This window comes from Pseudophryne corroboree, chromosome 6, assembly GCF_028390025.1.
Source record: "Pseudophryne corroboree isolate aPseCor3 chromosome 6, aPseCor3.hap2, whole genome shotgun sequence".
Lineage (NCBI taxonomy): Eukaryota > Metazoa > Chordata > Amphibia > Anura > Myobatrachidae > Pseudophryne > Pseudophryne corroboree.
In genome coordinates this window covers 833,775,685-834,064,042 of record NC_086449.1, presented here as the reverse complement: position 1 = coordinate 834,064,042, position 288,358 = coordinate 833,775,685, and the positions used below count along the sequence as shown (strand labels likewise).

Sequence of the window (288,358 nt, the reverse complement as noted above, 5' to 3'; positions counted from 1 at the left end):
GCTCGGTTAACCCGAGCGCGCCCGAACGTCATCATCCCGCTGTCGGATTCTCGCGAGATTCGGATTCTATATAAGCAGCCGCGCGTCGCCGCCATTTTCACACGTGCATTGAGATTGATAGGGAGAGGACGTGGCTGGCGTCCTCTCCGTACTAATACGAGACAGTTGATCTGATTGCTTGTTTATTATTTTACTATAATTGTGGGGAGGATTGGGGAGCAGCTGTTAGGAGGAGTACAGTGCAGAGTTTTGCTGACAAGTGACCACCAGTTTTTTATCCGTTCTCTGCCTGAAAAAAACGCTCCATACCATATCTGTGCTCAGTGTGCTGCATGATATATCTGTGCTGAGTGCTCACACTGCTTAATTGTGGGGACTGGGGAGCAGCTATAGCAGGAGTACAGTGCACAGTTTTGCTGACAGTGACCACCAGTATACGTTTGTCTGCCTGAAAAACACTCCTGTGGTGGCTTTTTTTTATACTAGTTTAGCAGTTTGCTGACAGTGTCCACAGGTCCATTATACTGTATATAGCAGTACGGTAGGCCACTGCTGTACCTACCTCTGTGTCGTCACTCGTCATCCATTAATAAGTATACTATCCATCCATCTACATTGTATACCTGTGGTGGCTTTTTTATTTATACTAGTTTAGCAGTTTGCTGACAGTGTCCACCAGGTCCATTATACTGTATATAGCAGTACGGTAGGCCACTGCTGTACCTACCTCTGTGTCGTCACTCGTCATCCATTAAGTATACTATCCATCCATCTACATTGTATACCTGTGGTGGATTTCTTTTTTATACTAGTTTAGCAGTTTGCTGACAGTGTCCACCAGGTCCATTATACTGTATATAGCAGTACGGTAGGCCACTGCTGTACCTACCTCTGTGTCGTCACTCGTCATCCATTAAGTATACTATCCATCCATCTACATTGTATACCTGTGGTGGCATTTTTTTTTATACTAGTTTAGCAGTTTGCTGACAGTGTCCACCAGGTCCATAATACTGTATATAGCAGTACGGTAGGCCACTGCTGTAGCTACCTCTGTGTCGTCACTCGTCATCCATTAAGTATACTATCCATCCATCTACATTGTATACCTGTGGTGGCTTTTTTTTATACTAGTTTAGCAGTTTGCTGACAGTGTCCACTAGGTCCATTATACTGTATATAGCAGTACGGTAGGCCACTGCTGTACCTACCTCTGTGTCGTCACTCGTCATCCATTAAGTATACTATCCATCCATCTACATTGTATACCTGTGGTGGCTTTTTTTTTATACTAGTAGTTTAGCAGTTTGCTGACAGTGTCCACCAGGTCCATTATACTGTATATAGCAGTACGGTAGGCCACTGCTGTACCTACCTCTGTGTCGTCACTCGTCATCCATTAAGTATACTATCCATCCATCTACATTGTATACCTGTGGTGGCTTTTTTTTTATACTAGTTTAGCAGTTTGCTGACAGTGTCCACCAGGTCCATTATACTGTATATAGCAGTACGGTAGGCCACTGCTGTACCTACCTCTGTGTCGTCACTCGTCATCCATTAAGTATACTATCCATCCATCTACATTGTATACCTGTGGTGGCTTTTTTTTATACTAGTTTAGCAGTTTGCTGACAGTGTCCACCAGGTCCATTATACTGTATATAGCAGTACAGTAGGCCACTGCTGTACCTACCTCTGTGTCGTCACTCGTCATCCATTAAGTATACTATCCATCCATCTACATTGTATACCTGTGGTGGCTTTTTTTTATACTAATAGTTTAGCAGTTTGCTGACAGTGTCCACCAGGTCCATTATACTGCGTATAGCAGTACGGTAGGCCACTGCTGTACCTACCTCTGTGTCGTCACTCGTCATCTATTAAGTATACTATCCATCCATCTACATTGTATACCTGTGGTGGCTTTTTTTTTATACTAGTTTAGCAGTTTGCTGACAGTGTCCACCAGGTCCACTATACTGTATATAGCAGTACGGTAGGCCACTGCTGTACCTACCTCTGTGTCGTCACTCGTCATCCATTAAGTATACTATCCATCCATCTACATTGTATACCTGTGGTGGCTTTTTTTTTTTATAATAGTAGTTTAGCAGTTTGCTGACATTGTCCACCAGGTCCATTATACTGTATATAGCAGTACGGTAGGCCACTGCTGTACCTACCTCTGTGTCATCACTCATCATCCATTAAGTATACTATCCATCCATCTACATTGTATACCTGTGGTGGCTTTTTTTTTTATACTAGTAGTTTAGCAGTTTGCTGACAGTGTCCACCAGGTCCATTATACTGTATATAGCAGTACGGTAGGCCACTGCTGTACCTACCTCTGTGTCGTCACTCGTCATCCATTAAGTATACTATCCATCCATCTACATTGTATACCTGTGGTGGCTTTTTTTTTTATACTAGTAGTTTAGCAGTTTGCTGACATTGTCCACCAGGTCCATTATACTGTATATAGCAGTACGGTAGGCCACTGCTGTACCTACCTCTGTGTCGTCACTCATCATCCATTAAGTATACTATCCATCCATCTACATTGTATACCTGTGGTGGCTTTTTTTTTATACTAGTAGTTTAGCAGTTTGCTGACAGTGTCCACCAGGTCCATTATACTGTATATAGCAGTACGGTAGGCCACTGCTGTACCTACCTCTGTGTCGTCACTCGTCATCCATTAAGTATACTATCCATCCATCTACATTGTATACATGTGGTGGATTTCTTTTTTATACTAGTAGTTTAGCAGTTTGCTGACAGTGTCCACCAGGTCCATTATACTGTATATAGCAGTACGGTAGGCCACTGCTGTACCTACCTCTGTGTCGTCACTCGTCATCCATTAAGTATACTATCCATCCATCTACATTGTATACCTGTGGTGGCTTTTTTTTATACTAGTAGTTTAGCAGTTTGCTGACAGTGTCCACCAGGTCCATTATACTGTATATAGCAGTACGGTAGGCCACTGCTGTACCTACCTCTGTGTCGTCACTCGTCATCCATTAAGTATACTATCCATCCATCTACATTGTATACCTGTGGTGGCTTTTTTTTTATACTAGTAGTTTAGCAGTTTGCTGACAGTGTCCACCAGGTCCATTATACTGTATATAGCAGTACGGTAGGCCACTGCTGTACCTACGTCTGTGTCGTCACTCGTCATCCATTAAGTATACTATCCATCCATCTACATTGTATACCTGTGGTGGCTTTTTTTTTTATACTAGTAGTTTAGCAGTTTGCTGACAGTGTCCACCAGGTCCATTATACTGTATATAGCAGTACGGTAGGCCACTGCTGTACCTACCTCTGTGTCGTCACTCGTCATCCATTAAGTATACTATCCATCCATATACATTGTATACCTGTGGTGGCTTTTTTTTTTTATACTAGTAGTTTAGCAGTTTGCTGACAGTGTCCACCAGGTCCATTATACTGTATATAGCAGTACGGTAGGCCACTGCTGTACCTACCTCTGTGTCATCACTCGTCATGCATTAAGTATACTATCCATCCATCTACATTGTATACCTGTGGTGCCTTTTAGTTGTGCGCAGTATATATAGTAGTAGGCCATTGCTATTGATACTGGCATATAATTCCACACATTAAAATATGGAGAACAAAAATGTGGAGGTTAAAAAAACAGGGAAAGATCAAGATCCACTTCCACCTCGTACTGAAGCTGCTGCCACTAGTCATGGCCGAGACGATGAAATGCCATCAACGTCGTCTGCCAAGGCCGATGCCCAATGTCATAGTACAGAGCATGTAAAATCCAAAACACAAAAGTTCAGTAAAATGACCCAAAAATCAAAATTAAAAGCGTCTGAGGAGAAGCGTAAACTTGCCAATATGCCATTTACGACACGGAGTGGCAAGAAACGGCTGAGGCCCTGGCATATGTTCATGACTAGTGGTTCAGCTTCACATGAGGATGTGTTAGGGTCTCCTACCCTGTGCTGCCACGTCGTCATGGCAACCGGGAGACAAGTGCTAGCGGAGTAACCTGAGCGCAGCTGATACTCCGGTTCGGGTCTTTTGCTGTGCAGTGGTTACAGGCTCTATGCACGGCAGGGGATCCGGTGCTGGTTTTTGTGCTCACAGTCTGTGAGGTCTGAGTGGGGCGTGGACAGCACCTGCTATATAAGGCCTCTTCTCAGGTTAAGCAGATGCTGCTGAATCTTTGTTGGTTAGTCAGTTCCTGAAAGTTAGCCAGTACTGTGTAGCTTTGTATTTGTTGTTGCTTACTGCAAATAGGCCTGGGGATTTGGTACTACACTCTGCCAATCCAGACCTAGCAGTAAGACTGGAGTCAGTCGTTTAACTTGCTGGGGTTCTTTTGCTACTCTGTGAACTTAGCAAGTTTGCGGCTGTATTCTCAGACTTGCCTGCCTAAATCCTGTCTCACTGTGCAAGGTGTTCAGGTGTCAGTTTAGTGGCAGTAAGCTGAACCTGTGCACTGCAAGTGAGGATTAGGATTGTGGAGACTCTCCTTGTGTCTATCATTCCATCTCTGACCAAGGAGTTTACTGCCACACCCGTTGGTAACCCTTTAGGGTTTTGCTGTTGCCCTTAGCAACAGCATTTCGGGTTCTCTACGTATTAAAACACAACATCTTGCTTTTTCCATCTGAGCATTACTAATACTAGGGAGACACCCAGTTTCTTAGCCTCTGGGCTTCTCTGTTCACTTTGTGTTTATTTTGTTACCCTATCACCTTCTGTGTACGTAATGTCATATTCCCCAGTCTGTCTGTGAGTTCATTTGTTTTGCATCCCTATCCGTTCAGACACCAGTACATTCCTGCAGGCACTGGTGTGCATAACAGTTCAAACACCAGTACATTCCTGCAGGCACTGGTGTGCATAACAGTTCAGACACCAGTACATTCCTGCAGGCACTGGTGTGCATAACAGGATGGAAGCACTCATCCTCTCGCTAGAAAAAAGAAAAGACTTAAGCTGGCAAAAGCACAGCAAAGAACTGTGCGTTCTTCGAAATCACAAATCCCCAAGGAGAGTCCAATTGTGTCGGTTGCGATGCCTGACCTTCCCAACACTGGACGGGAAGAGCTTGCGCCTTCCACCATTTGCACGCCCCCTGCAAGTGCTGGAAGGAGCACCCGCAGTCCAGTTCCTGATAGTCAAATTGAAGATGTCAGTGTTGAAGTACACCAGGATGAGGATATGGGTGTTGCTGGCGCTGGGGAGGAAATTGACAAGGAGGATTCTGATGGTGAGGTGGTTTGTTTAAGTCAGGCACCCGGGGAGACACATGTTGTCCATGGGAGGAATATGGCCATTGACATGCCTGGTCAAAATACAAAAAAAATCAGCTCTTCGGTGTGGAATTATTTCAACACAAATGCGGACAACAGGTGTCAAGCCGTGTGTTGCCTTTGTCAAGCTGTAATAAGTAGGGGTAAGGACGTTAACCACCTCGGAACATCCTCCCTTATACGTCACCTGCAGCGCATTCATCATAAGTCAGTGACAAGTTCAAAAACTTTGGGCGACAGCGAAAGCAGTCCACTGACCAGTAAATCCCTTCCTCTTGTAACCAAGCTCCTGCAAACCACACCACCAACTCCCTCAGTGTCAATTTCCTCCTTACCCAGGAAAGCCAATAGTCCTGCAGGCCATGTCACTGGCAAGTCTGACGAGTCCTCTCCTGCCTGGGATTCCTCTGATGCATCCTTGAGTGTAACGCCTACTGCTGCTGGTGCTGCTGTTGTTGCTGCTGGGAGTCGATCGTCATCCCAGAGGGGAAGTCGGAAGACCACTTGTACTACTTCCAGTAAGCAATTGACTGTCCAACAGTCCTTTGCGAGGAAGATGAAATATCACAGCAGTCATCCTGCTGCAAAGCGGATAACTGAGGCCTTGGCAGCCGGGGCGGTGAGAAACGTGGTTCCGGTATCCATCGTTAATTCAGAGCCAACTATAGGCTTGATTGAGGTACTGTGTCCCTGGTACCAAATACCATCTAGGTTCCATTTCTCTAGGCAGGCGATACCGAAAATGTACACAGACCTCAGAAAAAGACTCACCAGTGTCCTAAAAAATGCAGTTGTATCCAATGTCCACTTAACCACGGACATGTGGACAAGTGGAGCAGGGCAGACTCAGGACTATATGACTGTGACAGCCCACTGGGTAGATGTATTGCCTCCCGCTGCAAGAACAGCAGCGGCGGCACCAGTAGCAGCATCTCGCAAACGCCAACACGTTCCTAGGCAGGCTATGCTTTGTATCACCGCTTTCCAGAATACGCACACAGCTGAAAACCTCTTACGGCAACTGAGGAAGATCATCGCAGAATGGCTTACCCCAATTGGACTCTCCTGGGGATTTGTGACATCGGACAACGCCAGCAATATTGTGCGTGCATTACATCTGGGCAAATTCCAGCACGTCCCATGTTTTGCACATACCTTGAATTTGGTGGTGCAGAATTATTTAAAAAACGACAGGGGCGTGCAAGAGATGCTGTCGGTGGCCCGAAGAATTGCGGGCCACTTTCGGCGTTCAGGCACCGCGTACAGAAGACTGGAGCACCACCAAAAATACCTGAACCTGCCCTGCCATCATCTGAAGCAAGAGGTGGTAACGAGGTGGAATTCAACCCTCTATATACTTCAGAGGATGGAGGAGCAGCAAAAGGCCATTCAAGCCTATACATCTGGCCACGATATAGGCAAAGGAGGTGGAATGCGCCTGTCTCAAGCGCAGTGGAGAATGATTTCAACGTTGTGCAAGGTTCTGCAACCCTTTGAACTTGCCACACGTGAAGTCAGTTCAGACACTGCCAGCCTGAGTCAGGTCATTCCCCTCATCAGGCTTTTGCAGAAGAAGCTGGAGACATTGAAGGAGGAGCTAAAACAGAGCGATTCCGCTAGGCATGTGGGACTTGTGGATGGAGCCCTTAATTTGCTTAACCAGGATTCACGGGTGGTCAATCTGTTGAAATCAGAGCACTACATTTTGGCCACCGTGCTCGATCCTAGATTTAAAACCTACGTTGTATCTCTCTTTCCGGCAGACACAAGTCTGCAGGGGTTCAAAGACCTGCTGGTGAGAAAATTGTCAAGTCAAGCGGAACGTGACCCGTCAACAGCTCCTCCTTCACATTCTCCCGCAACTGGGGGTGCAAGGAAAAGGCTAAGAATTCCGAGCCCACCCGCTGGCGGCGATGCAGGGCAGTCTGGAGCGAGTGCTGACATCTGGTCCGGACTGAAGGACCTGCCAACGATTTCTGACATGTCGTCTACTGTCACTGCATATGATTCTGTGACCATTGAAAGAATGGTGGAGGATTATATGAGTGACCGCATCCAAGTAGGCACGTCAGACAGTCCGTACGTATACTGGCAGGAAAAAGAGGCAATTTGGAGGCCCTTGCAGAAACTGGCTTTATTCTACCTAAGTTGCCCTCCCTCCAGTGTGTACTCCGAAAGAGTGTTTAGTGCAGCCGCTCACCTTGTCAGCAATCGGCGTACGAGGTTACTTCCAGAAAATGTGGAGAAGATGATGTTCATTAAAATGAATTATAATCAATTCCTCCGTGGAGACATTCACCAGCAGCAATTGCCTCCAGAAAGTACACGGGGACCTGAGATGGTGGATTCCAGTGGGGACGAATTAATAATCTGTGAGGAGGGGGATGTACATAGTGAAAGGGGTGATGAATCGGACGATGATGATGAGGTGGACATCTTGCCTCTGTAGAGCCAGTTTGTGCAAGGAGAGATTGATTGCTTCTTTTTTGGTGGGGGCCCAAACCAACCAGTAATTTCAGTCACAGTCGTGTGGCAGACCCTGTCTCTGAAATGATGGGTTCGTTAAAGTGTGCATGTCCTGTTTATACAACATAATGGTGGGTGGGAGGGCCCAAGGACAATTCCATCTTGCACCTCTTTTTTCTTTCATTTTTCTTTGCATCATGTGCTGTTTGGGGACTATTTTTTTGAAGTGCCATCCTGCCTGACACTGCAGTGCCACTCCTAGATGGGCCAGGTGTTTGTGTCGGCCACTTGGGTCGCTGAGCTTAGTCACACAGCTACCTCATTGCGCCTCTTTTTTTCTTTGTATCATGTGCTGTTTGGGGACTATTTTTTTGAAGTGCCATCCTGTCTGACACTGCAGTGCCACTCCTAGATGGGCCCGGTGTTTGTGTCGGCCACTTGGGTCGCTGAGCTTAGTCACACAGCTACCTCATTGCGCCTCTTTTTTTCTTTGTATCATGTGCTGTTTGGGGACTATTTTTTTGAAGTGCCAACCTGTCTGACACTGCAGTGCCACTCCTAGATGGGCCAGGTGTTTGTGTCGGCCACTTGGGTCGCTTAACTTAGCCATCCAGCGACCTCGGTGCAAATTTTAGGACTAAAAATAATATTGTGAGATGTGAGGTGTTCAGAATAGACTGGAAATGAGTGGAAATTATGGTTATTGAGGTTAATAATACTTTGGGATCAAAATGACCCCCAAATTCTATGATTTAAGCTGTTTTTGAGGGTTTTTTAAAAAAAACACCCGAATCCAAAACACACCCGAATCCGACAAAAAAATTTCGGTGAGGTTTTGCCAAAACGCGTCCGAATCCAAAACACGGCTGCGGAACCGAACACAAAACCAAAACCCGAAAAATTTCCGGTGCACATCACTACTCATAACAATAACCCTTTATTAAGCAATAACTATATACACGTATTGCAGAAAGTCCGCACTTGGGACGGGCGCCCAGCATCCACTACGGACTACGAGAAATAGAATTACCGGTGAGTAAATTCTTATTTTCTCTGACGTCCTAGTGGATGCTGGGGACTCCGTAAGGACCATGGGGATTATACCAAAGCTCCCAAGCGGGCGGGAGAGTGCGGATGACTCTGCAGCACCGAATGAGCAAACACAAGGTCCTCCTCAGCCAGGTTATCAAACTTGTAGAACTTAGCAAATGTGTTTGAACCCGACCAAGTAGCAGCTCGGCAAAGCTGTAATGCCGAGACCCCTCGGGCAGCCGCCCAAGAAGAGCCCACCTTCCTTGTGGAATGGGCTTTCACTGACTTTGGATGCGGCAATCCAGCCACAGAGTGAGCCAGCTGAATCGTGCTACAGATCCAGCGAGCAATAGTCTGCTTCGAAGCAGGAGCACCCAGCTTGTTGGGTGCATACAGAATAAACAGCGAGTCAGTCTTCCTGACTCCAGCCGTTCTGGAAACATATATTTTCAAAGTCCGGACTACGTCCAGCAACTTGGAGTCTTCCAAGTCCCGAGTAGCCGCAGGCACCACAATAGGTTGATTTAAATGGAATGATGAAACCACCTTTGGGAGAAATTGGGGACGAGTCCGCAATTCTGCCCTGTCCATATGGAAGATAAGATAGGGGCTTTTACATGACAAAGCCGCCAATTCTGACACACGCCTAGCCGATGCTAAGGCCAACAACATGACCACTTTCCACGTGAGATACTTTAGATCCACGGTCTTAAGTGGCTCAAACCAGTGGGATTTCAGGAAATCCAACACAACGTTAAGATCCCAAGGTGCCACTGGTGGCACAAAAGGGGGCTGAATATGCAGCACTACCTTTACAAACGTCTGAACTTCAGGCAGTGAAGCCAGTTCTTTCTGAAAGAAAATGGATAGGGCCGAAATCTGGACCTTTATGGACCCTAATTTTAGGCCCATAGTCACACCTGACTGTAGGAAGTGCAGAAATCGACCCAGCTGGAATTCCTCTGTAGGGGCCTTCCTGGCCTCACACCAAGCAACATATTTTCGCCATATACGGTGATAATGCTTTGCTGTCACATCCTTCCTAGCTCTAATCAGCGTAGGAATTACTTCATCCGGGATGCCCTTTTCCATTAGGATCCGGCGTTCAACCGCCATGCCGTCAAACGCAGCCGCGGTAAGTCTTGGAACAGACAGGGCCCCTGTTGCAATAGGACCTGTCTGAGAGGCAGAGGCCATGGGTCCTCTGTGACCATCTCTTGTAGTACTGGGTACCAGGTCCTTCTTGGCCAGTCCGGAACGATGAGTATTGTTCTCACTCCTCTTTTTCTTACTATTCTCAGTACCTTGGGTATGAGAGGAAGAGGAGGAAACACATATACCGACTGGAACACCCACGGTGTCACTAGCGCGTCCACAGCTATCGCCTGAGGGTCCCTTGACCTGGCGCAATATCTTTTTAGCTTTTTGTTGAGGCGGGACGCCATCATGTCCACCTGTGGCAGTTCCCATCGATTTGCACTCTGTGTGAAGACTTCTTGATGAAGTCCCCACTCTCCCGGGTGGAGGTCGTGTCTGCTGAGGAAGTCTGCTTCCCAGTTGTCCACTCCCAGAATGAACACTGCTGACAGTGCTTGCACGTGATTCTCTGCCCACCGAAGAATCTTTGTGGCTTCCGCCATTGCCACCCTGCTTCTTGTGCCGCCCTGGCGGTTTACATGGGCGACTGCCGTGATGTTGTCTGATTGAATCAGCACTGGTTGGTCTCGAAGCAGGGGTTCCGCTTGACTCAGGGCGTTGTATATGGCCCTTAATTCCAGTATATTTATGTGCAGACAAGTCTCCTGACTTGACCACAGGCCTTGGAAGTTTTTTCCCTGAGTGACTGCCCCCCATCCGCGGAGGCTTGCATCCGTGGTCACCAGGACCCAGTCCTGTATACCGAACCTGCGGCCCTGGAGAAGGTGAGCACTCTGCAGCCACCACAGAAGAGACACCCTGGCCCTCGGGGACAGGGTGATCAGGCGATGCATCTGAAGATGCGATCCGGACCACTTGTCCAACAGATCCCACTGAAAAATCCTGGCATGGAACTTGCCGAAGGGAATGGCTTCGTATGACGCCACCATCTTTCCCAGGACTCGCGTGCAGTGATCCACCGACACCTGTTTTTGTTTCAGGAGGTCCCTGACCAGAGTCACTAACTCCTGAGCCTTTTCCTCCGGGAGAAACACCTTCCTCTGTTCTGTGTCCAGAATCATACCCAGGAAGGGCAGACGGGTCGTAGGAATCAGCTGCGACTTTGGAATGTTCAGAATTCAGCCGTGCTGCTGCAACACTTCCTGAGAGTGTGCTACGCTGATCAACAATTGCTCCCTGGACCTCGCCTTTATAAGGAGATCGTCCAAGTACGGGATAACTGTAACTCCTTGCTTCCGAAGGAGTACCATAATTTCCGCCATTACCTTGGTAAATACTAGAGATGAGCGGGTTCGGTTCCTCGGAATCCGAACCCGCCCGAACTTCAGCTTTTTTTACACGGATCCGAGCGACTCGGATCTTCCCGCCTTGCTCGGTTAACCCGAGCGCGCCCGAACGTCATCATGACGCTGTCGGATTCTCGCGAGGCTCAGATTCTATCGCGAGACTCGGATTCTATATAAGGAGCCGCGCGTCGCCGCCATTTTCACACGTGCATTGAGATTGATAGGGAGAGGACGTGGCTGGCGTCCTCTCCATTTAGATTAGAAGAGAGAGAGTGAGATTGAGACAGAGACACTTGATTTACTGGAGCTTAGGAGTACTAGAGAGTGCAGAGTTTACTAGTGACTGACCACTGACCAGTGACCACCAGTGCAGTTTTATTTAATATAATCCGTTCTCTGCCTGAAAAAAACGATACACAGTGACTCAGTCACATACCATATCTGTGCTCAGCCCAGTGTGCTGCATCATCTATGTATAATATCTGACTGTGCTCACACAGCTTAATTGTGGGGGAGACTGGGGAGCAGTTATAGGTTATAGCAGGAGCCAGGAGTACATATTATTAAAATTAAACAGTGCACACTTTTGCTGCAGGAGTGCCACTGCCAGTGTGACTGACCAGTGACCTGACCACACTGACCACCAGTATAGTATACTATATTGTGATTGCCTGAAAAAGTTAAACACTCGTCGTGTGACTTGTGTGGTGTTTTTTTATTCTATAAAAAACTCATTCTGCTGACAGACAGTGTCCAGCAGGTCCGTCATTATATAATATATACCTGTCCGGCTGCAGTAGTGATATATATATATTTTTTATATCATTATTTATCATCCAGTCGCAGCAGACACAGTACGGTAGTTCACGGCTGTAGCTACCTCTGTGTCGGCACTCGGCAGTCCATCCATAATTGTATACCACCTACCCGTGGTTTTTTTTATCTTTCTTCTTTATACATACTACATCTCATTATCATCCAGTCTATATTAGCAGCAGACACAGTACAGTACGGTAGTCCACGGCTGTAGCTACCTCTGTGTCGGCACTCGGCAGTCCATCCATAATTGTATACCACCTACCCGTGTTTTTTTTTTCTTCTTTATACATACTACATCTCATTATCATCCAGTCTATATTAGCAGCAGACACAGTACAGTACGGTAGTCCACGGCTGTAGCTACCTCTGTGTCGGCACTCGGCAGTCCATCCATAATTGTATACCACCTACCCGTGGTTTTTTTTTCTTTCTTCTTTATACATACTACATCTCATTATCATCCAGTCTATATTAGCAGCAGACACAGTACAGTACGGTAGTCCACGGCTGTAGCTACCTCTGTGTTGGCACTCGGCAGTCCGTCCATAATTGTATACCACCTACCCGTGGTTTTTTTTTCTTTCTTCTTTATACATACTACATCTCATTATCATCCAGTCTATATTAGCAGCAGACACAGTACAGTACGGTAGTCCACGGCTGTAGCTACCTCTGTGTCGGCACTCGGCAGTCCGTCCATAATTGTATACCACCTACCCGTGGTTTTTTTTTCTTTCTTCTTTATACATACATACTACATCTCATTATCAACCAGTCTATATTAGCAGCAGACACAGTACAGTACGGTAGTCCACGGCTGTAGCTACCTCTGTGTCGGCACTCGGCAGTCCATCCATAATTGTATACCACCTACCCGTGGTTTTTTTTTTTCTTCTTTATACATACTACATCTCATTATCATCCAGTCTATATTAGCAGCAGACACAGTACAGTACGGTAGTCCACGGCTGTAGCTACCTCTGTGTCGGCACTCGGCAGTCCGTCCATAATTGTATACCACCTACCCGTGGTTTTTTTTTCTTTCTTCTTTATACATACTACATCTCTATCATCCAGTCTATATTAGCAGCAGACACAGTACAGTACGGTAGTCCACGGCTGTAGCTACCTCTGTGTCGGCACTCGGCAGTCCATCCATAATTGTATACCACCTACCCGTGGTTTTTTTCTTCTTCTTTATACATACTACATCTCATTATCATCCAGTCTATATTAGCAGCAGACACAGTACAGTACGGTAGTCCACGGCTGTAGCTACCTCTGTGTCGGCACTCGGCAGTCCGTCCATAATTGTATACCACCTACCCGTGGTTTTTTTTTCTTTCTTCTTTATACATACATACTACATCTCATTATCAACCAGTCTATATTAGCAGCAGACACAGTACAGTACGGTAGTCCACGGCTGTAGCTACCTCTGTGTCGGCACTCGGCAGTCCATCCATAATTGTATACTAGTATCCATCCATCTCCATTGTTTACCTGAGGTGCCTTTTAGTTGTGCCTATTAAAATATGGAGAACAAAAATGTTGAGGTTCCAAAATTAGGGAAAGATCAAGATCCACTTCCACCTCGTGCTGAAGCTGCTGCCACTAGTCATGGCCGAGACGATGAAATGCCAGCAACGTCGTCTGCCAAGGCCGATGCCCAATGTCATAGTACAGAGCATGTCAAATCCAAAACACCAAATATCAGTAAAAAAAGGACTCCAAAACCTAAAATAAAATTGTCGGAGGAGAAGCGTAAACTTGCCAATATGCCATTTACCACACGGAGTGGCAAGGAATGGCTGAGGCCCTGGCCTATGTTCATGGCTAGTGGTTCAGCTTCACATGAGGATGGAAGCACTCAGCCTCTCGCTAGAAAAATGAAAAGACTCAAGCTGGAAAAAGCACAGCAAAGAACTGTGCGTTCTTCGAAATCCCAAATCCACAAGGAGAGTCCAATTGTGTCGGTTGCGATGCCTGACCTTCCCAACACTGGACGTGAAGAGCATGCGCCTTCCACCATTTGCACGCCCCCTGCAAGTGCTGGAAGGAGCACCCGCAGTCCAGTTCCTGATAGTCAGATTGAAGATGTCAGTGTTGAAGTACACCAGGATGAGGAGGATATGGGTGTTGCTGGCGCTGGGGAGGAAATTGACCAGGAGGATTCTGATGGTGAGGTGGTTTGTTTAAGTCAGGCACCCGGGGAGACACCTGTTGTCCGTGGGAGGAATATGGCCGTTGACATGCCTGGTGAAAATACCAAAAAAATCAGCTCTTCGGTGTGGAAGTATTTCACCAGAAATGCGGACAACATTTGTCAAGCCGTGTGTTCCCTTTGTCAAGCTGTAATAAGTAGGGGTAAGGACGTTAACCACCTCGGAACATCCTCCCTTATACGTCACCTGCAGCGCATTCATAATAAGTCAGTGACAAGTTCAAAAACTTTGGCCGACAGCGGAAGCAGTCCACTGACCAGTAAATCCCTTCCTCTTGTAACCAAGCTCACGCAAACCACCCCACCAACTCCCTCAGTGTCAATTTCCTCCTTCCCCAGGAATGCCAATAGTCCTGCAGGCCATGTCACTGGCAATTCTGTTGATTCCTCTCCTGCCTGGGATTCCTCCGATGCATCCTTGCGTGTAACGCCTACTGCTGCTGGCGCTGCTGTTGTTGCTGCTGGGAGTCGATGGTCATCCCAGTGGGGAAGTCGTAAGCCCACTTGTACTACTTCCAGTAAGCAATTGACTGTTCAACAGTCCTTTGCGAGGAAGATGAAATATCACAGCAGTCATCCTGCTGCAAAGCGGATAACTGAGGCCTTGACAACTATGTTGGTGTTAGACGTGCGTCCGGTATCCGCCGTTAGTTCACAGGGAACTAGACAATTTATTGAGGCAGTGTGCCCCCGTTACCAAATACCATCTAGGTTCCACTTCTCTAGGCAGGCGATACCGAGAATGTACACGGACGTCAGAAAAAGACTCACCAGTGTCCTAAAAAATGCAGTTGTACCCAATGTCCACTTAACCACGGACATGTGGACAAGTGGAGCAGGGCAGGGTCAGGACTATATGACTGTGACAGCCCACTGGGTAGATGTATGGACTCCCGAGCAAAAAGAGCAGCGGCGGCACCAGTAGCAGCATCTCGCAAACGCCAACTCTTTCCTAGGCAGGCTACGCTTTGTATCACCGGTTTCCAGAATACGCACACAGCTGAAAACCTCTTACGGCAACTGAGGAAGATCATCGCGGAATGGCTTACCCCAATTGGACTCTCCTGTGGATTTGTGGCATCGGACAACGCCAGCAATATTGTGTGTGCATTAAATATGGGCAAATTCCAGCACGTCCCATGTTTTGCACATACCTTGAATTTGGTGGTGCAGAATTTTTTAAAAAACGACAGGGGCGTGCAAGAGATGCTGTCGGTGGCCAGAAGAATTGCGGGACACTTTCGGCGTACAGGCACCACGTACAGAAGACTGGAGCACCACCAAAAACTACTGAACCTGCCCTGCCATCATCTGAAGCAAGAAGTGGTAACGAGGTGGAATTCAACCCTCTATATGCTTCAGAGGTTGGAGGAGCAGCAAAAGGCCATTCAAGCCTATACAATTGAGCACGATATAGGAGGTGGAATGCACCTGTCTCAAGCGCAGTGGAGAATGATTTCAACGTTGTGCAAGGTTCTGATGCCCTATGAACTTGCCACACGTGAAGTCAGTTCAGACACTGCCAGCCTGAGTCAGGTCATTCCCCTCATCAGGCTTTTGCAGAAGAAGCTGGAGACATTGAAGGAGGAGCTAACACGGAGCGATTCCGCTAGGCATGTGGGACTTGTGGATGGAGCCCTTAATTCGCTTAACAAGGATTCACGGGTGGTCAATCTGTTGAAATCAGAGCACTACATTTTGGCCACCGTGCTCGATCCTAGATTTAAAGCCTACCTTGGATCTCTCTTTCCGGCAGACACAAGTCTGCTGGGGTTGAAAGACCTGCTGGTGAGAAAATTGTCAAGTCAAGCGGAACGCGACCTGTCAACATCTCCTCCTTCACATTCTCCCGCAACTGGGGGTGCGAGGAAAAGGCTCAGAATTCCGAGCCCACCCGCTGGCGGTGATGCAGGGCAGTCTGGAGCGACTGCTGATGCTGACATCTGGTCCGGACTGAAGGACCTGACAACGATTACGGATACGGACATGTCGTCTACTGTCACTGCATATGATTCTCTCAACATTGAAAGAATGGTGGAGGATTATATGAGTGACCGCATCCAAGTAGGCACGTCACACAGTCCGTACTTATACTGGCAGGAAAAAGAGGCAATTTGGAGGCCCTTGCACAAACTGGCTTTATTCTACCTAAGTTGCCCTCCCACAAGTGTGTACTCCGAAAGAGTGTTTAGTGCCGCCGCTCACCTTGTCAGCAATCGGCGTACGAGGTTACATCCAGAAAATGTGGAGAAGATGATGTTCATTAAAATGAATTATAATCAATTCCTCCGCGGAGACATTGACCAGCAGCAATTGCCTCCACAAAGTACACAGGGAGCTGAGATGGTGGATTCCAGTGGGGACGAATTGATAATCTGTGAGGAGGGGGATGTACACGGTGATATATCGGAGGATGATGATGAGGTGGACATCTTGCCTCTGTAGAGCCAGTTTGTGCAAGGAGAGATTAATTGCTTCTTTTTTGGGGGGGGTCCAAACCAACCCGTCATATCAGTCACAGTCGTGTGGCAGACCCTGTCACTGAAATGATGGGTTGGTTAAAGTGTGCATGTCCTGTTTTGTTTATACAACATAAGGGTGGGTGGGAGGGCCCAAGGACAATTCCATCTTGCACCTCTTTTTTCTTTTATTTTTCTTTGCGTCATGTGCTGTTTGGGGAGGGTTTTTTGGAAGGGCCATCCTGCGTGACACTGCAGTGCCACTCCTAGATGGGCCCGGTGTTTGTGTCGGCCACTAGGGTCGCTTATCTTTCTCACACAGTCAGCTACCTCATTGCGCCTCTTTTTTTCTTTGCGTCATGTGCTGTTTGGGGAGGGTTTTTTGGAAGGGACATCCTGCGTGACACTGCAGTGCCACTCCTAGATGGGCCCGGTGTTTGTGTCGGCCACTAGGGTCGCTTATCTTACTCACACAGTCAGCTACCTCATTGCGCCTCTTTTTTTCTTTGCGTCATGTGCTGTTTGGGGAGGGTTTTTTGGAAGGGACATCCTGCGTGACACTGCAGTGCCACTCCTAGATGGGCCCGGTGTTTGTGTCGGCCACTAGGGTCGCTTATCTTACTCACACAGCTACCTCATTGCGCCTCTTTTTTTCTTTGCGTCATGTGCTGTTTGGGGAGGGTTTTTTGGAAGGGACATCCTGCGTGACACTGCAGTGCCACTCCTAGATGGGCCCGGTGTTTGTGTCGGCCACTAGGGTCGCTTATCTTACTCACACAGTCAGCTACCTCATTGCGCCTCTTTTTTTCTTTGCATCATGTGCTGTTTGGGGAGGGTTTTTTGGAAGGGACATCCTGCGTGACACTGCAGTGCCACTCCTAGATGGGCCCGGTGTTTGTGTCGGCCACTAGGGTCGCTTATCTTACTCACACAGCTACCTCATTGCGCCTCTTTTTTTCTTTGCGTCATGTGCTGTTTGGGGAGGGTTTTTTGGAAGGGACATCCTGCGTGACACTGCAGTGCCACTCCTAGATGGGCCCGGTGTTTGTGTCGGCCACTAGGGTCGCTTATCTTACTCACACAGCGACCTCGGTGCAAATTTTAGGACTAAAAATAATATTGTGAGGTGTGAGGTATTCAGAATAGACTGAAAATGTTGGAAATTATGGTTTTTGAGGTTAATAATACTTTGGGATCAAAATGACCCCCAAATTCTATGATTTAAGCTGTTTTTTAGGGTTTTTTGATAAAAACACCCGAATCCAAAACACACCCGAATCCGACAAAAAAAATTCGGTGAGGTTTTGCCAAAACGCGGTCGAACCCAAAACACGGCCGCGGAACCGAACCCAAAACCAAAACACAAAACCCGAAAAATTTCCGGCGCTCATCTCTAGTAAATACTCTCGGTGCCGTGGACAGACCAAACGGCAACGTCTGGAATTGGTAATGACAGTCTTGTACTACAAACCTGAGGTATTCCTAGTGAGGCGGGTAAATGGGGACATGCAAGTACGCATCCTTGATGTCCAGAGACACCATAAAATCCCACTCTTCCAGGCTTGCAATGACCGCCCTGAGCGATTCCATTTTGAACTTGAATCTCTTGAGATAAATGTTCAGGGATTTTAAATTCAGAATGGGTCTTACCGAACCGTCCGGCTTCGGTACCACAAACATAGTGGAATAGTAACCCCTTCCTTGTTGAAGGAGAGGAACCTTTACTATCACCTGCTGGAGGTATAGCTTGTGAATTGCCGCCAGTGCTACCTCCCTTTCCATGGGGGAAGCTGGGAAGGCCGATTTTAGGTAACGGTGAGGGGGCGTCATCTCGAATTCCAGCTTGTATCCCTGAGATACAATTTGTATAACCAAAGGATCCACCCGTGAGCGAATCCACTGGTTGCTGAAATGTTGGAGACGGACCCCCACCGCTCCTGGCTCCGCCTGTGGAGCCCCAGCGTCATGCGGTGGACTTAGTGGAAGCCGGGGAGGACTTTTGTTCCTGGGAACTGGCTGCATGGTGCAGCTTCTTTCCTCTATGCCTGCCTCTGGCAAGAAAAGATGCTCCTCTGACCTTCTTGCCTCTCTGCGAACGAAAGGACTGCATTTGATAATACGGTGCTTTCTTGGTCTGTGAGGAAACCTGAGGCAGGAAAGTCGACTTTCCAGCTGTCGCTGTGGATATGAGGTCCGAGAGACCGTCCCCAAACAATTCCTCACCCTTATTAGGCAAAACCTCCATGTGTTTTTTAGAGTCGGCATCCCCTGTCCATTGCCGAGTCCATAAGACCCTCCTGGCAGAAATGGACATTGCATTAATTCTAGAACCTAGCAGGCAAATGTCCCTCTGGGCATCCCGCATATATAAGACGGCGTCTTTTATATGGCCCAGGGTTAGCAAGACAGTGTCCCTGTCCAGGGCATCTATGTCCTCCGACAGAGTATCTGTCCAAGCTGCTACAGCGCTACACATCCAGGCTGAAGCAATAGCTGGTCTCAGTAGAGTACCAGAGTGTGTATACACTAACTTCAAGATAGCTTCCTGCTTTCTATCCGCAGGCTCCTTTAGGGCGGCCGTATCCTGAGACGGCAGGGCCACCTTCTTAGATAAGCGTGTCAGCGCCTTGTCTACCCTAGGGGAGGATTCCCAACGTAACCTATCCGTTGGCGGGAAAGGGTACGCCAGCAGTAATCTTTTGGGAATCACCACTTTCTTATCAGGGGAGCTCCACGCTTCTTCACATAACTCATTTAATTCATGTGACGGGGGAAAGGTCACTGCCTGCTTTTTCTCCCCAAACATATGTACCCTCTTGTCAGGGACAGGGTTAACTTCTGAAATGTGTAATACATCTTTCATTGCAATAATCATATAGCGGATGGCCTTGGTCATTTTAGGCTGTAATTGTGCCTCATCATCGTCGACGCTGGAGTTGGACTCCGTGTCGGCATCCGTGTCAACCATCTGAGATAGTGGGCGTTTATGAGACCTTGAGGGCCTCTGAGTCGCCTGGGCTGGCCCGGGTTGAGAGCCCGGCTGTCCCCCGGCTGCAACATCATCAAACCTTTTATGTAATGAGTTAACATTATCATTTAAGACCTTCCACATATCCATCCAATCAGGTGTCGGCCCCGACGGCGACGACACCACATTTATCTGCACTTGCTCCGCCTCCACGTAACCCTCCTCATCAAACATGTCGACACAGCCGTACCGACACACCGCACACACACAGGGAATGCTCTGACTGAGGACAGGACCCCACAAAGGCTTTTGGGGAGACAGAGAGAGAGTATGCCAGCACACACCACAGCACTATATAACCCAGGGATACACACTATAAAAAGTGATTACCCAATAGCTGCCAGTAATATAACTTTTGCGCCTAAATTTATGTGCCCCCCCTCTCTTTTTACCCTTCTTGTATCAGGATACTGCAGGGGAGAGCCTGGGGAGCGTCCTTCCAGCGGAGCTGTGAAGAAAAAATGGCGCTGGTGTGCTGAGGAAGAAGGCCCCGACCCTCAGCGGCGGGCTTCTGTCCCGCTTTCTGTGACAAAAAATGGTGGGGGATTTTACATATATACAGTGCCTGACTGTATATATGTAGTTTTAGGCCAAAAGGTACTTCAATTGCTGCCCAGGGCGCCCCCCCCCCCCCCCCCCCAGCGCCCTGCACCCTACAGTGACCGTAGTGTGTGGTGTGCTGTGGGAGCAATGGCGCACAGCTGCGGTGCTGTGCGCTACCTTAATGAAGACAGGAGTCTTCAGCCGCCGATTTCGCCGTCTTCACGCTTCTGTTCTTCTGGCTCTGAGAGGGGGACGGCGGCGCGGCTCCGGGAACGGACGATCGAGGACAGCTGCCTGTGTTCGAACCGTCTGGAGCTAATGGTGTCCAGTAGCCTAAGAAGCGCAACCTAGCTGTGAACAGGTACGTTTGCTTCTCTCCCCTCGGTCCCACGTAGCAGTGAGTCTGTTGCCAGCAGAAGCTCACTGAAAATAAAAAACCTAACAAATACTTTCTTTAACTAGCAGGCTCAGGAGAGCCCACTAGGAGCACCCAGCTCTGGCCGGGCACAGATTTTAACTGAGGTCTGGAGGAGGGGCATAGAGGGAGGAGCCAGTGCACACCAGATAGTACCTAATCTTTTCTTTAGAGTGCCCAGTCTCCTGCGGAGCCCGTCTATTCCCCATGGTCCTTACGGAGTCCCCAGCATCCACTAGGACGTCAGAGAAATAACATATATATAGACATGAATTTAAAACCAATTCATATATTCCCAAAATACATGTAAACTCCACACAGTTGTAAGCAACATCCTTAAAAATGAAACTCCAAAAGCATCCCGCGACCCTTTATCAGTGATAGAACTTAGACGCTAAACATGCAACTATCAATAAAGACCTAACTAAGATAGGCACCTCCCTATCACACGAATCGGGACCCTTTATTAAACCACAATATCAGGCTGAATCAGAGAAAAAATTTAACAAAAAGTTACTCAGGCCCAAAGATTCATTAAGACCTCTAGGTCTAATAGTGTCGAGTCTAAAAATCCATCGGGTCTCCAACTGGAGCAGTTTTTGTGCTCTGTTGCCCCCCCTCATGGATTCAGGCACGTGGTCAATAATGAGGTACTTCAACGTCGCCATCCCATGTTTCAGCTTAGCGAAATGTCGTGCCACCGGCTGGTCGCTACTACCTGAACCCAGTGCAGCCCTAATGGCCTGTCTATATTGGGCCATCCTGGTTTTAAATAAACATTCCGTTTTGCCCACGTAATACAGGCCGCAAGGGCACATGATTACGTATATTACAAATTTAGAATTACACGACAAGGGCCAATTGATGGTGTACTTTTTTGCAGAGTGTGGATGTACAATACTCGTCCCAGCAGACATATAGCTGCAAGTAGTGCAGCCAATACACCTGTAACAGCCATTGGGTCTACTCAAAAAGTGTTGAGGAACTGGTTTTTTAAATTTACTAAGGTCCATTTTAACCAAAAGATCTTTAATATTCCTACCCCTTTTATAACTAGGCATAATCTGTGTGTTTTTTAGTGCCTTGAGTTCAGGGTCTGTAGTAATAATCGGCCACAGAGCCTTAGCCTTTTTGTTGGTGTAACGGCTGTTGGTGTCATATGTATTGACCCACGGTAATTTGTTTTGTTTCTTTTGAACCACTGTTTTGGTCAGCAAGTCTACTCTGTTCTGAGCACATGCTTTGGTTCTAGCCTGTTTCAATAGAGGTACAGGGTACCCCCTCTCCACAAATTTATTTTCCATAATATCTCATTGTCTATCAAAATCTGTAGCAGTATTTGTGATCCTACAGACCCGCAGAAATTGGGAGTAGGGCAAACCTTGTATGGTCGGGGCGGGATGAAAACTGTTGTATCTCAGTAGCATATTTCTATCAGTGGGTTTGGAGAATAAATTAGTGACAATCCTCCCCTCACTGATCCGGATAGAGATATCCAGGAAATCAACGTGGGTATGGCTGCACTTCATGGTAAGCTTAATGGTACTATCAGAGCTGTTATGATTCGCTATAATGTTACATAGAGACTGCTCACCTCCTGTCCAGAAGATGAGCAAGTCATCTATGTAACGGTAATATAAGAAAATTTGCTCAGCAACACAGGAATTCTCATAAAACAGACCCTTCTCAGTCTCCCACATGAACGTGTTCGCGAAGGCCGGCGCCACTGCTGACCCCATCGCACAACCAGTAATCTGCCTGAAGAACTTGTCCTCAAACAAAAAATAGTTGTGCATAAGGGTGAACTCAAGCAGTTCAATAAACAAATCCACATCTGGACCCACATATGCCATATTGCCTGTAATCAGCCTTCTTACTGCCTGTAAGCCTCCTACGTGCGGAATGCATGTGTAGAGGCTGGTTACATCTATTGTGGCCATAAGCAGACTCTGTGGTACCTGATCAAAATGTAAAAAATTTTCCAATAGCACATTGGAATCTTTGAGATGTGTGAAGGTTTGTTGAATGCACGGCTGTAAGTAAGCGTCAAGAAAAATAGCCAGTGGTTTGCACAGCGACCCCCGGGCTGACACAATGGGTCTCCCCGGAGGTCTCTGTGCGTGCTTGTGTATTTTGGGAAGTGTATAGAAAATAGAGATGAGCGCCTGAAATTTTTCGGGTTTTGTGTTTTGGTTTTGGGTTCGGTTCCGCGGCCGTGTTTTGGGTTCGAACGCGTTTTGGCAAAACCTCACCGAATTTTTTTTGTCGGATTCGGGTGTGTTTTGGATTCGGGTGTTTTTTTCCAAAAACACTAAAAAACAGCTTAAATCATAGAATTTGGGGGTCATTTTGATCCCAAAGTATTATTAACCTCAAAAACCATAATTTACACTCATTTTCAGTCTATTCTGAATACCTCACACCTCACAATATTATTTTTAGTCCTAAAATTTGCACCGAGGTCGCTGTGTGAGTAAGATAAGCGACCCTAGTGGCCGACACAAACACCGGGCCCATCTAGGAGTGGCACTGCAGTGTCACGCAGGATGTCCCTTCCAAAAAACCCTCCCCAAACAGCACATGACGCAAAGAAAAAAAGAGGCGCAATGAGGTAACTGTGTGAGTAAGATTAGCGACCCTAGTGGCCGACACAAACACCGGGCCCATCTAGGAGTGGCACTGCAGTGTCACGCAGGATGGCCCTTCCAAAAAACCCTCCCCAAACAGCACATGACGCAAAGAAAAAAAGAGGCGCAATGAGGTAGCTGTGTGAGTAAGATTAGCGACCCTAGTGGCCGACACAAACACCGGGCCCATCTAGGAGTGGCACTGCAGTGTCATGCAGGATGTCCCTTCCAAAAAACCCTCCCCAAACAGCACATGACGCAAAGAAAAAAAGAGGCGCAATGAGGTAGCTGACTGTGTGAGTAAGATTAGCGACCCTAGTGGCCGTCACAAACACCGGGCCCATCTAGGAGTGGCACTGCAGTGTCACGCAGGATGGCCCCTCCAAAAAAACCCTCCCCAATCAGCACATGATGCAAAGAAAAAGAAAAGAAAAAAGAGGTGCAAGATGGAATTGTCCTTGGGCCCTCCCACCCACCCTTATGTTGTATAAACAAAACAGGACATGCACACTTTAACCAACCCATCATTTCAGTGACAGGGTCTGCCACACGACTGTGACTGATATGACGGGTTGGTTTGGACCCCCCCCAAAAAAGAAGCAATTAATCTCTCCTTGCACAAACTGGCTCTACAGAGGCAAGATGTCCACCTCATCTTCACCCTCCGATATATCACCGTGTACATCCCCCTCCTCACAGATTATCAATTCGTCCCCACTGGAATCCACCATCTCAGCTCCCTGTGTACTTTGTGGAGGCAATTGCTGCTGGTCAATGTCTCCGCGGAGGAATTGATTATAATTCATTTTAATGAACATCATCTTCTCCACATTTTCTGGATGTAACCTCGTACGCCGATTGCTGACAAGGTGAGCGGCGGCACTAAACACTCTTTCGGAGTACACACTTGTGGGAGGGCAACTTAGGTAGAATAAAGCCAGTTTGTGCAAGGGCCTCCAAATTGCCTCTTTTTCCTGCCAGTATAAGTACGGACTTGTGACGTGCCTACTTGGATGCGGTCACTCATATAATCCTCCACCATTCTATCAATGTTGAGAGAATCATATGCAGTGACAGTAGACGACATGTCCGTAATCGTTGTCAGGTCCTTCAGTCCGGACCAGATGTCAGCATCAGCAGTCGCTCCAGACTGCCCTGCATCACCGCCAGCGGGTGGGCTCGGAATTCTGAGCCTTTTCCTCGCACCCCCAGTTGCGGGAGAATGTGAAGGAGGAGATGTTGACAGGTCGCGTTCCGCTTGACTTGACAATTTTGTCACCAGCAGGTCTTTCAACCCCAGCAGACCTGTGTCTGCCGGAAAGAGAGATCCAAGGTAGGCTTTAAATCTAGGATCGAGCACGGTGGCCAAAATGTAGTGCTCTGATTTCAACAGATTGACCACCCGTGAATCCTTGTTAAGCGAATTAAGGGCTGCATCCACAAGTCCCACATGCCTAGCGGAATCGCTCCCTTTTAGCTCCTTCTTCAATGCCTCCAGCTTCTTCTGCAAAAGCCTGATGAGGGGAATGACCTGACTCAGGCTGGCAGTGTCTGAACTGACTTCACGTGTGGCAAGTTCAAAGGGCATCAGAACCTTGCACAACGTTGAAATCATTCTCCACTGCACTTGAGACAGGTGCATTCCATCTCCTATATCGTGCTCAATTGTATAGGCTTGAATGGCCTTTTGCTGCTCCTCCAACCTCTGAAGCATATAGAGGGTTGAATTCCACCTCGTTACCACTTCTTGCTTCAGATGATGGCAGGGCAGGTTCAGTAGTTTTTGGTGGTGCTCCAGTCTTCTGTACGTGGTGCCTGTACGCCGAAAGTGTCCCGCAATTTTTCTGGCCACCGACAGCATCTCTTGCACGCCCCTGTCGTTTTAAAAAAAATTCTGCACCACCAAATTCAAGGTATGTGCAAAACATGGGACGTGCTGGAATTTGCCCATATTTAATGCACACACAATATTGCTGGCGTTGTCCGATGCCACAAATCCACAGGAGAGTCCAATTGGGGTAAGCCATTCCGCGATGATCTTCCTCAGTTGCCGTAAGAGGTTTTCAGCTGTGTGCGTATTCTGGAAAGCGGTGATACAAAGCGTAGCCTGCCTAGGAAAGAGTTGGCGTTTGCGAGATGCTGCTACTGGTGCCGCCGCTGCTGTTCTTGCGGCGGGAGTCCATACATCTACCCAGTGGGCTGTCACAGTCATATAGTCCTGACCCTGCCCTGCTCCACTTGTCCACATGTCCGTGGTTAAGTGGACATTGGGTACAACTGCATTTTTTAGGAGACTGGTGAGTCTTTTTCTGACGTCCGTGTACATTCTCGGTATCGCCTGCCTAGAGAAGTGGAACCTAGATGGTATTTGGTAACGGGGGCACACTGCCTCAATAAATTGTCTAGTTCCCTGTGAACTAACGGCGGATACCGGACGCACGTCTAACACCAACATAGTTGTCAAGGACTCAGTTATCCGCTTTGCAGTAGGATGACTGCTGTGATATTTCATCTTCCTCGCAAAGGACTGTTGAACAGTCAATTGCTTACTGGAAGTAGTACAAGTGGGCTTACGACTTCCCCTCTGGGATGACCATCGACTCCCAGCGGCAACAACAGCAGCGCCAGCAGCAGTAGGCGTTACACGCAAGGATGCATCGGAGGAATCCCAGGCAGGAGAGGACTCGTCAGACTTGCCAGTGACATGGCCTGCAGGACTATTGGCATTCCTGGGGAAGGAGGAAATTGACACTGAGGGAGTTGGTGGGGTGGTTTGCGTGAGCTTGGTTACAAGAGGAAGGGATTTACTGGTCAGTGGACTGCTTCCGCTGTCACCCAAAGTTTTTGAACTTGTCACTGACTTATTATGAATGCGCTGCAGGTGACGTATAAGGGAGGATGTTCCGAGGTGGTTAACGTCCTTACCCCTACTTATTACAGCTTGACAAAGGGAACACACGGCTTGACACCTGTTGTCCGCATTTCTGGTGAAATACCTCCACACCGAAGAGCTGATTTTTTTGGTATTTTCACCTGGCATGTCAACGGCCATATTCCTCCCACGGACAACAGGTGTCTCCCCGGGTGCCTGACTTAAACAAACCACCTCACCATCAGAATCCTCCTGGTCAATTTCCTCCCCAGCGCCAGCAACACCCATATCCTCCTCATCCTGGTGTACTTCAACACTGACATCTTCAATCTGACTATCAGGAACTGGACTGCGGGTGCTCCTTCCAGCACTTGCAGGGGGCGTGCAAATGGTGGAAGGCGCATGCTCTTCACGTCCAGTGTTGGGAAGGTCAGGCATCGCAACCGACACAATTGGACTCTCCTTGTGGATTTGGGATTTCAAAGAACGCACAGTTCTTTGCGGTGCTTTTGCCAGCTTGAGTCTTTTCAGTTTTCTAGCGAGAGGCTGAGTGCTTCCATCCTCATGTGAAGCTGAACCACTAGCCATGAACATAGGCCAGGGCCTCAGCCGTTCCTTGCCACTCCGTGTGGTAAATGGCATATTGGCAAGTTTACGCTTCTCCTCCGACAATTTTATTTTAGGTTTTGGAGTCCTTTTTTTACTGATATTTGGTGTTTTGGTTTTGACATGCTCTGTACTATGCCATTGGGCATCGGCCTTGGCAGACGACGTTGCTGGCATTTCATCGTCTCGGCCATGACTAGTGGCAGCAGCTTCAGCACGAGGTGGAAGTGGATCTTGATCTTTCCCTAATTTTGGAACCTCAACATTTTTGTTCTCCATATTTTAATAGGCACAACTAAAAGGCACCTCAGGTAAACAATGGAGATGGATGGATTGGATACTAGTATACAATTATGGACGGGCTGCCGAGTGCCGACACAGAGGTAGCCACAGCCGTGAACTACCGCACTGTACTGTGTCTGCTGCTAATATATAGACTGGTTGATAAAGAGATAGTATACTCGTAACTAGTATGTATGTATAAAGAAAGAAAAAAAAACCACGGTTAGGTGGTATATACAATTATGGACGGGCTGCCGAGTGCCGACACAGAGGTAGCCACAGCCGTGAACTACCGCACTGTACTGTGTCTGCTGCTAATATATAGACTGGTTGATAAAGAGATAGTATACTCGTAACTAGTATGTATGTATAAAGAAAGAAAAAAAAACCACGGTTAGGTGGTATATACAATTATGGACGGGCTGCCGAGTGCCGACACAGAGGTAGCCACAGCCGTGAACTACCGCACTGTACTGTGTCTGCTGCTAATATATAGACTGGTTGATAAAGAGATAGTATACTCGTAACTAGTATGTATGTATAAAGAAAGAAAAAAAAACCACGGTTAGGTGGTATATACAATTATGGACGGGCTGCCGAGTGCCGACACAGAGGTAGCCACAGCCGTGAACTACCGCACTGTACTGTGTCTGCTGCTAATATATAGACTGGTTGATAAAGAGATAGTATACTCGTAACTAGTATGTATGTATAAAGAAAGAAAAAAAAACCACGGTTAGGTCACTGGTATATACAATTATGGACGGGCTGCCGAGTGCCGACACAGAGGTAGCCACAGCCGTGAACTACCGCACTGTACTGTGTCTGCTGCTAATATATAGACTGGTTGATATAGAGATAGTATACTCGTAACTAGTATGTATGTATAAAGAAAGAAAAAAAAACCACGGTTAGGTCACTGGTATATACAATTATGGACGGGCTGCCGAGTGCCGACACAGAGGTAGCCACAGCCGTGAACTACCGCACTGTACTGTGTCTGCTGCTAATATATAGACTAGTTGATAAAGAGATAGTATACTCGTAACTAGTATGTATGTATAAAGAAAGAAAAAAAAACCACGGTTAGGTGGTATATACAATTATGGACGGGCTGCCGAGTGCCGACACAGAGGTAGCCACAGCCGTGAACTACCGCACTGTACTGTGTCTGCTGCTAATATATAGACTGGTTGATAAAGAGATAGTATACTCGTAACTAGTATGTATGTATAAAGAAAGAAAAAAAAACCACGGTTAGGTGGTATATACAATTATGGACGGGCTGCCGAGTGCCGACACAGAGGTAGCCACAGCCGTGAACTACCGCACTGTACTGTGTCTGCTGCTAATATATAGACTGGTTGATAAAGAGATAGTATACTCGTAACTAGTATGTATGTATAAAGAAAGAAAAAAAAACCACGGTTAGGTGGTATATACAATTATGGACGGGCTGCCGAGTGCCGACACAGAGGTAGCCACAGCCGTGAACTACCGCACTGTACTGTGTCTGCTGCTAATATATAGACTGGTTGATAAAGAGATAGTATACTCGTAACTAGTATGTATGTATAAAGAAAGAAAAAAAAAACACGGTTAGGTGGTATATACAATTATGGACGGGCTGCCGAGTGCCGACACAGAGGTAGCCACAGCCGTGAACTACCGCACTGTACTGTGTCTGCTGCTAATATATAGACTGGTTGATAAAGAGATAGTATACTCGTAACTAGTATGTATGTATAAAGAAAGAAAAAAAAACCACGGTTAGGTGGTATATACAATTATGGACGGGCTGCCGAGTGCCGACACAGAGGTAGCCACAGCCGTGAACTACCGCACTGTACTGTGTCTGCTGCTAATATATAGACTGGTTGATAAAGAGATAGTATACTCGTAACTAGTATGTATGTATAAAGAAAGAAAAAAAAAACACGGTTAGGTGGTATATACAATTATGGACGGGCTGCCGAGTGCCGACACAGAGGTAGCCACAGCCGTGAACTACCGCACTGTACTGTGTCTGCTGCTAATATATAGACTGGTTGATAAAGAGATAGTATACTCGTAACTAGTATGTATGTATAAAGAAAGAAAAAAAAACCACGGTTAGGTGGTATATACAATTATGGACGGGCTGCCGAGTGCCGACACAGAGGTAGCCACAGCCGTGAACTACCGCACTGTACTGTGTCTGCTGCTAATATATAGACTGGTTGATAAAGAGATAGTATACTCGTAACTAGTATGTATGTATAAAGAAAGAAAAAAAAACCACGGTTAGGTCACTGGTATATACAATTATGGACGGGCTGCCGAGTGCCGACACAGAGGTAGCCACAGCCGTGAACTACCGCACTGTACTGTGTCTGCTGCTAATATAGACTGGTTGATAAAGAGATAGTATACTACTAATATTATATACTGGTGGTCAGGTCACTGGTCACTAGTCACACTGGCAGTGGCACTCCTGCAGCAAAAGTGTGCACTGTTTAATTTTAATATAATATTATGTACTCCTGGCTCCTGCTATAACCTATAACTGGCACTGCAGTAGTGCTCCCCAGTCTCCCCCACAATTATAAGCTGTGTGAGCTGAGCAGTCAGACAGATATATAATATATATAGATGATGCAGCACACTGGCCTGAGCCTGAGCAGTGCACACAGATATGGTATGTGACTGAGTCACTGTGTGCTGTGTATCGCTTTTTTCAGGCAGAGAACGGATTATAAATAAAAGTGGTGGTCACTGGTCACTATCAGCAAAACTCTGCACTGTACACTACTGAGTACTCCTAATGCTCCCCAAAATTAGTAAATCAAGTGTCTCTCTAATCTATTCTAATTCTAAACGGAGAGGACGCCAGCCACGTCCTCTCCCTATCAATCTCAATGCACGTGTGAAAATGGCGGCGACGCGCGGCTCCTTATATAGAATCCGAGTCTCGCGATAGAATCCGAGCCTCGCGAGAATCCGACAGCGTCATGATGACGTTCGGGCGCGCTCGGGTTAACCGAGCAAGGCGGGAAGATCCGAGTCGCTCGGACCCGTGAAAAAAAACATGAAGTTCTGGCGGGTTCGGATTCAGAGAAACCGAACCCGCTCATCTCTAATAGAAAACCGGTACTACCGGATATGCGTTCAATAATTTCTGAACCATAATTTTAAACAACATCCCCTGTTCACATGCTCTATTCAAAATACAAGATAATTCTTCTACATAAGCCCCTGTTGGGTCCCTTTCCAAAGGACAATAGGTTTCCGTGTCACTAAGTAAACGATGGCATTCAGCAATATAGTCACTAGTGTCAAGAATGACTATAGAACCCCCTTTATCAGCCCCCCTTATGATGATGTCCTGCCTTTCACTAAGTGCCCTAAGGGCCACCTTTTCATCTTTGCACAAATTACTATACACAGGGGGCTGGGGCCAGTACCCGCTGCCTCCAATAGCCTGCTGAAGGTCTTCAACGATGGGTTATTAGATAACGGGTTAAACTTAGAAGGAGGACCTAATTTGTTCACTCTAGCCGGAACATCACTGACCACTGGTGAGGCAGAGTCTTTAGAAAAATGTTCTTTTAGCTTTAAAGTGCGGTGCAGTCTAAATGAGTCAAGTTTCCAATGAAACCTATTCGGTCTATTCGTCGGGACAAACGTTAGGCCTTCCTCCAACACGCTTACCTCAGAAGGGGACAGCAGGCTTGAGGACAAATTGAAGATCACGTCCTTTTTGCCCTGGGAGGGCGACCTCTTCGCTTTCCTTCTTGTTTTCCCACCCCGTCTGGTAAGCCTGATTCTCGGGCCGCTAGAATTGCCGGAGTCTTTACCCCTAAAGGGGTCATATGGATAGGCCCTTTTCTCCCCGGTCTGACTTGATCATCCGAATCACTGGCTGAAGTGGTTCCACTGTGTTCTAACGGTGTTCTGCGTCGGAACCTGGTGTCAAAGTCAAAAATATTACATAGAGAGAACATACAAACTGCACACATTTAAGTCGCTATACTTGCAAATATGCGCAGCGAGCACAGCAATATATAGTAACACACGCATTTGCTCGGACATGGCACGGAGATGGATTCGGCGCTTGTTTCATACAGTACATGGTTATAATAATGTCGGGCACCAGACATCATGGAGATTTAGAATTGGCTGATGAATTGATGTCATGAATGTGTATTATTTGAACAGAACCAGATGCGCCCGTCATGTTTGGTATTGAAGCAAGCAGATTGATGTGTGGGTTAGTTTGATGCCTGTTGTGAAGTTGTGGGACATTGCAGCGGATAGATATGATTATATGTATAAAAGCTAAGATCACTTTGTTAGAAAGTTTTCAGGGCTGAACCTGATCAGCATATACAAAGAGAATAGTGACTCAATCATAAAGGAGAGAGAGAGACCCCTCCCCCAGGAACAGACACACAGGAGAATAGTTCCTGTCTGGGGGGGGTCGGGGTCTGTTGTGGGGGCTTCTGAGGACAGATATACTGTAACTCACTCACACAGCTACCTTACACACAGCAAGCATGGCTGGATCATCACCAGGCTCCTTACAAAAGGCTAAGTATCATAATCTCAATATCTCATGGCTGATTGGCATAGAATAGTTTTAAATATGTGTTTGTGTTGATACTCTGTGAAGTCTGTGATGAATTGGAACAGTAGACAATCTGTAGCATAGTATTTGTGGTATTTGTTTGCCTATGGTGATTTAAAATAGATTGTGCTGGTTTGTTATAATATATCTTGTTAATCATGAATAAGACCATGCAGTACTTTTGAATATGTGCTTGTAGCAGTGGCAGGCTGATACTTGTGGGTACCTGGTGGTCTGGTCTTGTGATAGCTCATATGCTCTGGTTATTGAGATACTGAAGTTGTTTGGAATGTGAAATTGAATAAGATGGTTCTAGGAAGTTGGATTGAAATTGTGAAAGGTGATTTAGATGGTTTGGAATTGTAAAATCAGAACATATGCATTGTTCTGAGGCTTGGACATTTTGGAATAAAATGGAGTCTTGTGTCTTCTGCTATGTGATTGTGGTGTAGCAGAGAGTGCCATGTGTTTGGACCTGCAAATCTAAAATGGCTGCTGCCGGGTATTTTCCCCTCCCCCTTTCAACCATGTGGTGCAGTCTTTGGAATCATGGGGGCTTTCTCAAAATGGAGTCTAGCTTCCATCCCATGCGGTATTCAGCATTGACTAACTGCACAGCGATTGTTCCTCACATGTGTAAGCTTCGCTGCAATCATATTGTACTTATTGTTATTGTGAGCCATATCTCTCTCTCTCTCTTCTCCTCTTTCTCTCTTATTTTCCCTTAAAACGTAATTGTATTGTATTGTATTTCCTGTGTAGTTATCTGGTTAGTTAGTCTATGTTATATTGTAGTGTATGACTTGTATTGTATTAATTCTTTTGCAAGTATAACATTCATAATATATATATATGGCGTTGGACCCTAAGCACGGTATCTGTGTATTTCTTATAGTGTTAAGTATTCTCAGAGCGTCGGTGACGCTCGAACAGCTTTTGAGTTAATAAGGATATACTGTGTTGCATTTACACCCTATCACTACACTAAGGTTTTGCTGCATAATACACTGTCTATGGTTTAGATATAAAGGTTTAACATTGTGAGCGTCTGCGCCGCTGGTGATCTCCTCGTGGTCCCGAGTGTCCGCTACGCTATAGCGAATCATTACGTTAGTCGGCAGCCAATAGCGTGCCTGCCTGTGATCTCTTGGCCGTGAGCGAACGTGACGCTTGAGCGTCTCGACTACGGCTAAGCGATCGTTACGCAACGTGCGTACCCTTACGGTACTTCATACGTAAATAGCGTACAGTGTTCTTAGACCTCTTAAAGGGTTTTATATAAGATAAATATTTAGCTTTATCAATTGGCTGCTCGTCCAGTCCTTCACATATCTCTGCTAGGTAATTTCAGCAGACATTATCCATCAGCAAAGTGCGGGAGCTCATATTCTTCGCAGTGCTGACGGGATAAGCGTCTGCTTCGCTTAGTAAAGGGTGCTGAAGGAATCCGGGAACCGGAGGTAAGAACAACACACTAGTATCTTTTAAAACTGTTTTATTTCTGTTTTGCGTACACACGCATATAGCTGCATTTCTTTTTCGTGTATATTCATATCACTCTCCTGTTTGCCATTGTATAATTGATAAACGTGCTGAGAAAGATTTGTTGCTATTGGTAGTTAAAGAGTAAAAACGATACATTAAGGGGTAATTTGTAAAACACACGCACAGCTTCGCCTGAGATACAAGGAAAGACCTGTGTGGTGCTTGGTAGATGATTACAGTTAAAGATCATCTACATTGATAAACGTGCTAATTGTATTTTTGTATGGCCAGCGTACACGTGTCTCTAACAAAAGGCTGAGACTCGCGAACGCAACACAAAGGCCGACGCACGCAGCGTATATTACGCAACGGAGCGTCTGGGTACGCCCACCGAAACTCAAATCGCACAATAGCATTGTTTTAGTGGGGGCGGTATAGCATAGCCACGTGATAATAGCACAAATTGATTTCAGTTTTTCCAAAACTTAGTTTAAATACCTTACTTTACTGTAATGCCTCTGGGGACAGCTATCAGACTACGGGAAATGATTTTTCTGATCAGAAAACTATAAGAATGATAGTGGGTTGAAAACGGTATGAGTGTATTGAATCCCGCTTTGTGAACTGAGTGATCTGGGTGATCTTTGGTGGAACGTGATGAGCACGGTCTGAGTGAAAACGTGCAACAGAGTGTGATAAAGACGCTCTGGCTGTTTTGGAGCACAGTAGGGAGACTCCAATGATCCTACCATTTATGGGCAACAAGTGTCTATAAGTGGTACGATTGGACCGCACGGTTGTATGTGTGACCAATAACGCAACGTGATATGAGGTAGTATATCCATGCGTAAATCTTGCCCTCATACGTGTTGTAGGGAGCACATGCAAGCGTGATTTGTGTAAAGAAGGGAATTTTCACTGGTCTCTCAGGAAAATCTCTAGAGATAGGGCCTGTAACGGTTACACGTGTCTGCTAAAAGGGGCGGATTCATTGTACTCGGAGCAGAAGGAGTTCAGTGGAAGAGCTTTAAGGATTTCCACCGTAGACTTCTGTGTTTGGTGCATTTTAGGAAGTTTTTCTGTGTTAAAAAAGATCCACAATGGAAGCCAAGTGCACAACACAGGGACGTTCAGCAGTCAGGGTTCAGACTGCAGAGGCTTGCAGACCCCGAGGGTCTGCTCGGTTAGTAATGTGGAGGAGGTATGGTCCCCACACTGAGACCTTTTGTGATGAATGGACACGAATGACTGCGGGGGATAAGGCACCATTTCCCGGGATAGGTAGTTTTGACTTAGAGGTATTGCATAATTTAAGGCGAAGGATCTGTCTCATAAAATCCTGGAAACAACGAGTTAAACATAATGATTGTTTACAGATATGGCTACAGGAAAGTGACATGCAAAGAAATGTAACTTACATACCTAACTTTCATCCTGAGAGGAGAGACATGGCAATGGAGAGGATTATGGTTGCGGAGAAAGGCACGATGGGGTGCGATAAAAGTGCACTTAGTAACTATATTAAGAATGAATGTAACAAACGTAATAAGGTTTATAAAAATGAAAGTGTTAAATGTACAACTATTAACCCATGCAAGTCGCACCCCTTGTTAAACTTTCCTCAGGAACACCAACAAGAAAGTGAGCCCAGCACAATGTCGGAGCCTTTTCCAGCAGCCATCACACAAGACATCCAGGTGGACGCGACCAAATCGGTAAAGACTGTAATCAAACCCCCTAACGGAGGGTCAGGTGAGGTCGTGTCCACAGGTACGTATGATATTATACATCACGCACAAACAAATGTACCTCATATCGTGGAATCAATTCAGAATGACGTTACTGGACTTAATCCTGTCAAGGTAATTGCAGTACCAAATGGGAAAACTGACTCTTCAGGAGTCACTCCTGTCAGGAACATCGCCATGTACTGCCCCTTTTCCCGAACAGAATTAAGAACAATTCTGTCTGAATTTCCTGATCCCAGGAAAGACTTAGTTGCTTGTCAAAAATACATTAGAGTGCTAGGAAACACTGCAGAGCCAAATAACAAAGATTGGAGGACAGTTTTGAGGGCATGTTTACCCCCCGATGTTGATTCTTTGAAATTTATCGCTGATTGTAAGCTAGATGAGGAAGTACCACTAACAGACAAGTATAACCAAGATAATGTAAAAAGAATCAATCTACAGTTAGGAGTATATTTTCCTACAGTAGTAAAGTGGAATAAAATCTTTACAATAAAACAAAAAGAAGGTGAATCCGCATCAGAGTATTTTCACCGGGCTCTGCAGGATATGGCTAGGTACACTGGTATAGATGACATTGAAACTAACGTACACCACAGAGAGGTAGCTGTGTCTGTATTAATGGACAGCTTAAAAGACACACTAAAAATTAGGGTACAAACCTCTATACCTCATTGGAGAGGTATCTCGGTGGCTGCATTAAGAGAGTCCGCTATCGAGCATGACCAAAATATCCAAAGAACCAGGGAAGCACAGGGAGAGCGGTTGATGGTACTGAGCATCCAAGCACTAGAGGAGGCATCAAGTCGACCGGAACCCCAGGCCCCTAGCACATGGAGAAAGCCAAGGATTTGTTATCATTGTAGAAGAGAAGGGCATTATGCCAGCAACTGTAATAACCCACATAAAGTCAGACCCCCTAGACCAAGAAATGAGCAAAATTATAACACACACAATTATAATCAGGGATCTTTTAGGAAGAATTTTGGGCCACACCCATGATATGTAGTCAGGAAAGGTGATCATTAGGACTGATGGTAAGCCTGAGGTAACGGTTAATAAATTGGGAGGTCATTCACTGAAGACACAGGAATGACAAGGTGAAACGTTGTAAATGTATTTGTGAAAAATGTTTTTTTTTCTCTCTCTCTCCCCATCTCTGACGATTATTAGTAAGGACTCAAACATTGAATATCCGCTTGGTCTTTGCAGAAGTCTACCAAACCCCAGCATGACCTATCCGCATCAATGTATCCTGGCCAGATACAGACAGTGGAGTAATGCAGGTGCTGGTGGGGAGGGACTGCGCAAGGAAACCATTGGACATGTAGATATGACAGCCTGATGATCTGACAATGTTAAAAAAAAAAAATGTGTTCGAAAAAATGTTTTTTTCTCTTTTCCTATTGCTGGTTATTGTTGATTTATGTAATATATATATGCATATGAATTGTTCTCTGTCTTTTGTTTTTTTTATTTTCCTCTCTTCTCACTCATGTTTTCATGGTTTAAAGATGGTATGTCATACATCAGCTAGACAAATGGTAATGCAAGATTTTTGCTCCTTACAGAAAGATCGCTGGTTTGGAAGAAATATTGCATCACCGGAATGTTCGTTTGGAAGACTGAGAGACAGCACCTTTGAGATGACAGCAGAAAAAGAAGAACAACAAGACTAGAGAACTTAATTATCGTAACAAGTTTCTCTCCCCCTCAAACTGTTTTTCTGTACCCCATTACAAATTTCTTCTTTTCTCCTCCTGTAAGATGGACTTGCCACAAGAGACTGTGATATGGATTTTCCTGTTGACCCTGATGTTGACCAGAGCAGTCTGTTTCGGTGAGAGTACCAGTGAGGTCGAGAAAGAAGTTTTGACACCAGAAAGGTTCCAATGACTAAGACGAAGGTGTAAATTTCCAATAGCAACACAAGCACCGAACAAAGGCGAGTACCGGAAACAATCTAACCTCCATGTTATTTGTAAACACTTTTTTTTTTGGATTGTTAGCTGAAGAAAACTGTATCTGTAGGCTCTGTGACAACGTAGTTGAGGATGGGTGCATTAAGAAATGCCAATCCAGTTTTAATATCCACATGGACCGGCATCCATTGAGTGACTATCACTCCTTAGTGGGTAGTGAGTGTTAAATCAAACAGATTGTTGGGTATGCTCTCAAGTACCTCAAGGTCATAGCAAATCAGGACTAGTACCATTTCCTTTAACGGTAGGGGAGGTACTTGAGCTAAAGGGTGGGAGACCGGTGGACAGGAGGTTTAATATCTCCAGTCCTCCTAGTTTGAAGCTCCACCAATATCATGTGGATAGATCCCTAATATGTTTTAACATTACCAATCCCCGAAAGCCGGGAAGTTGGGAAGTGTCATGGAGCAACCAAACCATGACCTTTTCATATAGAGCAGATAGAATGCCTACAGATACAGAGCTTATACGCCACATAGCCAGTAGAGAAAAATCTTTCCGATATAGGTATACCCTAGGAGGTAGGATTACGAGAGTTGGAGAGGTATCACCAGGATACTGCGCACATATCGTACAAACTGATACGTGTACTAAACAAATGGGAGAATTAGGGGTAGGAGATTTCACATGGAGGATGTGTAATATGGTTATGTCTTACTCCGTCCCATATGTTCTCCCCGATGATGCATATTTCATATGCGGGAGGAAGGCGTATAAGTGGCTTGCCCCAAACTCTGAAGGATTGTGTTATATTGGAAAAGTACTGCCAGAAGTAATGACTGTATCACATGCCAAAATGAAAGATATACACCGTGTTGCCCAAGCTCCTTATACTCACACCCATTACGAGCACGTAGTTAAACGGCACCTGATAGAAAGAACAGAGCATCCGGCCTCTGACATGATCCATGAATCCACCGGGATTCAGTTTCTAATCGCGTTAGATATCACTCGCACCGCTAGAGGAGTGTTGAATTATAAATACATATCTGCGCTCGCAAATTTGTTAGATAATATCACAGAAATGTATGATGACACATTTAGGTATACTGGAAGAGAACTTCAAGCTTATAAAACAGAACTGGTTCAGCATAGAATGATTCTCAATTATCTCACGGCAGTAACAGGTGGATATTGTGTCACACTGGCAACGCAGTACGGCGTGAAATGTTGCACATATATTACAAATAGTACCGAGGACCCGGTCGAGGTCATAGACCAAAAGATGGACGATATTCTCCAACTGAAGTGGGAATTTCGCAGGAGACACAATCTCACTCTTGCTGCTGTAGGTAATGAGCTGACTGGTTGGGTGTCATGGTTGAATCCGCGAAATTGGTTCTCTGGTTTAGGAGAATGGGCTCAAGGAGTCATAATGGATGTTGGGAAGTTTCTCCTATGTATCTTAGGTGTTATCATAACGATTGGCTTGATATTTAGATGCGGTCAGGCTTTAACGAAGTGTAAACGAAGTACCAGGGTGATGAGTTTAAGGAGTGAGGAAATTGTAATTCCAATGGATTTGATTTATGACCCAAATGTAGAAACAATGATGTGATGAAAATGCGATTTCTACGGTCCGTTTCTTTCACCTGTTTTTCCGTTTTCCCCAAGGTAAAAAGACCCACTTGGACGAGGAATTTGATGATCCTGTATACAGACAACTGATGGATTAAAAAAGAAGTTTTGACAACCTTATACACAGATATTTGATGAACTTTGCCATAGATCCCCAGTTTCCCTAGAAATTTTAAAATTACGCTAGCCCAACACTTTTGTAAATCTATGGACATTGACAAAGCTTTTTGCCCACACGCCTTTTGGCAAAAGCACAAAGAAGACTGCATTCAACAGACACCGAACAAGACTTCAACCGACAAATGTTCATTTACCTGACATAGAATACCACTGCATTTACCGTAATTATGTCTTTTCTTCATCTCTACAACCTTCAGGTAATTACACACATAGTCGATAGGGAATACAGGCACAGATATCAGCAATCACATATTCCCCCATTCATGTATCATCAACTAAAATGTGCTCCCCATTTGTTACAACCACAGCCGAAAAGAGCTCGGTAAAGTTTGACAGCCCATCCACAGACCCTTAATACGGGATAAGAAGGAATTCAAATGTATACTTCGCAATACCTCGAAGCTTGATGTACAACACGTACGGCACGATGATACATGACCCCCCAAACATGGATTCATACACACATGCTTCTGCTATCTCACTAGGTCATACCCTCTTCACACCTTCTCTTCTCTCCTCCCTTACCCAATCATAGAAATGTATTTACATATGACATATATTTTTCTCTTTTTGAAATGTTTTAGGAAGTGGCAGTTATTGGTTACTGCCAAAGGGTGGACTGTCAAAGTAAAAAATATTACATAGAGAGAACATACAAACTGCACACATTTAAGTCGCTATACTTGCAAATATGCGCAGCGAGCACAGCAATATATAGTAACACACGCATTTGCTCGGACATGGCACGGAGATGGATTCGGCGCTTGTTTCATACAGTACATGGTTATAATAATGTCGGGCACCAGACATCATGGAGATTTAGAATTGGCTGATGAATTGATGTCATGAATGTGTATTATTTGAACAGAACCAGATGCGCCCGTCATGTTTGGTATTGAAGCAAGCAGATTGATGTGTGGGTTAGTTTGATGCCTGTTGTGAAGTTGTGGGACATTGCAGCGGATAGATATGATTATATGTATAAAAGCTAAGATCACTTTGTTAGAAAGTTTTCAGGGCTGAACCTGATCAGCATATACAAAGAGAATAGTGACTCAATCATAAAGGAGAGAGAGAGACCCCTCCCCCAGGAACAGACACACAGGAGAATAGTTCCTGTCTGGGGGGTCGGGGTCAGTTGTGGGGGCCTCTGAGGACAGATATACTGTAACTCACTCACACAGCTACCTTACACACAGCAAGCATGGCTGGATCATCACCAGGCTCCTTACAAAAGGCTAAGTATCATAATCTCAATATCTCATGGCTGATTGGCATAGAATAGTTTTAAATATGTGTTTGTGTTGATACTCTGTGAAGTCTGTGATGAATTGGAACAGTAGACAATCTGTAGCATAGTATTTGTGGTATTTGTTTGCCTATGGTGATTTAAAATAGATTGTGCTGGTTTGTTATAATATAGCTTGTTAATCATGAATAAGACCATGCAGTACTTTTGAATATGTGCTTGTAGCAGTGGCAGGCTGATACTTGTGGGTACCTGGTGGTCTGGTCTTGTGATAGCTCATATGCTCTGGTTATTGAGATACTGAAGTTGTTTGGAATGTGAAATTGAATAAGATGGTTCTAGGAAGTTGGATTGAAATTGTGAAAGGTGATTTAGATGGTTTGGAATTGTAAAATCAGAACATATGCATTGTTCTGAGGCTTGGACATTTTGGAATAAAATGGAGTCTTGTGTCTTCTGCTATGTGATTGTGGTGTAGCAGAGAGTGCCATGTGTTTGGACCTGCAAATCTAAAATGGCTGCTGCCGGGTATTTTCCCCTCCCCCTTTCAACCATGTGGTGCAGTCTTTGGAATCATGGGGGCTTTCTCAAAATGGAGTCTAGCTTCCATCCCATGCGGTATTCAGCATTGACTAACTGCACAGCGATTGTTCCTCACATGTGTAAGCTTCGCTGCAATCATATTGTACTTATTGTTATTGTGAGCCATATCTCTCTCTCTCTCTCTCTCTTCTCCTCTTTCTCTCTTATTTTCCCTTAAAACGTAATTGTATTGTATTGTATTTCCTGTGTAGTTATCTGGTTAGTTAGTCTATGTTATATTGTAGTGTATGACTTGTATTGTATTAATTCTTTTGCAAGTATAACATTCATAATATATATATATGGCGTTGGACCCTAAGCACGGTATCTGTGTATTTCTTATAGTGTTAAGTATTCTCAGAGCGTCGGTGACGCTCGAACAGCTTTTGAGTTAATAAGGATATACTGTGTTGCATTTACACCCTATCACTACACTAAGGTTTTGCTGCATAATACACTGTCTATGGTTTAGATATAAAGGTTTAACATTGTGAGCGTCTGCGCCGCTGGTGATCTCCTCGTGGTCCCGAGCATCCGCTACGCTATAGCGAATCATTACGTTAGTCGGCAGCCAATAGCGTGCCTGCCTGTGATCTCTTGGCCGTGAGCGAACGCGACGCTTGAGCGTCTCGACTACGGCTAAGCGATCGTTACGCAACGTGCGTACCCTTACGGTACTTCATACGTAAATAGCGTACAGTGTTCTTAGACCTCTTAAAGGGTTTTATATAAGATAAATATTTAGCTTTATCACTGGGTACTTTGTTGGTAGAACTGTTATTGCCCATATTGCCCAGCCAGGGGTACACACGGTGTTGGGCATAGTCCTGCTGAACCTTGAGTAGTTTCTAACGTTTAAGTTTTAGCAAATCAATGCGGTATTTCTCCACTTGCTCAGCCAACGTGGACAGTCTAGCCGCTTCCGCTGCAAAGAGGTCATGATGTTCCAATTCATAGTGGTTAATCTTCTCCTTAGTGACATTATGTTCCCGGGTTGTCTCCTCTATGACCAACAAGAGGAGGTCCATAGAACATTTATTCAAAACTGCAATCCATCTCTTGCAGAAACTGATGTTAAATCTCCCAATGGTGGGGGCATTATGAATGCGAAACCCCCTGGGAATTTGTTTCGCCCGGTAATAGTCGGACAACGTCCGGCTATGATATAGAAAGTCCACCGCTCTTTTCTTTAATTTAAATAATTCCTTGAATGCATCCTCATTCGTAATAACAGGAGCATCCTCAAACGCAGATTCTTTGTGCAGGATGCCTTCAGCCTCCAAATCTGAAAAAACTTAGGGTATCAAGAGTGTCACATTGTAAAAGGAATGAGGTAACCTCATCTTCCCTTCCTTGTGGAGTGGCCATTTAAAGTTGCTGCGAACCTATTTTCACAGGCCCAACCACATGGAGAAAAGTGCTGTGCATAAACAGTGCCACCCAGTGAAAAGCAATTGCTTGATATAAAAACAAAGACAGAAAATTCCTGAGGAAGTCCAGAGCACAAAGTGAAAGTTATATCCGGTGCCTTGCCTCTGCTCACCACTTTGCAGGTAGAGGCCCAGCAGTAAATAAATACCCATGTAGTGGCCGGCACTCGGAAGGCCTCCGTGGGCTTTCTGGCTCAGGTGCCATCCTATGAGGTTTCCACCTCCATCAATGACCCATGTAAAGAAGGCGGCACTCAGAGGCTTGAAGGTGCAAAAAACTTTTAGTAAACAAACTGCAGAATTACATCAACGTTTCGGGGCCCGTAGCCCCTTCATCAGGATAACCCCCCATTGCAAACAAACCAACATTTATAGGTGCACTCACCCCTCAAGACTATCCCCCGCTGGTTGCCGCTGCTGCCTGGTCCCGGGCCCGGCGTCCATCTCCACGAGCAGGACACTTCCGCCGGAAGTGACGTTGTGGGTCCCGGCCACGTTGCCGCGGCAACCCTGCAAAACAAACAAAGCGTGTAAAGGAACGGACCTGCAGGGAATCACGTATGGTTCACTGAAAACGTGCTGTACTGAATATCTCTTATGTGTCTCAATAGATAAAGTGCAAAGTGCATACACATATAGTTATGAGAAGGATTTACCAACTCATGTACAATAATAAAACTGCTGATAGTGAGAAAACACCACCATAGGTAAATAATTAATAAATCACCATAACACAACCTAATTTCAATGGTACAAAAAGTACAAAAAACATATAGTGATAAAAAATAACACCAATTCACAAGACTGATATGTTAAAAAAACCCTTATAAAAAATCTCAAACCAGTGCATATGGACCCATTAAAAACATACTGTTATACAAAAACTGACCTAGCTCGTTTTCAGCAATTCCATCCGTGAAACCTATTGCAGACCATTCCCTCAGAAAAACATTATACCCAGCAGCATTACCAATATATCATCAAGTTTGAAATACCTGAATAAATGTGCAAAAATAACATATATATAGACATGAATTTAAAACCAATTCATATATTCCCAAAATACATGTAAACTCCACACAGTTGTAAGCAACAGCCTTAAAAATGAAACTCCAAAAGCATTCCGAGACCCTTTATCAGTGATAGTACTTAGCCGCTAAACATGCAACTATCAATAAAGACCTAACTAAGATAGGCACCTCCCTATCACACGAATCGGGACCCTTTATTAAACCACAATATCAGGCTGAATCAGAGAAAAAATTTTACAAAAAGTTACTCAGGCCCAAAAATTCATTAAGACCTCTAGGTCTAATAGTGTCAAGTCTAAAAATCCATCGGGTCTCCAACTGGAGCAGTTTTTGTGCTCTGTTGCCCCCCCTGATGGATTCAGGCACGTGGTCAATAATGCGGTACTTCAACGTCGCCATCCCATGTTTCAGCTTAGCGAAATGTCGCGCCACCGGCTGGTCGCTACTACCTGAACCCAGTGCAGCCCTAATGGCCTGTCTATGTTGGGCCATCCTGGTTTTAAATAAACATTCCGTTTTGCCCACGTAATACAGGCCGCAAGGGCACATGATTACGTATATTACAAATTTAGAATTACACGACAAGGGCCAATTGATGGTGTACTTTTTTGCAGAGTGTGGATGTACAATACTCGTCCCAGCAGAAATATAGCTGCAAGTAGTGCAGCCAATACACCTGTAACAGCCATTGGGTCTACTCAAAAAGTGTTGAGGAACTGGTTTTTTAAATTTACTAAGGTCCATTTTAACCAAAAGATCTTTAATATTCCTACCCCTTTTATAACTAGGCATAATCTGTGTGTTTTTTAGTGCCTTGAGTTCAGGGTCTGTAGTAATAATCGGCCACAGAGCCTTAGCCTTTTTGTTGGTGTAACGGCTGTTGGTGTCATATGTATTGACCCACGGTAATTTGTTTTGTTTCTTTTGAACCACTGTTTTGGTCAGCAAGTCTACTCTGTTCTGAGCACATGCTTTGGTTCTAGCCTGTTTCAATAGAGGTACAGGGTACCCCCTCTCATCAAATTTATTTTCCATAATATCTAATTGTCTATCAAGCAGGGCCGTTTCTAGGCAATTTGGCTCCCAGTGCGAGATTTCAAAATGTGCCCCCCCCCCCATTGCTATAAAAAAAATTGCGTCCCCCCCCATATAGCTATAAAAAGAAAAAGCATGTGCGCGCCTAAGGCGCGCGCTCCCGACAAGGGTGTGTGGCCTGATTAAAATGGGTGTGGTCTCCTTAAAGTGGGCGTGGCCTCATCTGATATCATCACGCCCACCACATGGGGAAAAAAATAAAAATAAAAAAGTCCCCATTTTACACATTATAGCAGGCAAGTGTCCCCATTTTACACAGCGCGGCAGGCAGGTGTCCCCATTTTACACAGCACAGCAGGCAGGTGTCCCCATTTTACAAAGTGCGGCAGGCAGGTATCCCCATTTTACACAGTGCGGCAGGCAGGTATCCCCATTTTACACAGTACGGCAGGCAGATATCCCCATTTTACACAGTACGCAGGCAGGTGCCCCCATTTTACAAAGTGCGGCAGGCAGGTATCCCCATTTTACACAGTGCGGCAGGCAGGTATCCCCATTTTCCACAGCACGGCAGGCACGTGCCCCCATTTTACACAGTACGGCAGGCAGGTGTCCCCATTTTACACAGTGCGGCAGGCATTTTACACAGTGCGGCAGGCAGGTGCCCCCATTTTACACAGTGTGGCAGGCAGATATCCCCATTTTACACAGTATGCAGGCAGGTGCCCCCATTTTACACAGTGCAGCAGGCAGATATCCCCATTTTACACAGTACGCAGGCAGGTATCCCCATTTTACACAGTGTGGCAGGCAGATATCCCCATTTTACACAGTACACAGGCAGGTGCCCCCATTTTACACAGTGCGGCAGGCAGGTATCCCCATTTTACACAGTGCGGCAGGCAGGTATCCCCATTTTACACAGTGCGGCAGGCAGGTATCCCCATTGTACACAGTGTGGCAGGCAGGTATCCCCATTTTACACAGTACGGCAGGCAGGTATCCCCATTTTAAACAGTGCGGCAGGCAGGTATCCCCATTTTACACAGTGCGGCAGGCAGGTATCCCCATTTTACACAGTGCGGCAGGCAGGTATCCCCATTGTACACAGTGTGGCAGGCAGGTATCCCCATTTTACACAGTACGGCAGGCAGGTATCCCCATTTTAAACAGTGCGGCAGGCAGGTGTCAAGTGGGGGGGGGGAAGGAAGGGGGAGAGAGAGAGAGAGATAGAGATAATACTTACATCTTCCCGCTCTTCGGGTCCCGCTGCCTCACGTCCCTCACGCCGGCCACCTCCTCCTTCCAGGCTTATCTCCTCTCTTCCCTCTCCCCGAGCGCTCCTGCTCGGGGGGCGGGGCTTCGCGGAATGACGCGTTTGCGTCGTGACGTCACAACGCAAACGCGTCATTCCGTAAAACTCCGCCCCCCGAGTGGAGCGTTCGGGAGGAGGGAGGAGAGGAGATAAGGACACACAAAGTGCCGCGGCAGGCGCCCCGTGCGGTTGCATGGCTCGCCCGCCACTAGAAACGGTACTGCTATCAAGATCTGTAGCAGTATTTGTGATCCTACAGACCAGCAGAAATTGGGAGTAGGGCAAACCCTGTATGGTCGGGGCGGGATGAAAACTGTTGTATCTCAGTAGCATATTTCTATCAGTGGGTTTGGAGAATAAATTAGTGACAATCCTCCCCTCACTGATCCGGATAGAGATATCCAGGAAATCAACGTGGGTATGGCTGCACTTCATGGTAAGCTTAATGGTACTATCAGAGCTGTTATGATTCGCTATAATGTTACATAGAGACTGCTCACCTCCTGTCCAGAAGATGAGCAATGCTTTACCGTATTACCGTTACATAGATGACTTGCTCATCTTCTGGACAGGAGGTGAGCAGTCTCTATGTAACATTATAGCGAATCATAACAGCTCTGATAGTACCATTAAGCTTACCATGAAGTGCAGCCATACCCACGTTGATTTCCTGGATATCTCTATCCGGATCAGTGAGGGGAGGATTGTCACTAATTTATTCTCCAAACCCACTGATAGAAATATGCTACTGAGATACAACAGTTTTCATCCCGCCCCGACCATACAGGGTTTGCCCTACTCCCAATTTCTGCGGGTCTGTAGGATCACAAATACTGCTACAGATCTTGATAGACAATGAGATATTATGGAAAATAAATTTGTGGAGAGGGGGTACCCTGTACCTCTATTGAAACAGGCTAGAACCAAAGCTTGTGCTCAGAACAGAGTAGACTTGCTGACCAAAACAGTGGTTCAAAAGTAACAAAACAAATTACCGTGGGTCAATACATATGACACCAACAGCCGTTACACCAACAAAAAGGCTAAGGCTCTGTGGCCGATTATTACTACAGAATCTGAACTCAAGGCACTAAAAAACACACAGATTATGCCTAGTTATAAAAGAGGTAGGAATATTAAAGATCTTTTGGTTAAAACGGACCTTAGTAAATTTAAAAAACCAGTTCCTCAACACTTTTTGAGTAGACCCAATGTCTGTTACAGGTGTATTGGCTGCACTACTTGCAGCTATATTTCTGCTGGGACGAGTATTGTACATCCACACTCTGCAAAAAAGTACACCATCAATTGGCCCTTGTCGTGTAATTCTAAATTTGTAATATACGTAATTATGTGCCCTTGTGGCCTGTATTACGTGGGCAAAACGGAATGTTTATTTAAAACCAGGATGGCCCTACATAGACAGGCCATTAGGGCTGCGCTGGGTTCAGGTAGTAGCGACCAGCCGGTGGCACGACATTTCACTAAGCTGAAACATGGGATGGCGACGTTGAAGTACTGCATTATTGACCACGTGCCTGAATCCATCAGGGGGGGGGGGGGGGGCAACAGAGCACAAAAACTGCTCCAGTTGGAGACCCGATGGATTTTTAGACTCGACACTATTAGACCTAGAGGTCTTAATGAATCTTTGGGCCTGAGTAACTTTTTGTAAAAATTTTTCTCTGATTCAGCCTGATATTGCGGTTTAATAAAGGGTCCCGATTCGTGTGATAGGGAGGTGCCTATCTTAGTTAGGTCTTTATTGATAGTTGCATGTTTAGCGGCTAAGTACTATCACTGATAAAGGGTCTCGGGATGCTTTTGGAGTTTCATTTTTAAGGATGTTGCTTACAACTGTGTGGAGTTTACATGTATTTTGGGAATATATGAATTGGTTTTAAATTCATGTCTATATATATGTTATTTTTGCACATTTATTCAGGTATTTCAAACTTGATGATATATTGGTAATGCTGCTGGGTATAATGTTTTTCTGAGGGAATGGTCTGCAATAGGTTTCACGGATGGAATGGCTGAAAACGAGCTAGGTCAGTTTTTGTATAACAGTATGTTTTTAATGGGTCCATATGCACTGGTTTGAGATTTTTTAGGAGGTTTTTTTTAACATATCACTATTGTGAATTGGTGTGATTTTTTATCACTATATGATTTTTGTACTTTTTGTACCATTGAAATTAGGTTGTGTTATGGTGATTTATTAATCATTTACCTATGGTGGTGTTTTCTCACTATCAGCAGTTTTTTTTATTGTACATGAGTTGGTAAATCCTTCTCATAACTATATGTGTATGCACTTTGCACTTTATCTATTGAGACACATAAGAGATATTCAGTACAGCACGTTTTCAGTGAACCGTACGTGATTCCCTGCAGGTCCGTTCCTTTACACATTTTGTTTGTTTTGCAGGGTTGCCGCGGCAACGTGGCCGGGACCCGCAACGTCACTACCGGCAGAAGTGTCCTGCTCGTGGAGACGGACGCCGGGCCCGGGACACGGCAGCAGCGGCAACCAGCGGGGGATAGTCTTGAGGGGTGAGTGCACCTATAAATGTTGGTTTGCTTGCAATGGCGGGTTATCCTGATGAAGGGGCTACGGGCCCCGAAACGTTGATGTAATTCTGCAGTTTGTTTACTAAAAGTTTTTTGCACCTTCAAGCCTCTGAGTGCCGCCTTCTTTACATGGGTCATTGATGGAGGTGGAAACCTCATAGGATGGCACCTGAGCCAGAAAGCCCACGGAGGCCTTCCGAGTGCCGGCCACTACATGGGTATTTATATATATATATATATATATATACATACCGTTTCCAAATGCGATGGTAATGTTTAGACGTTACTCCTTTCCTAGCCTGTATCAGGATAGGAATAACTTTGTTCTGAATGCCCTTCCGAGCTGGTATCTGGCATTCAAACTCCATGCCGTCAAAAGTAGCCGAGGTAAGTCTTGATAGGCGAACGGCCCCTATTGCAACAGGTCCTCCCGAAGAGGGAGAGGCCTCTGGTCTTCCAGCAGTAGACCCAGAAGGTCCGCGTACCAAGTCTTTTTTGGCCAACATGGAGCAATGAGGATTGCCTGAACTCTTGTTTTCCTTATGAGCTTTAGGATCCTTGGAATGAGTGGAAGTGGAGGGAACACGTATACTGACTGTAACACCCATGGAGTTACCAGGGCGTCCACAGCCACTGCTTGTGGGTCTCTTGACCTGGAACAATACCTCCGAAGCATCTTGTTGAGACGGGAGGCCATCATGTCTATTTGAGGTACACTCCAAAGATTAGTCACCTCCGTGAATACCTCCGGATGGAGGCCCCACTCTCCTGGATGGAGATTGTGGCTGCTGAGGAAGTCTGCTTCCCAGTTGTCCACTCCCGGAATGAAAATTGCTGACAGCGCCAACGCGTGCTTTTCGGCCCAGAGGATGATTCTTGTTACCTCCGACATTGCAGCCCTGCTCTTTGTTCCGCCCTGTCGGTTTCACCATCATTACATTGTCCGACTGCACATGAATGGCCCGATCTCGCAGAAGATGTACCGCTTGGAGAAAACCGTTGTATACGGCTCTTAGCTCCACAATGTTTATTGGAAGACTGGATTCCAGACTTGACCACCTTCCTTGGAATGTTTGCCCGTGAGCGACTGCGCCCCATCCCCTGAGACTTGCACCCGTGGTTAGAAGGATCCAGTCCTGAATCCCGAACCTGCGGCCCTCCAGAAGGTGAGGCATTTGCAGCCACCAGAGGAGTGAAATCCTTGCTTTCGGCGACAGACGTATCCTCTGGTGCATATGTGGATCAGAACCGACCACTTGTCTAGGAGGTCCAGTTGGAAGGATCGAGCATGAAATCTGCCATACTGTAGAGCCTCGTAGGAGGCAACCATCTTTCCCGGAAGGCGAATGCACTGATGAACCGATACCCGGGCCGGCTTCAAGACATCCCGGACCATCGATTGTATCACCAACGCTTTCTCCACCGGTAGAAACACCATCTGCACTTCTGTGTCGAGGATAATCCCCAGGAAAGACAATCTCCTCGTTGGTTCCAAATATGACTTTGGAAGGTTCAGGATCCAACCATGTTTCCTGAGCAGACGGGTCGTGAGAGCAATGGACTGCAACAACCTCTACCCAGACGAAGCCTTTATCGGCAGATCGTCCAGATATGGAATTATGTTCACTCCCTGTCTGCGGAGGAGAACCATCATCTCTGCCATCACCTTGGTGAACACCCTCGGTGCTGTGGAGAGCCCGAATGGGAGTGCCTGAAACTGATAGTGACTGTCTAACAGTGCAAATCTGAGATAAGCCTGATGCAGCGGCCAAATCGGGATGTGGAGGTACGCATCCTTCATATCCAGGGATACCAGAAACTCTCCCTCCTCTAGGCCTGAGATAACCGCTCTCAGAGACTCCATTTTGAATTTGAACTCCCTCAAATAAGGGTTTAACGATTTCAAGTTCAAAATTGGTCTTACCAAACCATCTGGTTTCTGTACCACGAAAAGGTTTGAATAGTAACCCATGTGTTGCATATGAGGCGGAACTGCAACAATGACCTCTGACTTTTCCAATTTTTGGATGGCTTCCTGTATAATAGCCCTGTCTGTCAGTAAAGCTGGCAATTTTGCTGGAATGGTCAGCGCGCTCATAAGTGGAATGGAGAGATGAGAAAAGAGATGTTGCGGAATTGGTGAGATCTATATGTGTATATATGTTTGATTTTGCTTTCTTATGGATGTGTACATAAGGCAATGATAATCTAGGAGGGGTGTTTAACACTCACTTTATTGTGTGTACAATGTTCTGGTGCAGTATGCAGGCTGCTGTTCTATCAGCAACCTCCTTTTGATATATTATTAGTTCTTAATTGTCCTTCGTTCACCGCTGTCAGGTGTGTCCTGCAGACTACCCTTTGCAAGGTATACCTTCCTAATGGTATACCAAAATGAACCCCAGCTCAGGTAAATGTCAGGTGTACCCTGCGGGTCACCTTTACCATAGGAGTGGTTAATGCCTATGTTCCCTCTGAAGCTGTGTCTTAATACAGTACTTGGGGTGTGTGATCAGTGCGGCGTCCCGCCTGTCAGTACCCTTCCATGTGCAGCACTGAGGTATGGGGTCGTGGGCTGAGTGTCTTTCACTTACCGCCGGGGGCAGGTCTTGGCCTGCCGCCGGTGATTGCGTCTCTTCCTTCCCCACCTCAGGCTCTCAGTCCTCTTCCTTGGTGCCCTCCGTCTCCTTTGGTCCGCGCGCTGCCCAGCGGCCGCCGGTTTCCTCCGTCTCCTCCGTCTGCGTGTCCCGTCCGCTGCTTCCGGGTTGGCGCGTCACGTGCGATGTCACGTGAGCGCTCTGTCTATCTGTGGTGAATACTGCTGCGTTCCCTTCTCCAGCCGGAGGGAGAAATCTGTAAATGAGTGAGGTGTCAATTAGCCAGTACCAACGCGTTTCAGCACGGATGCCTTGACAATTAGGACTTGCTAATTGACACCACACTCATTTACAGATTTCTCCCTCCGGCCGGAGAAGGGAACGCAGCAGTATTCACCACAGATAGACAGAGCGCTCACGTGACATCGCACGTGACGCGCCAACCCGGAAGCAGCGGACGGGACACGCAGACGGAGGAGACGGAGGAAACCGGCGGCCGCTGGGCAGCGCGCGGACCAAAGGAGATGGAGGGCACCAAGGAAGAGGACTGAGAGCCTGAGGTGGGGAAGGAAGAGACGCAATCACCGGCGGCAGGCCAAGACCTGCCCCCGGCGGTAAGTGAAAGACACTCAGCCCACGACCCCATACCTCAGTGCTGCACATGAAAGGGTACTGACAGGCGGGACGCCGCACTGATCACACACCCCAAGTACTGTATTAAGACACAGCTTCAGAGGGAACATAGGCATTAACCACTCCTATGGTAAAGGTGACCCGCAGGGTACACCTGACATTTACCTGAGCTGGGGTTCATTTTGGTATACCATTAGGAAGGTATACCTTGCAAAGGGTAGTCTGCAGGACACACCTGACAGCGGTGAACGAAGGACAATTAAGAACTAATAATATATCAAAAGGAGGTTGCTGATAGAACAGCAGCCTGCATACTGCACCAGAACATTGTACACACAATAAAGTGAGTGTTAAACACCCCTCCTAGATTATCATTGCCTTATATACACATCCATAAGAAAGCAAAATCAAACATATATACACATATAGATCTCACCAATTCCACAACACCTCTTTTCTCATCTCTCCATTCCACTTATGAGCACGCTGACCATTCCAGAAAAATTCCGTTACAGGAGGTAGGACGCCTCCAGGTCCAGCAGCACTCATTAGCACCCCTTCCCCCTGTGAGCGCAGCCTCCATCCATTCGAAAAAGTAAAGCTGGCAAGCCTGACTTGAAGAATCGGTGAGGTGGGAGTTATTGAAACTCCATTCTGTACCCCTGGGACACAATATTCTGTACCCAGGGATCCAGGTCGGACGACACCCAGACGTGGCTGAAACGTCTGGGTTTCGCACCCACCAACCCGTTCTCCAGGCTGTGCAGTCCATCATCATGCTGAGGATTTTGAGGAACCAGAATCAGGCTTCCTGGGAGCCTGCAGGAGCAGGCTTCTTGGATCTTGCCCAACCACTTCTAAAGAAAGTGGTAGGAGGCTTGGACTTTTTTGTCTTAGCAGTCCGAAAGGACTGCGATGCCCAGTAAGAAAAGGGTTGCTTCATAGAAGGAGCATCTGAGGGAAGAAAAGGGGACTTACCCGCAGTAGCCGTGGAAATCCACGCATCCAGTGCGTCCCCAAATAGAACCTGACCTGTGTAGGGTAGGTACTCCACACTTCTCCTGGATTCCGCATCTGCAGACCATTGGCGTAGCCAGAGTCCCCTGCGAGCTGAGACAGACATGGAAGATATTCTTGCATTCAGTGTACCCAGGGTGTACCCAGGTCCTTCATGGACTCCACCAAGAAACCTGCAGAATCCTGTATGTTACGTAAAAACAGTTCAATGTTACTTCTATCCATTGTATCTAAGTCTTTTAGTAACGTGCCTGACCACTTAACTATAGCTTTAGAAATTCATGCACAGGCAATAGTAAGACTTATCGCCACTCCTGAAGCAGTGTATATGGATTTGAGCGTAGTGTCAATTTTACGATCAGACGGTTCTTTTAATGCGGTAGATTCGGGAACAGGTAACACCACCTTTTTAGACAGTCTGGAAACAGATGCGTCAACTATGGGTGGGTTTTCCCAACTTTTCCTATCCTCCTCAGGGAAGGGAAAAGCGACCAGAACCCTATTGGGAATCTTGGATTTTTTTTCTGGGTTTTCCCAGGATTTTTCAAATAGATCGTTTAATTCTTTAGACGCAGGGGAAGGTTAGCGAGGCTTTCTTATTGTCTGTGAAGTAAGCCTCCTCAACCTGCTCAGGTGGTGTGTCAGTAATCTCCTATATAATAGCCCAGTTCTGTGACTTTGGGATTCATTTGCTAACGCTGGGCGGAGTCACAACAGTGGGCGGAGTTATTCAAATGAGTCACAGATCTGGACAAATCTATAGGAGACTAGGAGCAGAAGCAGATAGTATGGGCATGGCACAGGCAGACAGGGTGCATACCTCCCAGCTTTCTGCATGAGCTTTCTTCAGGCAGAAGGAGGGACGGACACACACACACACACACACACACACACACACACACACACACACACACACACACACACACACACAGCGAAAAGGGGGCGTGGCTTAACGGGAGGGCCCCATTTTTCAGTGAGGGGGCATGCCCAGCGCTCTGTGAGCTACTGGCATGCCCCCAGGGGCAGATTATGAGTCTGGGGGGGCCCAGGGCACTTCAGACAAGGGGCCCTATCTCATTGCTGTGCCTGCTGTGGGTTGGGGCGTGGCCTAATCGCGGACCGCGTGGCCACGCCCCCTTATGCAAAATCCGGATTTTTTATTTTATTTTATTGGATTTTGGCCCCTCAGCTAGGGGTAAATCAGAGGAGGTGGTCGCTCCCCCTACACACCCGCACAGGCAGAAGAAAGCAGGGAGACTGCTGCCTCCCTGCAACACCACAGACCTGCCAACACGCAGCAGCGTGTGCTGACTGTAGCACAATGCTGCCGCTGTTGCTGGCAGGACGGGGGAGCTTCTGAGCTATGACAGAGCTACTCCAGCCGGGGGGCCCACGAAAACTGTGGTGCCCATGGTACGTACCCCCTGCCCCCCCCCTCTTAATCCGGCTCGGCTGCTGGAACCCCCCCTTAATCCGTACCCCCTGATGCCCCCTCTCCCTCTGTCTCCACTAAATGCACTGCTGCTCTGCTAAGCAGAACAGCGAGTACAGGAGCTTCCCAACTGCCCCCCCCATCAACACCACCACCACCGCGGGACACTATGACCCGCGGGTGGGACAGACCCTAAAAAATGGGACTGTCCCGCGAAAATCGGGACAGTTGGGAGGTATGGGGGTGTGTGAGGGGGTATGCCGTACAGACAGACGGGCACCGGCTCACTGTGTACTTGACCCCCCACATCAGCATACTCAGCAGGGGCTCTCTGGCGCGGAGGAGCGTCACTTTCTGGCACACTCCACGCTTCTTAGCTGCAGTTTTGTGGGGCACCTGCCGCTGTGCAGGTTCCGTACTGTCTCTGTTATGTCCAGCCCTGGCAACCCCACCGCTAGCTGCAGTGCTGCCGCCCGTAGTGAGGTGCGCCCAGCTCCTTCACACACTTTAGCTGGCGGGTAGCGCTGCAGAAGTCCGCGCTACTTGCAGGCTCCGACCCCCTCCTCCCTCCAGCCGCAGCGTCTCCTGGGGGCTAACCAGTCACTCCCAGTCTCCCCTTACCACAGTGCCCAGCAGCCGCGAGGTCCGCGCCACGTGCATGCTATGACCCCCTCCTCCCTCCAGCCGTAGCGTCTCCTGGGGGCTAACCAGTCACTCCCAGTCTCCCCTTACCACAGTGCCCGGCAGCTGCGCGAGGTCTGCGGTGTGTGACTGAGGAGGGGGGGAGGGATGCGGACGGGCAGAGGAAGCAGGACTCCAGCCTGAGAGAGTCAGCCATGCCAAGTCTCCACCAGCAGCAGATCCCAACAGGTTGGAGTGGAACAGCAGCATCCAGCAGCAGTGACTCCGGTAAGACACATCTGTCTGTCACCACTGTTCTGTCCCCAATACCAATCTCTCCCGTGCCCTGTGTTCTGTCATGTCCCTGTCATCCTTATCCTGGCCCTGTCACCCTTATCCTGGCCCTGTCACCCCTATCCAGGCTCTGTCACCCCTGTGCTTGCCCTGTCAACCCTATACTGGCCCTGTCACCCCTGTCCTGGTCCTGCCGCCCCTACCCTGGCCATGTCACCCCTATCCTGTCCCTGTCATTTCTGTTCTGGCCCCGTCGCCCCTGTTCTGATCCTGTCACCCCTGTCCAAGCCCTGTCACCCCTGTTCTGACCCTGTCTCCCCTGTCCTGGCCCTGTTACTGCATACCCTCCAACTACCTTTTTGGCAGGTACAGTACCCGCAGCGCCTCCAGACCCCTCCCCAATGCACCACACCTCCGCACCTTCCCCTCTACCACATGCGGCACCCCACCCCTCCCCCACACGCTGTGCCTCCAGACCCCCTACACCACCTGCGGATTCCTCTCCTCCGCCCCTCCACCACCCACAGCACCTCCAGACCCCCTCCACCATCCACCTCCCATATATGTCTCCCCCACACCTGCCCCCCCTCCACCTGCAGCATCTGCAGACACCCTCCTCCATCCGCGGTGCCCCCCTCACCCACCCCTCCCCCACCTGCCACTCCACCACCTGCAGCACCTCCGGACCCCCTTCCCCATCCGCCGCACTACCCGTACCTTCCCCTCCCCTACTCACGACACCTCCGGACCCCCTACCCCACCCCGCCCCCCTGCCCCTTCCCATCCCACAGCACCTCCGGAACCCTTCACCCATCCGCAACATCCCCGCACCTGCCCCTCTCCCACCCTTGGCACCCCTGCCCCTCCCTCCCCTGCAGTGCCTCCGGACCCCTCCCCCATCTGCAGCCCCCACTCCTCTGTCCCTCCCCCACCTGCAGCATCTCCCGACCCTTCCCCATCCGGGGCCCCCCGCTTCCACCACCCCCTCCACCCGCAGCATCTACAGATACCCTCCCCCATCCACAGTCCCCCCCGCACCCGCTACATTCTGTACATTGTGCCCTGCAGGTGGTGTTCACACCGTCGCAAGGGGCTGCGCCTCCTTCACCATCGCACGCCCTTTCAAAGGAATGCAGGTAATACTCCATATAATACAAATATTGAACCCCAGAAAGGCATGCAAGCGTTAAGGGGGCGTAGCCCCTTGCGACGGTGTGAAGAGAGCCCGTAGGGCGCGATGAAGCACCTAGTGTTTAATACTTCTCTAATGGCCTCAGTCATGAGCTGCACCCCCTTTGCAAGGGATGCCGCCCCCCTCAGCACATCCTCATTACCGTCTACTGTATCAGAGTTGGTATCGGTGTCAGCTTGCATAATCTGGGCAAGTGCAAATGTCTTTGGGTATATGCTAGGGGCTTTAGAAGGCATAGGAACAGAACCTGACCAAACTGCCATAGAATTCTTTAAAACCTGAGTTTCAATCTCAGTATGAGCTACTCTAGTAGAGATCTGAGTGATCATTCCCTTAATAGAAGTCAGCCATTCTGGCTCAGAGATAGAAGCCTGAGACAAGACATTACATTCCTGGGTACAGGGAATGGATTCCTCTGGAGAAGAAACTTCCTCTGCAGCATAAGTCCCTGGACAAGACTATGTGAGAGAGCATACACCCACGGTTGATTCTATATCGGAGTGGGAGAAGGGACCTTCTGACGTACCTTGGGGAGGAGACCCGTCACCAGGGGGAGGAGCTACGGCCGAACAAGGTACCCGAAAAGTACCCTCGCAGGCTCTCTTCGCTCGCCACGCTTCGGGCACGGTGGCTCGCTCCGCTCGTCACCTAATTACTAAAGGTAATAGTTGGCGGCGTGGATACTAGAGCAACTGTCCCACTGGTGTAGCTCCTCCCCCTTGTGTCGTGGCTCCTCCCCCTGATGGAAAAGGTCCCTTAGGCCACTTGAATCTAGCCTCAACCGGAACCGCACAGGATAGTTGGAGTCGTGTGGAGGGACAGCTCTCCCAGTCAGCGTTTCTGTAGCTGTATCTGTAGGGAGAAAATGGCACTGGAAGCCGCTGGGTCCACTCTGAGAAGCTCCGCCCCTTGAACATGGCGCGTCTTCCCGAACTTTCAATTTTTTATACTGACTTGAGGTATGGCTGGCAGCGTTACCGTGGTCCCTGACAGCCTTGAGTGATCAGTGTAGGGTGTCTGCGCTGGCTCAGGGTGCCCGTCATAGCACCGAACCGTGTACCGCTGAGCTCTCCGGAGCACCCTGTTGCAGCCATTCACACCGGCTCCCCGCTTGTCGGCTCTGTTAGAGGGTGGCGGCATGCTGCGGGAGTGAGCGGTCGCCTGGGGCGGTTAACGATCATCACTCTCAGGAGCTCAGTGTCCTGTCAGCGGATATAGTGGCCATTAACCTCTCAGGGTTGGACACTACTCCCCCCCTAAGTCCCACGAAGCAGGGAGGATGTTGCCAGCAGCCTGCCTGTACCTAACTCTAATAAAAATAATAAAACTAGAAAAACTCCTATAGAGCTCCCCTAGCTGTGACCAGCTCCTCCTGGCACATTTTCTAAACGGAGTCTGGTGGGAGGGGCATAGAGGGAGGAGCCAGCTCACACTATTAAACTCTGAAAGTGCCAGTGGCTCCTAGTGGACCCGTCTATACCCCATGGTACTAATGTGGACCCCAGCATCCTGTAGGACGTAAGAGAAAGCAGATTTGATGCTAATCACCTTTCCATACATCCCCCATCTGACGTCCTGGTGACAGGTGAGAAGATACAGGCTACTGTCAGTTTCCACAAGTGCTGAATAAGTGTTGAAGACTATTGCGCCACCTACTGGTGCACAGGCAGCTCTGCACATAAACTAGCTGCACCAGGCTGGGGAACTGGATGTTTATGTGTAGGGACACATGCTGAGCGATCACAAATGTTGTAACCTTTATTTAAACAGGTGTCAGCATCTTCCGCTGCGCTTTACAGACACGACCTATAGCTGTATGTACTTACCACACCTGTTACAGAATATACAGCAGCGTCACATCACCACACCAGAGGATCTGCCAGAAGTTCTTTCTTCAGGTATCTCTGTGCACACCATAAAGCTGCCATTGTTCATGTTCCCTGACTGAACTAATTACACCCTGCAAGGACTCATGCACGGCTCAGGCTAAACCTGGAGCCAATGTGTAGGCCTGTGTCTCTATACACTGCCCCTATAAATCATTCCACATCACCGCTGAGACAGACACTGGCGCTATGGTGGGGGTGGTACAGAAACTTCCTGGCTGGGTACAGGCGGTAGACGGGGTACAGGCGTCAGGCAGGGTACAATCATCAGGCGGGGTACAGGCGGCAGATGGGGTACAGGCGTCAGGCAGGGTACAATCAGCAGGCTTTGTACAGGCGGCAGGCGGGGTAAAGGCGGCAGACGGGGTACAATCAGCATGCTGGGTACAGGCGGCAGGCAGAGTACAGGTGTCAGGCAGGGTACAATTAGCAGGCTGGGTACAGGCGGCAGGCGGGGTACAGGTGTCAGGCAGGGTACAATTAGCAGGCTGGGTACAGGCGGCAGACGGGGTACAGGCGTCAGGCGGGGTACAATCAGCATGCTGGGTACAGGCGGCAGGCGGGGTACAGGTGTCAGGCAGGGTACAATTAGCAGGCTGGGTACAGGCGGCAGGCAGGGTACAATCTCAGGCTGGGTACAGGCAGCAAGCAGGGTACAGGCGGCAGACGGGGTACAGGCATCAAGCGGTGTACAATCAGCATGCTGGGTACAGGCGGCAGGCGGGGTACAGGTGTCAGGCAGGGTACAATCAGCAGGCTGGGTGCAGGCGGCAGGCGGGGTACAGGTGTCAGGCAGGGTACAATCAGCAGGCTGGGTACAGGCGGCAGAGGGGGTACAGGCGGCAGGCAGGGTACAATCAGCAGGCTGGGTACAGGTGTCAGGCAGGGTACAATCAGCAGGCGGGGTACAGGCGGCAGAGGGGGTACAGGCGGCAGGCAGGGTACAATAAGCAGGCTGGGTACAGGCATCAGGCGGGGTACAATCAGCATGCTGGGTACAGGCGGCAGGCGGGGTACAGGAGTCAGGCAGGGTACAATCAGCAGGCTGGGTGCAGGCGGCAGGCGGGGTACAGGTGTCAGGCAGGGTACAATCAGCAGGCTGGGTACAGGCAGCAATCAGGGTACAGGCGGCAGGCGGGGTACAATCAGCAGGCTGGATACAGGTGGCAGGTGGGGTACAATTGGCAGGCTGGGTACAGGTGGCAGGCAGGGTACAATTGGCAGGCTGGGTACAAGCGGCAGGCGGGGTACAAGCGGCAGGCTGGATACAGGTGGCAGGTGAGGTACAATCGGCAGGCTGGATACAGGTGGCAGGTGGGGTACAATTGGCAGGCTGGGTACAGGTGGCAGGCGGGGTACAATTGGCAGGCTGGGTACAGGCAGCAGGATGGGTACAGGCGGCAGGCGGGGTGCAGGCAAGGTAAAGATGGCAGACGGAGTGCAATCAGCAGGCTGGGTACAGACGGCAGGTGGGGTACAAGCGGCAGGCTGGGTATAGGCGGCAGGCAGGGTACAATTGGCAGGCTGGGTACAGGCAGCAGGCAGGGTACAATTGGAAGGCGGGGTACAGGCGGCAGGCAGTGTGCAGGCAAGGTACAGATAGCAGACGGAGTGCAATCGGTAGGCTGGGTATAGGCGGCAGGCAGGGTACAATTGGCAGGCTGGGTACAGGCAGCAGGCAGGGTACAATTGGAAGGCTGGGTACAGGCAGCAGGCAGGGTACAATTGGAAGGCAGGGTACAGGCGGCAGGCAGGGTGCAGGCAAGGTACAGGTGGCAGGCTGGGTACAATCAGCAGGTTAGGTACAGGTGGCAGGCAGAGTAAAATCGGCAGGCTGGGTACAGGCAGCAGGTGGGGTACAATCGGCAGGCTGGGTACAAGCGGCAGGTGGAGTACAATCAGCAGGCTGGGTACAGGCGCAGGTGGAGTACAATTGGCAGGCTGGGTACAGGCGGCAGGTGGGTTACAATCGGCAGGCGGAGTGCAATCGGCAGGCTGGGTACAGACGGCAGGTGGAGTACAATCGGCAGGCAGGGTACAATTGTCAGGCTGGGTACAGGCAGCAGGCAGGGTACAATTGGAAGGCGGGGTGCAGGCAAGGTACAGATGGCAGACGGAGTGCAATCGGCAGGCTGGGTATAGGCGGCAGGCAGGGTACAATTGGCAGGCTGGGTACAGGCAGCAGGCAGAGTACAATTGGCAGGCTGGGTACAGGCAGCAGGCAAAGTACAATTGGCAGGCTGGGTACAGGCAGCAGGCAGGGTACAATTGGAAGGCGGGGTATAGTCGGCAGGCAGGGTGCAGGCAAGGTACAGATAGCAGACGGAGTGCAATCGGCAGGCTGGGTATAGGCGGCAGGCAGGGTACAATTGGCAGGCGGGGTACAGGCAGCAGGCCGGGTACAATTGGAAGGCTGGGTACTGGCAGCAGGCAGGGTACAATCAGCAGGCTGGGTACAGGCAGCAAGCAGGGTACAGGCGGCAGACGGGGTACAGGCGTCAGGCGGGGTACAATCAGCATGCTGGGTACAGGCGGCAGGCGGGGTACAGGTGTCAGGCAGGGTACAATTAGCAGGCTGGGTACAGGCGGCAGAGGGGGTACAGGCGGCAGGCAGGGTACAATCAGCAGGCTGGGTACAGGCAGCAAGCAGGGTACAGGCGGCAGACGGGGTACAGGCATCAGGCGGGGTACAATCAGCATGCTGGGTACAGGCGGCAGGCGGGGTACAGGTTTCAGGCAGGGTACAATCAGCAGGCGGGGTACAATCGGCAGGCTGGGTACAGGCGGGGTATAATCAGCATGCTTGGTACAGGCGACAAGTGGGGTACAATCGACAGGCTGGGTAGGTACAGGCGGCAGGCTGGATACAGGTGGCAGGTGGGGTACAATTGGCAGGCTGGGTACAGGTGGCAGGCAGGGTACAATTGGCAGGCTGGGTACAGGCGGCAGGCGGGGTACAATCGGCAGGCTGGATACAGGTGGCAGGTGGGGTACAATCGGCAGGCTGGATACAGGTGGCAGGTAGGGTACAATTGGCAGGCTGGGTACAGGCAGCAGGCTGGGTACAGGCGGCAGGCGGGGTGCAGGCAAGGTACAGATGGCAGACGGAGTGCAATCGGCAGGCTGGGTACAGACGGCAGGTGGGGTACAATCGGCAGGCTGGGTATAGGCGGCAGGCAGGGTACAATTGGCAGGCTGGGTACAGGCAGCAGGCAGGGTACAATTGGAAGGCGGGGTACAGGCGGCAGGCAAGGTACAGATAGCAGACGGAGTGCAATCGGCAGGCTGGGTATAGTCGGCAGGCAGGGTACAATTGAAAGGCGGGGTACAGGCGGCAGGCAAGGTACAGATAGCAGACGGAGTGCAATCGGCAGGCTGGGTATAGTCGGCAGGCAGGGTACAATTGGCAGGCTGGGTACAGGCAGCAGGCAGGGTACAATTGGAAGGCGGGGTACAGGCGGCAGGCAAGGTACAGATAGCAGACGGAGTGCAATCGGCAGGCTGGGTATAGGCGGCAGGCAGGGTACAATTGGCAGGCTAGGTACAGGCGGCAGGCAGGGTGCAGGCAAGGTACAGGTGGCAGGCTGGGTACAATCAGCAGGTTGGGTACAGGTGGCAGGCAGAGTAAAATCGGCAGGCTGGGTACAGGCAGCAGGTGGGGTACAATCGGCAGGCTGGGTACAATCGGCAGGCTGGGTACAGGCGGCAGGCTGAGTACAATCAGCAGGCTGGGTACAGGCGCAGGTGGAGTACAATTGCCAGGCTGGGTACAGGCGGCAGGTGGGTTACAATCGGCAGGCTGGGTACAGACGGCAGGTGGGGTACAATCGGCAGGCTGGGTATAGGCGGCAGGCAGGGTACAATTGTCAGGCTGGGTACAGGCAGCAGGCAGGGTACAATTGGAAGGCGGGGTGCAGGCTGGGTACAGACGGCAGGTGGGGTACAATTGGCAGGCTGGGTATAGGCGGCAGGCAGGGTACAATTGGCAGGCTGGGTACAGGCAGCAGGCAGGGTACAATTGGAAGGCAGGGTACAGGCGGCAGGCAGGGTGCAGGCAAGGTACAGGTGGCAGGCTGGGTACAACCAGCAGGTTGGGTACAGGGGGCAGGCAGAGTAAAATCGGCAGGCTGGGTACAGGCGGCAGGTGGGGTACAATCGGCAGGCTGGGTACAGGTGGCAGGCGGAGTACAATCGGCAGGCTGGGTACAGGTGGCAGGCGGAGTACAATTGGCAGGCTGGGTACAGGCGCAGGTGGAGTACAATCTGCAGGCTGGGTAGAGGCGGCAGGTGGGTTACAATCGGCAGGCTGGGTACATGCGGCAGGCGGGGTACAATCGGCAGGCTGGGTACAGGCGGCAGGCGGGGTACTATTGTCAGGCTGGGTAAAGGTGGCAGGCGGAGTACAATCGGCAGGCTGGGTACAGGCATCAGGTGGGGTACAATCAGCAGGCTGGCTACAGGTGGCAGGCAGGGTACAATCAGCAGGTGGGGTACAGGCGGCAGGCGGGGTACAATCAGCAGGCTGGGTTCAGGCGGCAGGCGGGGTACAGGCGACAGGCAGGGTACAATCAGTAGTCTGGGTACAGGCAGCAGGTGGGGTACAATTGGCAGGCTGGGTACAGGTGGCAGGCGGGGTACAATTGGCAGACGGGGTACAAGCGGCAGGTGGGGTGCAATCGGCAGGCGGGGTACAGGTGGGGTACAATCGGCAGGCTGGGTACAGGCGGCAGGTGGATTACAGGTGGCAGGCTGGGTACAGGCGCAGGTGGAGTACAATCGGCAGGTGGGGTACAATCGGCAGGCGGGGTACAATCAGCAGGCGGGGTACAGGCGGCAGGCGGGGTACAATGAGCAGTCTGAGTACAGGCGGCAGGTGGGGTACAATTGGCAGGCTGGGTACAAGTGGCAGGCAGGGTACAATTGGTAGGCTGGGTACAGGCGGCAGGTGGGTTACAGGCGGCAGGCAGGGTACAATTGGCAGGCGGGGTCAATGCGGCAGGCGGGGTACAATCGGCAGGTGGGGTACAATCGGCAGGCAGGTTACAGGCAGCAGGCTGGGTACAGGCAGGGTACAATCGGCAGGCGAGGTGCAGGCTGGGTACAGGCGTCAGGTGGGGTACAATCGGCAGGTGGGGTACAGGTGCAGCCACAAAGACACCCCTTTTCATGCAGTGTCAGCCACTAGGATTCAGCACAGGAGCCACTCATGAGTTCACGGAGATACAGAGAATATATTATAAAAATAATTGGGATGAGCTCTATTGGAGACAGCAACTGACCGAACAGGAGGCAAATAACTGCTCTCCCCCATGCCCATGTAGACCACACCCATCACAATCTCAGGATTAGTTCATTATCCAACATTTTTAATGTTGAGACCCCCAAGGGAAGCGCAGGCGACCTCAGGTCATCGCCATGGGATAGGCGCAGTCATATTTGCCGGACACAGAAGCTGAAGAAACCAGATGAGACTTACGTGGGTGTCCATGGCACATAATGTGATGACGTGGGGCTACCTGGGGTCTGCTCAGGAAATGTTTCTGGCAGCTTTTAGGCTAAACCCTTTTTATGAAGAGTTATGTGCGTTTTACCTGGAGCATGTACAGTACAGACTGGCGTCCAATTGCAGGATCTGCGGAGATAATTGGGCGTGCTGTGTGGCAGAATGTATGGAGACATCTTGCAGCCATCAGAGCACTTAGCAGACGAGGAGACAAATAGCTTCATGCGGATCTATTCCACGGATCCTGCAGGTTTCAGAGATTCTTATTTTAGACTCCAAAGAAACATTAAAAAAAAAAAAAAACATCTACCAAGCTGTGAAAATGTCCACCAGGTAATTTGACCATATCTGAATATCAGATATAATTTCTGCTGAAAGGACTCGGAGAATTCTCAGCACCGGAAAGCCCGCAGCGGGCGCAGTAATGGACTACACGCCTTCCATGGCACTTTACTTTTCCCAGGCTCAAATGAGCATTTAAGTTCAGTAACGACGGAGAATACAAGAAACACAACAGAAAACGTTTAGCCCTAATTTCAAACATCTTTTTTTTTTTTTTTAAAGTGCCACTTTTCATACCTTGACGTAAATAACAATATCTGAAAATGCTGCCGGTTCAGATTTATTTTACCGGTCTCTCTAGCAATCGTACATTAAGGACCTGCTTCTAATTGGCAGGCGAGCCCAAAAGCAGCCGCATGTGGCCATCTTGTGCCGCAGCCGAGGTACCCGGCGTACAATTTACACATCTCAGCCGCATCTTATCAAGAGCAGAACAGGCTTAGAGGGTCATTCTGACCTAATCGCATGCTAGTTTTTTCCCCCGCTGTGATCAGGTCAAAACTTGGCAAAACTGCGCATGCGTATGCACCGCAATGTGCAGGCGCGTCGTAAGGGTACAAAGCGGATCGTTGCTGAGCGATGGATTTAACGAAGATTCCATTCGCACAGCCGATCGCAAGGAGATTGACAGGAAGAGGGCGTTTGTGGGTGGCAACTGACCGTTTTAAGGGAGTGGTTGGAAAAACGCAGGCGTGTCCAAGCGTTTGCAGGGCGGGTGTCTGATGTCAATTCCAGGACCAGACAGGCTGAAGTGATCCCAGCGGCTGAGTAAGTTCAGACCTACTCAGAACCTGCACAAACTGTTTTAGTACTGCGCGGCTGCACAAGCGTTCGTACACTTGCAAAGCGAAAATACACTCCCCCATAGGCGGCGACTATCTGATCGCAGCGCTGCAAAAAATAGCTAGCAAGCGATCAACTCAAAAATAGGATTTTAATTACCTACCGGTAAATTCTTTTCTCGTAGTCCGTAGAGGATGCTGGGGTCCAATTTAGTACCATGGGGTAAAAACGGGTCCTTTGGGAGCCACTGGCACTTTAAGAGTTTATGCCCCTCCTACCAGACTCAGTCTAGAAACTGTGCCCGAGGAGACGGACATACTTCGAGAGAAGGAAATACACCGATAGTGGTGAGATTCATACCAGCTCACACATAACAAAAAGGAAAGCCAAGCTAACCAACTTGGAATGATTCAGCAACGGCTGAACCAACAAACTGAACCAAGTAACAATGCAGGAATACGAAGCACTGGGCAGGTGCCCAGCATCCTCTACGGACTACGATAAAAGGATTTACCGGTAGGTAATTAAAATCCTATTTTCTCTTACGTCCTAAAGGATGCTGGAGTCCATTTAGTACCATGCAGAGCCGGCCCTAACCAATATGATGCCCTAGGCAAGATTTTGGCTGGTGCCCCCTAGCACCACCGCTGGTTCCACCTCTGACCTTGTACCTCTTTCCCAGCACCACCACCCCTCATCCATAACAGTCCTTATTTTGGTGTTTGTACCCCCTATATTTTAAATAGGAACAGTTTGCACATTTGGCGCACAGCCCAAAAAGGGGTGTGTTTTTGCTGGCAAGGGGCATGGCCACACAACAGTACCCCCAATTCCAATTACGCCACACAATACTGCAACTTTATTCACATTTGATCATGCGGTAGTGTCCATAATTCATATTACATCCCACAGTAGCATCACTTTACCTTATAAACGTTACTGCTCACAGTAGAGCCCCTTATTCACATTACATCACACTGAATTGCTCCTTATTCACATCACACCACACCCTCTTGCTCTTTATTCACATTAGACGACACAGTAGTGCCCTTTCTATACGCAATGCCACATAGTAGAGCACATAATGCCACACAGTAATGCCCCTTACACATATGAGATACATTATTAATGTCCTTATAAACATAATGCATCTTACACATTATGACAACCTTTATTAATGCCCTTTTACACATAATGTCCCTTACACATATGCTGCACATTATTAATGCCCTTATACACATAATGACACACATAGTGCCCCCTACATATTTGCTGCACATTTTTAGTGCCCCTATACACATAATGACACACATACAGTAGTACCCTGTTACACATATGCCGCACATTATTAATGCCCTTATACACATAATGACACACATAGTGCCCCCTACACATTTGCTGCACATTATTAGTGCCCCTATACACATAATGACACACATACAGTAGTACCCTGTTACACATATGCTGCACATTATTAATGCCCTTATACACATAATGACACACATAGTGCCCCTTACACATATGTTGCACATTATTAATGCATTTTTACATGACACACATAATGCTCCTTACACATATTCCGAACACTACTGCACAACCAACCCACTCACATGCACACAGCACTCACACTGCCACTAACACTGTGACCTCTGCCTCTGGTTGGATACAGATGTGTCCTCCTAAATCTTGCCTCAATGCTAACGATGGGCACATTTTTTTTTTATGAAAATGCATCTTATTTGCATTGCTATGTGGCTAGGATGCACAAGCAGCTTCTGCTGATTAAAATGATATGCAGCATGCCTATATACTGTGTGAGACTGTGGCTGTATCTGCATATGAAATGCTACATATAGAATATAGGCATGCCGCATATCATTTTAATCAGCAGAAGCTGCTGATGCCCCTAGGCACATCAAATGCCCTAGGCAATTGCCTAGTTTGCCTATGCCTATGGCCGGCTCTGGTACCATGGGGATGTACCAAAGCTCCCAGTACGGGAGGGAGAGTGCTGAGGCTCCTGCAGAACAGATTGACCAAACTTTAGGTCCTCAGAGGCCAAAGTATCAAACTTGTAGAACTTAGCAAATGTGTTAGAACCCGACCAAGTAGCCGCTCGGCAAAGCTAAATAGGCGAGACACCCCGGGCAGCCGCCCAGGAAGAACCCACTTTACGGGTAGGGTGGGCCTGAACCGATTTTGGAATCGGCAATCCAGTTGTAGAATAAGCATGCTGGATAGTAAGCCTGATCCATTGAGAAATTGTCTGCTTAGAAGTAGGACACCCAATCTTGTTGGGATCATAAAGGACAAATAGCGTGTCCGACTTCCTGTGATGAGCAGTCCTCTTCACATATATCTTCAAAGCCCGCACGACATCCAAAGACTTTGAGGTAATCGAGGTGTCAGTAGCCACTGGCACTACAATGGGTTGGTTAATATGAAAAGCCGACACAACCTTTGGAAGAAATTGCTGATGCGTTCTGAGCATAAATTCTACATGCTGAATATCATCACAACGGAGACCTCCCAATTATTATTATACTTATAATTTACTTTATCAATGGAGAATCAAATAGGGGCTCTTGTGCGACAATGCCTGTAATTCAGACACACGTCTTGCAGATGCCAATGTCAACAGCGTGACCGCCTTCAAAGTAAGAAACTTTATGTCTACCTCCTGTAAAGGTTTGAACCAATCCGATTGTAGGAACTGCAGCACCACATTAAGATCCCAAGCTGCCATAGGAGGCACAAAAGGTGGTTGGATGTGCAGAACTCCTTTCAAGAATCGCTGAACTTCAGGGAGAGCAGCCAATTGTTTCTGGAAGAAAATGGACAAGGCCGAAATCTGGACCTTGATGAAGCCCAAGCGTAGGCCCACATCCACACCAGCTTGCAGAAATAGGAGAAAACGTCCCAGTTGAAACTCCACCGTAGGAAACTTCCTGGATTCACACTAAGACACATACTTTTTTCAAATCCGATGGTAATGCTTAGGCGTTACCCCCTTCCTAGCTTGGATCAGAGTAGGAATGATCTTGGTCGGAATGCCCTTCCGAGCTAAGATCTGGCATTCAACCTCCATGCCGTCAAACGTAGCTGCGGTAAGTCTTGATAGGCGAATGGCCCCTGTAGTAGAAGGTCCTCATGAAGAGGAAGAGGCCTCGGATCCTCCAGCAGTAATGCCAGAAGATCTACGTACCAAGCCCTTTCTTGGCCAGTCCAGAGCAATGAGGATTGCCGGAACACTTGATCTTTTTAGTAGTTTGAGAATCCTTGGGATGAGTGGAAGTGGAGGAAACACATACACTGACTGAAACACCCACGGAGTTACCAGGGCGTCCACCGCCACTGCTTGTGGGTCTTGTGACCTGGAACAGTACCTCTGAAGCTTCTTGTTGAGGCAAGAGGCCATCAAGTCTATCTGAGGTACACCTCAACGGCTTGTGACCTTTGCGAATACCTCCGGGTGGAGGCCCCAATCTCCTGGATGAAGATCGTGTCTGCTGAGGAAGTCTGCTTCCCAGTTGTCCACTCCCGGAATGAAGATTGCCGCCAGCGCCAGCGCATGCCTTTCTGCGCAGAGGAGGATTCTTGTTACCTCTGACAGCACAGCTCTGCTCTTCGTTCCATCCTGCCTGTTTATGTAGGACACCACTGTGACGTTGTCCAATTGAACCTGAATGTCTCGATCTTGTCGACGATGCGCCGCTTGTAGAAGGCCGTTGTATTTGGCCCTTAGTTCCAGAATGTTTATTGGAAGGACAGATTCCTGACTGGACCACTTTCCTTGGAAGTTTACCCCCTGGGTGACTGCTCCCCAACCTCTGAGACTTGCATTCGTAGTTAGAAGAATCCAATTCTGAATCCCGAACCTGCGGCCCTCGAATAAGTGAGAAGTTTGCAGTCACCAAAGGAGTGAAATTCTGGCTTTCGGCGACAGGCGTACCCGCTGGTGCATGTGAAGATGTGATCCCGACCACTTGTCCAGGAGATCCAGCTGGAAGAACCTTGCATGGAATCTTCCGTACTGTAGAACCTCGTAGGAGGCTACCATTTTCCCCAGAAGGCGAATGCACTGATGAACCGATACCCAGGCTGGCTTCAAAACATCCCGGACCATTGATTGGATCACCAACGCTTTCTCCAGTGATAGAAACACCCTCTGCACTTCCGTGTCGAGTATCATCCCTAGGAAGGACAGTCTCTGTGTCGGTTCCAAATGTGACTTTGGAAGGTTCAGGACCCACCCATGATCCCGAAGCAGTTAAATTGAGAGTGCAATATTCTACAACAGTTTCTCTTTGGAAGATGCCTTTATCAGCAGATCGTCTAGATATGGAATTATGTTCACTCCCTGCTTTCAGAGGAGGAGCATCATCTCCGCTATGACTTTGCTGAACACCCTCGGTGCTGTGGAGAGGCCAAATGGCAATGTCTGGAACCGATAGTGACAGTCCTGCAGTGCAAACCGTAGATAAGCCTGGTGAGGCAGCCAGATCGGAATGTGACAGCACGCATCCTTGATATCCAGGGATACTAGGAATTCCCCTCCTCCAGACCTGAGATAACCGCTCTCAGAGACGCCATCTTGAATTGGAAAACCCTCAAGTAGGGGTTCAATGACTACAGATTCAATATAGGCCATACTGAACCGTCCGGTTTCGGTACCACAAATAGGTTTGAGTAATAACCCTTGTGTTGTAGATGAGGTGGAACTGGAACAACGACATTTATTCGTACCAATTTTTTAATGGCTTCCTGCAGGATAGTACTGTCTGTCAGCGAAACTGGTAATCCTTATTTGAAGAATCTGTGAGGTGGGAGTTCCGGAAACTCCAGTCTGTAGCCCTGGGTAACAAATGTCTGTCAACCAGGGGTCTAGGCATGATGACACCCAGACGTGACTGAAATCTTTTAGTCACGCTCCCACCTGCCTGATCTCCAGGCTGGGAGGTCCACCGTCATGCTGAAGATTTTGAGAAAGCAGAACCTGGTTTATGTTCCTGGGAACCTGTTGGTGCAGGTTTTCTGGATTATATCCGACCTCCTCTAGAGAAGGTTGGGGGGGGGGGGTGTTTGGATTTCTTAAATTTTGCGGTCCGAAAGGACTGTGGTGTAGGCGGAGGATAAGACTTCCTAGCCGGTGCTGCTGCGGAGGGAAGAAATGTCGACTTTCCCGCAGTCACCGTGGAAATCCACGCATCCAATGCATTCCCAAATAGTGCCTGGCCTGTGATGGGCAGGTTCTCCACACTTTTCTTGGATTCTGCATCCGCAGTCCATTGGCGCAGCCAGAGTCCCCTGCGTGCCGATACTGCCATGGAAGTAGCCCTTGCATTAAGCAGGCCAATGTCCTTCATGGCCTCAACCATGAAACCTGCAGAATCCTGTATGTGACGTAAAAACAAATGTCACTTCTATCCATAGTATCTAAGTCCTCTAGTAATGTGCCTGACCACTTTACTATAGCTATAGAAATCCACGTACAAGCAATAGTGGGCCTTAAACCCACGCCTGTAGCAGTGTATAGAGATTTGAGCGTAGTCTCAATCTAGCGGTCAGCCAGCTCCTTTAAAGGCGGTAGACCCAGGGACAGGTAAAACCACCTTTTTAGACAACCTAGATACAGAAGTGTCTACTATAGGGGGGTTTTCCCACTTTTTCCTGTCCTCTTCAGGGTAAGGGAAAGCAATGAGAATTCTTTTAGGGATCTGGAATTTTTTTCTCAGGGTTTTCCCAGGATTTTTCAAACAAGGAGTTTAACTCCTTAGAAGCAGGGAAGGTGAGGGAGGATTTCTTATTTACTGTAAAATAAGATTCCTCTTCCTGCTCAGGTACCTTCTCAGATACATGCAAAACATCCCTAATGTCTTCAATCATCAGTTGCACCCCTGTAAGCAAGGGATGCATCTCCCCCCTGCATATCCCCATCACCGTTTCCTGTATCAGAGTTGGTATCAGTGTCAACTTTCATTATCTGGGCAAGTGTACGTTTTATTGGGTATGTAGGTGGAGGTTTAGACGAAGTCGTGGGATCTGAACACTTCAAACCCTACACAGATTTTCTCAAAAACTACGTCTCTTTCTCAGTATGTGACATCCTAGTTGCAATCTGGGATATCATTCCCTTTAAAGAATCCGCCCATGGGGGTTCGGATTCAGATGGCTGATACAGTATATTGTATATTGTAGTATATTGTTCCATTATCTATCTGGCTTGTGTCACTATTACCCCATGTGTGTGTTCATTCGTTAGTCTATATATTCTGTACTGTAATATCACTCAGGTAAATACAGGTGTGCTGTGACCTGGCACCTAGTGCTGTCATGTTATGTTGTTAGGAGGAGGACATTCTGTGTATGAGGTTGCAAGTTATCATGGATAACCCTGTTTAACCCCCTCTATGATACTTATGTGGCCACACAGGAAACAGATGAGGGCCAGGTAATCTCTCTCTGAAGATACTCCTCCACAGGGGACAATCAGGACCTAAACCAATTTCCCTGTCGTTGTTGCCTTTGTTACACCCTGGTCTCTGACAGACAACGCAGAGCCTGACCCAGCATGTGGTCATCAGGAGAAGGCCAGCTGTGCGAGAGAGGAGGGAAATACCTGAGGTGGGATCCCACCAATCAGGAACCTGCGTCTCCTCCCCAGGTGAGCGCGGCATGATGGGCATTTGGAAGGTTTTAAACAAGGTTGCGCAGGTCAGCTCCTCAAGTTAGTTGCAGGACTCTGGCTAAGGGGTGATTCTCTGCCAGGGTACCTTGTGGAACGCATCACCAGTGCTGTGTGGACTTATATGTACTTACTACTGCATGGGCTAATCTGCTATCACTGCTGTGTGGACTCAGTGATAGTTCTGCTGTGTGGACCTGTTTATCTGGAACTTCTGTGTGGAATTGCTGTGGACCTAAATCCTCTACTGGGACTTACTATCTGGACTGGTACCTGTATACTGTTTCTGGGCTATATTTACTTCTATTCCCTTTGTGATATCTATTCCTGTGTGCAGTGAGAAATAAACCAATCACTTTGGTTTCATCAGCTCGGTGTCTGAGTGATTAGAAGAACCCCGTATCCTCACATTTGGTGGCAGCGGTGGGATCACTCAGACACCAACCAATGAGCACAAAAAGCAGCATTGGAGTGAAAATTAACTATACACTAAGAAGGCAAGTGTTGCAAGGAGTATGGAAGTTGCCCAAGTCGGGACATATGTAGCAGAGATCCAGGAAGCAAGGAAGTTGGGTGTGGACCAGGAGCAACCCTGTATATTGTTGCTGAGTGATGGGGGCATGCTATTTGCAAAACCATCTGAGATGGACTTCATTAAGGAAAGTCAGGAGAACTTCCCAGATGTGGTAGGAGAATGTACTAAGGAAACTGGGGTGAGTTACTATACCACTTCACTGCCTGAGCAGCAGATAGTACAGGAACCCTCAGACCTTGCAATACTTTTCCAGGAGCAGCCAATAAAGCTTCCTGAGATTGCAATGACTGTACGGAACACCCACACCGGAGGCCAGTCAGCAGTAAGCTATGACTGTGGTCAGCTTTGTCAAGAACTGCAGGAAGTCCTTGGTCGGTGGATCCAAATGAAAGGGCTAGAGCCAGTAAAAGCAGGGATGCTTGAGATTTTACCCAGCCTTCAAGATTGGGTGTCCAAGTGGAAGCCACCACCGTGGGGAAAGCCAGAAAGTGTGCTGAATCAGGGGCCAAGGAGACCCAGCAACCAAAGATCAGAGATAATACACTTTAGACAAATCTGGAAGCGGTGCCACTGATGTGGACAATGGGGGCATCTCCGTCGGGAGTGTCCCAGAAAGAAAGGTCAATCCGACCATTCATCACCCATGGGGGTTGTTGGCAGGAGCCACCCCTGGGAAAACAAACACTACCACCCTGATGCGCCAGAGGTGAGGAGGGTATGTGCCACTTCCACTGGCCAGTGGAAGGGAGAGCAACGGGCAGAGGAAGGACTTCCACCCCTGCACACCAGCGACAACCAGGTACCAGCAGCCCATTTTTTTCTACCTCTGGGCCTCTGATGGTGAGTAGCCAAAACCATTCTGAGGGTGGGTTAGTCCTGGTGGGGGAAGATAAGTTTAGACTTCAGGAAGCTCAGTTACTAGATCCAGAACTAGAAGGCATGCATAGTTTAGCAGATATGTCAGATGAGAGAGGGGTGGTAGAGGATTGTGTGTGGGTGGATGGATTACTGTATACAGTGTGCAGCACTAATCACAGGTACAGGCTGGTAGTCCCACCTGAATATCGGAGTCGGTTCCTAGCTCAAGGGCAGGTGGTACCGATCACCGGGGAAAAGGGAGAACACTAGCCCGGCTCAGACAGCAGTTCATGTGGGTAGGATTAGCAAGGGATGTAGACTGCTACATAGCCAACTGTGCAGACTGCCAGAATAAGCTAGGACAGGGATGCATCAGCGACAGTCAAATACAGGAAGAGGGTAGCAGCATAGACAGCAGGACTGGGAGGACTGTGCACTGGTACTGTCAGTAGCCCCGGTAGGGGATAGGGAGAGGCAGGATTCCCGCAAGAAGCCGATCCATAAGTGGATGCAGACCAGGGAAATGGGGAACCCCAGAGCAGAAGGGAACTTGGGGAGGTGGAGGCAGAGGCAGGTAGGACCCCAGGTAACCATGGAAAAGCAGTGGGAGGTCACTCAGGCAGTAGGGCTCAGAGTAGCTGCTGGAGAAAGAGACCAGGACTTCCCACAGAAGTTGGGGGAATTTACCGGTGCTGGAGGCTGTGAGAATATAACACAGTGCCACAAGTGAATGGTGGAGGCTGCGAGAATAGAACACAGTGCCACAAGTGAATGCTGGCGGCTGCAAGAATAAAACACAGTGCCACAAGTGAATGCTGGAGGCTGCGAGAATAGAACACAGTGCCACAAGTGAATGCTGGAGGCTGCGAGAATAGAACACAGTGCCACAAGTGAATGCTGGAGGCTGCGAGAATAGAACACAGTGCCACAAGTGAATGGTGGAGGCTGCGAGAATATAACAGTGCCATAAGTGAATGCTGGAGGCTGCGAGAATAGAACACAGTGCCACAAGTGAATGGTGGAGGCTGCGAGAATAGAACACAGTGCCACAAGTGAATGGTGGAGGCTGCGAGAATAGAACACAGTGCCACAAGTGAATGCTGGAGGCTGCGAGAATATAACACAGTGCCACAAGTGAATGGTGGAGGCTGCGAGATATAACACAGTGCCACAAGTGAATGCTGGAGGCTGCGAGAATAGAACACAGTGCCACAAGTGAATGCTGGAGGCTGCAAGAATATAATGCAGTGCCACAAGTGAATGGTGGAGGCTGCGAGAATATAACACAGTGCCACAAGTGAATGGTGGAGGCTGCGAGAATATAACACAGTGCCATAAGTGAATGCTGGAGGCTGCGAGAATAGAACACAGTGCCACAAGTGAATGGTGGAGGCTGTGAGAATATAACAGTGCCACAAGTTAATGGTGGAGGCTGCGAGAATATAACACAGTGCCACAAGTGAATGCTGGAGGCTGCGAGAATAGAACACAGTGCCACAAGTGAATGGTGGAGGCTGCGAGAATAGAACACAGTGCCACGAGTGACTGCTGGAGGCTGCGAGAATATAACAGTGCCACAAGTGAATGCTGGAGGCTGCGAGAATAGAACACAGTGCCACAAGTGAATGCTGGAGGCTGCGAGAATAGAACACAGTGCCACAAGTGAATGCTGGAGGCTGCGAGAATAGAACACAGTGCCACAAGTGAATGCTGGAGGTTGCAGGAATAGAACACAGTGCCACAAGTGAATGCTGGAGGCTGCGAGAATATAACACAGTGCCACAAGTGAATGCTGGAGGCTGCGAGAATAGAACACAGTGCCACAAGTGAATGCTGGCGGCTGCAAGAATAAAACACAGTGCCACAAGTGAATGCTGGAGGCTGCGAGAATAGAACACAGTGCCACAAGTGAATGCTGGAGGCTGCGAGAATAGAACACAGTGCCACAAGTGAATGCTGGAGGCTGCGAGAATAGAACACAGTGCCACAAGTGAATGCTGGAGGCTGCGAGAATAGAACACAGTGCCACAAGTGAATGCTGGAGGCTGCGAGAATATAACACAGTGCCACAAGTGAATGCTGGAGGCTGCGAGAATAGAACACAGTGCCACAAGTGAATGCTGGAGGCTGCGAGAATATAATGCAGTGCCACAAGTGAATGGTAGAGGCTGCGAGATATAACAGTGCCATAAGTGAATGCTGGAGGCTGCGAGAATAGAACACAGTGCCACAAGTGAATGGTGGAGGCTGCGAGAATAGAACACAGTGCCACAAGTGAATGGTGGAGGCTGCGAGAATAGAACACAGTGCCACAAGTGAATCCTGGAGGCTGCAGGAATAGAACACAGTGCCACAAGTGAATGTTGGAGGCTGCGGGAATATAACAGTGCCACAAGTGAATGGTGGAGGCTGCGAGAATATAACACAGTGCCACAAGTGAATGGTGGAGGCTGCGAGAATATAACAGTGCCACAAGTGAATGGTGGAGGCTGCGAGAATATAACACAGTGCCACAAGTGAATGGTGGAGGCTGCGAGAATATATCACAGTGCCACAAGTGAATGGTGGAGGCTGCGAGAATAGAACACAGTGCCACAAGTGAATGGTGGAGGCTGCGAGAATAGAACACAGTGCCACAAGTGAATGCTGGAGGCTGCGAGAATAGAACACAGTGCCACAAGTGAATGCTGGAGGCTGCGAGAATAGAACACAGTGCCACAAGTGATTGCTGGAGGCTGCGAGAATAGAACACAGTGCCACAAGTGAATGCTGGAGGCTGCGAGAATATAACAGTGCCACAAGTGAATGCTGGAGGCTGCGAGAATAGAACACAGTGCCACAAGTGAATGCTGGAGGCTGCGAGAATAGAACACAGTGCCACAAGTGAATCCTGGAGGCTGCAGGAATAGAACACAGTGCCACAAGTGAATGTTGGAGGCTGCGGGAATAGAACACAGTGCCACAAGTGAATGCTGGAGGCTGCGGGAATAGAACACAGTGCCACAAGTGAAAGCTGGAGGCTGCGAGAATATAACAGTGCCACAAGTGAATGCTGGAGGCTGCGAGAATATAACACAGTGCCACAAGTGAATGCTGGAGGCTGCGAGACTATTACACAGTTCCACAAGTGAATGCTGGAGGCTGCGAGACTATTACACAGTGCCACAAGTGAATGCTGGAGGCTGCGAGAATAGAACACAGTGCCACAAGTGAATGCTGGAGGCTGCGAGAATAGAACACAGTGCCACAAGTGAATGCTGGAGGCTGCGAGAATATAACACAGTGCCACAAGTGAATGCTGGAGGCTGCGAGAATAGAACACAGTGCCACAAGTGAATGCTGGAGGCTGCAAGAATAGAACACAGTGCCACAAGTGAATGCTGGAGGCTGCGAGAATAGAACACAGTGCCACAAGTGAATGCTGGAGGCTGCGAGAATATAACGCAGTGCCACAAGTGAATGCTGGAGGCTGCGAGAATAGAACACAGTGCCACAAGTGAATGCTGGAGGCTGCGAGAATATAACACAGTGCCACAAGTGAATGCTGGAGGCTGCGAGAATATAACACAGTGCCACAAGTGACTGCTGGAGGCTTCGAGAATATAACACAGTGCCACAAGTGAATGCTGGAGGCTGCGAGAATATAACACAGTGCCACAAGTGAATGGTGGAGGCTGCGAGAATATAACACAGTGCCACAGGTGAATGCTGGAGGCTGCGAGAATATAACACAGTGCCACAAGTGAATGCTGGAGGCTGCACACAGCGCAGCAGGAAATCGGTTGAACTTGCGGGGGACCACATAATACCAGCCACAGTGGCTGCAGAAAGAACTGGGGCTCAGTTTTTAAAACGTGGGCGACGGGCAGCCTTGTACACAGGTGTTTTGGGCCCAAAGACATTTGCTACCAGGAACCCCTAACTGGGAATCTGGTGGATTACTCAAAAACTGTGACCTGCTACTCATAATTCCACTAGATCCAAACGGCTGCACTAAACTCTTCCGGTAGCATGGCCCTCAGCACTTGTGATCCGGGTGAGATACTGGCTTTTGTGGGGGGAGCTCGGGCACAGGACCAGCCTGTGCTGGTGACTCCCCTGCAGCCACCAGCTGAACTGTTCCTGAGTGAGGGTCCATCCTCAGCCCTGGGCATTAAGACCACGTGCTGTACTGAAATTTGCCAGCCCCCTAGTTGGGGTTTGAGGGATCAAGGACTGGACAGAGCTGCGGAAGTGCTGGGGGCAGAACCCCGACATTGGCCTGCCTTTAGGCAGCAGCTCACTGTGCAAGGTGGGGAGGTGGAAAGTACTCCCTGCCCGGTTGTGCCAGAGGCAAAGGTATTAGTACACCCAATAGGTGTGCCGGGTGTAAGAGTTTGCAATGCTGCGGAGTGGGGATACCCAACATATGAATTGCTAAATCCCCTGCTGGTGAAAATGGATATGTCATATTGTAATATTGTCCTTGCTGGTTGTCTAACAATGCTGCCTCCTACCACATGGGTCTGGTGTGACGTCACCCTGTGGGACTCAGGTGGTACACACGCATGATATTCTCTCCCCTGCACCCACTGCTCCTGGGTGGTAATGTTTCCTCAACACTTCGGAACAAGGAATAGAAAACTAGAGGAAGGAATGTAAAGATATGAGACAGAGGGTAAAACTGTATTTATGGCATTGCAATCTTTATAGCATTTAAAATACTTTTTATTCCTTTTGTTCCATTATCTCTCTGGCTTGTGTCACTATTACCCCATGTGTGTGTTCATTCGTTAGCCCAGAGGTTCCCAAACTGTGTGCCGTGGCTCTCTGGGGTGCCTCGGGACACTTGCAGGGGTGCCCTGGGTTGGTGGTCCACGACCAATTCAAATTATTCATGGTCAATATAACAGGCAAAACCAGTGCTGGTGGCTGCCAGTCATAAAATATGTGGCCAAACAGAAGCAGATCTTGTCCCTCACCACACAACTGACCCTAAGGATGACATATAAACGCCATCTACTTAATGTTATATTTATTTCTACATTTCTCAATAAGAATTTTTTGGCCTAGGGGTACCGTGAAAAAATAAGAATTTACTCACCGGTAATTCTATTTCTCGTAGTCCGTAGTGGATGCTGGGAACTCCGTAAGGACCATGGGGAATAGACGGGCTCCGCAGGAGACTAGGCACTCTAAAAGAAAGATGAGGTACTATCTGGTGTGCACTGGCTCCTCCCTCTATGCCCCTCCTCCAGACCTCAGTTAGGGAAACTGTGCCCGGAAGAGCTGACACAACAAGGAAAGGATTTGGAATCCAGGGTAAGACTCATACCAGCCACACCAATCACACTGTAAAACTTGTGATAACCATACCCAGTTAACAGTATGAACAACAACTGAGCCTCAGTAACAGATGGCTCATAACAATAACCCTTTAGTTAAGCAATAACTATATACAAGTATTGCAGAGAGTCCGCACTTGGGACGGGCGCCCAGCATCCACTACGGACTACGAGAAATAGAATTACCGGTGAGTAAATTCTTATTTTCTCTGACGTCCTAGTGGATGCTAGGAACTCCGTAAGGACCATGGGGATTATACCAAAGCTCCCAAACGGGCGGGAGAGTGCGGATGACTCTGCAGCACCGAATGAGAGAACTCAAGGTCCTCCTCAGCCAGGGTATCAAACTTGTAGAACTTAGCAAATGTGTTTGAACCCGACCAAGTAGCAGCTCGGCAAAGCTGTAAATCTGAGACCCCTCGGGCAGCCGCCCAAGCAGAGCCCACCTTCCTTGTGGAATGGGCTTTTACTGATTTAGGATGCGGTAACCCTGCCGCAGAATGAGCTTGCTGAATCGTGTTACAGATCCAGCGCGCAATAGTTTGCTTTGAAGCCGGAGCACCCAGTTTGTTGGGTGCATACAGGATAAACAGCGAGTCAGTTTTCCGGACTCCAGCCGTCCTGGCTACATAGATTTTCAAAGCCCTGACTACATCAAGTAACCTGGAGTCCTCCAAGTCCCGAGTAGCCGCAGGCACCACAATAGGCTGGTTCAAATGAAACGCTGATACCACCTTAGGGAGAAATTGGGGACAAGTCCTCAACTCTGCCCTGTCCATATGAAAGATCAGATATGGGCTTTTACATGACAAAGTCGCCAATTCTGACACACGCCTAGCTGAAGCTAAGGCCAACAGCATGACTACCTTCCATGTGAGATACTTTAGCTCCACGGTCTTAAGTGGCTCAAACCAGTGTGATTTCAGGAAATCCAACACAAAGTTAAGATCCCAAGGTGCCACTGGAGGCACAAAAGGGGGCTGAATATGCAGCACTCCCTTAACAAACGTCTGAACTTCAGGCAGTGAAGCCAGTTCTTTTTGAAAGAAAATAGATAGGGCCGAAATCTGGACCTTTATGGACCCCAATTTTAGGCCCATAGTCACCCCTGACTGTAGGAAGTGCAGAAATCGACCCAGCTGGAATTCCTCTGTTGGGGCCTTCCTGGCCTCACACCAAGCAACATATTTCCGCCATATGCGGTGATAATGCTTTGCTGTCACATCCTTCCTAGCTTTTATCAGCGTAGGAATCACTTCATCCGGAATGCCCTTTTCCGTTAGGATCCGGCGTTCAACCGCCATGCCGTCAAACGCAGCCGCGGTAAGTCTTGGAACAGACAGGGCCCCTGCTGTAACAAGTCCTGTCTGAGAGGCAGAGGCCATGGGTCCTCTGAGATCATTTCTTGTAGTTCTGGGTACCAAGTTCTTCTTGGCCAATCCGAAACGATGAGTATAGTTCTTACTCCTCTCTTTCTTACTATCCTCAGTACCTTGGGTATGAGAGGAAGAGGAGGGAACACATAAACCGACTGGTACACCCACGGTGTCACTAGTGCGTCCACAGCTATCGCCTGAGGGTCCCGTGACCTGGCGCAATATTTTTTTAGCTTTTTGTTGAGGCGGGACGCCATCATGTCCACCTGTGGCAGTTCCTAACGATTTACAATCTGTGTGAAGACTTCTTGATGAAGTCCCCACTGTCCCGGGTGGAGGTCGTGCCTGCTGAGGAAGTCTGCTTCCCAGTTGTCCACTCCCGGAATGAACACTGCTGACAGTGCTAGCACGTGATTCTCCGCCCATCGAAGAATCCTTGTGGCTTCTGCCATTGCCATCCTGCTTCTTGTGCCGCCCTGGCGGTTTACATGGGCGACCGCCGTGATGTTGTCTGACTGAATCAGTACTGATTGGTTTTGAAGCAGGGGCTCTGCTTGAATCAGGGCGTTGTAGATGGCCCTTAGTTCCAGTATATGTATGTGTAGAGAAGTCTCCAGACTTGACCACTGTCCTTGGAAGTTTCTTCCCTGAGTGACTGCCCCCCATCCTCGGAGGCTTGCATCCGTGGTCACCAGGACCCAGTCCTGTATGCCGAACCTGCGTCCCTCGAGAAGATGAGCACTCTGCAGCCACCACAGCAAAGACACCCTGGCCCTTGGGGACAGGGTGATCAACCGATGCATCTGAAGATGCGATCCGGACCATTTGTCCAACAGATCCCACTGAAAGATCCTTGCATGGAACCTGCCGAAGGGAATTGCTTCGTAAGAAGCCACCATCTTTCCCAGGACTCGCGTGCAGTGATGCACCGACACCTGTTTTGGTTTCAGGAGGTCGCTGACCAGAGATGACAATTCCTCAGCCTTCTCCTCCGGGAGAAACACCTTCTTCTGTTCTGTGTCCAGAATCATTCCCAGGAAAAGCAGACGCGTCGTAGGAATCAGCTGCGACTTTGGGATATTCAGAATCCAGCCGTGCTGTTGCAACACTTCCTGAGAGAGTGCTACGCTGATCAACAACTGCTCCCTGGACCTCGCCTTTATGAGGAGATCGTCCAAGTACGGGATAATTATAACTCACTTTCTTCGAAGGAGTATCATCATTTAGGCCATTACCTTGGTAAATATTCTCGGAGCCGTGGAGAGACCAAACGGCAACGTCTGGAATTGGTAATGACAGTTCTGTACCACAAACCTGAGGTACTCCTGATGAGGTAGGAAAATGGGGACATGCAAGTAAGCATCCTTGATGTCCAGCGACACCATAAAATCCCTCTCTTCCAGGCTTGCAATAACCGCCCTGAGCGATCCCATTTTGGACTTGAACTTCTTTATATAAGTGTTCAAGGATTTTAAATTTAGAATGGGTCTCACCGAACCGTCCGGTTTCGGTACCACAAACATTGTGGAATAGTAACCCCGTCCCTGTTGAAGGAGGGGGACCTTGATTATCACCTGTTGGAGGTACAGCTTGTGAATTGCCGCCAGTACTACCTCCCTTTCCCTGGGAGGAGCTGGCAAGGCTGATTTGAGGTAACGGCGAGGGGGAGTCGCCTCGAACTCCAGCTTGTATCCCTGAGATACAATTTGTACAGCCCAGAGATCCACTTGTGAGCGAACCCACTGGTTGCTGAAGTTTCGGAGACGCGCCCCCACCGCACCTGGCTCCGCCAGTGGACCCCCAACGTCATGCGGTGGACTTAGTGGAAGCGGGGGAGGATTTTTGTTCCTGGGAACTGGCTGCCTGGTGCAGCTTCTTTCCTCTACCCCTGCCTCTGGCCAGAAAGGATGCGCCTCTGACCCGCTTGCCTTTCTGAGGCCGAAAGGACTGCATTTGATAATACGGTGCTTTCTTAGGCTGTGAGGGAACCTGAGGTAAAAAAGTCGACTTCCCAGCTGTTGCTGTGGATACGAGGTCCGAGAGACAGTCCCCAAACAATTCCTCACCCTTATAAGGCAAAACCTCCATGTGTTTTTTAGAATCAGCATCACCTGTCCACTGCCGAGTCCATAAGACCCTCCTGGCAGAAACGGACATTGCATTAATTCTAGATGCCAGCAGGCAAATGTCCCTCTGGGCATCCCGCATATATAAGACGACGTCTTTTATATGTTCTATGGTTAGCAAAGCAGTATCCCTGTCGAGGGAATCAATGTTGTCTGACAGGGTATCAGTCCATGCTGCTGCAGCACTACACATCCAGGCTGAAGCAATAGCAGGTCTCAGTAGAGTACCAGAGTGTGTATACACAGACTTCAGGATAGCTTCCTGCTTTCTATCCGCAGGCTCCTTTAGGGCGGCCGTATCCTGAGACGGCAGTGCCACCCTTTTAGATAAGCGTGTGAGCGCCTTGTCCACCCTAGGGGATGTTTCCCAACGTAACCTATCCGTTGGCGGGAAAGGGTACGCCATCAGTAACCTCTTAGAAATCACTAGTTTCTTATCAGGGGAACTCCACGCTTCTTCACACAAATCATTTAATTCATCAGATGGGGGAAAAGTCACTGGCTGCTTTTTCTCCCCAAACATAATACCCCTCTTGGTGGTAACCGGGTTAACGTCAGAAATGTGCAATACATCTTTCATTGCAGTTATCATGCATCGGATGGCCTTTGTAGACTGTACATTTGTCTCATCCTCATCTACACTGGAGTCAGACTCCGTGTCGACATCTGTGTCTACCATCTGAGCCAGAGGGCGTTTATGAGCCCCTGACGGCCTCTGAGTCGCCTGGGCAGGCGCGGGCTGAGACCCCGGCTGTTCCAAGGCTGCTGCGTCATCGAACCTTTTATGTAAGGAGTTGACACTGTCGGTTAAGACCTTCCACATATCCATCCAATCAAGTGTCGGCCCCGTCAGGGGCGACACCACACTAATCTGCCCCTGCTCCGCCTCCACGTAACCCTCATCAAACATGTCGACACAGCCGTACCGACACACCGCACACACACAGGGAATGCTCTGACTGAGGACAGGACCCCACAAAGTCCTTTGGGGAGACAGAGAGAGAGTATGCCAGCACACACCACAGCGCTATATAACACAGGGATGTGCACTATAATAAGTGATTTTTCCCAATAGCTGCTTACTTATCTTATTTGCGCCTAAATTTAAGTGCCCCCCCTCTCTTTTTTACCCTTCTTGTATCCAGATACTGCAGGGGAGAGCCTGGGGAGCTGCTTCCAGCGGAGCTGTGAAGGGAAAATGGCGCTGGTGTGCTGAGGAAGAAGGCCCCGCCCCCTCAGCGGCGGGCTTCTGTCCCGCGTTTTGTGTGACTTAATGGCGGGGGTTTGCACACATATACAGTGCCAGACTGTATTATGTGTATAATATGTGCCAAAAGGTATTATAATTGCTTTCTTTTCTAGCAAGCTCAGGAGAGCCCACTAGGTGCATCCAGCTCTGGCCGGGCACAGATTCTAACTGAGGTCTGGAGGAGGGGCATAGAGGGAGGAGCCAGTGCACACCAGATAGTACCTAATCTTTCTTTTAGAGTGCCCAGTCTCCTGCGGAGCCCGTCTATTCCCCATGGTCCTTATGGAGTTCCCAGCATCCACTAGGACGTCAGAGAAAAATTCTGATATTCTAGGGCGCCGTGATTCAAAAAAGTTTGGAAACCACTGCGTTAGCCTATATATTCTGTACTGTGATATCACTCAGGTATATACAGGTGTGCTGTGACCTGGCACCTAGTGCTGTCATGTTATATTATGTTATGAGGATACCATTCTGTGTATGAGGTTACAAGTTATCATGGATAATCCTGTGTAACCCCCTCTATGATACTTATATGGTCACACAGGTAATGTCTCTCTGAAGCTTCTCCTCCACAGGGGACACTCAGGACTCAAACCAATTTCCCTGTCATTGTTCCGTCTGTTTTCTTTCCTCTGTTCCATCCTGGTCTCTGACAGACAACTCGGAGCCTGACCCAGCATGTGGTCATCAGGAGAAGGCCAGCTGTGGGAGGGAGTAGGGAAATACCTGAGGTGGGGTCCCACCAATCAGGAACCTGCGTCTCCTCCCCAGGTGAGCGCGGCATGATGGGCATTTGGAAGGTTTTAAAAGAGGTTGCGCAGGTCAGCTCCTCATGTTAGCTGCCGGACGCTGGCAAAGGGGTGATTCTCTGCCAGGAACGCATCACCAGTGCTGTGTGGACTTATATGTACTTACTACTGCATGGACTAATCTGCTATCACTGCTGTGTGGCCTCAGTGATAGTTCTGCTGTGTAGACCTGTCTGGAATTGCTGTGGACCTAAATCCTCTACTGGGACTTACTATCTGGACTGCTACCTGTGTATTGTTCTGGGCTATATTTACCTCTGTTTCCTGTGTGATATCTACTCCTGTGTGCGGTGAAATAAACCATCACTTTGTTTTCATCGGCTCGGTGTCTGAGTAATTAGAAGAACCCCGTATCCTCACAACAGCAAAACTCCTAGGAGCTCCCCTAGCTGTGACCGGCTCCTCCGGGAACAGTTTCTAGACTAGCGATGGCTAACCTTGACACTCCAGCTGTTGTTGAACTACACATTCCAGCATGCCCAGCTACAGTTTTGCTATTTGGCCATGCTAAAACTGATGCAGGGCATGCTGGGATTTGTAGTTCAACAACAGCTGGAGTGTCAAGGTTAGCCATCACTGTTCTAGACTGAGTCTGGTAAGAGGGGCATAGAGGGAGGAGCCAGCCCACACTCTCATACTCTTAAAGTGCCAGTGGCTCCCAAAGGACCAGTCTATACCCCATGGTACTAAATTGGACTCCAGCATCCTCTAGGACGTAAGAGAAATGACCCCCTTAGTGGGTGGCGTGTGGCCAGAGCTGTCGCATGATGTGGAGGACACCATTTTCAGTCGTATCTCCTGCACCAAGCATCGATCGGTGTAAGTGGCGTCCACTGGCCATGGCGGCTGCTCTTGCACCCAGAGCGCTGGGGTCGCTGCGTACGACTCAGAATACAGGCGGACAGGCGCTGGCAGCATCCAGGATTGTGATCACATTAAGTGAGAATCAGGAGCTAAGAGCGCCGGTAGCCCCACAGCGCCAGAATGACCCAGAGGCATGAGGCCCCATAGTGTCTGAGGCCTCGCACAGCGCAAGATCCACCCACCATAAAAATAAAAAATGCACATGGATGTTTTTACAATTTTTGTAGCCTTCTGATAAAAAAATAATAATATTAGTTTTGTTCAACCCATCTGCTTGTAAGTTGGAGATTTCATCTGACACGAATGAAATGAGCGTGAAAGGACAGCAGCCAGGCCCCCTAATTCACTGCACTCCACCGGGGTGACTGTTAATTGTTTTTACTTTGTTGCTACAATGTTGCTGCTGTCAGCAGATAGAACAGCACTGAGAGAAGAGATTGCTGCAAATCCTCTGCAGGTGCCTGTATCCACGGGTTGGAGCAATACACCCAAAAATCGTACACAAGCTTTTATTCCGCCATTTTTTCCTGAAGAACGGTTTTACGCCATCACCTATGAGGTCGCAGACGCAGTACTTGTAGAACAGTTATCGTCAATTAGGCGCATGAGAATTGCAACAACCTCACTACCAAGCACTTATCGGTGCAGAGACGCTGATGCCACGAATTGTCCACGTCAAAGTATAGCAGAAATACAACGGTGGCGGATTGTTCTATTAGAATGCAACAAATAATCAAAGACCAAAAAAAGGCGTTTGTAAAAACAATTGTATATATAAAAACAGGATTCTCAGTTCAAGTTTATTTCTGTATACATCTCCTGACATGCGGATTCTGGCACAATACGTATTTACATTCAAGTTATCTGCGATATCCACGGCCTGTGTCATTAGCTCCACGTGCGTGGTGCTGATGGATGCCACGGACAGAAAATTATTATCAAAAATATATAAATGTGAGTGTTTTTACATAAACGTCTGATGTGCAGTAATGATCCGAGACTGTACATTATAAAGCAGAGCGGTCATGTGACTGATTTCTGACTGTGTTACTGCAGCACCCTCTGCTGGCGCCTTAGTGAGAACAATCCTGTGTTACGGATTTCATACACTGTATATTATATATATATATATATATACATATACAGATATATATATATATATACACATATATATATATATATATATATATATATAGAATGTTAGATATGTATAAACAGTGAGTAGTGACGTTCATTGGGGTACCTTGTGTATTGGAAGAGATAATTCGGTTCCCACTGTGAGATTTTGGGTATTAGAAGTCCTTAGGTTTATGTGACCTGTATTAATATAGTCACAGATTACTTGGCGACGGTTACCCTGGACATCAGCATTGTTTGGCTGGGTTACTAAGGTTTCCGCTGTAATATTCGGACATATTTACTGCTCCACCAATACCGTGATGTGCAGGAGACAGATGACGCCAATAATAGCATAAACCACCTTCGCTCTCACAATACAACGTTGGCGACACAGGACAAATGCCACAATGAACACAGAGAAACTGGCTTAATGATAGGACCATGAACTGTACATTCACCCACCGTCTGTGGCCAGCAGGATGACGCAGGAGAACTTAGACCCACGTACCGCCATACTTTGGGCACTGCTGGTAACTGCTCCGTGGGTATCAGAGGAGAAAAGTCGGGTCACTCTTTCTGAACGCTGTTGTTACAGACATAAGCAGCTTCTCTACAATTCATAAGTCATTCTCCTTCTGGTAACTTATTGCAGAGCAGGCAGCCTGTGGTTGGCCATGGCGAGAGAACTATAATACCCAGCAATCCCTGGCATCAGTAGGTGGCGAGCCACAGGTGTGTTCGAAAATCTACAAAGGGCAGGTGATGTGTTCACGGATTCCAGGTCATGACAGTCACTGAACGTTCAGCATGACGTTCTGAGAGGTTTATGGACCTACGTGAATGTCAGACGAGCAACAGTTAAAGCAGACTCTAATGTCACCAGATAACGTTTTGGCAATACGGTGCAATTTCTTCAGCATTCGGCGTCTTCCATTAAACCGAAGTGCTGAGAGGCGCCCTCTTCCTCATGTGCCGTCTCCCCCGACCGCCACTGTGGAAGATGTGGAGTGCTGGTGAGATACGAGTGGAGGGGCTGCGTCTAGGTCTGATTCCCGCGTGAAGATGACGGCATCTCCGCTGACATTAATGAGACACTGCGCCTAAAAAGGGAAAAGAAGAACTATAACTTCACCCCGGGAGCGAACTAAGAAGATTATTACAGAGAACCCTGACCACTGCGTGCACATAGGAATAGCATCAATACAAGCCCAACAGTCACACCAGGTCTGCTCACCTGGTTCTTATTCGTGTTCTCCATGAACACACACTGCTTCATGATGTACGACACAACCGCATTACCCCCGAGAGCTGCCACGTGGGCTCGGACCATAGCAAAGACTTCACAAATAAAGGCGTGGAGGAATCCGCTGACCCCACCCTCCTGGAATAAATACCAAAGACCAATCATTAGCCCAGACCTCAATCCAACATCTCCTCCCGGACTGTAGCCGGCTGTCGCCCATCGTGAGAATGACTCCATCATCTGCAGCTCACCTCACGCAAGGATGTCGTCTCTCGTATAAAAAACATGTTAATTATTCCAAGAAATTTGGTTATTTTAGCTCCCGGTATAAACGAAAGAGGCGTCATCTTGACCACGGTGACCGATGGGCCGCCTAAGACGGTGCCTGGGCGGTTTCTTAAGTTTCCCTCACCCAACGGGCTTGCCTTGTCCAGGGAAGCGACTGTAAAAGAAAGGGAAATGTTGGCAGTGACATTATACAGAAGACAAAATCAATCAATGAATTGATCAGGCAGCTCAGAAGGTAGCAGTAAGTGGTCTCATTGACAGTTTGGAATGAGCCGGGTGACGGCGCACAGACGCGGCACTGGTGAAGCTCAGCCTTGTGGCGTCAGAAATGGAAATAAAAGTAATATGTGTTTAGGTAGAGGAGAGTCGTGCACAGCATGCAAGCACAGGAGGAATGACAGCAGCCTGAACAGAGGAAACATTCCTGCAAAAAGAATCATGAATGAGCTCGGCAGAAATGGGATAAAACAAAGGTGGAAGGGAAGGAGGAACTCAAGAAGGGAGGAATAAAAAGCAAGCAAAAATTAATTGAGTGTGCTGGAAAAATAAATCACTGAATTTGGGAGAGTGTGAAAGCTGTAACGTAGATCGTGCCGTTTACGTTCTCCCACCAGCTAGACAATCTTGGCCTGTACGCTAGTCTGGGCCTGAGGGTTGTATATGTGATCCAGGGCCCCCTGAACCACCACAGACATTGCCGTAGACAATAACTGGTCCACAGACATTGGCGTATAAGATATATACCCAGCGCTTACCAAGAGCAGCATGGACAGGAAATCACTAGTACGTCACTGCTTGGTGTCTGCTGAAGGCCCATTGGCCATCATTCTCTGGAAGCTGCTCTACGCCGCAGGTGGTACGGCCTGGTTCCCGTTATCTCCTATCTAATAGGACTCCACATGCACTATACATCCTATAATTGCCCACAATTGACCACGTTGGAACTCAGGTGGCTCAAACGAGGTCCATAAAGTGGGAAATCCCTACAGGGGTGGTGGTGGTAGTGGGGCGGTTGTAACCCTTTTAAGGTAAGACGTCCAGATCTGCAGCGCAGGAAGTGTGCTAGGAGCAAATCATTATTTGGTTTGCTTGAAATAATATTATCCTAGAACAAATCTTTATCTGAAGTCGCGCTAGGTAATACCTGTGAGCGCAAGCACTCGCTACTTTATCGAAAACCAACTTGTAATGGAGATGTTGATTTCAGCTACAGCAGAGAGCGCTGCAGGCCAGTAATCGCACCGTGTGGCGGGCAGGGGTCCTTCATCTACAGCAAAGAGCGCTGCAGGCCAGTAATCGCACCGCGTGGCGGGCAGGGGTCCTTCATCTACAGCAAAGAGCGCTGCAGGCCAGTAATCGCACCGTGTGGCGGGCAGGGGTCCTTCATCTACAGCAAAGAGCGCTGCAGGCCAGTAATCGCACCGCGTGGCGGGCAGGGGTCCTTCATCTACAGCAAAGAGCGCTGCAGGCCAGTAATCGCACCGTGTGGCGGGCAGGGGTCCTTCATCTACAGCAAAGAGCGCTGCAGGCCAGTAATCGCACCGCGTGGCGGGCAGGGGTCCTTCATCTACAGCAAAGAGCGCTGCAGGCCAGTAATCGCACCGTGTGGCGGGCAGGGGTCCTTCATCTACAGCAAAGAGCGCTGCAGGCCAGTAATCGCACCGCGTGGCGGGCAGGGGTCCTTCATCTACAGCAGAGAGCGCTGCAGGCCAGTAATCGCACCGTGTGGCGGGCAGGGGTCCTTCATCTACAGCAGAGAGCGCTGCAGGCCAGTAATCGCACCGTGTGGCGGGCAGGGGTCCTTCATCTACAGCAGAGAGCGCTGCAGGCCAGTAATCGCACCGTGTGGCGGGCAGGGGTCCTTCATCTACAGCAGAGAGCGCTGCAGGCCAGTAATCGCACCGTGTGGCGGGCAGGGGTCCTTCATCTACAGCAAAGAGCGCTGCAGGCCAGTAATCGCACCGCGTGGCGGGCAGGGGTCCTTCATCTACAGCAAAGAGCGCTGCAGGCCAGTAATCGCACCGTGTGGCGGGCAGGGGTCCTTCATCTACAGCAAAGAGCGCTGCAGGCCAGTAATCGCACCGCGTGGCGGGCAGGGGTCCTTCATCTACAGCAGAGAGCGCTGCAGGCCAGTAATCGCACCGTGTGGCGGGCAGGGGTCCTTCATCTACAGCAGAGAGCGCTGCAGGCCAGTAATCGCACCGTGTGGCGGGCAGGGGTCCTTCATCTACAGCAGAGAGCGCTGCAGGCCAGTAATCGCACCGTGTGGCGGGCAGGGGTCCTTCATCTACAGCAGAGAGCGCTGCAGGCCAGTAATCGCACCGTGTGGCGGGCAGGGGTCCTTCATCTACAGCAGAGAGCGCTGCAGGCCAGTAATCGCACCGCGTGGCGGGCAGGGGTCCTTCATCTACAGCAGAGAGCGCTGCAGGCCAGTAATCGCACCGTGTGGCGGGCAGGGGTCCTTCATCTACAGCAAAGAGCGCTGCAGGCCAGTAATCGCACCGTGTGGCGGGCAGGGGTCCTTCATCTACAGCAGAGAGCGCTGCAGGCCAGTAATCGCACCGCGTGGCGGGCAGGGGTCCTTCATCTACAGCAAAGAGCGCTGCAGGCCAGTAATCGCACCGTGTGGCGGGCAGGGGTCCTTCATCTACAGCAGAGAGCGCTGCAGGCCAGTAATCGCACCGTGTGGCGGGCAGGGGTCCTTCATCTACAGCAAAGAGCGCTGCAGGCCAGTAATCGCACCGTGTGGCGGGCAGGGGTCCTTCATCTACAGCAAAGAGCGCTGCAGGCCAGTAATCGCACCGTGTGGCGGGCAGGGGTCCTTCATCTACATACAATCAGTTTCACACTCTGCACTGGTAGGATTGATCGGAGTAGAGCCCCCCACCCGTCACCACCGTAGATCAGATGTCCGCCTGGGAGAATCAGCACAATGAAGAAACACACAACCGCCTACTTGTTTTAATTGATCCGCGTCTTATGGTCTGAGCCCTCATTTTAATGTGGTCTATCCAGCTGTTGCATCTGTCTGCAAAGGAACTGTAATCAGCGCCAGTAGCTGGAGACACACAGACAGAGAGACAGAAACAAAAAGAAAAAAAAACAAACAAAGAAGAGATATGGGTGACGTCTGTTGCCCATCACTATGCCTCCTGATGAGTAACGGCATCTTGGAAAGGAGAGAATCAGGGGTTTTGTGAATGGCGCCAGGACGGGGCACACTCACCTCGCTGGCTGGTGGCGGCTGCGGGACCCGCTCGCTCCTGGAAATCTGCATTCAGAAGACATACATTACACTAAACTTCTCATTCATAGTGATGTGTGTGCTCTCACCTAGTACAAAAGGGTCTAACCAGGGGCCCCCACTGCGCTGACGCACGCCCACCTGACCCGTCAATTTACCGCACATCGCAGAAATCTTTCTGGTGGCGCCGGACTCTACTTACTGTACTCCACGGCCAGGAACTGTAAGTCTTACTGTGCGAGACATATAGAGGATATTATCCAGCCGCACATGGATAATGTCAATGTCAGTAAAAAATAATATAGATCTATTTACAGTACTCAAGGGTCAGGAGGGATAAGGTTTGCCCATGGGGACGCTGACGTCTGACAGTCCGGGGAAGTAACACACAAGAGATCAGACTGAGCAGAGTAGGTGGGGGTCAGAGAATGGCAGAATGAGGATAGTGCTGGACAGGTGTAACGCGGCTCCTTACACTCCCCCTGTCCGCTATCCGCATCAGGTCTAGCTAGAGACTCTAACAGACAGAACTGGAACTCTTATATGCAAGGAGGACGCATGCCTAGCCCACGATTCAGCAAACCCTCTAGTGCAGTGGATTACTGGGCACCAGCACTCAGGTCAGGAAACGCGCCCCTACGGGTACAGTGGGGCAGATGCATTAAGCCTGGAGAAGCGATAAAGCAGTAATAAGTGAAAATAGTATTTTAATTACCTACCGGTAAATCCTTTTCTCATAGTCCGTAAAGGATACTAAGGTCCATTTAGTACCATGGGGTATAGATAGGTCCACTAGGAGCCATGGGCACTTTAGGAAAATGGTAGTGTGGGCTGGCTCCTCCCTCTATGCCCCTCCTACCAGACTCAGTCTAGGAAACGTGCCCGAGGAGACGGACATACTTTGAGAGAAGGATAGATAAGGATACTGGTGAGATCGGAACCAGCACACACACAACAAGAGGAAAGCCAAGCTAACCCAACATGAAACAGGAACAGCAACAGCAGAACCAAAATGACTTAACCAAGTAACTGTGCAGGATAACGAAGCGCTGGGCGGGCGCCCAGTATACTCTACGGACTACGAGAAAAGGATTTACCGGTAGGTAATTCAAAATCCTATTTTCTCATACGTCCTAGAAGATACTGGGGTCCATTTAGTACCATGGGGATGTACCAAAGCTCCCAAACCGGGTGGGAGAGTGCGGAGGTTCCTGTAGAACTGATTGACCAAACTGAAGGTCCTCAGAGGCCAAAGTATTGAACTTGTAGAACTTAGCAAACGTGTTCGAACCTGACCAAGTAGCTGCTCGGCAGAGCTGTAAAGCCGAGACACCCCGGGCAGCCGCTCAGGAAGACCCACCGACCTAGTAGAGTGGGCCTGTACAGATTTTGGACACGGCAAACTTGCCGTGGAATAGGCATGCTGGATAGTAAGCCTGATCCAGCGTGCAATTGACTGCTTTGAAGCAGGACACCCAATCTTATTGGAATCATAAAGAACAAACAGCGAGTCTGTCTTTCTGTGACGAGCTGCTCTGTTCACATACACCTTCAAAGACCTCACAACATCCAAAGACTTTGAAGTAGCAGAGGTGTCGGTGACAACCGGAACCACAATAGGTTGCTTGATATGAAACTCAGACACCACCTTAGGAAGAAATTGCTGACGAGTTCTGAGTTCAGCTCTGTCCTCATGTAAAATGAAATAGGGACTTTCGTGAGACAGCCCCCAGCTCCGACACACGTCTTGCTGAAGCCAAGGCCAACAATGTGACGGTCTTCCATGCAAGATATTTTACGTCCACCTCCTGTAAAGGCTCAAACCAGACCGATTGGAGGGACTGCGGCACCACCTTGAGATCCCAAGGTGCCGTAGGAGGCAAAAAGGGAGGTTGGATGTGCAGAACACCTTTCAAGAACGTCTGGACCTCAGGGAGAGAAGCCAATTGTTTCTAAAAGAAAATGGGCAAGGCCGCAATCTGGACTTTTATGGAGCCCAGATGTAGGCCCACATCCACACCAGCCTGCAGAAAAAGCAGGAAATATCCCAGATGAAATTCCACCACAGAATAATTTCTGCTCTAACACCAAGAGACGTATATCTTTCAAATACGGTGGTAATGCTTAGATGTTACCCACTTCCTGGCTTGGATCGTAGTCGGGATAACCTTGTTAGGGATCCCTCTCCTGGCTAAAATCAGCAGTTCAACTTCCATGCCATCAAACGTAGCCACGGTAAGTCCTGATCGACGAACGGGCCCTGTTGCAGAAGATCCTCGCGAAGAGGTAGAGGCCACGGATCTTCGAGGAGCATCTCCAGAAGCTCCACGTACCAGGCTCTTCTTGGCCAGTCCAGAGCAATGAGTATTGCTTGAACCTTTTTCCTTTTTATTCGTTTTAGAATTCTTGGGATCAGAGGAAGTGGTCACTGCTTCCCAGTTGTCTACTCCCGGAATGAAGACCGCTGACAACGCTACAGCGTTTCTTTCTGTCCAGAGAAGAATTCTTGACACCTCTGACATTGCTGCTCTGTTTTTCGTTCCGCCCTGTCGGTTTATGTACGTTACTGCTGTCACATTGTCCGACTGGACCTGAATTGCACAATCTTGAAGAAGATGTGAGGCCTGCAGAAGATTGTTGTATATGGCCCTGAGTTCCAGAATCTTGATTGAAAGGATGACTTCCTGACTTGACCATCTTCCCTGAAACTGCACCCCCTGGGTGACTGCTCCCCAACCACTGAGGCTTGCGTCTGTGGTTAACAGAATCCAGTTCTGAATTCCGAACCTCCGTCCTGCGACGAGGTGAGAAGACTGTAGCCACCACAGAAGGGAGATCCTGGCCTTTGGCGACAAATGGATCCTCTGGTGCATGTGAAGATGTGATCCGGACCATTTGTCCAACAGATCGAACTAGGAGGGTCTTGCGTGAAACCTTCTGAATTGAAGTGCCTCGTAAGAGGCCACCATTTTCCCCAGAAGGCGAATGCACAGATGCACCGACACCCGGGTTGGCTTCAGGACATCCCGAACCATCGACTGGATTACCAATGCCTTTTCTAATGGAAGGAACACCTTTTGTGACTCTGTGTCCAGTAACATTCCCAGGAATGGGAGCCTCCATGTTGGCTCTAGGTGAGATTTCGGAAGGTTCAGAATCCACCCGTGACCCTGGAGGAGTTTGGTTGAGAGAGCAATGCTGTCCAGCAACCTTTCCCTGGATGATGCTTTTATCAGGAGATTGTCCAGGTACGGAATTATGTTCACTCCCTGCTTGCGGAGTAGAAACATCATCTCTGCCATCACCTTGGTGAATACCCTCGGTGCCATGGAGAGACCAAATGGCCGGGCCTGGAACTGGTAGTGACAGTCCTGAAGTGCAAACCTGAGATAAGCCTGATGAGGCGGCCAGATCGGAATATGAAGGTACGCATCCTTGATATCCAGAGAAACTAGGTTTTCCCTCTCCTCCCGACCTGAGATAACAGCTCTCAGAGACTCCATCTTGAATTTGAACACTCGTAAGTACGGGTTCAAAGACTTGAGGTTCAGAATTGGTCTTACCGAACGGTCCGGCTTCCGTTCTACGAACAAGTTGGAATAGTACCCCTTGTTTAGTAGATGAGGTGGAACTGGAACAATGACCTGAGTCTGTACCAGTTTTTGGATGGCATGCTGTAAAATCATACTTGCCTCTTGTGAAACTGGCAAGCCTGATTTTAAGAATCTGTGAGGTGGGAGCTCCGGGAACTCCAGTCTGTAGCCCTGGGAAAAAAGATCTATGACCCAGGGATCCTGGCACGAATTTGACCAGCTCTGACTGAAGAATTGTAGTCGGGCTCCCATCTGACATCCTCCCAGGCATTGCGGTCCACCGTCATGCTGAAGGCTTTGAGGAAGCAGAGCCTGAGCTCTGTTCCTGAGCACCTGCAGTTGCTGGTTTGCATGGTTTACCTCTTGCGCCGCTGGAGGACATAGAAGCACCTCTGGATTTGCCCTTGAACTTGGCCGTCCGAAAGGACTGTAACTTAGAAGCTGAATAAGTTTTCTTGGTAGGGGGGGATGCGGAAATGAGATACGCAGACTTACCCGCAGTAGCTGTGGAGATCCATTTGTCTAATTCATCTCCAAACAAGGCATCTCCTGTGAATGGTAGGCCTTCCACGCCTTTCCTGGAGTCCGCGTCAGCAGTCCACTGGTGTAGCCACAAGTTCCTGCGTGCCGACACTGCCATAGCGGTGGTGCGTGCGTTAAGCACACCTATTTCCTTTATGGCTTCCACCATAAAGTTCACAGAGTCCTGTATATGCTGCAGGAGTAAGACAACATCCCCCGTAGATAAGGAATCTAACCCCTCATAGGTTACCTGACCATTTAGCAATGGCTTTAGTGATCCACGCACATGCTATAGTGGGTCTCTGGGCCACCCAGCAGCTGTGTACAATGATTTGAGTGTAGTCTCAATTTTACTATCAGCCATGTCTTTCAGGGAGGCTGCAACAGGCAATACAATTTTACGTGACAGCCTAGAGACTGATGTGTCCACTATCGGTAGATTTTCAAAACATTTTCCTATCCTCCAGAGAAAAAGGAAAAGATGAGAGCAACCTTTTAGGGATCTGAAACTTATCAGGATTAACCCATGGTTCTCAAACAGGGTATTCAATTCCTTTGACGCAGGAAAAGTGACTGAAGACTTCTTCTTTACATTAAAATAAGATTCCTCACTCTCCTCTGACACCTTATCAGGAATATGCAGAACATCTCTGATGGCCTCTATAAGAGCCTCTATTCCCTGTGACAGAGCTGCATCCCCCCCCCCCCCCCCGAGTCCACCTCACCCTCCTCCATGTCTGACCTGTCAGCGTCAGACTGCAGGATACGGGCCAGAGATCGCTTTTGCGGACAAATGGGAGGGGATTGAGACGCTGTTTTGGGGACTGAGTCTCTGTTCATACACTCATCCACAGTCTGTTTTAAGTCTTGCGTCTCTTTCTCATTGCGGGACTATTTTGTAGAAAGAGTGGAGATCATTCCCTTAAGAGAAGGAACCCACTCCGGTTCAGCCACTCTAGTCTGTGAACCCTGAGTACCCAGTAGTGATCCCCCAGGTGAAGAGGAACACTCAGCGGTACAAGACACACACTCTTTGCCTGACATAATGTAATGTGACAGCACACACACACACACGAAAGGTTAAGCACAAGTAAACCACAAAGAGCCCTTCAGGGAGACACAGAGATGTGCCAAGCTTAGCCGGGTTGCAGACTAAGTACCCTGATAGGGGACTTAGAACACTAATAGTGTCTCCCCCACCCTGCTATGACCCCCTGGTACCGCTGAGGTAAACTGGAGACACACTGGAGGAGCTGTGCGTCCCTGTCCTGTCAGCGTCTGTGTCCACTGTAGAGGGAAAATGGCGCTGGTGAGCTGCTGGATCCTCTCATTGTGAAGCCCCGCCCCTTCAATGGCGCGTGGTCTTCCCGCTTTTTTTTTATACTGGCTGAGGAATCTGGTGCTTAAAATGGAGAAAACCGTTTTAAGGCTGTTGTGCCAGTATGTGTACAGTGTACAGGGACGCAGTTGTGTATTGTGTCCGGAGAAGCCGTGCGTCTCCGTACCCTCGTGCCGCCATAATGGCTGGCGCCCCGCAAGCCAGGACGCCGGCTCAGTACTCACCACTCTTCATTCTTCTGGCTCTGTTAGGGGTGGCGGCGTGCTGCAGGAAGGTACGCTCGCCGTGGTGAGACTGGTCTTGCGAATAGCTCCCTCAGGAGCTCAGTGACCTGTCAGCAGGGAATGGGACCATTAACCCTTGAAGAGTTTGGGCCATCCCCAAAGTCCCACGAAGCAGGCAGGCTGCCTGAAAATAACAAACAGAGAAAATAAATGCAGAAAACTCTTCAGGAGCTTCCATAAGCGTGACCGGCTCCTCCGGGCACATTTTCTAAACTGAGTTTGGTAGGAGGGGCATAGAGGGAGGAGCCAGCACACACTATCAAATTCTTAAAGTGCCCATGGCTCCTAGTGGACCCGCCTATACCCCATGGTACTAAATGGACCCCAGTATTCTCTAGGACGTAATTAGAAAGGTGATAACACACCAGCCAATCAGCTCCTGTCATTTTTCCAAATACATAATGATTGGCTGGTGCGTTATCACTGCTATATCCCTTCTCCAGGCTTAATACATCTGCCCCACTGCACACAAAGGGGCGCGTTTCCTAACCTGACAGCGCTCATAGTATGTGAGAAGGATCGCAGTCCTGACCCTCTGTCCCTGGTAACAATTGTGGGCGCTGCAATGCCTCTGTTCTTCTCGCGTCACTAGTGAGTGTAAACTATGGAGGTAAGTACATCTGGGTGCGGGTGTGTCTCTGGTCTCACCTTTAGCTGGGGAGAAGGGCTGCAGACCGGGAGACTCCGAAGATAATTCCATAGTGAACTGCAGTAGCTCATCAGTGTCTGTGGATCCTTGTACAGGACAAGAGAAAGGATCAGGTCAGTTTCATATATACAGCGCATGGAGACACTGTGATACACGTCATACAGGTTACAGGCAGCACTGTGGTAGGATGGTCAGCATTACTGCCTCACAGCACTCAAAAATTCAATTTGTGAGGAGTTTGTATGTTCTCCCCATGTCGGTGTGTGTTTCCTCCACACTCAAAAAATATAATTTTGTCATCTGACATAATGAACCCTATTGTGTCCATGAGTCAGAGACTATAGATTGTAAGCTCTTCTGGGGCAGGGACGGATGTGAGTGATATATTCTCTGTACAGCGCTGCGTAATAGGTGTGTGCTATATAAGTAACTGGTAATACATAATACTGCAGCGTGTGCAAGGCTCTCTCTGTGATCCTGTCACAAGTTATACATATACAGATGGGTCCATGTTTATCTTGGCCTTTAATACGAGTAACTGAGCCAGAGCAGTCAGACTTAATCCCCTGCTGTAATGACTTAATCCCCTGCTGCATTGTTCTATCAGTATTGTATTGCAGCAGAGAACAATAGATGAAGGTCTTATGCTAATAAACTATGGTGTGCCTAGGTGCAGCAGAGAAGTCAAGATAAATGTGGATCCATCTGTACATTACATAATGTGTCCTTATAATGACGGAAGCCATGCACTCTCCCATGCAGTGATGCAGAGTAGGGTCATGCACAGAGTCACTATGAGGATGTCACATATGCGGTAAGAACCCGCGTTATTGTCTGTGACAGAGGCGGTGACGTCGGATAAGAACGACCGCAGTGTCTTTCTAGAAGGGACTGGGGACCTCTCTCCGATACACCTCTGCTCCAACAGCGCACCTGAGGTGCCCCTGGATGGCTCTCACAGAGGTGCCCTGTGACTGGCACAGCAGATGTAGCTTCTGTCTTGTGGCGTCTGCTTTCTGCCACCTGACCGCAGACTGGGCAAGAAACAGGTTTATAAATCCAGCCAGGGGCTACGGCCTTATGTCACAGCACACTTATCTCTCTCGCTGTTATTCTCAAGGACGGACCCCAATGGACTCCAATCCAGATACCCAGATGAGATCCCAACGCTCCCACCTCCCTGGCCTGGGAGAGACTCCCCGTCAGATGGAATGTGAAGACGTAGTGTATGAGGGCTGGAGAACCCTGCCCTGTGGAAGCCTCTGTGCTATAGAAGTTGGGATAAAGGGACCTTTCTCCTTATGGAGAGACCAGGAAGACGGCTCCCCGCTACTATTTGCGTCCTTGTTCCTTTCATACACTTGAGTGACAGAAGAACGCACCTCGACTTTCTGTGAAATCAGCTTTGTATGACGTGGATGTCACTTTTCTGCATATAAAAAGGTAGGAACTACCGTAAGCTGTGTCCGTAAACGCCCCACTGCTCCCCTTGTACCACAACGTAAACATGTACGTTATACATAACAGATGTGCGAGTATCTGTAGAGACACTGGTGGGGGGTTTCCTGCTCACCCCGAGGCTGACTGCATTCCGTCCTGCTCTTACTGGCTTGTAGTGCATCTTGTTTGTCAAAGGTGATAGCGACAGCGGTGACGGCGACCTGCCATAAGACGGACAGAACACAGAGTTACTATCACCACTCGTGGAGGCCGCTACTTGTAGAACATACATAACGCCGTACAGCGCCCAGCGACATATCAGTGTACCTGTATGGACTCATCCTCCGGAACCGCAACCGTGAAATTGACGTGACAGAGACAGCACGGGATCATGGATCGCAGCTTGAAGTAAAGAGACTGGAGATAACGAGAGTAACAGAGTCGTTTCAGGAGAAGTATCAGACTAACCTTCCCAAGGAATACAGAGAAACCTAAGCAGAGGACGGCCTTGTACACAGGTGTAATATTACTATACGGTGTAATATAAGCATCATGACATTCCTGTGGGCAAAGGTCTGCCATGCAGAGCGGACCCGTATCCTGCCAGCATTTACCTTCAACAAATCACTTTACCTAAAGAACAATAAAAGGCTATACCGACAATAAAGCCCTGTAGCGGCTCTTATACCGTATCGCACATGTGCAGCCGCTAGATCATATCGTAAACGCGCAGCAACGCTTGTATATCGCTGCGAGAGAGACAGGGCGGCGCACCTTCAGCAGGTTCTCACACAGGTCATTGAAGTTCTTGTTGAGCGTCGGGTTTGTCAGGTTGATGTTGGAGAGACGGATGGCTCTGACCGAGGTGAACATCTGGGAAGGAGGAAACGATGAGTGACTGCATGCCCGGTATACAACGCTATTTATGTAACTGGTGATAAAAGCATGATAGACTGTACACGGTACACTCACCTGTATATCTGACGTCCAGTTGTTTATCCCAGGCATCTTTTCTATGTTACAGCTGTAAAATCCTGTATGGGGGGGACACAGCACGGGGTCTGTACTGTAATAATATATAGGAAACGTGCTGCCAGCACCAGGACAATATACTCACACAGACAGTATATACATCTCCTGCTCTCAGATAACTCAATTAGTTTTTCCATAAATGACTATCACAATTGCAGATACAGTGTGAGATAATAGTGAACGCACTCAGGGGGTCATTCCGAGTTGATCGCTAGCTGAAAATGTTCGCTGCGCTGCGATGATGAAAAAAAGGCACTTCTGCGCATGCGTATGCGGCGCAATGCGCACGCGCGACGTACTTTCACAACAGCCGAAGTACTTTCACACAAGGTCTAGCGTAGTTTTTCAGTCGCACTGCTGGCCGCAGAGTGATTGACAGGAAGAGGGCGTTTCTGGGTGTCAACTGACCGTTTTCAGGGAGAGATCGAAAAAACGCAGGCGTGCCAGGAAAAACGCAGGCGTGGCTGGCCGAACGCAGGGCGTGTTTGTGACGTCAAATCCGGAACTGAATGGTCTGAAGTGTTCGCAAGCGCTGAGTAGGTTTGAAGCTACTCTGAAACTGCACAAAATTATTTTGTATCCGCTCTGCGATCCTTTCGTTCGCACCTCTGCTAAGCTAAAATACACTCCCAGTGGGAGGCGGCATAGCGTTTGCACGGCTGCTAAAAACAGCTAGCGAGCGATCAACTCGGAATGACCCCCTCAGTGTATCGGCACTACATTACCTGCAGGTGGCGCCACGTCTGTTAGGAGCGAATGTACATCTTCCACTGCGTCCGTATCATCAATCTGAAAAAACAATTGGAACAGGTTTATTATCCTGCTAAGGTAGCCGAGAGGGTTGGATGCTTTTACATTACTATACAGCACAGGTCTCAAACTCGGTCCTCAGGACCCCACACGATTCATGTTTTGTGGGTCACCTGTAGATTTTTTTAAGTGTGATAGTTGGTGATACACAGTGCAGCTGCTGGGTGACATGGAAAATGTGAACCGTGTGGGGTCCTGAGGACCGAGTTTGAGAACCACTGCTATACAGTATATTATGTCTGTTTATAAATGGTAGCAGCGAGCGCCACGTACAACGCGGTGCAGTAACCAGGGAAGAACTCAACAGACTGCGGCAGAAGCATATGAGAGCTCCCAGCTGAATGTGGAGAGAAGAGCGACTGTACAAAGGGCCCCTCCAAGGTTCTGCGAGAGCTCCTGCAATGCGGGGGCTGCCGATGTTGGATACCAGGGAGACTCAGACAAGGGTAAGCAGGTAAGGCATTTGACACTGTCCCACATCGCAGACTGCTAAATAAACTTGAAAGCGTGGGGGAGGATTATAAAACAGTTAAATGGATAAGAACCTGGTTGCAGGATAGGAAACAGACAGTTGTAGTAAATGGAGTGCAATCTATGGAGGGAAATGTTACCAGTGGACTACCCCAGGGATCTGTACTCGGACCAGTTCTCTTTAATATCTTTGTTGGTGACATTGCAAATGGTATTGAAGGGAAAGTATGCCTTTTTGCAGATGAAACAAAGATATGCAATAGGGTAGACACACCGGGAGGGGTAAAACAAATGATTGATGACCTAGCTAGGCTTGAGAAATGGTCAAGAACGTGGCAACTACAGTTTAATGCTAAAAAATGCAAAATCATGCACTTAGGTCTCAAAAACCCAAAGGCTAAATATAGTATCAAGTGTGCTATACTGGAAAGTACTGAGGAGGAAAGGGATCTAGGAGTCACTATCTCAGGTGATATAAAGGATAAATATAGTTATAATGGCACTATACTGGAAACTACTGAGGAGGAAAGGGATCTAGGAGTCACTATTTCAGGTGACATAAAGGGTAAATATTGTATTAATGGCGCTATACTGGAAACTACTGAGGAGGAAAGGGATCTAGGAGTCACTATCTCAGGTGAAATAAAGGATAAATATAGTATTAATGGCACTATACTGGAAACTACTGAGGAGGAAAGGGATCTAGGAATCACTATTTCAGGTGACAAAGGATAAATAAAGTATTAATGGCACTATACTGGAAACTACTGAGGAGGAAAGGGATCTAGGAGTCACTATTTCAGGTGACATAAAGGATAAATATAGTATTAATGGCGCTATAATGGAAACTACTGAGGAGGAAAGGGATCTAGGAGTCACTATTTCAGGTGACATAAAGGATAAATATAGTATTAATGGCACTATAATGGAAACTACTGAGGAGGAAAGGGATCTAGGAGTCAGTATCTCAGGTGACATAAAGGATCACTATAGTATTAATGGCACTATAATGGAAACTACTGAGGAGGAAAGGGATCTAGGAGTCACTATTTCAGGTGACATAAAGGATAAATATAGTATTAATGGCACTATAATGGAAACTACTGAGGAGGAAAGGGATCTAGGAGTCACTATTTCAGGTGACATAAAGGATAAATATAGTATTAATGGCACTATACTGGGAACTACTGAGGAGGAAAGGGATCTATGAGTCACTATTTCAGGTGACATAAAGGATAAATATAGTATTAATGGCGCTATACTGGAAACTACTGAGGAGGAAAGGGATCTAGGAGTCACTATTTCAGGTGACATAAAGGATAAATATAGTATAATGGCACTATACTGGGTACTTCCGAGGAGGAAAGGGATCTAGGAGTCACTATTTCAGGTGACATAAAGGATAAATATAGTATTAATGGCACTATAATGGAAACTACTGAGGAGGAAAGGGATCTAGGAGTCACTATCTCAGGTGACATAAAGGATAAATATAGTATTAATGGCACTATAATGGAAACTACTGAGGAGGAAAGGGATCTAGGAGTCACTATCTTAGGTGGCATAAAGGATAAATATATTATTAATGGCGCTATACTGGAAACTACTGAGGAGGAAAGGGATCTAGGAGTCACTATTTCAGGTGACAAAGTATAAATATAGTATTAATGGCACTATACTGGGTATTACTGAGGAGGAAAGGGATATAGGAGTCACTATTTCAGGTGACATAAAGGATAAATATAGTATTAATGGCGCTATACTGGAAACTACTGAGGAGGAAAGGGATCTAGGAGTCACTATTTCAGGTGACATAAAGGATAAATATAGTATTAATGGCACTATACTGGAACTACTGAGGAGGAAAGGGATCTAGGAGTCACTATTTCAGGTGACATAAAGGATAAATATAGTTTTAATGGCACTATACTGGAAACTACTGAGGAGGAAAGGGATCTAGGAGTCACTATTTCAGGTGACAAAGGATAAATATAGTATAATGGCACTATACTGGGAACTACTGAGGAGGAAAGGGATCTAGGAGTCACTATTTCAGGTGACATAAAGGATAAATATAGTTTCTCCTTCATCCACTAGGGGCCACTGGAGCGCAGTTACAATGGGGAGATAGTAGGCAGTAATTGGGAGCTGGCACTTTAAAATTCTAAAACTGTGGCTAGCTCCTCCCCTACTATGTCCCCCCTCCAAGCCAGACTTTAATTTGTGCCCAAGGGAGCTGGTTCACTTGGGTCTTCTCTGAAGAATTTTATTTATTTTTTTCTCTCTTCTTACTTACATCCACAGACTGGCAGCTCTGCCACTGCCAGTCTGCACCGCGGGAGGCTGCCGGCGGGGTCCCATCGCAGCTGCGTGCGGCTCGGGATGGGCCCCGGCTGAAGGAGACGCTAAGCTCTCTGGAGCCGGCCGTACACCTCTGCGTGCGGCACGTGTCGGGGCCACTCCACCACACACCATAGCGGTGAGTAATACCCCTTTCACACCAGAAATGCAGGGACAAAACCCGGGAATTCTGCCACGGGCTCATGCAGGGACATTCCCAGGTTGGCACCTTTCACACCAGCATTTTTTGCAGAGACATCCCGGGTCTGCACCTTTCATACTGAACCCGGGATGCCCTGCATTTTCTGAAAAAGGGCGTCTCAGAAAAATCACAAGACCAGGAAGTGCCCTGAATAGCCAATCAGCATCAGCAGAGGCAACCCGGGAAGGCGGGACATGTCCCTGCACCATTCACACTGTCCAGATTCCAGGGAAGAACGCGGGACCAACCCTGGTCGATTGCAGGGTTGAAATGCAGGGACAGAAATCCCGGGTTTTTGTCCCTGTACCCTTTCACACCAAGAAATTTCCCGGGTTGATGCGCGTTCATGTGTTTTAACCCGGGAAATTTATGGCTGTGTGAAAGGGGTATAAGTTATTAAATGCTGAGTGCTTCTCTGTCCCCCCCCCCCCCCCTTCACCTCTCTAAGCTCTTCCCCCGCTCTCTACTGGTGGCTTTTAGTTAAAGGGTGGCAGGGGGGCTTGGGAGTAGCTCTGGCTATTTTCTTTAAATATTTATTTATTTATTTAAAACAGCAGCAATTCAAACAGAGACCTGAGTTCAGGTCCGGCTTGTCTACCGCCCGCCCCCCTTCCCGCTCGGATCCCCGCTCAGCGCGGCTCACAGAGCCGCTACAGGGATCCTGCAAAAAGGCGCAAAGCAGTTTCAAATGTGGCGCCTTTGCGGAGGGGGCGGAGCTTAGTCCCGCTCTGCGCCGCCGGAATCAGCGCGCGCTGGCGGCCATTTCCTTTGCTGCAGCGCGGGACGGAGGAGAGCCACGGATCACAGTGAGCCTGTTACAGTGGGGACGGGGGGCAGTGGGGGGCACCTGTATCATCCTTACAGCCTGTCACTGCACAGTATCGTGCAAGAGAGCTCGGGCTGCTGTGGCTGCATTTTCCCCTACTCTCCCCCCTCCCTCCCCTTCTGCCTATTGCTGTTTTCCTGTGGGGGAGGGTCACAGGTGTTAGGTGCTGCCATGGCCAGTAAAGGCTCCATGGCAACACAAAAACAGGGGGGCAATGGTCATGTTTTATGTGAGGAGTCACAGCCATCTACTCAGCCCTCCTCACAACCCCAGAGCACCCCGACATGGACGACCCAACTCACAGAGGTTATGTCTCTGCTGACTGGGGAACTGAAGGCCTCTCGGGAAGATAGAGAGGCGGCCCGGTTCCGACAGCTTGTCCCGGTACCGGAGCCGGAACCTGCATGGGCTGTCTCATTGGCAAAGTCAGTAGAAGGGCTCTCTAGGGCGGTAATCCCTTCCCAAGCCCCGTCCTTTAGCCCCCCTCAACAGGCTTCTAAAAAGATTGCTAGCCTCTGTGTTGCAGGACTTTGACGATGATATGCCTCAATTAGATGAGGCGAGGTTAGATGTACAGGAGGATGTAGATATACAGGATACGGATGACGATCAGGTGTACGGGGACACTGAACCAGTAGCTCAGGGTATAGAGGCTCTTATTACTGCTATTCGCTCAGTATTACAGGTGGAAGAGACGGAGCAGGACACCTTATGTCCTTCAAGGTTTGGCACCAACCAATGCTTGCCGGTGACCTTTCCAGTTTCGGAGGAGCTGGATGCGCTCATAACGGCAGACTGGAAACATCCAGACACAAAATTTCAGGTATCAAGAAAACTGTTGTCTTCCTATTCTTTTCCCGCAGATAGCAGGAAACGTTATGAGACCTCTCCGATTGTGGATCCTTCAGTGTCTCATCTGTCCAAAAAGACGGTCCTACCGGTTTCGGGAGCGACTTCGCTTAAGGAGGAAGTTGGAATCCACCTTGAAGACTATTTACTCGGCGGCGGAGGTATTACATCGCCCGGCGCAGGTAGGTTGTTGGGTCAACAATGCGATCGAAGCTTGGGCGGAGCATTTGTCCTCTGGAATTCGTGACGAATTGCCGGCGGATCAATTGATACAGTTGGCGGAACACATCCGTGAATCAGCCCTTTATCTTTGCAAAGCGTCCAAGGACATATGTATTCTCGGAGCTAGAATTTCCGCTTTAGCAATTGCGGCCAGCAGAGCTCTCTGGCTCCGGCAGTGGCAAGCGGATACGGAATCCAAAAGGGCAGCAGAAGCGTTGCCCTTTACGGGTGAGGTTCTGTTTGGTAAGGATCTGGATGCCTGGATCTCTCAGGCCACCGGTGGTAAGTCGACTTATCTTCCTTCTGCTGCTCCAGCCACTCGCAGGCCATATAGGGGTCCCTCTTTTCGATCCTTTCGTGCCCCTTCCAGATTTCGAGGCCAGGGGAGGAGCTTCTACCTTCCGTGGCCATAGAGGTAGAGGCAGCGGTAGAGGTTCCGCAGCCTCAGCCCAGTCAGAGGTTTAGTCCTCTACCACTACCACCGCATGACGGGCTTCCCTCCCACCTGGGAGATCACAGGGTGGGAGCTCGTCTGTGGGATTTCAAGGAGGTCTGGGTACAGTCCTGTCCAGACGCTTGGGTCTGGGATCTAATCACTTGCGGTTACAAGCTCGATTTTCAGGAACAACCGCCCCAGCGTTTTTTTTACCACGGGTTTGCCAGTTTCCGACAACCGAGGAGTTGCCTTACAGGCGGCGGTCCAGAAGCTTCTATCCCTGTTCCCTCTCATCATCGGAAACAGGGCTATTACTCAAGCCTGTTTCTCGTACCGAAGCCGGACGGCTCGGTCAGGCCAATTCTGAACTTGAAGGATCTCAATCCGTATTTGAGGGTATTCAAGTTCAAGATGGAGTCCCTCCAGTCTGTTATTGCGGGCTTGGAAAAAAACGAGTTTCTGGCGTCCTTAGACATCAAGGATGCATACTTACATGTTCCCATTTGGCCTCCTCATCAGGCTTTTCTCCGGTTCGCGATACAGGACGCTCATTTCCAGTTCCAGGCCCTTCCTTTCGGTCTCTCTTCTGCTCCCAGAGTGTTCACAAAGGTCATGGCGGTCAAGATGGCCCTACTTCGGAAGCAGGGTGTGACGATTGTTCCCTATCTGGACGATCTGCTAATAAAAGCAAGCTCGGCAGAACTGTTGCTTCAGAATATCCGGATGACGCAGGACCTTCTGATTCGACACGGGTGGATCCTGAATTTCCCGAAGTCTCACTTATGCCCCTCACAACGGCTGTTGTTTCTGGGGATTATTCTCGACACGGTCCGTCAGAAGGTTTTCCTTCCTCAGGACAAGATCCTGTCTCTGCAGACACTGGTAAGGTCAGTTCTTCGACACCGTTGGGTGTCAGTGTATCTGTGCATTCGCCTTCTGGGAAAGATGGTAGCAGCGTTCGAAGCTCTTCCGTACGGTCACTTCCACTCTCGACCGTTTTAGCTGTGTCTTCTACATCAGTGGTCAGGATCTCATCTGTTCCTTCATCAAAGGGTGACGCTATCTCCAAAGGCACGGTCGTCGCTTCTCTGGTGGCTCCAGTCGACACATCTGTTGGAAGGAAGGCGGTTCGGTGTATGGGATTGGGCTCTCCTCACCACGGACGCCAGTCTGCGAGGCTGGGGGGCAGTGACCCTGGAACATCGGTTTCAGGGGCGCTGGTCAATTCATGAATCCGCTCACCCCATAAACACTCTCGAACTAAGGGCGGTGTACAATGCTCTGCTTCAGGCACATCACCTACTCCGCGGTCGAGCGATCAGAGTTCAGTCCGACAACGCCACGACGGTGGCGTACATCAACCGCCAGGGCGGCACTCGCAGCCGTGCAGCGATGAGGGAGGTCACCAACATCCTTCTCTGGGCGGAGAAGTATGCTCTGTCCTTCTCGGCGATATTCATTCCGGGAGTGGACAATTGGGAAGTCGATTATCTAAGCCGACAGGACATGCACCCGGGAGAGTGGTCACTACATCCCCAGGTGTTTTGGCAATTGGTCCGCCGGTGGGGAAAACCACAGATCGACCTCATGGCGTCCCGCCTGAACCATCAGTTGCCTCTTTATTACTCTCGGACGAGGGACCCGGCGGCGGCGGGCGTGGATGCCCTCACGGCTCCTTGGAATTTCCGGTTCGTTTACCTCTTTCCTCCTTTCCCGCTGTTGCCGCGGGTTCTGCAGCGCATCAAGAGAGAAAACGCTCTGGTCCTCCTGGTGGCTCCGGATTGGCCACACAGGGTTTGGTACTCCACCCTACACCTGTTGTCAGTAGCCAAGCCTTGGCCCCTGCCACTACGAGACGATCTTCTACAACAGGGTCCTTTTCTTTATCCAGACTTACGCAGGTTACATTTGACGGCGTGACTGTTGAGAAAGCCATCTTGAAAAGGAAGGGGATTCCTCGTACGGTTATACCTACTATGCTTCAGGCTAGAAAGTCAGTCACATCTTCTCACTACTACCGCATTTGGAAGGCTTATGTAGCCTGGTGTGAACGTCGAGAATTTTCTCCTTCCGTGTTTCGCTTAGCCCGCCTTCTCCGTTTTTTGCAGGCAGGTTTTTCAGCAGGCCTAAGACTGGGTTCACTAAAGGTGCAGGTCTCTGCTCTTTCGGTTTTCGCTGCCGGAAGTTCAGACTTTCTTTCAGGGGGTTCTTCGAATACAGCCTCCCTTCCGCCCTCCGACAGCGCCACGGGACCTCAGTCTGGTCCTCTCTTTTCTGCAGTCTTCATTGTTTGAGCCCCTGGAATCAGTGGAGATGAAATATCTCACCTGGAAGGTGGTTCTCCTGGCGCTGGCTTCAGCTAGACGGGTGTCGGAACTTGGGGCTCTCTCTTGTTGACCTCCTTACCTGGTGTTTCATGCTGATAGGGCCGAGCTTCGTACTCGTATGTCTTTTCTACCTAAGGTGGTGTCTGATTTTCACATCAATCAGCCGCTTGTGGTTCCGGCACTCTCGGGGGACTCTCCGGATTCGAGATCATTGGACGTTGTCAGAGCGCTCAAGATCTATGTGGATAGGACTTCAGCTATTCGGAAGTCAGATTCCTTATTTGTTCTCTACGATGCTGCTCGCCGTGGTTGGCCGGCTTCTTAGCAGACCTTGTCTCGATGGATTCGACTGACCATCAGACAAGCTTATTTGGCAGCTTCTCGGGAACCTCCCTCTTCAATTACAGCGCACTCTACGCGCTCTGTGGGACCTTCGTGGGCGGCTGCCCGTGGGGTCTCCATGACTACTTTATGTCGGGCAGCTACTTGGTCGGGCCGACATACGTTTGTCAAATTCTACAAGTTTGACACTTATGCGGCCTCTGCATCGCAGTTTGGCCGAGCGGTTTTACAGGACTCTCAACGCTCTCCCACCCGTTTTGGGAGCTCTGGGACGTCCCCAATGTAACTGCGCTCCAGTGGACCCTGTGGAATCGGAGAAAGGGATTTATCGGTAAGTACCAAAATCCTGATATAATGGCACTATACTGGAAATTACTGAGGAGGAAAGGGATCTAGGAGTCACTATTTCAGGTGACATAAAGGATAAATATAGTATTAATGGCACTATAATGGAAACTACTGAGGAGGAAAGGGATCTAGGAGTCACTATTTCAGGTGACATAAAGGATAAATATAGTATTAATGGCACTATACTGGGAACTACTGAGGAGGAAAGGGATCTAGGAGTCACTGTTTCAGGTGACATAAAGGATAAATATAGTATAATGGCACTATACTGGGAACTACTGAGGAGGAAAGGGATCTAGGAGTCACTATTTCAGGTGACATAAAGGATAAATACAGTATTAATGGCACTATACTGGAGACTACTGAGGAGGAAAGGGATCTAGGAGTCACTATTTCAGGTGACATAAAGGATAAATATAGTATTAATGGCACTATACTGGAAACTACTGAGGAGGAAAGGGATCTAGGAGTCACTATTTCAGGTGACAAAGGATAAATATAGTATTAATGGCACTATACTGGGAACTACTGAGAAGGAAAGGGATCTAGGAGTCACTATTTCAGGTGACATAAAGGATAAATATAGTAATAATGGCGCTATAATGGGAACTACTGAGGAGGAAAGGGATCTAGGAGTCACTATTTCAGGTGACATAAAGGATAAATATAGTATTAATGGCACTATACTGGGAACTACTGAGGAGGAAAGGGATCTAGGAGTCACTATTTCAGGTGACATAAAGGATAAATATAGTATTAATGGCACTATACTGGAAACTACTGAGGAGGAAAGGGATCTAGGAGTCACTATTTCAGGTGACATAAAGGATAAATATAGTGTTAATGGCACTATACTGGGAACTACTGAGGAGGAAAGGGATCTAGGAGTCTCTATTTCAGGTAACATAAAGGATAAATATAGTATTAATGGCGCTATACTGGGAACTACTGAGGAGGAAAGGGATCTAGGAGTCACTATTTCAGGTGACATAAAGGAAAAATATAGTATAATGGCACTATACTGGAAACTACTGAGGAGGAAAGGGATCTAGGAGTCACTATTTCAGGTGACATAAAGGATAAATATAGTGTTAATGGCACTATACTGGAAACTACTGAGGATGAAAGGGATCTAGGAGTCACTATTTCAGGTGACATAAAGGATAAATATAGTATTAATGGCACTATACTGGAAACTACTGAGGAGGAAAGGGATCTAGGAGTCACTATTTCAGGTGACATAAAGGATAAATATAGTGTTAATGGCACTATACTGGGAACTACTGAGGAGGAAAGGGATCTAGGAGTCACTATTTCAGGTGACATAAAGGAAAAATATAGTATAATGGCACTATACTGGAAACTACTGAGGAGGAAAGGGATCTAGGAGTCACTATTTCAGGTGACATAAAGGATAAATATAGTGTTAATGGCACTATACTGGAAACTACTGAGGAGGAAAGGGATCTAGGAGTCACTATCTCAGGTGACATAAAGGATAAATATAGTATTAATGGCACTATACTGGAAACTACTGAGGAGGAAAGGGATCTAGGAGTCACTATCTCAGGTGACATAAAGGATAAATATAGTATTAATGGCACTATACTGGGAGCTACTGAGGAGGAAAGGGATCTAGGAGTCACTATCTCAGGTGACATAAAGGATAAATATAGTATTAATGGCACTATACTGGAAACTACTGAGGAGGAAAGGGATCTTGAAGTCACTATTTCAGGTGACATTAAGGATAAATATAGTATTAATGGCACTATACTGGAAACTACTGAGGAGGAAAGGGATCTAGGAGTCACTATTTCAGGTGACATAAAGGAAAAATATAGTATTAATGGCACTATACTGGAACTACTGAGGAGGAAAGGGATCTAGGAGTCACTATCTCAGGTGACATAAAGGATAAATATAGTATTAATGGCACTATACTGGAAACTACTGAGGAGGAAAGGGATCTAGGAGTCACTATTTCAGGTGACATAAAGGATAAATAATAAGATTTTACTTACCGATAAATCTATTTCTCATAGTCCGTAGTGGATGCTGGGGACTCCGTCAGGACCATGGGGAATAGCGGCTCCGCAGGAGACAGGGCACAAAAGCAAGCTTTTAGGATCACATGGTGTGTACTGGCTCCTCCCCCTATGACCCTCCTCCAAGCCTCAGTTAGGTACTGTGCCCGGACGAGCGTACACAATAAGGAAGGATCTTGAATCCCGGGTAAGACTCATACCAGCCACACCAATCACACCGTACAACTTGTGATTTGAACCCAGTTAACAGTATGATAACAATGAAGTAGCCTCTAAAAAAGATGGCTCACAACAATAATAACCCGATTTTTTTTTTGTAACAATAACTATGTACAAGTAATGCAGACACTCCGCACTTGGGATGGGCGCCCAGCATCCACTACGGACTATGAGAAATAGATTTATCGGTAAGTAAAATCTTATTTTCTCTAACGTCCTAGTGGATGCTGGGGACTCCGTCAGGACCATGGGGATTATACCAAAGCTCCCAAACGGGCGGGAGAGTGCGGATGACTCTGCAGCACCGAATGAGAGAACTCCAGGTCCTCCTCAGCCAGGGTATCAAATTTGTAGAATTTAGCAAACGTGTTTGCCCCTGACCAAGTAGCTGCTCGGCCAAGTTGTAAAGCCGAGACCCCTCGGGCAGCCGCCCAAGATGAGCCCACCTTCCTTGTGGAATGGGCATTTACAGATTTTGGCTGTGGCAGGCCTGCCACAGAATGTGCAAGCTGAATTGTACTACAAATCCAACGAGCAATAGTCTGCTTAGAAGCAGGAGCACCCAGCTTTTTGGGTGCCTACAATATAAACAGCAAGTCAGACTTTCTGACTCCAGCCGTCCCGGAATTATATATATATATATATTTTCAGGGCCCTGACAACGTCTAGCAACTTGGAGTCCTCCAAGTCCCTAGTAGCCGCAGGCACCACAATAGGTTGTTTCAGGTGAAACGCTGACACCACCTTAGGAAGAAACTGGGGACGAGTCCGCAGTTCTGCCCTGTCCGAATGGAAAATCAAATATGGGCTTTTGTAAGACAAAGCCGCCAATTTTGACAATCGCCTGGCCGAGGCCAGGGCCAACAGCATGGTCACTTTCCATGTGAGATATTTCAAATCCACAGATTTGAGTGGTTCAAACCAATATGATTTAAGGAATCCCAACACTACGTTGAGATCCCACGGTGCCACTGGAGGCACACAAGGGCTGTATATGCAATACTCCCTTGACAAACGTCTGGACTTCAGGAACTGAAGCCAATTCTTTCTGGAAGAAAATCTATAGGGCCGAAACTTGAACCTTAATGGACCCCAATTTGAGGCTCATAGACACTCCTGTTTGCAGGAAGTGCAGAAATCGACCTAGTTGAAATTTTTTCGTGGGGCCCTCCTGGCCTCACCCACGCAACATATTTTTACCACATGTGGTGATAACGTTGTGCGGTCACCTCCTTCCTGGCTTTGACCAGGGTAGGTATAACCTCTTCCGGAATGCCTTTTCCCTTAGGATCCGGCGTTCAAACCGCCATGCCGTCAAACGCAGTCGCGGTAAGTCTTGGAACAGACAAGGTCCCTGCTGGAGCAGGTCCTTTCTTAAAGGCCGATGCCACGGTTCCTCTTGGAACAGACATGGTACTTGCTGAAAGCAAATCCCTTCTTAGCTCCCGAGGCCATTAGTCCTCTGTGAGCATCTCTTGAAGTTCCGGTTACCAAGTCCCTCTTGGCCAATCCGGAGCCACGAGTATAGTTCTTACTCCTCTATGTCTTATAATTCTCAATACCTTGGTTATGAGAAGCAGAGGAGGGAACACATACACCGACTGTTACACCCACGGTGTTACCAGGACGTCCACAGCTATCGCCTGAAGGTCTCGTGACCTGGCGCAATACCTGTCCCATTTTTTTTGTTCGGGCGGGACGCCATCATGTCCACCTTTGGTCTTTCCCAACGGTTCACAATCATGCGGAAAACTTCCCGATGAAGTTCTCACTCTCCCGGGTGGAGGTCGTGCCTGCTGAGGAAGTCTGCTTCCCAGTCGTCCACTCCCGGAATGAACACTGCTGACAGTGCTATCACATGATTTTCCGCCTAGCGAAAAATCCTTGCAGTTTTGCCACTGCCCTCCTGCTTCTTGTGCCGCCCTTTCTGTTTACGTGGGCGACTGCCGTGATGTTATCCCACTGGATCAATACCGGCTGACCTTGAAGCAGAGGTCTTGCTTAGCTTAGAGCATTATAAATTCGCTCTTAGCTCCAGTATATTTATGTGGAGAGAATTCTCCAGACTTGATCACACTCCTTGTGTGACTGCTCCCCAGCCTCTCAGGCTGGCCTCCGTGGTCACGAGCATCCAATCCTGAATGCCGAATCTGCGGCCCTCTAGAAGATGAGCACTCTGTAATCACCACAGGAGAGACACCCTTGTCCTTGGATATAGGGTTATCCGCTGATGCATCTGAAGATGCGATCCGGACCATTTGTCCAGCAGATCCCACTGAAGAGTTCTTGCGTGAAATCTGCCGAATGGAAGCGCTTCGTAATAAGCCACCATTTTTACCAGGACTCTTGTGCAATGATGCACTGACACTTTTCCTGGTTTTAGGAGGATCCCGATTAGCTCGGATAACTCCCTGGCTTTCTCCTCTGGGAGAAACACCTTTTCCTGGACTGTGTCCAGAATCATCCCTAGGACCAGCAGACGTGTCGTCGGAACAACTGCGGTTTTGGAATATTTAGAATCCACCCGTGCTGTCGTAGAACTACTTGAGATAGTGCTACTCCGACCTCCAACTGTTCTCTGGACCTTGTTCTTATCAGGAGGTCGTCCATTTTCTTTGAAGACGAATCCTCCTTTCGGTCATTACCTTGGTAAGGACCCGGGGTGCCTTGGACAATCCAACGGCATCGTCTTGAAACTGATAGTGACAGTTCTGTACCACGAACCTGAGGTACCCTTGGTGAGAAAAGGCAAATTTTGGGACATGGAGGTAAGCATCCCTGATGTCCCGGGACACCATATAGTCCCCTTGTTCTTTGCTATCACTGCTCTGAGTGACTCCATCTGGATTTGAACCCTTGTAAGTGTTCAAATTTTTCAGATTTAGAATAGGTCTCACCTAGCCTTCAGTACCACCATATAGTGTGGAGTAATACCCCTTTCCTTGTTGTCGGAGGGGTAAATTTATTATCACCTGCTGGGAATACAGCTTGTGAATTGTTTTCAATACTGCCTCCCTGTCGGAGGGAGACATTGGTACAGCAGACTACAGGAACCTGCGAGGGGGGAAACCTCTCGACATTCCAATCTGTACCCCTTGGATACTACTTGTAGGATCCAGGGGTCCTGTACGGTCCCAGCGTCATGCTGAGAACTTGGTAGAAGCGGTGGAGGGCTTCTGTTCCTGGGAATGGGCTGCCTGCTGCAGTCTTCTTCCCTTTCCTCTATCCCTGGGCAGATATGACTCTTATAGGGACGAAAGGACTGAGGCTGAAAAGACGGTGTCTTTTTCTGCAGAGATGTGACTTAGGGTAAAAAACTGTGGATTTTCCAGCAGTTGCCCTGGCCACCAGGTCCCATGGACCGACCCCAAATAACTCCTCCCCTTTATACGGCAATACATCTTTGTGCCGTTTGGAATCTGCATCACCTGACCACTGTCGTGTCCATAAACATCTTCTTGCAGATATGGACATCGCATTTACTCTTGATGCCAGAGTGCAAATATCCCTCTGCGCATCTCGCATATATAGAAATGCATCCTTTAAATGCTCTATAGTCAATAAAATACTGTCCCTGTCAAAGGTATCAATATTTTTAGTCAGGGAATCCGACCAAGCCACCTCAGCTCTGCACATCCAGGCTGAGGCGATCGCTGGTCGCAGTATAACACCAGCATGTGTGTGTATACTTTTTAGGATATTTTTCAGCCTCCTATCAGCTGGCTCCTTAAGTACGGCCCTATCCGTAGATGGTACCGCCACTTGTTCTGATAAGCGTGTGAGCGCCTTATCCACCCTGAGGGGTGTTTCCCACCGCGCCTTAACTTCTGGCGGGAAAGGGTATACCGCCAATAATTTTCTATCGGGGGAAACCCACGCATCATCACACACTTCATTTAATTTATCTGATTCAGGAAAAACTACAGGTAGTTTTTTCACCTCACACATAATACCCTTTTTTGTGGTACTTGGAGTATCAGAAATATGTAACACCTCCTTCATTGCCCTTACGTGTGGCCCTAAAAGAAAATACGTTTGTTTCTTCACCGTCGACACTGAAATCAGTGTCCGTGTCTGTGTCGACCGACTGAGGTAAATGGGCATTTTACAGCCCCTGACGGTGTTTGAGACGCCTGGACAGATACTAATTTGTTCGCCGGCCCTCTCATGTCGTCAACCGGCTTGCAGCGTGTTGACATTGTCACGTAATTTCCATAAATAAGCCATCCATTCCGGTGTCGACTCCCTAGAGAGTGACATCACCATTACAGGCAATTTGCTCCGCCTCCTCACCAATATTTTCCTCATACATGTCGACACACACGTACCGACATACAGCACACACATAGGGAATGCTCTGATAGAGGACAGGACCCACTAGCCCTTTGGGGAGACAGAGGGAGAGTTTGCCAGCACACACCAAAACGCTATAATTATCCAGGGACAACCTTTATATAAGTGTTCCTCCCTTATAGCATTTTAATATATATACATATCGCCAAATCAGTGCCCCCCCTCTCTGTTTTAACCCTGTTTCTGTAGTGCAGTGCAGGGGAGAGCATGGGAGCCTTCCCACCAGCCTTTCTGTGAGGGAAAATGGCGCTGTGTGCTGAGGAGAATAGGCCCCGCCCCCTTTTCGGCGGGCTTCTTCTCCGGAGTTTTAGATATCTGGCAGGGGTTAAATACATCCATATAGCCTCAAGGGCTATATGTGATGTATTTTTCGCCATACAGGTATTATACATTGCTGCCCAGGGCGCCCCCCCCCAGCGCCCTGCACCCTCCGTGACCGCTGTGTGAAGTGTGCTGACAACAATGGCGCACAGCTGCAGTGCTGTGCGCTACCTGATGAAGACTGAGAGTCTTCTGCCGCCTGGTTCCGGACCTCTTCATCTTCAGCGTCTGCAAGGGGGGTCGGCGGCGCGGCTCCGGGACGAACCCCAGGGCGAGCCCTGTGTTCCGACTCCCTCTGGAGCTATGTCCAGTAGCCTAAGAATCCAATCCATCCTGCACGCAGGTGAGTTGAAAATCTCTCCCCTAAGTCCCTCGATGCAGTGAGCCTGTTGCCAGCAGGACTCACTGAAACTAAAGAACCTAAAAACTTTTTCTAAGTAACTCTTTAAGAGAGCCACCTAGATTGCACCCTTCTCGGCCGGGCACAAAAACCTAACTGAGGCTTGGAGGAGGGTCATAGGGGGAGGAGCCAGTACACACCATGTGATCCTAAAAGCTTGCTTTTGTGCCCTGTCTCCTGCGGAGCCGCTATTCCCCATGGTCCTGACGGAGTCCCCAGCATCCACTAGGACGTTAGAGAAATAGTATTAATGGCACTATACTGGGAGCTACTGAGGAGGAAAGGGATCTAGGAGTCACTATTTCAGGTGACATAAAGGATAAATATAGTATTAATGGCACTATAATGGAAACTACTGAGGAGGAAAGGGATCTAGGGGTCATTATTTCAGGTGACATAAAGGATAAATATAGTATTAACGGCACTATACTGGAGACTACTGAGGAGGAAAGGGATCTAGGAGTCACTATTTCAGGTGACATAAAGGATAAATATAGTATAATGGCACTATACTGGAAACTACTGAGGAAAGGGATCTAGGAGTCACTATTTCAGGTCACATAAAGGCTAAATATAGTATTAATGGCGCTATACTGGAAACTACAGAGGAGGAAAGGGATCTAGGAGTCACTATTTCAGGTGACATAAAGGATAAATATAGTATTAATGGCGCTATACTGGAAACTACTGAGGAGGAAAGGGATCTAGGAGTCACTATTTCAGGTGACATAAAGGACAAATATAGTATTAATGGCACTATACTGGGAACTACTGAGGAAGAAAGGGATCTAGGAGTCACTATTTCAGGTGACATAAAGGATAAATATAGTATTAATGGCGCTATACTGGAAACTACTGAGGAGGAAAGGGATCTAGGAGTCACTATTTCAGGTGACATAAAGGATAAATATAGTATTAATGGCGCTATACTGGAAACTACTGAGGAGGAAAGGGATCTAGGAGTCACTATTTCAGATGACATAAAGGATAAATATAGTATTAATGGCGCTATACTGGAAACTACTGAGGAGGAAAGGGATCTAGGAGTCACTATTTCAGGTGACATAAAGGACAAATATAGTATTAATGGCACTATACTGGGAACTACTGAGGAAGAAAGGGATCTAGGAGTCACTATTTCAGGTGACATAAAGGATAAATATAGTATTAATGGCGCTATACTGGAAACTACTGAGGAGGAAAGGGATCTAGGAGTCACTATTTCAGGTGACATAAAGGATAAATATAGTATTAATGGCGCTATACTGGGTATTACTGAGGAGGAAAGGGATCTAGGAGTCACTATTTCAGGTGACATAAAGGATAAATATAGTATTAATGGCACTATACTGGGAACTACTGAGGAAGAAAGGGATCTAGGAGTCACTATTTCAGGTGACATAAAGGATAAATATAGTATTAATGGCACTATACTGGGAGCTACTGAGGAGGAAAGGGATCTAGGAGTCACTATCTCAGGTGACATAAAGGATAAATATAGTATTAATGGCACTATACTGGAAACTACTGAGGAGTAAAGGGATCTAGGAGTCACTATCTCAGGTGACATAAAGGATAAATATAGTATTAATGGCACTATACTGGGAACTACTGAGGAGGAAAGGGATCTAGGAGTCACTATTTCAGGTGACATAAAGGATAAATATAGCATTAATGGCACTATACTGGAAACTACTGAGGAGGAAAGGGATCTAGGAGTCACTATTTCAGGTGACATAAAGGATAAATATAGTATTAATGGCACTATACTGGGAACTACTGAGGAGGAAAGGGATCTAGGAGTCACTATTTCAGGTGACATAAAGGATAAATATAGCATTAATGGCACTATACTGGAAACTACTGAGGAGGAAAGGGATCTAGGAGTCACTATCTCAGGTGACATAAAGGATAAATATAGTATTAATGGCACTATACTGGGAACTACTGAGGAGGAAAGGGATCTAGGAGTCACTATTTCAGGTGACATAAAGGATAAATATAGCATTAATGGCACTATACTGGAAACTACTGAGGAGGAAAGGGATCTAGGAGTCACTATTTCAGGTGACATAAAGGATAAATATAGTATTAATGGCACTATACTGGAAACTACTGAGGAGGAAAGGGATCTAGGAGTCACTATTTCAGGTGACATAAAGGATAAATATAGTATTAATGGCACTATACTGGGAACTACTGAGGAGGAAAGGGATCTAGGAGTCACTATTTCAGGTGACATAAAGGATAAATATAGTATTAATGGCGCTATACTGGGGACTACTGAGGAGGAAAGGGATCTAGGAGTCACTATTTCAGGTGACATAAAGGATAAATATAGTATTAATGGCGCTATACTGGAAACTACTGAGGAGGAAAGGGATCTAGGAGTCACTATTTCAGGTGACATAAAGGATAAATATAGTATTAATGGCACTATACTGGAAACTACTGAGGAGGAAAGGGATCTAGGAGTCACTATTTCAGGTGACATAAAGGATAAATATAGTATTAATGGCACTATACTGGGAACTACTGAGGAGGAAAGGGATCTAGGAGTCACTATTTCAGGTGACATAAAGGATAAATGTAGTATAATGGCACTATACTGGAAACTACTGAGGAGGAAAGGGATCTAGGAGTCACTATTTCAGGTGACATAAAGGCAGGTAAGCAATGTAACAAGGCAATGAGGAAGGCTAGTCAGATGCTTGGCTGCATTGGGAGAGGAATCAGCAGCAGGAAGAAAGAAGTAATAATACCACTGTATAGGTCATTGGTGCGGCCTCATCTAGAATACTGTATTCAGTTCTGGAGAGCATGGGGGAAATTTACTAAGATGGGAGTTCTATTTAAGATGGGATGTTGCCTGTAGCAACCAATCAGATTCCAGGTATTATCTTCTAGAAGGTGCTATATAAATGAGAAGTAGAAGCTGATTGGTTGCTATGGGCAACATCCCATCTTAAATAGAACTCCCATCTTAGTAAATTTATCCCCATATCTCCAGAAGGATATAAATACATTAGAGAGTGTACAAAGAAGGGAAATTAAAATGGTGCATGGCCTACATCACAAAACTTACCCGGAAAGGCTAAAAGATCTTAACATGTATAATTTGGAGGAGAGAAGGGAAAGTGGGGACATGATAGAAACTTTCAAATATATCAAGAGTCTTAACAAAGTTCAGGAGGGAAACATTCTTCAAAGGAAGAGAAATATTAGAACTCGACATACACTGAGACTGGAGGGGGGGAGGTTCAGGGGAAATGTAAGGAAAAATTACTTCACATAAAGGGTAGTGGATAAGTGGAATAGCCTCCCATCAGAGGTGGTAGAGGCTAAGACTGTAGAGCAATGTAACATGCATGGGATAGGCATATGAATATCCTTACAAAGAATTAAGGTTCAAAAAGGGTTGAGATTGCTTAAAGGATAAAAAAAGGGGCAGACTAGATGGGCCAAGTGGTTCTTATCTGCCGTCACATTCTGTGTTTCTATGTTTCTACGTTTGAAGTGTGGAAGGGTCTGCCGGCCTCTCACCTCCAGGACAAAGGCGTCCTTTTTGCCATGAGACAGGTCCAGCTCCATAACTTCATCTGAGCTTTCAGACTGAGAGCGAAGCACTCGGGTCCTCTGCCTGGGCTCTGGGATGGGGGAACCCACCGTCTCCTCCAAAATTTCCTACAGTAACATGAGAGCATTCAATAGCACAGAATACCAACAAACAATATCAACTAAAACCAGACATCAAATGTATGAGGACAACTGCTACACAATATATACAAAGGTAAGTCCCTGAATTGAGCCACTAACCTGCATTGTGACTGTCAGTCTGCTATATACAACAGATATGGGATCAAAGCATAACCGTATATTCCCACTATAATAGTGATGTGGATGTAATTCCAAAGACACTTACAGATGTGTGTGACAACGTACTGACAAATGACTGCACAGACTGTCACTTACTAACAACACAGACTGTCACTAACTGCACAGACTACCACTAACTGCAGACTGTCATTTACTTACTGCACAAACTGTCACTTACTAACTACACAGACTGTCACTAACTACACAGACTGTCACTAACTGCACAGACTGTCACTAACTACACAGACTGTCACTAACTACACAGACTGTCATTAACTGCACAGACTGTCACGAAGTAACTGCAGAGACTCCAACTAACTGCACAGACTGTCACTTACTAACTGTCATTAACTGCACAGACTGTCACTTACTAACTACACAGACCACCACTAACTGCACAGACTACCACTAACTGCAGACTGTCATTTACTTACTGCACAAACTGTCACTTACTAACTACACAGACTGTCACTTACTAATTACACAGACTGTCACTAACTGCACAGACTACCACTAACTGAACAGACTGTCACTTACTAACTACACAGACTGTCACTAACTGCACAGACTACCACTAACTGCACACTGTCATTTACTTACTGCACAAACTGTCACTTACTAACTACACAGACTGTCACTTACTAATTACACAGACTGTCACTAACTGCACAGACTACCACTAACTGAACAGACTGTCACTTACTAACTACACAGACTGTCATTAACTGCACAGACTGTCACGAAGTAACTGCAGAGACTCCAACTAACTGCACAGACTGTCACTTACTAACTGCACAGACTGTCACTTACTAACTGTCATTAACTGCACAGATTGTCACTTACTGCAGACTGTCACTTAATTACTGCACAAACTGTCACTGACTAACTGCACAGACTACCACTAACTGAACAGACTGTCACTTACTAACTACACAGACTGTCATTAACTGCACAGACTGTCACGAAGTAACTGCAGAGACTCCAACTAACTGCACAGACTGTCACTTACTAACTGCACAGACTGTCACTTACTAACTGTCATTAACTGCACAGATTGTCACTTACTGCAGACTGTCACTTAATTACTGCACAAACTGTCACTGACTAACTGCACAGACTACCACTAACTGCACAGACTGTCACTAAGTAACTGCACAGACTCCAACTAACTGCACAGACTGCCACTAACGGCACAGACTGCCACTTACTAGCAGCAGACTGCCACTTACTAACGGCACAGTCACTTACTAACTGCACAGACAGGCACTAACTGCACAGACAGACAGACGGTCACTTACTAACTGCACAGACTGCCACTTACTAACTGCACAGACCGTCACTAACTGCACAGACCGTCACTTACTACACAGTCACTTACTAACTGCAGACAGTCACTTTCTAACTGCAGTCACTAACTAACTGCACAGACTGTCACTTACTAACTGCACAGATACTCACTAACTGCACAAACTGTAACTAACTGCACAGACAGTCACTAAGTAACTGCACAGACTGCCAATTACTAACGGCACAGACTGCTACTTACTAACGGCACAGACTGCCACTTACTAACGGAACAGTCACTTACTAACTGCACAGACATTCACTAACTGCACAGACGGGCACTAACTGCACAGACGGGCACTAACTGCACAGACTGCCACTTACTAACTGCACAGACCGTCACTTACTAACTGCACAGACCGTCACTTACTAAATGCACAGACCGTCACTTACTAAATGCACAGACCGTCACTTACTAACTGCACAGACTGTCACTTACTACACAGATAGTCACTTACTAACTGCAGACAGTCACTTACTAACTGCAGTCACTAACTAACTGCACAGACTGTCACTTACTAACTGCACAGACACTCACTAACTGCACAAACTGTAACTAACTGCACAGTCACTAAGTAACTGCACAGACTGCCAATTACTAACGGCACAGACTGCCACTTACTAACGGCACAGTCACTTACTAACTGCACAGACCATCACTAACTGCACAGACCGTCACTTACTAACTGCACAGACCGTCACTTACTACACAGACAGTCACTTACTAACTGCAGACAGTCACTTACTAACTGCAGTCACTAACTGCACAGTCAATAACTGCACAGACTGTCACTAACTGCACAGACTGTCACTTAATAACTGCACAAACTGTAACTAACTGCACAGACAGTCACTAACTGCACAGACTGCCAATTACTAAAGGCACAGACTGCTACTTACTAACGGCACAGACTGCCACTAACAGCACAGTCACTTACTAACTGCACAGTCGGTCACTAACTGCACAGACGGTCACTAACTGCACAGTCACTAACTGCAGACAGTCACTAACTGCATAGACTGCCACTAACTGCACAGACTGCCACTTACTGCACAGACTGCCACTAACTGTACAGACTGGCACTTACTAACAGCACAGACTGCCACTTACTAACAGCACAGACTGCCACTTACTAACGGCACAGACTGCCACTTACTAACGGCACAGACTGCCACTTACTAACGGCACAGACTGCCACTTACTAACGGCACAGACTGTCACCTACTAACGGCACAGACTGTCACCTACTAATGGCACAGACTGTCACCTACTAACTGCACAGACTGTCACCTACTAACTGCACAGATTGTCACCTACTAACTGCACAGACTGTCACCAACTAACTGCACAGACTGTCACTAACTGTCCAGACTGTCACTTACTAACTGCCCAGACTGTCACTTACTACCCAGACTGTCACTAACTGCACAGACTGTCACTTACTAACTGCACAGACTGTCACTTACTGGGGGGTTAATCTCATAAACTTCTTTGTTCTTGGCAATAGTTTCATTGATCTTCTTCTGCATGTAGGATATATGCTGCTCGTAGGATCCATCGCTGGGGGTCTTACCGGCGATTTGAATGCCCCCGGGGGTGGGCAGCGCTGCCAGATACACACCTGTGGCAGACTAACAGAAAGACAGAAGTTACGCGGTGCACAGGGCAAGATGAGAACAACCACCCACCCCCCTTCCCCGCACACCCCGGCTACAACCATCCCCCCCCCCCCCCTGTACACCTTGGCTACAACCACCCTCCTCCCTCCTGCACACCATCAGCTACAACCACCTTACCCCCCCTGAACACCCCAGATACAACCATCCTACCCTCCTGCACACCCCGGCTACAACCATCCCCACCTGCACACCCGGCTACAACCTTCCCGACTACAGTCATCCTCCCCGCACACCCACACTACAGTCCTCCTCCCCACACACCCCAACTACAGTCATCCTCCCCGCACACTCCGACTACAGTCCTCCTCCCCGCACACCCCGACTACAGTCCTCCTTCCCGCACACCCCGACTACAGTCCTCCTTCCCGCACACCCCAACTACAGTCCTCCTTCCCGCACACCCTGACTACAGTCATCCTTCCCGCACACCCAGACTACAGTCCTCCTTCCCAAACACACCGACTATAGTCCTCCTTCCCGCACACCCCGACTACAGTCCTCCTTCCCGCACACCCCGACTACAGTCATCCTTCCCGCACACCCCAACTACAACCATCCTCCCAGCCCACCCAGACTATAAACATCCTCTCCGCCCACCCTGGCTATAATTATCCTCCCTGCACACCCTGGCGACAACCATCCACCCCGCACACCCCGACTACAACCATCCCCCCCGCACACCCCGACTACAACTATCCTTCTCGCACACCCTGGCTACAACCATCCTCCCCGCATACCCCGACTACAACCATCCACCCCGCACACCCAGACTATAACCATCCTCTCCGCCCACTCTGGCTATAACCATCCTCTCCGCACACCCCGGTGACAACCATCCTCCCCGCACACCCCGACTACAACCATCCTCCCCGCACACCCCGACTACAACTATCCTTCTCGCACACCCTGGATACAACCATCCTCCCTGCACACCCAGAGTACAACCATCCTCCCCGCACACCCCGACTACAACTATCCTTCTCGCACACCCTGGCTACAACCATCCTCCCCGCATACCCCGACTACAAACCATCCTCCCAGCACACCCAGACTACAACCATCCTCTCCGCCCACTCTGGCTACAACCATCCACCCCGCATACCCCGACATAACCATCCTCCCCGCACACCTTGGTGACAACCATCCTCTCCGCTACAACCATCCTCCCCGCACACCCCGACTACAACCATCCTCCTCGCACACCCCAGCTACAACCTTCCTCCCCACACACCCCGGCTACAACCATCCTCCCAGCACACCCAGACTATAACCATCCTCTCCGCCCACTCTGGCTACAACAATCCACCCCGCATACCCCGACATCACCATCCTCCCCGCATACCCCGACTACAACCAACCTCCTCGCACACCCCGGCTATAACAATCCTCCCCGCATACCCCGACTACAACCAACCTCCCCGCATACCCCGACTACAACCATCCTCCCCGCACACCCCAGCTACAACCTTCCTCCCCGCACACCCCGACTACAACTATCCTTCTCGCACACCCTGGATACAACCATCCTCCCCGCATACCCAGACAACAACCATCCTCCCCGCACACCCCGACTACAACTATCCTTCTCGCACACCCTGGCTACAACCATCCTCCCCGCATACCCCGACTACAACCATCCTCCCCGCACACCCCGGCTACAACCTTCTTCCCCACACACCCCGGCTACAACCATCCTCCCAGCATACCCAGACTACAACCATCCTCTCCGCCCACTCTGGCTACAACCATCCACCCCACATACCCCGACATAACCATCCTCCCCGCACACCCCGACTACAACCATCCTCCCCACACACCCCGGCTACAACCTTCCTCACCACACACCCCGGCTACAACCATCCTCCCAGCACACCCAGACTATAACCATCCTCTCCGCCCACTCTGGCTACAACCATCCACCCCGCATACCCCGACATAACCATCCTCCCCGCACACCCCGGTGACAACCATCCTCCCAGCATACCCCGACTACAACCAACCTCCCCGCACACCCCGGCTACAACCATCCTCCCCGCACACCCCGGCTACAACCTTCCTCCCCGCACACCCCGGCTACAACCATCCTCCCCGCACACCCCGGCTACAACCATCCTCCCCACACACCCCGGCTACAACCATCCTCCAAGCACACCCAGACTACAACCATCCTCTCCGCCCACCCTGGCTATAACCATCCTCCCTGCACACCCCGGCGACAACCATCCTCTCCGCACACCCCGGCTATAACCATCCTCCCCGCATACCCCGGCTATAACCATCCTCCCCGCATACCCCGACTACAACAAACCTCCCCGCACACCCCGGCTATAACCAACCTCGCCGCATACCCCGACTACAACCAACCTCCCCGCATACCCCGACTACAACCAACCTCCCCGCACACCCTGACTACAACCATCCTCCCCGCACACCCTGGCTATAACCATCCTCCCCGCACACCCCGGCGACAACCATCCTCTCCGCACATACCCAGACTACAACCATCCTCCCCGCACACCCTGGCTATAACCATTCTCCCCGCACACCCAGACTACAACCATCCTCCCCGCACACCCCGGAGACAACCATCCTCTTCGCTACAACCATCCTCACCACACACCCCAACTACAACCATCCTCCCCGCACACCCAGACTACAACCATGCACCCTGCACACCTAGACTACAACCATCCTCTCCGCACACCCAGACTACAGCCAACCTCCCCGCACACCCCGCCTACAACCATCCTCCCCGCACACCCTGGCTATAACCATCCCCCCCGCACACCCCGGCTACAACCATCCTTCCCGCACAACCCGGCTACAACTATCCTTCCCGCACACCCAGACTACAACCATCCTCTCCGCACACCCAGACTACAGCCATCCTTCCCGCACAACCCGGCTACAACCATCCTCCCCGCACACCCAGACTACAACCATCCTCTCCGCACACCCAGACTACAGCCATCCTTCCCGCACAACCCGGCTACAACCATCCTCCCCGCACGCCCCGGCTACAACCATCCTCCGCGCACACCCCGGCTACAACCTTCCTCCCCACACATCCCGGCTACAACCATCCTCCCCGCGCACCCAGACTACAACCATCCTCCCCGCACACCCCGGCTACAAACTTCCTCCCCGCACACCCCGGCTACAAACTTCCTCCCCACACACCCCGGCTACAACCATCCTCCCCACACACCCCGGCTACAACCTTCTTCCCCACACACCCCGGCTACAACCATCCTCCCAGCATACCCAGACTACAACCATCCTCTCCGCCCACTCTGGCTACAACCATCCACCCCACATACCCCGACATAACCATCCTCCCCGCACACCCCGACTACAACCATCCTCCCCACACACCCCGGCTACAACCTTCCTCACCACACACCCCGGCTACAACCATCCTCCCAGCACACCCAGACTATAACCATCCTCTCCGCCCACTCTGGCTACAACCATCCACCCCGCATACCCCGACATAACCATCCTCCCCGCACACCCCGGTGACAACAATCCTCCCAGCATACCCCGACTACAACCAACCTCCCCGCACACCCCGGCTACAACCATCCTCCCCGCACACCCCGGCTACAACCTTCCTCCCCACACACCCCGGCTACAACCTTCCTCCCCGCACACCCCGGCTACAACCATCCTCCCAGCACACCGAGACTACAACCATCCTCCAAGCACACCCTGGCTATAACCATCCTCCCTGCACACCCCGGCGACAACCATCCTCTCCGCACACCCCGGCTATAACCATCCTCCCCGCATACCCCGACTACAACAAACCTCCCCGCACACCCCGGCTATAACCAACCTCGCCGCATACCCCGACTACAACCAACCTCCCCGCATACCCCGACTACAACCAACCTCCCCGCACACCCTGACTACAACCATCCTCCCCGCACACCCTGGCTATAACCATCCTCCCCGCACACCCCGGCGACAACCATCCTCTCCGCACATACCCAGACTACAACCATCCTCCCCGCACACCCTGGCTATAACCATTCTCCCCGCACACCCAGACTACAACCATCCTCCCCGCACACCCCGGCGACAACCATCCTCTTCGCTACAACCATCCTCACCACACACCCCAACTACAACCATCCTCCCCGCACACCCAGACTACAACCATGCACCCAGCACACCTAGACTACAACCATCCTCTCCGCACACCCAGACTACAGCCAACCTCCCCGCACACCCCGCCTACAACCATCCTCCCCGCACACCCTGGCTATAACCATCCTCCCCGCACACCCCGGCTACAACCATCCTTCCCGCACAACCCGGCTACAACTATCCTTCCCGCACACCCAGACTACAACCATCCTCTCCGCACACCCAGACTACAGCCATCCTTCCCGCACAACCCGGCTACAACCATCCTCCCCGCACGCCCCGGCTACAACCATCCTCCGCGCACACCCCGGCTACAACCTTCCTCCCCACACATCCCGGCTACAACCATCCTCCCCGCGCACCCAGACTACAACCATCCTCCCCGCACACCCCGGCTACAAACTTCCTCCCCGCACACCCCGGCTACAAACTTCCTCCCCACACACCCCGGCTACAACCATCCTCCCCACACACCCCGGCTACAACCTTCTTCCCCACACACCCCGGCTAAAACCATCCTCCCAGCATACCCAGACTACAACCATCCTCTCCGCCCACTCTGGCTACAACCATCCACCCCACATACCCCGACATAACCATCCTCCCCGCACACCCCGACTACAACCATCCTCCCCACACACCCCGGCTACAACCTTCCTCACCACACACCCCGGCTACAACCATCCTCCCAGCACACCCAGACTATAACCATCCTCTCCGCCCACTCTGGCTACAACCATCCACCCCGCATACCCCGACATAACCATCCTCCCCGCACACCCCGGTGACAACAATCCTCCCAGCATACCCCGACTACAACCAACCTCCCCGCACACCCCGGCTACAACCATCCTCCCCGCACACCCAGGCTACAACCTTCCTCCCCACACACCCCGGCTACAACCTTCCTCCCCGCACACCCCGGCTACAACCATCCTCCCAGCACACCGAGACTACAACCATCCTCCAAGCACACCCTGGCTATAACCATCCTCCCTGCACACCCCGGCGACAACCATCCTCTCCGCACACCCCGGCTATAACCATCCTCCCCGCATACCCCGACTACAACAAACCTCCCCGCACACCCCGGCTATAACCAACCTCGCCGCATACCCCGACTACAACCAACCTCCCCGCATACCCCGACTACAACCAACCTCCCCGCACACCCTGACTACAACCATCCTCCCCGCACACCCTGGCTATAACCATCCTCCCCGCACACCCCGGCGACAACCATCCTCTCCGCACATACCCAGACTACAACCATCCTCCCCGCACACCCTGGCTATAACCATTCTCCCCGCACACCCAGACTACAACCATCCTCCCCGCACACCCCGGCGACAACCATCCTCTTCGCTACAACCATCCTCACCACACACCCCAACTACAACCATCCTCCCCGCACACCCAGACTACAACCATGCACCCAGCACACCTAGACTACAACCATCCTCTCCGCACACCCAGACTACAGCCAACCTCCCCGCACACCCCGCCTACAACCATCCTCCCCGCACACCCTGGCTATAACCATCCTCCCCGCACACCCCGGCTACAACCATCCTTTCCGCACAACCCGGCTACAACTATCCTTCCCGCACACCCAGACTACAACCATCCTCTCCGCACACCCAGACTACAGCCATCCTTCCCGCACAACCCGGCTACAACCATCCTCCCCGCACGCCCCGGCTACAACCATCCTCCCCGCACACCCCGGCTACAAACTTCCTCCCCGCACACCCCGGCTACAAACTTCCTCCCCACACACCCCGGCTACAACCATCCTCCCCACACACCCCGGCTACAACCTTCTTCCCCACACACCCCGGCTACAACCATCCTCCCAGCATACCAAGACTACAACCATCCTCCCCGCACACCCCGGCGACAACCATCCTCTCCGCACACCCCGGCTACAACCATCCTTCCCACACACCCAGACTACAACCATCCTCCCCGCTTGTGTGCCACGTATAACCTCCCCCCATCAGTCTGTGGTCCTGAGAGTAAGTGTACGTTAGACTATGGAGCTGTCCTGATCGTGTCCAGACTGGCAGGGAAGATATAATGGCAGATTCATTCTCCACAGGCTGATGAGACAGAGGGATATACGTATTATTCTGAGCCGTTACTTACAGCCAGCCCCAGGAGCATGTTCTCCCCGACCGTGATCTGGATCCTCAGGCCAAACAGGCCGTTCATGCCTTTCAGCTTCAGCTTGTTCATCAGCTGAGTGTGCAGCTCGTACTCCATGAACGGCAGCAAGTTGCTGATGGCCGTTGCGTTGGCCTCCGCCTGCGCCTTCTTCTTCAGACGACACAACCTGATCAGGGACAGAACAGATGACCCTCGCTGTGACACCCCGGCGCTTCCTCAGCGCCTCACACGTTATGGGACACAGTGACGGCATAAACAGAACATACAACTGCTGGAAACCTTTACATGTCTAGTGGTGTGCAGCGCTCGGGTGATCAGGAACCCAACAGCTCCCAGCCGCGTCACCGGAACCCGAGGCCATGAATGGCAGCCGGAGCCTGGCGTGGGGCTGATGTGTATGCACGAGACTCAGTGATTAGTGAGTGCTACGGAAATTAGACTGTAAGCTCACATGGGGCAGGGACTCTCTGTGCAGCGCTGCGTAATGGGTGGAGATATATAAATAATAAATAACCAGTTTGGAAGCCACTGCCCTCGATGTAAAGTGTTACAGTATTAGATGTCACTTAATTATGTCCTTCTCATTTACAGCTGGAGGTAGGTTATCCTGTGTATAATGTCCTACAGAGTCACAGTGGTGGGTGGAGTTACAGGCCTGGGTGGAGTTAGCAGCTCCTGCCCTGTCCTAGCACACCACTAGCAGAACGGAGCAGCAGCCACATAATCCACCCAACATCCCCACACAGAAGCCGCCAGGGGACACCACAGTGCCAGGTAACCATGGACACCCCAATGCCACCCGCACCAGACACCCCCAAACCCACCCTCCACCAGCTCCCACATGCAGCCACTGACGGCCCAGACACCCCCACACCCCACGCATAACGATCCCACCCTCCGCACAAGCCCAGCATCTCCCCCAGCCATCTGCGGCACGGACGCGGTAGCCTGTACCCGCCGCCCGCACCACGGCCGACCAGACAGCCGCAGGCCGCACCACCCCTCCCACCCTCCACCAGAGCCAGCTCCCGCACTGCAGCCGCGGGTGGGACTCACTGTCCCGCCAGACGCCGTCCACACAACGGACGAAGACAGTGAGGTTACAGGTCAGCATCACCCGCGCCTGATTGCCGCCGCCATACGCATCAGGAGGGACGGGTGGCGCAGGAGAAGGCTTCATAGCCCTCCCTGCGCAGCGTACAGACACCCGCCGCCTCCTCCGCACACCTAATACAACGCTGCCTCCCACCATCCCCAGAGACCCGGACTGCACGTCACAGGGCCCCTGGGCTGCCGGCTCCACAGACCAGAGACGGGGGACAGCGCACCTGCTACTGTGGACGCTGCACCAACCTCACAGGTAAGAGAGACTGCACAGGCAGCACCGCGTCTCTGCGTCCCCTCCCTGCCGCTTCGCATCCCCTCCCTGCCTCTGCGTCCCCTCCCTGCTGCCCGCCTCTCTGCGTCCCCTCCATGCCGCTCCGCATCCCCTCCCTGCCTCTGAGTCCCCTCCCTGCCGCCCGCCTCTCTGCGTCCCCTCCCTGCCGCTCCGCATCCCCTCCCTGCCGCCCGCCTCTCTGCGTCCCCTCCCTGCAACCCCGCGTCTCTGCGTTCCATCCCTGCCGCCCCGCATCTCTGCATCCCCTCCCTGCCACCGTGTCCCCGACCTGCCTCTGTCCCATCCCTGCCACCCCGCATCTCTGGACCCCCTCCCTGCCGCCCCGCGTCTCTGTGCCCCCTCCCTGCCGCCCGCATCTCTGCGTCCCCTCCCTGCCACCGTGTCCCCTCTGTGCCGCCCAGCGTCTCTGCGTCCCCTCCCTGCCACCATGTCCCCTCTGTGCCGCCCCGCGTCTCTGCGTCCCCTCCGTGCCACCCCGCGTCTCTGCGTCCCCTACCTGCCGCCCCGCGTCCACTCCCTGCCTCTGCGTTCTCTCCCTGCCGCCCCGCGTCTCTGCTTTCCCTCCCTGCCGCCCCGCATCTCTGCATCCCCTCCCTGCCACCGTGTCCCCTCCCTGCCAACCTGCCTCTGTCCCCTCCCTGGCGCCCCGCATCTATGCATCCCCTCCCTGCCGCCATGTCCCCTCCCTGCCGCCCCGCGTCTCTGCGTCCCCTCCCTGCCGCCCGCATCTCTGTGTCCCCTCCCTGCACAGTGTCCCCTCTCTACCGCCCCGTGTCCCCTCTCTGACACCCCGCATCTCTGCGTCCCTTCCCTGCCGCCCCGCGTCTCTGCGTCCCCTCCCTGCCGCCCCGCATCTCTGCGTTCCCTCCCTGCCGCCCCGCATCTCTGCATCCCCTCCCTGGTGCCCCGCGTCTCTACGTCCCCTCCCTGGTGCCCTGCGTCCCCTCCCTGGCGCCCCGCGTCTCTGCGTCTCCTCCCTGGCGCCCTGCGTTTCTGCAGGGGTTAAAGGGGCGCAGCCCCTTCCGACGGTGAGAAGAGCGCCCATAGGGCGCGATGAAGCACCTAGTTTACTTTATATGTGTTATTGACCTGAGCGACAATGCCGCCAGAACGGTAGACTTATCATCATCATCATCAATCAGAAGGGGCCCAGCGCCCATGCAACGTACCTGGCCTGTATCAGGCAACCTTTCCCCACAATCAGAGCGTCGCCGGGCAGATCTATGGTCGTGAATAAGACATCGGGAACCTTCTGTTTGCGGCAGCTGTAGCAGAAAGTGAGATGCGCAGGAAACGGCATATTCAGCTCATCGTACGGGATGTGGCAAAACGCGCAGGTTGGGGGTGACGACTCCTCTGACCTATGTACAAGAGGAACGTGTTTTAATTCCAAACCGAATACAATAATGTCTCATTAGTGACATAAATCATGTGCCTCAGCGCAGCCCGGCGCCATTTCTGCGTTTCGTTAGAGAATGTCTAATACATATTTAGCAGGAGCCACATGGAGTGGACAGTACAGAATATTAATACCACTATAGGGAACAAAGTGCTACAAAACACAGAAAATAGAATTTCAACATGAAATTCAACACTGAGCAGTCATGACAAGCAATCGGAAAAGCAGAGGTATTACTACAGATATATATTATAACGTGAATTTATGAACCAGAATATTGTGTCCTAAGTGTTTGTCGCTTTATGATAAGTATTCATAATGTGCCACTTCCTTCCCCGGGTTGTACCTCCGCTACCAAACACGTCTCTATTCCCATGTAAGCTCTCATTTCCGCGCACGGCAGGAAGGGGAGAGGCCGGCACACACGCTGCAGGAAGGGGAGAGGCCGGCACATACGCTGCAGGAAGGGGAGAGGCCGGCACATACGCTGCAGGAAGGGGAGAGGCCGGCACATACGCTGCAGGAAGGGGAGAGGTCGGCACATACGCTGCAGGAAGGGGAGAGGCCGGCACATACGCTGCAGGAAGGGGCGAGGCCGGCACATACGCTGCAGGAAGGGGCGAGGCCGGCACACACGCTGCAGGAAGGGGAGAGGCCGGCACATACGCTGCAGGAAGGGGAGAGGTCGGCACATACGCTGCAGGAAGGGGAGAGGCCGGCACATACGCTGCAGGAAGGGGAGAGGTCGGCACATACGCTGCAGGAAGTGGAGAGGCCGGCACATACGCTGCAGGAAGGGGCGAGGCCGGCACATACGCTGCAGGAAGGGGCGAGGCCGGCACATACGCTGCAGGAAGGGGCGAGGTCGGCACATACGCTGCAGGAAGGGGCGAGGCCGGCACACACACTGCAGGAAGGGGAGAGGCCGGCACACACACTGCAGGAAGGGGAGAGGCCGGCACGCGCTGCAGGAAAGAGAAAGACTGACACATACGCTGCAGGAAAGAGAAAGACCGACACGCGCTGCAGGAAGGAGAAAGACCGACACATAGGCTGCAGGAAGGAGAAAGACCGACACATACGCTGCAGGAAGGAGAAAGACCGACACGCGCTGCAGGAAGGAGAAAGACCGACACATACGCTGCAGGAAGGAGAAAGACCGACACATACGCTGCAGGAAGGAGAAAGACCGACACATACGCTGCAGGAAGGAGAAAGACCGACACGCGCTGCAGGAAGGAGAAATACCGACACGCGCTGCAGGAAGAAGAAATACCGACACGCGCTGCAGGAAGGAGAAAGACCGACACGCGCTAATGTATGTCTAATGCAGGATTTAAAGTGGCCGATCTAACTTGGCGCAGCAATTTAAACATTTGTAGAAATCTCCGGCGTTGACCTTTAGCGTAGCCCAATTACAGAGCCTCACTCTAATCCACCACGGAGGCCAGAACATATACTGGGGAATTCAATTAAGAGGAGGAAATGTAAAAAAAACCTGCGGCTCCGGGCTTTCCTATAGCACCTTCATAGCAAGATATGTGCTCGCTCTGGCACCTTTGCCGCAGTTTATTTTAACTGGATACCAGCGCATACCCAGGGTAATCCAAAACTGGACGCGAGATCCGCAAGCTTTTTTTTGCTAAACCTCGCACCCAACTGAATTCCCCCCATGGATGATGATTGCCAGGGGTGGGATTCAGGGGGGGGGGGGGGGGGGGGGGGGGGTCTGTAGCAAATTTACCATTCGAGGGGGAAAACTATTAATTCTGTATTTAAGAGTTAATTGAATGTAACAGGCTCTGTACTATAAGCTAGAGAGAGATTAGCGTGCCATAACATACTCGCTCCTTCTTTCTGTAGCGCTGACATAATACAGAAACACTTCAATAATGACCGATCTATTGCGGATTTGCACATGTCTAAAGTGTAGAGACTAAAAGCCACAACAGTAAAATACTGAGACAGAAAAGCATTAGATTGTGAAGAAGACAGTAAAACAATCCTGATATTAGTCAGCGTTTGGCATTGCCCCATACGTGCCCCACGGGTGGCCACAGAGTTACCTCTGGAGATGTTAGTTACAAGGAGTGAAGCGTTCATCCTGCCCTTTGCCCTATAACAACGTGACCTACCCTAGGCGAACATTGCTATCAAACTCTCCCTTGTCTGACCCTATAAAGAAGCCGGGGTGCGCAGACAACCTTTGTTCCAGACAGCATTCGTTGGTGGCGTCCTGCAGGAATCGGGGGTTCAGTACGGAGGCTGTACCTGAGGCAGACAGGATGCAGACTTCTTCACTGCAAGGACAAGCAAACAACAGCCACAGATCAGAGACTTCATACTCAGGAGGATCGAGGATCAGTGCCCTCTACAACTAAGAGAAAATAAGAATTTACTTACCGATAATTCTATTTCTCGGAGTCCGTAGTGGATGCTGGGGTTCCTGAAAGGACCATGGGGGATAGCGGCTCCGCAGGAGACAGGGCACAAAAAGTAAAGCTTTAGGATCAGGTGGTGTGCACTGGCTCCTCCCCCTATGACCCTCCTCCAAGCCTCAGTTAGGTACTGTGCCCGGACGAGCGTACACAATAAGGAAGGATTTATGAATCCCGGGTAAGACTCATACCAGCCACACCAATCACACTGTACAACCTGTGATCTGAACCCAGTTAACAGTATGATAACAGCGGAGCCTCTGAAAAGATGGCTCACAACAATAATAACCCGATTTTTGTAACTATGTACAAGTAATGCAGATAATCCGCACTTGGGATGGGCGCCCAGCATCCACTACGGACTCCGAGAAATAGAATTATCGGTAAGTAAATTCTTATTTTCTCTATCGTCCTAGTGGATGCTGGGGTTCCTGAAAGGACCATGGGGATTATACCAAAGCTCCCAAACGGGCGGGAGAGTGCGGATGACTCTGCAGCACCGAATGAGAGAACTCCAGGTCCTCCTTAGCCAGGGTATCAAATTTGTAGGATTTTACAAACGTGTTTGCCCCTGACTAAATAGCCGCTCGGCAAAGTTGTAAAGCCGAGACCCCTCGGGCAGCCGCCCAAGATGAGCCCACCTTCCTTGTGGAATGGGCATTTACATATTTTGGCTGTGGCAGGCCTGCCACAGAATGTGCAAGCTGAATTGTATTACACATCCAACTAGCAAAAGTCTGCTTAAAAGCAAGAGCACCCAGTTTGTTGGGTGCATACAGGATAACAGCAAGTCAGTTTTCCTGACTCCAGCCGTCCTGGAACCTATATTTTCAGGGCCCTGACCACATCTAGCAACTTGGAGTCCTCCAAGTCCCTAGTAGGCGCAAGACACCACAATAAGCTGGTTCAGGTGAAACACTGACACCACCTTAGGGAGAGAACTGGGGACGAGTCCGCAGCTCTGCCCTGTCCGAATGGACAAACAGATATGGGCTTTTTTGAGAAAAAAACCACCAATTTGACACTCGCCTGGTCCAGGCCAGGTCCAAGAGCATGTTCACTTTTCATGTGAGATGCTTCAAATCCACAGATTTGACTGGTTTTAAACCAATGTGTTTTGAGGAATCCCAGAACTACGTTGAGATCCCACAGTGCCACTGGAGGCACAAAAGGGGGTTGTATATGCAATACTCCCTTGACAAACTTCTGGACTTCAGGAACTGAAGCCAATTCTTTCTGGAAGAAAAATCGACAGGGCCGAAATTTGAACCTTAATGGACCCCAATTTGAGGCCCATAGACACTCCTGTTTGCAAGAAATGCAGGAATCGACCGAGTTGAAATTTCTTCGTGGGGCCTTCCTGGCCTCACACCACGCAACATATTTTCGCCACATGTGGTGATAATGTTGTGCGGTCACCTCCTTTCTGGCTTTGACCAGGGTAGGAATGACCTCTTCCTGAATGCCTTTTCCCTTAGGATCCGGCGTTCCACCGCCATGCCGTCAAACGCAGCTGCGGTAAGTCTTGGAACAGACATGGTACTTGCTGAAACAAGTCCCTTCTTAGCGGCAGAGGCCATAAGTCCTCTGTGAGCATCTCTTGAAGTTCCGGGTACCAAGTCCTTCTTGGCCAATCCGGAGCCATGAGTATAGTTCTTACTCCTCTACGTCTTATAATTCTCAGTACCTTAGGTATGAAAAGCAGAGGATGGAACACATACACCGACTGGTACACCCACGGTGTTACCAGAACGTCCACAGCTATTGCCTGAGGGTCTCTTAACCTGGCGCAATACCTGTCCCGTTTTTTGTTCAGACGGGACGCCATCATGTCCACCTTTGGTAATTCCCAACGGTTTACAATTATGTGGAAAACTTCCCCATGAAGTTCCCACTCTGCCGGGTGGAGGTCGTGCCTACTGAGGAAGTCTGCTTCCCAGTTTCCATTCCCGGAATGAAACACTGCTGACAGTGCTATCACATGATTTTCCGCCCAGCGAAAAGTCCTTGCAGTTTTTGCCACTGCACTCCTGCTTCTTGTGCCGCCCTGTCTATTTACGTGGGCGACTGCCGTGATGTTTTATCCCACTGGATCAATACCGGCTGACCTTGAAGCAGAGGTCTTGCTAAGCTTAGAGCATTATAAATTTACCCTTAGCTATATTTATGTGGAGAAAAATCTCCAGACTTGATCACACTCCCTGGAAATTTTTTTTTTTTTTTTTTTTTCCCTTGTGTGACTGCTCCCCAGCCTCTCGGGCTGGCCTCCGTGGTCACCAACATCCAAAACTGAATGCCGAATCTGCGGCCCTCTAGAAGATGAGCACTCTGTAACCACCACAGGAGAGACACCCTTGTCCTTGGATATAGGGTTATCCGCTGATGCATCTGAAGATGCGATCCGGACCATTTGTCCAGCAGATCCCACTGAAAAGTTCTTGCATGAAATCTGCCGACTGGAATTGCTTCGAAGGAAGTCACCATTTTTTTTACCATGGCCCTTGTGCAATGATGCACTGATTTTAGGAGGTTCCTGACTAGCTCGGATAACTCCCTGGCTTTCTCTTCCGGGAGAAACACCTTTTTCTGGACTGTGTCCAGAATCATCCCTAAGCACAGGAGACTTGTTGTCGGGATCAGCTGCGATTTTGGAATATTTAGAATCCACCCCTGCTGTTGTAACAGTATCCGAGATAGTGCTACTCCGACCTCCAACTGTTCCCTGGACTTTGCCCTTATCAGGAGATCGTCCAAGTAAGGGATAATTAAGACGCCTTTTCTTCGAAGAAGAACCATCATTTCGGCCATTACCTTGGTAAAGACCCGGGGTGCCGTAGACAATCCAAACGGCAGCGTCTGAAACTGATAGTGACAGTTCTGTACCACGAACCTGAGGTACCCTTAGTGATAAGGGCAAATTTGGGACATGGAGGTAAGCATCCCTGATGTCTCGGGACACCAGATAGTCCCCTTCTTCCCGGTTCGTTATCACTGCTCTGAGTGACTCAATCTTGATTTGAACCTTTGTAAGTGTTCAAATTTTTTTAGATTTAGAATAGGTCTCACCTAGCCTTCTGGCTTCAGTACCACAATATAGTGTGGAATAATACCCCTTTTCTTGTTGTAGGAGGGGTAATTTAATTATCACCTGCTGGGAATACAGCTCGTGAATTTTTTCCCATACTGCCTCCTTGTCGGAGGGAGACCTTGGTAAAGCAGACTTCAGGAGCCTGCGCAGGGGAAACGTCTCGACATTCCAAACTGTACCCCTGGGATACTACTTGTAGGATCCAGGGGTCCTGTACGGTCTCAGCGTCATGCTGAGAGCTTGTCAGAAGCGGTGGAACGCTTCTGTTCCTGGGAATGGGCTGCCTGCTGCAGTCTTCTTCCCTTTCCTCTATCCCTGGGCAGATATGACTCTTATAGGGACGAAAGGACTGAAGCTGAAAAGACGGTGTCTTTTTCTGCAGAGATGTGACTTAGGGTAAAAACGGTGGATTTTCCAGCAGTTGCCGTGGCCACCAGGTCCGATGGACCGACCCCAAATAACTCCTCTTCCTTTATACGGCAATACACCTTTGTGCCGTTTGGAATCTGCATCACCTGACCACTGTCGTGTCCATAAACATCTTCTGGCAGATATGGACATCGCACTTACTCTTGATGCCAGAGTGCAAATATCCCTCTGTGCATCTCGCATATATAGAAATACATCCTTTAAATGCTCTATAGTCAATAAAATACTGTCCCTGTCAAGGGTATCAATATTTTTAGTCAGGGAATCCGACCAAGCCACCCCAGCTCTGCACATCCATGCTGAGGCGATCGCTGGTCGCAGTATAACACCAGTATGTGTGTATATACTTTTTATGATATTTTTCCAGCCTCCTGTCAGCTGGCTCCTTGAGGACGGCCCTATCTATAGACGGTACCGCCACTTGTTCTGATAAGCGTGTGAGCGCCTTATCCACCCTAAGGGGTGTTTCCCAACGCGCCCTAACTTCTGGCGGGAAAGGGTATACCGCCCATATTTTCTATCGGGGGGAACCCACGCATCATCACACACTTCATTTAATTTATCTGATTCAGGAAAAACTACGGTAGTTTTTTCACATCCCACATAATACCCTCTTTTGTGGTACTTGTAGTATCAGAAATATGTAACACCTCCTTCATTGCCCTTAACGTGTGGCCCTAATAAGGAATACGTTTGTTTATTCACCGTCGACACTGGATTCAGTGTCCCTGTCTGTGTCTGTGTCGACCGACTAAAGTAAACGGGCATTTTAAAACCCCTGACGGTGTTTTTGAGACGTCTGGACCGGTACTAATTGTTTGTCGGCCGTCTCATGTCGTCAACCGACCTTGGCGCGTGTTGACATTATCACGTAATTCCCTAAATAAGCCATCCATTCCGGTGTCGACTCCCTAGAGAGTGACATCACCATTACAGGCAATTGCTCCGCCTCCTCACCAACATCGTCCTCATACATGTCGACACACACGTACCGACACACAGCACACACACAGGGAATGCTCTGATAGAGGACAGGACCTACTAGCCCTTTGGAGAGACAGAGGGAGAGTTTGCCAGCACACACCAAAAACGCTATAATTATATAGGGACAACCTTATATAAGTGTTTTCCCTTATAGCATCTTTTTTATATATTTCTAACGCCAAATTAGTGCCCCCCCTCTCTGTTTTAACCCTGTTTCTGTAGTGCAGTGCAGGGGAGAGCCTGGGAGCCTTCCCTCCAGCCTTTCTGTGAGGGAAAATGGCGCTGTGTGCTGAGGAGATAGGCCCCGCCCCTTTTTCGGCGGCCTCGTCTCCCGCTCTTAACGGATTCTGGCAGGGGTTAAATATCTCCATATAGCCCCCGGAGGCTATATGTGAGGTATTTTTAGCCAAAAAAGGTTTTCATTTGCCTCCCAGGGCGCCCCCCTCCCAGCGCCCTGCACCCTCAGTGACTGCCGTGTGAAGTGTGCTGAGAGGAAAATGGCGCACAGCTGCAGTGCTGTGCGCTACCTTAAGAAGACTGAGGAGTCTTCTGCCGCCGATTCTGGACCTCTTCTCGTTTCAGCATCTGCAAGGGGGCCGGCGGCGAGGCTCCGGTGACCATCCAGGCTGTACCTGTGATCGTCCCTCTGGAGCTAATGTCCAGTAGCCAAGAAGCCAATCCATCCTGCACGCAGGTGAGTTCACTTCTTCTCCCCTAAGTCCCTCGTTGCAGTGATCCTGTTGCCAGCAGGACTCACTGTAAAATAAAAAACCTAAGCTAAACTTTTCTAAGCAGCTCTTTAGGAGAGCCACCTAGATTGCACCCTTCTCGGCCGGGCACAAAAATCTAACTGAGGCTTGGAGGAGGGTCATAGGGGGAGGAGCCAGTGCACACCACCTGATCCTAAAGCTTTACTTTTTGTGCCCTGTCTCCTGCGGAGCCGCTATCCCCCATGGTCCTTTCAGGAACCCCAGCATCCACTAGGACGATAGAGAAACATCAGATACTGCTATGTGCGTCGTAGTGCTCGGGTATCTGCATTATACATGTCTACAGATAGACTAAACCCAAACGAGGTAAGACAACAATATAGTTACTAACAGATATTGCTGTTCTGGTTTATTCGGTGTGATCACCTCCCATTTCATATTCCATTGAGTGTTATATCCTCTGCAAACGTTAGTTTTGTGCATGATTGAGATACAGGCTAATGTAGCGGAAGTGACAGGCAAGGACAGACTGTGATTAGATGCATCCAATTAATGAAGATAGTTGTCAGTGACTGCGCCATTACCGCTCACAGAACAGTGAGGTCTCTGCAGTCGCTGCACCAGAAAGCGGCTGCTGGAGTCCTCGACGCTCTGCGAAACGGTGCTGCGGGGGCCGCAATAATAAACCAAAGGACAGACAGTCCTAATGTTATCTTTACTGTACAGGGAGGGGGGATAGGGACCAGAGCACTGGTTCAGTAACAGAGTTATCTTTACTGTACAGGGAGGGGGGATAGGGACCAGAGCACTGGTTCAGTAACAGAGTTATCTTTACTGTACAGGGAGGGGGGATAGGGACCCGAGCACTGGTTCAGTAACAATGTTATCTTTACTGTACAGGGAGGGGGGATAGGGACCCGAGCACTGGTTCAGTAACAATGTTATCTTTACTGTACAGGGAGGGGGGATAGGGACCCGAGCACTGGTTCAGTAACAATGTTATCTTTACTGTACAGGGAGGGGGGATAGGGACCCGAGCACTGGTTCAGTAACAGAGCTATCTTTACTGTACAGGGAGGGGGGATAGGGACACGAGCACTGGTTCAGTAACAGAGCTATCTTTACTGTACAGGGAGGGGGGATAGGGACACGAGCACGGGTTCAGTAACAATGTTATCTTTACTGTACAGGGAGGGGGGGGGGGGATAGGGACCCGAGCACTGGTTCAGCAACAAAGTTATCTTTACTGTACAGGGAGGGGGGGTAGGGACCCGAGCACTGGTTCAGTAACAATGTTATCTTTACTGTACAGGGAGGGGGGATAGGGACCCGAGCACTGGTTCAGTAACAAAGTTATCTTTACTGTACAGGGAGGGGGGATAGGGACACGAGCACGGGTTCAGTAACAATGTTATCTTTACTGTACAGGGAGGGGGGGGGATAGGGACCCGAGCACTGGTTCAGCAACAAAGTTATCTTTACTGTACAGGGAGGGGGGGATAGGGACCCGAGCACTGGTTCAGCAACAAAGTTATCTTTACTGTACAGGGAGGGGGGATAGGGACCCGAGCACTGGTTCAGTAACAATGTTATCTTTACTGTACATGGAGGGGGGGGGATAGGGACCCGAGCACTGGTTCAGTAACAGAGTTATCTTTACTGTACAGGGAGGGGGGGATAGGGACCCGAGCACTGGTTCAGTAACAATGTTATCTTTACTGTACAGGGAGGGGGGGGGGATAGGGACCCGAGCACTGGTTCAATAACAATGTTATCTTTACTGTACAGGGAGGGGGGGATAGGGACCCGAGCACTGGTTCAGTAACAATGTTATCTTTACTGTACAGGGAGGGGGATAGGGACCCGAGCACTGGTTCAGTAACAAAGTTATCTTTACTGTACAGGGAGGGGGGATAGGTACCCGAGCAATGGTTCAGTAACGATGTTATCTTTACTGTACAGGGAGGGGGGATAGGGACCCGAGCACTGGTTCAGTAACAATGTTATCTTTACTGTACAGGGAGGGGGGATAGGTACCCGAGCAATGGTTCAGTAACGATGTTATCTAATCTGTACAGGGAGGGGGGGATAGGGACCCAAGCACTGGTTCAGTAACAATGTTATCTTTACTGTACAGGGAGGGGGGATAGGGACCCGAGCACTGGTTCAGTAACAATGTTATCTTTACTGTACAGGGAGTGGGGGGGATAGGGACCCGAGCACAGGTTCAGTAACAGAGTTATCTTTACTGTACAGGGAGGGGGGGGATAGGGACCCGAGCACTGGTTCAGTAACAATGTTATCTTTACTGTACAGGGAGGGGGGATAGGGACACGAGCACTGGTTCAGTAACAATGTTATCTTTACTGTACAGGGAGGGGGGGGGGGGGGACCCGAACACTGGTTCAGTAACAATGTTATCTTTACTGTACAGGGAGGGGGATAGGGACCCGAACACTGGTTCAGTAACAATGTTATCTTTACTGTACAGGGAGGGGGGGGGATAGGGACCCGAGCACTGGTTCAGTAACAATGTTATCTTTACTGTACAGGGAGGGGGGATAGGGACCCGAGCAGTGGTTCAGTAACAATGTTATCTTTACTGTACAGGGAGGGGGAATAGGGACCCGACCACTGGTTCAGTAACAGAGCTATCTTTACTGTACAGGGAGGAGGGATAGGGACCCGAGCACTGGTTCAGTAACAATGTTATCTTTACTGTACAGGGAGGGGGGATAGGGACCCGAGCACTGGTTCAGTAACAATGTTATCTTTACTGTACAGGGAGGGGGAATAGGGACCCGACCACTGGTTCAGTAACAGAGCTATCTTTACTGTACAGGGAGGGGGGATAGGGACCCGAGCAGTGGTTCAGTAACAATGTTATCTTTACTGTACAGGGAGGGGGAATAGGGACCCGACCACTGGTTCAGTAACAGAGCTATCTTTACTGTACAGGGAGGGGGGATAGGTACCCGAGCACTGGTTCAGTAACAGAGCTATCTTTACTGTACAGGGAGGGGGGATAGGGACCCGAGCAGTGGTTCAGTAACAATGTTATCTTTACTGTACAGGGAGGGGGAATAGGGACCCGACCACTGGTTCAGTAACAGAGCTATCTTTACTGTACAGGGAGGGGGGATAGGTACCCGAGCAATGGTTCAGTAACGATGTTATCTTTACTGTACAGGGAGGGGGGGATAGGGACCCAAGCACTGGTTCAGTAACAATGTTATCTTTACTGTACAGGGAGGGGGGATAGGGACCCGAGCACTGGTTCAGTAACAATGTTATCTTTACTGTACAGGGAGGGGGGGGGGATAGGGACCCGAGCACTGGTTCAGTAACAGAGTTATCTTTACTGTACAGGGAGGGGGGGGGATAGGGACCCGAGCACTGGTTCAGTAACAATGTTATCTTTACTGTACAGGGAGGGGGGATAGGGACCCGAGCAGTGGTTCAGTAACAGAGTTATCTTTACTGTACAGGGAGGGGGGGGGGATAGGGACCCGAGCACTGGTTCAGTAACAATGTTATCTTTACTGTACAGGGAGGGGGGGATAGGGACCCGAGCACTGGTTCAGTAACAAGGTTATCTTTACTGTACAGGGAGGGGGGATAGGAACCCGAGCACTGGTTCAGTAACAGAGTTATCTTTACTGTACAGGGAGGGGGGATAGGGACCCGAGCACTGGTTCAGTAACAAAGTTATCTTTACTGTACAGGGAGGGGGGATAGGGACACGAGCACTGGTTCAGTAACAAAGTTATCTTTACTGTACAGGGAGGGGGGATAGGAACCCGAGCACTGGTTCAGTAACAGAGTTATCTTTACTGTACAGGGAGGGGGGATAGGGACCCGAGCACTGGTTCAGTAACAAAGTTATCTTTACTGTACAGGGAGGGGGGATAGGGACACGAGCACTGGTTCAGTAACAAAGTTATCTTTACTGTACAGGGAGGGGGGATAGGGACCCGAGCACTGGTTCAGTAACAGAGTTATCTTTACTGTACAGGGAGGGGGGATAGGGACCCGAGCACTGGTTCAGTAACAGAGTTATCTTTACTGTACAGGGAGGGGGGATAGGGACCCGAGCACTGGTTCAGTAACAGAGCTATCTTTACTGTACAGGGAGGGGAGATAGGGACCCGAGCAGTGGTTCAGTAACAATGTTATCTTTACTGTACAGGGAGGGGGAATAGGGACCCGACCACTGGTTCAGTAACAGAGCTATCTTTACTGTACAGGGAGGAGGGATAGGGACCCGAGCACTGGTTCAGTAACAATGTTATCTTTACTGTACAGGGAGGGGGGATAGGGACCCGAGCACTGGTTCAGTAACAATGTTATCTTTACTGTACAGGGAGGGGGAATAGGGACCCGACCACTGGTTCAGTAACAGAGCTATCTTTACTGTACAGGGAGGGGGGATAGGGACCCGAGCAGTGGTTCAGTAACAATGTTATCTTTACTGTACAGGGAGTGGGAATAGGGACCCGACCACTGGTTCAGTAACAGAGCTATCTTTACTGTACAGGGAGGGGGGATAGGTACCCGAGCACTGGTTCAGTAACAGAGCTATCTTTACTGTACAGGGAGGGGGGATAGGGACCCGAGCAGTGGTTCAGTAACAATGTTATCTTTACTGTACAGGGAGGGGGAATAGGGACCCGACCACTGGTTCAGTAACAGAGCTATCTTTACTGTACAGGGAGGGGGGATAGGGACCCGAGCACTGGTTCAGTAACAATGTTATCTTTACTGTACAGGGAGGGGGGGGGATAGGGACCCGAGCACTGGTTCAGTAACAATGTTATCTTTACTGTACAGGGAGGGGGGATAGGGACCCGAGCAGTGGTTCAGTAACAGAGTTATCTTTACTGTACAGGAAGGGGGGGGGGATAGGGACCCGAGCACTGGTTCAGTAACAATGTTATCTTTACTGTACAGGGAGTGGGGGGATAGGGACCCGAGCACTGGTTCAGTAACAAGGTTATCTTTACTGTACAGGGAGGGGGGATAGGAACCCGAGCACTGGTTCAGTAACAGAGTTATCTTTACTGTACAGGGAGGGGGGATAGGGACCCGAGCACTGGTTCAGTAACAAAGTTATCTTTACTGTACAGGGAGGGGGGATAGGGACACGAGCACTGGTTCAGTAACAAAGTTATCTTTACTGTACAGGGAGGGGGGATAGGGACCCGAGCACTGGTTCAGTAACAGAGTTATCTTTACTGTACAGGGAGGGGGGATAGGGACCCGAGCACGGGTTCAGTAACAGAGTTATCTTTACTGTACAGGGAGGGGGGATAGGGACACGAGCACTGGTTCAGTAACAGAGTTATCTTTACTGTACAGGGAGGGGGGATAGGGACCCGAGCACTGGTTCAGTAACAGAGCTATCTTTACTGTACAGGGAGGGGGGATAGGGACCCGAGCAGTGGTTCAGTAACAGAGTTATCTTTACTGTACAGGGAGGGGGGGGGGGATAGGGACCCGAGCACTGGTTCAGTAACAATGTTATCTTTACTGTACAGGGAGGGGGGGATAGGGACCCGAGCACTGGTTCAGTAACAAGGTTATCTTTACTGTACAGGGAGGGGGGATAGGAACCCGAGCACTGGTTCAGTAACAGAGTTATCTTTACTGTACAGGGAGGGGGGATAGGGACCCGAGCACTGGTTCAGTAACAAAGTTATCTTTACTGTACAGGGAGGGGGGATAGGAACCCGAGCACTGGTTCAGTAACAGAGTTATCTTTACTGTACAGGGAGGGGGGATAGGGACCCGAGCACTGGTTCAGTAACAAAGTTATCTTTACTGTACAGGGAGGGGGGATAGGGACACGAGCACTGGTTCAGTAACAAAGTTATCTTTACTGTACAGGGAGGGGGGATAGGGACCCGAGCACTGGTTCAGTAACAGAGTTATCTTTACTGTACAGGGAGGGGGGATAGGGACCCGAGCACTGGTTCAGTAACAGAGTTATCTTTACTGTACAGGGAGGGGGGATAGGGACCCGAGCACTGGTTCAGTAACAGAGCTATCTTTACTGTACAGGGAGGGGAGATAGGGACCCGAGCAGTGGTTCAGTAACAATGTTATCTTTACTGTACAGGGAGTGGGAATAGGGACCCGACCACTGGTTCAGTAACAGAGCTATCTTTACTGTACAGGGAGGGGGGATAGGTACCCGAGCACTGGTTCAGTAACAGAGCTATCTTTACTGTACAGGGAGGGGGGATAGGGACCCGAGCAGTGGTTCAGTAACAATGTTATCTTTACTGTACAGGGAGGGGGAATAGGGACCCGACCACTGGTTCAGTAACAGAGCTATCTTTACTGTACAGGGAGGGGGGATAGGGACCCGAGCACTGGTTCAGTAACAATGTTATCTTTACTGTACAGGGAGGGGGGGGGATAGGGACCCGAGCACTGGTTCAGTAACAATGTTATCTTTACTGTACAGGGAGGGGGGATAGGGACCCGAGCAGTGGTTCAGTAACAGAGTTATCTTTACTGTACAGGAAGGGGGGGGGGGATAGGGACCCGAGCACTGGTTCAGTAACAATGTTATCTTTACTGTACAGGGAGTGGGGGGATAGGGACCCGAGCACTGGTTCAGTAACAAGGTTATCTTTACTGTACAGGGAGGGGGGATAGGAACCCGAGCACTGGTTCAGTAACAGAGTTATCTTTACTGTACAGGGAGGGGGGATAGGGACCCGAGCACTGGTTCAGTAACAAAGTTATCTTTACTGTACAGGGAGGGGGGATAGGGACACGAGCACTGGTTCAGTAACAAAGTTATCTTTACTGTACAGGGAGGGGGGATAGGGACCCGAGCACTGGTTCAGTAACAGAGTTATCTTTACTGTACAGGGAGGGGGGATAGGGACCCGAGCACGGGTTCAGTAACAGAGTTATCTTTACTGTACAGGGAGGGGGGATAGGGACCCGAGCACTGGTTCAGTAACAGAGTTATCTTTACTGTACAGGGAGGGGGGATAGGGACCCGAGCACTGGTTCAGTAACAGAGCTATCTTTACTGTACAGGGAGGGGGGATAGGGACCCGAGCAGTGGTTCAGTAACAATGTTATCTTTACTGTACAGGGAGGGGGGATAGGGACCCGACCACTGGTTCAGTAACAGAGCTATCTTTACTGTACAGGGAGGAGGGATAGGGACCCGAGCACTGGTTCAGTAACAATGTTATCTTTACTGTACAGGGAGGGGGGATAGGGACCCGAGCACTGGTTCAGTAACAATGTTATCTTTACTGTACAGGGAGGGGGAATAGGGACCCGACCACTGGTTCAGTAACAGAGCTATCTTTACTGTACAGGGAGGGGGGATAGGGACCCGAGCAGTGGTTCAGTAACAATGTTATCTTTACTGTACAGGGAGGGGGGATAGGGACCTGACCACTGGTTCAGTAACAGAGCTATCTTTACTGTACAGGGAGGGGGGGATAGGTACCCGATCACTGGTTCAGTAACAGAGCTATCTTTACTGTACAGGGAGGGGGGATAGGGACCCGAGCAGTGGTTCAGTAACAATGTTATCTTTACTGTACAGGGAGGGGGAATAGGGACCCGACCACTGGTTCAGTAACAGAGCTATCTTTACTGTACAGGGAGGGGGGATAGGGACCCGAGCACTGGTTCAGTAACAATGTTATCTTTACTGTACAGGGAGGGGGGGGATAGGGACCCGAGCACTGGTTCAGTAACAGAGTTATCTTTACTGTACAGGGAGGGGGGGGGGGGGATAGGGACCCGAGCACTGGTTCAGTAACAATGTTATCTTTACTGTACAGGGAGGGGGGATAGGGACCCTAGCAGTGGTTCAGTAACAGAGTTATCTTTACTGTACAGGGAGGGGGGATAGGGACCCGAGCACTGGTTCAGTAACAATGTTATCTTTACTGTACAGGGAGTGGGGGGATAGGGACCCGAGCACTGGTTCAGTAACAAGGTTATCTTTACTGTACAGGGAGGGGGGATAGGAACCCGAGCACTGGTTCAGTAACAGAGTTATCTTTACTGTACAGGGAGGGGGGATAGGGACCCGAGCACTGGTTCAGTAACAAAGTTATCTTTACTGTACAGGGAGGGGGGATAGGGACACGAGCACTGATTCAGTAACAAAGTTATCTTTACTGTACAGGGAGGGGGGATAGGGACCCGAGCACTGGTTCAGTAACAGAGTTATCTTTACTGTACAGGGAGGGGGGATAGGGACCCGAGCACTGGTTCAGTAACAGAGTTATCTTTACTGTACAGGGAGGGGGGATAGGGACCCGAGCACTGGTTCAGTAACAGAGTTATCTTTACTGTACAGGGAGGGGGGATAGGGACCTGAGCACTGGTTCAGTAACAATGTTATCTTTACTGTACAGGGAGGGGGGGATAGGGACCCGAGCACTGGTTCAGTAACAGAGTTATCTTTACTGTACAGGGAGGGGGGATAGGGACCTGAGCACTGGTTCAGTAACAGAGTTATCTTTACTGTACAGGGAGGGGGGGATAGGTACCCGAGCACTGGTTCAGTAACAATGTTATCTTTACTGTACAGGGAGGGGGGATAGGGACCCGAGCACTGGTTCAGTAACAATGTTATCTTTACTGTACAGGGAGGAGGGATAGGGACCCGAGCACTGGTTCAGTAACAATGTTATCTTTACTGTACAGGGAGGGGGGATAGGGACCCGAGCACTGGTTCAGTAACAATGTTATCTTTACTGTACAGGGAGGGGGGATAGGGACCCGAGCACTGGTTCAGTAACAATGTTATCTTTACTGTACAGGGAGGAGGGATAGGGACCCGAGCACTGGTTCAGTAACAATGTTATCTTTACTGTACAGGGAGGGGGGATAGGGACCCGAGCACTGGTTCAGTAACAATGTTATCTTTACTGTACAGGGAGGGGGGACAGGGACCCGAGCACTGGTTCAGTAACAGAGTTATCTTTACTGTACAGGGAGGGGGGGGATAGGGACCTGAGCACTGGTTCAGTAACAATGTTATCTTTACTGTACAGGGAGGGGGGGATAGGGACCCGAACACTGGTTCAGTAACAATGTTATCTTTACTGTACAGGGAGGGGGGATAGGGACCCGAGCACTGGTTCAGTAACAATGTTATCTTTACTGTACAGGGAGGGGGGATAGGGACCCGTGCACTGGTTCAGTAACAAAGTTATCTTTACTGTACAGGGAGGGGGGATAGGGACCCGAGCACTGGTTCAGTAACAATGTTATCTTTACTGTACAGGGAGGGGGGATAGGGACCCGAGCACTGGTTCAGTAACAATGTTATCTTTACTGTACAGGGAGGGGGGATAGGGACCCGAGCACTGGTTCAGTAACAATGTTATCTTTACTGTACAGGGAGGGGGGATAGGGACACGAGCACTGGTTCAGTAACAAAGTTATCTTTACTGTACAGGGAGGGGGGATAGGGACCCGAGCACGGGTTCAGTAACAGAGTTATCTTTACTGTACAGGGAGGGGGGATAGGGACCCGAGCACTGGTTCAGTAACAAAGTTATCTTTACTGTACAGGGAGGGGGGATAGGGACCCGAGCACTGGTTCAGTAACAATGTTATCTTTACTGTACAGGGAGGGGGGGGATAGGGACCCGAGCACTGGTTCAGTAACAAAGTTATCTTTACTGTACAGGGAGGGGGGATAGGGACCCGAGCACTGGTTCAGTAACAATGTTATCTTTACTGTACAGGGAGGGGGGATAGGGACCCGAGCACTGGTTCAGTAACAGAGTTATCTTTACTGTACAGGGAGGGGGGATAGGGACCCGAGCACTGGTTCAGTAACAATGTTATCTTTACTGTACAGGGAGGGGGGGATAGGGACCCGAGCACTGGTTCAGTGACAGAGTTATCTTTACTGTACAGGGAGGGGGGGATAGGGACCCGAGCACTGGTTCAGTAACAGAGTTATCTTTACTGTACAGGGAGGGGGGATAGGAACCCGAGCACTGGTTCAGTAACAATGTGTTATCTTACTGTACAGGAAGGGGAGGATAGGGACCCGAGCACTGGTTCAGTAACAGAGTTATCTTTACTGTACAGGGAGGGGTTGATAGGGACCCGAGCACTGGTTCAGTAACATTGTTATCTTTACTGTACAGGGAGGGGGGATAGGGACCGAGCACTGGTTCAGTAACAGAGTTATCTTTACTGTACAGAGAGGGGGGATAGGGACCCGAGCACTGGTTCAGTAACAATGTTATCTTTACTGTACAGGGAGGGGGGATAGGGACCCGAGCACTGGTTCAGTAACAGAGTTATCTTTACTGTACAGGGAGGGGGGGGGGGATAGGGACCCGAGCACTGGTTCAGTAACAATGTTATCTTTACTGTACAGGGAGGGGGGATAGGGACACGAGCACTGGTTCAGTAACAATGTTATCTTTACTGTACAGGGAGGGGGGATAGGGACCCGAGCACTGGTTCAGTAACAATGTTATCTTTACTGTACAGGGAGGGGGGGGGGATAGGGACCCGAGCACTGGTTCAGTAACAATGTTATCTTTACTGTACAGGGAGGGGGGATAGGTACCCGAGCAATGGTTCAGTAACAATGTTATCTTTACTGTACAGGGAGGGGGGGATAGGGACCCAAGCACTGGTTCAGTAACAATGTTATCTTTACTGTACAGGGAGGGGGGATAGGGACCCGAGCACTGGTTCAGTAACAATGTTATCTTTACTGTACAGGGAGTGGGGGGGATAGGGACCCGAGCACTGGTTCAGTAACAGAGTTATTTTTACTGTACAGGGAGGGGGGGGGATAGGGACCCGAGCACTGGTTCAGTAACAATGTTATCTTTACTGTACAGGGAGGGGGGATAGGGACACGAGCACTGGTTCAGTAACAATGTTATCTTTACGGTACAGGGAGGGGGGGGGATAGGGACCCGAGCACTGGTTCAGTAACAATGTTATCTTTACTGTACAGGGAGGGGGATAGGGACCCGAGCACTGGTTCAGTAACAATGTTATCTTTACTGTACAGGGAGGGGGGGGGATAGGGACCCGAGCACTGGTTCAGTAACAATGTTATCTTTACTGTACAGGGAGGGGGGATAGGTACCCGAGCACTGGTTCAGTAACAGAGCTATCTTTACTGTACAGGGAGGGGGGATAGGGACCCGAGCAGTGGTTCAGTAACAATGTAATCTTTACTGTACAGGGAGGGGGAATAGGGACCCGACCACTGGTTCAGTAACAGAGCTATCTTTACTGTACAGGGAGGGGGGACAGGGACCCGAGCACTGGTTCAGTAACAATGTTATCTTTACTGTACAGGGAGGGGGGATAGGGACCCGAGCACTGGTTCAGTAACAATGTTATCTTTACTGTACAGGGAGGGGGAATAGGGACCCGACCACTGGTTCAGTAACAGAGCTATCTTTACTGTACAGGGAGGGGGGATAGGGACCCGAGCAGTGGTTCAGTAACAATGTTATCTTTACTGTACAGGGAGGGGGAATAGGGACCCGACCACTGGTTCAGTAACAGAGCTATCTTTACTGTACAGGGAGGGGGGGATAGGTACCCGAGCACTGGTTCAGTAACAGAGCTATCTTTACTGTACAGGGAGGGGGGATAGGGACCCGAGCAGTGGTTCAGTAACAATGTTATCTTTACTGTACAGGGAGGGGGAATAGGGACCCGACCACTGGTTCAGTAACAGCTATCTTTACTGTACAGGGAGGGGGGATAGGGACCCGAGCACTGGTTCAGTAACAATGTTATCTTTACTGTACAGGGAGGGGGAATAGGGACCCGACCACTGGTTCAGTAACAGAGCTATCTTTACTGTACAGGGAGGGGGGATAGGGACCCGAGCACTGGTTCAGTAACAATGTTATCTTTACTGTACAGGGAGGGGGGATAGGGACCCGACCACTGGTTCAGTAACAGAGCTATCTTTACTGTACAGGGAGGGGGGGATAGGTACCCGAGCACTGGTTCAGTAACAGAGCTATCTTTACTGTACAGGGAGGGGGGATAGGGACCCGAGCAGTGGTTCAGTAACAATGTTATCTTTACTGTACAGGGAGGGGGAATAGGGACCCGACCACTGGTTCAGTAACAGAGCTATCTTTACTGTACAGGGAGGGGGGATAGGGACCCGAGCACTGGTTCAGTAACAATGTTATCTTTACTGTACAGGGAGGGGGGGGGGATAGGGACCCGAGCACTGGTTCAGTAACAGAGTTATCTTTACTGTACAGGGAGGGGGGATAGGGACCCGAGCACTGGTTCAGTAACAATGTTATCTTTACTGTACAGGGAGTGGGGGGATAGGGACCCGAGCACTGGTTCAGTAACAAGGTTATCTTTACTGTACAGGGAGGGGGGATAGGAACCCGAGCACTGGTTCAGTAACAGAGTTATCTTTACTGTACAGGGAGGGGGGATAGGGACCCGAGCACTGGTTCAGTAACAATGTTATCTTTACTGTACAGGGAGGGGGGATAGGGACACGAGCACTGGTTCAGTAACAAAGTTATCTTTACTGTACATGGAGGGGGGATAGGGACCCGAGCACTGGTTCAGTAACAATGTTATCTTCACTGTACAGGGAGGGGGGATAGGGACACGAGCACTGGTTCAGTAACAGAGTTATCTTTACTGTACAGGGAGGGGGGATAGGGACACGAGCACTGGTTCAGTAACAGAGTTATCTTTACTGTACAGGGAGGGGGGATAGGGACCCGAGCACTGGTTCAGTAACAGAGTTATCTTTACTGTACAGGGAGGGGGGATAGGGACCCGAGCACTGGTTCAGTAACAATGTTATCTTTACTGTACAGGGAGGGGGGATAGGGACCTGAGCACTGGTTCAGTAACAATGTTATCTTTACTGTACAGGGAGGGGGGGATAGGGATCCGAGCACTGGTTCAGTAACAATGTTATCTTTACTGTACAGGGAGGGGGGATAGGGACCCAAGCACTGGTTCAGTAACAGAGTTATCTTTACTGTACAGGGAGGGGGGATAGGGACCTGAGCACTGGTTCAGTAACAGAGTTATCTTTACTGTACAGGGAGGGGGGGGATAGGGACCCGAGCACTGGTTCAGTAACAATGTTATCTTTACTGTACAGGGAGGGGGGATAGGGACCCGAGCACTGGTTCAGTAACAATGTTATCTTTACTGTACAGGGAGGGGGGATAGGGACCCGAGCACTGGTTCAGTAACAATGTTATCTTTACTGTACAGGGAGGGGGGACAGGGACCCGAGCACTGGTTCAGTAACAGAGTTATCTTTACTGTACAGGGAGGGGGGATAGGGACCTGAGCACTGGTTCAGTAAAAATGTTATCTTTACTGTACAGGGAGGGGGGGATAGGGACCCGAACACTGGTTCAGTAACAATGTTATCTTTACTGTACAGGGAGGGGGGATAGGGACCCGAGCACTGGTTCAGTAACAATGTTATCTTTACTGTACAGGGAGGAGGGATAGGGACCCGAGCACTGGTTCAGTAACAAAGTTATCTTTACTGTACAGGGAGGGGGGATAGGGACCCGAGCACTGGTTCAGTAACAATGTTATCTTTACTGTACAGGGAGGGGGGATAGGGACCCGAGCACTGGTTCAGTAACAATGTTATCTTTACTGTACAGGGAGGGGGGATAGGGACACGAGCACTGGTTCAGTAACAAAGTTATCTTTACTGTACAGGGAGGGGGGATAGGGACCCGAGCACTGGTTCAGTAACAATGTTATCTTTACTGTACAGGGAGGGGGGATAGGGACCCGAGCACGGGTTCAGTAACAAAGTTATCTTTACTGTACAGGGAGGGGGGATAGGAACCCGAGCACTGGTTCAGTAACAAAGTTATCTTTACTGTACAGGGAGGGGGGATAGGGACCCGAGCACTGGTTCAGTAACAATGTTATCTTTACTGTACAGGGAGGGGGGGATAGGGACCCGAGCACTGGTTCACTAACAAAGTTATCTTTACTGTACAGGGAGGGGGGATAGGGACCCGAGCAATGGTTCAGTAACAATGTTATCTTTACTGTACAGGGAGGGGGGATAGGGACCCGAGCACTGGTTCAGTAACAGAGTTATCTTTACTGTACAGGGAGGGGGGATAGGGACCCGAGCACTGGTTCAGTAACAATGTTATCTTTACTGTACAGGGAGGGGGGGATAGGGACCCGAGCACTGGTTCAGTAACAGAGTTATCTTTACTGTACAGGGAGGGGGGGATAGGGACCCAAGCACTGGTTCAGTGACAGAATTATCTTTACTGTACAGGGAGGGGGGATAGGGACCCGAGCACAGGTTCAGTAACAAAGTTATCTTTACTGTACAGGGAGGGGGGATAGGGACCCGAGCACTGGTTTAGTAACAGAGTTATCTTTACTGTACAGGGAGGGGGGATAGGGACCCGAGCACTGGTTCAGTAACAAAGTTATCTTTACTGTACAGGGAGGGGGGGATAGGGACCCGAGCACTGGTTCAGTAACAAAGTTATCTTTACTGTACAGGGAGGGGGGATAGGAACCCGAGCACTGGTTCAGTAACAATGTGTTATCTTACTGTACAGGAAGGGGGGGATAGGGACCCGAGCACTGGTTCAGTAACAGAGTTATCTTTACTGTACAGGGAGGGGTTGATAGGGACCCGAGCACTGGTTCAGTAACAATGTTATCTTTACTGTACAGGGAGGGGGGATAGGGACCCGAGCACTGGTTCAGTAACAGAGTTATCTTTACTGTACAGGGAGGGGGGATAGGGACCCGAGCACTGGTTCAGTAACAATGTTATCTTTACTGTACAGGGAGGGGGGATAGGGACCCGAGCACTGGTTCAGTAACAGAGTTATCTTTACTGTACAGGGAGGGGGGATAGGGACCCGAGCACTGGTTCAGTAACAATGTTATCTTTACTGTACAGGGAGGGGGGGATAGGGACCCGAGCACTGGTTCAGTAACAAAGTTATCTTTACTGTACAGGGAGGGGGGATAGGGACCCGAGCACTGGTTCAGTAACAATGTTATCTTTACTGTACAGGGAGGGGGGATAGGGACCCGAGCACTGGTTCAGTAACAGAGTTATCTTTACTGTACAGGGAGGGGGGATAGGGACCCGAGCACTGGTTCAGTAACAATGTTATCTTTACTGTACAAGGAGGGGGGGATAGGGACCCGAGCACTGGTTCAGTAACAGAGTTATCTTTACTGTACAGGGAGGGGGGGATAGAGACCCGAGCACTGGTTCAGTAACAGAATTATCTTTACTGTACAGGGAGGGGGGATAGGGACCCGAGCACATGTTCAGTAACAAAGTTATCTTTACTGTACAGGGAGGGGGGGATAGGGACCCGAGCACTGGTTCAGTAACAGAGTTATCTTTACTGTACAGGGAGGGGGGGATAGGGACCCGAGCACTGGTTCAGTAACAGAGTTATCTTTACTGTACAGGGAGGGGGGATAGGAACCCGAGCACTGGTTCAGTAACAGAGTTATCTTTACTGTACAGGGAGGGGGGATAGGGACCCGATCACTGGTTCAGTAACAAAGTTATCTTTACTGTACAGGGAGGGGGGGATAGGGACCCGACCACTTGTTCAGTAACAGAGTTATCTTTACTGTACAGGGAGGGGGGATAGGAACCCGAGCACTGGTTCAGTAACAATGTGTTATCTTACTGTACAGGAAGGGGGGGATAGGGACCCGAGCACTGGTGCAGTAACAGAGTTATCGTTACTGTACAGGGAGGGGGGATAGGGACCCGAGCACTGGTTCAGTAACAATGTTATCTTTACTGTACAGGGAGGGGGGATAGGGACCCGAGCACTGGTTCAGTAACATTGTTATCTTTACTGTACAGGGAGGGGGGATAGGGACCCGAGCACTGGTTCAGTAACAGAGTTATCTTTACTGTACAGGGAGGGGGGATAGGGACCCGAGCACTGGTTCAGTAACAATGTTATCTTTACTGTACAGGGAGGGGGGGATAGGGACCCGAGCACTGGTTCAGTAACAGAGTTATCTTTACTGTACAGGGAGGGGGGGATAGGGACCCGAGCACTGGTTCAGTAACAGAGTTATCTTTACTGTACAGGGAGGGGGGATAGGGACCCGAGCACTGGTTCAGTAACAATGTTATCTTTACTGTACAGGGAGGGGGGGATAGGGACCCGAGCACTGGTTCAGTAACAGAGTTATCTTTACTGTACAGGGAGGGGGGGATAGGGACCCGAGCACTGGTTCAGTGACAGAATTATCTTTACTGTACAGGGAGGGGGGATAGGGACCCGAGCACAGGTTCAGTAACAAAGTTATCTTTACTGTACAGGGAGGGGGGATAGGGACCCGAGCACTGGTTTAGTAACAGAGTTATCTTTACTGTACAGGGAGGGGGGATAGGGACCAGAGCACTGGTTCAGTAACAAAGTTATCTTTACTGTACAGGGAGGGGGGGATAGGGACCCGAGCACTGGTTCAGTAACAAAGTTATCTTTACTGTACAGGGAGGGGGGATAGGAACCCGAGCACTGGTTCAGTAACAATGTGTTATCTTACTGTACAGGAAGGGGGGGATAGGGACCCGAGCACTGGTTCAGTAACAGAGTTATCTTTACTGTACAGGGAGGGGTTGATAGGGACCCGAGCACTGGTTCAGTAACAATGTTATCTTTACTGTACAGGGAGGGGGGATAGGGACCCGAGCACTGGTTCAGTAACAGAGTTATCTTTACTGTACAGGGAGGGGGGATAGGGACCCGAGCACTGGTTCAGTAACAATGTTATCTTTACTGTACAGGGAGGGGGGATAGGGACCCGAGCACTGGTTCAGTAACAGAGTTATCTTTACTGTACAGGGAGGGGGGATAGGGACCCGAGCACTGGTTCAGTAACAATGTTATCTTTACTGTACAGGGAGGGGGGGATAGGGACCCGAGCACTGGTTCAGTAACAAAGTTATCTTTACTGTACAGGGAGGGGGGATAGGGACCCGAGCACTGGTTCAGTAACAATGTTATCTTTACTGTACAGGGAGGGGGGATAGGGACCCGAGCACTGGTTCAGTAACAGAGTTATCTTTACTGTACAGGGAGGGGGGATAGGGACCCGAGCACTGGTTCAGTAACAATGTTATCTTTACTGTACAAGGAGGGGGGGATAGGGACCCGAGCACTGGTTCAGTAACAGAGTTATCTTTACTGTACAGGGAGGGGGGGATAGGGACCCGAGCACTGGTTCAGTAACAGAATTATCTTTACTGTACAGGGAGGGGGGATAGGGACCCGAGCACAGGTTCAGTAACAAAGTTATCTTTACTGTACAGGGAGGGGGGGATAGGGACCCGAGCACTGGTTCAGTAACAGAGTTATCTTTACTGTACAGGGAGGGGGGGATAGGGACCTGAGCACTGGTTCAGTAACAGAGTTATCTTTACTGTACAGGGAGGGGGGATAGGAACCCGAGCACTGGTTCAGTAACAGAGTTATCTTTACTGTACAGGGAGGGGGGATAGGGACCCGATCACTGGTTCAGTAACAAAGTTATCTTTACTGTACAGGGAGGGGGGGATAGGGACCCGACCACTGGTTCAGTAACAGAGTTATCTTTACTGTACAGGGAGGGGGGATAGGAACCCGAGCACTGGTTCAGTAACAATGTGTTATCTTACTGTACAGGAAGGGGGGGATAGGGACCCGAGCACTGGTTCAGTAACAGAGTTATCGTTACTGTACAGGGAGGGGGGATAGGGACCCGAGCACTGGTTCAGTAACAATGTTATCTTTACTGTACAGGGAGGGGGGATAGGGACCCGAGCACTGGTTCAGTAACATTGTTATCTTTACTGTACAGGGAGGGCGGATAGGGACCCGAGCACTGGTTCAGTAACAGAGTTATATTTACTGTACTGGGAGGGGGGATAGGGACCCGAGCACTGGTTCAGTAACAATGTGTTATCTTACTGTACAGGAAGGGGGGGATAGGGACCCGAGCACTGGTTCAGTAACAGAGTTATCGTTACTGTACAGGGAGGGGGGATAGGGACCCGAGCACTGGTTCAGTAACAATGTTATCTTTACTGTACAGGGAGGGGGGATAGGGACCCGAGCACTGGTTCAGTAACATTGTTATCTTTACTGTACAGGGAGGGGGGATAGGGACCCGAGCACTGGTTCAGTAACAATGTTATCTTTACTGTACAGGGAGGGGGGGATAGGGACCCGAGCACTGGTTCAGTAACAGAGTTATCTTTACTGTACAGGGAGGGGGGGATAGGGACCCGAGCACTGGTTCAGTAACAGAATTATCTTTACTGTACAGGGAGGGGGGATAGGGACCCGAGCACAGGTTCAGTAACAAAGTTATCTTTACTGTACAGGGAGGGGGGGATAGGGACCCGAGCACTGGTTCAGTAACAGAGTTATCTTTACTGTACAGGGAGGGGGGGATAGGGACCCGAGCACTGGTTCAGTAACAGAGTTATCTTCACTGTACAGAGAGGGGGGATAGGAACCCGAGCACTGGTTCAGTAACAGAGTTATCTTTACTGTACAGGGAGGGGGGATAGGGACCCGATCACTGGTTCAGTAACAAAGTTATCTTTACTGTACAGGGAGGGGGGGGATAGGGACCCGACCACTGGTTCAGTAACAGAGTTATCTTTACTGTACAGGGAGGGGGGATAGGAACCCGAGCACTGGTTCAGTAACAATGTGTTATCTTACTGTACAGGAAGGGGGGGATAGGGACCCGAGCACTGGTTCAGTAACAGAGTTATCGTTACTGTACAGGGAGGGGGGATAGGGACCCGAGCACTGGTTCAGTAACAATGTTATCTTTACTGTACAGGGAGGGGGGATAGGGACCCGAGCACTGGTTCAGTAACATTGTTATCTTTACTGTACAGGGAGGGGGGATAGGGACCCGAGCACTGGTTCAGTAACAGAGTTATCTTTACTGTACAGGGAGGGGGGATAGGGACCCGAGCACTGGTTCAGTAACAATGTTATCTTTACTGTACAGGGAGGGGGGATAGGGACCCGAGCACTGGTTTAGTAACAGAGTTATCTTTACTGTACAGAGAGGGGGGATAGGGACCCGAGCACTGGTTCAGTAACAATGTTATCTTTACTGTACAGGGAGTGGGGGGGATAGGGACCCGAGCACTGGTTCAGTAACAAAGTTATCTTTACTGTACAGGGAGGGGGGGATAGGGACCCGAGCACTGGTTTAGTAACAGAGTGTTATCTTTACTGTACAGGGAGGGGGGATAGGGACCCGAGCACTGGTTCAGTAACAATGTTATCTTTACTGTACAGGGAGTGGGGATAGGGACCCGAGCACTGGTTCAGTAACAGAGTTATCTTTACTGTACAGAGAGGGGGGATAGGGACCCGAGCACTGGTTCTGTAACAATGTTATCTTTACTGTACAGGGAGGGGGGGATAGGGACCCGAGCACTGGTTTAGTAACAGAGTGTTATCTTTACTGTACAGGGAGGGGGGATAGGGACCCGAGCACTGGTTCAGTAACAATGTTATCTTTACTGTACAGGGAGGGGGGGATAGGGACCCGAGCACTGGTTCAGTAACAGAGTTATCTTTACTGTACAGAGAGGGGGGATAGGGACCCGAGCACTGGTTCTGTAACAATGTTATCTTTACTGTACAGGGAGGGGGGATAGGGACCCGAGCACTGGTTCAGTAACAGAGTTATCTTTACTGTACAGGGAGGGGGGATAGGGACCCGAGCACTGGTTCAGTAACAATGTTATCTTTACTGTACAGGGAGTGGGGGGATAGGGACCCGAGCACTGGTTCAGTAACAATGTTATCTTTACTGTACAGGGAGGGGGGATAGGGACCCGAGCACTGGTTCAGTAACAGAGTTATCTTTACTGTACAGGGAGGTGGGATAGGGACCCGAGCACTGGTTTAGTAACAGAGTGTTATCTTTACTGTACAGGGAGGGGGGATAGGGACCCGAGCACTGGTTCAGTAACAGAGTTATCTTTACTGTACAGGGAGGGGGGATAGGGACCCGAGCACTGGTTCAGTAACAAAGTTATCTTTACTGTACAGGGAGGGGGGGATAGGGACCCGAGCACTGGTTCAGTAACAATGTTATCTTTACTGTACAGGGAGTGGGGGGGATAGGGACCCGAGCACTGGTTCAGTAACAATGTTATCTTTACTGTACAGGGAGGGGGGATAGGGACCCGAGCACTGGTTCAGTAACAATGTTATCTTTACTGTACAGGGAGTGGGGGGATAGGGACCCGAGCACTGGTTCAGTAACAATGTTATCTTTACTGTACAGGGAGGGGGGATAGGGACCCGAGCACTGGTTCAGTAACAGAGTTATCTTTACTGTACAGGGAGGTGGGATAGGGACCCGAGCACTGGTTTAGTAACAGAGTGTTATCTTTACTGTACAGGGAGGGGGGATAGGGACCCGAGCACTGGTTCAGTAACAGAGTTATCTTTACTGTACAGGGAGGGGGGATAGGGACCCGAGCACTGGTTCAGTAACAAAGTTATCTTTACTGTACAGGGAGGGGGGGATAGGGACCCGAGCACTGGTTCAGTAACAATGTTATCTTTACTGTACAGGGAGTGGGGGGGATAGGGACCCGAGCACTGGTTCAGTAACAATGTTATCTTTACTGTACAGGGAGGGGGGATAGGGACCCGAGCACTGGTTCAGTAACAATGTTATCTTTACTGTACAGGGAGGAGGGATAGGGACCCGAGCACTGTTTTAGTAACAATGTTATCTTTACTGTACAGGGAGGGGGGATAGGGACCCGAGCACTGGTTCAGTAACAGAGTTATCTTTACTGTACAGGGAGGGGGGATAGGGACCCGAGCACTGGTTCAGTAACAATGTTATCTTTACTGTACAGGGAGTGGGGGGGATAGGGACCCGAGCACTGGTTCAGTAACAATGTTATCTTTACTGTACAGGGAGGGGGGATAGGGACCCGAGCACTGGTTCAGTAACAGAGTTATCTTTACTGTACAGGGAGAGGGGATAGGGACCCGAGCACTGGTTCAGTAACAGAGTTATCTTTACTGTACAGGGAGGGGGGATAGGGACCCGAGCACTGGTTCAGTAACAAAGTTATCTTTACTGTACAGGGAGGGGGGGATAGGGACCCGAGCACTGGTTTAGTAACAGAGTGTTATCTTTACTGTACAGGGAGGGGGGATAGGGACCCGAGCACTGGTTCAGTAACAATGTTATCTTTACTGTACAGGGAGTGGGGGGGATAGGGACCCGAGCACTGGTTCAGTAACAGAGTTATCTTTACTGTACAGAGAGGGGGGATAGGGACCCGAGCACTGGTTCAGTAACAATGTTATCTTTACTGTACAGGGAGGGGGGATAGGGACCCGAGCACTGGTTCAGTAACAGAGTTATCTTTACTGTACAGGGAGGGGGGATAGGGACCCGAGCACTGGTTCAGTAACAATGTTATCTTTACTGTACAGGGAGTGGGGGGATAGGGACCCGAGCACTGGTTCAGTAACAATGTTATCTTTACTGTACAGGGAGGGGGGATAGGGACCCAAGCACTGGTTCAGTAACAGAGTTATCTTTACTGTACAGGGAGGGGGGGATAGGGACCCGAGCACTGGTTTAGTAACAGAGTGTTATCTTTACTGTACAGGGAGGGGGGATAGGGACCCGAGCACTGGTTCAGTAACAGAGTTATCTTTACTGTACAGGGAGGGGGGATAGGGACCCGAGCACTGGTTCAGTAACAAAGTTATCTTTACTGTACAGGGAGGGGGGGATAGGGACCCGAGCACTGGTTCAGTAACAATGTTATCTTTACTGTACAGGGAGTGGGGGGGATAGGGACCGAGCACTGGTTCAGTAACAATGTTATCTTTACTGTACATGGAGTGGGAGGGATAGGGACCCGAGCACTGGTTCAGTAACAATGTTATCTTTACTGTACAGGGAGGGGGGATAGGGACCCGAGCACTGGTTCAGTAACAATGTTATCTTTACTGTACAGGGAGGGGGGATAGGGACCCGAGCACTGTTTTAGTAACAATGTTATCTTTACTGTACAGGGAGGTGGGATAGGGACCCGAGCACTGGTTCAGTAACAGAGTTATCTTTACTGTACAGGGAGGGGGGGATAGGGACCCGAGCACTGGTTCAGTAACAGAGTTATCTTTACTGTACAGGGAGGGGGGATAGGGACCCGAGCACTGGTTCAGTAACAAAGTTATCTTTACTGTACAGGGAGGGGGGGATAGGGACCCGAGCACTGGTTCAGTAACAATGTTATCTTTACTGTACAGGGAGTGGGGGGGATAGGGACCCGAGCACTGGTTCAGTAACAATGTTATCTTTACTGTACAGGGAGTGGGAGGGATAGGGACCCGAGCACTGGTTCAGTAACAATGTTATCTTTACTGTACAGGGAGGGGGGATAGGGACCCGAGCACTGGTTCAGTAACAATGTTATCTTTACTGTACAGGGAGGGGGGATAGGGACCCGAGCACTGTTTTAGTAACAATGTTATCTTTACTGTACAGGGAGGGGGGATAGGGACCCGAGCACTGGTTCAGTAACAGAGTTATCTTTACTGTACAGGGAGGGGGGGATAGGGACACGAGCACTGGTTCAGTAACAGAGTTATCTTTACTGTACAGGGAGGGGGGATAGGGACCCGAGCACTGGTTCAGTAACAGAGTTATCTTTACTGTACAGGGAGGGGGGGATAGGGACCCGAGCACTGGTTCAGTAACAGAGTTATCTTTACTGTACAGGGAGGGGGGGATAGGGACCCGAGCACTGGTTCAGTAACAGAGTTATCTTTACTGTACAGGGAGTGGGGGGGATAGGGACCCGAGCACTGGTTCAGTAACAAAGTTATCTTTACTGTACAGGGAGTGGGGATAGGGACCCGAGCACTGGTTCAGTAACAAAGTTATCTTTACTGTACAGGGAGTGGGGGGATAGGGACCCGAGCACTGGTTCAGTAACAGAGTTATCTTTACTGTACAGGGAGGGGGGATAGGGACCCGAGCACTGTTTTAGTAACAATGTTATCTTTACTGTACAGGGAGGGGGGATAGGGACCCGAGCACTGGTTCAGTAACAGAGTTATCTTTACTGTACAGGGAGGGGGGGATAGGGACCCGAGCACTGGTTCAGTAACAGAGTTATCTTTACTGTACAGGGAGGGGGGGATAGGGACCCGAGCACTGGTTCAGTAACAGAGTTATCTTTACTGTACAGGGAGTGGGGGGGATAGGGACCCGAGCACTGGTTCAGTAACAAAGTTATCTTTACTGTACAGGGAGGGGGGATAGGGACCCGAGCACTGGTTCAGTAACAAAGTTATCTTTACTGTACAGGGAGTGGGGGGATAGGGACCCGAGCACTGGTTCAGTAACAGAGTTATCTTTACTGTACAGGGAGGGGGGATAGGGACCCGAGCACTGGTTCAGTAACAAAGTTATCTTTACTGTACAGGGAGTGGGGGGATAGGGACCCGAGCACTGGTTCAGTAACAGAGTTATCTTTACTGTACAGGGAGGGGGGATAGGGCCCCGAGCACTGGTTCAGTAACAGAGTTATCTTTACTGTACAGGGAGGGGGGGATAGGGACCCGAGCACTGGTTCAGTAACAGAGTTATCTTTACTGTACAGGGAGAAGGGATAGGGACCCGAGCACTGGTTCAGTAACAGAGTTATCTTTACTGTACAGGGAGGGGGGATAGGGACCCGAGCACTGGTTCAGTAACAATGTTATCTTTACTGTACAGGGAGGGGGGATAGGGACCCGAGCACTGGTTCAGTAACAGAGTTATCTTTACTGTACAGGGAGGGGGGATAGGGACCCGAGCACTGTTTTAGTAACAAAGTTATCTTTACTGTACAGGGAGGGGGGATAGGGACCCGAGCACTGGTTTAGTAACAATGTTATCTTTACTACGTATATTATGTAACAGTGAAATTATCCTCTCATTTTTTCCTAATCCCTCATATTACATATTGAATAAAAAAATATATATAATTTTGCTAGACAACTGTATTACAGGTTGAGTTTCCCATATCCAAATATTCCGAAATACAAAATTTTTTGAGTGAGAGTGAGATAGTGAAACCTTTGTTTTCTGATGGCTCAATGTACACAAACTTTGTTTAATACACAAAGTTATTACAAATATTGTTATTAAATGACCTTCAGGCTGTGTGTATAAGGTGTATATGAAACAAATGCCCCTTTCCCCGACTGCCAGGAACCTCCCTGACTCGTGTCAAAGAGGGTCCCTTCAGCCAATCAGGGAGCGCCACGTCGTGGCACTCTCCTGATTGGCTGTGTGCTCCTGTAGTGTCTGTCAGGCAGCACACGGCACAGATACAATGTAGCGCCTATGCGCTCCATTGTAGCCAATGGTGGGAACTTTGTGGTCAGCGGTGAGGTTACTTTCGGTCAACCGCAATTATTCAAAAATACGGAAAAATACGATATCCAAAATACTTCTGGTCCCAAGCATTTTTGATAAGGGATACTCAACCTGTAATAGGTTTTGTGACTGTGTGTGGCCACTTGGTGGCAGCACTGATGCTGCTGACTGATCTGCCGCCGATGGAATCAGCTTTACGTAGTGTGCAGGAATTCCCGAGTTTATCACATGCGGATAATTCCCCAATTTGACTCGTACATGATACACAGGAGATGTCACCTTTTAATTCCTGTGCCTGAATGAATAAGAAACCGTTTAATATGCAAATTTGCGGAATAACCATTGGAGGGAACATGGGTGAGATCCCCATTAAGAGATGTCGTATATTAACAAAGTGAATCCAGAACGTGTAATCAGGGCTGGCGTTGCAGACAGGCCACCTGGGCAGTTGCCTATGGTGCTATGATTTTGGGCACATAAAGCCTGCTATGATAACAAGCCACCAGGTGACCAGCCTGTAATCAGCAGCTGAGAGGCAGTGCTGGGGTTACATAATGGCACTGCAGACAATATTGGCGCGGGCTGACTATATCAGCAGTAAGCACTGAAGGAACCCTAAGAGCTAACACTTATCCATGGAAAGAGACTAGCGGTTGGGAATGAATGACGGAACAGAGCGTTTAGTCAAGCTCAGCTCTCTATTCCCTACAAGGAGCGAGTACGGTGACCACCTCCCGACACTGTAACCATCTGAAGACACGGCGGCCTCAGCAAGGAGACCAGTAACCTGCTGCTAGTTACAGGGTAACCCCAACCTCCGGCCTCTGACTTACTCACCAAATGCTGGTGGACTCACTGTAGCCTACCACGGCGTGACAGCCCAGCGCTTTGGCGTGAGACTTTATCTCCTGACGGATCTCAGCCCACCAGGCGTCCCTCGTTTCCGGTTCATCTGGAAGTACAGAAACAGGCAGCCGATATATAACCAGCACGACAGACTTACACTTCTACAGACACAGGATCCGTGATGTGTAATGCGCAGCGCTGCGGAATGGAAATCCTAGGCATGAAATACAGACCACACGTGAATACCCCAAAAATCAGCTACATTGTAGCTTATGAAAAATGCAATGAGAACAGCAAAACGCGGCAGAGGGCAGTATTTACTAATATTCGTGTTTTAGCCGTTTTTAAGGGAGTTTAATCTCGAATGGTATCGGGTGCATTTTACTGCAACTTTTTGAATCCTGATACGATCATTCACTAAGCTGCCGAGTTTTCCACATTCGTTTTTTCCGATGTCGATGTGATTCGTAATATCAGGCAGTGTTTTACTTGAGTGATGAGTAAAACACTGCCTGACAAAACACAAGGAATTCCGGGCCGGATCTGTGAGATCCGTGCAGTGCTTCATTGTGTACCTTAAAAAGGTGTTTAAAGTCGTAAAAAAGCAGAAAAAAAATTGAATGGGGTCCCCTCTCCTAAGCATAACCAGCCTCGGGCTCTTTGAGCCGGTCCTGGTTGAAAAAATATGGGGGGGGGGGGGGAATGACAGGGGATCCCCCATATTTAATCAACCAGCACCGGGCTCTGCGCCTGGTCCTGGTTCCAAAAATACGGGGGACAAAAAGCGTAGGGGTCCCCCGTATTTTTGAAACCAGCACCGGGCTCCACTAGCCAGGTACATAATGCCACAGCCGGGGGACACTTTTATACTGGTCCCTGCGGCCCTGGCATTACATACCCAATTAGTCACCCCTGGCCGGGGTACCCTGGAGGAGTGGGAACCACTTAAATCAAGGGGTCCCCCCCCTCCAGCCACCCAAGGGCCAGGGGTGAAGCCCGAGGCTGTCCCCCCCATCCAAGGGCGGCGGATGGGGGGCTGATAGCCTTGTGAAAAAATGTGAATATTGTTTTTAGTAGCAGTACTACTAGTCCCAGCAAGCCTCCCCCGCAAGCTGGTACTTGGAGAACCACAAGTACCAGCATGCGGTGGAAAACCGGGCCCGCTGGTACCTGTAGTACTACTACTAAAAAAATACCCCAAAAAAAACAGGACACACACACACCGTGAAAGTATAAGTTTATTACATACATGTACACCTCCATACACACATACTTACCTATGTTCCCACGAGGCTCGGTCCTCTTCTCCATGTAGAATCCTTGGGGTACCTGTGAAAAAAATTATACTCACATAATCCAGTGTAGAATCAGACCTTTGTATAATCCATGTACTTGGCAAAATAATAAAACGAAAACCCGACCACGCACTGAAAGGGGTCCCATGTTTACACATGGGACCCCTTTCCCCGACTGCCAGGACCCCCCTGACTCGTGTCAAAGAGGGTCCCTTCAGCCAATCAGGGAGCGCCACGTCGTGGCACTCTCCTGATTGGCTGTGTGCTCCTGTAGTGTCTGTCAGGCAGCACACGGCACAGATACAATGTTGCGCCTATGCGCTCCATTGTAACCAATGGTGGGAACTTTGCGGTCAGTGGTTGACCGAAAGTAACCTCACCGCTGACCACAAAGTTCCCACCATTGGCTACAATGGAGCGCATAGGCGCTACATTGTATCTGTGCCGTGTGCTGCCTGACAGACACTACAGGAGCACACAGCCAATCAGGAGAGTGCCACGACGTGGCGCTCCCTGATTGGCTGAAGGGACCCTCTTTGACACGAGTCAGGGAGGTTCCTGGCAGTCGGGGAAAGGGGTCCCATGTGTAAACATGGGACCCCTTTCAGTGCGTGGTCGGGTTTCCGTTTTATTATTTTGCCAAGTACGTGGATTATACCAAGGTCTGATTCTACACTGGATTATGTGAGTATAATTTTTTTCACAGGTACCCCGAGGATTCTACATGGAGAGGAGGACCGAGCCTCGTGGGAACATAGGTAAGTATGTGTGTATGGAGGTGTGCATGTATGTAATAAACTTATACTTTCACCGTGTGTGTGTCCTGTTTTTTGGGGGGTATTTTTTTAGTAGTAGTACTACAGGTACCAGCGGGCCCGGTTTTCCACCGCATGCTGGTACTTGTGGTTCTCCAAGTACCAGCTTGCGGGGGAGGCTTGCTGGGCCTTGTAGTACTGCAACTAAAAACAATATTCACATTTTTTCACAAGGCTATCAGCCCCCCATCCGCCGCCCTTGGATGGGGGGGACAGCCTCGGGCTTACCCCTGGCCCTTGGGTGGCTGGAGGGGGGGACCCCTTGATTTAAGGGGTTCCCACTCATCCAGGGTACCCCGGCCAGGGGTGACTAGTTGGGTATGTAATGCCAGGGCCGCAGGGACCAGTATAAAAGTGTCCCCCGGCTGTGGCATTATGTACCTGGCTAGTGGAGCCCGGTGCTGGTTTCAAAAATACGGGGAACCCCTACGCTTTTTGTCCCCCGTATTTTTGGAACCAGGACCAGGCGTAGAGCCCGGTGCTGGTTGATTAAATATGGGGGATCCCCTGTCATTTTCCCCCCCATATTTTTTCAACCAGGACCGGCTCAAAGAGCCCGAGGCTGGTTATGCTTAGGAGGGGGGACCCCACGCAATTTTTTTTTCCCAGTTTTTACACTAAACAGACCCTTTCCCATAGATAACCATGCACAGATCTCACTGATCCGTGCATGGTTATCCAAACTCGACTGGAAAAAGCAGGTCTATTTTATTGCTGCTTTTTTTAACGAATCGAAAAAAAACAGACCCGCACTTGAGCACTCAGAAACTAACACCCAAATACGAATGAATAGTGAATTCCCGTATTCTATGAAATAACAGCCGCGTTTGACCGATGGTCTATTCATTCGTATTTCTGAACGTTGTCATTCAAACCATTACGAATAGTCCAAATACTGCAGAGATTGGTGCTTAGTGAATTCCCGGATTGGGACTTAGAAAAAAAAACACAAATCGGACAAACTCGAATTCTTAGTAAATACTGGCCAGAGACTCTTAGCGGGTAGATTTACCATCTGTTGGGTTGTTCAGAGCCGCCGATGGGCGAGAGATTGCAGAGGGCATAGTTATTCATTCTAAATCAGGCTAGTTATGCATTAATTACCATTGAAATCCATCGGTCAAAGCATCGGAGGCTTTCAAACACAGACGGAGAGTAAATCTACCCCTTAAGGTGGTATTTGTGCTGGAAGAATATTACAAGAGTATTACATATGGAAAGGACACTGTCACCCTGTGTACTGCAGCGCCCTCTGCTGGCCACTACAAAGCGCCTTTAACTTACCAACGGCACAACATAAAGAGGCTCCCAGCGCAATTCACCAAAACAAGACGCCTGACAATCGTTACAACTCATATTTCTGCTGCTTTATGGCACATAAACAAGATTCTAAGCCTAGCAGCCGCTCAGTCACATCACCCCGGGGGTAAATATCCTGCAGGGTGCTGCAACATTGTAGCAATAAATAAACATCTAACAGACATTGTAGCAGCCGAAATCTAGAGCAATAAACAAGGGAAGGGGCAAGGGAGAGGTATGAGCCCACACTACCATCTTTATACACTTACTTGAGACATGGGGGTATATTTACTAAAATTCGTATTTTTCCGATTGAGGTTAAAGTTCAATCACGAATGACATCGAAAGTGTAAAATTGCAACTTTTTGAATTTATTACGACTAATTTACTAAGCTGTCGTATTCTGCATTTTCGTATTTACCGATGTCGATGTCATTCGTATTTTTTGGCAGTGTTTTACGTGAGTGAATTGTAAAACACTGCCAACTTTAACACAATGAATCTCGGCCGGATCTGTGAGATCCGTGCTGGGCTTTATTGTGCACCTTTCGTAAAAAATAAAACATTGTTAAAAAAATTTAAAACAATGCGTGGGGTCCCCCCTCCTAAGCAAAACCAGCCTCGGGCTCTTTGAGCCGGTCCTGGTTGAAAAAATATGGGGGAAAAATTGACCGGGGTTCCCCCATATTTAATCAACCAGCACCGGGCTCTGCGCCTGGTGCTGGTTCCAAAAATACGGGCGACAAAAAGCGTAGGGGTCCCCCGTATTTTTGAAACCAGCGCCGGGCTCCACTAGCCAGATACATAATGCCACAGCCGGGGGACACTTTTATATTGGACCCTGCGGCCCTGGCATTACATATCCAACTAGTCACCCCTGGCCGGGGTACCCTGGAGGAGTGGGGGCCCCTTCAATCAAGGCCCCCCCCCCCTCCAGCCACCCAAGGACCAGGGGTGAAGCCCGAGGCTTTCCCCCCACATCCAAGGGCGGCGGATGGGGGGCTGATAGCCTTTTTGTCAAAATTTGAATATTGTTTTTAGTAGCAGTACTACAAGTCCCAGCAAGGCTCCCTGCAAGCTGGTACTTGGAGAACCACAAGTACCAGCATGTGGTGGAAAACCGGGCCCGCTGGTACCTGTAGTACTACTACTAAAAAAATACCCCAATAAAAACAGGACACACACCTTGAAAGTAAATGTTTAATTCATACATCCACACCTCCAAACATACATACTTACCTATGTTCACACGAGGGTCGGTCCTCTTCTCCATGTAGAATCCATGGGGTACCTGTTGGAAAAATTATACTCACATAATCCAGTGTAGATCGGTCCACTTCTGTTCTATTTGTAATCCACGTACTTTGCAAAATAAAAAAACGGACACCCGACCACGCACTGAAAGGGGCCCCATGTTTTCACATGGGACCCCTTTCCCCGACTGCCAGGAACCCCCCCTGACTTCTGTCTAAGAGGGTTCCTTCAGCCAATCAGGGAGCGCCACGTCGTGGCACCCTCCTGATCGGCTGTGTGCTCCTGTACTGAGTGACAGGCAGCACACGGCAGTGATACAATGTAGCGCCTATGCGCTCCATTGTAACCAATGGTGGAAACTTTGTGGTCAGCGGTGAGGTTACTTTCGGTCAACCGCTGACCACAAAGTTCCCACCATTGGTTACAATGGAGCGCATAGGCGCTACATTGTATCACTGCCGTGTGCTGCCTGACAGACACTACAGGAGCACACAGCCAATCAGGAGGGTGCCACGACGTGGCGCTCCCTGATTGGCTGAAGGAACCCTCTTAGACAGAAGTCAGGGGGGGTTCCTGGCAGTCGGGGAAAGGGGTCCCATGTGAAAACATGGGGCCCCTTTCAGTGCGTGGTCGGGTGTCAGTTTTTTTATTTTGCAAAGTACGTGGATTACAAATAGAACAGAAGAGGACCGAACTACACTGGATTATGTGAGTATAATTTTTCCAACAGGCCATGGATTCTACATGGAGAAGATGACCGACCCTCTTGTGTACATAGGTAAGTATGTATGTTTGGAGGTGTGGATGTATGAATTAAACTTTTACTTTCAAGGTGTGTGTCTTCTGTTTTTATTGGGGTATTTTTTTAGTAGTAGTACTACAGGTACCAGCGGGCCCGGTTTTCCACCGCATGCTGGTACTTGTGGTTCTCCAAGTACCAGCTTGCGGGGGAGCCTTGCTGGGACTTGTAGTACTGCTACTAAAAACAATATTCAAATTTTGACAAAAAGGCTATCAGCCCCCCATCCGCCGCCCTTGGATGGGGGGGGACAGCCTTGGGCTTCACCCCTGGCTCTTGGGTGGCTGGAGGGGGGGGACCCCTTGATTGAAGGGGCCCCCACTCCTCCAGGGTACCCCGGCCAGGGGTGACTAGTTGGGTATGTAATGGCAGGGCTGCAGGGACCAATATAAAAGTGTCCCCCGGCTGTGGCATTATGTATCTGGCTAGTGGAGCCCGATGCTGGTTTCAGAAATACGGGGGACCCCTACGCTTTTTGTCCCCCGTATTTTTGGAACCAGGACCAGGCGCAGAGCCCGGTGCTGGTTGATTAAATATGGGGGATCCCCGGTCAATTTTTCCCCCATATTTTTTCAACCAGGACCGGCTCAATGAGCCCGGGGCTGGTTTTGCTTAGGAGGGGGGACCCTACGCATTTTTTTTTTGCCAAATTTAACACTTTCCCACCCCTTCCCACTGATAAACATGCACGGATCTCATGGATCCGTGCATGCCTATCAGAACACGGTAAAAAAAAGCAGGTCTGTTTTATTTTAGCACTTTTTCACGATTGGTATTTTTTCACGGCAGTGTTTGGCTATTGTCGGCAGTGTTTGTGAATTACACTTTTTAGTAAATGACAGAGTTCTACCAAATTACAGGCGTATTTGACCGATGGTGGATTCATTCGTATTTTTCAACTTGGACTTCCAAAAAAATACGAATGCCCTCATCACTGCCGAGATTTGAGTTTAGTAAATTCCCGAGATGACACTTTGAAGAAAAAACACCAAATCGGTCAAAATCGGGAGCTTAGTAAATATACCCCATAGCGTCTGAAACTTCGGGCTCACAAGTATATAGGTTAGGCTCCAATTTAATATTTGCTTATTTTAACCCCAGTAGGCAGCAGAAAATGATGGTATTTCTAATATATCTGTATTCGCTCATATTTTATAGGCAGTACATGAACTAAGCGAACATCCTGCAAGGCTGCACTGACAAGTGTTCCATTAGTAGGGGTCTATTTACTAAGCCTTCGATGGAGATAAAGTATCAGCCAATCCGCTAATAACTGCCATGTTACAGGCTGGGTTTGAAAAATGACAGTTAGGAGCTGATTGGCCGGTACTTTATCTCCGTCCACTTTATCTCTCTCCAAGACTTAGTAAATAGACCCCTATTAGGGGTCTATGTGCTAAGCCTTGGCGAGAGATAAAGTACCAGCCAATCCGCTAATAACTGCCATGTTACAGGCAGCGATGGCTGCTACTTTATCTCTCTCCACTTGATCTCCCGTCGAGGATTAGTACATAGACCCCTAATTCCTGTGATCAGACAGTTCACCCTATTTTCAGGCCTATCCGGTTTAACTTCACGTCCAGGAAAAATAAAAAGTGCGGAATAGAGAGTTGGAGGCAGCTAGTGCGGGCAGCGCTTTCTGCCGTGTACATTCTATTCTTCCACTTTAACGTGAGCGTAGAAAGGAAAGAAGAAGAATAATATTACAAAATAATACTGTTTGCCACAGAGCATGCACAACAGACAGAGGAGACACAGGAGCAGCTACCGGCTTCCTGGCTTCCTGCCAACTGGGGCGACAGTCACTAACCGAGAGACTACTGTGTCCGGGGCCAGGTGTGACATGTGACGAACACGGTTCAGTAACTTACCTGGCCGGCCATACATGCACTGTGGAATCCGCCATATTACTGCACGGTGCGCAGTGAATGGCGTGCAATGCCCGTCACGTGTGTGTATGGTCACAAGCAGCTACATGTATGCAATCTGGCACAAGCGACACCATTGTAGCATCTTACCACTAAGGATTTACAGATACACTAGAAGAGACTGGGGGGGGGGAGCAGGGGAGCGGGTCAGCATACTACAGATGGTACCCTCCCTCTCTCGGGCAGCAGCGGAAGCGTTGGTGAGCTTGGGTTGGCAAGGCGGAGATAGCAGACAGTAGCCATAAATGGATAGATTGGTGCATGCTCGGATCTGGTGACGTAACGTACAGAAACTATGGCAGCTCAGTGAAATGTGGACAAGAAGAAATGCGCCTACAGTAGCTAGGCCCCGTCAGTGACGCAGACACGCCCTCACTTATATCGCTTCCGTGCAGGCTGCACAACCTTGCAACATACTTTAGCGTTTTGAAAAGAAACGCAATAAAGTATAAAGCATAAAAAAATAGCGATTTCACGGCTGGGGTGGACATTTTCATATATGCTTTGTTCTTCACAAGAATAAAATACTTAATTTGAGTGGAACTAAATTTGGGAATCATTAAAATTTTAAAAAATCCGTACTTCTATGGATTAGAGGGTGTCTGTACTTCAAGCCCCGCAACTGCTTAGTTACAATAGTGGGGATTTACAGTATGAAGCCCCTGGACTAGGAATTCCCCCAGTGGCTTATTACGTCAAATAATAATACAGAATATGAAAACTCATGATCTGATGGGTCCCCGTAATGCCTGGAACTGACTAGCGATACTCTCCTGGTGCCCGCCGGGCCCTTCTTCAGGCAGCACATGGTTACCAGCGTGAAATGTAAGTATACAGGGACAGTGACCAGGTTGCCGCCTGTTCAACACAGGAAAGCTACGCATACTAGACCCATCTGTCTTTGGGAGAAAAGGACTATTGTTTATTATTCTTTATTATGAGGTGACTGGGTGGCACTGGGAGGGTCTGATCATTGGACGTTGATGACAGAGATGACTGGGTGGCACCGGGAAAGGTCTGATCATTGGACGGTTGATAACAGGGATGACTGGGTGGCACAGGTCTGGTCATTGGAGGGTCTGATCATTGGATGGTTCATGACAGGGGTATTGGGCGGCACAGGGAAAGGTCTGATCATTGGACATTGATGACAGGGGTGATTGGGCAGCACAGGGAAAGGTCGTTATCATGGGGTGGTTGATGACAGAGGTGATAAGGCGGCACAGGGAAAGGTCGTTATCATGGGGTGGTTGATGACAGAGGTGATAAGGCGGCACAGGGAAAGGTCTGAACATTGGACGTTGATGACAGAGGTGATTGGGTGGCACCGGGAAAGGTCTGATCATTGGACGGTTGATGACAGAGGTGATAAGGCGGCACAGGGAAAGGTCTGAACATTGGACGTTGATGACAGAGGTGATTGGGTGGCACCGGGAAAGGTCTGATCATTGGACGGTTGATGACAGAGGTGATAAGGCGGCACAGGGAAAGGTCTGAACATTGGACGTTGATGACAGAGGTGATTGGGTGGCACCGGGAAAGGTCTGATCATTGGACGGTTGATGACAGAGGTGACTGGGTGACACAGGGAAAGGTCTGATCATTGGACGTTGATGACAGGGGTGATTGGGCGGCACAGGGAAAGGTCGTTATCATGGGGTGGTTGATGACAGAGGTGATAAGGTGGCACAGGGAAAGGTCTGAACATTGGACGTTGAGGACAGAGGTGATTGGGTGGCACCGGGAAAGGTCTGATCATTGGACGGTTGATGACAGAGGTGACTGGGTGACACAGGGAAAGGTCTGATCATTGGACGTTGATGACAGGGGTGATTGGGCGGCACAGGGAAAGGTCGTTATCATGGGGTGGTTGATGACAGAGGTGATAAGGCGGCACAGGGAAAGGTCTGAACATTGGACGTTGATGACAGAGGTGATTGGGTGGCACCGGGAAAGGTCTGATCATTGGACGGTTGATGACAGAGGTGATAAGGCGGCACAGGGAAAGGTCTGAACATTGGACGTTGATGACAGAGGTGATTGGGTGGCACCGGGAAAGGTCTGATCATTGGACGGTTGATGACAGAGGTGACTGGGTGACACAGGGAAAGGTCTGATCATTGGACGTTGATGACAGGGGTGATTGGGCGGCACAGGGAAAGGTCGTTATCATGGGATGGTTGATGACAGAGGTGATAAGGCGGCACAGGGAAAGTTCTGATCATTGGACGTTGATGAAAGAGGTGATTGGGTGGCAACTGTAGGAGAGGACGGATCAGTGGATGGTTGATGAGCACAGGAAGAAGTCTGATCATTGGATGGTTGATGACAAGGGTAATTGAGTGGCACACGGAAAGTCTGTATCATGTGACAGTTGATGATACGGGTGATTGGATGGCACTGGGGAGGTCTGGTCATTGGACCATTGATGAGAGAGGTGATTGGGTAGCACAGGGAAAGCTCAGATCATTGGACGGGTGATTGGATGGCACTGGGGGGAGGTCTGGTCATTGGACCGTTGATGAGAGAGGTGATGGGGTAGCACAGGGAAAGCTCAGATCATTGGATGGCTGATTATGGGTGATTGGATGGCACTGGGGGAGGTCTGGTCATTGGACAGTTGATGAGAGGTGTGATTGGGTAGCACAGGGAAAGCTCAGATCATTGGACAGTTGATGACGGGTGATTGGATGGCACTGGGGGGAGGTCTGGTCATTGGACCATTGATGAGAGGTGTGATTAGGTAGCACAGGGAAAGCTCAGATCATTGGACGGTTGATGACGGGTGATTGGATGGCACTGGGGGGAAGTCTGGTCATTGGACCATTGATGAGAGAGGTGATTGGGTAGCACAGGGAAATGTCAGATGATTGGACATGTGATGACGGGTGATTGGATGGGGTTGAGAAGGTGCAGGGAAACATTTTGTGGCAGAATTACCAGAGTATGACCTGGAATGACTTTCAGACTGGAGATAGGTTGATTCATTACTTAGAGAGACTCCCACCCTGGATTCTAGTAGTAAGCGCAGATTTATGACCTGGATGGCGCTGGTATGGATGAGAATTATAATAGTGACGCGTGAGGTCAGCGAGGCTCTGACCAGCTGGAGACTGGGAATGAGTGGAGAGGATAGTGAGCCCTGTCATGCATTGTGATCAGAGCATGAGACCATGGCTACACCTTCAAACGGCTTTCATTAATTATCAATCATTTCTATCACAACGCGGTAGATGCGAGGAAGGCACAGCACTGCCTGGCTCCGGGTTACCCAAACTCTGTCCTCAGGGCATCCTAACACTCCATATAATGAAACTGGCTGAGGTACTTATTAAGTCACCTGTGCCTGAGGATGGATACCCTTAAAACCTGGCCTGTTAGGGTGGCTTGAGGAAAGAGTTTGGGAAGCACTGAGCTAATGCGTCAGTCTAGCAGATACACAGTGACCGGTGCAGAAAGGTTCCATGTCTTCCCTCCCCTTCCAGCTCTCACTGGCTGCCTGACAGACGCAGCCGCTCTTCTCTACCAGCGCCGATTACATGCAAAGGACTGTCACAGAGTCCTGTTGGCATCTGGAGCCAGCTACCCGCCACTCGTGTTCCCTCCTAAGGGGATGGGGGACAGATATCATAGAGAGGAAAGGAAGGGGGGGGAGGGGGGGGGGGAGAATGGTTGGGACACAGGCACAGCGTGAGGGAGTTCAGGAGGAATCCTGTGCCCTATTCCTAGACTCTCTCTGACACAGAAGCCGCAGAGATGATCGCACAGGAAACAGCTATACCCGGACGCTGGGCGGTCAGAGCATTCTCATTCCGTGGAATTTCCATGCGACAGTCAGGCAGATGTTACAGAATAGGAGGAATTAAAAGATTTGCAGCAGATGGAGCAGAATAACAGCATTACGCTGAGGTTTCATGCCCAGTGCTCCGCAAACCCAGGATGTTTTTCTGACCCGCGACCGACGGTATTCAACGCGACTTTCATTCCCTTCAGACGGCGTGGCAGCGCCAATTCTCCTCATCCAGCCTGGATATTTAACATTTCAGTCTTGTCTGATGGAAAAATCCTGCTACCACGTTCAGTCACGCTGCCAAGAACATTCCAGCAGGATTGTGCAGTCAGTCCGGGGGGAACAACACGCTCACTGGGCTTATCACATTATCTAGGGCCGAACACCCAGGCTAGATCCATACAGAAAGCCTTAATAAAGGGACAAGACACAAAAGTACTTCTTACACAACATCGCATCAGGTGAAAACACAGCGACCAATCACACGGCGCGGTTATCTGGCTAGTGCGAGGCAATGACTGCAGGAGTCTGACTGATGTGTTGTAATGCAATATTAGTAAATAAGCTCGAATGATTTCAGTGCTCTATACATCCGCAAGAGTGATCACGTAGGAGGGACCAAAGGGACACAATCACAAAAATCTGGTCTCTACCTTTATTCTGAATATTTCGGAAATGCGTTTCATCCCTTTGTAACAGCGAGCAGTGGTGCTAGTACTCAGGTTCTAACTGGACACGGTCACTGGCGCTGAAGAGCTCTCATTGGCTAGAAGAATGTGACCTGTACCCAGTGCTAATTAGTGTAATAACTGTATATGTGAAACCTGATACACAGAGGGTCCCCAATGTCACACAGGAGACTAAACCATGCAGCATATCAGCAGAAGAGCGGTAAAGCTTTATGTACGAAAGGGGCAGGTGTAAAGTGACCGGGGGCTGGATATTAATGTGACGCTGCAGAGCGCACATCTGGAGGGTTTCCTGTCTCCTTGTGTACACGCTTCGGCTGTGCAGCAGTTTCCTGACAGCGTTCAGAAGTCCACTTAGATGCACTGTTAAAAAGCTAACGCGTTTTGCAGTGTGCAATGTGTGAGCTTCGTAAATAGCAGCCAGCATAGAATACTGCTAAAGTAATGAGTAGAAAGATTGCTAGTACTAAAGGTACAATGTAACGTGGTCCTCCTTACTGGGAGAATGCCTGACACTACATTACCAAGTACAGGAATAAAAAGAAATAAAAGTCAGAAACAGCGGACTGCGGAGTACGCAGAGAAAGACCTGAACTACAAGAGATGGGACATTTCACTGGCAAACTAAACGCTCCACTATTATTTCCTAACAACTTAGGGCCTCATTCAGGAGGTAGGCACGAATGCAGTCTCTACAGCGATTGCGCGCATGGCGGACCGGCAAATATATGATATGCTAATGACACAGCCGCAGGAATTTGTTCCGCGACGCACCACCGATCATCTGGGCAACCCTGCGGCTTCTAAGAATGTCCGTTGCCAGTAAGCCGCTGGAGCCTTTATAACTGCGCCCGAATTCGCAGTTGGAGGCTTAGACACGGCCAGAGAACAATCGCGGCTCTCCTGCGTGTTTGTAGCCACCCCTCGTTACCAAACACTCACTACCTGCCACTCACTTTGCAAAAAATTCTCACTGCGTCCGCTGCCACTAATGAATCGCTACAAGTCCGCAGTACAACTGTGTTGCATGCACGGCACATAAAAAGCGCTCAACTGCGCAAACATCTGCGCTGCGTCCACTTCTGAATCACGCCCTTACTGATTACGTGGAGAAAAAACTTTTTATTCCAAATATTTAGGATTCTAATTCATTAAAACAAACTAAATACGTTTTCAAGGGATGTAGTTATGTGAACGGCGGTCCCGTTTTCCACGTTATTGGATGGAAGACAATACAGCTTATTGAGGAACTAGACTTTTCACTGAGCAGCCATAATTTTTGTTGTCATAGAGAGTTTTATGGAAGGACTAACGTAATACCTGAATTGTAACTATTCCAGTCTAGCAGTTTGTAAGACCTGGTGTTACCCATTATCCCGACAAAGGCTGGGTTTAAAACAGCAAATGAGGTCAGTTAGAGAAGCCGAGTTGACACAGTACTACAAAGACTGAAAGACAGACAGCACAGTTAATAAGAGATAGTAAATCGGAAGGGGGACAGCACTCGTCATGGCTAAATGTATTATTTTGCAACACGTTCATCAAACTGAAAATCTATTGAGCGGCTCAGAACCTCGTTCCCTGTGAAATCGCTCTAGAATGCAGAACATTTCTGGACAAAGAAGCGGCGCTTTGAGGCTTAAGAAAAGCTCTTTGATCTGGAGAATATTTAGCGTGCGAGTTACAGAGTTTGGATTCGGTGATAATCACATTGTAAATGAGGAATCTGGAGCTTTTCTGAAGCCGTAGACACCACTGAGAGTTTGTTATGTCACTCGGGTGATGCAGAAGAGGCGGACGGTGAACTACAGTAATTGGTACACTTGTAATCTTCAGAAACGATGCCTCATGTCTGGTCTTTCTACTGCTACTTCCAAATAATGTGAGTAGAACATCTCGAGCCTGTTTGCATTCATCTGTTAGCACTGGAAGATAATATCCCCAGTATCCCGGCCTCTGGGAGTACCAATGTTGTACATACATTGTACTAAGGGGGTCATTTCGAGTTGATCGCTCGCTAGCAGTTTTTAGCAGCCGTGCAAATGCTATGCCGCCGCCCACTGGGAGTGTATTTTAGCTTAGCAGAAGTGCGAACGATAGGATCGCAGAGCGGCTACAAATTTTTTTTTGTGCAGTTTCCGAGTAGCTCAAAACCTACTCAGCGCTTGCGATCACTTCAGACTGTTCAGTTCCTGTCCAGTTCCTGTCACGAACACGCCCTGCGTTCGCCCAGCCACGCCTGCGTTTTTCCTGGCACCCCTGCGTTTTTCCGAACACTCCCAGAAGACGGTCAGTTGACACCCAGAAACGCCCACTTCCTGTCAATCACTCTGCGGTCAGCAGTGCGACTGAAAAGCTTCGCTAGACCATGTGTGAAACGACATCGTTCATTGTAATAGTACGTCGCGCGTGCACATTGCGCCGCATACGCATGCCCAGAAGTGCCGTTTTTTTGCCTCATCGCTGCACAGCGAACGAAAGCAACTAGCGATCAACTCGGAATGACCACCTAAAACTCCGTATACCACATAGGAGCGCCAGGGTTCTGCCGTACTGAAACGTATCTAAGGATGAAGTCACAGCCCTTACTGCCAATAGGAGGCCACCAGTCAGTCACCCACAAGAGGCAATGCCAGCACACTCGGAGAACCACTGGTGTGAACATCAGAACATGGATAAAATACAGGGAATATGTTTCTCTTTAGTAAAATTGTGTGAAATCCAGCTGAATGGTGCACAAAACACACACACTATAAAGTGTAACAAATCGCACAATCCAGGGGAAAGTAAAGGGTTCTATTCAGAGATTACCCAACATGTTCCTCATACACATTTATAATAATATTACACATAATATTGATAAAAGGGACATCTAAATATAATTAAAACACCATTTGAAATCCAATTAGCATAAATCAATAATTATCACAGGTTAACGGATTAAAATTCTCATTTAAAAAAATAAGTAAGAATGGTTTGGACGGACCAGAGAGATCACTGACGGCTCCTAGATGACCAAGCTGTGTAACATATCTTATATTGTATCCCCTTTACACTACATGCCTTACTCTCCTTATGTACAGAACAGTGAGCATGTCAGCAGGACACTAATAATTTAGGATTACTGTAGGTTCCCCATTACCTGCCCCATCGGTTCCCTGTTCTTCACCCTAAATCTGTTGTTTTGTGCTTATAAAACTAGAGGGTGAAGGACATCCAGCGCCTGGAAACGCGGGAGCGCCTCCGACCAGGGAGCGTTACATACGTATGTGCCGCCACTAACCAGGAGAGACAACACATTTATACGGACAAGCTTCTCGTCTGGTGGGACGTTGGTCTCGGCAATCGTGGGACCGGTCTGGAGGGTGCACAGTGGTACCGGAGCGGCCGCCAGAGACGTACCTGGATTGTGGATCCGATCCAGAAGTTTCACTGATCGTGCGCTGACGACGCCACCAACATGGACGAGGAAGCCGACCGGGAACGCTGTCAGAGTGAAAAATGGGAATTCCTAGGAGAGAGACAAAACCTGCCTGTTATAGATTACAACACAGACATGACATGAGCGCAACTTGCAAAACGCAAAGGCTGTTATATGAAACACAGATGTAAAATACGCTGTTCAGTGTAACCCTGACATTCCGCTGCAGCTCTGATATAAAGTATTTCCTCCCTGCTCCATTACACACAGCTGAATATCCTCCCGCACCATCGGGGTCCTGACAGAAGCTCAGGAAAGGCCGGAAACTGAGAACGCAGCCACCGGAGTATGAATCGGCCAATCCACGCAGAGCATGTCAGTCACTCTGTGTCTGCTGCGTTAGAGAAGCTCCTCCCTCCTCATATGCCGCCGGTAGGGATATATTTATATCAGGGACACTCCTGTATGTTATGCAGATCACGGATACGTGGCCTTTCAGGATAAAGCCTTGGACAGAAGTCTTAATTGTTAGTGTTGGAATAACTACCTCTGATGTAGGGGCAATTGTAATGCGTGTAAACCAGGCGGCACAGATAAAATAATCTACAGCAGGAAAGTACATAGGAACAACGGACAAGTGGGTAGGTGCACTGCGGGTGCGCTCAGAGGTTTAAGGACACCGCTGAGAGATTACACAGGAATGAGACTCACAACGGGGACATCCCGGCCACTGACCAAATCCGGAGCAGACTGCCCTGTCCGTGTACGCGGCACACAGGAGACTGGACTAGAAAGCAATATTAAATACCCAGGGCTTACCCGCTGCTCCAGTGTGGACTGCGTCTGCTGCCTGAGCAGGGTCTTAAAGGCTCCACCTTCTCTTCCCGCACTTCCACTTCCCATTCCTAGGGGGCGCACCAAAGAAACAACTCAGAAATACACAGACAAAGCAACGGACAGACCCCCTGTACAGTGACTTATACTGAGCCGAGGTGGGATAACGGGGCTGTACTTACAGCAGCTGCATTTACTTCTGACCTGCATGCAATCAGGGGGTCTGTAAAGAGGTCCTCCGCCTCCAGAGTTCTCCCCCCTCATATGACTACGAGGGCGGGGGGGCCAACATCTAGGCATTCCTATCATTACCTTAGACAGGACGCCCCTGGAAATCCCCGCTAATGTCAGCTGCGCTGTAAGGTCTCAGTTACAACAAGGGCACCCCTACCTGACATCCAGAGGCGGAGAACCCCTTTAAGTGTTCTGCTGTTCTATGTAATACATAATAAGCAAATACGTTATATTACTGGTCAGGAGGGAGATCTATGGGGACATACCGGCAGGAGGAAAGACAGGCCCCCAGGGCATGGCCAACACGTTTCACCGCACAGGGATGATGGCAACAAATTTGAGAAAATTAGTCAGAAAGTGGAAATGGTGCAGACGCCGCTTTCCGATGTCACGTTAAGGGTCGCATAAATGCACCGCGCTTGTGGACGAGTGCATGGATTTGTGGGCGAGTGCATGGAAAGCTCCCCCATTTAATCTATACGCTATAGAAGTTGGCAGAATGACCCTTGCCCTTCTTTACAGTAGACACTTTCTTGGCCCACAAATCCATAATAAGGAACTATCTGAGTGGAGAAGGGGGGAAGTTGTCCCCAGCAGCCAATAAGCTTCTACCTATCGTTTTATAGAATGTACTTGATAAATGCTACCACATAGCTGATTGGTTGCCATGGGCAACGTCACTGGTCCACTTCTCCCCTCTTTTCACTGCTTGATACATCTCCCCCATAGAATTAAGAAACGTATCCTATTGTAAGATTACATGCCATGTTTATAATAGATACTATAAGTATATAAACATGTTTTCTTTTAGCTGCCCGGTACTGTAATTACCACAGTCTTCCGGGTAAGTCAGACTGGCAGGTGGGGGGGGGGGGGGGAACGGTAGGGGCACATTGTATTGATGTTACGGCGTATGATGTCAGCGCTTACATCACTTGGGGAGTAGCTCAGTCGTGCATACAAAGATGGCAGCATGCGTCATCGTCGCAGTCACCTTATAGCGTTTCCTAGTGTCACCCGGCCTTGTTATTTGGAAATCCGCTATGAAAGGTGCTCCGGTAACCCTATCACAGTACTACGTATAGGTATTGTCACAGAGGATGCTCATTACAGGTTATTGGTGGTTGGACGTTTGAAGAATAGAATTTATAATCACAGCGATATGTTTGAGCAATTTAAGGTAAGCGCATAACAGCGACGCCCTGGGTTCTGTCCTTCCTCCGAGTTACACCCGGTGCGGGGGAGTGTGATGGGTGTATCCAGCATCTATAAATACATACAGTGCAGATGCACTACATACGTCTAACATAGGACAGGAGGGGTCAGGCACTAAGGAACGCTTGTAGCTGCGATCGGATAAGGAAACACTGATGTCATCCGTATAGTCGCCAGTACTAGCGGTGGGACTATACGATACTAGTGTGGCAGACACGTGAAATGAAGAAACCAATACAAACACAACCAGAAAATCAGCAGCAATATATATCGTGTCTCAGAGAGGTCAGACCGGACAGACAGATTTCCTGACACAGGTACACAGAGGTGTGTGGGAATGTGATGGACAGAACGGAGAGGACGGTGTCGGCAGCGTGGAGCTTCTACAGCGCGCGTTTATAGATGGGATATTATCTCTCCATTGTAACGGACCTCGCACAAGGGAATCATGGGAACACAGTTAGAGATTTGCATAAACACACCCACAAATTCCAAATTATTCCCCCTATCCGTTTATTGGGAAGTGTTGGTCCAGCGCGGTGCGTCGGCATGTTTAGCCCATAAACCCAGTCTGTACACTGATGGTAATTTGTATCTGCGCTGTCCGGTCACTAGAACTGCGGTATTACAGAGCGCACAGCTAACGGCCATTATGTCTGGTGTGCAGGAGAAATGCTTCCTACTGTAACGTGCTGCAAACATAAGATGCGTGTGGTCTACATGCTACACAGCAAGCATTAAGGCTGCAATACCATGGTCATGTGACATGCAGAAACACCTCGCAGTAGAGACACTTGGGGCGCATTGGTTTTGAAGGTAGAGAGAGGTAAATGATACTTACCGGCTACGACACTATTCATGAGCATCACTGAGTCATCGCTGATGAATATTCATGGGGTACCAGACCCTAGACTGAATTTACAACACAATGGAATCTGACACCAAAATATATATACTGTATATACAGACAACAGAGAACGCAATAGACAGCTAGAGAGGACAGCCACCTCCTGATTGGAGGATCCAACACACTGCTAGAGAGGACAGACACCTCCTGATTGGAGGATCCAACACACTGCTAGAGAGGACAGCCACCTCCTGATTGGAGGATCCAACACACTGCTAGAGAGGACAGCCACCTCCTGATTGGAGGATCCAACACACTGCTAGAGAGGACAGCCACCTCCTAATTGGAGGATCCAACACACTGCTAGAAAGGACAGCCACCACCTGATTGGAGGATCCAACACACTGCTAGAGAGGACAGTCATCTCCTGATTGGAGGATCCAACACACTGCTAGATAGGACTGCCACCACCTGATTAGAGGATCCAACACACTGCTAGAAAGGACTGCCACCACCTGATTGGAGGATTCAACACACTACTACAGAGGACAGCCACCTCCTGATTGGAGGATCCAACACACTGCTAGAGAGGACAGCCACCTCCTGATTGGAGGATCCAACACACTGCTAGAGAGGACAGCCACCACCTGATTGGAGGATCCAACACTGCTAGAGAGGACATCCACCACCTGATTGGAGGATCCAACACACTGCTAGAGAGGACAGTCATCTCCTGATTGGAGGATCCAACACACTGCTAGATAGGACTGCCACCACCTGATTAGAGGATCCAACACACTGCTAGAGAGGACTGCCACCACCTGATTGGAGGATTCAACACACTACTACAGAGGACAGCCACCTCCTGATTGGAGGATCCAACACACTGCTAGAGAGGACATCCACCACCTGATTGGAGGATCCAACACACTGCTAGAGAGGACAGTCATCTCCTGATTGGAGGATCCAACACACTGCTACAGAGGACTGCCACCACCTGATTAGAGGATCCAACACACTGCTAGAGAGGACTGCCACCACCTGATTGGAGTATTCAACACACTTCTAGAGAGGACTGCCACCACCTGATTGGAGGATCCAACACACTGCTAGAGAGGACAGCCACCACCTGATTGGAGGATCCAACACACTGCTAGAGAGGACTGCCACCACCTGATTGGAGGATTCAACACACTGCTATAGAGGACTGCCACCACCTGATTGGAGGATCCAACACACTGCTAGAGAGAACAGCCACCACCTGATTGGAGGATTCAACACTGCTAGAGAGGACTGCCACCACCTGATTGGAGGATTCAACACACTGCTAGAGAGGACTGCCTCCACCTGATTGGAGGATCCAACACACTGCTAGAGAGGACTGCCACCACCTGATTGGAGGATCCAACACACTGCTAGAGAGGACTGCCACCACCTGATTGGAAGATCCAACACACTGCTAGAGAGGACAGCCACCACCTGATTGGAGGATCCAACACACTGCTAGAGAGGACTGCCACCACCTGATTGGAGAAACCAACACACTGCTAGAGGACTGCCACCACATGATTGGAGGATCCAACACACTGCTTGAGAGGACAGCCACCACCTGATTGGAGGATCCAACACACTGCTAGAGAGGACTGCCATTACCTGATTGGAGGATCCAACACACTGCTAGAGAGGACTGCCACCACCTGATTGGAGGATCCAACACACTGCTAGAGAGGACAGCCACCACCTGATTGGAGGATCCAACACACTGCTAGACAGGACTGCCACCACCTGATTGGAGGATCCAACACACTGCTAGAGAGGACTGCCACCACCTGATTGGAGGATTCAACACACTGCTATAGAGGACTGCCACCACCTGATTGGAGGATCCAACACACTGCTAGAGAGGATAGCCGCCACCTGATTGGAGGATTCAACACTGCTAGAGAGGACTGCCACCACCTGATTGGAGGATTCAACACACTGCTAGAGAGGACTGCCACCACCTGATTGGAGGATCCAACACACTGCTAGAGAGGACTGCCACCACCTGATTGGAGGATCCAACACACTGCTAGAGAGGACTGCCACCACCTGATTGGAAGATCGAACACACTGCTAGAGAGGACAGCCACCACCTGATTGGAGGATCCAACACACTGCTAGAGAGGACTGCCACCACCTGATTGGAGAAACCAACACACTGCTAGAGGACTGCCACCACCTGATTGGAGGATCCAACATACTGCTAGAGAGGACAGCCACCACCTGATTGGAGGATCCAACACACTGCTAGAGAGGACTGCCACCACCTGATTGGAGGATCCAACACACTGCTAGAGAGGACTGCCACCACCTGATTGGAGGATCCAACACACTGCTAGAGAGGACAGCCACCACCTGATTGGAGGATCCAACACACTGCTAGAGAGGACAGCCACCTCCTGTTTGGAGAAACCAACACACTGCTAGAGAGGACAGCCACCACCTGATTGGAGGATCCAACACACTGCTAGAGAGGACTGCCACCTCCCGATGGGAGGCTCCAACACACTGCTAGAGAGGACTGCCACCATCTGATTGGAGGATCCAACACACTGCTAGAGAGGACAGTCATCTCCTGATTGGAGGATCCAACACACTGCTAGAGAGGACAGCCACCACCTGATTGGAGGATCCAACACACTGCTAGAGAGGACTGCCACCACCTGATTGGAGAATCCAACACACTGCTAGAGAGGACAGCCACCACCTGATTGGAGGATTCAACACTGCTAGAGAGGACTGCCACCACCTGATTGGAGGATTCAACACACTGCTAGAGAGGACTGCCACCACCTGATTGGAGGATCCAACACACTGTTAGAGAGGACTGCCACCACCTGATTGGAGGATCCAACACACTGCTAGAGAGGACTGCCACCACCTGATTGGAGGATCCAACACACTGCTAGAGAGGACAGCCACCACCTGATTGGAGGATCCAACACACTGCTAGAGAGGACAGCCACCTCCTGATTGGAGGATTCAACACTGCTAGAGAGGACTGCCACCACCTGATTGGAGGATTCAACACACTGCTAGAGAGGACTGCCACCACCTGATTGGAGGATCCAACACACTGCTAGAGAGGACTGCCACCACCTGATTGGAGGATCCAACACACTGCTAGAGAGGACAGCCACCACCTGATTGGAGGATCCAACACACTGCTAGAGAGGACAGCCACCACCTGATTGGAGGATCCAACACACTGCTAGAGAGGACTGCCACCACCTGATTGGAGAAACCAACACACTGCTAGAGGACTGCCACCACCTGATTGGAGGATCCAACACACTGCTAGAGAGGACAGCCACCACCTGATTGGAGGCTCCAACACACTGCTAGAGAGGACTGCCACCACCTGATTGGAGGATCCAACACACTGCTAGAGAGGACTGCCACCACCTGATTGGAGGATCCAACACACTGCTAGAGAGGACAGCCACCACCTGATTGGAGGATCCAACACACTGCTAGAGAGGACAGCCACCACCTGATTGGAGGATCCAACACACTGCTAGAGAGGACTGCCACCATCTGATTGGAGGATCCAACAGACTGCTAGAGAGGACTGCCACCACCTGATTGGGCAGCTATGTTACACAGTAATCCAGTGTTCCTTTGTAGAAGTGCATTGAACCATGGAGCTGCCTCCACCTAAAACAAAGTTCCCCAAAGTGCAAACCACTTTAGTTTCCCACCAACCTTTACCTGGGAGCCTTTGCTTCTAGTGTACCCTGTTCCAAACACAACATGCAAAATCCGCCGGGATGTTTGAAAATGGCGTTGGGCGGGTTGTATACACGTCAGCGCCTCTAGAACTACACACCCATGGTATTGCGGCCTTAAGATCCATTGTAGTTAGTGTCGGCATGTGTAGTGAAAGCTGGATGGGGTGTTAGCATGGTGCAGCAATAACACATTAGTGTGGTGATGAGGCTTCTCCAGAGCATGCTGGTGAGAACATGGCCCGTCCTACCCGCCAGCAGCAGCAGCTCGTCACTGAATGAAACGGATTTCCTCAGCAGCGGGCTGGCGCGGCGAGCGCGTGCTGGGGAGGTGCCGGAGCTCAGCAGGAGGCTACACGACTGTCTGAGACCCGGGGGCTCCCACATGACAGAAGGGGAGCTGGGGCAGAAGAACATCCTATTCCCCTTTGGAAACAGAGCTGCTGAAGGTAACAGAAGATGGGATGTCCAGGTGGTGAAGAAAGAACAGAAAAGAAAAGAAAGTAACAGAAACACTAAAGTGATACAAAATAATAGGAGAAGTAGTAAATGCCAGCATGAAAACAGATATATACTGCTTGCTAATGGGACGCCACACCCTGGAGCACAGAGTCACGTATGTGGCACAACCACCAACAATACTGGAGGGGATGGGGAGGAAAGTTATCAAAACCGTGATGTCAGAGAGACGGACAGAACGTAGCTGTGGACTGTGTTATCTGCATGTCTCCCACTACGCAGCTGCAGCTATCAGGGGTCTACACAATGACCGTCATTACTGGAGGGTCTGCGCCACACATCGGCAGAGAGCGTCGCTGGATCATCCATCAGCTGCTGGAGCCTCACCTAACAGCATAACTTACCCTGGCTGCAGCGCGTTCTACCGGGAGAGCGATGCTACATACCTGGGACGGAGATCCCTGCCAGCACCGAGTACACCTCTGCAGCATCGCCAGGTCTCAGGACACGCCTCCTTATCACCAGATCAGGCAACGCACGGAGCTTCTGGGTAACCTTGCGCAAATCAGCGCTCACCCCATAACGTTACCAGCGTCACTTCCCCTTACACACACAGACACGGGCTCAGCACTTCTCTTCTGTGTTTAAAGAACGTGAGCTTAAAAGGAAAACTAAATCTAGTATTTTAGATATTTACTGATGTGAAAATGGGGAACAAAAGGCTTTTACCCAGAATTCCTGGTTTCAGTGGTAACGTTGGCATATGACAATCATTACCCAGAATCCCTAGCACCAGCTGTATCACCAGAAGCCACCCTGTCCTATGAGGTCTCAATGGCGAAACGCGCTGTTTATTGGTTTGATGGACATTTTGATTGCTCATTGGGGGTCATTCCGAGTTGTTCGCTCGTTATTTTTTTCTCGCAACGGAGCGATTAGTCGCTAATGCGCATGCGCAATGTCCGCAGTGCGACTGCGCCAAGTAAATTTGCTATGCAGTTTGGTATTTTACTCACAGCATTACGAGGTTTTTTCTTCGTTCTGGTGATCGTAATGTGATTGACAGGAAATGGGTGTTTCTGGGCGGAAACTGGCCGTTTTATGGGTGTGTGCGAAAAAACGCTAACGTTTCTGGGAAAAACGCGGGAGTGGCTGGAGAAACGGAGGAGTGTCTGAGCGAACGCTGGGTGTGTTTGTGACGTCAAACCAGGAACGACAAGCACTGAACTGATCGCACTGGCAGAGTAAGTCTGGAGCTACTCAGAAACTGCTAAGAAGTGTCTATTCCAATTCTGCTAATCTTTCGTTCGCAATTTTGAGAAGCTAAGATTCACTCCCAGTAGGCGGCGGCTTAGCGTGTGCAAAGCTGCTAAAAGCAGCTTGCGAGCGAACAACTCGGAATGAGGGCCATTGTATGCTGCGAAACCTGAACCGCACTTACAGAGTCTGAGGTTCAGATAAGCGCCACATTCCGATACATCGGGCACCTGTACTTTATAAAACAATTAAAGAGAAGGTTTTATACCGTGAAAGAACAACCAGCCCCCCCACTTATAAATGTTTCTTCTTTAGATACATTGACTGCAATTGTATCTCTATATAATACTTTAGGGTACGACCCATTATACTAATATTACAGGCTGCTATCAGATTACGTGATAATGATGCAGAACCTGATGAGAAACCTCCGTTGTAGTGATTTGTACTATCATGTATCATGCCTTCTAAACAGTGGAAAAGTAGTGGTGATATCCATATATTGATGAATCTCGCCCACAGTAACAAGCTATGCGACAGGCGTCTGCGCGCAGAAGTGTACTCGTCCTCGCGGGATCTGTCCCGTAACAATGGTTACTTTAAACATCATTTTGATAACTTTCTCAGGGATTGTGCATGGAAAAAGGACAAATCAAGAAACATAAGGAAGAACTGAAAACAAAGGTGGGTGGATGCGCCTTACCAGTTTTAGGTGTCAAACTCAAATCTGTGTCGGAAGAGGAGGACTGTCGGCTGTAAGACTTGGAAGGTGAAAAGGAATAAGTTTGGTTTTTCAGTGGGGTGGAGGGTCCTGATGAGTGAGTATTGGGGATTAGCTCTTCATTGAAAGGAGCCCTGCCAGAAGAAGGTGGAGACATTAAATAACCCCTTGTCATTCGTCCATGCTGACAGCGGGACTGCCCATACTAGGAGGGCAGGAGTGATTGGGCTCCCCCTGGTGGAGCTGGGGGGAATAACACTCCCAGCATCCCACACTCAGACCAGTCGTCTACCACCAGGAACCACATGTCCCAACGACACAGACAAAAACCATTAACCAAAATTGAAAATAAATAAATAAATAAATAAATAGCAAAAGTAAAAGAAAGAAGCGTAAAACATCCTATAAAACAAATGACAGTATCATTATGGTGCGTGCAGCCGGGACACAATATTCTCTTGTATCAGAGATGTTTCCTTATCCTACAGCGTTACTATCGTGCATCAGCTAAAGAGAAAGCGGGCGGGGTCACTTACCTGCTGCCCCCTCTGCTGACAGCCAATCCTATCTGCCCCCATCCCCTACAATGACAACTCTGGCCTCACCAATCTTCCGCCAAACTGGAAGGGAATAATGGAATCTGGCCTCGGAGCCGAGGAGGACTTTACAAGTGGGAATGGATATTTTAGTCTTACGCAGAATGAGGGCAGGACTGGGGGTCAGCAGAGAAGGTTTGGAGACCCCTATGATACCCCATACACCACCAGACCTGCCCTCGGCTCCTGGGTCTGAGCAGTCTCGTACCAGTGTAGATGAGAGTAGGAACAGACACAGAGAAGTTCTGAGTGAGTCGGGAGCCGGAAGCAGTGTGAATTGGGCTGTTGTGGGTGGAGCGGTATCCGTGGCTCGGTGGCTGGACCAGTGGAGACCTGAGGGAATTGGCAGCACAGGTGGAAAGAGAGAGAGAGAGAGAACAGGACACACAAGTGCTACAGGTTAAGAATGAATCGGCTGAGGTTGGGTTAGCGGGAGGTCCACGTCCTAGGTGCATGCGAGGAGGAGGAGGTGTCAACCGTTACAGAGGCTGGACTGAAATCTACTGTATGTGACAGAAGCCAGTACCTTTAATCACCACTAGAGAGCAGCAGCGAGATTATGTATTGTCAACATTTCTTATGCTTTTGGAAGGGAAAATAAAGAGACCCTATTTGTCGGTGCATGTACATTAATAACTAATAGAAGCTGCCATCTCATTTGCTGGGCCAAGGTACAATGAGATGCTGTCTCCAATGGAACGGTGCCCCCTAGTGGTTAAGCCATTTGCTATGGGCATATATATTACAATGTGGGGTCTGCACATCTCTCAGGCATGGGGCAGTGACACTGTGTTAATTAGCAAACAGAGTTCTAGAAAGAGAGGAAACGCAAAACAAATGTATCATTAAGCCGGACGAGAGACCATCATTCAGTGGGAAGCAGCAGCGAGTTAGTGGCAGCAGTTAGTGTTCTCTTCCTCGGATTATATATAAAACGCAGGAACCATGCACGGGAAAGCCTGTCTACAGGTGGCCTATATCTCAGATCAGAGTAATAATAATTACGGCACACACAGAAGCGGATTCATCTACTGCCACAAGGAGGAATCTGATTGGCGTAACCGGAGAGCGCGCAATAGATTTTCTACATATTCTGGCATTACTCTTGGCAGTAATTTACTGACTGATGCAGTTAGACTGCACATTTATGTCGGCCGCACCCGGTTTGGCTGCTGACGCCTCAGCACGCGATCCATGTGATTATCCGGTACTCTGAGCGGTGATAAACCGGCCACCTGTCTCCGGCAATCCAGCATAACCGTGACCACCATGACACCGTGGTTTTATTCCCTATCTTCTACGGACAAGTCAGCAGCCGTCCAGTAATTCCATCCATGGCTAAAACAGCTCAGTGATGCTACTGGAAACGCACGCACAGAACACAGGACTTCTAGGTCACCCGGCAGAGTGTCGCTGAACAGCGCTCTCCAATGCATACATGAAGCAGACAGGGGCATGCACAGCAGAAAGCCATCTCTATACAGTTACTTACTCTTTCAGATCTTTGCATGGGGAATGGCACGCCGCCGGTGCGAATGGGGCGGCGCTGGTCAGTTTATCCAGTGTACACGCTGTCCCTATAGCCCGTACCACTAATCCAGATTCCCCCTCCAGATCGAAGCACTGCAGATAGCCAACCACAGCGTTTCCTCTCATCTCCAGGACCTTCAGACCTATTTTCCTCTGCAGCTCACCTACGGGGATATACAGGTGATAACATGATATGCGATCTGCATTATATCCCTATAGGGAGAACAAGACTCCCCCGGCAGCCTCTGTGCAGGGGATCGGAAACCGCGAATACCCATTACAGTCATATTCTTACATTTCATCCGTGCCGGAGTAACTACACCCCCAGAATCCGTGATGACACAGAGCTAACATTCACCGCTGTCACTATTACATTCAGCGTACACTGCATTACATTACATGGCTAAAGCAAATTGTCCAACACCTTCAGCCACTGCACTCCCATATTGAGGATGACAAGCAAGCAACCCTAAACCGATCCCATTGCTGTTCCATTGCATCTATCAATATTCCAAATAGGGGAATACGTTCCAATCTCTGATCACTCCTACAGGTTATAGCGCATTAACAGTAACACACATTATGACACAAGTTGTCCCTAGAACCCCCATTAACACTTAGTAATTCTACCGTTTGGTTATTTTGGAGTAACTCCAAATCTGCAATATTTATTCTGGAAAAGGTTACGCCAGCATGTGATTTGTGCGTGTCTCTGTAGGTGATGAAAATAATTTACTAAAAAAATTACTTGTGTCCAAAAAAAAAAAAAAACCACAGTAGAGGGGTAACTAACGTCCACACTTGGAGTTAATGTTCCTTTAAACTACAAGACAGAATAACTGAGCAGCATAACACCAGGAGGATGAATAATCCAAACAGAGGGCAAAGTGCAACGGGGAGGGGCCAGGTGTCAGCCAATGAGAGGTCAGCGCTCTGCAGCAGAGGCTGCAACGTGACGGAGACCGGTGCAATTCCAGCAGTTACGTTATTGCCAGGTCTAAACCCCAGTTACATCCATCAGTGTATAAACATTCTACCCCGGGGCAGGTGTGAAAGGAAAAACTGTGTCTGGACTCTGGCTGTTGTGATAAATGCTGTCTAGTGGAAATCATAAAGTGATTCCGTATAATAAATACATTGTAGCAGTTACACTTGTACCAGCTCGTATGAAAGTGACAGATCTGCAGTCTGAGGACGTCACTGATAACAGCTAAACATGAGACAAATTAGGGGAAACCCTTTTGAAAGCAAACCCAGTAGATGCACCCGCCAGTTCTCCCCCCAGATGACGATAACCTTTCAGCATGCACCGGGCACCTCACCATGTATGGGTCCGCACTTCCCCTCAGATGGTCTTTCCATAGAATGTACAGCAGTCTGTGTCTGTTTCAATGATACTAAATATCACAACGGACGAGCTTCGTAACCGCTACAATGTATTCATTATATGGAATCACTTTATGATTTCCACTAGGCAACATTTATACACTGCAAACTAAGCACCACTTACACGTTTCATCTATCCCCACACACGCCTCAAATGGACTCTGGTTTATTAGCTTTAAAACCAGAAACGTCACTGATTAAATAGAACCACCTGGTTTCCATGGAAATAATCCGAAATAAAGGGGTTTAAAAGGCAGCCACAGAGATATCCCCCCACGTGCCCTGTCGAAGCCCTATACGGAGAAACGCGTTGGTACGCCCACCTGTGATGAAACCGCAGCTTTCAGCCTACCGCAGCGCCGGCCACCCAGCAGACATGCCGGGCGCCGACACAGAGCCCCAGCAGCAAAGATGGAGCCAAGCACCTATCTGAGAAACGATCCCTACATCACACCAAGGTGCCCTATGTATTAGCGCTAAATGTAAATTGTAGATGAAGGTCATAGACTTTACCTGATTTCTAAATACGATGAAGGTTTATTCAGCACATAAGGAATTTTCTGTGACCAAAGGAAAGTGCAATCCAGCGCCTGTTCTAACGGACGATTTATATTTGGACATTGACACGATCTAGGCTTTTATGTAGCGCTAACATTTTTATTTTATTTGCTTGAAAAGGCTTTTTATGTCTTACGATACTGTCAGAATAAATGCTTTCCGTTTGAACAACCAAAGTCCAGACACACAGGTTTCCTATTCACACGTGCGCCGCGGTATACTCACTTTATACTACTGAACTCTCTCCGACATTAGGGAACATCCGTCACCAATTACCCCAGAGGCAGCATTCACGGACAACTAACACACAGGGGTAAATTTACTGAGGGTAAATTTGCTATGAGCAACATTACCAATTCTAAAAAAAACTTCCACCTTAGTAAATGTACCCCGTAGAAAGGGGGAGCGCGAATTTCATCCACCTCTATTATATACGTTCTATTACTGGCGTTAGATTTAAGGCAGAGTGCGCAAGAGTATAAACATGGACGAAGGGGCGGGGGCGAAACACAACTCAGAGGAAACGGAGGGACATATGCGCAGTGCGAATCGTACGTATGCTCAGACTTAAATCAAAGGGCCTAATTCAGACCTGATTGCAACAGCAAACTTTTTCTCTAATGGGCAAAACCATGTGCACTGCAGGGGGGCAGATGTAACATGTGCAGAGAGAGTTAGATTTGGGTGGGGTGCGTTCAAACTGAAATCTAAATTGCAGTGTAAAAATAAAGCAGCCAGTATTTACCCTGCACAGAAACAATATAACCCACCCAAATGTAACTCTCTCTGCACTACGCACACAAAGGGCGTTTACTATCAGAACACGAGTACAAGACGTGTGACAGCAGCGGCCACGCCTATCTCAGTACACACACACGTGAACCCACAGTAAGCGACGGAGTACCCCACAGACAGCCTCCCTTACCTGACATTAGAGAAATCAGCCTCTGTCGGGCTTCGTTAGAGGCCCTCGGGGTCCGGATTCGGTCAATCCACTGGTATTCGGGATCCTCGTTCACCACCAGCTCTTCCACAAATCCGTGTATGACTACAGCACGATATGACTTTGGGATTGACGTGGCTGCAACATGGGGATACAGAGTTCAGACAGGGTCTTATTACAGAGACAGCAGCTACAAACCAGGACGATACCTGTGGCCACACATTCCCCTACCCCACCGCGCTGCCGCTTCCCATCTACTAACATCTACACTTAGTAACAACATCATTCTGTTCTGAAGGATCAAATCTACAGATCACTAAGAAAAGCACAAACAATGGCTGCGGCGCGGTATGGTGACCAAAGACAATGGCATTGGATAAACCTCACTATCCGGGACCGTGACCTGCTAAGCGCTCACCCGGCGGGGCTTGTCACATGCTGATGTGGGGGCTGCCATGTTGGATTTGGAAAGGACACCATCACATATATGGAGCAAGGTTTCTCCTCTGGTTCAGGAACAGACATATGATACAGTGACACAGGTATAACACACCTGCAGCGGTGTCTGGGACGCAGCGCGCTCATCTATGTGACGCAGGTATAACACACCTGCAGCGGTGTCTGGGACGCAGCGCGCTCATCTATGTGACGCAGGTATAACACACCTGCAGCGGTGTCTGGGACGCAGCGCGCTCATCTATGTGACACAGGTATAACACACCTGCAGCGGTGTCTGGGACACAGCGCGCTCATCTATGTGACACAGGTATAACACACCTGCAGCGGTGTCTGGGACACAGCGCGCTCATCTATGTGACACAGGTATAACACACCTGCAGCGGTATCGGGGACACAGCGCGCTCATCTATGTGACACAGGTATAACACATCTGCAGCGGTGTCTGGGACACAGCGCGCTCATCTATGTGACACAGGTATAACACACCTGCAGCGGTGTCTGGGACACAGCGTGCTCATCTATGTGACACAGGTATAACACACCTGCAGCGGTGTCTGGGAGACAGCGTGCTCATCTATGTGACACAGGTATAACACACCTGCAGCGGTGTCTGGGACGCAGCGCGCTCATCTATGTGACACAGGTATAACACACCTGCAGCGGTGTCTGGGACGCAGCGCGCTCATCTATGTGACACAGGTATAACATACCTGCAGCGGTGTCTGGGACACAGCGCGCTCATCTATGTGACACAGGTATAACACACCTGCAGCGGTGTCTGGGACGCAGCGCGCTCATCTATGTGACACAGGTATAACACACCTGCAGCGGTATCGGGGACACAGCGCGCTCATCTATGTGACACAGGTATAACACATCTGCAGCGGTGTCTGGGACACAGCGCGCTCATCTATGTGACACAGGTATAACACACCTGCAGCGGTGTCTGGGACACAGCGCGCTCATCTATGTGACACAGGTATAACACACCTGCAGCGGTGTCTGGGACACAGCACGCTCATCTATGTGACACAGGTATAACACACCTGCAGCGGTGTCTGGGACACAGCGCGCTCATCTACGTGACACAGGTATAACACACCTGCAGCGGTGTCTGGAACACAGCGCGCTCATCTATGTGACACAGGTATAACACACCTGCAGCGGTGTCTGGGACACAGCGTGCTCATCTATGTGACACAGGTATAACACACCTGCAGCGGTGTCTGGGACGCAGCGCGCTCATCTATGTGACACAGGTATAATACACCTGCAGCGGTGTCTGGAACGCAGCGCGCTCATCTATATGACACGGGTATAATACACCTGCAGCGGTGTCTGGGACGCAGCGCGCTCATCTATATGACACAGGTATAACACACCTGCAGCGGTATCGGGGACACAGCGCGCGCATCTATGTGACACAGGTATAGCACACCTGCAGCGGTGTCTGGGACGCAGCACGCTCATCTATGTGACACAGGTATAACACACCTGCAGCGGTGTCTGGAACACAGCGCGCTCATCTAAATGACACAGGTATAACACACCTGCAGCGGTGTCTGGGACACAGCGCGCTCATCTATATGACACAGGTATAACACACCTGCAGCGGTATCGGGGATACAGCGCGCGCATCTATGTGACACAGGTATAGCACACCTGCAGCGGTGTCTGGGACGCAGCACGCTCATCTATGTGACACAGGTATAACACACCTGCAGCGGTGTCTGGGACGCAGCACGCTCATCTATGTGACACAGGTATAACACACCTGCAGCGGTGTCTGGGACTCAGCGCGCTCATCTATGTGACACAGGTATAACACACCTGCAGCGGTGTCTGGGACGCAGCGCGCTCATCTATGTGACACAGGTATAACACACCTGCAGCGGTGTCTGGGACACAGCGCGCTCATCTATGTGACACAGGTATAACACATCTGCAGCGGTGTCTGGGACGCAGCGCGCTCATCTATGTGACACAGGTGTAACACACCTGCAGCGGTGTCTGGGACACAGCGCGCTTATCTATGTGACACAGGTATAATACACCTGCAGCGGTGTCTGGGACACAGCGCGCTCATCTATGTGACACAGGTATAACACACCTGCAGCGGTGTCTGGGACACAGCGCGCTTATCTATGTGACACAGGTATAATACACCTGCAGCGGTGTCTGGGACACAGCGCGCTCATCTATGTGACACAGGTATAACACACCTGCAGCGGTGTCTGGGACGCAGCGCGCTCATCTATGTGACACAGGTATAACACACCTGCAGCGGTGTCTGGGACACAGCGCGCTCATCTATGTGACACAGGTATAACACACCTGCAGCAGGGTCTGGGACACAGCGCGCTCATCTATGTGACACAGGTATAACACACCTGCAGCGGTGTCTGGGACACAGCGCGCTCATCTATGTGACACAGGTATAACACACCTGCAGCGGTGTCTGGGACACAGCGCGCTCATCTATGTGACACAGGTATAACACACCTGCAGCAGGGTCTGGGACACAGCGCGCTCATCTATGTGACACAGGTATAACACACCTGCAGCGGTGTCTGGGACGCAGCACGCTCATCTATGTAACACAGGTATAACACACCTGCAGCGGTGTCTGGGACGCAGCGTGCTCATCTATGTGACACAGGTATAACACACCTGCAGCGGTATCTGCGACACAGCGCGCTCATCTATGTGACACAGGTATAACACACCTGCAGCGGTGTCTGAGACGCAGCGCGCTCATCTATGTGACACAGATATAACACACCTGCAGCGGTATCTGCGACACAGCGCGCTCATCTATGTGACACAGGTATAACACACCTGCAGCGGTGTCTGAGACGCAGCGCGCTCATCTATGTGACACAGGTATAACACACCTGCAGCGGTGTCTGGGAGACAGTGCGCTCATCTATGTGACACAGGTATAACACACCTGCAGCGGTGTCTGGGACACAGCGCGCTCATCTATGTGACACAGGTATAACACACCTGCAGCGGTGTCTGGGACGCAGCGCGCTCATCTATGTGCGCGCTCATCTATGTGACACAGGTATAACACACTTGCAGCGGTGTATGGGAAACAGTGCGCTCATCTATGTGACACAGGTATATCACACCTGCAGCGGTGTCTGGGACACAGCGCGCTCATCTATGTGACACAGGTATAACACACCTGCAGCGGTATCGGGGACACAGCGCGCTCATCTATGTGACACAGGTATAACACACCTGCAGCGGTGTCTGGGACACAGCGCGCTCATCTATGTGACACAGGTATAACACACCTGCAGCGGTGTCTGGGACACAGCGCGCTCATCTATGTGACACAGGTATAACACACCTGCAGCGGTGTCTGGGACGCAGCGCGCTCATCTATGTGACACAGGTATAACACACCTGCAGCGGTGTCTGGGACACAGCGCGCTCATCTACGTGACACAGGTATAACACACCTGCAGCGGTGTCTGGGATGCAGCGCGCTCATCTATGTGACACAGGTATAACACACCTGCAGCGGTGTCTGGGACACAGCGCGCTCATCTATGTGACGCAGGTATAACACACATGCAGCGGTGTCTGGGACACAGCGCGCTCATCTATGTGACACAGGTATAACACACCTGCAGCGGTGTCTGGGACACAGCGCGCTCATCTATGTGACACAGGTATAACACACCTGCAGCGGTGTCTGGGACGCAGCGCGCTCATCTATGTGACACAGGTATAACACACCTGCAGCGGTGTCTGGGACAGCGCGCTCATCTATGTGACACAGGTATAACACACCTGCAGCGGTGTCTGGGACACAGCGCGCTCATCTATGTGACACAGGTATAACACACCTGCAGCGGTGTCTAGGACACAGCGCGCTCATCTATGTGACACAGGTATAACACACCTGCAGCGGTGTCTGGGACACAGCGCGCTCATCTATGTGACACAGGTATAACACACCTGCAGCGGTGTCTGGGACACAGCGCGCTCATCTATGTGACACAGGTATAACACACCTGCAGCGGTATCGGGGACACAGCGCGCTCATCTATGTGACACAGGTATAACACACCTGCAGCGGTGTCTGGGACGCAGCGCGCTCATCTATGTGACACAGGTATAACACACCTGCAGCGGTGTCTGGGACACAGCGCGCTCATCTATGTGACACAGGTATAACACACCTGCAGCGGTGTCTGGGACACAGCGCGCTCATCTATGTGACACAGGTATAACACACCTGCAGCGGTGTCTGGGACACAGCGCGCTCATCTACGTGACACAGGTATAACACACCTGTAGCGGTGTCTGGGACGCAGCGCGCTCATCTATGACACACATTACTCACTGCAGAAAAACTTGACTCCACAGGAAGACTGTCGGAAGCGATTCAAGTCATTGAAGAGATCCACTTTCACCACCACGCTGATCTCCCCACGGATCCCTAAACATGGAGAGGAATCACATCATCATTGTCACGTCACATACAATACTGACTGCACTTTACCTCCAAAAACATACCACACCTAATAACAGACCCACATATACCCACCCAGGACCCACATATTCCCACCCAGGACCCACAGGATCCACATATTCCCACCCAGGACCCACAGGATCCACATATTCCCATCCAGGACCCAGAGGATCCACATATCCCTACACAGAACCCACAGGATCCACATATCCCTACACAGGACCCACAGGAACCACATATTCCCACCCAGGACCCACAGGATCCACATATTCCCACCCAGGACCCACAGGATCCACATATTCCCATCCAGGACCCACAGATCCCTACACAGGATCCACATATAACTTCACAGGACCCACAGGATCCACATATCCCTACACAGGACCAGCAGGATCCACATATTCCCACCCAGGATCCACATATTCCCACCCAGGACCCACAGGATCCACATATTCCCATCCAGGACCCACAGGATCCACATATCCCTACACAGGACCCACAGGATGCACATATTCTCACCCAGGACCCACAGGATCCACATATTCCCACCCAGGACCCATAGGATACACATATTCCCACCCAGGACCCACAGGATCCACATATCCCTACACAGGACCCACAGGAACCACATATTCCCACCCAGGACCCACAGGATCCACATATCCCTGCACAAGACCCGCAGGATACACACATTCCCACCCAGGACACGTAGGACCCACATATTCCTGCCCAGGACCCACAGGATCTACATATTTCCACCCAGTACCAACATATTCCTGCCCAGGACCCACAGGATCTACATATTTCCACCCAGTACCCACATGTTCCCGCCCAGGATCCACAGGATCCACATATTCCCACCCAGGACCCACAGGATCCACATATTCCCACCCAGGACCCACAGGATCCACATATCCCTACACAGGACCCACAGATCCCTACACAGGACCCACAGGATCCACATATCCCTACACAGGACCCACAGGATCCACATATCCCTACACAGGACCCACATATTCCCACCAAGGACCCACAGGATCCACATATTCCCACCCAGGACCCACATATGCCTGCCTAGGACCCACAGGATCCACATATGCCTGCCCTGGACCCACAGGATCCACATATTCCCACCCAGGACCCACACGATCCATATAGTCCCACCCAGGACCCACAGGATCCACATATTCCCACCCAGGACCCAAATATCCCTGCCCAGGACCCACAGGATCCACATATTCCCACCCATGGCCCACAGGATCCACATATTCCCACCCAGGACACCTAGGGCCCACATATTCCCACCCAGGACACGTAAGACCCACATATCCCTGCCCAGGGCCCACAGGATCCACATACTGTATCCCTGCCCAGGACCCACATATTCCCACCCAGTACCCACATATCCCTACACAGGACCCAGGGGATCCACATATTCCCACCCAGGACCCACAGGATCCACATATTCCTACACAGGACCCACAGGATCCACATATCCCTACACAGTACCCACAGATTCCCACCCAGGACCCACATATGCCTGCCCAGGACCCACAGGATCCACGTATGCCTGCCCAGGATCCACATATTCCCACCCAGGACCCACAGGATCCATATAATCCCACCCAGGACCCACAGGATCCACATATTCCCACCCAGGACCCACATATCCCTGCCCAGGACCCACAGGATCCACATATTCCCACCCATGGCCCACAGGATCCACATATTCCTACCCAGGACACGTAGGACCCACATATTCCCACCCAGGAAACGTAAGACCCACATATCCCTGCCCAGGGCCCACAGGATCCACATATCCCTGCACACAGGGAATGCAGCGAGGCCTCAGACACACACAGGGAATGCAGCGAGGCCTCAGACACACACACAGGGAATGCAGCGAGGCCTCAGACACACACAGGGAATGTAGCAAGGCCTCAGACACACAGGGAATGCATCGAGGTCTCAGACACACACAGGGAATGCAGTGAGGCCTCAGACACACACACAGGGAATGCAGCGAGGCCTCAGACACACACAGGGAATGTAGCAAGGCCTCAGACACACAGGGAATGCATCGAGGTCTCAGACACACACAGGAAATGCAGGGAGACATCAGACACACACAGGGAATGCAGTGAGGCCTCAGACACACACACAGGGAATGCAGGGAGACATCAGACACACACAGGGAATGCAGTGAGGCCTCAGACACACACAGGGAATGCAGCGAGGCCTCAGACACACACACAGGGAATGCAGCGAGGCCTCAGACACACACAGGGAATGCAGCGAGGCCTCAGACACACACACAGGGAATGCATGGAGGCATCAGACACACAGGGAATGCAGAGAGATATCAATACGCATATATTACCATGTATGGTGTCGTATATTGGAAACCATCCGGAAATCACGGTGGCTGCCTCTGTGTACAGCAAAGGGTCAATATCAATGTAGACTTTCCCGATGGCGTCATTAGCGCTGTACGTGTCATGGTCCAACACGGTTATCTGCAGAGGCTCATCCTGCAAATCTTCATCATCCACCTGCACAGAGATCAGGGGAGTCAGTGCTCCTTATGCCTCACAGGACAGTACGTAGCCTCCTAATACCTCAACATTACCTCAAACTTAAACCATTCCGAGTTCCACTGAGGATTCAGAGACTTCGGGTACACGTCTGTCTTAAATGTGGTGTTTGCAAACTTAACCTGGAGATAAAAAGGGAAAACAAAAAAGTGTTAAAGGACATTATAAATGATATTAAAAAAACATTTTTAAAAATCCATCATAAAAACTTAGTACATGTTGTTGGGAAGGTGCACTCAGGCCTGGGAGATTCCACTCGACCGAAAATTTTAACTGGCAATGATATTAAAAGCAAGACATAGCCACATTACATGTAGTATCATTACAGTGGAGGCGCTGTGTCTAGCCGAGCCTCAGCAGAGTAACCACTGGAGGCGCTGTGTCTAGCCGAGCCTCAGCAGAGTAACCACTGGAGGCGCTGTGTCTAGCCGAGCCTCAGCAGAGTAACCACTGGAGGCGCTGTGTCTAGGCGAGTCTCAGCAGAGTAACCACTGGAGGCGCTGTGTCTAGGCGAGCCTCAGCAGAGTAACCACTGGAGGCGCTGTGTCTAGGCGAGCCTCAGCAGAGTGACCACTGGAGGCGCTGTGTCTAGGCGAGTCTCAGCAGAGTAACCACTGGAGGCGCTGTGTCTAGGCGAGCCTCAGCAGAGTAACCACTGGAGGCGCTGTGTCTAGGCGAGCCTCAGCAGAGTGACCACTGGAGGCGCTGCGTCTAGGCGAGCCTCAGCAGAGTAACCACTGGAGGCGCTGCGTCTAGGCGAGCCTCAGCAGAGTAACCACTGGAGGCGCTGTGTCTAGGCGAGCCTCAGCAGAGTAACCAATGGAGGCACTGTGTCTAGGCGAGTCTCAGCAGAGTAACCACTGGAGGCGCTGCATCTAGGCGAGCCTCAGCAGAGTAGCTAATGGAGGCGCTGCGTCTAGGCGAGTCTCAGCAGAGTAACCACTGGAGGCGCTGTGTGTAGGCGAGTCTCAGCAGAGTAACCACTGGAGGCGCTGTGTCTAGGCGAGCCTCGGCAGATTAACCACTGGAGGCGCTGTGTCTAGGCGAGCCTCAGCAGAGTAACCACTGGAGGCGCTGTGTCTAGGGGAGCCTCAGCAGAGTGACCACTGGAGGCGCTACGTCTAGGCGAGCCTCGGCAGATTAACCACTGGAGGCGCTGTTTCTAGGCGAGTCTCAGCAGAGTGACCACTGGAGGCGCCGTGTCTAGGCGAGCCTCAGCAGAGTGACCACTGGAGGCGCTGTGTCTAGGCGAGTCTCAGCAGAGTGACCACTGGAGGCGCTGTGTCTAGGCGAGTCTCAGCAGAGTGACCACTGGAGGCGCTGTGTCTAGGCGAGCCTCGGCAGATTAACTGCTGGAGGCGCTGTGTCTAGGCGAGCCTCAGCAGAGTAACCACTGGAGGCGCTGTGTCTAGGGGAGCCTCAGCAGAGTGACCACTGGAGGCGCTGCGTCTAGGCGAGCCTCGGCAGATTAACCACTGGAGGCGCTGTGTCTAGGCGAGTCTCAGCAGAGTGACCACTGGAGGCGCCGTGTCTAGGCGAGCCTCAGCAGAGTGACCACTGGAGGCGCTGTGTCTAGGCGAGTTTCAGCAGAGTGACCACTGGAGGCGCTGTGTCTAGGCGAGTCTCAGCAGAGTGACCACTGGAGGCGCTGTGTCTAGGCGAGCCTCGGCAGATTAACCGCTGGAGGCGCTGTGTCTAGGCGAGCCTCAGCAGAGTGACCACTGGAGGCGCTGTGTCTAGGCGAGCCCAGGCGCTGCGTCTAGGCGAGCCTCAGCAGAGTGACCACTGGAGGCGCTGCGTCTAGGCGAGCCTCGGCAGATTAACCACTGGAGGCGCTGTGTCTAGGCGAGTCTCAGCAGAGTGACCACTGGAGGCGCCGTGTCTAGGCGAGCCTCAGCAGAGTGACCACTGGAGGCGCTGTGTCTAGGCGAGTTTCAGCAGAGTGACCACTGAAGGCGCTGTGTCTAGGCGAGCCTCAGCAGAGTAACCACTGGAGGCGTTGTGTCTAGGCGAGCCTCAGCAGAGTAACCACTGAAGGCGCTGTGTCCAGGCGAGCCTCAGCAGAGTAACCACTGAAGGCGCTGTGTCCAGGCGAGCCTCAGCAGAGTAACCACTGAAGGCGCTGTGTCCAGGCGAGCCTCGGCAGATTAACCACTGGAGGCGCTGTGTCTAGGCGAGTCTCAGCAGAGTAACCACTGGAGGCGCCGTGTCTAGGCGATCCTCAGCAGAGTGACCACTGGAGGCGCTGTGTCTAGGCGAGCCTCAGCAAAGTGACCACTGGAGGCGCTGTGTCTAGGCGAGCCTCAGCAGAGTAACCACTGGAGGCGCTGTGTATAGGCGAGTCTCAGCAGAGTGACCACTGGAGGCGCTGTGTCTAGGCGAGCCTCGGCAGATTAACCGCTGAAGGCGCTGTGTCTAGGCGAGCCTCAGCAGAGTGACCACTGGAGGCGCTGTGTCTAGGCGAGCCTCAGCAGAGTAACCACTGGAGGCGCTGTGTCTAGGCGAGCCTCAGCAGAGTGACCACTGGAGGCGCTGTGTCTAGGCGAGCCTCAGCAGAGTAACCACTGGAGGCGCTGAGTCTAGGCGAGCCTCAGCAGAGTGACCACTGGAGGCGCTGCGTCTAGGCGAGCCTCAGCAGAGTAACCACTGGAGGCGCTGCGTCTAGGCGAGCCTCAGCAGAGTAACCACTGGAGGCGCTGTGTCTAGGCGAGCCTCAGCAGAGTAACCAATGGAGGCACTGTGTCAAGGCGAGTCTCAGCAGAGTAACCACTGGAGGCGCTGCATCTAGGCGAGCCTCAGCAGAGTAGCTAATGGAGGCGCTGCGTCTAGGCGAGTCTCAGCAGAGTAACCACTGGAGGCGCTGTGTGTGGGCGAGTCTCAGTAGAGTAACCACTGGAGGCGCTGTGTCTAGGCGAGCCTCGGCAGATTAACCACTGGAGGCGCTGTGTCTAGGCGAGCCTCAGCAGAGTAACCACTGGAGGCGCTGTGTCTAGGGGAGCCTCAGCAGAGTGACCACTGGAGGCGCTACGTCTAGGCGAGCCTCGGCAGATTAACCACTGGAGGCGCTGTGTCTAGGCGAGTCTCAGCAGAGTGACCACTGGAGGCGCCGTGTCTAGGCGAGCCTCAGCAGAGTGACCACTGGAGGCGCTGTGTCTAGGCGAGTCTCAGCAGAGTGACCACTGGAGGCGCTGTGTCTAGGCGAGCCTCAGCAGAGTAACCACTGGAGGCGCTGTGTCTAGGGGAGCCTCAGCAGAGTGACCACTGGAGGCGCTACGTCTAGGCGAGCCTCGGCAGATTAACCACTGGAGGCGCTGTGTCTAGGCGAGTCTCAGCAGAGTGACCACTGGAGGCGCTGTGTCTAGGCGAGCCTCGGCAGATTAACTGCTGGAGGCGCTGTGTCTAGGCGAGCCTCAGCAGAGTAACCACTGGAGGCGCTGTGTCTAGGGGAGCCTCAGCAGAGTGACCACTGGAGGCGCTGCGTCTAGGCGAGCCTCGGCAGATTAACCACTGGAGGCGCTGTGTCTAGGCGAGTCTCAGCAGAGTGACCACTGGAGGCGCCGTGTCTAGGCGAGCCTCAGCAGAGTGACCACTGGAGGCGCTGTGTCTAGGCGAGTTTCAGCAGAGTGACCACTGGAGGCGCTGTGTCTAGGCGAGTCTCAGCAGAGTGACCACTGGAGGCGCTGTGTCTAGGCGAGCCTCGGCAGATTAACCGCTGGAGGCGCTGTGTCTAGGCGAGCCTCAGCAGAGTGACCACTGAAGGCGCTGTGTCTAGGCGAGCCCAGGCGCTGCGTCTAGGCGAGCCTCAGCAGAGTGACCACTGGAGGCGCTGTGTCTAGGCGAGCCTCAGCAGAGTGACCACTGGAGGCGCTGTGTCTAGGCGAGCCTCGGCAGATTAACCACTGGAGGCGCTGTGTCTAGGCGAGTCTCAGCAGAGTGACCACTGGAGGCGCCGTGTCTAGGCGATCCTCAGTAGAGTGACCACTGAAGGCGCTGTGTCTAGGCGATCCTCAGCAGAGTGACCACTGAAGGCGCTGTGTCTAGGCGAGCCTCAGCAGAGTAACCACTGGAGGCGTTGTGTCTAGGCGAGCCTCAGCAGAGTAACCACTGAAGGCGCTGTGTCCAGGCGAGCCTCAGCAGAGTAACCACTGAAGGCGCTGTGTCCAGGCGAGCCTCGGCAGATTAACCACTGGAGGCGCTGTGTCTAGGCGAGTCTCAGCAGAGAAACCACTGGAGGCGCCGTGTCTAGGCGATCCTCAGCAGAGTGACCACTGGAGGCGCCGTGTCTAGGCGAGCCTCGGCAGAGTGACCACTGGAGGCGCTGTGTCTAGGCGAGTCTCTGCAGAGTGACCACTGGAGGCGCTGTGTCTAGGCGAGCCTCAGCAGAGTAACCACTGGGGGCGCTGTGTCTAGGCGAGCCTCAGCAGAGTAACCACTGGAGGCGCTGCGTCTAGGCGAGCCTCAGCAGAGTAACCAATGGAGGCGCTGCGTCTAGGCGAGTCTCAGCATAGTAACCACTGGAGGCGCTGTGTCTAGGCGAGCCTCAGCAGAGTAACCACTGGGGGCGCTGTGTCTAGGCGAGCCTCAGCAGAGTGACCACTGGAGGCGCTGCGTCTAGGCGAGCCTCAGCAGAGTAACCAATGGAGGCGTGCGTCTAGGCGAGTCTCAGCAGAGTAACCACTGGAGGCGCTGCGTCTAGGCGAGCCTCAGCAGAGTAACCAATGGAGGCGCTGCGTCTAGGCGAGTCTCAGCAGAGTAACCACTGGAGGCGCTGCGTCTAGGCGAGTCTCAGCAGAGTAACCACTGGAGGCGCTGCGTCTAGGCGAGCCTCAGCAGAGTAACCACTGGAGGCGCTGTGTCTAGGCGAGCCTCAGCAGAGTGACCACTGGAGGCGCTGCGTCTAGGTGAGCTGAGCCTCGGCAGATTAACCACTGGAGGCGCTGTGTCTAGGCGAGTCTCAGTAGAGTGACCACTGGAGGCGCCGTGTCTAGGCGAGCCTCAGCAGAGTGACCACTGGAGGCGCTGTGTCTAGGCGAGTCTCAGCAGAGTGACCACTGGAGGCGCTGTGTCTAGGCGAGTCTCAGCAGAGTGACCACTGGAGGCGCTGTGTCTAGGCGAGCCTCAGCAGATTAACCGCTGGAGGCGCTGTGTCTAGGCGAGCCTCAGCAGAGTGACCACTGGAGGCGCTGTGTCTAGGCGAGCCTCAGCAGAGTGACCACTGGAGGCGCTGTGTCTAGGCGAGCCTCAGCAGAGTAACCACTGAAAGCGCTGTGTCTAGGCGAGCCTCAGCAGAGTAACCACTGGAGGCGCTGTGTCTAGGCGAGTCTCAGCAGAGTAACCACTGGAGGCGCTGTGTCTAGGCGAGCCTTGGCAGATTAACCACTGGGGGCGCCGTGTCTAGGCGAGCCTCAGCAGAGTGACCACTGGAGGCGCCGTGTCTAGGTGAGTCTCAGCAGAGTAACCACTGGAGGCGCTGTGTCTAGGCGAGCCTCAGAAGAGTAACCACTGGAGGCGCTGTGTCTAGGCGAGCCTCAGCAGAGTGACCACTGGAGGCGCTGTGTCTAGGCGAGCCTCGGCAGATTAACCACTGGAGGCGCTGTGTCTAGGCGAGCCTCAGCAGAGTGACCACTGGAGGCGCTGTGCCTAGGCGAGTCTCAGCAGAGTGACCACTGGAGGCGCTGTGTCTAGGCGAGTCTCAGCAGAGTGACCACTGGAGGCGCTGTGTCTAGGCGAGCCTCGGCAGATTAACCGCTGGAGGCGCTGTGTCTAGGCGAGTCTCAGCAGAGTGACCACTGGAGGCGCTGTGTCTAGGCGAGCCTCAGCAGAGTAACCACTGGAGGCGCTGTGTCTAGGCGAGTCTCAGCAGAGTAACCACTGGAGGCGCTGTGTCTAGGCGAGCCTCAGCAGAGTGACCACTGGTGGCGCTGTGTCTAGGCGAGACTCAGCAGAGTGACCACTGGAGGCGCCGTGTCTAGGCGAGCCTCAGCAGAGTGACCATTGGAGGCGCTGTGTCTAGGCGAGTCTCAGCAGAGTGACCACTGGAGGCGCCGTGTCTAGGCGAGTCTCGGCAGAGTAACCACTGGAGGCGCTGTGTCTAAGCGAGCCTCAGCAGAGTAACCACTGGAGGCGCTGTGTCTAGGCGAGCCTCAGCAGAGTAACCACTGGAGGCATTGTGTCTAGGCGAACCTCAGCAGAGTAACCACTGAAGGCGCTGTGTCCAGGCGAGCCTCAGCAGAGTAACCACTGGAGGCGCTGTGTCTAGGCAAGCCTCAGCAGATTAACCGCTGGAGGCGCTGTGTCTAGGCGAGTCTCAGCAGAGTGACCACTGGAGGCGCTGTGTCTAGGCGATCCTCAGCAGAGTAACCACTGGAGGCGCTGTGTCTAGGCAAGCCTCGGCAGATTAACCACTGGAGGCGCTGTGTCTAGGTGAGCCTCAGCAGAGTGACCACTGAAGGCGCCGTGTCTAGGCGAGTCTCAGCAGAGTAACCACTGGAGGCGCTGTGTCTAGGCGAGCCTCAGCAGAGTAACCACTGGAGGCGCTGTGTCTAGGCGAGCCTCAGCAGAGTAACCACTGGGGGTGCTGTGTCTAGGAGAGTCTCAGCAGAGTGACCACTGAAGGCGCTGTATCTAGGCGAGCCTCGGCAGATTAACCGCTGGAGGCGCTGTGACTAGGCGAGCCTCAGCAGAGTGACCACTGAAGGCGCCGTGTCTAGGCGAGTCTCAGCAGAGTAACCACTGGAGGCGCTGTGTCTAGGCGAGCCTCAGCAGAGTGACCACTGGAGGCGCTGTGTCTAGGCGAGCCTCGGCAGATTAACCGCTGGAGGCGCTGTGTCTAGGCGAGTCTCAGCAGAGTGACCACTGGAGGCGCTGTGTCTAGGCGAGCCTTGGCAGATTAACCGCTGGAGGCGCTGTGTCTAGGCGAGCCTCAGCAGAGTGACCACTGGAGGCGCTGTGTCTAGGCGAGCCTCAGCAGAGTAACCACTGGAGGCGCTGTGTCTAGGCGAGCCTCAGCAGAGTAACCACTGGAGGCGCTGTGTCTAGGCGAGCCTCAGCAGAGTGACCACTGGAGGCGCTGTGTCTAGGCGAGCCTCAGCAGAGTGACCACTGGAGGCGCCGTGTCTAGGCGAGCCTCAGCAGAGTGACCACTGGAGGCGCCGTGTCTAGGCAAGCCTCAGCAGAGTGACCACTGGAGGCGCTGTGTCTAGGCGAGCCTCAGCAGAGTGACCACTGGAGGCGCCGTGTCTAGGCAAGTCTCAGCAGAGTAACCACTGGAGGCGCTGTGTCTAGGCGAGCCTCGGCAGATTAACCACTGGAGGCGCTGTGTCTAGGCGAGTCTCAGCAGAGCGACCAATGGAGGCGCCATGTCTAGGCGAGCCTCAGCAGAGTAACCACTGAAGGCGCCGTGTCCAGGCGAGTCTCAGCAGAGTGACCACTGGAGGCGCTGTGTCCAGGCGAGTCTCAGCAGAGTGACCACTGGAGGCGCTGCGTCTAGGCGAGCCTCAGCAGAGTAACCACTGGAGGCGCTGTGTCTAGGCGAGCCTCAGCAGAGTGACCACTGGAGGCGCTGTGTCTAGGCGAGCCTCGGCAGAGTGACCACTGGAGGCGCTGTTTCTAGGCGAGCCTCGGCAGAGTGACCACTGGAGGTGCTGTCTAGGCGAGCCTCGGCAGAGTGACCACTGGAGGCGCTGTGTCTAGCGAGTCTCGGCAGAGTGACCACTGGAGGCGCTGTGTCTAGGCGAGTCTCGGCAGAGTGACCACTGGAGGCGCTGTGTCTAGGCGAGTCTCGGCAGAGTGACCACTGGAGGCGCTGTGTCTAGGCGAGTCTCAGCAGAGTGACCACTGGAGGTGCTGTGTCTAGGCGAGCCTCAGCAGAGTGACCACTGGGGGGCGCTGTGTCTAGGCGAGCCTCAGCAGAGTGACCACTGGGGGCGCTGTGTCTAGGCGAGTCTCAGCAGAGTAACCACTGGAGGCGCTGTGTCTAGGCGAGCCTTAGCAGAGTGACCACTGGGGGCGCTGTGTCTAGGCGAGCCTCAGCAGAGTGAACACTGGAGGCGCTGCGTCTAGGCGAGCCTCAGCAGAGTGACCACTGGAGGCGCCGTGTCTAGGCGAGTCTCGGCAGAGTGACCACTGGAGGCGCTGTGTCTAGGCGAGTCTCGGCAGAGTGACCACTGGAGGCGCTGTGTCTAGGCGAGTCTCGGCAGAGTGACCACTGGAGGCGCTGTGTCTAGGCGAGTCTCGGCAGAGTGACCACTGGAGGCGCTGTGTCTAGGCGAGTCTCAGCAGAGTGACCACTGGAGGTGCTGTGTCTAGGCGAGCCTCTGCAGAGTGACCACTGGGGGCGCTGTGTCTAGGCGAGCCTCAGCAGAGTGACCACTGGGGGCGCTGTGTCTAGGCGAGTCTCAGCAGAGTAACCACTGGAGGCGCTGTGTCTAGGCGAGCCTCAGCAGAGTGACCACTGGGGGCGCTGTGTCTAGGCGAGCCTCAGCAGAGTGAACACTGGAGGCGCTGTGTCTAGGCGAGCCTCAGCAGAGTGACCACTGGGGGGCGCTGTGTCTAGGCGAGCCTCAGCAGAGTGACCACTGGGGGCGCTGTGTCTAGGCGAGTCTCAGCAGAGTAACCACTGGAGGCGCTGTGTCTAGGCGAGCCTCAGCAGAGTAACCACTGGAGGCACTGTGTCTAGGTGAGTCTCAGCAGAGTAACCACTGGAGGCGCTGTATCCAGGCGAGCCTCAGCAGAGTAACCACTGGAGGCGCTGCGTCTAGGCGAGCCTCGGCAGAGTGACCACTGGAGGCGCTGTGTCTAGGCGAGCCTCAGCAGAGTGACCACTGGAGGCGCTGCGTCTAGGTGAGCCTTGGCAGATTAACCACTGGAGGCGCTGTGTCTAGGCGAGTCTCAGCAGAGTGACCACTGGAGGCGCCGTGTCTAGGCGAGCCTCAGCAGAGTGACCACTGGAGGCGCTGTGGCTAGGCGAGTCTCAGCAGAGTGACCACTGGAGGCGCTGTGGCTAGGCGAGTCTCAGCAGAGTGACCACTGGAGGCGCTGTGTCTAGGCGAGTCTCAGCAGAGTGACCACTGGAGGCGCTGTGTCTAGGCGAGCCTCGCCAGATTAACCGCTGGAGGCGCTGTGTCTAGGCGAGCCTCAGCAGAGTGACCACTGGAGGCGCTGTGTCTAGGCTAGCCTCAGCAGAGTAACCACTGGAGGCGCTGTGTCTAGGCGAGTCTCAGCAGAGTAACCACTGGAGGCGCTGTGTCTAGGCGAGTCTCAGCAGAGTGACCACTGGAGGCGCTGTGTCTTGGCGAGCCTTGGCAGATTAACCGCTGGAGGCACTGTGTCTAGGCGAGTCTCAGCAGAGTGACCACTGGAGGCGCTGTGTCTAGGCGAGCCTCAGTAGAGTAACCACTGGAGGCGCTGTGTCTAGGCGAGCCTCGGCAGATTAACCACTGGAGGCGCTGTGTCTAGGCGAGCCTCAGCAGAGTGACCACTGGAGGCGCCGTGTCTAGGCGAGTCTCAGCAGAGTAACCACTGGAGGCGCTGTGTCTAGGCGAGCCTCAGCAGAGTGACCACTGGAGGCGCTGTGTCTAGGCGAGTCTCAGCAGAGTGACCACTGGAGGCGCTGTGTCTAGGCGAGTCTCAGCAGAGTGACCACTGGAGGCGCTGTGTCTAGGCGAGCCTCGGCAGATTAACCACTGGAGGCGCTGTGTCTAGGCGAGTCTCAGCAGAGTGACCACTGGAGGCGCCGTGTCTAGGCGAGCCTCAGCAGAGTGACCACTGGAGGCGCTGTGTCTAGGCGAGTTTCAGCAGAGTGACCACTGGAGGCGCTGTGTGTAGGCGAGTCTCAGCAGAGTGACCACTGGAGGCGCTGTGTCTAGGCGAGCCTCGGCAGATTAACCGCTGGAGGCGCTGTGTCTAGGCGAGCCTCAGCAGAGTGACCACTGGAGGCGCTGTGTCTAGGCGAGCCCAGGCGCTGCGTCTAGGCGAGCCTCAGCAGAGTGACCACTGGAGGCGCTGTGTCTAGGCGAGCCTCAGCAGAGTGACCACTGGAGGCGCTGTGTCTAGGCGAGCCTCGGCAGATTAACCACTGGAGGCGCTGTGTCTAGGCGAGTCTCAGCAGAGTGACCACTGGAGGCGCCGTGTCTAGGCGATCCTCAGCAGAGTGACCACTGGAGGCGCTGCGTCTAGGTGAGCCTTGGCAGATTAACCACTGGAGGCGCTGTGTCTAGGCGAGTCTCAGCAGAGTGACCACTGGAGGCGCCGTGTCTAGGCGAGCCTCAGCAGAGTGACCACTGGAGGCGCTGTGGCTAGGCGAGTCTCAGCAGAGTGACCACTGGAGGCGCTGTGGCTAGGCGAGTCTCAGCAGAGTGACCACTGGAGGCGCCGTGTCTAGGCGAGCCTCAGCAGAGTGACCACTGGAGGCGCTGCGTCTAGGTGAGCCTTGGCAGATTAACCACTGGAGGCGCTGTGTCTAGGCGAGTCTCAGCAGAGTGACCACTGGAGGCGCCGTGTCTAGGCGAGCCTCAGCAGAGTGACCACTGGAGGCGCTGTGGCTAGGCGAGTCTCAGCAGAGTGACCACTGGAGGCGCTGTGGCTAGGCGAGTCTCAGCAGAGTGACCACTGGAGGCGCTGTGTCTAGGCGAGTCTCAGCAGAGTGACCACTGGAGGCGCTGTGTCTAGGCGAGCCTCGGCAGATTAACCGCTGGAGGCGCTGTGTCTAGGCGAGCCTCAGCAGAGTGACCACTGGAGGCGCTGTGTCTAGGCTAGCCTCAGCAGAGTAACCACTGGAGGCGCTGTGTCTAGGCGAGTCTCAGCAGAGTAACCACTGGAGGCGCTGTGTCTAGGCGAGTCTCAGCAGAGTGACCACTGGAGGCGCTGTGTCTAGGCGAGCCTCAGTAGAGTAACCACTGGAGGCGCTGTGTCTAGGCGAGCCTCGGCAGATTAACCACTGGAGGCGCTGTGTCTAGGCGAGCCTCAGCAGAGTGACCACTGGAGGCGCCGTGTCTAGGCGAGTCTCAGCAGAGTAACCACTGGAGGCGCTGTGTGTAGGCGAGCCTCAGCAGAGTGACCACTGGAGGCGCTGTGTCTAGGCGAGTCTCAGCAGAGTGACCACTGGAGGCGCTGTGTCTAGGCGAGTCTCAGCAGAGTGACCACTGGAGGCGCTGTGTCTAGGCGAGCCTCGGCAGATTAACCACTGGAGGCGCTGTGTCTAGGCGAGTCTCAGCAGAGTGACCACTGGAGGCGCCGTGTCTAGGCGAGCCTCAGCAGAGTGACCACTGGAGGCGCTGTGTCTAGGCGAGTTTCAGCAGAGTGACCACTGGAGGCGCTGTGTCTAGGCGAGTCTCAGCAGAGTGACCACTGGAGGCGCTGTGTCTAGGCGAGCCTCGGCAGATTAACCGCTGGAGGCGCTGTGTCTAGGCGAGCCTCAGCAGAGTGACCACTGGAGGCGCTGTGTCTAGGCGAGCCCAGGCGCTGCGTCTAGGCGAGCCTCAGCAGAGTGACCACTGGAGGCGCTGTGTCTAGGCGAGCCTCAGCAGAGTGACCACTGGAGGCGCTGTGTCTAGGCGAGCCTCGGCAGATTAACCACTGGAGGCGCTGTGTCTAGGCGAGTCTCAGCAGAGTGACCACTGGAGGCGCCGTGTCTAGGCGATCCTCAGCAGAGTGACCACTGAAGGCGCGGTGTCTAGGCGAGCCTCAGCAGAGTAACCACTGGAGGCGTTGTGTCTAGGCGAGCCTCAGCAGAGTAACCACTGAAGGCGCTGTGTCCAGGCGAGCCTCAGCAGAGTAACCACTGAAGGCGCCGTGTCCAGGCGAGCCTCGGCAGATTAACCACTGGAGGTGCTGCGTCTAGGCGAGTCTCAGCAGAGTAACCACTGGAGGCGCTGCGTCTAGGCGAGCCTCAGCAGAGTAACCAATGGAGGCGCTGCGTCTAGGCGAGTCTCAGCAGAGTAACCACTGGAGGCGCTGCGTCTAGGCGAGTCTCAGCAGAGTAACCACTGGAGGCGCTGCGTCTAGGCGAGCCTCAGCAGAGTAACCACTGGAGGCGCTGCGTCTAGGCGAGCATCAGCAGAGTGACCACTGGAGGCGCTGCGTCTAGGTGAGCCTCGGCAGATTAACCACTGGAGGCGCTGTGTCTAGGCGAGCCTCAGTAGAGTGACCACTGGAGGCGCTGTGGCTAGGCGAGTCTCAGCAGAGTGACCACTGGAGGCGCTGTGTCTAGGCGAGTCTCAGCAGAGTGACCACTGGAGGCGCTGTGTCTAGGCGAGCCTCGGCAGATTAACCGCTGGAGGCGCTGTGTCTAGGCGAGCCTCAGCAGAGTGACCACTGGAGGCGCTGTGTCTAGGCTAGCCTCAGCAGAGTAACCACTGGAGGCGCTGTGTCTAGGCGAGTCTCAGCAGAGTAACCACTGGAGGCGCTGTGTCTAGGCGAGTCTCAGCAGAGTGACCACTGGAGGCGCTGTGTTTTGACGAGCCTTGGCAGATTAACCGCTGGAGGCACTGTGTCTAGGCGAGTCTCAGCAGAGTGACCACTGGAGGCGCTGTGTCTAGGCGAGCCTCAGTAGAGTAACCACAGGAGGCGCTGTGTCTAGGCGAGCCTCGGCAGATTAACCACTGGAGGCGCTGTGTCTAGGCGAGCCTCAGCAGAGTGACCACTGGAGGCGCCGTGTCTAGGCGAGTCTCAGCAGAGTAACCACTGGAGGCGCTGTGTCTAGGCGAGCCTCAGCAGAGTGACCACTGGAGGCGCTGTGTCTAGGCGAGTCTCAGCAGAGTGACCACTGGAGGCGCTGTGTCTAGGCGAGTCTCAGCAGAGTGACCACTGGAGGCGCTGTGTCTAGGCGAGCCTCGGCAGATTAACCGCTGGAGGCGCTGTGTCTAGGCGAGCCTCAGCAGAGTGACCACTGGAGGCGCTGTATCTAGGCTAGCCTCAGCAGAGTAACCACTGGAGGCGGTGTCTAGGCGAGTCTCAGCAGAGTAACCACTGGAGGCGCTGTGTCTAGGCGTGCCTCAGCAGAGTGACCACTGGAGGCGCTGAGTCTAGGCGAGCCTCAGCAGAGTGACCACTGGAGGCGCCGTGTCTAGGCGAGCCTCAGCAGAGTGACCATTGGAGGCGCTGTGTCTAGGCGAGTCTCAGCAGAGTGACCACTGGAGGCGCCGTGTCTAGGCGAGTCTCGGCAGAGTAACCACTGGAGGCCCTGTGTCTAGGCGAGCCTCAGCAGAGTAACCACTGGAGGCGCTGTGTCTAGGCGAGCCTCAGCAGAGTAATCACTGGAGGCGTTGTGTCTAGGCGAGCCTCAGCAGAGTAACCACTGAAGGCGCTGTGTCCAGGCGAGCCTCAGCAGAGTAACCACTGGAGGCGCTGTGTCTAGGCGAGCCTCAGCAGATTAACCGCTGGAGGCGCTGTGTCTAGGCGAGTCTCAGCAGAGTGACCACTGGAGGCGCCGTGTCTAGGCGATCCTCAGCAGAGTAACCACTGGAGGCGCTGTGTCTAGGCGACCCTCGGCAGATTAACCACTGGAGGCGCTGTGTCTAGGCGAGTCTCAGTAGAGTGACCACTGGAGGCGCCGTGTCTAGGCGAGCCTCAGCAGAGTGACCACTGGAGGCGCTGTGGCTAGGCGAGTCTCAGCAGAGTGACCACTGGAGGCGCTGTGTCTAGGCGAGTCTCAGCAGAGTGACCACTGGAGGCGCTGTGTCTAGGCGAGCCTCGGCAGATTAACCGCTGGAGGCGCTGTGTCTAGGCGAGCCTCAGCAGAGTGACCACTGGAGGCGCTGTGTCTAGGCTAGCCTCAGCAGAGTAACCACTGGAGGCGCTGTGTCTAGGCGAGTCTCAGCAGAGTAACCACTGGAGGCGCTGTGTCTAGGCGAGTCTCAGCAGAGTGACCACTGGAGGCGCTGTGTCTTGGCGAGCCTTGGCAGATTAACCGCTGGAGGCACTGTGTCTAGGCGAGTCTCAGCAGAGTGACCACTGGAGGCGCTGTGTCTAGGCGAGCCTCAGTAGAGTAACCACTGGAGGCGCTGTGTCTAGGCGAGCCTCTGCAGATTAACCACTGGAGGCGCTGTGTCTAGGCGAGCCTCAGCAGAGTGACCACTGGAGGCGCCGTGTCTAGGCGAGTCTCAGCAGAGTAACCACTGGAGGCGCTGTGTCTAGGCGAGCCTCAGCAGAGTGACCACTGGAGGCGCTGTGTCTAGGCGAGCCTCAGCAGAGTAACCACTGGAGGCGCTGTGTATAGGCGAGTCTCAGCAGAGTGACCACTGGAGGCGCTGTGTCTAGGCGAGCCTCGGCAGATTAACCGCTGAAGGCGCTGTGTCTAGGCGAGCCTCAGCAGAGTGACCACTGGAGGCGCTGTGTCTAGGCGAGCCTCAGCAGAGTAACCACTGGAGGCGCTGTGTCTAGGCGAGCCTCAGCAGAGTGACCACTGGAGGCGCTGTGTCTAGGCGAGCCTCAGCAGAGGGACCACTGGAGGCGCCGTGTCTAGGCGAGCCTCAGCAGAGTGACCACTGGAGGCGCTGTGTCTAGGCGAGCCTCAGCAGAGTGACCACTGGAGGCGCCGTGTCTAGGCAAGTCTCAGCAGAGTAACCACTGGAGGCGCTGTGTCTAGGCGAGCCTCAGCAGAGTAACCACTGGAGGCGCTGTGTCTAGGCGAGTCTCAGCAGAGTAACCACTGGAGGCGCTGTGTCTAGGCGAGCCTCAGCAGAGTAACCACTGGAGGCGCTGTGTCTAGGCGAGCCTCAGCAGAGTGACCACTGGAGGCGCTGTGTCTAGGCGAGCCTCAGCAGAGTGACCACTGGAGGCGCTGCGTCTAGGCGAGCCTCAGCAGAGTGACCACTGGAGGCGCTGCGTCTAGGCGAGTCTCAGCAGAGTGACCACTGGAGGCGCTGTGTCTAGGCGAGCCTCAGCAGAGTGACCACTGGGGGCGCTGTGTCTAGGCGAGCCTCAGCAGAGTGACCACTGGAGGCGCTGTGTATAGGCGAGCCTCAGCAGAGTAACCACTGGAGGCGCTGTGTCTAGGCGAGCCTCAGCAGAGTAACCACTGGAGGCGCTGTGTCTAGGCGAGCCTCAGCAGAGTAACCACTGGGGGCGCTGTGTCTAGGCGAGCCTCAGCAGAGTAACCACTGGAGGCGCTGTGTCTAGGCGAGCCTCAGCAGAGTAACCACTGGGGGCGCTGTGTCTAGGCGAGTCTCAGCAGAGTAACCACTGGAGGCGCTGTGTAACAAAGGTCTATGAAAGACACAGCAGTGTATATTGATATAATTATACAATGGCATATATAACGGTTTGTATACAATATTACATCATTTTGCTGTATACACGCTGATGCTGTTCGCAAATATGGAACTTTCTAACCACTCTGAACTGAACACATCAAACGCAAAGCAATCGTCTCTGCCGTAAAAGAAATTAGGATTTGCAGGATAATGAGCTGGCGTGTGGGCACAGCAAACCGCAACGCAGAGTGACTATCCCGTCGCACCCCTGACCCTTGTTACCCAATATAATTGCCATGTACAGTACGAGGCCAGCTAACCAACATAACAGGGAATTCACTAATTAACTATTCTGAAAGTTTTGGAGCTAGAATAAAATTTGCCAGGAAGGCTTGCAATCTAGTGCAATAAGATGTATTGGAAGGCAACTCTAACCTCCACAAAGGCATCTGTCAAATCACTAGCTCTATCCATCACAGGTAAATGGCGGCCAGCCACAATCTTCACCTTCAGCTTCCCAGGCATGGCTTATGGTTTTCTGGTCACCTGTAGGAGAGAAGAGGAGGAGGGGTCTGAGTATATAACACCAGTAGACCCCTGAGGTTAGGACATCACAGGTAACCCTGGGGCATATATCCGTGTACTCAGCACTGTAATACTAATGGGAGAAGACACTTACACTAACACACTATGATGTATAAAGAATGAGAGACCCAATATGGAGGAAAAATAGGATTTTTGTTACCTACCGGTAAATCCTTTTCTCGTAGTCCGTAGAGGATGCTGGGGTCCACATTAGTACCATGGGGTATAGACGGGTCCACCAGGAGCCATTGGCACTTTAAGAGTTTGAGAGTGTGTGCTGGCTCCTCCCTCTATGCCCCTCCTACCAGACTCAGTCTAGAAACTGTGCCCGAGGAGACGGACATCTTCGAGAGAAGGATTATACACAAATAGTGGTGAGATTAACACCAGCTCACACATACAAGGCACATCAAGCTAACCAGCTTGAACTACTCAGCAACCGCTGAAACATTACTTACCAAGTAACAATGTAGTACTCAACTAAAACGAAGTTGTACTGAACCAAATAACGATAGCAGGAAAACGAAGCGCTGGGCGGGCGCCCAGCATCCTTTACGGACTACGAGAAAAGGATTTACCGGTAGGTACCAAAATCCTATTTTCTCTTAAGGATACTGGGGTCCACATTAGTACCATGGGGATGTACCAAAGCTCCCAGAACGGGAGGGAGAGCACGGAGGCTCCTGCAGAACTGACTGACTGAACCTCAGATCATCAGAGGCCAAAGTATCGAACTTGTAGAACTTAGCAAACATGTTCGACCCAGACCAAGTTGCAGCTCGGCAAAGTTGTAACGCCGAGACACCCCCTGGGCAGCGACCCAGGAAGACCCCACCTTACGAGCAGAGTGGGCCTTAACAGATTTTGGACACAGCAATCTTGCCGTAGAATAAGTAGTGTTCATTCTAGCACCCTGCACCTTTCAAATCCTGTGCAGTTCATCTTTCCTGCCTAGGGTGTCGCTCTCTGCTCTGGTGCTTCTCAGCACACACAGGTCTGTATCAAAGCATTGAGTAACAGATCAGAGTGAGCTGATAAGCACCACAGCAGAGAGTGACACCCCAGGCAGGAAAGAGGAACTGCACGGATTTTGAAAGGTGCAGGGTGCTAGAATGAACACTAATACGCATGCTGGATAGTGAACCTAACCCAGCGAGATAACGTCTGCTTTGAAGCAGGACACCCAATTTTCTTGGGATCATACAGGACAAACGAAGAGTCCGATTTCCTGTGACGAGCAGTCCTCTTCACATATATTTTCAAAGCCCTCACAACAACTAATGACTTTGATGAAAGTGAGGAGTCAGTAGCCACTGGCACCACAATAGGTTGGTTGATATGAAATGCCGACACAACCTTTGGAATAAACTGCTGATGTGTCCGGAGCTCAGCTCTATCTTCGTGGAATATCAAGTAAGGGCTTTTACAGGACAAAGCCCCCAACTCCGACACACGTCTAGCAGAAGCTAAAGCCAACAACATGACAGCCTTCCACATAAGAAATTTGACCTCCTGTAGAGGCTCAAACCAGTCCGACTGGAGGAACTGTAACACCACGTTAAGGTCCCAAGGCGCCATAGGCGGTACAAAGGGAGGTTGAATGTGCAGAACTCCCTTCAAAAAGGTCTAAACCTCAGGGAGGGCAGCCAATTGTTCCTGGAAGAGAATGGACAGGACCAAAATCTGGACCTTCACAGATCCCAACCTCAGGCCCATTATCCACACCTGCTTGCAGGAAGAGGAGAAAACGTCCCAGTTGAAACTTCTTTGATTCACACCAAGAAACATATGTCTTCCAAATACGATGGTAATGTTTAGACGTTACCCCTTTCCTAGCCTGTATCAGGATAGGAATGACCTTCTTTGGAATGCCCTTCCGAGCAAGTATCAGGCGCTCAACTTCCATGCCGTCAAACGTAGCCGCGGTAAGTCTTGATAGGCGAACGGCCCCTGCTGCAGCAGGTCCTCCCGAAGAGGAAGAGGCCTCGGTTCTTCTTGCAGTAGATTCAGAAGGTCCGCTTACCAAGCCCTTCTCGGCCAGTCTGGAGCAATGAGGGTCGCTTGAACCCTTGTTCTCCTTATGAGCTTTAGGATTCTTGGGATGAGTGGGAGTGGTGGAAACACGTACACTGACTGGAACACCCACGGAGACACCAGGGCGTCCACTGCCACTGCTTGTGGGTCCCTTGACCTGGAACAATAATGCCGAAGCTTCTTGTTGAGACGAGAGGCCATCATGTCTATTTGAGGTAATCCCCAAAGGTCTGTTATTTCCCTGAACACCTCCGGATGGAGACCCCACTCCCCTGGATGGAGATCATGTCTGCTGAGGAAGTCTGCTTCCCAGTTGTCTACTCCCGGAATGAAGATGGCTGACAGCGCCAATGCGTGTTTTTCTGTCCAGAGGAGTATTCTCGGCAACTCTGACATTGCCACTCTGCTCTTCGTTCCGCCCTGTCGGTTTATGTAAGCCACTGTTGTTACGTTGTCCGACTGCACTTGAATGGCCCGATTTCTTAGAAGAGGGGCAGCCTGAAGAAGACAGTTGTAGACAGCTCTTAGTTCCAGGATGTTGGTGGGCAGGCCGGCTTCCAGGCTTGACCACCATCCTTGGAAAGTTACTCCTTGAGTGACTGCTCCCCAGCCCCGAAGGCTCGCATCCGTGGTTAGAAGGACCCATTCCTGAATCCCGAACCTGCGGCGCTCCAGAAGGTGAGGTAATTGTAACCAACAGAGGAACGAAATCCTGGCCTTCGGCGACAGACAAATTCTCTGGTGCATGTGGAGATGAGATCCCGACCACTTGTCCAGAAGATCCAGTTGGAAGGTCCGAGCGTGGAACCTCCCGTACTGGAGAGCCTCGTAAGAGGACACTATCTTTCCCAACAGGCGAATGCATTGATGAACCGACACCCGGGCTGGCTTCAGGACATCCTGGACCATAGTTTGTATAACCAACACCTTTTCCTGTGGAAGAAACACCTTCTGCACTTGTGTGTCCAGGATCATTCCCAGAAAGGACAACCTCTGGGTTGGTTCCAAATGTGACTTTGGAAGGTTCAGAATCCAACCATGACTCTTGAGGAGGCGGGTTGTGAGAACAATGGACTGCAGCAGCTTCTCCTTGGTCGATGCCTTTATCAGCAGATCGTCCAGATATGGAATGATGTTCACCCCTTGTTTGCGGAGGAGAACCATCATCTCTGCCATCACCTTGGTAAACACCCTTGGTGTTGTGGAGAGGCCGAATGGCAGGGCCTGGAACTGGAAATGACAGTCCAGCAATGCGAAACGGAGATAAGCCTGATGCGGCAGCCATAACGGAATGTGGAGGTACGCATCCTTGATATCCAGGGATACCAGGAATTCCCCCTTATTCAGACCTGATATCACCGCCCTGAGAGAACTTGAACTCCCTCAGAAAGGGGTTCAATGATTTTTAGGTTCAGAATGGGCCAGACCGAACCATCCGGTTTCGGTATCATGAAAAGGTTCGAATAGTAACCTGTGGCCTGCGCAGGAGGAGAAACTGGCACAATGACCTGTGCCTCCACCAGCTTTTGGACAGCGTCCTGTAGTACAGTGCTGTCTGCCAACAAAGCTGGTAAGCCTGATTTGAAAAAGCGATGAGGAGGGAAACTTTGAAATTCCAGCCTGTATCCCTGGGATACAATATCTATCACCTAGGGATCCAGGCCGGACGATACCCAGACGTGACTGAAGTGTCTGAGTCTGGCTCCCACTGGCCCCTCCTCCAGGCCGCGCGGTTTACCATCATGCGGAGGACTTTGGCGCACCTGAAGCAGGCTTTTGCTCCTGGGAACCTGCAGCTGCAGGTTTCTTGGACTTAGCTCGACCTCCCCTAAAGAAGGTATTGGGACGCTCTGGCCTTTCTAGGCCTGTTAGGCCGAAAAGGACTGCGTTGCAGATGAAGAGAAGGATTTCTTCGGAGCAGGTGCTACTGAGGGAAGTTAACGGAGACTTACCTGCTATAGCCGTGCATAACCACGCGTCTAGAGCTTCCCCAAAGAGAGCCTGACCTGTGTAGGGTAGGGACTCCACACTTTTCTTGGATTCCGCGTCGGCAGACCACTGGCGCAGCCAGTCCCCGATGAGCTGAAAAAGACATGGAAGAGATACCCGCAGCCATGGAACCCAGGCCTTTCATGGATTCTACCATAAAACCTGCAGAATCATGTATGTTGCGTAAAAATAATGCAACGTCATCCTTATCCATTGTATCCAAATCCTCAAGTAAGGTATACTATTGCCTTTGCAATCCATGCAGTAGCAATAGTGGGATGTAATATGGATCCTGAAGCAGTGTACATTGATTTAAGCGTGTTATCAATTTTTCGGCATTTGATCCTGGAACAGGCAAAATCACCTACTTTGAGAGTCTGGACACAGATGCGTCAACAATCGGCGGGTTTTCCCATTTTTTTCTATCCTCCTCAGGGAAAGGAAACGCCACCTGGACCCTTTTAGGGACCTGGATTTTTTTCTCAGGGTTTTCCCATGCTTTCTCAAATATAGTATTCAATTCCCTTGACGCAGGGAAGGTTAGCAAGGCTTTTTTATTTTTAGTGAAAAAAGCCTCCTCAACCTGGTCAGGTGTGGTATCATTAACATTCAACACATCCCTGATAGCCTCTATCAACAATTGCACCCCCTTTACAAGAGATGCGGACGCCCGTAACACATCCCCATCACCATCTGTAGTGTCAGAATCGGTATCCGTGTCATCTTGTGTGACATGCAAAAGCTCACGCTTATGGGGGTATATAGCGGAGCGTCCTTAGGTACCAGAACCAGGCCATACTGCCATAGAGCTCTGTAATACCTGGGTTGCAGATTCATTACTTGCAACCCTGTCAGAAATCTGAGAAATCCAAGATTTGATAGAGGAAAACCACTCAGGCTCCCTTGCTGGTATCTGTGCTAAACCAGTGCAATCCTGATTACATGGTATGGGATCATCCTGGGAGGACAAATCCTCTGCAACATATGACACAGTGTCCCTGGACATAGCTAAAGGAGACCACCAAACACTCCACACACACACACAGGTGGGGGCAGACAGAGTTTCCCCCCAAGAATGGCAAGAGAGACACAGAGATTGGAGCCAACCCACACACAGCGCTTTCAGCAAAGGGAGACCCCTTGTCAGCGCTGACTGTGCACCTTAATAGGAGACACAGTCATATTACAGCCTCCCCTCTCCCTTCTACAACCCCCTGGTACTGTGAGAGATAGCTGGAGTTGCTGTGGAGGGACCTGATTCTCCTTCTCAGCGCTGTGCAGGCAGGAAAATGGCGCTGAAACGCTGCTGGGTCCGCTCTGAGGAGAAGCTCCACCCCCTTAATGGCGCTGTCTTCCCGCTCTTCTTCTGCTTATACTGGCCTGAGGATTTAGTGCTGGCTGAGATCCGGGGACTCCGACAAGCTTCTGGACCAGTGTAGGGTGTAGCGCTGGCTCAGGGCACCCCTCACAGCGCTGCACCATGTACCGCTGAGCCATCCTCGGAGCGCAGTTAATACTGTGCTCCTACCCTGTGCCGCCATCTTCACACCGATCCCCCGCTTGCTAGGGGGGGTCGGTGTCTCACTCACCACTTCTTCAGCTCTGCAAGGGGTTGGCGGCATGCTGCCGGGGTGAGCGATCCCCTGTGGCGGAGAACGATCCGACCCCTCAGGAGCTCAGTGTCCTGTCAGCGGAGACAGTGTCTCAGACACCGCAGGGCGGACACTGCTCCCCACCTCAGTCCCTCGATGCAGGGAAGCTGTTGCCAGCAGCCTCCCTGTAAAATAATAAACTCTAAAATAACTTTTTACTAGAAAAGCTCTGTCCCCTAGCTGTGACCGGCTCCTCCGGGCACATTTTCTAAACTGAGTCTGGTAGGAGGGCCATAGAGGGAGGAGCCAGCCCACACTATCAAATTCTTAAAGTGCCAATGGCTCTTGGTGGACCCGTCTACACCCCATGGTACTAATGTGGACCCCAGCATTCTCTAGGATGTAAGAGAAACACTAATAATCTGTGATCTCCTTATAGCAATAATTGCTGAGTAAGTAGTAGGGAACATAGCGGAGGTAGAGACACATGCGTCCCAGAAACCAACCAGCTGCTCTCAGCTGCGTTCCATCTACCTCCCTCCCTCACACCCATACAATAACATCTTATACGTCACTGACTTTCATTAACAGCCGCCTAGAAGACGCACAGGGAGAGTCACAGACATTAAGGGTGTTTTGTGACATCATCACCCGCTTCTATGTGGGTGCAGTGAGTGGGAATGAGCCAAGCGATTTGGTCCCATCAATCTAATCCCGAGCCCAACACTACATACAGCAGCAGCGGATGTCTATTACCACCACTTATAGTCATGGTACCCACGTGGCGCAGTCTGTAGTGGTTGGTGGAAATTACACTGGGGCTGTTTTTCTATTAGGAGCAAACATAGCTACCGGGGAAAACCATTTTATACGGATTCGGCGATCCCTGGGAAGTAAGGACAGGGTCTCAGATATATCCATCGCTTCGCTGCAAATTCCGCACTTACAGTATATATAAAGCTGTCCCATTGTCTTTTCTTCCCTAATGATTCACTAATATATAACGAGTGTATAGATAGTATAGTACATAGTGACAGAGTAACACATTTGTTGTATGACAATCCCATACGACTCATTATATATCAGCTTTATTTCGTTTCAGCCAATTAATGATTGGTGTATATGCAGGTGGAAGTTATTTAGTTATAGCCACTGTTTAATCATTTATTATTTTAGTGCTGAGAATGTTCTGTGTAGGAGTTACAGGCCTGGCCGTCACAGCTGCTGATTCTAATGTGTAGCGTTGTCTCATAGTAAGAGAGAGAGGGTTTTTATCCTCATTGTTTCCGAATAAAGAGATATCCGACAACCACAAATATCACACACACATTCCCCTCAGTGTCTGACACCCCCTCTTCACGCCAACACCCCTTCCCCACACCTACACCCCTTCCCCACACCTACACCCCTTCCACACGCCAACACCCCTTCCCCACACCGTCTGATACTCCACCCCAATATCTGACACCTACTCCCCACACTGACATCCCCTCCCCACGCTGTATGATTCCCCCCAATATCTAACACCTACTCCCCACACTGACACCCCTTCCCCACGCTGTATGACTGACCCCAATATCTAACACCTACTCCCCACACTAACACCCCCTCCCCGAGCTGTATGACTCCCCCCAATATCTAACACCTACTCCCCACGGTGTATGATTCCCCCCAATATCTAACACCTACTCCCCACGCTGTATGATTCCCCCAATATCTAACACCTACTCCCCACACTGACACCCCCTCCCCACACTGTATGACTCCCCCCAATATCTAACACCGACTCCCCACACTGACACCCCCTCCCCACGCTGTATGACTTCCCCAATATCTAACACCTACTCCACACACTGACACCCCCTCCCCACACTGTATGACTCCCCCCAATATCTAACACCTACTCCCCACACTGACACCCCCTCCCCACGCTGTATGACTCCCCCAATATCTAACACCTACTCCACACACTGACACCCCCTCCCCACGCTGTATGACTCTCCCAATATCTAACACCTACTCCCCACACTGACAATCCCTCCCCACGGTGTATGATTCCCCCAAATATCTAACACCTACTCCCCACACTAACACCCCCTCCCCACACTGTATGATTCCCCCCAATATCTAACACCTACTCCCCACACTGACACCCCCTCCCCACACTGTATGACTCCCCCCAATATCTAACACCGACTCCCCACACTGACACCCCCTCCCCACGCTGTATGACTCCCCCAATATCTAACACCTACTCCCCATACTGACACTCCCTCCCACGGTGTATGATTCCCCACAATATCTAACACCTACTCCCCACACTGACACCCCCTCCCCACGCTGTATGATTCCCCCCAATATCTAACACCTACTCCCCACACTTACATCCCCTCCCCACGCTGTATGACTGACCCCAATATCTAACACCTACTCCCCACACTAACACCCCCTCCCCGAGCTGTATGACTCCCCCCAATATCTAACACCTACTCCGCACACTGACATCGCCTCCCCACGGTGTATGATTCCCCCCAATATCTAACACCTACTCCCCACACTGACACCCCCTCCCCACGCTGTATGATTCCCCCAATATCTAACACCTACTCCCCACACTGACACACCCTCCCCACACTGTATGACTCCCCCAATATCTAACACCGACTCCCCACACTGACACCCCCTCCCCACGCTGTATGACTCCCCCAATATCTAACACCTACTCCCCAAATTGACACTCCCTCCCCACGCTGTATGATTCACCCCAATATCTAACACCTACTCCCCACACTGACACCCCCTCCCCACGCTGTATGATTCCCCCCAATATCTAACACCTACTCCCCACACTGATACTCCCTCCCCACACTGTATGACTCCCCCCAATATCTAACACCGACTCCCCACACTGACACCCCCTCCCCACGCTGTATGACTCCAATATCTAACACCTACTCCCCACACTGACACCCCCTCCCCACGCTGTATGATTCCCCCCAATATCTAACACCTACTCCCCACACTGACACCCCCTCCCCACACTGTATGACTCCCCCCAATATCTAACATCTACTCCCCACACTGACACCCCCTCCCCACGCTGTATGACTCCCCCAATATCTAACACCTACTCCCCACACTGACACTCCCTCCCCACAGTGTATGATTCCCCCCAATATCTAACACCTACTCCCCACACTGACACCCCCTCCCCACGCTGTATGATTCCCCCCAATATCGAACACCTACTCCCCACACTGACATCCCCTCCCCACGCTGTATGACTGACCCCAATATCTAACACCTACTCCCCACACTAACACCCCCTCCCCGAGCTGTATGACTCCCCCCAATATCTAACATCTACTCCCCACACTGACATCGCCTCCCCACGGTGTATGATTCCCCCCAATATCTAACACCTACTCCCCACACTGACACCCCCTCCCCACGCTGTATGATTCCCAATATCTAACACCTACTCCCCACACTGACACCCCCTCCCCACACTGTATGACTCCCCCCAATATCTAACACCTACTCCCCACACTGACACTCCCTCCCCATGGTGTATGATTCCCCCCAATATCTAACACCTATTCCCCACACTGACACCCCCTCCCCACACTGTATGACTCCCCCCAATATCTAACACCGACTCCCCACACTGATACCCCCTCCCCACGCTGTATGACTCCAATATCTAACACCTACTCCCCACACTGACACTCCCTCCCCACGCTGTATGATTCCCCCAATATCTAACACCTACTCCCCACACTGACACACCCTCCCCACGCTGTATGATTCCCCCAATATCTAACACCTACTCCCCACACTGACACACCCTCCCCACACTGTATGACTCCCCCAATATCTAACACCGACTCCCTACACTGACACCCCCTCCCCACGCTGTATGACTCCCCCAATATCTAACACCTACTCCCCACACTGACACCCCCTCCCCACGCTGTATGATTCCCCCCAATATCTAACACCTACTCCCCACACTAACACCCCCTCCCCGAGCTGTATGACTCCCCCCAATATCTAACACCAACTACCCACACTGACACCCCCTCCCCACGCTGTATGATTCCCCCCAATATCTAACACCTACTCCCCACACTGACACCCCCTCCCCACGCTGTATGATTCCCCCCAATATCTAACACCTACTCCCCACACTGATACCCCCTCACCACACTGTATGACTCCCCCCAATATCTAACACCTACTCCCCACACTGACACCCCCTCCCCACGCTGTATGACTCCCCCAATATCTAACACCTACTCCCCACACTGACACTCCCTCCCCACAGTGTATGATTCCCCCCAATATCTAACACCTACTCCCCACACTGACACCCCCTCCCCACGCTGTATGATTCCCCCAAATATCTAACACCTACTCCCCACACTGACATCCCCTCCCCACGCTGTATGACTGACCCCAATATCTAACACCTACTCCCCACACTAACACCCCCTCCCCGAGCTGTATGACTCCCCCCAATATCTAACATCTACTCCCCACACTGACATCGCCTCCCCACGGTGTATGATTCCCCCCAATATCTAACACCTACTCCCCACACTGACACCCCCTCCCCACGCTGTATGATTCCCCCCAATATCTAACACCTACTCCCCACACTGACACTCCCTCCATATGGTGTATGATTCCCCCCAATATCTAACACCTACTCCCCACACTGACACCCCCTCCCCACGCTGTATGACTCCCCCCAATATCTAACACCTATTCCCCACACTGACACCCCCTCCCCACACTGTATGACTCCCCCCAATATCTAACACCGACTCCCCACACTGATACCCCCTCCCCACGCTGTATGACTCCAATATCTAAAACCTACTCCCCACACTGACACTCCCTCCCCACGGTGTATGATTCCCCCCAATATCTAACACCTACTCCCCACACTGACACCCCCTCCCCACGCTGTATGATTCCCCCCAATATCTAACACTTACTCCCCACACTGACATCCCTTCCCCACACTGTATTATTCCCCCCAATATCTAACACCTACTCCCCACACTGATATCCCCTCCCCACGCTGTATGACTCCCCCCAATATCTAACACCTACTCCCCACACTGACACCCCCTCCCCACGCTGTATGACTCCCCCCAATATCTAACACCTACTCCCCACACTGACACCCCCTCCCCACACTGTATGATTCCCCCCAACATCTAACACCTACTCCCCACACTGACACCCCCTCCCCACACTGTATGACTCCCCCCAATATCTAACACCTACTCCCCACACTGTATGACTCCCCCCAATATCTAACACCTACTCCCCACACTGACGCCCCCTCCCCACGGTGTAGGACTCCCCCCAATATCTAACACCTACTCCCACACTGACACCCCCTCCCCACGCTGTATAACTTCCCCCAATATCTAACACCTACTCCCCACACTGTATGACTCCCCCCAATATCTAACACCTACTCCCCACACTGACACCCCCTCCCCACACTGTATGACTCCCCCCAATATCTAACACCTACTCCCCACACTGACACCCCCTCCCCACACTGTATGACTCCCCCAATATCTAACACCTACTCCCCACACTGTATGACTCCCCCCAATATCTAACACCTACTCCCCACACTGACACCCCCTCCCTATGCTTTATGACTGACCCCAATATCTAACACCTACTCCCCACACTGACATCCCCTCCCCGAGCTGTATGATTCCCCCCAATATCTAACACCTACTCCCCACACTGACACCCCCTCCCCACGCTGTATGATTCCCCCCAATATCTAACACCTACTCCCAACACTAACACCCCCTCCCCGAGCTGTATGACTCCCCCCAATATCTAACACCTACTCCCCACGCTGTATGACTCCCCCCAATATCTAACACCTACTCCACACACTGACACCCCCTCCCCACACTGTATGACTCCCCCCAATATCTAACACCTACTCCCCACACTGACATCCCCTCCCCACGCTGTATGACTCCCCCCAATATCTAACACCTACTCCCCACACTGACACCCCCTCCCCATGCTGTATGACTCCCCCAATATCTAAAACCTACTTCCCACACTGTATGACTCCCCCCAATATCTAACACCTACTCCCCACACTGACATCCCCTCCCCACGCTGTATGAATCCCCCAATATCTAACACCTACTCCACACACTGACACCCCCTCCCCACACTGTATGACTCCCCCCAATATCTAACACCTACTCCCCACACTGACAACCCCTCCCCACACTGTATGACTCTCCCCCAATATTTAACACCTACTCCCCACACTGACACCCCCTCCCCACGCTGTATGACTCCCCCAATATCTAACACCTACTCCCCACGGTGTATGATTCCCCCCAATATCTAACACCTACTCCCCACACTGACACCCCCTCCCCACGCTGTATGATTCCCCCCAATATCTAACACCTACTCCCACACTGACACCCCCTCTCCACGCTGTATAACTCCCCCAATATCTAACACCTAGCCCCCACACTGACACCCCCTCCCCACGCTGTATGACTCCCCCAATATCTAACACCTACTCCCCACACTGACATCGCCTCCCCACGCTGTATGACTCCCCCCAATATCTAACACCTACTCCAAACACTGACACCCCCTCCCCACACTGTATGACTCCACCCAATATCTAACACCTACTCCCCACACTGACACCCCCTCCCCACGCTGTATAACTCCCCCAATATCTAACACCTACTCCCCACACTGACGCCCCCTCCCCACGGTGTATGACTCCCCCCAATATCTAACACCTACTCCCACACTGACACCCCCTCCCCACGCTGTATGACTTCCCCCAATATCTAACACCTACTCCCCACACTGTATGACTCCCCCCAATATCTAACACCTACTCCCCACACTGACACCCCCTCCCCATGCTGTATGACTGACCCCAATATCTAACACCTACTCCCCACACTGACATCCCCTCCCCACACTGTATGACTCCCCCCAATATCTAACACCTACTCCCCACACTGACATCCCCTCCCCACGCTGTATGACTCCCACCAATATCTAACACCTACTCCCCACACTGACATCCCCTCAATATCTAACACCCCCTCCCCACGCTGTATGACTCCCCCCAATATCTAACACCTACTCCCCACACTGGCACCCCCTCCCCACGCTGTATGACTCCCCCCAATATCTAACACCTACTCCCCACACTGACACCCCCTCCCCACACTGTATGACTCCCCCAATATCTAACACCTACTCCCCACACTGACACCCCCTCCCCACACTGTATGACTCCCCCAATATCTAACACCTACTCCCCACACTGACACCCCCTCCCCACACTGTATGACTCCCCCAATATCTAACACCTACTCCCCACACTGTATGACTCCCCCCAATATCTAACACCTACTCCCCACACTGACACCCCCTCCCCATGCTGTATGACTGACCCCAATATCTAACACCTACTCCCCACACTGACATCCCCTCCCCACACTGTATGACTCCCCCCAATATCTAACACCTACTCCCCACACTGACATCCCCTCCCCACGCTGTATGACTGACCCCAATATCTAACACCTACTCCCCACACTGACACCCCCTCCCCACGCTGTATGATTGCCCCCAATATCTAACACCTACTCCCCACACTGACATCCCCTCCCCACGCTGTATGACTGACCCCAATATCTAACACCTACTCCCAACACTAACACCCCCTCCCCGAGCTGTATGACTCCCCCCAATATCTAACACCTACTCCCCACGCTGTATGACTCCCCCCAATATCTAACACCTACTCCACACACTGACACCCCCTCCCCACACTGTATGACTCCCCCCAATATCTAACACCTACTCCCCACACTGACATCCCCTCCCCACGCTGTATGACTCCCCCCAATATCTTACACCTACTCCCCACACTGACACCCCCTCCCCACGCTGTATGACTCCAATATCTAACACCTACTCCCCACACTGACACTCCCTCCCCACACTGTATGACTCTCCCCCAATATCTAACACCTACTCCCCACACTGACACCCCCTCCCCACGCTGTATGACTCCCCCAATATCTAACACCTACTCCCCACACTGACAATCCCTCCCCACGGTGTATGATTCCCCCAAATATCTAACACCTACTCCCCACACTGACACCCCCTCCCCACGCTGTATGATTCCCCCCAATATCTAACACCTACTCCCCACACTGACACCCCCTCTCCACACTGTATGACTCCCCCCAATATCTAACACCGACTCCCCACACTGACACCCCCTCCCCACGCTGTATGACTCCCCCAATATCTAACACCTACTCCCCACGGTGTATGATTCCCCCCAATATCTAACACCTACTCCCCACACTGACACCCCCTCCCCACGCTGTATGACTCACCCAATATCTAACACCTACTCCCCACGGTGTATGATTCTCCCAAATATCTAACACCTACTCCCCACACTGACACCCCCTCCCCACGCTGTATGATTCCCCCCAATATCTAACACCTACTCCCCACACTGACACCCCCTCTCCACACTGTATGACTCCCCCCAATATCTAACACCGACTCCCCACACTGACACCCCCTCCCCACGCTGTATGACTCCCCCAATATCTAACACCTACTCCCCACGGTGTATGATTCCCCCAATATCTAACACCTACTCCCCACACTGACACCCCCTCCCCACGCTGTATGATTCCCCCCAATATCTAACACCTACTCCCCACACTGACATCCCCTCCCCACGCTGTATGACTCCCCCCCAATATCTTACACCTACTCCCCACACTGACACCCCCTCCCCACGCTGTATGACTCCCCCAATATCTAACACCTACCCCCCACACTGACATCCCCTCCCCACACTGTATGACTCCCCCAATATCTAACACCTACTCCCCACACTGACACCCCCTCCCCACACTGTATGACTCCCCCAATATCTAACACCTACTTCCCACACTGACACCCCCTCCCCACGCTGTATGACTCCCCCAATATCTAACACCTACTTCACACACTGACACCCCCTCCCCACACTGTATGACCCCCCCCAATATCTAACACCTTCTCCCCACACTGACATCCCCTCCCCACGCTGTATGACTCCAATATCTAACACCTACTCCCCACACTGACACTCCCTCCCCACACTGTATGACTCTTCCCTAATATCTAACACCTACTCCCCACACTGACACCCCCTCCCCACGCTGTATGACTCCCCCAATATCTAACACCTACTCCCCACACTGACAATCCCTCCCCACGGTGTATGATTCCCCCAAATATCTAACACCTACTCCCCACACTGACACCCCCTCCCCACGCTGTATGATTCCCCCCAATATCTAACACCTACTCCCCACACTGACACCCCCTCTCCACACTGTATGACTCCCCCCAATATCTAACACCGACTCCCCACACTGACACCCCCTCCCCACGCTGTATGACTCCCCCAATATCTAACACCTACTCCCCACGGTGTATGATTCCCCCCAATATCTAACACCTACTCCCCACACTGACACCCCCTCCCCACGCTGTATGACTCCCCCAATATCTAACACCTACTCCCCACGGTGTATGATTCTCCCCAATATCTAACACCTACTCCCCACACTGACACCCCCTCCCCACGCTGTATGATTCCCCCCAATATCTAACACCTACTCCCACACTGACATCCCCTCCCCACGGTGTATGACCCCCCCCAATATCTAACACCTACTCCCCACATTGACACCCCCTCTCCACGCTGTATAACTCCCCTAATATCTAACACCTAGTCCCCACACTGACACCCCCTCCCCACGCTGTATGACTCCCCCAATATCTAACACCTACTCCCCACACTGACATCGCCTCCCCACGCTGTATGACTCCCCCCAATATCTAACACCTACTCCCCACACTGACACCCCGTCCCCACACTGTATGACTCCCCCCAATATCTAACACCTACTCCCCACACTGACACCCCCTCCCCACGCTGTATAACTCCCCCAATATCTAACATCTACTCCCCACACTGACATCGCCTCCCCACGCTGTATGACTCCCCCCAATATCGAACACCTACTCCCCACACTGACACCCCCTCCCCACACTGTATGACTCCCCCCAATATCTAACACCTACTCCCCACACTGACACCCCCTCCCCACACTGTATGACACCTACTCCCCACACTGACATCGCCTCCCCACGCTGTATGACTCCCCCCAATATCTAACACCTACTCCCCACACTGCACTGACACCCCCTCCCCACACTATATGACTCCCCCCAATATCTAACACCTACTCCCCACACTGACACCCCCTCCCCACGCTGTATGATTCCCACCAATATCTAACACCTACTCCCCACACTGACATCCCCTCCCCACACTGTATGACTGACCCCAATATCTAACACCTACTCCCCACACTGACACCCCCTCCTCACGCTAACACCTCCCGGACACACTGTATGACACTCGCCTAATGACTGACACCCCCTCCAATACTGTCTGACACCCTCCATGACAGATCCCCCATGTATGCCAAATCACTGAGACCCCCGTGTAATGACACCCACCAATCAGACCTCTATACATGTTAGTCTCCCATATGAGACAATACAGATCCCCCATGTAATGACAGACTCCCGTGTATGAGTGTGCCCCCTGCGTAATGAGTAAGAATAGAGGCCCCATGTAATGGCAGTGCCCACCATGTAATGGAAGTGACAGACCCCATATAATGACAGTGCCCCCCCCCCACCCCCAATGTAATGGCAATGCCCCCCATGTAATGACAGAGACAGCTCCCCCCATGTAATGACAGAGACAGCTCCCCCCATGTAATGACAGTGACAGCCTCCCCATGTAATGACAGTGACAGCCTCCCCATGTAATGACAGTGACAGCCCCCCCATGTAATGACAGTGACAGCTCCCCCCATGTAATGACAGTGACAGCCCCCCATGTAATGACAGTGACAGCTCTCCCCATGTAATGACAGTGCCCCCCATGTAATGACAGTGACAGTTCCCCCCATGTAATGACAGTGACAGCCCCCCCCATGTAATGACAGTGACAGCTCTCCCCATGTAATGACAGTGACAGCTCTCCCCATGTAATGACAGTGACAGCTCTCCCCATGTAATGACAGTGACAGCACCCCATGTAATGACAGTGACGGCCCCCCATGTAATGACAGTGACGGCCCCCCCATGTAATGACAGTGACGGCCCCCCCATGTAATGACAGTGACGGCCCCCCCATGTAATGACAGTGACAGCCCCCCATGTAATGACAGTGACAGCTCTCCACATGTAATGACAGTGACAGCCCCCCCATGTAATGACAGTGACAGCACCCCATGTAATGACAGTGACAGCTCTCCACATGTAATGAGTGACAGCACCCCATGTAATGACAGTGACAGCCCCCCCATGTAGTGACAGCCCCCCATGTAATGACAGTGACAGCACCCCCATGTAATGATAGTGACAGCCCCCCCATGTAATGACAGTGACAGCTCCCCCATGTAATGACAGTGACAGCACCCCATATAATGACAGTGACAGCACCCCATGTAATGACAGTGACAGCCCCCCCATGTAATGACAGTGACAGCCCCCCATGTAATGACAGTGACAGCCCCCCATGTAATGACAGTGACAGCCCCCCATGTAATGACAGTGACAGCCTCCCATGTAATGACAGTGACAGCTTCCCCCCATGTAATGACAGTGACAGCCCCCCATGTAATGACAGTGACAGCACCCCATGTAATGACAGTGACAGCCCCCCCATGTAATGACAGTGACAGCCCCCCATGTAATGACTGACAGCCCCCCATGTAATGACAGTGACAGCCTCCCATGTAGTGACAGCCCCCCATGTAATGACAGTGACAGCACCCCATGTAATGACAGTGACAGCCCCCCATGTAATGACAGTGACAGCTCCCCCCCATGTAATGACAGTGACAGCCTCCCATGTAGTGACAGCCCCCCATGTAATGACAGTGACAGCCTCCCATGTAATGACAGTGACAGCCCCCCATGTAATGACAGTGACAGCCCCCCATGTAATGACAGTGACAGCCCCCCCATGTAATGACAGTGACAGCCCCCATGTAATGACAGTGACAGCCCCCCATGTAATGACAGTGACAGCCCCCCATGTAATGACAGTGACAGCCTCCCATGTAATGACAGTGACAGCTCCCCCCCATGTAATGACAGTGACAGCCTCCCATGTAGTGACAGCTCCCCCCCATGTAATGACAGTGACAGCCTCCCATGTAGTGACAGCTCCCCCCATGTAATGACAGTGACAGACCCCCATGTAATGACAGTGACAGCTCTTCCCATGTAATGACAGTGACAGCTCTTCCCATGTAATGACAGTGACAGCCCCCCCATGTAATGACAGTGACAGCTCCCCCCCCATGTAATGACAGTGACAGCCTCCCATGTAATGACAGTGACAGCTCCCCCCCATGTAATGACAGTGATAGCCTCCCATGTAGTGACAGACCCCCATGTAATGACAGTGACAGCCCCCCATGTAATGACAGTGACAGTTCCCCCCATGTAATGACAGTGAAAGCTCCCCCCATGTAATGACAGTGACAGCTCCCCCCATGTAATGACAGTGACAGCCCCCCATGTAATGACAGTGACAGCCCCCCCATGTAATGACAGTGACAGCCCCCCCATGTAATGACAGTGACAGCCCCCCCCATGTAATGACAGTGACAGCACCCCATGTAATGACAGTGACAGCACCCCATGTAATGACAGTTACAGCTCCCCCAATAAAATGACAGTGCCAGCCTCCCATGTAATGACAGTGCCCCCCATGTAATGACAGTGACAGCTCCCCCCAATGTAATGACAGTGACAGCCCCCATGTAATGACAGTGACAGCCCCCCATGTAATGACAGTGACAGCTCCCCCCAATGTAATGACAGTTACAGCCTCCCATGTAATGACAGTGCCCCCATGTAATGACAGTGACAGCCCCCCCATGTAATGACAGTGACAGCCCCCCATGTAATTACAGTGACAGCCCCCCCATGTAATGACAGTGACAGCCCCCCCATGTAATGACAGTGACAGCCCCCCATGTAATGACAGTTCCCCCCATGTAATGACAGTGACAGACCCCCCATGTAATGACAGTGACAGCCCCCCATGTAATTACAGTGACAGCCCCCCCATGTAATGACAGTGACAGCCCCCCCATGTAATGACAGTGACAGCCCCCCATGTAATGACAGTGACAGCCCCCCCATGTAATGACAGTGACAGCCCCCCATTTAATGACAGTGACAGCCTCCCATGTAATGACAGTGACAGCCTCCCATGTAATGACAGTGACAGCCCCCTCATGTAATGACAGTGACAGCTCCCCCCATGTAATGACAGTGACAGCTCTCCCCATGTAATGACAGTGACAGCACCCCATGTAGTGACAACCCCCCCATGTAATGACAGTGACAACCCCCCCATGTAATGACAGTGACAAACCCCCATGTAATGACAGTGACAGCACCCCATGTAATGACAGTGACAGCCTCCCATGTAATGACAGTGACAGCCCCCCCATGTAATGACAGTGACAGCCCCCCATGTAATGACAGTGACAGCCCCCCCATGTAATGACAGTGACAGCCCCCCCCCACGTAATGACAGTGACAGCCCCCCACGTAATGACAGTGACAACCCCCCCTGTAATGACAGTGACAGCCCCCATGTAATGACAGTGACAGCCCCCATGTAATGACAGTGACAGCCCCCCCCCTGTAATGACAGTGACAACCCCCCCTGTAATGACAGTGACAGCCCCCCATGTAATGACAGTGACAGCCCCCCCATGTAATGACAGTGACAACCTCCCATGTAATGACAGTGACAACCTCCCATGTAATGACAGTGACAACCCCCCCTGTAATGACAGTGACAGCCTCCCATGTAATGACAGTGACAGACCCCTATGTAATGACAGTGACAGCCCCCCCTGTAAGGACAGTGACAACCCCCCATGTAATGACAGTGACAACCCCCCCTGTAATGACAGTGACAGCCCCCATGTAATGACAGTGACAGCCCCCCCTATAGTGACAGCCCCCCCATGTAATGACAGTGACAGCCTCCCATGTAATGACAGTGACAGCACCCCCCTGTAATGACAGTGACAACCCCCCCTGTAATGACAGTGACAACCCCCCCTGTAATGACAGTGACAGCACCCCATGTAATGAGTGACAGCCCCCCATGTAATGACAGTGACAGCCCCCCCATGTAATGACAGTGCCTCCCATGTAATGACAGCTCCCCCCATGTAATGACAGTGACAGCCCCCCCCTGTAATGACAGTGAAGCCCCCCCATGTAATGACAGTGACAACCCCCCCTGTAATGACAGTGACAGCCTCCCATGTAATGACAGTGACAGCCTCCCATGTAATGACAGTGACAGCCCCCCATGTAATGACCGTGACAACCCCCCCCTGTAATGACAGTGACAGCCCCCCATGTAATGACAGTGACAGCCCCCCCCAGTAATGACAGTGACAGCCCCCCATGTAATGACAGTGACAACCCCCCCCTGTAATGACAGTGACAGCCCCCCCATGTAATGACAGTGACAGCACCCCATGTAATGACAGTGACAGCACCCCATGTAATGACAGTGACGGCACCCCATGTAATGACAGTGACAGCCCCCCCATGTAATGACAGTGCCTCCCATGTAATGACAGCTCCCCCCATGTAATGACAGTGACAACCCCCCCTGTAATGACAGTGACAACCCCCCCCCTGTAATGACAGTGACAACCCCCCCTGTAATGACAGTGACAACCCCCCCTGTAATGACAGTGACAGCCCCCCATGTAATGACCGTGACAAACCCCCCCCCCTGTAATGACAGTGACAGTCCCCCATGTAATGACAGTGACAACCCCCCCCCCCCTGTAATGACAGTGAAGCCCTCCCATGTAATGACAGTGACAACCCCCCCTGTAATGACAGTGACAACCCCCCCTGTAATGACAGTGACAGCCCCCCATGTAATGACCGTGACAAACCCCCCCCCCTGTAATGACAGTGACAGTCCCCCATGTAATGACAGTGACAACCCCCCCCCTGTAATGACAGTGACAGCCCCCCATGTAATGACAGTGACAACCCCCCCCCTGTAATGACAGTGACAGCCCCCCCCCATGTAATCACAGTGACAGCACCCCATGTAATGACAGTGACAGCACCCCATGTAATGACAGTGACAGCCCCCCCATGTAATGAGTGACAGCACCCCATGTAATGACAGTGCCTCCCATGTAATGACAGCTCCCCCCATGTAATGCAGGGCCCCCAACTCCTCGCCCTGTGAGTGACAGGACAGCCCCCTCAGGGGGTCACAGGCTCGGGGTATCGGGGGTCTCGGACACTCACACTCAGAGAACGGGAATCGGGGCCCCACCGGCCCCCATCATGCCTCCGGTTCCCCAGATCACACTGTCCTCCCGCCGCTTCCGCTTCCGGGCCGGTCAGGTCACGTGACGGCGAGAGTACGGGGCGCGACGCAGACAAAGAGGCAGCGGGAGGGGGGCGAAGCTCTGATACCTGAGTAACATCCCCCCGCGTGTCTATCAGCTGGATCTGCACTCATACTGTGCCCACACTGCCAGGGGCATGCTGCTGACTACACCTCATACCTCTCTATACACCTCATTCCCCATACCTCTCTATACACCTCATTCCACATACCTCATTCCCCATACCTCTCTATACACCTTATACCTCTCCCTATACACCTCATTCCTCTCTATACACCTCATACCTCTCTATACACCTCATTTCCCATACCTCTCTATACACCTCATTCCCCATACCTCTCTATACACCTCATTCCACATACCTCTCTATACACCTCATTCCCCATACCTCTCTATACACCTCATACCTCTCCCTATACACCTCATACCTCTCTATACACCTCATTCCCCATACCTCTCTATACACCTCATACCTCTATATCCACCTCATTCCCCATACCTCTCTATACACCTCATACCTCTATATCCACCTCATTCCCCATACCTCTCTATACACCTCATACCTCTCTATCCACCTCATTCCCCATACCTCTCTATACACCTCATATCTCTCTATACACCTCATTCCCCATACCTCTCTATACACCTCATACCTCTCCCTATACAACTCACACCCATTACCTGTCTCCCCATACCCCTCATACCTCTCTCTCTGTACAGCTCACACCCATTACCTGTCTCCCCATACCTCTCTATACACCTCATACATCTCTCTGTACACCTCATACATCTCTCTGTACACCTCACACCATTACCTGTCTCCCCATACCTCTCCCTATACACCTCGTATCTCTCTCTCTCTGTACAGCTCACACCCATTATCTGTCTCCCCATACCTCTCCCTATACACCTCATACCTCTCTCCCTGTACAGCTCACACCCATTACCTGTCTCCCCATACCTCTCCCTATACACCTCATACCTCTCTCTCTGTACAGCTCACACCCATTACCTGTCTCCCCATACCTCTCCCTATACACCTCGTATCTCTCTCTCTGTACAGCTCACACCCATTATCTGTCTCCCCATACCTCTCCCTATACACCTCATACCTCTCTCCCTGTACAGCTCACACCCATTATCTGTCTCCCCATACCTCTCCCTATACACCTCATACCTCTCTCTCTGTACAGCTCACACCCATTATCTGTCTCCCCATACCTCTCCCTATACACCTCATACCTCTCTCCCTGTACAGCTCACACCCATTATCTGTCTCCCCATACCTCTCCCTATACACCTCATACCTCTCTCTCTGTACAGCTCACACCCATTATCTGTCTCCCCATACCTCTCCCTATACACCTCATACCTCTCTCTCTGTACAGCTCACACCCATTATCTGTCTCCCCATACCTCTCCCTATACACCTCATACCTCTCTCTCTGTACAGCTCACACCCATTACCTGTCTCCCCATACCTCTCCCTATACACCTCATACCTCTCTCTCTGTACAGCTCACACCCATTATCTGTCTCCCCATACCTCTCCCTATACACCTCATACCTCTCTCCCTGTACAGCTCACACCCATTACCTGTCTCCCCATACCTCTCCCTATACACCTCATACCTCTCTCTCTGTACAGCTCACACCCATTACCTGTCTCCCCATACCTCTCCCTATACACCTCGTATCTCTCTCTCTGTACAGCTCACACCCATTATCTGTCTCCCCATACCTCTCCCTATACACCTCATACCTCTCTCTCTGTTCAGCTCACACCCATTACCTGTCTCCCCATACCTCTCCCTATACACCTCATACCTCTCTCCCTGTACAGCTCACACCCATTATCTGTCTCCCCATACCTCTCCCTATACACCTCGTATCTCTCTCTCTGTACAGCTCACACCCATTATCTGTCTCCCCATACCTCTCCCTATACACCTCATTCCTCTCTCTCTGTTCAGCTCACACCCATTACCTGTCTCCCCATACCTCTCCCTATACACCTCATACCTCTCTCTCTGTACAGCTCACACCCATTACCTGTCTCCCCATACCTCTCCCTATACACCTCATACCTCTCTCTCTGTACAGCTCACACCCATTATCTGTCTCCCCATACCTCTCCCTATACACCTCATACCTCTCTCTCTGTTCAGCTCACACCCATTACCTGTCTCCCCATACCTCTCCCTATACACCTCATACCTCTCTCTCTGTTCAGCTCACACCCATTACCTGTCTCCCCATACCTCTCCCTATACACCTCATACCTCTCTCTCTGTTCAGCTCACACCCATTACCTGTCTCCCCATACCTCTCCCTATACACCTCATACCTCTCTCTCTGTTCAGCTCACACCCATTACCTGTCTCCCCATACCTCTCCCTATACACCTCATACCTCTCTCTCTGTACAGCTCACACCCATTATCTGTCTCCCCATACCTCTCCCTATACACCTCATACCTCTCTCTCTGTTCAGCTCACACCCATTACCTGTCTCCCCATACCTCTCCCTATACACCTCATACCTCTCTCTCTGTACAGCTCACACCCATTATCTGTCTCCCCATACCTCTCCCTATACACCTCATACCTCTCTCTCTGTACAGCTCACACCCATTACCTGTCTCCCCATACCTCTCCCTATACACCTCATACCTCTCTCTCTGTACAGCTCACACCCATTACCTGTCTCCCCATACCTCTCCCTATACACCTCATACCTCTCTCTCTGTACAGCTCACACCCATTATCTGTTTCCCCACACCTCTCCCTATACACCTCATACCTCTCTCTCTGTACAGCTCACACCCATTATCTGTTTCCCCACACCTCTCCCTATACACCTCATACCTCTCTCTCTGTACAGCTCACACCCATTATCTGTCTCCCCATACCTCTCCCTATACACCTCATACCTCTCTCTCTGTACAGCTCACACCCATTACCTGTCTCCCCATACCTCTCCCTATACACCTCATACCTCTCTCTCTGTACAGCTCACACCCATTACCTGTCTCCCCATACCTCTCCCTATACACCTCATACCTCTCACACTCATACCACTGACACTGCATACAAATGATACCCCGCAGGTGTGACTGCTCTGCTCAGTGGTGTATCTGTGCTGTGTTCAGGCTGAAATGATATATCTTATAGCAGTGGTCCCCAACTTCTGTCCGCAAGGCAGCCTTACAGTCCAGGTTTTAAGGATATCCATGGTTGGGCAAATGTGGCTTAAGTAGTACCTCAGTCAGTTTGGTGTAACCATCTGTGCTCAGCCATGGATATCCTTAAAATCTGGCCTGTTAGGCTTCCAGTGATTTTGGTGACTATAGCAGGTTAATGTCATCTTCAGATGGCGTTTGCTATGGGGCCAGTCTCCTGAACTTCGGGTTTGAGGAGTTGGTAAATCTGACAGCGCTGAATTCCCCCCCCCCCCCCCCCCCTAGAGACCTGTGGTGGCTGCAGCTTCTTTCAATATCTGCTGCAATCCCTCCTTCATACATGGGGGCGATACTAAATATTTGCAGTTACCCGGGTGTTTTCGGGGAATAAGCCACAAGTATGTAATGATAATTGGGCCCATGTGCCAGCAAATTTTTTGCTGTTCCCACCGTGTATTTGAGGAATATTATTTAGAGACAAATCTCTAGATATTGTATGAGGGGTGCGAGTGCCCTGTCCCGGGGTAATAACATTGCTGGGGCCTGAGATACTGTATGAGGGGTGCGAGTGCCCTGTCCCGGGGTAATAATATTGCTGGGGCCTGAGATACTGTATGAGGGGTGCGAGTGCCCTGTCCCGGGGTAATAACATTGCTGGGGCCTGAGATACTGTATGAGGGGTGCGAGTGCCCTGTCCCGGGGTAATAATATTGCTGGGGCCTGAGATACTGTATGAGGGGTGCGAGTGCCCTGTCCCGGGGTAATAACATTGCTGGGGCCTGAGATACTGTATGAGGGGTGCGAGTGCCCTGTCCCGGGGTAATAATATTGCTGGGGCCTGAGATACTGTATGAGGGGTGCGAGTGCCCTGTCCCGGGGTAATAACATTGCTGGGGCCTGAGATACTGTATGAGGGGTGCGAGTGCCCTGTCCCGGGATAATAACATTGCTGGGGCCTGAGATACTGTATGAGGGGTGCGAGTGCCCTGTCCCGGGGTAATAACATTGCTGGGGCCTGAGATATTGTATGAGGGGTGCGAGTGCCCTGTCCCGGGGTAATAACATTGCTGGGGCCTGAGATACTGTATGAGGGGTGCGAGTGCCCTGTCCCGGGGTAATAACATTGCTGGGGCCTGAGATACTGTATGAGGGGTGCGAGTGCCCTGTCCCGGGGTAATAACATTGCTGGGGCCTGAGATACTGTATGAGGGGTGCGAGTGCCCTGTCCCGGGGTAATAACATTGCTGGGGCCTGAGATACTGTATGAGGGGTGCGAGTGCCCTGTCCCGGGGTAATAACATTGCTGGGGCCTGAGATACTGTATGAGGGGTGCGAGTGCCCTGTCCCGGGGTAATAACATTGCTGGGGCCTGAGATACTGTATGAGGGGTGCGAGTGCCCTGTCCCGGGGTAATAACATTGCTGGGGCCTGAGATACTGTATGAGGGGTGCGAGTGCCCTGTCCCGGGGTAATAACATTGCTGGGGCCTGAGATACTGTATGAGGGGTGCGAGTGCCCTGTCCCGGGGTAATAACATTGCTGGGGCCTGAGATACTGTATGAGGGGTGCGAGTGCCCTGTCCCGGGGTAATAACATTGCTGGGGCCTGAGATACTGTATGAGGGGTGCGAGTGTCCTATCCCGGGGTAATAACATTGCTGGGGCATGAGATACTGTATGAGGGGTGCGAGTGCCCTGTCCCGGGGAAATAACATTGCTGGGGCCTGAGATACTGTATGAGGGGTGCGAGTGCCCTGTCCCGGGGTAATAACATTGCTGGGGCCTGAGATACTGTATGAGGGGTGCGAGTGCCCTGTCCCGGGGTAATAACATTGCTGGGGCCTGAGATACTGTATGAGGGGTGCGAGTGTCCTATCCCGGGGTAATAACATTGCTGGGGCCTGAGATACTGTATGAGGGGTGCGAGTGCCCTGTCCCGGGGTAATAACATTGCTGGGGCCTGAGATACTGTATGAGGGGTGCGAGTGCCCTGTCCCGGGGTAATAACATTGCTGGGGCCTGAGATACTGTATGAGGGGTGCGAGTGCCCTGTCCCGGGGTAATAACATTGCTGGAGCCTGAGATACTGTATGAGGGGTGCGAGTGCCCTGTCTCGGGGTAATAACATTGCTGGGGCCTGAGATACTGTATGAGGGGTGCGAGTGCCCTGTCCCGGGGTAATAACATTGCTGGGGCCTGAGATACTGTATGAGGGGTGCGAGTGCCCTCTCACGGGGTAATAACATTGCTGGGGCCTGAGATACTGTATGAGGGGTGCGAGTGCCCTGTCCCGGGGTAATAACATTGCTGGGGCCTGAGATACTGTATGAGGGGTGCGAGTGCCCTGTCCCGGGGTAATAACATTGCTGGGGCCTGAGATACTGTATGAGGGGTGCGAGTGCCCTGTCCCGGGGTAATAACATTGCTGGGGCCTGAGATACTGTATGAGGGGTGCGAGTGCCCTGTCCCGGGGTAATAACATTGCTGGGGCCTGAGATACTGCATGAGGGGTGCGAGTGCCCTTTCCCGGGGTAATAACATTGCTGGGGCCTGAGATACTGTATGAGGGGTGCGAGTGCCCTGTCCCGGGGTAATAACATTGCTGGGGCCTGAGATACTGTATGAGGGGTGCGAGTGCCCTGTCCCGGGGTAATAACATTGCTGGGGCCTGAGATACTGTATGAGGGGTGCGAGTGCCCTGTCCCGGGGTAATAACATTGCTGGGGCCTGAGATACTGTATGAGGGGTGCGAGTGCCCTGTCCCGGGGTAATAACATTGCTGGGGCCTGAGATACTGTATGAGGGGTGCGAGTGCCCTGTCCCGGGGTAATAACATTGCTGGGGCCTGAGATACTGTATGAGGAGTGCGAGTTCCCTGTCCCGGGGTAATAACATTGCTGGGGCCTGAGATACTGTATGAGGGGTGCGAGTGCCCTGTCCCGGGGTAATAACATTGCTGGGGCCTGAGATACTGTATGAGGGGTGCGAGTGCCCTTTCCCGGGGTAATAACATTGCTGGGGCCTGAGATACTGTATGAGGGGTGCGAGTGCCCTGTCCCGGGGTAATAACATTGCTGGGGCCTGAGATACTGTATGAGGGGTGCGAGTGCCCTGTCCCGGGGTAATAACATTGCTGGGGCCTGAGATACTGTATGAGGGGTGCGAGTGCCCTGTCCCGGGGTAATAATATTGCTGGGGCCTGAGATACTGTATGAGGGGTGCGAGTGCCCTGTCCCGGGGTAATAACATTGCTGGGGCCTGAGATACTGTATGAGGGGTGCGAGTTCCCTGTCCCGGGGTAATAACATTGCTGGGGCCTGAGATACTGTATGAGGGGTGCGAGTGCATGTCCCGGGTTAATAACATTGCTGGGGCCTGAGATACTGTATGAGGCGTGCGAGTGCCCTGTCCCGGGGTAATAACATTGCTGGGGCCTGAGATACTGTATGACGGGTGCGAGTGCCCTGTCCCTGGGTAATAACATTGCTGGGGCCTGAGATACTGTATGAGGGGTGCGAGTGCCCTATCCCGGGGTAATAACATTGCTGGGGCCTGAGATACTGTATGAGGGGTGCGAGTGCCCTGTCCCGGGGTAATAACATTGCTGGGGCCTGAGATACTGTATGAGGGGTGCGAGTGCCCTGTCCCAGGGTAATAACATTGCTGGGGCCTGAGATACTGTATGAGGGGTGCGAGTGCCCTGTCCCGGGGTAATAATATTGCTGGGGCCTGAGATACTGTATGAGGGGTGCGAGTGCCCTGTCCCGGGGTAATAACATTGCTGGGGCCTGAGATACTGTATGAGGGGTGCGAGTGCCCTGTCCCGGGGTAATAACATTGCTGGGGCCTGAGATACTGTATGAGGGGTGCGAGTGCCATGTCCCGGGGTAATAACATTGCTGGGGCCTGAGATACTGCATGAGGGGTGCGAGTGCCCTGTCCCGGGGTAATAACATTGCTGGGGCCTGAGATACTGTATGAGGGGTGCGAGTGCCCTGTCCCGGGGTAATAACATTGCTGGGGCCTGAGATACTGTATGAGGGGTGCGAGTGCCCTGTCCCGGGGTAATACCATTGCTGGGGCCTGAGATACTGTATGAGGGGTGCGAGTGCCATGTCCCGGGGTAATAACATTGCTGGGGCCTGAGATACTGTATGAGGGGTGCGAGTGCCATGTCCCGGGGTAATAACATTGCTGGGGCCTGATATACTGTATGAGGCGTGCGAGTGCCCTGTCCCGGGGTAATAACATTGCTGGGGCCTGAGATACTGTATGACGGGTGCGAGTGCCCTGTCCCTGGGTAATAACATTGCTGGGGCCTGAGGTACTGTATGAGGGGTGCGAGTGCCCTGTCCCGGGGTAATAACATTGCTGGGGCCTGAGATACTGTATGAGGAGTGCGAGTGCCCTGTCCCGGGGTAATAACATTGCTGGGGCCTGAGATACTGTATGAGGGGTGCGAGTGCCCTGTCCCGGGGTAATAACATTGCTGGGGCCTGAGATACTGTATGAGGGGTGCGAGTGCCCTTTCCCGGGGTAATAACATTGCTGGGGCCTGAGATACTGTATGAGGGGTGCGAGTGCCCTGTCCCGGGGTAATAACATTGCTGGGGCCTGAGATACTGTATGAGGGGTGCGAGTGCCCTGTCCCGGGGTAATAACATTGCTGGGGCCTGAGATACTGTATGAGGGGTGCGAGTGCCCTGTCCCGGGGTAATAATATTGCTGGGGCCTGAGATACTGTATGAGGGGTGCGAGTGCCCTGTCCCGGGGTAATAACATTGCTGGGGCCTGAGATACTGTATGAGGGGTGCGAGTTCCCTGTCCCGGGGTAATAACATTGCTGGGGCCTGAGATACTGTATGAGGGGTGCGAGTGCATGTCCCGGGGTAATAACATTGCTGGGGCCTGAGATACTGTATGAGGCGTGCGAGTGCCCTGTCCCGGGGTAATAACATTGCTGGGGCCTGAGATACTGTATGACGGGTGCGAGTGCCCTGTCCCTGGGTAATAACATTGCTGGGGCCTGAGATACTGTATGAGGGGTGCGAGTGCCCTATCCCGGGGTAATAACATTGCTGGGGCCTGAGATACTGTATGAGGGGTGCGAGTGCCCTGTCCCGGGGTAATAACATTGCTGGGGCCTGAGATACTGTATGAGGGGTGCGAGTGCCCTGTCCCAGAGTAATAACATTGCTGGGGCCTGAGATACTGTATGAGGGGTGCGAGTGCCCTGTCCCGGGGTAATAATATTGCTGGGGCCTGAGATACTGTATGAGGGGTGCGAGTGCCCTGTCCCGGGGTAATAACATTGCTGGGGCCTGAGATACTGTATGAGGGGTGCGAGTGCCCTGTCCCGGGGTAATAACATTGCTGGGGCCTGAGATACTGTATGAGGGGTGCGAGTGCCATGTCCCGGGGTAATAACATTGCTGGGGCCTGAGATACTGCATGAGGGGTGCGAGTGCCCTGTCCCGGGGTAATAACATTGCTGGGGCCTGAGATACTGTATGAGGGGTGCGAGTGCCCTGTCCCGGGGTAATAACATTGCTGGGGCCTGAGATACTGTATGAGGGGTGCGAGTGCCCTGTCCCGGGGTAATACCATTGCTGGGGCCTGAGATACTGTATGAGGGGTGCGAGTGCCATGTCCCGGGGTAATAACATTGCTGGGGCCTGAGATACTGTATGAGGGGTGCGAGTGCCATGTCCCGGGGTAATAACATTGCTGGGGCCTGATATACTGTATGAGGCGTGCGAGTGCCCTGTCCCGGGGTAATAACATTGCTGGGGCCTGAGATACTGTATGACGGGTGCGAGTGCCCTGTCCCTGGGTAATAACATTGCTGGGGCCTGAGGTACTGTATGAGGGGTGCGAGTGCCCTGTCCCGGGGTAATAACATTGCTGGGGCCTGAGATACTGTATGACGGGTGCGAGTGCCCTGTCCCGGGGTAATAATATTGCTGGGGCCTGAGATACTGTATGAGGGGTGCTAGTGCCCTGTCCCGGGGTAATAACATTGCTGGGGCCTGAGATACTGTATGAGGGGTGCGAGTGCCCTGTCCCGGGGTAATAACATTGCTGGGGCCTGAGGTACTGTATGAGGGGTGCGAGTGCCCTGTCCCGGGGTAATAACATTGCTGGGGCCTGAGATACTGTATGAGGGGTGCGAGTGCCTTGTCCCGGGGTAATAACATTGCTGGGGCCTGAGATACTGTATGAGGGGTGCGAGTGCCCTATCCCGGGGTAATAACATTGCTGGGGCCTGAGATACTGTATGAGGGGTGCGAGTGCCCTGTCCCGGGGTAATAACATTGCTGGGGCCTGAGATACTGTATGAGGGGTGCGAGTGCCCTGTCCCGGGGTAATACCATTGCTGGGGCCTGAGATACTGTATGAGGGGTGCGAGTGCCCTGTCCCTGGGTAATACCATTGCTGGGGCCTGAGATACTGTATGAGGGGTGCGAGTGCCCTGTCCCGGGGTAATAACATTGCTGGGGCCTGAGATACTGTATGAGGGGTGCGAGTGCCCTGTCCCTGGGTAATAACATTGCTGGGGCCTGAGATACTGTATGAGTGGTGCGAGTGCCCTGTCCCGGGGTAATAACATTGCTGGGGCCTGAGATACTGTATGAGGGGTGCGAGTGCCCTGTCCCGGGGTAATACCATTGCTGGGGCCTGAGATACTGTATGAGGGGTGCGAGTGCCATGTCCCGGGGTAATAACATTGCTGGGGCCTGAGATACTGTATGAGGGGTGCGAGTGCCATGTCCCGGGGTAATAACATTGCTGGGGCCTGATATACTGTATGAGGCGTGCGAGTGCCCTGTCCCGGGGTAATAACATTGCTGGGGCCTGAGATACTGTATGACGGGTGCGAGTGCCCTGTCCCTGGGTAATAACATTGCTGGGGCCTGAGGTACTGTATGAGGGGTGCGAGTGCCCTGTCCCGGGGTAATAACATTGCTGGGGCCTGAGATACTGTATGAGGAGTGCGAGTGCCCTGTCCCGGGGTAATAACATTGCTGGGGCCTGAGATACTGTATGAGGGGTGCGAGTGCCCTGTCCCGGGGTAATAACATTGCTGGGGCCTGAGATACTGTATGAGGGGTGCGAGTGCCCTTTCCCGGGGTAATAACATTGCTGGGGCCTGAGATACTGTATGAGGGGTGCGAGTGCCCTGTCCCGGGGTAATAACATTGCTGGGGCCTGAGATACTGTATGAGGGGTGCGAGTGCCCTGTCCCGGGGTAATAACATTGCTGGGGCCTGAGATACTGTATGAGGGGTGCGAGTGCCCTGTCCCGGGGTAATAATATTGCTGGGGCCTGAGATACTGTATGAGGGGTGCGAGTGCCCTGTCCCGGGGTAATAACATTGCTGGGGCCTGAGATACTGTATGAGGGGTGCGAGTTCCCTGTCCCGGGGTAATAACATTGCTGGGGCCTGAGATACTGTATGAGGGGTGCGAGTGCATGTCCCGGGGTAATAACATTGCTGGGGCCTGAGATACTGTATGAGGCGTGCGAGTGCCCTGTCCCGGGGTAATAACATTGCTGGGGCCTGAGATACTGTATGACGGGTGCGAGTGCCCTGTCCCTGGGTAATAACATTGCTGGGGCCTGAGATACTGTATGAGGGGTGCGAGTGCCCTATCCCGGGGTAATAACATTGCTGGGGCCTGAGATACTGTATGAGGGGTGCGAGTGCCCTGTCCCGGGGTAATAACATTGCTGGGGCCTGAGATACTGTATGAGGGGTGCGAGTGCCCTGTCCCAGAGTAATAACATTGCTGGGGCCTGAGATACTGTATGAGGGGTGCGAGTGCCCTGTCCCGGGGTAATAATATTGCTGGGGCCTGAGATACTGTATGAGGGGTGCGAGTGCCCTGTCCCGGGGTAATAACATTGCTGGGGCCTGAGATACTGTATGAGGGGTGCGAGTGCCCTGTCCCGGGGTAATAACATTGCTGGGGCCTGAGATACTGTATGAGGGGTGCGAGTGCCATGTCCCGGGGTAATAACATTGCTGGGGCCTGAGATACTGCATGAGGGGTGCGAGTGCCCTGTCCCGGGGTAATAACATTGCTGGGGCCTGAGATACTGTATGAGGGGTGCGAGTGCCCTGTCCCGGGGTAATAACATTGCTGGGGCCTGAGATACTGTATGAGGGGTGCGAGTGCCCTGTCCCGGGGTAATACCATTGCTGGGGCCTGAGATACTGTATGAGGGGTGCGAGTGCCATGTCCCGGGGTAATAACATTGCTGGGGCCTGAGATACTGTATGAGGGGTGCGAGTGCCATGTCCCGGGGTAATAACATTGCTGGGGCCTGATATACTGTATGAGGCGTGCGAGTGCCCTGTCCCGGGGTAATAACATTGCTGGGGCCTGAGATACTGTATGACGGGTGCGAGTGCCCTGTCCCTGGGTAATAACATTGCTGGGGCCTGAGGTACTGTATGAGGGGTGCGAGTGCCCTGTCCCGGGGTAATAACATTGCTGGGGCCTGAGATACTGTATGACGGGTGCGAGTGCCCTGTCCCGGGGTAATAATATTGCTGGGGCCTGAGATACTGTATGAGGGGTGCTAGTGCCCTGTCCCGGGGTAATAACATTGCTGGGGCCTGAGATACTGTATGAGGGGTGCGAGTGCCCTGTCCCGGGGTAATAACATTGCTGGGGCCTGAGGTACTGTATGAGGGGTGCGAGTGCCCTGTCCCGGGGTAATAACATTGCTGGGGCCTGAGATACTGTATGAGGGGTGCGAGTGCCTTGTCCCGGGGTAATAACATTGCTGGGGCCTGAGATACTGTATGAGGGGTGCGAGTGCCCTATCCCGGGGTAATAACATTGCTGGGGCCTGAGATACTGTATGAGGGGTGCGAGTGCCCTGTCCCGGGGTAATAACATTGCTGGGGCCTGAGATACTGTATGAGGGGTGCGAGTGCCCTGTCCCGGGGTAATACCATTGCTGGGGCCTGAGATACTGTATGAGGGGTGCGAGTGCCCTGTCCCTGGGTAATAACATTGCTGGGGCCTGAGATACTGTATGAGGGGTGCGAGTGCCCTGTCCCAGGGTAATAACATTGCTGGGGCCTGAGATACTGTATGAGGGGTGCGAGTGCCCTGTCCCGGGGTAATAACATTGCTGGGGCCTGAGATACTGTATGAGGGGTGCGAGTGCCCTGTCCCGGGGTAATAACATTGCTGGGGCCTGAGATACTGTATGAGGGGTGCGAGTGCCCTGTCCCGGGGTAATAATATTGCTGGGGCCTGAGATACTGTATGAGGGGTGCGAGTGCCCTCTCCCGGGGTAATAACATTGCTGGGGCCTGAGATACTGTATGAGGGGTGCGAGTGCCCTGTCCCGGGGTAATAACATTGCTGGGGCCTGAGATACTGTATGAGGGGTGCGAGTGCCCTGTCCCGGGGTAATAACATTGCTGGGGCCTGAGATACTGTATGAGGGGTGCGAGTGCCATGTCCCGGGGTAATAACATTGCTGGGGCCTGAGATACTGTATGAGGCGTGTGAGTGCCCTGTCCCGGGGTAATAACATTGCTGGGGCCTGAGATACTGTATGAGGGGTGCGAGTGCCCTGTCCCGGGGTAATACCATTGCTGGGGCCTGAGATACGGTATGAGGGGTGCGAGTGCCCTGTCCCGGGGTAATAACATTGCTGGGGCCTGAGATACTGTATGACAGGTGCGAGTGCCCTGTCCCGGGGTAATAACATTGCTGGGGCCTGAGATACTGTATGAGGGGTGCGAGTGCCCTGTCCCTGGGTAATAACATTGCTGGGGCCTGAGATACTGTATGAGGGGTGCGAGTGCCCTGTCCCGGGGTAATAACATTGCTGGGGCCTGAGATACTGTATGAGGGGTGCGAGTGCCCTGTCCCGGGGTAATAACATTGCTGGGGCCTGAGATACTGTATGAGGGGTGCGAGTGCCCTGTCCAGGGGTATTAATATTGCTGGGGCCTGAGATACTGTATGAGTGGTGCGAGTGCCCTGTCCCGGGGTAATAACATTGCTGGGGCCTGAGATACTGTATGAGGGGTGCGAGTGCCCTGTCCCGGGGTAATAACATTGCTGGGGCCTGAGATACTGTATGAGGGGTGCGAGTGCCCTGTCCCGGGGTAATAACATTGCTGGTGCATGAGATACTGTATGAGGGGTGCGAGTGCCCTGTCCCGGGGTAATAACATTGCTGGGGCCTGAGGTACTGTATGAGGGGTGCGAGTGCCCTGTCCCGGGGTAATAACATTGCTGGGGCCTGAGATACTGTATGAGGGGTGCGAGTGCCCTCTCCCGGGGTAATAACATTGCTGGGGCCTGAGATACCGTATGAGGGGTGCGAGTGCCCTTTCCCGGGGTAATAACATTGCTGGGGCCTGAGATACCGTATGAGGGGTGCGAGTGCCCTTTCCCGGGGTAATAACATTGCTGGGGCCTGAGAGACCGCATGAGGGGTGCGAGTGCCCTGTCCCGGGGTAGTAACATTGCTGGGGCCTGAGATACCGTATGAGGGGTGCGAGTGCCCTGTCCCGGGCTAATAACATTGCTGGGGCCTGAGATACTGTATGAGGGGTGCGAGTGCCCTGTCCAGGGGTATTAATATTGCTGGGGCCTGAGATACTGTATGAGGGGTGCGAGTGCCCTGTCCCGGGGTAATTACATTGCTGGGGCCTGAGATGAGATACTGTATGAGGGGTGCGAGTGCCCTGTCCCTGGGTAATAACATTGCTGGGGCCTGAGATACTGTATGAGGGGTGCGAGTGCCCTGTCCCGGGGTAATAACATTGCTGGGGCCTGAGATACTGTATGAGGGGTGCGAGTGCCCTGTACCGGGGTAATAACATTGCTGGGGCCTGAGATACTGTATGAGGGATGCGAGTGCCCTGTCCCGGGGTAATAACATTGCTGGGGCCTGAGATACTGTATGAGGGGTGCGAGTGCCCTGTCCCGGGGTATTAACATTGCTGGGGCCTGAGATACTATATGAGGGGTGCGAGTGCCCTGTCCCGGGGTAATAACATTGCTGGGGCCTGAGATACTGTATGAGGGGTGCGAGTGCCCTGTCCAGGGGTATTAATATTGCTGGGGCCTGAGATACTGTATGAGGGGTGCGAGTGCCCTGTCCAGGGGTATTAATATTGCTGGGGCCTGAGATACTGTATGAGGGGTGCGAGTGCCCTGTCCCGGGGTAATAACATTGCTGGGGCCTGAGATACTGTATGAGGGGTGCGAGTGCCCTGTCCCGGGGTAATAACATTGCTGGGGCCTGAGATACTGTATGAGGGGTGCGAGTGCCCTGTCCCGGGGTAATAACATTGCTGGGGCCTGAGATACTGTATGAGGGGTGCGAGTGCCCTGTCCCGGGGTAATAACATTGCTGGGGCCTGAGATACTGTATGATGGGTGCGAGTGCCCTGTCCCGGGGTAATAACATTGCTGGGGCCTGAGATACTGTATGAGGGGTGCGAGTGCCCTGTCCCGGGGTAATAACATTGCTGGGGCCTGAGATACTGTATGAGTGGTGCGAGTACCCTGTCCCGGGGTAATAACATTGCTGGGGCCTGAGATACTGTATGAGGGGTGCGAGTGCCCTGTCCCGGGGTAATAACATTGCTGGGGCCTGAGATACTGTATGAGGGGTGCGAGTGCCCTGTCCCGGGGTAATAACATTGCTGGGGCCTGAGATACTGTATGAGGGGTGCGAGTGCCCTGTCCCGGGGTAATAACATTGCTGGGGCCTGAGATACTGTATGAGGGGTGCGAGTGCCCTCTCTCTGGGTAATAACATTGCTGGGGCCTGAGATACTGTATGAGGGGTGCGAGTGCCCTGTCCCGGGGTAATAACATTGCTGGGGCCTGAGATACTGTATGAGGGGTGCGAGTGCCCTCTCTCTGGGTAATAACATTGCTGGGGCCTGAGATACTGTATGAGGGGTGCGAGTGCCCTGTCCCGGGGTAATAACATTGCTGGGGCCTGAGATACTGTATGAGGGGTGCGAGTGCCCTCTCTCGGGGTAATAACATTGCTGGGGCCTGAGATACTGTATGAGGGGTGCGAGTGCCCTGTCCCGGGGTAATAACATTGCTGGGGCCTGAGATACTGTATGAGGGGTGCGAGTGCCCTCTCTTGGGGTAATAACATTGCTGGGGCCTGAGATACTGTATGAGGGGTGCGAGTGCCCTGTCCCGGGGTAATAACATTGCTGGGGCCTGAGATACTGTATGAGGGGTGCGAGTGCCCTGTCCCGGGGTAATAACATTGCTGGGGCCTGAGATACTGTATGAGGGGTGCGAGTGCCCTCTCTCGGGGTAATAACATTGCTGGGGCCTGAGATACTGTATGAGGGTTGCGAGTGCCCTGTCCCGGGGTAATAACATTGCTGGGGCCTGAGATACTGTATGAGGGTTGCGAGTGCCCTGTCCCGGGGTAATAACATTGCTGGGGCCTGAGATACTGTATGAGGGGTGCGAGTTCCCTGTCCCGGGGTAATAACATTGCTGGGGCCTGAGATACTGTATGAGTGGTGCGAGTGCCCTGTCCCGGGGTAATAACATTGCTGGGGCCTGAGATACTGTATGAGTGGTGCGAGTGCCCTGTCCCGGGGTAATAACATTGCTGGGGCCTGAGATACTGTATGAGGGGTGCGAGTGCCCTGTCCCGGGGTAATAACATTGCTGGGGCCTGAGATACTGTATGAGTGGTGCGAGTGCCCTGTCCCGGGGTAATAACATTGCTGGGGCCTGAGATACTGTATGACGGGTGCGAGTGCCCTGTCCCGGGGTAATAACATTGCTGGGGCCTGAGATACTGTATGAGGGGTGCGAGTGCCCTGTCCCGGGGTAATAAGATTGCTGGGGCCTGAGATACTGTATGAGGGGTGCGATTGCCCTGTCCCGGGGTAATAACATTGCTGGGGCCTGAGATACTGTATGAGGGGTGCGAGTGCCCTGTCCCGGGGTAATAACATTGCTGGGGCCTGAGATACTGTATGACGGGTGCGAGTGCCCTGTCCCGGGGTAATAACATTGCTGAGGCCTGAGATACTGTATGAGGGGTGCGAGTGCCCTGTCCCGGGGTAATAAGATAGCTGGGGCCTGAGATACTGTATGAGGGGTGCGATTGCCCTGTCCCGGGGTAATAACATTGCTGGGGCCTGAGATACTGTATGAGGGGTGCGAGTGCCCTGTCCCGGGGTAATAACATTGCTGGGGCCTGAGATACTGTATGAGGGGTGCGAGTGCCCTGTCCCGGGGTAATAACATTGCTGGGGCCTGAGATACTGTATGACGGGTGCGAGTGCCCTGTCCCGGGGTAATAACATTGCTGGGGCCTGAGATACTGTATGAGGGGTGCGAGTTCCCTGTCCCGGGGTAATAACATTGCTGGGGCCTGAGATACTGTATAAGGGGTGTGAGTGCCCTGTCACGGGGTAATAACATTGCTGGGGCCTGAGATATTGTATGTGGGGTGCGAGTGCCCTGTCCCGGGGTAATAACATTGCTGGGGCCTGAGATACTGTATGAGGGGTGCGAGTGCCCTGTCCCGGGGTAATAACATTGCTGGGGCCTGAGATACTGTATGAGGGGTGCGAGTGCCCTGTCCCGGGGTAATAACATTGCTGGGGCCTGAGATACTGTATGAGGGGTGCGAGTGCCCTGTCCCGGGGTAATAAAATTGCTGGGGCCTGAGGTGCTATATGAGGGGTGTGAGTGCCCTGTCCCGGGGTAATAACATTGCTGGGGCCTGAGATACTGTATGAGGGGTGCGAGTGCCCTGTCCCGGGGTAATAACATTGCTGGGGCCTGAGATACTGTATGAGGGGTGCGAGTGCCCTGTCCCGGGGTAATAACATTGCTGGGGCCTGAGATACTGTATGAGGGGTGCGAGTGCCCTCTCTCGGGGTAATAACATTGCTGGGGCCTGAGATACTGTATGAGGGGTGCGAGTGCCCTGTCCCGGGGTAATAACATTGCTGGGGCCTGAGATACTGTATGAGGGGTGCGAGTGCCCTCTCTCGGGGTAATAACATTGCTGGGGCCTGAGATACTGTATGAGGGGTGCGAGTGCCCTGTCCCGGGGTAATAACATTGCTGGGGCCTGAGATACTGTATGAGGGGTGCGAGTGCCCTGTCCCGGGGTAATAACATTGCTGGGGCCTGAGATACTGTATGAGGGGTGCGAGTGCCCTGTCCCGGGGTAATAACATTGCTGGGGCCTGAGATACTGTATGAGGGGTGCGAGTGCCCTGTCCCGGGGTAATAACATTGCTGGGGCCTGAGATACTGTATGAGGGGTGCGAGTGCCCTGTCCCGGGGTAATAACATTGCTGGGGCCTGAGATACTGTATGAGAGGTGCGAGTGCCCTGTCCCGGGGTAATAACATTGCTGGGGCCTGAGATACTGTATGAGGGGTGCGAGTGCCCTGTCCCGGGGTAATAACATTGCTGGGGCCTGAGATACTGTATGAGGGGTGCGAGTGCCCTGTCCCGGGGTAATAACATTGCTGGTGCCTGAGATACTGTATGAGGGGTGCGAGTGCCCTGTCCCGGGGTAATAACATTGCTGGGGCCTGAGGTACTGTATGAGGGGTGCGAGTGCCCTGTCCCGGGGTAATAACATTGCTGGGGCCTGAGATACCGTATGAGGGGTGCGAGTGCCCTCTCCCGGGGTAATAACATTGCTGGGGCCTGAGATACCGTATGAGGGGTGCGAGTGCCCTGTCCCGGGGTAATAACATTGCTGGGGCCTGAGATACTGTATGAGGGGTGCGAGTGCCCTGTCCCGGGGTAATAACATTGCTGGGGCCTGAGATACTGTATGAGGGGTGCGAGTGCCCTGTCCCGGGGTAATAACATTGCTGTGGCCTGAGATACTGTATGAGGGGTGCGAGTGCCCTGTCCCGGGGTAATAACATTGCTGGGGCCTGAGATACTGTATGAGGGGTGCGAGTGCCCTGTCCCGGGGTAATAACATTGCTGGGGCCTGAGATACTGTATGAGGGGTGCGAGTGCCCTGTCCCGGGGTAATAACATTGCTGGGGCCTGAGATACTGTATGAGTGGTGCGAGTACCCTGTCCCGGGGTAATAACATTGCTGGGGCCTGAGATACTGTATGAGGGGTGCGAGTGCCCTGTCCCGGGGTAATAACATTGCTGGGGCCTGAGATACTGTATGAGGGGTGCGAGTGCCCTGTCCCGGGGTAATAACATTGCTGGGGCCTGAGATACTGTATGAGGGGTGCGAGTGCCCTGTCCCGGGGTAATAACATTGCTGGGGCCTGAGATACTGTATGAGGGGTGCGAGTGCCCTCTCTCGGGGTAATAACATTGCTGGGGCCTGAGATACTGTATGAGGGGTGCGAGTGCCCTGTCCCGGGGTAATAACATTGCTGGGGCCTGAGATACTGTATGAGGGGTGCGAGTGCCCTCTCTCGGGGTAATAACATTGCTGGGGCCTGAGATACTGTATGAGGGGTGCGAGTGCCCTCTCTCGGGGTAATAACATTGCTGGGGCCTGAGATACTGTATGAGGGGTGCGAGTGCCCTGTCCCTGGGTAATAACATTGCTGGGGCCTGAGATACTGTATGAGGGGTGCGAGTGCCCTGTCCCGGGGTAATAACATTGCTGGGGCCTGAGATACTGTATGAGGGGTGCGAGTGCCCTGTACCGGGGTAATAACATTGCTGGGGCCTGAGGTACTGTATGAGGGGTGCGAGTGCCCTGTCCCGGGGTAATAACATTGCTGGGGCCTGAGATACTGTATGAGGGGTGCGAGTGCCCTGTCCCGGGGTAATAACATTGCTGGGGCCTGAGATACTGTATGAGGGGTGCGAGTGCCCTGTCCCGGGGTAATAACATTGCTGGGGCCTGAGATACTGTATGAGAGGTGCGAGTGCCCTGTCCCGGGGTAATAACATTGCTGGGGCCTGAGATACTGTATGAGGGGTGCGAGTGCCCTGTCCCGGGGTAATAACATTGCTGGGGCCTGAGATACTGTATGAGGGGTGCGAGTGCCCTGTCCCGGGGTAATAACATTGCTGGGGCCTGAGATACTGTATGAGGGGTGCGAGTGCCCTGTCCCGGGGTAATAACATTGCTGGGGCCTGAGATACTGTATGAGGGGTGCGAGTGCCCTGTCCCGGGGTAATAACATTGCTGGGGCCTGAGATACTGTATGAGTGGTGCGAGTGCCCTGTCCCGGGGTAATAACATTGCTGGGGCCTGAGATACTGTATGAGGGGTGCGAGTGCCCTGTCCCGGGGTAATAACATTGCTGGGGCCTGAGGTACTGTATGAGGGGTGCGAGTGCCCTGTCCCGGGGTAATAACATTGCTGTGAGTTCCGTATGAACACTACATGGGTTATCGTCACTTCTCTGACCGAAATCTGTGACTAAAACATTTTCTTTTTCTATTAGTATTTCCGGATTGGCCATTTATATTGTACTGATAATAGTAGTGACGTGTGTAGTTCATGTATGTCCGTATTTACATGGCTGGTCAATATAATTACTACACTTCAGAGTTAATAGGACACTGCCAATTAGTACTGAAAATTCTGTTTACTTATATCTAAATATAACACCTGAAATGTGAGGTTGTACCCACACAGGCGCTTCTGTGGGGGGCGCAGGGGCACTGCATTGTCTCCTCACTCCCGGTACATCGGATATAAGCATCTATGTGGATATATCACTACTTCTATTACCGTTATGTCTTTCTCCATCTGCCTAAAGACGCTTTCAATGCACACAGTAGATGGCTGCGATATCACTAATTATAATCTGAGCCTGGATAATTAGACGAAGAGGGTAATAATAGTGTTATATGCACTTATTAGTTGTTGTTGTTATTATTATAATAATAATAATTTTATTTATATGGCGCTCTTTCTCCAAACAGGACTCATTATATTCATCCTAGATGGTCTGTATAATTGCCTTTGCTATCCTGTTATTCCTCCAATTGTCACCTCATCTCCCACCCTGGGTACCTCCTCTCATTCCTCCAAGACTTCACCCGCTCTCACCAAGTCAGGCTTTCTACTAATTCATACTTCCCAACATGACCCTTTCCATGAGGGACAAAATATTCTGTTCCTGGACCTCCCTTTTAATTTATGATTGCCCTCACCTGTGTTGAACTAGTTAATGGATTAGGAAGGTGTTTCACTACAGGTGATGGCAATACTAATTACCTGATAGTGAATTTTCTGCTGCGGGGTACATTGGGCTCCACAAGGATTCACATCGGGATGTAGAGTAGGATCTTGATCCGAGGCACCAACAGGCTCAAAGCTTTTGACTGTTCCCAAGATGCTCAGCGCCGCCTGGTGCCAATTCAGTAAGCAGGCACTTTACAGGGGGGGCTGCCTTAGGCAGCCTATTCAGAGCTTCTTTTGAAGAAAAGTGACAGAAGACTTTCGTCAGACTACTAACATAGCTGCAGCAAGTTAGTCAGAAGACTTCCCTGCGTGCAGCTCCGTCAACCCCAGCGGCGCTGTATACTCCCGCACCCTGGTTGCCTGGTCACTACAGCGGAGGCTCCGGTTTTCTTCTAAATGTCTGTCACACACACAACGACCTCCCGGATCGCGAGGCCGCTGACAAGGGGGAGGTAAGGGGCTTCTGTGCACGCACTTTACCGCGATCCAGCGCGGCAGCAGGAGGCAGGCCGCACGCGCACTGGCGTGGACACTGATTCCTGGGCAGCCGCTCCACTAGCCACCAGGGACAGTTAAGGGGCACAGGTCTGGGGGGTTTTCTACTATATTAACCCCGCTTTTTACTGCCCGCAGCGCCCGGTGGGGATACCAGCAGGGGGAGCAGGCCGGACCTGAGGCCCCTCCCCCCAGCCCCAGGGCGCCATTTCTGCAATGTTCTCGCCCTGGAGCTGCATTTTTCTCCCTCACTCCTGACCAGCGGCCATCACAGATTGAGCCGAGCTGTTTCTAGGACTGCTGGGGCAAATCCTCCTCTGTGGAACCGCCTGATCGCCAGCGCTGTGCTTCCTACAGGACACTTAAGTATTCTACCTGTCACTGGGACAGTGTTAGTTAAGAAAGAGTGCATACATTCAGGGTTGTGTGGTACAAACACCCTGTGATATACATCTAGTCTTTACAGTGCAATGATATATCTATTGTAACCCTATCTCCCTCAGTCTGTAGGAAATAGAAGGGGTTACTATAATATAAAGTATAAGTGCCTCCACTCAAGCAGTAATATTAACGGGCTTGCTTGAGAAAGCCCTAAAGGCAAGGATAATTACCCTTAATCAACCTATACATTTTACACTGACCTGTTGTTTTGTTTTCTCTTCCAGGGTTATCAGAGAATTCTTCGGCTAGTCTTTCATTTAAAGGTAAGTAAATGTTTTATTATTTCTCCAATACCATAGCAAAATGGTGATGCTACATGAGATCATAGGAACATTACATAGTATTAAATGGTAGATACATGAAGGACATAGGTATAAATTAGTACAATGAATGAATGACATAGGTATAAATCAGTACAATTCAATTTATATATTGTGTTTTTCTTTTACACTATACATTGCATGCAAATACAAAAAATATATTTTAGAACCGGTTCAAAATTATAACCAATACCCCTTTCTTACTTTACCAAAAGGGTGAGTTATGGTGCTTTCACTAACACAGGGAGTGGTATATCATAGTGGTGCGGCCATTTATTAGAATGTAGTAGACGTTGGTGCACGTTTGGGGCCCTTGAAGTAGAGTTTTATCCTCCGATAAGGTCAAGATCAGCGACGCTAGAATAATGATGCCGGGTTATATTAGGATGCTGGTTCTTAACCAAATTAATTCGTCTTTTAGTTTTAATTAATCTGGTCAGTCACATAAATCCTTCTTATTTTCCCTAAAGGGCAGTCTATCTGGCTCATGCAATGCTCCCCCAACTCTAGAGTTAATATATATGTATATATATAGAGGAGGGTTGACATAAAGAACTGTGCGATGCTGAATTCTCGTACCTTTCTCTTTCTCCGTAAGGAATAATGTATATATAGAAATATCCGGGTATTGAATTACCCTAACGGGTACGGCAGTCTCTTTGCAATTAAATAACCGGATCCATTATATCATCCAGCTGTATAATTATGATTTACTTGCTCTCTATCTTGCTTGGATATAGGGAGACGCTGTCATTAGTAATCTCTCCTCTTAGTACTGTACTGAATTACCAATAGGAGGGATCTCAATGTGGGTGTTACTACAGTGCGTCACTGCTACCCTTCACTTTTCTCAGTGGTCACTCACGAGTGATCCACCATACAGGCAAACCGCAGCCCATGAATCCTGGCCGGCCACTATGCAATAGGGTGACCGTTCTCGGTAGCTCTCTTTACCTCACAAAATCCTCCTCTATTAGACTTGTTTCCTCAGGGGGACTATATGCTGTCACAGGGGGGGGGGAGAGGGAGATGCAATGCGGACACCCGGGGAGCTGCCGGCAATCACTCACCCCGTCGGCTCTATGCGCCGCAAGTTATCATCAGGTACAGTCTCTATCCCTTGACGGGGGTGTCAGGATGCCTCTTCCGCTCCCGCCTCCTCTCCGATCTATCTACAGGGGGATGGATCACAGTACCAGCGGGGGAAAGTCTCTCGTAGCTGCCGCTCCGTTCTGAGTTGTACGAGTCCTCCCTTCTTCTCCTACCTCCTCTCCTGCTGCGTCGCTCTATCTCCCCTTCGTCCGCACGAGCACACTAACTGTCCCCAACGATCTCTCGTGCTCCTACTAGAAGCATCTATATTGGTCACGCTCTCTAGCACCACTGTATGCGAATACCACAAGCCACTCTACACCACTAATACTAATATGACATGCTATATATGTCTATATATTATAATATTATTAAAACCATGAACTGTTATTATATTAGCTAGCTACTAACACATTATAACAATCACTACTCTAAGACCCCCCTTTTTCCAGGGTGGAAGGCCCTTTTTCTCAATCCATATATATTTTTATACAAAGGGCTACATTCTCCCCCTGGTGATTCTAATGACTGGAATTAGGACATCACCACTCCATATAGCCTATCTTGTTCAAAATAGGGCCAGGGTAACACTGGAGTGGAGTGTACTACCAAAGGCACTTCCGTTGGAATCCCCAATTGGTCATATGTAAGTATCCGAGGGGGCTTCCTCATTCTTTGGGGCCTAGGTACAGGAAGATAACCCGTTTCTGCATCATGTATGTTCTCTCCTAAAACTTCATCACATAAAGGTTCTTCAATACATCTTTCTTAATTTATTTCATCAATTGTACCGCTGTCTTCCAGGCCCCATTCATTACCATACACGATGGAGGAATTATTCCCAATATCCCGCTGGTTAGTATCCTCGGTTGTTCCTTCACCCGGCATCGAAGGCTCCTCCTTATAGTACCTTCCACTATAATATTCATCATCATCTTCAGTTTCTCCTACTAACTTGTTGAGTTTCTTGGGTTCAGCACTCAGAGACCTCGTCCCCGGTGGGGACTTGACTATCTCTGTATTGCAATTACTATTTCTCCATCGGGTATCTTGTGATATGGGTAATAGATGCTGACGGTGATAAGTTACCTGAGGACCTATTCCATCTTCTGGTACTAGTTGATAGACTGGAAGGTCGGGAAGTTGTCTAATGATAATATATGGGTAGGGTCGCCACCGATTAGTAAGTTTTCGACTCCTTGGAACCCCAAATATTTGCAGCAATACTCTATCTCCAGGGAGCAACCTATGCTCTCTTACATGGCGATCATATTGAGTCTTGTTCTTTTCTCCTGATCTTTTTGTAGCTGCTTGAGCTAATTGATATGCATTATTTAGCTGCTGCTGAAGGCGCTTTACATATTGATTATGGGATGAGGCGTTGGTATGCGACTGGGTCCCCAAACAAACATCAATAGGTAGTCTAGCTTCTCTTCCAAACATTAAGAAATACGGTGTATACCCTGTAGATCCATTCTTAGTGCAGTTATATGCATGCACTAAAGAAGAAATATGTTGCTTCCACTGGTATTTCTGTGTGGGACTCAAGGTTCCTAGCATATTTAACAAAGTCCGATTGAACCTTTCAGGTTGCGGATCCCCTTGGGGGTGGTAGGGAGTCGTTCGGGATTTTCTTATCCCACAACACAGGCAGAGTTCTCTAATTAGTCGACTCTCGAATTCTCGTCCTTGATCTGAGTGGATTCTTGCTGGTAATCCATAATGCTGAAAAAACTTTTCCCATAATGTTCTAGCTACCGTCACAGCTTTCTGATTTGGGGTTACGTAGGCCTGCGCATACCTAGTGAAATGGTCTGTAATCACTAAGATGTTTCCATCCTTCCCTCCCGGTTCTTCCAAGCTTAAAAAGTCAATGCACACCAAGTCCATAGGCCCAGAGCTTTGAATGTTTACTAATGGAGCGGCCCTGGCTGGAAGGGTTTTCCTCAGTATACAGCTCCCACAGGTCTTGCAGTAATGTTCAATATCTTTGTTCATGAAAGGCCAGAAGAAGCGGTCAGCAATCAACCCCTGAGTTTTATCGTATCCCAAATGGCCATGCCTATCGTGCAACTCTGACAGTACCAACTGGGTATAGTGGCTAGGTAATACCAGTTGTAATCTTTTGATGCCATCTGGCCGTATGCTGCTCCGATAAACTAGTCCATCTTGTAAGAGTAGTCGCTTCAATTGACGCATCAATATTCGGGATTTCACTGTAAGATTCTCCTCTTGGTCATGAAAAGGATGTCCCTCTAAAATACGTACTATAGGGGAAATATCCTGATCTGCTTTCTGTTCCCTGGCCATCTGTACAGAGCTGATCATTTCCATTCCCTCTAGTGCTGCTCGATTCAGCCTACAATAATGAGACGGTATGGCTTGCTCAGAAGCTCCGGTCAAAGTAATGGCAGCTACCATGTCCTTCCGGGTGATACTAATCTGATGACAGAGTACATTTACATCAGAAGCAGGAACTTCTACCCATTCCTGGAGATCTTCATTAACTAGCCGATGGGGCATTCGGGATAGAGCATCTGCATCCTGATTACTATTCCCGGGTCGGTATTTGATGGTGAAATTATAATTACTTAAAGAGGCCAACCACCGGTGTCCTGTCGCATCAAGTTTGGCGGTTGTCTGGATGTATGTTAATGGGTTGTTATCGGTTTGGACTAAAAACCTAGCCCCATAAAGATAATCATGAAACTTCTCAGTTATTACCCACTTAAGGGCAAGGAACTCCAATTTATGCACAGGATATTTCTTCTCACTTTGAGATAGTCCCCGACTAACATACGCCACTGGCCTGAGTTGCTGATCTTGTTGCTGATATAAAACACCTCCCAAGCCATCAAACGACGCATCTATGTGGACTTCATAAGGAAGCTCCGGGTTTGCATAAGCTAATACGGTAGAATTCGTTAACCGATCTTTTAATTTTTCAAAAGCTTCTTCACAAGCTAAATTCCATCGACTTCCAAAAGGTTCTTTAGTTTTAAAATAATCTCGATCTGAGGGATTATGTCGGTGGTGGTAGTACTCCCCCTTCCGAGGAGGATATCCTCGAGTAAGGTCAGTGAGGGGCCGGGCAATTTGAGAATATTGAGGGACGAATTTGCGATAATACCCGCAAAATCCCAAAAATGATCGCAAATCCTTGAGATTCTCCGGTCGTGGCCAATTCTGGACAGTGTTTACTTTATCAGGGTCAGTGGCTATTCCCTGTCGACTTACGATATGCCCTAAATATTTAACCGATGAACGACAAAATTTGCACTTGTCAACCGATAGTTTAAGCCCTCTGGATTGTAAACGATCTAATACTTTCATCAATCTCTCATTGTGTTCTTGAAGAGTCTTACCAAAGACAATGATGTCATCCAAGTAAACCAAAACTTCACGGTAACACATGTCTCCCACTGTTTTTTCCATAGTCCTCTGGAATGTTGCTGGAGCTCCCGTTATACCTTGAGGCGTCTTCAGGAATTCAAAAAAACCAATGGGACATATAAATGCAGTCTTGGATCGATCGGCTTGATTCATGGGAATCTGGTAGTACCCACAGCGGAGGTCCAACACCGAGAACCACCGGCTGCCCTGCAGACAATCTAGCGCTTCATCAACCTTAGGGACGGTGTATTGGTCAGGAACTGTTCGGCGGTTCAACGTGCGGTAGTCTATGCACAATCTAATTTCCCCATTTTTCTTTCTTGCTACAACAATAGGGGAGGCATATTGACTTTCGGAATCCGCAATTACATGATTCTCCAGTAGCCCCTTTAGATGACTCCTTACATCCTCAAAATCAGCGGGCGCCAGCCGCCTTGACCTTTCCCGGAAAGGTGTTTCATCCGTCAATTTAATATGGTGTTCCACTCCTATTGCTGACCCTAGATCCCATTCATCTTTTGAAAAAACTGCTTCCCTCTGTAGTAACTGTTCAATCAATAGTTGTTTACAGTCCTCCTGGATGTCACTTCCCTCGAAACAAGATTCTAGGTTGAGTCTTGATTTCACAGGCCCATTATCACAGATGTCGGTGGCATTTTTTTCTTCCGTTAAACATTCGTCTCCTTTTAGGGACATACATATTCCATCCATTTCCTCCTTTCCACGATGGACTCTTAGTTCCAGCTCTTGCTTCTCACACCACTTAATGAGATTCCGGTACATGTTAGTATTAGTACCCACAATAACGGGTAAATTTCCATTGTCCCCTGGTGAATCCGGGCAAACTAGCGCTATCAACGGAACAGTCTCATTAGGGGAGCCCAAGCCTGGTTCAAAAGTAATTTGCGTGATAATATACCCTAGATAGGGATACCTCTGCTCACTTAATCCCCAGATAGTGAGTCCACTGAGAGGTTGAATGGGGATATCTGAAAGATGCTCCTTATACCAGGACTCAAAGACAATGGATACTTGCGACCCACTATCCATTAGAATAGTGCAGTCTTTTCCATTAATGATAGCCCTCGTTAGTGGTGCATGTCCCAATAAATTATCTGGAAGATGATGAGACCACTGAGCACTCCCCATGGCTTGAACCTTTATGATCGGGGAGCCTGTGAGGGGTCCACAGGGCTCCCGTTCTCGTTTTCCTCCAGGGACTCCCTCCTCCTGTTGGGGTTACTTCCTCGGGTGTCATACCTATTGAGGGGACATTCAAACGACCGATGCCCGAGCTGTCCGCAACTATAACACTCTATATTGGTTCGAGGACCTCCCCTTCGGTTGATTCCTCTACCCCATCCAGAGGTGCGAGATGTTGTTATGGGTTGTTGCGGAGTCTGTAAAGCAATTAATAGATCGATTTTCTTGTTTTGCTCCTCAATTAATTTTAACAGTCGGTCATCTATATTAGGAGAAGGATTGTCAGCCGATGGTAGCACTAATTTAACTTTTCTTACCGACTTTTCCCTGTTTTCAATTTGTACCTCTTCCAACTTGACTTCCTTGACTAAATCTGTCAAATTAGGAGGGAGTGCGCTGGACATGGTGCATCTTAATCTCTGCGCTACAGGGTTATTGGTTAGAGCACCTTTTAATACTTGTTTTAACCTTCTTTCATTGACTATCTCGGGACTAAGTCCGCCTTTATCCACAATCTTATATATTAATCTGTCGACCCGGTATATATAATGGGTCAAGGTCTCTCCATATTCTTGATACGTGCCATTCAAACGGGCCAGAAGATCTCCCACATCTTCCAATGTCCCAAAAGAAAAATCCAAGGCTTCGATATAATCCCTCAGGGTGGCAGTAGGGTTACTCCGGCGAGTAGCCTGTATCACCCCCATGGCAGGTCCACGTAAGCTCTCCACCACCCTTTGTCGCCTTATGTGTTCCGGGCATTGCCATTCCTCGGAATGTTGGATTGCAGCTTCACGCCACATCTCATACGTTTCTTCCCCAGCAGGAACTGGCATAATTCCCGAAAATATTCTTAATCTTCGGTATCCTCCTTCATAATGCCATTTTTCAAGGTGGCTTACCACTTTATCCACTACCTTATCAACTGGATTATCAGAGAGACCCTTTGTGGTAGAATGAGAAGGATCCCCTCCTTGAACAGTAGCCGGAAAACAACCTCCGGACATGGGTTCCCCCATTGATGGACCCTCCATGACTTCCTCTTGAGCAACTTCGGCCGCATCCTCGTCATTCCTTTCTTCTGGCCACACTAGTTGTACTTTCCTTCCCATGGTGCCTTCTAATAATATCATACTAGGAATGAGGGTTCGGTCCAAGGGATTGCCATTTTTAATGAGAACAGCACTAGCATCCCCATAGGGGCCTGTCCATTTATCAATGATACAGGGTAGTTTGACACCACATAAATTTCTCACGGTCTTTAACAGACCTTCATCAGTAACAGTGACCATATTTCCTCGCAACCCAAAACAGTTTCTAGGATCCACCCCTTTCTCTGAGCACCACCGCCCAATGTCAATGTCTGTAATTAGTTCCATACTGAGAATAATGATGGTAAACAGGAGATAACAGTAGTATAGGAATCTCAGCAGTGCCTCCACTTGTAACCCTATCTCCCTCAGTCTGTAGGAAATAGAAGGGGTTACTATAATATAAAGCAGGCCTGGCCAACCTGTGGCTCTCCAGATGTAGTGAAACTACACATCCCAGCATGCCCTGCCACAGTTTTAGCATTCCCTAATAGCAAAACTGTGGCAAGGCATGATGGGACTTGTAGTTTCACAACAGCTGGAGAGCCACAGGTTGGCCAGGCCTGATATAAAGTATAAGTGCCTCCACTCAAGCAGTAATATTAACGGGCTTGCTTGAGAAAGCCCTAAAGGCAAGGATAATTACCCTTAATCAACCTATACATTTTACACTGACCTGTTGTTTTGTTTTCTCTTCCAGGGTTATCAGAGAATTCTTCGGCTAGTCTTTCATTTAAAGGTAAGTAAATGTTTTATTATTTCTCCAATACCATAGCAAAATGGTGATGCTACATGAGATCATAGGAACATTACATAGTATTAAATGGTAGATACATGAAGGACATAGGTATAAATTAGTACAATGAATGAATGACATAGGTATAAATCAGTACAATTCAATTTATATATTGTGTTTTTCTTTTACACTATACATTGCATGCAAATCCAAAAAATATATTTTAGAACCGGTTCAAAATTATAACCAATACCCCTTTCTTACTTTACCAAAAGGGTGAGTTATGGTACTTTCACTAACACAGGGAGTGGTATATCATAGTGGTGCGGCCATTTATTAGAATGAAGTAGACGTTGGTGCACGGTTGGGGCCCTTGAAGTAGAGTTTTATCCTCCGATAAGGTCAAGATCAGCGACGCTAGAATAATGATGCCGGGTTATATTAGGATGCTGGTTCTTAACCAAATTAATTCGTCTTTTAGTTTTAATTAATCTGGTCAGTCACATAAATCCTTCTTATTTTCCCTAAAGGGCAGTCTATCTGGCTCATGCAATGCTCCCCCAACTCTAGAGTTAATATATATGTATATATATAGAGGAGGGTTGACATAAAGAACTGTGCGATGCTGAATTCTCGTACCTTTCTCTTTCTCCGTAAGGAATAATGTATATATAGAAATATCCGGGTATTGAATTACCCTAACGGGTACGGCAGTCTCTTTGCAATTAAATAACCGGATCCATTATATCATCCAGCTGTATAATTATGATTTACTTGCTCTCTATCTTGCTTGGATATAGGGAGACGCTGTCATTAGTAATCTCTCCTCTTAGTACTGTACTGAATTACCAATAGGAGGGATCTCAATGTGGGTGTTACTACAGTGCGTCACTGCTACCCTTCACTTTTCTCAGTGGTCACTCACGAGTGATCCACCATACAGGCAAACCGCAGCCCATGAATCCTGGCCGGCCACTATGCAATAGGGTGACCGTTCTCGGTAGCTCTCTTTACCTCACAAAATCCTCCTCTATTAGACTTGTTTCCTCAGGGGGACTATATGCTGTCACAGGGGGGGGGAAGAGGGAGATGCAATGCGGACACCCGGGGAGCTGCCGGCAATCACTCACCCCGTCGGCTCTATGCGCCGCAAGTTATCATCAGGTACAGTCTCTATCCCTTGACGGGGGTGTCAGGATGCCTCTTCCGCTCCCGCCTCCTCTCCGATCTATCTACAGGGGGATGGATCACAGTACCAGCGGGGGAAAGTCTCTCGTAGCTGCCGCTCCGTTCTGAGTTGTACGAGTCCTCCCTTCTTCTCCTACCTCCTCTCCTGCTGCGTCGCTCTCTCTCCCCTTCGTCCGCACGAGCACACTAACTGTCCCCAACGATCTCTCGTGCTCCTACTAGAAGCATCTATATTGGTCACGCTCTCTAGCACCACTGTATGCGAATACCACAAGCCACTCTACACCACTAATACTAATATGACATGCTATATATGTCTATATATTATAATATTATTAAAACCATGAACTGTTATTATATTAGCTAGCTACTAACACATTATAACAATCACTACTCTAAGACCCCCCCTTTTTCCAGGGTGGAAGGCCCTTTTTCTCAATCCATATATATTTTTATACAAAGGGCTACACTATTGTTAACACATATAGCCACACTGAGTATTACTTTGTATTGCTAGTCCAGTGCAGTTTATAGTACATAATTTCTGCATGGTACGCGTGTGACTATATATGTGTGTGTGTGTGCATGTAGCTGCTGTGTGGTTGCCTTATTAAAGGGTATTTCACTCAGCGTGCTATTCCTATATTACTATACCTGGGTGGGCCAAGTGTTTCAGGTTTTTCTTTCTGTCTAATATAGGTGTGTATCACAAGATATACTGACAGTGTATTTTTCCTTGTGAATTTATAGTCACCATTTAATCTCTATCTCTTGAACTCCTGGTCTGTGCTATCATAGGCACACTTTACTGAGAGTTCTTACTAGGTATATTGCTGCTACGCTTTGTACCAGGTTGCCCAATATTGTGCACATGGTTATATCTGCTACACGTGGCAGCAACGCTGCGGCTTCTCTCACACTGCGTGGTAGTGAGGCTGCGGACGTTATGGAGGATAATATGGCAGCTGAGAATTCAGGTTCAGGGGGTTCCTTGCCCCCCAATGGGTCGGTAGCACCTGGGGCATCACAAGACTCACCTTGGGCTAAATTTTCCACATTATTAAACACGCTTGTGACTAAATTAACGACCCCTGTGGGACCACCTGTGCCACTGCAACAGTTTATGGTCCCTGCTGTAAATCCGCCGTGGGCAGATCAGCTTTCCACTCAGTTACAGCATTTGAACCGATCTATGACTAAATCTAAGTGTCACTCTCGCCCGCCTAAAACTGAGCCGTCTTCTAAACGGGCCATTACCTCCTCCCAATCCACGGCTATTCCAGACACATCCTCTGACGAGGACGGTGCATATACTGATCCCACAGACACTGACACAGATGTTTCTGATGGGGAAGGAAAATCATTAGTGGATGTCCCGGATTTGATTGAAGCAATCAGACTCATTCTGATCACCTGGCTGATATACGTCAGGAATCCTGGGAAAATCCGGGGACAAAATTCACACCGAATAAGAGACTGTTGGCTCGCTATCCTCTCTCTGCGGAGATATGTAAGAATTGGGAAACCCCTCCGCCTGTAGATTCTCATGTGGCGCGCATGGTAATTTCCTCTGCTCTGCCAGTAACTACCGTCACCTCTCTGATGGAATCGACGGATCGACGTGTGGAGGGCTGTTTAAAAGCGATTTATACCCTAACGGGGGCTGTGCATAGGCCAACAATTGCAGCGACTTGGGCTGCTGAAGCTGTTGAGGCGTGGTCTCAGGAACTTGAGGCGGAACTGCCTTCCAATGCATCTGAGCATGCTCGACAATGTCTCTCGTATATTGCTACGGCTTCTCTATACCTTAAGGAGACAGCCTCTGATGCTGGCGGCCAAGGCTGCTACTATGTCCGTCTTCGCCAGACGTATCCTTTGGTTGAGATCCTGGTCGGAAGATATGGATTCAAAGAAAACCCTGGAGGTGCTACCTTTCAAGGGAGACATTCTCTTTGGGGAAGACCTCAACCTCGGCCCTTTCGTCCTCCAGGTAAAGCAAAAGGTCAGGCGTACCCAAAGCAAACTCGTGCTTCCAGGCCTGCCAAGCCCAGACCGAAGCGTGCCTGGGCTGCCCGTCAGCCAGCTCCCAAAACAGACAAGCCTGCCGCATGACGGGCGGATCTCCCTCTGGGGGATCCCAAGGTGGGGGGCCGACTTCTAGGTTTTGCCCAGGAATGGTTGAAGACCACTTCAGATACCTGGGCGAGGGAAGTCGTCGCTCGAGGATATGCCATACCCTTCAAGAATCGTCCCCCGCGGCGATTTTGCCTAACAGATGTGCCTTTGGATCCGGCAAAAGCAAACACATTGCACTCGGTGATACATTCCCTCCTGACCACAGGAGTGGTAGTACAGGTGCCTCTGGCTCAGAGAGGCAATGGGTTCTATTCACCGCTGTTTTTAGTCCCAAAACCGAACAGGTCCTCGCTGCCCATTCTCAATCTGAAGTCCTTGAACAAGCATGTGCGGATCTCCAAGTTTCTTATGGAAACTCTGCGCTCTATTCTGGCCATGGAGCCTGGGGACTATATGGTCTCCCTGGACATACAGGATGCCTACCTGCATATTCCTATTGTGGTATCTCATCAACAGTACCTGCGGTTTGTGGTGGGAAATCTTCATTACCAATTTCAGGCGTTACCCTTTGGTTTGACAATGGCTCCGCAAGTTTTTACCAAAGTAATGGCGGTCATGACGGCTACTCTCCGCCGTCAAGGGGTCACGATCCTACCGTACTTGGCCAATTTGTTGATCCTGGCAAATTCCCCAGAACTTCTCCTGTGTCATCTCGATCTGACGGTCCAGTGCATGAAAGACCACGGGTGGCTGATCAACTGGAAGAAATCCTCCCTGGTTCCTTCTCGGAGCATGTTACACCTGGGAGCGTTATTGGACACTCACAACCAACGGTTGTCCTGTCTCAGGAGAAAGTCCTGAAGCTTCAGGACAGGATTCGATGCTTCCTATCTCGTCCGCGAGTGTCGATACATTTGGCAATGCAAGTGCTAAGTCTCATGGTGTTGGCTTTCGACATGGTGGAGTATGCTCAGTTCCACTCTCGCCCTCTGCAGAAGTTAATTCTGACCAAGTGGGATGGCCTGCCTCACCGGATAAGATCTCACATGATCTCATTGTCTCCGGAGGTCCGCCTGTCACTGAGCTGGTGGCTGCAGGACCATCAATTGAGCAGGGGCTGTCCCTTCTGGATATCCGACTGGGTCCTTCTAACGACGGATGCCAGCCTGAGAGGTTGGGGCGCGGTGTTGGAGCAACACTGTCTTCAAGGTCGGTGGACCAAGGAGGAGTCTTTACTCCCGATAAATATACTGGAACTGCGGGCAGTGTTCAATGCATTGACAATGGCCCAGCATCTAATACAGACCAGGCCTGTTCAAGTGCAGTCGGACAACGCCACCACGGTGGTGTACATCAATCATCAAGGCGGCACTCGAAGCCGCATGGCAATGAGGGAAGTTTCACGGATTCTTCAGTGGGCAGTACGCCATCTGCCGGCCATATCCGCAGTGTTCATTCCGGGAGTCCAGAACTGGGAAGCGGACTATCTCAGTTGTCAGGACGTACACGCAGGAGAGTGGAGCCTCCATCCGGAGGTGTTTCAACTTCTCGTGGACATGTGGGGCCTTCCAGATGTGGATCTGATGGCGTCTTAACACAATCACAAGGTTCCGGTCTTCGGAGCAAGGACAAGGGATCCTCAAGCTGCGTTCATGGACGCTCTGGCAATTCCATGGAATTTTCAGCTACCGTACGTGTTCCCTCCAGTGTCTTTCCTGCCCAGAATAATACGGAAGTTCAAGCAAGAAGGAGGAAACCTGCTTCTGGTCGCTCCAGCGTGGCCCAGACGGCACTGGTTCTCCGATCTACTGGGTCTCTCGTGGGATCGTCCCCTTCTACTTCCACAACGACCAGACCTCCTTGTTCAGGGCCCTTGTGTTTACCAGGACTTGGCCCGTCTGGCTTTGACGGCATGGCCCTTGAGGCTTCCGTCCTGAGGGCCAAGGGTTTTTCTGAGGCAGTCGTTCAAACTATGTTGAAGGCCCGTAAGCTTGCTTCTGCTCGGATCTACCATAGGGTCTAGAATGCTTACTTTACTTGGTGTGCGTCTCATAATCATGACGTTTTTCAAGTTTAGTACGAACAAATTATTGGCTTTTCTACAACAGGGCCTAGACTTAGGCTTGCGTCTGGCCTCCCTCAAGGTTCACATCTCTGCCTTGTCAGTTTGGTTTCAGAGAAAGATTGCCATCCTACCTGATGTCCATACGTTCACTCAGGGTGTGTTGCGGATTCAGCCTCCTTATGTGCCACCGGTGGCCCCTTGGGACTTGTCGGTGGTTTTGGAGGCCTTGCAAGCGTCTCCTTTTGAGCCTCTTGCCTCTGCTGACCTTAAGTGGCTTTCCCTTAAGGTCTTATTTCTGCTGGCTATTGCTTCAGCTAGAAGGGTCTTGGACTTGGGTGCCTTATCCTGTAAGTCTCCCTATTTGATTTTTCATCATGACCGGGCGGTTCTTAGAACACGGCCGGGTTATTTGCCTAAGGTGGTGTTTTCTTTCCACCTTAACCAGGAGATTGTGGTTCCGGCCTTTAATTCTCCTGAGTTTTCTCCCAAAGACCGATCTTTGGATGTGGTACGGGCTCTATGTGAAGAGAACTTCCTCCGTTCGGAAATCTGATTCTCTGTTTGTTTTGTTTGGTTTTCACAAACGTGGCTGGCTTGCTTCCAAACAGACTCTGGCCAGATGGATCAGAATGGTGATTGCACATGCTTATGTACAGGCTGGTCGTCCAGCTCCTGCTACCATTAAGGCCCATTCTACTCTGTCGGTTGGACCTTCTTGGGTGGCCCACCGTGGTGCGACCCTTAAACAGTTGTGCAAGGCGGCTACGTGGTCCTCTGTGAACACGTTTATAAGGTTCTATGCCTTCGATACCGCCGCTTCCCAGGATGCTTCCTTTGGACGCCGTGTTCTTGTGCCCGCTACAGTGCATCCCCTCCCATAAGGAACTGCTTTAGGACATCCCCGATGTGAATCCTTGTGGAGCCCAGTGTACCCCGCAGCAGAAAACGAGATTTATGGTAAGAACTTACCGTTGTTAAATCTCTTTCTGCGAGGTACACTGGGCTCCACAAGGCGCCCACCCTGCCGCACTTAGCTTCTTTGTGTTGGTATTGGCATAGCCACTGACACCCTCTCCTGTGGTGAGTGTGTGGTATACTTGGCTACGAGCGGTTGTCGTCTCTGGTACCTGCTACTGCATTGGGCTGGTTAACGAAACTGAGCTCCCTGTGCATGGAGGCGGGGCTATAGAGGAGGCGGCGCTGAGCATCTTGGGAACAGTCAAAAGCTTTGAGCCTGTTGGTGCCTCGGATCAAGATCCTACTCTACACCCCCGATGTGAATCATTGTGGAGCCCAGTGTACCTCGCAGAAAGAGATTTAACAACGGTAAGTTCTTACCATAAATCCCGTTATATAGCCTAGGTAGTGTGATCCAGGATCATTGAGTGTATATAGGTAGAGATATTACCAGGTGAGAGTGACTGCTGTACAGGGCTTTTATAGAGACACAATAGGCGGCTGTATTATACCAATTACCTGATAGTGATGTATATAGCCTAGGTAGTGTGAGCCAGGATCACGGAGTGTATAGAGAGATATCACCAGGTGAGAGTGACTGCTGTACAGGGTTCTTATAGAGACACAATAGGTGGCTGTATTATAGTAATTACCTGATAGTGATGTATATAGCCTTGGTAGTGTGAGCCAGGATCACTGAGTGTATAGAGATTTCACCAGGTGAGAGTGACTGCTGTACAGGACTCGTATAGAGATACAATAGGCGGCTGTATTATAGTAATTACCTGAAAGTGCTGTATATAGCCTAGGTAGTGTGAGCCAGGATCACTGAGTGTATAGAGATATCACCAGGTGAGAGTGACTGCTGTACAGGACTCTTATAGAGACACAATAGGTGGCTGTATTATAGTAATTACCTGATAGTGATGTATATAGCCTAGGTAGTGTGAGCCAGGATCACTGAGTGTATAGATATATCACCAGGTGAGAGTGACTGATGTACAGGACTCTTATAGAGACACAATAGGTGGCTGTATTATAGTAATTACCTGATAGTGATGTATATAGCCTAGGTAGTGTGAGCCAGGATCACTGAGTGTATAGATATATCACCAGGTGAGAGTGACTGCTGTACAGGACTCTTATAGAGACACAATAGGTGGCTGTATTATAGTAATTACCTGATAGTGATGTATATAGCCTAGGTAGTGTGAGCCAGGGTCACTGAGTGTATAGAGGGCTATCACCAGGTGAGAGTGACTGCTGTACAGGACTCTTATAGAGACACAATAGGTGGCTGTATTATAGTAATTACCTGATAGTGATGTATATAGTCTAGGTAGTGTGAGCCAGGATCACTGAGTGTATAGAGATATCACCAGGTGAGAGTGACTGCTGTACAGGGATTTTATAGAGGCACAGTAGGTGGCTGTATTATACTAATTACCTGATAGTGATGTATATAGCCTAGGTAGTGTGAGCAAGGATCACTGAGTGTATAGAGATATCACCAGGTGAGAGTGACTGCTGTACTGGACTCTTATAGAGACACAATAGGCGGCTGTATTATACTAATTACCCGATAGTGATGTATATAGCCTAGGTAGTGTGAGCCAGGATCACTGAGTGTATAGAGGGCTATCACCAGGTGAGAGTGACTGCTGTACAGGGCTCTTGTAGAGGCACAGTAGGTGGCTGTATTATACTAATTACTTGATAGTGATATATAGAGCATATGTAGTGTGAGCCAGCGCTCTGGGAGGAGGTATTTGGAATAGAAACCAAGTTGGCCATGTGGCCACACCCCTAATGTCATGTAGTCACTCCCCCTAGCATCATGTGGCCACTCCTCCTAATTGATTAAGGGGATGGAGACACTAGAATACAAGCAAAAGGCTTGCTAATCTAGGCATGTTTACACTGGAAAAGAGGAGATTAAGAGGGGACATGATTAACATCTACAAATGAGCTTGCGGGGCATCTGTTTCTGGTAAGGTCAACACAGAGGACACATGGACACCCACTTAGGTTAGAGGAGAGGAGATTTCGCACCCAGAGACAGAAATGTTTCTTCAGTAAGGACAATACGTGTTTGGAATTCCCTGCCTGAGAGAGTAGTAATGGCAGACTCGGTCGTTACTTTTAAGAATGGGCTAGATAAATTCCTAATGGATAAGGATATACAGGGTTATGGTGGGTAGATCACACACTATAGTTAAAAAGAAAAAAAGAGTAAATGGTCCAATTTGCTTAATAAACAATTGGTGTCATCCTCTTACGCAGAGATGCAGTTAAAAAATTTACCTAGAGCTTATTATAGCCCTCGGCTGCGATTCCTTACAGGAGCAGCAGACGATTCTCAATGTTTCAAATGTAAGTCCCCCGATGCTGATATTATACATTGTTTATGGTCTTGCCCAATTATACAATCATTCTGGGAACTAATACAGATGTACATCAAGGTTAACTTGGGTATACCATTTACAATGACAATGGCATGGGCCTTTTGGAATTATGTAGAACCTCAAACTCCCGCTTTATCCAAGGGTGCAAGGAAAACAATACTATCTCAGTGGATACAAAAAGATCATATTTCTATGTCTCTTATGTTACCCCGGTTAATATTTCTATTCCAAATGGATTGGACAGAATGGGGGTCATTCCGAGTTGTTCGCTCGTTGCCGATTTTCGCAACGGAGCGATTAAGGCAAAAATGCGCATGGTACGCAGTGCGCATGCGGTAAGTATTTTAGCACAAAACTTAGTAGATTTACTCACGTCCTAACGAAGATTTTTCATCGTTGAAGTGATCGTAGTGTGATTGACAGGAAGTGGGTGTTTCTGGGCGGAAACTGACCGTTTTATGGGAGTGTGCGGAAAAACGCAGGCATGTCAGGGAAAAACGCGGGAGTGTCTGGAGAAACGCGGGAGTGTCTGGAGGAACGGGGGAGTGGCTGGCCGAACGCTGGGCGTGTGTGCGACATCAAACCAGGAACGAAACGGCCTGAGCTGATCGCAATCTTTGAGTAGGTCTGGAGCTACTCAGAAACTGCTAAGAATTTTCTATTCGCAATTCTGCGAATCTTTCGTTCGCTATTCTGCTAAGCTAAAATACACTCCCAGAGGACGGCGGCCTAGCGTGTGCAATGCTGCTAAAATCTGCTAGCGAGCGAATAACTCGGAATGACCCCCAATGTTCTTTAGATGTTGAATCTCGTGCTCCTAAGTTTTTTGCGATATGGCTACCTTTTTTAATCACATTACCTGTGAACACCAAAGAAAGTATTCGTAAAATGGTAAGATTAACGACGTGGTATAATATGGCAACTCTCACCGATGGGTCGCCACCGTTTTGAGCTTCTTCAGATAGGTCTTTTGCCGTTGGATATTTACCACCTCACTTATAAATATAGTCATACATAAGTATCATTGATTCATTTTGATGTACTGTATTTCATGATCATTAGGGATTATACTATTTTGTTTCGCAATATCCCACATTTAACATATCACAATAATATACGGACAGTGGATTCGTCCGTTCGCCTTTATTGTTATGTATTAATAATGTTACATGTGTGTTACTTTTCTTCTCTTCAATAAACACAATTTAAAAAGAAAAAAGAGGAATAAACACAACGGCCGACATTCACAACATATAAAATTGTCCTGAAATTAATAGATTGTAGAAGAACACAAGCAGGTTGAACTCGATGAACAAATTGTTTTTTTTCAACCTCAGAAACTCTTCCTATGAACGGGAGGGTCTGCTAGATGCAGGAATTATGGGTAGACTGCCATAAGTCACTGAGTGGCTGACATTCTGCAGTCGCTGTCACTAGACGGAGGCAGATTTACATTGTAATAATGCATCTGGTGTGATGTATAGGAGCCGCTACTGATCATTCGGCACAAGCTCTGGGTGTCGGCAGTTTTATACTCATACTTAGCTTCTAACAATAAATAGAAACAGATTTACCCAGAACATCATCTTTGGCTTTAGCTTTGTGCATGAAGCCCTGACCATATCACATCATTTCCATACTCAGGAGGATGTGCAAGCTGCAGTCACTGGAATATGGAAATCCCGTCTCACCTGCTGCCGCTGAGTCTGCCGCAGCCGGTTTTCCTCTGTATTTGTGTATTGCGGAGTGAATGTGTAAAACGTAGGTCTTTCCCTTGTGATCGCATTAGTAAGTCTGCCTGCACAGCTCACCATTAAGTACAGTTTCATTGTTTGTCTTCTCTGCAGAATCCCCCTCTCTCCTCAGATAATCCTATTAGACTAGCACCAGAGTTTAGCCTCAGGCAGGTAATTCACTATTGCCACAAGGAGGCAGCGGCGGGGTCTGCACCTCTTGTGCTGCGCTCACCACTCCTTCCCTCACACAGGAAACCTTTACAGCACGATGGTCAGTGGCGTAAGTTCGTCCCAGTCGCCCGGAGGCATGATAAATGTTGGTGCCCCCCTACATATACACATACACACACATACCATATGTAGCTATCCGGCACTAAGGGTGAACAGTAGCAGCGTGCTCAGGTACCTTTCCCAGTAGTAATATAGATACACATACAAAGTGGATGCACACCAAGTCAGTTATTACAATAAAACAGACACCAGCATACCATTATAGTACACCTACAGTGCTCCCTCACCCGCCAGCAGGTCTCGATGGAGATGCTTTGGCGCAGTGGTGTGCCGATATAATTAGTGTTCACTGTAGGATTTTTTTTACGGCAGGGTGCTGATCACGGGGAGGGATGGGCAAACTTAGGTACATACTATAATGCTTGGTGCTCCCATACCTATGGGCCAAAACATGGACAGTGCGCGCCGAAGGCGCGCTCCAAAAATCTAGCGGCGTTGTTTCATAATAGTGGCAATTCACATTACACCACACGGTAGTGCACCTAATACACATTGCACCAGATAGAACCTCCTACACACTGCGACAGATAGAGCACGTTATACACATTGCGCCAGGCAGAGCACTGAGGCACACTGCACCAGGTAGAGAGCACTGAGGCACACTGCACCAGGTAGAGAGCACTGAGGCACACTGCACCAGGTAGAGAGCACTGAGGCACACTGCACCAGGTAGAGAGCACTGAGGCACACTGCACCAGGTAGAGAGCACTGAGGCACACTGCACCAGGTAGAGAGCACTGAGGCACACTGCACCAGGTAGAGAGCACTGAGGCACACTGCACCAGGTAGAGAGCACTGAGACACACTGCACCAGGTAGAGAGCACTGAGGCACACTGCACCAGGTAGAGAGCACTGAGGCACACTGCACCAGGTAGAGAGCACTGAGGCACACTGCACCAGGTAGAGAGCACTGAGGCACACTGCACCAGGTAGAGAGCACTGAGACTGAAGTTTACAGCTGCAAAATACTTACAAGGTTAATTTAGCCCAGGGGGACTCTCATGTGCTTACCGGGTCCGGCGGCGCACGGCTGGGTCTGGCGGCGTGGCGGGGTACGGCAGGCAGAAAACGGCGGGTTGGTAGGGCGCACAAAAACGGGCAGGGTGGGATTCATCTGTCTAAAAAAAGGTGCAGACACCTAGCGTGAACACTAGATATATATATAAAAAACACACAAACGCCTCATTCACTTAAACACACACACACACACGTCTCTTTCACTTACACACACAAGTCTCTCTTACATACACATGCCTCCCACTTACACACACATACATGCCTCTCACTTACATACACATGTCTCTCACTTACACACACACACATCACTCACACACATGCCTTTTACTTGAATGCACAACTTTCATTAAAAACACACACACACCTCACTTAAAAACAAGCACACACAAAACACAGTGCTTCCCCCCAAATACACCTCTCCCCTACCCCCCACACAGTGTCTACCTTTGGCTTTCATCATCAGGCTGACGGAGCAGAGAGCTTCCCTCGGCTGGCTAGAAGAGGAGCTGTGCTCTGGAGCTCCCCCTAGCTGCAGCCAGTGCCATCTCTCCCTACAGGAGGCAGCTTCCGTGTCAGTGACTGCTCCTCCGTCCACAATAGCAGCGCAGTTCTCAGGCTGCGGGAGACAGTGGAGGAGATGCGCCCCCTTGTGGTCAGGAGCCCGGCGGCAGCCGACTCCACTGCCTCCCACAGTTCCGCCCCTGACGATGGTACCTCTGCAAGAGTGGCCTGCGCACCCAGCAAAGCCTGGGCCTCTGGTAGGTGACATTAAGCATGGGAATAGTGACATTGGTGTTCCTTTAGGAATTAAGCTGGGTACACACTAGATGATCTGTTGGACGATTTGTCATTTTGAGCCGAATTGGTCGCGATTGTGAATTGGTAAATTGGTCCAGATAGTGTCGTGCGTGTGTGCGCTCTATCATGCGTCTACCTGCGTCATTCATCGCATGTTTATGTGAAAATCGTCTCGTGTGTACGTACGCCCTGCCTGATATATGGTTACCGATCAGACGATGCAAGGTCTATGGTTTGGTTGTGTGCAGGATTGCACAGTGTGTACGCACAATGGGGGTCATTCCGAGTTGTTCGCTCGTTGCCGATTTTCGCAACGGAGCGATTAAGGCAAAAATGCGCATGCGCATGGTACGCAGTGCGCATGCGCTAAGTATTTTAACACAAAACTTAGTAGATTTACTCACGTCCGAACAAAGAATTTTCATCGTTGAAGTGATCGGAGTGTGATTGACAGGAAGTGGGTGTTTCTGGGCGAAAACTGGCCGTTTTCTGGGAGTGTGCGGAAAAACGCAGGCGTGCCCGGATAAAACGCCGGAGTGTCTGGAGAAACGGGGCAGTGGCTGGCCGAACGCAGGGCGTGTTTGTGATGTCAAACCAGGAACGAAACGGCCTGAGCTGATCGCAGTGTAGGAGTAAGTCTCGAGCTACTCAGAAACTGCTAAGAAATTTTCTATTCGCAATTCTGCTAATCTTTCATTTGCACTTCTGCTAAGCGAAGATACACTCCGAGAGGGCGGCGGCCTAGCGTGTGCAATGCTGCTAAGATCTGCTAGCGAGCGAACAACTCGGAATGAGGGCCGATATCACTTGTCCTGGGGATGGTGGGATATCGGGATGAGCATCGCATTGTCTGCACATCGTCTAATGTACCCAGCTTAAATCGTTGTCAGAGTATTACCGCTGGTTCCCACTGTCAGTACATAGGCTGCATTCTTATTTCATTCAGACCACAAATGGCAGCCTGTAGTTGTAGTGGGTAAGCGTCGTGTGCTATAAAGTGGTGGCACACCATACGATGGCTTCTACTGTCCTTATGTGCTCCTCAGTCTGGTATTTATACAATCAGTCAGCTGATTTCTGTTTCACCATTGGATTGGATCAGCTCTGCTGTACTCCCTGTACTGGATACAGTCCTCTCCGGAAAGCATGGGCTCGATGATACTGTGTAGAAAACGTGCTGGAAAAGCTGATATATCCACCACTCCACATATACATACTGTACATGTTCAGAATAAGTGGTCAGATAAGGTTATCAGAGCGTGAAAACCCCTTTTCTCTAACGTCCTAGTGGATGCTGGGGACTCCGTAAGGACCATGGGGAATAGCGGCTCCGCAGGAGACTGTGCACATCTAAAGAAAGCTTTAGGACTATAGTGTGCACTGGCTCCTCCCCCTATGACCCTCCTCCAAGCCTCAGTTAGATCTTTGTGCCCGAACGAGAAGGGTGCACACTAGGGGCTCTCCTGAGCTTCTTAGTGAAAGTTTTAGTTTAGGTTTTTTATTTTCAGTGAGACCTGCTGGCAACAGGCTCACTGCATCGAGGGACTAAGGGGAGAAGAAGCGAACTCACCTGCGTGCAGAGTGGATTGGGCTTCTTGGCTACTGGACATTAGCTCCAGAGGGACGATGACAGGCCCAGCCTGGATGGGTCCCGGAGCCGCGCCGCCGGCCCCCTTACAGAGCCAGAAGAGCGAAGAGGTCCGGAAAAATCGGCGGCAGAAGACGTTCCTGTCTTCAATAAGGTAGCGCACAGCACTGCAGCTGTGCGCCATTGCTCTCAGCACACTTCATACTCCGGTCACTGAGGGTGCAGGGCGCTGGGGGGGGCGCCCTGAGACGCAATAAAACATGATAAAAATACCTTACATGGCAAAAAATACATCACATATAGCTCCTGGGCTATATGGATGCATTTAACCCCTGCCAGAATATACAGAAAAACGGGAGATAAGGCCGCCGAAAAGGGGGCGGAGCCTATCTCCTCAGCACACTGGCGCCATTTTCCCTCACAGCTCAGTTGGAGGGAAGCTCCCTGGCTCTTCCCTGCAGTCACTACACTACAGAAAGGGTTAAAAAAAGAGAGGGGGGCACTAATTAGGCGCAGTATTAAAACATACAGCAGCTTTAAGGGGAAAAACACTTATATAAGGTTATCCCTGTATATATATATAGCGCTCTGGTGTGTGCTGGCATACTCTCCCTCTGTCTCCCCAAAGGGCTAGTGGGGTCCTGTCCTCTATCAGAGCATTCCCTGTGTGTGTGCTGTGTGTCGGTACGTTTGTGTCGACATGTATGAGGAGAAAAATGATGTGGAGACGGAGCAGAGTGTCTGTAACAGTGATGTCACCACCTAGGGGGTCGACACCTGAGTGGATGTACTGTTGAAAATTACGTGACAGTGTCAGCTCTATATAAAAAAACAGTGGTTGACATGAGACAGCCGGCTACTCAGCTTGTGCCTGTCCAGACGTCTCATAGGCCGTCAGGGGCTCTAAAGCGCCCGTTACCTCAGATGGCAGATACAGACGCCGACACGGATACTGACTCCTGTGTCGACGGTGAAGAGACAACCGTGATTTCCAGTAGGGCCACACGTTACATGATTGAGACAATGGAAAATGTTTTATACATTTCTGATAATACGAGTACCACCAAAAAGGGGTATTATGTTCGGTGAGGGAAAAACTACCTGTAGTTTTCCTGAATCTGAGAAATAAAATGAGGTGTGTGATGATGCGTGGGTTTCCCCCCGATAACAATTGATAATTTCTTAAAAAGTATTGGCTGTATACCCTTTCCCGCCAGAGGTTAGGGTGCGTTGGGAAACACCCCCTAGGGGGGATAAGGCGCTCACACGCTTGTAAGAACAAGGGCTCTACCCTCTCATGAGATGGCCGCCCTTAAGGATCCTGCTGATAGAAAGCAGGAGGGTATCCAAAAATGTATTCACACACATACTGGTGTTATACTGCGACCAGCAATCACCTCAGCCTGGAGGTGCAGTGCTGGGTTGGCATGGTCGGATTCCCTGACTGGAAATATTGATATCCTAGATAAGGATAGTATATTATTGCCTATAGAGCATTTAAAAGATGCATTTCTATATATGCATGATGCACAGCGGAATATTTGCCGACTGGCATCAAGTATAAGTGCGTTGTCCAATTCTACCAGTAAAATGGTCAGGTGATGCGGATTCCAAACGGCATTTGGAAGTATTGCCTTTGAAAGGGGACATTTGGGGTCGGTCTTTTAGACCTGGTGGCCACGGCAACAACTGGGAAATCCACGTTTGTACCCCAGGTCGCCTCTCAAAATAAGACGCCGTATTATCAGGCGCAGTCCTTTGTTGGCAAGCGGACAAAAGGTTCCTCTTTTCTGCTCGTGACAGAGGGAGAGGAAAAAGGCTGAAGAGATTACCCAGTTCCCAGGAACAGAAATCCTTTCCCGCCTCTGCAAAAGCCCTCAGTATGACGCTAGGGCCTTACAAGCTCAGGCACGGTGGGGGCCCGTTCTCAATGAATTTCAGTGCGCAGTGGGCTCACTCGCAAGTAGACCCCTGGATCCTTCAGGTAATATCTCAAGGGTACATATTGAAATTCGAGACGTCTCAACCTCGCCGTTTCCAAAAGTCGGCTTTACCGACGTCTCCCTCTGACAGGGAGGCAGTTTTGGAAGCCATTCACAAGCTGTATTCCCAGCAGGTGATAATCAAGGTACCCCTCCTGCAACAGGGAACGGGGTATTATTCCACACTATTGTGGTACCGAAGCCAGACGGCTCGGTGAGACCGATTCTAAATCTAAAATCTAAAATCTTTGAACACTTACATACAGAGGTTCAAATTCAAGATTGAGTCACTCAGAGCAGTGATTGCGAAAAATTTACCCTTCTCACCAAGGGTACCTCAGGTTATGGTACAGAACTGTCACTATCAGTTCAGACGCTGCCGTAGGGATGGTCCACGGCACCCCGGGTCTTTACCAAGGTAATGGCCGAAATGATATCCCTTCGAAGGAAGGGAATTTTAGTTATCCCTTACTTGGACGATTCCCTGATAAGGGTAAGATCCAGGGAACAGTTGGAAGTCGGTGTAGCACTATCTCAGGTAGTGTTGCGGCAGTACGATTGGATTCTCAATATTCCAAAATCGCAGCTGGTTCCGACGACTTGTCTTCTGTTTCCTAGGGATGTTCCTGGACACAGTCCAGAAAAAAGGTGTTTCTCCCGGAAGAGAAAGCCAGGGAGTTATCCGAGCTAGTCAGGAGCCTCCTAAAACCGAACCAAGTCTCAGTGCATCAATGCACAAGGGTTCTGGGTAAAAATGGTGGCTTCCTATGAAGCAATCCCATTCGTTAGATTCCACGCAAGAACTTTCCAGTGGAACCTACTGGACAAATGGTCCGGGTCGCATTTTCAGATGCATCAGCGGATAACCCTGTCACCAAGGACAAGGGTATCCATCATGTGGTGGTTGCAGAGTGCTCATCTTCTAGAGGGCCGCAGATTCGGCATTCAGGACTGGGTCCTGGTGACCACGGATGCCAGCCTGCGAGGCTGGGGAGCAGTCACACAGGGAAGGAATATCCAGGGCTTAGGGTCAAGCCTGGATACATCACTTCACATAAATATCCTGAAGCTAAGGGCCATTTACAATGCTCTAAGCTTAGCAAGACCTCTGCTTCAAGGTCAGCCGGTGTTGATCCAGTCGGACAACATCATGGCAGTCACCCACGTAAACAGACAGGGTGGCACAAGAAGCAGGAGGGCAATGTCAGAAGCTGCAGGGATTCTTCGCTGGGCGGAAAATCATGTGATAGCACTGTCAACAGTATTCATTCCGGGAGTGGACAACTGGGAAGCAGACTTCCTCAGCACGACCTCCACCCGGGAGAGTGGGGACTTCACCCAGAAGTCGTCCACATGATTAAAAAACTCGACAGGTATTGCGCCAGGTCAAGAGACCCTCAGGCAATAGTTGTAGACGCTCTGGTAACACCGTGGGTGTACCAGTCAGTGTATGTGTTCCCTCCTCTGCCTCTCATACCCAAGGTACTGAGATTGATAAGATGGAGAGGAGAAAGCACTATATTCGTGGCTCCGGATTGGCCAAGAAGGACTTGGTAACCGGAACTTCAAGAGATGCTCACGGAGGATCCGTGGCCTCTACCTCTAAGAAGGGACCTGCTCCAGCAAGGACCCTGTCTGTTCCAAGACTTACCGCGGCTGCATTTGACGGCATGGCGGTTGAACGCCGGATCCTGAAGGAAAAAAGGCATTCCGGATGAAGTCATCCCTATCCTGATCAAAGCCAGGAAGGATGTAACCGCAAAAACATTATCACCGCATTTGGCGAAAATATGTTGCGTGGTGCGAGGCCAGTAAGGCCCGACGGAGGAAATTCAACTAGGTCGATTCCTACATTTCCTGCAAACAGGAGTGTCTATGGGCCTGAAATTGGGGTCCATTAAGGTTCAAATTTTCGGCCCTGTCAATTTTCTTCCAAAAAGAACTAGCTTCAGTCCCTGAAGTTCAGACGTTTGTAAAAGGGGTACTGCATATACAGCCTCCTTTTGTGCCTCCAGTGGCACTTTGGGATCTCAATGTAGTTTTGGGTTCCAAAAGTCACATTGGTTTGAACCACTTAAATCTGTGGAGTTAAAATATCTCACATGGAAAGTGGTCATGTTGTTGGCCCTGGCCTGGGCCAGGCGCGTGTCAGAATTGGCGGCTTTATCCTGAAAAAGCCCTTATCTGATTTTCCATTCGGACAGGGCGGAATTGAGGACTCGTCCTCAGTTTCTCCCCAAGGTGGTTTCAGCGTCTCACCTGAACCAGCTTATTGGTGGTGCCTGCGGCTACTAGGGACTTGGAGGCCTCCAAGTTGCTAGACGTTGTCAGTGCCCTGAAAATATATGTTTCCAGGACGGCTGGAGTCAGGAAATCTGACTCGCTGTTTATCCTGTGTGCACCCAACAAGCTGGGTGCTCCTGCTTCTAAGCAGACTATTGCTCGTTGGATTTGTAGTACAATTCAGCTTGCACATTCTGTGTCAGGCCTGCCACAGCCATAAATCTGTAAATGCCCACTCCACAAGGAAGGTGGGCTCATCTTGGGCGGCTGCCCGAGGGGTCTCGGCTTTACAACTTTGCCGAGCAGCTACTTGGTCAGGAGCAAATACGTTTGTAAAATTCTACAAAATTGATATCCTGGCTGAGGAGGACCTGGAGTTCTCTCATTTGGTGCTGCAGAGTCATCCGCACTCTCCCGCCCGTTTGGGAGCTTTGGTATAATCCCCATGGTCCTTACGGAGTCCCCAGCATCCACTTAGGACGTTAGAGAAAATAAGAATTTACTTACCGATAATTCTATTTCTCATAGTCCGTAGTGGATGCTGGGCGCCCATCCCAAGTGCGGATTGTCTGCAATACTTGTACATAGTTATTGTTACAAAAATCGGGTTATTATTGTTGTGAGCCATCTTTCAGAGGCTCCTCTGTTATCATGCTGTTAACTGGGTTCAGATCACAGGTTATACGGTGTGATTGGTGTGGCTGGTATGAGTCTTACCCGGGATTCAAAATCCTGCCTTATTGTGTACGCTCGTCCGGGCACAGTATCCTAACTGAGGCTTGGAGGAGGGTCATAGGGGGAGGAGCCAGTGCACACCAGTTAGTCCTAAAGCTTTCTTTAGATGTGCCCAGTCTCCTGCGGAGCCGCTATTCCCATGGTCCTTACGGAGTCCCCAGCATCCACTACGGACTATGAGAAATAGAATTATCGGTAAGTAAATTCTTATTTTAATTCAGTATTAGTGGACAATGGAACATTTTCTAGAGATGTATTAATGCAGATACTGTACATAGGGGGCTATATGTGCAGAGAGAGTTAGATTTGAGTGGGTTATATTGTTTCTGTGCAGGTGTGGCAGATGTAACATGTGCAGAGAGAGTTAGGTTTGGGTGGGTTATAGTGTTTCTGTGCAGGGTAAATACTGCCTGCTTTATTTTTACACTGCAATTTAGATTTCAGTTTGAACACACCCCACCCAAATCTAACTCTCTCTGCACATGTTACATCTGCCCCACCTGCAGTGCACATGTTACATCTGCCCTACCTGCAGTGCACATGGTTTTGCCCAATTGATAACTTTTTTTGGTTGTCTAACCACTCTGAATAACCCCCACAATACACTGCAGCACGGCGTACACTTTTGCACCATATCCTGTGCTCAATCTGCTCATCCAGGGACATTGGATTTGCTGTACAGTTATCTCTGTTACTGGTTATATATCTGTAACATAATCCGAGGAAACAATGGCTCCGTTACATGTATCCTGCGGGCAGCCTTGGTTCCCCCGCTCTCAGGACAGAACTCTGGTACAAGGACAGAACATGAGCCTAAACTGCGTTTTGTCTCCGGACTGGGGCAGACGAGGGGAAGCGATGGTAACACTGTATTATTCTTGGCTCCGGTTTCTGCAGACTCAGGGTCAGCGTCTGCAGCTGAAAAGATTCCCTAAAACCTACTGACAAACAGAAAACGTGTCACACAGACCCCTTTTACACCCCCTGAAATATCCCGGGATTTTACACGGGAACACGCAAAATCCCGGGACTGTCACTGCAGGCGGTGTAAAAGGATCCTTCTCCCAAACCCCGGGTCCACTTTCCTGGGAATCCAACCCGGCTTGTACGCAGACCCGGGTAGGAGGCGGTGTAAATGGGTCAGCTGACCCGGCCATCCTCCCGTACCGCAGTGGCGGGTGGTCGGGAAGCTGGGGGTCACGGCGCACGCTGTCTATGCAGACAGCAACGCCATGTCTAGTGCCTGGAAGCACTGGAGGCTGGGGGTGAGCGCAGCAATCTTGAAGCGATTCCAGGCACCAGACGCTTCGGAGCACCGGTCTGCAGTGTTTCCCGACATCATCTCTAAGCGCCGGCCCACAAGACACTGCACCCGGGGGCAGTGTAAACGGTGCCGATCCGGGAATATGCCGGACCGGCACTGCGGTATGAATGGGGGGAGTCCCAGGTCTGACCCGGCTTGGAACCATGTTCCAAATCCTGGTTCAGACCCAGGATTTTGGTGTAAAAGTGATATTAGAGTGTCAGCTCTTTGGCACAAAGACTACAGTGTATAAACACTTAATGGGAGTCATTGCTGTCCAAAGCACAGAGCACCTGGGCATTGCGCTG

At 50.4% G+C, this 288,358-nt stretch overlaps 2 protein-coding genes across 14 annotated transcripts; both read right to left on the bottom strand.

Annotated features, from left to right (window-relative positions):
- Positions 1-84,839: 84,839 nt before the first annotated feature.
- Positions 84,840-279,924, bottom strand: C2CD5 (C2 calcium dependent domain containing 5). Of its 13 annotated transcripts, none has more exons than XM_063929383.1 (29): positions 279,806-279,924; positions 279,318-279,462; positions 217,099-217,209; positions 201,508-201,594; positions 201,259-201,430; positions 198,750-198,845; positions 193,913-194,068; positions 191,006-191,207; positions 188,900-189,051; positions 186,732-186,923; positions 180,400-180,485; positions 179,562-179,670; positions 164,282-164,396; positions 133,475-133,639; positions 131,110-131,301; positions 128,521-128,707; positions 122,008-122,172; positions 118,864-119,004; positions 99,532-99,595; positions 98,747-98,808; positions 98,549-98,647; positions 98,102-98,191; positions 97,908-97,995; positions 96,334-96,420; positions 89,930-89,974; positions 89,660-89,761; positions 86,667-86,857; positions 86,407-86,553; positions 84,840-86,272 (listed from the first exon to the last, which is right to left on the bottom strand). In XM_063929383.1, exons 3-29 carry the CDS (start codon positions 217,186-217,188, stop codon positions 86,138-86,140), a joined length of 3,417 nt encoding a protein of 1,138 aa, XP_063785453.1. In that variant the 5' UTR covers positions 217,189-217,209; positions 279,318-279,462; positions 279,806-279,924; the 3' UTR covers positions 84,840-86,137. The 13 variants fall into 13 exon arrangements, with proteins under 13 accessions (XP_063785453.1, XP_063785451.1, XP_063785455.1 ...); XM_063929381.1 differs by having other exon boundaries at positions 279,356-279,462; positions 279,806-279,923; XM_063929385.1 differs by having other exon boundaries at positions 89,660-89,731; positions 279,356-279,462; positions 279,806-279,923.
- LOC134934717 (paraneoplastic antigen Ma2 homolog) lies at positions 265,756-267,177 on the bottom strand. The gene has a single exon (XM_063930085.1). The coding sequence runs from the start codon at positions 267,175-267,177 to the stop codon at positions 265,756-265,758; it is 1,422 nt and encodes a 473-aa protein (XP_063786155.1).
- Positions 279,925-288,358: the final 8,434 nt, after the last annotated feature.

Coding starts and splice junctions, on each gene's coding strand:
- LOC134934717 (XM_063930085.1), bottom strand. CDS start 267,177: ATGGAACTAATTACAGACATTGACATTGGGCGGTGGTGCTCAGAGAAA.
- C2CD5 (XM_063929383.1), bottom strand. CDS start 217,188: ATGCCTGGGAAGCTGAAGGTGAAGATTGTGGCTGGCCGCCATTTACCT. Junction 194,069..198,749: donor TGGAGTCAAGTTTTTCTGCA/GTGAGTAATGTG, acceptor CCCATGTTGCAG/CCACGTCAATCCCAAAGTCA. Junction 179,671..180,399: donor AGTCCACACTGGAGCAGCGG/GTAAGCCCTGGG, acceptor TCTCTCTCCTAG/GAATTCCCATTTTTCACTCT.